Source organism: Lonchura striata, chromosome 13 (assembly GCF_050655825.1).
Source record: "Lonchura striata isolate lonStrDom1 chromosome 13, ASM5065582v1, whole genome shotgun sequence".
Classification (NCBI taxonomy): Eukaryota; Metazoa; Chordata; class Aves; order Passeriformes; family Estrildidae; genus Lonchura; species Lonchura striata.
The window spans coordinates 5,161,929-5,446,948 of record NC_140715.1 but is presented as its reverse complement, the minus strand read 5'-3'; the positions used below and the strand labels follow the sequence as shown (position 1 = coordinate 5,446,948).

At 51.0% G+C, this 285,020-nt stretch overlaps 3 protein-coding genes and 1 long non-coding RNA gene across 13 annotated transcripts; 2 read left to right on the top strand and 2 right to left on the bottom strand.

The window, feature by feature from the left end:
• Positions 1-43,011: 43,011 nt before the first annotated feature.
• PSD2 (pleckstrin and Sec7 domain containing 2) lies at positions 43,012-118,214 on the top strand. Of its 2 annotated transcripts, none has more exons than XM_085590973.1 (16): positions 43,012-43,119; positions 82,279-82,381; positions 84,399-84,962; positions 88,346-88,834; positions 89,907-90,101; positions 93,145-93,225; positions 93,704-93,816; positions 95,171-95,231; positions 100,053-100,143; positions 101,237-101,280; positions 104,515-104,705; positions 105,757-105,827; positions 112,475-112,632; positions 113,633-113,777; positions 114,811-114,954; positions 116,493-118,214. In XM_085590973.1, the coding sequence occupies exons 3-16, from the start codon at positions 84,463-84,465 to the stop codon at positions 116,697-116,699; spliced, it is 2,490 nt and encodes an 829-aa protein (XP_085447099.1). In that variant the 5' UTR covers positions 43,012-43,119; positions 82,279-82,381; positions 84,399-84,462; the 3' UTR covers positions 116,700-118,214. The 2 variants fall into 2 exon arrangements, with proteins under 2 accessions (XP_085447099.1, XP_021387542.4); XM_021531867.4 differs by lacking the exon at positions 43,012-43,119 and adding an exon at positions 62,949-63,250 and having other exon boundaries at positions 95,171-95,229; positions 100,054-100,143.
• Positions 118,215-122,040: 3,826 nt separating this feature from the next.
• NRG2 (neuregulin 2) lies at positions 122,041-276,873 on the bottom strand. Of its 9 annotated transcripts, none has more exons than XM_031506032.3 (12): positions 276,407-276,873; positions 177,809-177,980; positions 165,723-165,841; positions 162,624-162,689; positions 152,371-152,491; positions 143,505-143,563; positions 135,482-135,505; positions 130,952-131,054; positions 129,949-130,072; positions 128,559-128,686; positions 125,888-126,112; positions 122,041-124,476 (listed from the first exon to the last, which is right to left on the bottom strand). In XM_031506032.3, the coding sequence occupies exons 1-12, from the start codon at positions 276,828-276,830 to the stop codon at positions 123,819-123,821; spliced, it is 2,223 nt and encodes a 740-aa protein (XP_031361892.1). In that variant the 5' UTR covers positions 276,831-276,873; the 3' UTR covers positions 122,041-123,818. The 9 variants fall into 9 exon arrangements, with proteins under 9 accessions (XP_031361892.1, XP_085447103.1, XP_085447100.1 ...); XM_085590977.1 differs by lacking the exon at positions 276,407-276,873 and adding an exon at positions 205,330-211,415; XM_085590974.1 differs by lacking the exons at positions 135,482-135,505; positions 143,505-143,563 and adding an exon at positions 143,815-143,891.
• Positions 241,696-245,447, bottom strand: LOC146766155 (uncharacterized). The gene is made up of 2 exons (XR_014958233.1): positions 244,208-245,447; positions 241,696-243,326 (listed from the first exon to the last, which is right to left on the bottom strand). It is a non-coding gene; the product is annotated as an uncharacterized LOC146766155 (long non-coding RNA).
• On the top strand, positions 276,829-283,454 carry LOC144247139 (uncharacterized). The gene is made up of 5 exons (XM_085591669.1): positions 276,829-276,833; positions 276,930-277,175; positions 278,713-278,747; positions 279,293-279,366; positions 281,689-283,454. Exons 1-5 carry the CDS (start codon positions 276,829-276,831, stop codon positions 281,740-281,742), a joined length of 414 nt encoding a protein of 137 aa, XP_085447795.1. The 3' UTR covers positions 281,743-283,454.
• The last annotated feature ends 1,566 nt before the right edge of the window (positions 283,455-285,020 follow it).

Sequence of the window (285,020 nt, the reverse complement as noted above, 5' to 3'; positions counted from 1 at the left end):
ACTGTCACTGTAGCCTTTCCCTCCACAGCCCATGGCACAGCTGGGACATCACCCACTTGAACACAATCTTTACTTCCCACATCTGCCAAGCAGTCTCAAGAGGTCTGTCAAAAAGAGTGCTGAAGGTGTGGTGTCCTCTCTGCCCAGGAGGATCTGCCCATACCTTGCTACTGGATCTAATTCACTGAAGATTTTGCCTCATTGCAGCAAAATTTTAATTCCTCTTGGGCAAGTGAGAGTGTTTCTTCTTCTTGGTCTGGTTCAGCTGCTTCAAGTTAAGACAAACCCCAAATCTTCCCTGAAATTACTAAGAAGGGACCTGGCTGCTGCCTCTCCCCTTCCATCTGTGATCTGCTGCTACATTTTGCTGCTCTCCTCCTTTTCAAGAAGAAATTTAGTGGAGACACCTGGGCAGCAGACCAGGTGTGCTGTGGGGTCTGTGCTGCACATACCATGGAGGAACACATCCTTCCAAGTGGGAAAGGCCAGCTTCCACAGCCAGCTCCCACTGTCCCTGTCTCATCTTCCCAGCCTGACAGCTTGGTGACAAGTCTGAAACAGAGTCTGAGCTCATACTGCAATATCTGCAGGAAAATCCTCACCACTATTCCTCTCACTGGCCTAAGAAACCTTAAAGGCAACCTCCAACTCTTCTTTACCCTCCCTCCCAGCAGTGTATTCTTTTTAGTGCATACCCAGCACAAAAACCCACAAAAAATGGATTATATTAATTTCTACTATTTTTACTATTTCTACTGCTCTTCTTTCCAAAAGCTTGTTGAGACAAAAGAGGCAATTGGGAATCAGATCCTCAAGGAGGTGAACTTACCTTGACAGTGGAAAGATGGCTTTGAGCCACATCAGGCCATTTCTGCTTGTGAAGAGGGAGCCAGTCACATTGCCCTAACTGAGTCATGTATGATTTGTAGCAGCATATTCTGGTCTGAGTTTCTCATGTTACCCCAATACGAAGCAGGACTTAATTTCTTCTTGTAGCCCTAAAAGGCTGTCACAAGGCAGTAGGGCTCTTCTGCAGCTGAAGAGCATGTACAGAAGAGTTCATATAGCAAATAAGTGTAATTTTTTAACTTGATACAGGCTAAAGAGCAGCTCTAAAGACAACCTTTCATTACTGTCTGAAATGTTGGTCCTTTCTGTTTTGAACTGAAGCATCAGATAATATTTAGGTTCCTAAAATATATTTTTTTTATGGCAGGGAAAGATATTAATAACCTTGGGTCTATTGGGTCAAACAATTTTATTATGACTAATACAAGATCCTTTTTCTTGAGTACAGACTCAAAACCCAGGATGAAATTTAGAACCCAGTCTAGGTGCTTAGTGCTTCCCAGAACCTGTCCCATGTGCTCAGTCCTCTGCCCAGTGACTATAACCCTCAGCTCCTTCCCATGGCCATAAGAGACTGCCTCCTTTGCAGGTTTTTCTTGGTCATTGCATTGACAATTTTCCCTGCCAATGTGATAATACTTGTATTTGCAGCTGAGTTCCCTGGGAGGTTCCCCACAGTGCTGCCAGTCCTGAATGGAGGGCTCTGATGTCTTCTCCCTTTGCTGCACAAAGGTGCTCCTTCCATTGACCTGATATGGCTCAGGGAGGGTCTGGAAATTGAAGCCTAGAAATAAATAACATGTTCTATGATAAAAATATCCCAGGAGATCCCATGCATTAGGGAATATCAATTCTTTGACTCCCATTGGGACAGCAAAAATGTTCAAAGCATTGTGAAGAGTGAGCATCACCTCCCATTGCCTGAAGGAATGGGAGGTTTGTGGGCTGGAATATTGAATGAGCAGCCTGAAGGTTTGGGTCTATTTTAGACCAAATGTGGCCTTTGAGAGGGCTGGGATTTTTCAAGAGTGCTCATCACTGCTCCAGTTCTGTGCATGAAACCTCCTCTGATCATAACTAAGGAACCACCCTGTGTGCTTCCGACTGGCACCTGTAAAATGGATCAAACCCTTCTGACCTGCTTCACAGGTCTGTGCTGCTCAGCCACAGTATCAGGCAGCACCTCTGAAAAGCCCAGGTGGGAACAAGACCTGCAGCAGTGCCTGATGTGGGAGCTGGCAGGAGATCTGGGTGTGAGCTCCGGTGCTTTGGAGATGCTGGAGCCAAGGGCAGCTGCTCCCCAGCATGGGGCCCTGACACACAGTTCAACAGTGCTAGGGCCAAGAAGTGGGGGTTTCTCCCACCCAAAGGGGACCCTCAGGCTCGCAGGTTCTGGGGTGGTTTTTCCACTGTAGGATTGGGAATATCTGGGATGTCACCTGGGATCTCCTGTATCTCCTGGGAGCTCTCTGGTTTCAGGGACTGGACACCCTCTCAAGGAAACTCAGGGCTCCCCAGGCTGAGGTTGTCCCAGTTTCCAGTTACCTTGGCAGTGCCAGCCCTGCGAGAGGTTCACACTCCCAGGACACCCAAAACTGATCCTGGACTTACCCGCTGGCCTGTGCGAGGTGAGGCTGAGCTCAGTTCTACAGGAGAATTGTGATTTTTTCCAGTTGCTCGCTGCTGTTCTCCCCTAACAAAAGGACTGGGCCTGCTTGCTGCAGAACATTTGTGTGCTCTGTTCACTTGCTGCATTGTCCTGCCCCGGAGCTGCGGGCGCTTCAGCGGGAGACCGAGTTCTCCCAGCGCCAGCTGCAGCCCTCAGCCCATGCACGCACCGCTCCCTGCCAGATTGCACTGAGACTACAAAGGAGAAGAAAGGAACTGGCTCCTTGGCTGCTGTTTGTGTAGTTTACAAAGCCTCTTTTGCAGGTTTCTGATCCCATTTGGCCCAGAGCTGCTCTGCTGCAGAGCCCAGGGAGAGCAGAGCAGAGGGCGAGCAGGATCTCTCCCTGAGAGGGGCTGCCAGGGAACGGGGACACTGGCACCTCAGCACCCTCACCACGTAGTTCCTGTGCTGGAATCTGCCTGTCCAGCCAGGGATGCATCTTTGCTGGAAGAGCCCTGTGTGCCACCAGGGGCAGGGGGATGTGCCATGCTCTGTGCTTGTCATGGATGTCAAAGCTGAGGGAGACTCCAAGTCCTGCAGTGGGGACCCCGGGCTGTACCCCTGCACCCCACAGCCCCCCTTGGGCATGGCCACAGCCACCCCTGCAGATGCCAGCCTGCCTGGCAGCTCTCCAGAGGGACACAGTGCACCCACCTGAGGCTGCTGGTGCACCAGTGTCTTTATTCCTCAGTCCTGGTTTTGGTCACTGGTGGTGCAAACGATGGTTTTCCATCATATTTTTGGGGTGCTGCTGTTGAACAGTGTTTTGCTTTGGGCTGCCATGGATCACGGCTCATCTTCTGCCTGGCCCTTGTCTAGGGGTGAGGCTGTGAGCTGTTGGACATGGGGACATCTCCGTGAGGGGCAGTGCTGTCACATCCCCCCACCCAGGGCATTGTGCTTGTATAAATGATCAGGATCACGTAGATCTGCTTTGAATTTTGACCTTGTTTGCTGTGGGGAGGGGACTGCTGGACTTTGTAGCGTAAATATCTCCTCACAAGTGAAAGTTGTCGGTCCCTGAGGGAAGAACAAAGGAAAATCCTTCTGATTTGAGGGGGAAAGGCCAGAGTTATTTATTTTACAGCTCTGAGGAGGTAAACAGGGAGGCAGAGTCCAGGACAATTAAAATATTGACGGAGCAAGGATGACATGTCAGAGATGGGTCTTTATTAATTTTAAAGCCTGCAGACAGGGAAACAAGCTAACATCATGTGAGATTTTAGAAATACAACTGAGGAAAGGCCTCCCACATGGTGGCTCCAGCACAGACCAAGGCAGGGCTGCCCAGTTTGGTCTCGTGGCTGCTGAGGATGGTTGGCTTCCCTGCCAGAGGCTGGTGCTGTGCCCCCCAGCAAGCTGCTCAAGTAGAAATGCACAGCCTGCTTCTGTCTTCTGAGGCTGCCCTGACATGCAGCCCAGGATCTCTGCACCCCCTCATCACCGGGTACCAGGGTGTCAGAACCTGTGCTATTGATTATTCCCAGATTGTAGAAAGTCTCTGTCTTTCTGCCCTGATGCCGAAGAAGAAGCCATAATTGGTCTGTGCTGTTTCCAGGTTGTTTATTCTGTTGATCTCTCACATGTTCTGCTGCCCTGCCCAGCTCTGTCCTGCAGGGCAGCGTGTGGGGCTCTGCCCTCAGTGGGATGTTACAAACATTAAATACCAGAAACTCCCTGGGCTGGATTTACAAGAACGTGCCAATATCTGTCACCTACGTTGGACAGTGTGTCCCCAGCCTGAACCAACAGAAAAATGCCAACACCACAGTGAAACATGGAGGGCATGAAGAAGGAGAAAAAGGACAAGGCACACCCAATTTCCTCCAGCTTGTCCCCTTTGGACCCCTCATCTAGAATCCTAAAATTTTACTTTTGCACCCGTGCCACACTTAATTATTACTTATATCAAACACTCAGAGCTTGTAATTCATCCTGTAAGATTGAAAACTGTTTTGCATGGACAGAGATCACAGGCAGTGTCTCTGGGGGCTCTGTCCAGGGGGGTTCCTGACCCCTGCCAGGGTCCCAGACCTGCCAGGGTCCCAGAGGGAAGCCCTGGATTCCCACACCAGGGGAACACACAGGGTCTGAAGGGAGGGGGAATAACCCCCACAGACTGCACGCTGAACCCCATCCTCTGTCCTGCCTTGCATTAAATACTGTTGTTGTTGATGCACTCTGGAATCATCAGGGGATGTGCTGCGGGCTTTAGCATCAGGCTGTGCTCCTAGAGGGGGGCTGCCCCTGCCCATCAGACAGGGATGTGAGAGTGGAGCCCGTGGCAGTGAGGTGGGACAGCATTAATGCAGACCTGGGGGCTCCGTGTCCGTCCCGCTGCCGAGGAGCGCGGCGCACGAAGCCTGCCAGGCTGCTGTCTGCGGGGACGGGAGCAGGAGGGGCAGTGGGGACGATGATTCCTGCTGCTGGCAGCGCCCTGGGTGCTGGGAGGGCTCCCGGTGCGGAGCCCCGTGCCCGAGGGAGGCTCAGAGCGCTCCGCTGCCTCCCGCGGGTGGGAGCGCTGCGCTGCCCCGCAGGAAGCGCAGCCCGGGGAGGGATGCTGCGGAGGGAGGAAAGCTCCGGCACAGCGCTGACAGGGCGAAGCTGCTGGCAGGCAGCTGTCTCCAGGGTGGCTGCAGCACTGCAGCATCAATTAACCTTTGGGGAACTTCTGCCAGTGCCGCTCAGGCGTAGCCGCGGCTCCGCCGTGCCGAGCGATGGGGCGCGAACCTGCCGCGCTGGAAAGCTGCAGCCAGACTACAAAAGCCCGAGCAGGAGCCAGCCACCTGAGCCGGAGCGCCTCTGTCTCGCCCTCCAGCCCGCGCTAAGTGCTTTTATCTCCTCTCCCTGTGTTTACGAGGGCGGCTTTCTCCTTCGCGCGGCGGCGGTGCCGCGGATGCTGATGGAGAGCGAGCGGCGGCTGCCCTCCGCAGTCCTCGGCAGGCAATTTCCTCGGGGCCAGGCCCCCCGACCCCGCTGGCTCTGCAGGGACAGTGTGACCCCCCTCCTGCAGCCCTGCCCGGGCCCCTCGCCAGCGCCGTGCCTGCCCTGGCACCCGCCCAGCTCCAAAACATCACTGCCCGGCCAGCCGGGCTGGCTCTGCAGCACGGATGTCCCCGCACCGCAGCCCCGCCGGGGAGCCCGTGCTGCTGGAGGGGGGCTCTGGGCACCGGGTGCTGGCCCCCAGGCAGCGCTGAGCTCACGGCTCCTGCAGCTCCCTCCTGACCACGGCTCCTGCAGCCCCATCCCGTGAGCACAGTGCCCTGTCTGCTCAGCAGGCGTCTCTGGGAAGGGATCTCCGGGAAGAGGCATCTCTGTTCCCAGCCTGTCTGGGAAGTGCAGACTTGGAGGTTAGTGGGCAAAATGAGAGGGGAAAAGCAGAAAATAACAGCAAGGTTTTAGAAGGAGCAGCAGTACCGGGGAGGTGTCATACAGGGAGGAGTCTGGTCAGGCTCATCCATAAATCATGTGTGCTCCTGCACACGACCTCTTCTTGGCCACTGAGCTCTGCTCTTTGGAGGGCAAGACACTCCTTGGCCAAAGCCCTCTGAGGCAGTCAGGCATCAAATTCCTGGAAAAGTGGGCTAAAAACATAGCCTTCATCCCAGCCTGATGTGGGAACTGCTGTCAGTTCTCAGGGCACAAAGGAGCAGCAGACAGGAGCACTGTCACTTTGGAAGCTGTGTCAGGGACGTGCCATGCTTCCCATGGCTGTCCTTAGCCAGGCAAGATGCAACAGGAGCCTTCCTCTTTCACCCTGGAAGAGATGGACTCCTTCATGACCAGGGAGACCGTAAGGAACCAGGAGTTTGGGGGGGTATGGCAGGATCCCCTGGATCCCATCACCTTTCCCAAGGGCAGCATCTCCCTGAGCTCTCAGCTCAGCTGGGGCAGCGCTCTCCCAGCCCGTGCCTGTTTCCCTGCATGCAGCTTTCCCTGCACGCTCCAAGGGAGCCATTTCCATGCTGCAGGGAGGCAGGAGGCAGCAGCAGCAGCTGGCACCTTCACATGCCCAGCCTGGAGACACCCTGGCAGCCCTGGGCGCACCCAGGTCCTGCCCGGCGCCTGCCTGCGTGTGCTCCGTCATGGAAAAGGCCACGTTGGCCACTTTTCCTATGATCTCACCCTGGCCAGAGCTGTGAGTCATTGGAAACCTGCTCCCTCTGGGGCTGAGCCAGAGCTGGCTGAACCGATGGAAAGACCACCAAGGCCTTTGGGACCAGTCTGAGCTGCACGGCTGCTGCAGCCCTCGTGGTGGGGGACAGTGCATGGTGGCAGGAGTGCATGGTGGCTGGGATCAGCTCTGTGGGGAGCCCCAGGGGTGCTGCCACAGCAGCTCTGCCTCTCCTGCATCCCTGAGCCACCAGCAATGGAGCTGCCTCCTTGGTGAGCTCCCATGGCAGTGGGGTGGAGACCCAGCCCTGGCCCCTACACGTGCCATCCTTGGCACCCCCTCCCTTGTCAGATGGTGATTTATAAACCCCTGGGGCAGGGAAGCTGGGGAGCAGCAGGGCAGCTGTGTGGGTTTGTGAATCTGCCACAAGGTGGTTTCCAGTAAGGACAGCTCATTTCTTCCAGAGCATCTGAAAACATGAGCTGGAAATATCCCCACCCGTCCTTTGTAAGCAGCACCCATGGCAAGGCTTCCCCAAGGTGGGGCTGGGATTTTGCTATCATGTAATAGCTCATGCTGTGTAGATGTTTTCTGTGTGCCTGGTAATAAGCTGTTGAAAAGACAGATCATTTACTGGCAGTAGAAAGGAAAAGTCAAAGCTATCTCTGAGTACAGCTCCAGTCCTGGAGATTTCCCCCTCTGCCTCATGAGTTAGGTGATGCTGGTTTTTCCAGAGACTCCCACGTGCCCTGTACACGCTTGCTACAGCCCTGGAGGGAATATCTGCCTCCCAGGACTCCTGGTGCTTGTATCACAGTGGGTGTCTGCCTTCAAGGAGGTGCCTGTCGCACTTGGAGCTACCCTGAAACCTCACTTTGCCCACAGTGAAAACACCACAGGGGGAATTTCACCTTTAACTTTCAGATTTGTCATCTTCGGGGAAAACCAACTGGTTTCTACCAAGGTTCAAGGTCCAGCTGAAGGTGGGAGGTGAAGGACAAGAACAGGAAGAGAGAGAAATAGTGCAGCCTCAAACACAACAAGAGAGCAGCTTGGCTGTCTTCTGCTCTCTCCTGTCAGGCACCTGCATGGGGCTGTGCTTGGCCACATGGAGTGCTTCCCTCCAGCTCCTGTTTTCATTAAATGCCAGGCAGTGAGCTCACCAAGGCCTAGATCTTGTTGTGGTCACTGCTCTGTGTCTGTGTTCTAGGCAATGGATAAAGGCTCCTTGTCCAAAACCAGGCTGACCATTGCTGCTGGGAAGTTCAACGCTTTTCCTGCACAGTGGAAAGTGCTGAAATCCCCCAAAATGTCTTTCTCCATCCTGGTGTTTCAGAGTGCTCTGACAGCATTGTGGGTGTCTGGTCACACAGAGTCTGGCACAGCCGTGGACTGAGCCTGGATGCTGACTGATTTAAGCTCCTTTAGCATGATGTAGTAGGATTTCATCATTATATCATACTGCTGTCACACAGGTTTGGTTTAATCTGAGCAGAAACTGAATTCCCAGAGAGCAGTATATCTTTTAAAATTAGGCTTAGCTAAATGCTTGTCATTGCAGGTTTATTAGTGCTGAATACAAGCAATAATTGCTTCAACTTCTTATGAACTTGGTACAATTTTTGTGCGTGTGTGTGGCTTTACCTGTCAGCTCCTGCTTTTTAATCTGTGTCCCACAGCTACACAGCAGCAGGTCCCTCAGCTAGTTATCCCTCAGTTAGTTATCCCTCTGGGATAACTAGATATTTTCAGTTTATCCAGAGATTCATGGTGTCACACATACCATGGCCCTGGAAGTTTGCAGATGGTTCTTGTGCTGGACACCATGGTGCATTTACTGATATTTTGTCACAATGGACTGAGTTGGAAAGTCACCTTTAAAATCTGGAACTGCTTCTGAAAGCTCTGGAAAGTGATGTTTTAAGAACCTCCTCTTCTTAATCTGTGGTCTGTTACAGATCTTTCACATCTCCTCCTCCCAGTTCTGACTAACACTTGTATTTCAGAGATGTTCACAAACACACAGACACAGGCAGGGCTGCTTGGTGTGCACAAATCCTATTGCAGGAGCAGGTGAATGCTCCTGTCTGTGAAAAGCAGAGCTGCTCCAGCCCACAGGGACCATTGTGGTGTTACAGGAAAAATCTGAGAGGTGTATTTTTAGTCTTTGAAGGATTTCCATCAATGCCTCATTATCGAGGCAGCAGTGATGTTGTCAAACACACTCTGCAGGCCTACCCCGTTTTGCAAAGAACAAAACCATGTAACAGCAAAATAATGCACAGACCAGTGGCTTTTTCATGACCAGTGGACATCAGTTTAGCCCTTTCATACCTAGATTGCAGGTCTTAATTTTCTAGTTTAAAACCACTGAAGTGTCAAGAAGTGCCAGGCTGCTAGTTTGGGTCCAGATGCTGTCACAGCAGATGTCCTGGGCCTGGAGCTGTCACTTCTGTACTGAATGTCCCAGTGTCAGTTTTGCCACATTACAGGGCACAATTCTTGAGATGTAGTGGTGACATGACACACTTTGTCTGGTTTTAGCTATGACTCTCCTTTGCTTGGCTCTTTAAAGTTCTCCCTTACCACTTGCCAGCTATGGAAAGAGCTCTTTTTACTCTTGTTTTGACAGTGGAATTGATGCCAGTTTTGGGGAAACACTATAAATATCCCCGAGTCTGTGATCTCTGGTGTTAGTATTTCCTGGCAATGCTTTCAAGAGTATCTGATTGATAAGCACTCAGCACAATGGTGAGTCCTGACACATTTTTAAGTGCTCACAGATGTGGCAGATAACCTTGTCCCATCATCTTGGGATGCCAGGTTGAGGGCTGGACATAGTTTATTGATAGCCATGACTCCATCAAGGTCCACCGTTATCAGTGAGCCACAACTCAGCCAAGTGTTCACTTCATTTCCAAGACACTTTAAAAGATTATCCTCACAGCTTCATCTATTTATTATTTTTAAGATGGGCTGGAGGATGACAATATTTTGGTTTCTTATAGTCACTTTCTAGATTCTTAGAGATATTTAGAGAGCATAAAGCTCTTTTTATAGGAAATGTTGCTTGGGTCTTGTGCAAGTGATCTTTTGGGACAACTGAGGTGAAATGGCTTCTTAGGAAATTGTCCCATTTGTCAGTTTACTCCATTTCATGAGCCTTTTAGTCACAAAATCACCATTATATTTCTGGCTAACACTTAAAATTATAATTTAATTTTCTTCTGCTGTGGCAAGTGACCTGCAAACCCACTGATGTTCCTCAGTAACATTAATGAAACCACTTCTACAACCAACTTCTGCATTACCCCAGCTCCCTCGTGCTGAATTGTTGGGTTTTCCCCTCGTGGTGCCTATCTTTAGAGAGAGCAGGATCTGCCCCTGGTGTCTGTATTTGAGATTTGATCAGAAATGCTCAGTCACCAACAGTCTCCTTCCCTCCCCGTACTCTTCAGTGCGCTCCAGAGCATTGTAATGGCTTAAGATGATGAATACTATGCAGACAACACACCCAGCTGTCCAAGCACACAGTCAGTGGAGAAATGAAGATATGCCTGCCTAAGTAAAAGTTTGATTAATTGCATTAATTAGGCCCTAAGGTATGGTTCATAAAATAAGAGTACAACTGGTATATTGGATTGGGGAATTGACTATGTGACAGGGAACAAACAGTGGCACGAACGGGAGCTCGTCTCTGTCTGGAATGGCATGATAAATTATCAATTAAATAATGGAGAGTGACAAAGCTGCAGTCTGTGAGAGGCGACCTCCAGCCATGGCTGTGGCCAGCCCGGGTGGGTGAATCAGACACCTCTGTCAGTGTCTCCAGTGCTTCCATACAAGTTTGATCTCCCACAGTCCCACCAGCACAGCACTGGGCTTGTGGCCCCATCAGCACTGCAGTGCATGGGACCCTCATGGGGTGAGTGTGGGCTTAGCAGCCATGGGGCCACTGGGCTCCTACAGGGACTGTGCCAGAGCATTCACCAGCTGCTGGACCACCTTCTGCCAGGCAAAGTGCTGAAGAGGTATTCATTCATCCCAAATGCACTGGTTTTGACCTTCCCTTGTGTCACACCTTCTCTTCTCAGTGTGTCCCATCTTTGGCATCACCATACTTGCTCACCAGCGTCCTGCCCCAGTGGGAGAGCCATGGGTCAGGTCAAGCATGAGGTCCAGTAGGATTTATCCTCCTGGATTGTGGGACTTTGTGCCAGGTTTTTTGTGTGGCCAGAGCTGCAGCTTCCTCACCCTCTTCTGTCCTTGCTGACGGACTCCTCACAGCTCTTCCCTCCTGTGGTGCTGCAGATTGGTGGGGATTTGCCTGCTGCTGGACAGGGGTTCGTCCTCACCTGCACAGACAGAGGCGAGTGGTTGTGTAGGGCGCACTGTCTGCTCCAGGATGGTGTAGATGAATGGAGACAAGAGATCTCTGCAGGCTGCTCTTGGGGTATCAGGTTTATTAGGGATGGAGAAAGGTCCTGCCTCGAGCTGCCAGACGCAGCACGTGGCGAGGCTTGAGGGGATGGGGGAGGGGAGAGACAAGAGGATGCTCTAGGAGAGGGGGAGTTCTAAGAGGAGGGGAAGTTCCAAGAGGCCGTGTGGCCCCTCAGAGACCCCTTATCAGGGGGCTTCAAGGTGGGCTGGAACAAGATTTGGGCCAATGGGGTTACAGACACTTGATGTTTTAGGGGATGGATACAGGTGTGGGGTGAACCGTACATTTTGGGAGGTGAGATGGAACAGTCCACTTGACCCCTGGACCCATCCATAGGCAAGGGCATTGTCCAGCTAGCAGAGAGGACTGTTCTCATCCTGGCTGTATTATTTATGAATAATTATATTTATCTATCCTCTCCAACATGGTTGTTCTGTGTTCACGGTGTGCTCTGCCACTCCCTTTCCCATTTCCCGCCCCAGTACTGAGGAGTGGCCGATTCTCGCCGATCTGCCTCGAGCAGCGCTGCTCCGAGAGGGCTGCAGGCACAGCTGGGCAGGAGCAGCCCCTCCAGAGCCCTCCCCACATTGTCATTAATGATTCTGCATTTCCACGAAGCCTAGAGCAGCCTGGGACAGATGTGTTACCCCCTGCCCCAGGGAGATGATGAGAGATGCTGCCTGCCAGCAGCACCACTTCAGTTTCTTCTAGAAGAAGGTTCCTTCAGGATCATTTCCACCAGCTCTCACTTTCCACGGCATTTGCTCTCATTCTGCATTTTTTTCTGTTCCAATATTTGTTCCATTATTACTTTTAGTGTCACACAAAAGCCTTGACCGAGATCTAAGCTAGGCTCTGATAAACAACCTGTTTTTGTAAAAACACCTCTACAAAAGGAGTGAGTGGGTCTGTCACCAGTGCTGTTGGCAAATATGATATGGGCAAGCCCAGGGGAACTTCAGCACTGACAGTGAGAACTCGGGAGATGGTGTGGGCTGAATGATCTGCTGTCTTCCCTTGGGAATGGTCCCTGCAGCAGAGGAGGGACTAAAGGCAGTGTGAGAGTGGAAACCCAGCAGGCAAACGATCACAGTTCCACCCTGATGAATGGCAGAGTCAGGAACATGTGCCTGGTCATTAGTTGTGTTGTCTCCATAGTGGGTGTCCAGACAATGTAAGACATTGCTTGAACATTTCTCTTGTCACACGCCCCTGGCAGGGTGGGATGTTGGGGAAGTGACAGCTCTCTGGTGCTTGGTGTCTTGTTCATTCTCAAACCATCACTGGGAACACTCCTCTCACCTCCTGTCTGTCAGATTTCTCTGCCATCCATCCTGTACATTCAGACAGGGCCCTTTCAGGCAGACCAAGACTGACCCCAGTTGTCAAACAGAAAGTAGGGTAGTTCAAAGATGGTTGAAATCCACACAGCCTGGTTTTCAATCTCTTCCTTCCCTCTTTCTTCCACAAGCCCAAGTACCTGTACCCTGCCCTGGATGGAGCAAGGACAGTAGCTTGGGACAGAGCAAGCACAGTGTTTGCTAGTGCATGCTGGGGAAGGGCAGATTCCTCCCAAAACTAAAGAAAGAAACAGTTCCTGGTCCACTAGTGCTTATGGCTGCCATGCTGTAATGAGTGAAGGTCAGACACGGGAGGAAAGCTAGAGAGGGGCAAGAACTGCAGCCGTGGGATGTCACCCACTTGGGATGCAGGCACATCTCTGTGCTGATATAAACACACCTCTATCAGGTGTTTCAGTAACTGAGCAGCACTGGGGACCTCAGAGATTTTTTCTTCCCTGTCCTTTCTTTACTCTTTCTGGATGACTTTTGGAGTTACAAGTTGTGGATTACTCACCACCTTCTCTTCAGCTTCCTCCGAGCCCTTTGTGTGCCATTTTCCCAAGCTAAGGAGGGCTGTTATTTCTGGACAGCTGTCTCCTATCAGTGATGGTGACACAATCAGTGCTGTGTCTCTGCCTGTCTCTGCCATGATTTCAGTGGGTTGCTCTCTGCCCCCTGACAGGTTGGTTTCTCTTTGGGATATTTGTGCAGCAGTGTCCTTATCCCTTTGAATAGCAGTACATTTCTGGCATGTGAATTTGGAGATGTGTGGCTGCTCCATGAACTTCTCTCCTCATCTAGGTTTGGTTGTCATAGGTGCAGCACAGGTTGTAGTTGGGACACTGCTTTCACAGGATAGATGATCTTCTGTTTTGCTTTGGAAAACACCCACTCATTCTACAATTGTAAAGCCATGGTTTCTGTGAGAGGGGCTGTACACTCCTGGGAGAGGTTGTGTCCTTGCCTCATCAGATTTCTTGCAGAACAGGGCACATCATCTCACCCCAACTTTCATAGGTGATGCTCAGTGAACTTGTAGTTGAGCTGAAGCCTGGTTTTCCAAAAGATGCCCAGCCTGGAAGTTTGGGATGAGTCTATTTCCAACCGCAGACAATCTGGTAGAGCATCCCTCTATTCAGAAAATGAACTAAGCTTTGAGCTTGCTCTTGGAAGCATGGAAATCTACTGGCAACAGGCATGCTACAGCAAGCAAACCTATGGCTGATTCATCTGTCTCTCTGCTCTTGCTTTGGGTGCCCCTAGTGAGGCAACCGGATGGGAATTTGATTGGTGTCATCACAAAAAGTGGTTGATGTTTAACAAAAAGCTGTGAGAGCCCGGCTGCCTTTGGCTGAGGCAGGGCACGTTGCCTTTCTCTGTTCTCCTGAGCCATGGCCCTGCTGGTTTCATGGTCCCACAAGCAGGCCAAGCTGCACTGGGACATCCCACAGCGACCTGACGTGGTGCTGGTACCATGAAGCTGCCCTGCAGGACCTCCTGCCAGCTGAAGCCCTCTGAGGTGTCCCCTGGTTGTCACAAGGAGCTGCCTGCTGCAGGACGAGCAGCAGCCTCAGTGACTGCAGTCCAAGCCCCTGCCACCAGTGCTGGCTCCCACGGCTCTGTGCAGGCTGGTGGGAGCACTGTGGTGTTGTTCTGGTTGTCTTGCACATCTTTGTGTTTGCCTCATTTGTTTGCATCTCTCAAACATGATGTTATAGCAGTCAGGGATCCTCCTCAAAGGGTGGCAACGGACTGGGGACAACTGAAGCTTTTAGAGTGTCCAAAGTTGGGACATGAGGATGGAGAATGGCCCAGAGGGACCACACAAGGAGCTGCTGAGGGCACTTGGCCTGTCCAGCTGGAGCAGAGGAGACTGAGGTCAGAGCTCCCCAGGGGCTGCAGCTCCTCTCAAGGGACAGGGAAGGACCAACCTCTGCTCCCTGGGACCAGGGACAGGACCTGAGGCAATGGCTGCAGCTGTGTCAGAGGGATTTAGGTGGGACATTTGGAAAACATTCTTCTTCCATAGGGTGCTGGCACACTGACCAGGCTCCCCAGGGAATGGTCAGGGTGGCAAGGCTGCCAGAACTGCAGGAGTGCTTGGACAACACTCTCAGGGACAGGATAGGATTGTTGGGATGTCCTGTGTAGGGCCAGCAGTTGGACTGGATGATCCTTGTGGGTCCCTTCCAGCTCAGGATATTCCATGATTCAATGGTAACTGCATAGGGCTGCCACCTTAACCACGAAATCCCCACATCTGCCCTTGTGCTGGCCCCCCAAAGGACCCCCAGTGCCCCCACAGAGCTGGTGACAGGAATGGGCTTTGGGGTCGGGCAGACAAAGCACATCTCCCAGGCTTATCCATCCCTTGCTGCTGCTATCAGCCCCAGAGGGAGTTCCTGTGTCAGGGCGCTTTTTGGGTGGCAGAACAGATAAAAAACCCCATGATCAAATGCAGAAATCCCCACCCATCCCCTTGGCTCATACATGGCAGCGAATTTGTTGTGAAATGCCATCCGCTGTCCTGTTTATTCCAGATGAAAATCTCTTCTCCAGAGACTCTTTCCCCAGGAAAAGCTATTAATTTGTGTAAGTACTTCAGAAGGAAAGACTCTGAAGCAGGGCTGAAACTAAACCTTCTCTCTCATCAAGGCTGAGGAGTCCAGCTAAAGCAGCTACAGCACCCCTGCTTTACTTTCCAGGAGAAAAAGAGATCCTACCCATGGCAGGGAGACAGCTCTGCCAATGTTTCCTTCTCATACCTAGCACTGGCAGTAATTTCAGCTGTGGCAAGATTCATCAAAGTTAATCATCTGACCCTCATCTACATGAGATAATTTTTCAGCGAGCAGGATTTGCCAGTAGCCTCAGCTGGCATCACGCAGACCAACATGAACAAATCACATCCTGTTCCAGGTCTGGCTTTCCAAATCCCAAGCAGGGAAAGAGAGCAGCGGGCGTCAGATCCTGAGGAAGACCTAGATTCAATTCAGCTCTTGGTGTTGGGCCATACGGCTGCCTCAGGTAGCTCTTCAGCGAAAATCTGACAGTCCCCAAAACTTCACGAACACTTCTGGCCCTGAGCGGCTGGCATCTTGCACAACCTTCTGATCTGACAAGTTTGCCAACATCCTGAATGGTGAACATCTCATGGGGTAGGCGGTTCTTGGGAGGCTTCCATGCATCTTCTGTCGTCTCTGAAAACCTGTCTGAAAAAAACCGGCCTCCTTCTGGCTTTGCGTTCAGCCCGGCACCAAACCTATGGAGGCAGGTTCAATTGGAAAGGTCCCATCTCTGCAGGGGTTGGAGCCAACCTTCTGATTTGATGTGAACAGTATGTACGAATGCCACTGAATGACATGTTTCCATGATAAAGAGTGTGGTGATGAAATTCTCCTGCGTGCCAAGGATGGAAACAAAAAAGTCAGTGGGCAGCTGCAACACATCACAAGAGCTGGAAAACAAAATCCTTTCTGATTCCCAGAGCAGTTCTTGAGGTGCTTGGAAAACTCAGATTCCTGCCCCCTGCAAGGGACCTGCACTTCCCCTGAACACATAAAGCACAGTCACTGCATTAAAGCTAAACAAATACTCCATAGAGAATGGGGAGATATTGTTTGAGTGACTGATAAAGGCTGATAAATCATTCTCTGGACGTTTTCCTCTTTGCTTGGCTTCTTCCCGTTGATCCATAGGAAATCGGTGGCACTTTGCATGTGAAAATCCATAACCCAAAAGTCCATGCATTGATGACTTTGAGCAAGCTGTGTTCTCAGGTAAAATACACCACTTACTTTTGGTTTTCATCAGCATTGTTCAGTGGCGAGGAGGGCAAAGAAGGCCCGGGATGATTTTTGATGTGGGGACAGCAGAGCTGATCTGTGTCCTCATGTCAGAGCCGCCCCCAGGCCCGTCTTGGAGAAATGCACACCACGCATGTGTCACCCGTCCCCAACCCACAGCTCAGCAGTGCTCAGCCTGCTGGGAGCTGAGACCAGAGAGATAAACACTTGGCATTGATGCAAATGATCCCTTCATGGACAGCTGGAACGTGGTGGGCACCTGAGGTTCAAGAATCCAGCAGAGACCTGAGGAGCTCAGCCTGCCTGCCCCCCCGATACCACCCCTGAGCTCTCCTTTCCTAAAAGAGGGATGGCAGCTCTTGCTGTGGAATTGGCACACCAGTCTGATTTTTCATCTCTTAGGCCTGTTGTGGTGGGTTGACCCTGGCCAGCAGCTAAGCACCCAGAGAGCTGCTCATTTGCTTCCTCCCTGCAGCAGGATGGGGAAGAGAATCAGAAGTGCAAAAGTGAGAAAACTCGTGGGTCGAGGTAAAGAAACAAAGCTGTGTGCCTGCTAAGGGAAATAAGGAATTCATTCACTCCTTCCCATCAGCAGGCACATGTCCAGCTGCTTCCTGCAGTTCAGGGCTTCAGCACACATGATGGATACTTGGAGAGACAAACATCATAACCACAGCAGCCCTTCATCCTCCTTTCCCTGAGCTTTTATTGCTGCCATCATATGGTCTGGAATATCCCTCTGGTCAGTTGGGATCAGCTGTCCTGGCTCTGTACCTTCCCAATCTCATGCCTGGGGGTGGAATGGGAACAGAGAAAGCTCAGCACAATGCAAACACTGCTCAGCACCAACCAGAACACCAGTGTGTTATCAACACTGTTTTAGTCACCAATCCAAAACACAGCACCATACGGGCTGCTGGGAGGAAAATGAGCTTCATCCCAGCCAGACCCACTGCACCACAAAACTGCAGCCCACAGAGCCTCCCTGTGCCTGGGGCAGCACTTTATGTCTGCCATTGCTGAAAACTTCTCAGGGCTCTAAAATGCCACGTACAGAAATAGGTCCATCAGGATCATCTTCCCCTGAAAATCTTCCTTTGATCCAAAGGGAGAGACAGCCTGAGGCTGGAGGGAAGAGCAAGGGGCCTGGAGAGTGCTCTCCTTCAGTGTAGGATAGGTACCAGGAGACCTTTGCTTCACTTAGATGTCCTGAAGAAGGGCTGAGTCATTTTCCTTCCTCGTGCCTCATTTTCCCAGTGCCCAAGGCAGAAGTGTCAGCACTCGTGTTCCAGGGATTGGTGGTGTTGCAGGGGCATCAGGGAAGCTGATGGGCTGTGTAAAATCCCTCTGCTGTACGGATATTTTGTCACCCTTTCCCTGACCCTGTTTATCTTCGAGCTGTCTCTTCCACAAGATGTAACCTCCACCTGGATACGACCGATTTGGTTCAAGACTCACGGAAGTTTCCCTGCAGATCTGTGCCACAAGATGTGATCTGAACCTGCACAACATATGGCTCAGATCTCCGTATTTCGTATAAAATGGGACTTAGCTTCGTAATCCTGAACTAAACAGAAAGAGATGCAAGCAGAGCCAGAAGGGAGCATCACTGCCACTCTCCTGCCAGCTTTCTGGGTCGGCACTGACTTACACACATCTCTGCACAAGCCTTCAGCAGGCAGCCGGTCTCACCCACCAAAACTCATTTCCAAGCACCCAGATGGGGACTGAGTCAGGTTTTAGCTGAACCACTTCCAGGTGGAGCACCAGGTAGCCCTGGGCAGACATTGCCCTGCACTGTGCTGGGTGACACTGTCGTTCAGGTCTGCACCACATGGTCCCTTCTCGGCCTCAGGGTCCTGAAAGGGCTCTGCAGTGAGTCACTAGTGGCACTATTGATTCTGTGCTGGCACAGGTGGGCAGCAAGTCCCACTGTGTCCATCCAGAAGCCTGGAATACAGAACTGCATCATGAACTTGCCCATAAGGGCTTCTCAGTGTGGGGAGCAGGCGTGTGCCCCGGCAGGCAGGAGGGACTTTGCTGTCCTGTCCTCTGTCCTGTGCCTCTTCTTGAGCCTCAGCCTTTCTGAGTTTGACCCATGTTTTCATATTCTTCTTTATCCATTCCTTGGCTGTAGTTATGCAGTTTTCTGTTTTTCCCTTCCCAAGTTTCAGTAAGTAATTCAGGAATCAGCTGGTTTGGTTGTTTGCTGTGTTTCCATGCCTTCCTTTGTACCTGTATGCTTAAGATAATTTCTGTAAGGAAGTGTCAGCAGCCCTCCTCCCTTAAGTCCCCCTTAACCCCTGGCATGTCCCCTCCTGGTTCTCCAAGGCCACAGGAGATACCTCCCAAGCCCACTGCCTTTCTCTTGCCTCTCTCCTGCCACTCAGAGCTGTGAACTCTCACAGCTGCTCTCACCCAAGGTGCCTCCCACTTCCAGTTTGCAAGGATCCTACATCAAATCCATGCAGCCTGAAGCTAACAGATGTTTTGCCATCCCATCAACTCACTAAGAAATTGAGATTCTGATTTTTTTTTCCATTGCTTGTGCTGCCCGTACCAAAGGTTCTGTGGGATAAAAGCCGACTTCGCTGAACACCTGCTCAGCCCTTTGCTGCCCTGTGAGTCCTTCTCTAAAGGTCTGGTCATGCCATTTTCCTGCAGATGCTGTCTTAGGATGCAGAGCTGAAAATCAGTAAGCTCAACAGTCCTAGATATCACGAATTTGTCTGATTACAGGACTCCTGAGTCTTTCTCCAGGTCTCTTGGAGATGTTTCCCACTGCAAATGGGCAACCTGGCTATGCTTCCCCACAGTTTACTGAAGAGCTAGAGTTCCTCTTTATACCTTACCTCAGACAGCTGGAAAGAACAGTCACGCTCACAAAGAACCACTGTTATTTTCCCAGAGGGGAGCCTGAGTGCTGTGGTGAGACCAATCCATGCTGATTATCCCTTACTGGCCATACAAGAGAAAGTGAAGCACAGAGTCTTTCGTGGCTGCACAAAGGAAGGGCCAGGCTGTGTGCAGCTCCAGGGCTGAAAAACCTTCCTCTTTCTCTACAGCAGTGTGGGACCTGCTGGGGAGCAGACCCTGCCTTTGTGACCCACGTGCATCACTTACCCAGGCAGGGCCAGTCCTTCCCAGGGTGTCGCAGCCCACGTCCTCACTGGATGGGAAGTGAGGATTTCTAGTCCTGCCACCACTCCTCCATTTCCAAGACAGAAAAGATGTGTGTAAGAAGGAAAAGAGCCAGTCTCTTTTCTGTGCCCATTGGAGCACGGCTGCTCCATGGCCTGTGCCAGGCTCTGCACGTGTGTTAAGGGTAGGATGCACTTTTTGAGGATTCCACAGAAAATGCATCCTGCTAGCTCCCTCCTCTGTAGCCAGCCCAGCTCTGCAGAGCTGTGAGTCATGGCAGGCAGCAGGATTTTATTCCTGTCATTGCCACACCAGCTCAGGCTGAGGCACAGGGGAGCTGGTGGGTTGAGTAAGGAGGTGCCATTTTCACACGGTGGTTCTCCAGGCAGGAGCTGGACTTTTCTCACAGTATTTTTTTTTACAACATCTCAGCAAATCAAACTCTGAGCACAGAGGGTCAGGACGTGCTGCATATCAATGAAGGGGATGTACAGCAGTCACTGCATTCTCTTATCTCCTGCTATCCCCTATGGAAAGCTGGACCTCAGCACTGACATGCCTTGCTGAAGAGGTCTCCAGAAAGACATTCAAGTCAGCAGGGAGGAGGAGGAGTCCTTGAACTGTCAGCAGAGGAGGCAGCACAGCACAAAGGGACTGTTGGATGGAAGGTAGGTTTGGAAAGCTGTGCATGACCACCAGCCTTTGATAAGACACAACCAGAATTCCTAGGGAATCTAGGAGAAGTATCCACCACCCTCCAGCAGAAAACAGCATGGTAAAACAGGGATCCCACCCTGGTCCTACGCAACAGCTGGGGAGTCTCATTCTGCTGCCCTGACCATGTGGATCTGCCTTCTGAGTTTATAAAATTAAAAGTTTGTTGTCTAAGTGATAGCAGTAAGCAGCTGTCTAAGTGACAGCAGTTTTTTGTCTACGTGATCTGATCTCCTCGGTAAGGAAGGGGGATCCCTCCTCACAGACCAGTTTGTCCCAGCAGAAGGAACTGCATGGTTCAGTCTCTGGCTGTAAATGGAGCACAGACCCCAAGTTGTGATTCAGGTAAGGAGCTCTGGGGAGCGAGAAGCCAGCTGGGAGAACTCATGGTTTTGTGGAGCATGGGGCAGAGCAGTTCCCCTTTGCCCCATGCCATGTCTGTCCCTGACCCAGCTGTTTGGCCATGCTTCACTCAAGAGAAAAGGAAAAAAGAGTATCTGCTGAGGAAATCCAGGATTTTATGGCTTCTTAAAGGGTTTCACCCATGCCCTTTGCTTCCATGTCAAGTCTGGTGTGAGTTGAGGACCAGCCCATTTTTGGGCCCAGTGTGAGAAAGTCTCACACACTTTCAAGCTGACTGAGAACATGCCTAAATCAGGGTAAATCAGTTACCCTGTGATCTACGTATATAATTTCTACATTTTGCACAAACAAGGTCTCTAAAAGGGCTGAAATCTAGTAGAGGACCAAGGCAAGGAGAAGATAAAGGAAAAGGATGCACCCAAGCTTTGTTTCTGAACAAAAAGGAAACCAATGGCTTCTCCATCACATCCATCAAAGACACAAGGAAATGTTGATGGGGAGTGACCTCTGGAGATTTCTAATCCAATCTGCTCAGAGCTGGCCAGTGCTATGCCAGCTTGGCTGTGGTTTGTCCTAACTGCTTCTTGAGAGCCCCACTTCTCTGGTGACCTGTCCAGGGAAGAAACACCCATGTAGATAAAATATTTTTAACCAGAATTTTTCACGTCAAACTTGTGGCCATGTCTCTTTTTTTAACTTGTCTCTGATGATCAGCTTCTCACCTCCACAGGACCACATCACACAAGGAAGGTGTTGCTAAAGGTGTCACTCTGAGTGTGTCCCCATCAGTGTGTCCACAGAGGAGGGATTTAATGAGGTCTCTAGGAAGCTCTCAGAAAAAAGCCTGCACTGACAGCCCCACCACTCAGGCAGCTGGGAGCTGTGTCCTGACTGCAGACATTGCTCAAATGCTGAGTGGGAGAGGTTCCAACAGGCAGAGTAAGCAGGTTGTTCCTGGCAGGGCCACTTGAGCCCTGTGCAGGCTCTATGTGGGAAGAAATTGTCCAAACTAAGAGCAGCTGCTAAGCAAGATCTCCAAGTTACCTGCAGCTGGAAAAGTTTTGATGCTGCTGGGACTGAAGTCAGGAGGTTTTGCATTGGTGGATAAAGCTAATTGTTTTTTAAATTAAGAGATGAAGATATCCCACTTCCTGGGGCTGGAGATGGCAGAAGTCCTTTCTTCAGAACATGGACGAGGCCCTGCTCTGAGCCAGACGTGCCCTCTGCTTATAGCACAACACATCAACATTCCCCATCCTGCTGGGCCTCCTTGCCCATGGCAAGAGCTGGCAAGAAGCAGCTTTGTGCAGGAAATTTGAAGCCATGTGCAGGAAGAAGATCATCTCTGTCCAGAGGCACTGGGTTGAAAGTATCTGAGTAATCAGAAAATGACTGAATCACAGAATGGTTTGTGTTAGAAGGTACCTTAAAGATCATCCCATTCCACCCCTTCCACGCTTCCCACTGTCCCAGGTGCTCCAAGCTCCTTGGATACTTCCAGGAATGGGGAAGCCACAACTTCTGTGGGCAACCTGTGCCAGCCAGGGCCTCACCACCCTCACAGGGAAAAAATTCTTCCTAATATCTCATTTAAACCTACTCTCAGTTTGAAGTTGTTCCTCTTTGTCTGAAAAATAAGGGTCACTAGGAGTTCAGTAGCTTCTTCAAATCAGCTTTCCTGAGTTGAAAATGGTTGGAATGGTTGTCTGTGAACCCACCCAAGGCCTCCCTGGAAATTTCAAACCCCTTGATTTTTGTTTGCTAACACATTGTCTATTTTCACTGAAACCTTCCCCAAAACTGTTCAAAATTTGTCATCAACCAAAAGCATTCTGTTTAAATACAGCTTCTGAAAAAAATGAATGCTCATAATTCTGCAGAATATGGCAAATGTCAAATTGAATTAATGCCAACTCCACTTATTTATTAAAAAGGGACAATCTTTCCATTTAAGTAAGTTCCTATCAAATATTTTGGCCAGCTCCCCTAACTGTGTCTTTTATTGTGATCCACTTATTCCACTGGAACCCATCAAATGAACAGAGGTGAGGACACGGAACAGAAATTTCTTGGGAGTGAAGTCAAGGGCAGATGAGGAATTCCCTACCCCCATGACAGAAACCCACCCATTGCCAAGGAAAGCTCATTGCTCAGACTTCAAACACCACAGCTTGTGCTTAATTTGGATACCACGGTTCTCCTGCTAGGATGAAAAAGTGCCAGTCTTACTCCAGGCAGAAGAAATTGGGGGCTCAGCAGAGCTGCCAGGCCCCGTCTTTGCCCAGGAGCAATGCCATGATCTAGAGCAGCGGCAGCAGCTGGCTCGCACGGACGATGGCGAGTTGGATATGGGGGGAGGAGGCCTTTTTTACACCCTGGGGAGTCACACTGGCTTTCTTGCACCTTAAATCAGGAAGTTAACACTCTGAGCACTGCCCAGTGCCACTGACCTGTGAGGTCTCAGCAGTGGGGGATGGGATAGCGAGAGGGGACGGCTGCAGGTGCAATCTTCAGGCTGGGTGTTAGGAAAAAATTCCTTCCCCCCGTGGGTGGTGCAGCCCCAGGCTGGGTCACAGAGGTGTGGGATTCTCACGACTTGGCCAAACAAAACCACATCTGATGCCAACAGTGCTGCTCCAAGCAGCAGGATGGACCAGAGACCTCCCAAGGGATGGACTCTCTTTCCATGTTTAATTTCATGTCCCAGTCTGGCAGACTGTGCCATTTTCTCTTCCACTGAGCTCAGGTGTAGCATCCTCTGCTAAGAGCTCCCGTGGGCAGGCAGACCTTGCTGAAAACACGGGGCCATTTCTGTGCAATGATTTTTTTGGGGGGAGGTGAGAACCTACAGGCACAGGCAGCTTAAATGTTGGAAGCATTTCCAGCCTACAGGCTCTGTTCTCATAAAGCTTTGGAAAAATACCTTCTTCCCAGGTCAGCTGCTGTTGACACAGCTGGATGGACTGTTGATGAACCTTCTTGACCTCAGGGCAGCTCAGGGCCAAGGAGGGAAGGTGGACCCCTCTTGGACCTCATCCCAGACCCTTCTGAGGTCTCAGCCCCTCTCAAAACTCAGTCCTGACCCCTCTGGGACCTCAGCCCCCACCCAGGCTCCCAGACTGGCTGGTTTGATTGTGCTCTACCTTCAAACAAGGACAAATGAGGCGGAATTCAGAGAAGAGCAACAGGAATGATTACGGGGGTGGAGGTAATGGCTGAGGAGGAAAGATTTTGAAATTTAAAGATGGATAGCCAGGCTACAAGCCTACATACAGAGACATTATCATCAGTCATTAAGCAACACAACATTTCAGAGCCAGGGCAGGCTCATGATTCAAGACAGCCCAGTCTCCAAAGTGCTGTAGCCCAGAGGAGCAGCACAAGGCCAGGTGGAAGGAGCCTGCTCCTGCTTGTGAGCATGAGCATTCATTTTTATTTTTTCTCTCAGTGCAACATCTCACAGTATGAAGTGAAATTCTGTTTGGCACTAGGCAGCACCACAGGGGCACCAGGAAAGAGAACGTCCTAGCAGCACTGATGATCTTGGAGGTCTTTTCCAACCTTGGTGGCTCTATGATTCTATAATTCTATGATTCTATGACTCTGTGATTCTATGATTCTATTATTCCATGATTCTGTGATTCTGTGGTTCTATGGTTCTATGATTCCACGTTCAGGGAGAATATGAAGAAGTTGGAATTTTCTTGGCATGGCACTGATCAGCCAGAGAAAGTGCCAGAACCCCACTGCTCAGGATACTGAAGTTAGACTGGACAAAGCATCGGGCACTAGGCAATGGTGAGGAATGGCCAGTGGCCAGCAGAGGGACAGGGCAATCAGAGGAAGGCTTTCCTGGCACAGCTTTGCCTCTGGGGTAGCCCCAGCCTCCCTGCGAGAGCTGGCCAAGCCCTCCTCACACCTTCACCCAGGGCAGAGCCGGGTTTGATCACAAAGTGCTCCCACAAAGTTTGGAAATCACAAATGCCACGTGGTGAGACAGGGAGGGAGCGAGGGAGGGGAGAGAGGGCAGCATTAATACCCAGCTGGTGCACGGCCTGGGAGAAAGGCGTCGCCGGTGACCACCCGGAGCTGACGCTTAGGAAGCCACAATAAAAGCTGAACGATGGCTGAATGCAGGGCCCAGCAAATCAAAACAGATGCAATGAGCTGGCCAGTGACAACAGCGACAGCAGAGCCCACGGGCTGGGGCACGTGGTTGGCACAGAGAAAGGAGGAGGCCAGAGATGAGCTCTACCAAGGGAATCAAAGGCCTGCTGTTCCGAGAGCCAGAACAAACGGCGAGCGCGCTCCTGCTGCACATGGCACCGACAGCAGGAGCTGCGGGGTCCTCCCTGCCCCTCCAGGAGCCAGCCACAATCAGACTGCTTCCAGGCTCAGCACAGCATCCTCCATCCTCCCTCCTGCCTGCCCCCAGGGAGAGCTGCCCTCAGTCACACACTGCTGGACAGAACTCAGGGGGCTGCTCTTCCAAAGCGATGCTGCAGCCAAAACTCCTCTGTCTTCTGGCATCCAAGTCCTTCCCACCACAAGGGAGGGAGATCATCCTTTCCTCACCCATCAGGTTTGTGGGCTTGGTCCCCTGGGGCAAGGGCTGCACCAGCTTGTGGCTCAAAGGACCTGCATGGTGGGATTTTCATGAGGACCTGAGAAGGGAAGGAAAGGTCCACACTGCTGAGGCCACCTGGCCCTTGCCCTGTTGGGACATTGAGCTGGGGTTAGCACAGCCACTGCCACCATGAACCTGGTGACACTACCCTGTTGAGAGGAGGGATGATTGTCCTTGGCACAGCTAAGGACAGACCAGGTGTGTCTACGTAGGACATGTGAGCACATTAGAAATGGAGAGTGACTGTTGGAGGTTCATATCAAACATCTGGGACAGCAGATTTGTGAGAAACATTTGTAGTTTGAACATCTCACCCCTGCCTTCATGTACAGGGCTGCAAAGGCCCTGAGTCATTGGTTTCCTTACACCAAACTAAGCACAGCAAAGCAGAACTTGAGCATCTTTGCAATAACAAAATCTCCAGGAGCAGTAAACATGCCTTGACCAACTCAGGCCTTTTAAAGAAGGAAAAAACCCCATAAATCCACCTGAAAACTTCCTTTTGACTCCTGGTATCTCCTCCATTTGTTTATGGCCTCCCTTGTGAAAGATGATAAAAGAAAATTTTGCAAAGGGTAGGGTGGCACAGCTTTTGAGATCCTTTTTGCTGCTCCCAATGCACAGCCCAATTTAGAGGAGTGTTGCTTCATCTCCCCAGCTCCTCACAGTTCACCTGTAGAGCAAGACAAGCTCTGCAGTGCTGTAACAGCCCATTAGACATCCAGTCAATCACACCAGTGCCCGCTGAAAAGTGCTCACACCAGCAATGCCTCCCCACCAGAGCTGGGCACAGCAGTGCACCCACCAGTCCCCCCAGTGCCTACCAGGGCATCAAAGGATATTAAAGGGGGGGAAAATAAAATTCTCAGCCTGGTCTCCTCTCCAGCTGCCTCTCCCTGCTGGTACAGACGCAGTGTCCTGGGGATGCCATGGCCATGTCACAGAGGGCCCCTCCACCTGGGGCTCAGCTCTCAAGGCTGTCCTCTCATCAGCTCACCAGCATCCACTCCCCAGGAAGCCAAAATCAGACTGCAGGGTGTGCTGGAAGCAGGAATCTCTGTCCCTGCCCTTGCCATTGCCCTTCTTAAGCCTTGTGATGACAGATGCTGAGCTCTAGTCCAGGAGCCTGGCTTTACAGGGCAAACTGCTCTTCAGCGCTGTCCTGCTGCTCTCTCCTCTTCCATTCTGTTCTGCCCCATCCTTAGTGTGTGATGGAAGCAGGGAGCCACTCCAGAGTTACCTCTTGGTTCCAGAGAAGATGCACTCTGGCCAATCCCTCACAATCGAGATGAGGACAGCTTCAGAGACTGCACCAGGAGATGTTTTTATTTCTTATCCAGCCTGAAGCCCTTGGAAAGTGTCGCCCACAGGCTTAAGCTCTTCTCAGCAAGACACAAACTAACTAAAATATATCAAAGCAAGATTCTCATATACGCCCCCAAACCTTCCAAATATCCAAAGCCTTGCACTAAAACCAGCCTAGCCAGCAATCTCTTGACGCCCCAAAACAGAAAGCTTTTCTGGAAGGGAAACCTTGGGTCTCTTCAAATTACTGGACATTGTGCAGGGTGAGTGGATAAGAGCTTCTGGACTATGTCACTCAGAATGATCTAATTGTTCCTTCTGGCCTTAAAAGCCATTTATCAAAACCACACTGACTCTGTACTGGGCCAGCAAAGCCTCTGCTATAGATTTGGCAGCAAGATGTCCAGATCTACAGTAGCCATTGACACCATCATGATGGATCTGCTGAAGAAAGCTTGGGTGAAGGAGGGGTATGTATATAACAAGGAATATGGTACACATATAAAATACATGCAGGCTTCAGTAAGCGATAAATCAGTTGAGAACCCCTTAGTGTTTAGAGAAAACCAAGCTATGTTCTAGTCAATCAATCTGTTGCTGAAAATATTATTAATGCCTGGCACATAGATTTATGATGAAGGTTAGATGGATGCAAAAGAAACGTTTGTTAGTGGGATTTTTTTGATGACTGTACTGAAATATCATTCATTTGTGAAAAGAAATCTAAATACAATCATCATGGATATTTATCAAGGAACAGAGCCGTCTTCATCTCTTAGTTTCCACCTTAGAATTCAGGGTACCTGCATGGTTCTCCTCTCTCTCTTTTTGTCTTAAATGCACACAAGTTAAAAACAGGTACCTGTAAACAGCATGGTGGCAGGAGCTGCACCATCATCACATCATTCCCAACACAACAGGAGATGCTGGGTCGGTGTTCAGAACCTAATGGCACAAAGGCACCGTGTGTGATGTCACCTCAGTGCTGTCTCCTGAGTGTCTCCGTGCAGGGATGGACACCTGAGGAGGGAAAAAGTCCCTTCTGTAGACTTAGTTAAGCACAGGGGTTATGAAGCTCAAAGGAATTACAACAGAACATCTGGAGAAAGCCAACAGGGACAACAGCTTGTACCAGTGTGAGCATCTCAGGCACTGCTCGTAGGTTTGTGGATGGGTGCTGCACCAGCAGCATCCTGAAGTGGTGTAAGTCCCAACTCCTCCTCGCCCCAGCCCTGCTGGCCACGTTTCCACTTTGCCATCACCAGTTCCTGCCTTCCCCAAGAAGATGCCTGAGCTGCTGTTAGACCCTGGTGTGGTCATTGCTCCTCAGCCAGGTGGGAGGTCCACAGTGGGGAAGAGTCAAGCTTTGACAATGTGGGATCTTTGCCAGAAGTGCACAGGAGACTGTCAAATCCCATGGGACACCGGCTCCAGCCTTCCCAATACCTCCATGGACACGTCTAAATACAGGCTTGGATGGAACCAACAGGAGATGAGTGACTGTCTCTGCAGCAGGAGGAGCTCATGGGGTGGGTACAGCCCTCCAGCACACCGAGCAGAGCAGCTCTGGGACCAGTGCCCAGCAGCAGCCTCCAGCTGAGCCCAGTCCCAGCCCAGGCTGCCTGGGCCAGCTCTCTCAGCCCCCTTGCTTCCCTTTACTGCTGTTTTTGTTTTCTTTCCACAGCTCGTTTTCTCGGTCATCCATGTCTCTGTGCATCATATATCACGCCTGTGTGTCCAGAGGAAAGAAAGATCCCCTCCAACCCAGCAGCCCTGTAACGGATGGACCTTCCCGATTCGCAGCGAGCTGACAGCTTGTGAGAACAACAGCTTGAATTACTGAAAGAACTTTTCCCACTGAGTTAATCTGCAATGGATGTAGGTGACCTTCTAAAGGCATCTATTAATCAAAAAACCAGTGCCCATTCACTGTGCTAGGCTGAGCCCTTTGGGGGAGGGGGAGATACTAATTTCCCTCTGAGATAAATCATAATTTGACAATAATCATCTGCCCTAATCACTCCGATTCTTCCCTTTAATTATTTGTACACACGGCTCTTCCTGCCTGAGAAACACAAAGGACAACATGAAATGTGGAAATGCTGAAGGCTCCAGCCACAGCCTTAAATCCCTGTGTGGAGCAGGGCACCCAAAAGAGCTGAGGTGACAGGGTGCACCCTCCTTCTGGGTGCAGGGAGCAGCCTTTCCCAGTGCCTCCAGCCACAGGGAGAACACTGCTCCCAGCCCAGGGCTCAGAGCAGCAAGGAGAGGGCTGCTGGAGGGGACAGCAGGGAGCAGAGGGGCTCTGGAGCTGTCCCAGGAGCCCGGGGTGACACCTCAGTGCTGCACCCACTGGAAGAGGCTGACCCCCACACAACAGCCACGCACTCCTCCCCCTGAGGGCTGGAAGGACAGGGAGGCTGTGGAGAGCACAGGGTTAATGTCACACCAGTGCCCCTCGGATGCTGGGAGGAAGGGCTGTGAGCTGGGGAGCCAGCAGACCGTGGGAGGGAGGAAGGAGAGAGGAAGGAAGGGAGGGAGGGGTGGTTTGGGTGGCCTTGTGCTGGGCTGATGCGTTGCCTTGGCCTGGGGCTGGTGAGGGGTCTGTGCCTGGGGTGTGACCCCCACCCAGCCTGGGAGGGTGGCCCTGGCAGGCACTAGCAGCCCCCAGCCCACCAGGGAAGCTCTCAGGTGCTGCCAGAGCCAGTGCAGTGCCTGGGGTGGGCCAGGGCTCCCCATCTTGGCATCCCCTGACACCTGGCCATGGAGCTGGGGCTGTGGAGCCGGTCCCACGACTGTCCCCAGCAGCTGGTAGCACTCCAAGGTGGTTTGCTCAGCCACCTTGGAGCCATTGTGTCCCCAGGGCATGCTCCAGGCTGCACAATGCCATGTCCTTGGGCACCCCTGAAAGCACAGGGGACATTGATGGGGTCGGGTGACCATCTGGTAAAACCCTGCACCTGTGAGATAAGAATGTAAATGGCAGAGTGTGAGAATTTGCTTGTGCCTGGAGTGGGGGCAGGCAGTGGGGTGTCCCCATGGCAGCGAGGGTACAGTGGTTCCTTGCACATGACTGACTGAAAACTGCTCAGCAAAACTCTTTTCCAGGAGACTCGTGGGATGAGGCAAAAAGTGCACACTGTCCCTGGAAAAAATGGGACTGCTCTTTGTTCTTCTTGGGAAGAAATCCTCTAAAACTGGAAACGGCCAGGAAATGCTGCACAGCAGCTCTTGGGAAGTGAGATTTCTCTCTGCACCCATCTCCTCTCCCACTGGGCTGTGCCCACAGCATCTCCCACCATTCAGGCACGGGCTGGGTGTGCCAGCTCCTCACTCCAGCCCCGTGGGACCGACAGCCAGTGCCAGGATGGGGTCCTGAGTGCAGCAGCATCATTTCAGAAACACACCAGCCACCTTTCATCCTCTGCTCTGTAGAGTCTGGGGCCAGGACCCTTTAGGATTTAAGCATCTGCCCTCCCAAATAAACAAGTGAAATAACAGACAGCATCCACAAGCGTCCCCAGTGCCACAGGGCTGACTTGTAGCAATTCCCGGAGCCCAGGCCAGTGCGCTGCCTCGCTGTGCTGTCTCACAAGCTATACCATGGACCTACAGCACCGTATGCTGGCCTAGCTCAGCATCTACACAGCAGAGCGGAGGAGCAGAGCCCGGCGGAGCCCCCACTCCCTCCGGGGACAGTCGGTGATGCTGGGGACAGCCCTGGGACGGAGGTGAAGCGGCAGCCCCGTGCGTCCGGTGCCAGGGCAGCAGCGTCCCGGGATGCCCGGGGGTCCGGGCAGAGGGGATGGATGTGCTGGGCTCTGGGCAGCCCTGTCCTCCCAGCCCTGTCCTCCCAGCCCTGTCCTCCCAGCCCCGTCCCCCTCTGCGCTCTGTCCCTTGGGCAGTGTGCCACCAAAGCCCACCCTGTGGGATTTATCTGCTCCAGTTTCAGCGGTGCTGGGGGTACTGCTGCCCTCCCTTGGGAGCCCACAGCTGCCCCAGGGTCCCTGTGCAGACCAGCAGCTCCCCACTGCAGCCCCGTTGAGGCCAGCTCTGTGCCCCACCAGCAGCTCAGACCTGCCAGACTTGGCACAGCTCAGCTCACGATCCTCCCTCGGATGGGAGGGACAGACTGACCTTGAGCAACTCTGGAAGTAACCACGTTAACATTGAGCTGGGGAGAAGCAGGCTGCTTCTCGAAAGTCTAATCCATGGGACTCCCTGCCATGAGAGACTGGAGCCAAGGATACAGAAATAAAGATTTAATACAACTGCTGTGAATAACTGCATCCCTGAGGAAAGCAGGCACGGTGCTGCTACGTGCCTGGTGCCTTTATCTCCTGGTTCTCATCACGGGGTGCCCTTTGGGCTGCCCAGCCCTGATCAGAAGCACTAAACCTTGGATTGCAGAGCTTAGGGACAGAGTTCAGGGGTGGACCTGGTAGTGCTGGGTTAAGGCTGGACCCGATGATATTAGAAGGCTGTTCCAGCCTTAATGATTCCGTGGTTCTGTGCTTACCTCCAGGCCAGTGAGGCATCCCTGAGCATGAGCTGTCTGTGCCTGCCTGCCACCTCAGTGCTGTGGTGATTTCTGAGCCATGGGGGACAGCTCGAAACCACCCATTGCTCTGGAGCAACTCTGCTGGCACACCCTGAGAGTCTGGGACACTGCAAGTGACACTTGGCCTGTTCATGACTGAGTCCTGCCATGGCCATGAGAGATGGATGGTTCCTCATGGAGGAGAGAGCTCTAAAGTGCAGCATGGCCCAACCCAAAAACTACCAGGAGAAATCTGCCCCATATAATCACAGGATGGTTTGGGTTCCAAGGGACCTTAGAGCTCCTCTCCCTCCAATCCCTGCCATGGGCAGAGGTAGCACCCACTAGACCAGGTTGCTCAGAATCCCACCTGGCCCTGGACACTAAGCCATACATCACCCTACATCGCTCCTTATGGGAGTAAATCACACGGGACTCCATTTTCTCCATGGTGGAAAAAGCCCCTTTATTCACATAACTCCTGTTTACACAACTTTGCAGACCTGTGTCTGACTCCTGTTGGTCAGTAGCTTTCTTGCCAATTACTTATTGGTTAGTAACAAGTTGTTATTCTGTATTGATTGGTCACTCCAACCCCCAGGGTGGACATGCAGGAAAAGTTGTTTGTGAGAGATCGTTTTCATTTTTCTATCTAACGGTGTACAAACAGTTTATACAGATGCTGGTTGTTTTTCACCCAGGAATAGATTGTTATGCTAACAAACTGCTCACTAGGATTGCTTTCACATGGGAACTTGCAAAGGGCTAGCCTGACAAGGCCAGACTGATTTTCGGAGAGCAGGTTTGATCTCATTAAGCCTTTCTTTATGATTTTTCTACCTTACTGCAACGTCTCCTGACCCCAAAGCCTGTGGAGGCAGGGCTGGAGTTAGCAGTGACCCATCCAGGCATTGCACAAGCAGCAGGAGCTCACCACATGCTCCAGCTGCCCTGATGTTGGAACTCAAAATGTCCCTCAGACATTTCTGGAGGTTCCAGGCCCTGGTCAGAAGCATTTGAGACCCCAGCAGGCAGCTGGAAATAGCTGTGATTTTGAGTTTGAGCCATGGAATGATTTACCAACTTTGAAGGTGGAACAAGAAGTCACAAAAGTTTAGATATTACAGTAGAAGTAGCTATAAAGTAGAAGAATTTTTTAGTATTGCACAGGGGGGTTTTAACACCTGTACAGGGGGGGTTTTACTTTGTACATGGGGGTCAGAGGTTTTAAGATGGAGGAATGTAGGCCGGTCCTGTTCCTCCTCCTTCTTCTTCCTTACCTCCATGTTCTTGGTGATGTTGGCACTCACAGATTGGTTTAGAGTAGAAAAGCACCTTGTAACATAGGTAGTAGGTATTGGGGAAAAACTGTAACCATGTAACACGTAATGTACCATATAAAAGATAGAAAAGCACCATTTAATATAGGTAATGGGCATTGGGAAAAACTGTAACCATGTCACATGTAATGTACCATATAAAACACAGCAGCAGCCCTGGGCGGGGAGAGAAGAAGCAGTCGGGGTCAGAGAGGATGTCAGGGTGTGTGTGTGCCTCTGCCTGAGCTCTGAGCAAACCACAGCAGCCCGAGGAGAAAATCTTTTAGATAACTTGCAATAAACTTCCTTGAGACCGAACAACAGAGGCTGCTGAGTTTTCTTTGGAAGCTCGGGTTGGAGGAGAGACTTTACCCCCACACAGAGCCCCTGAACCAGGCCTGGCAGGTTCTGACACCCTGACTTTGCCAAAACCCATCCCACCACCCTGGCTGAGCCTGTCCTCCCTGTGGGATTTGCCCTGGGTGGGATCACATGGAATGCCCAGAGAGATGAGCTCAGTCTCACAGCACCCACTGTGCCCCTGTCACCTCCAGGTCAGTTTGCCCACTACACTGGGGCTGCAGTGGAGACCTGGGGGGAAAAGGGGAGAGCCTTTGCCCCCATGGGCAAGGATGCAAGAAGCCAAACAAAATGCAAGAGGTCAGCAAACACAATGCAGCAATTAGCACAGGCAGTGGGGAGGAGAGGGGAGACAATGCAATTTATGGAGCTCAGCAGAGGGAATTCTCTATGGGCGCCGATCTTGCACTATAAATACCTTCAAGGTAATGACAGCAATGGAGTGAATTATTCACCATCCCTGATGATGGGAGGGCAAGAGGCAGTGACCTGGATCTGAGGTAGGGAAGTCTGGCTGGGAGGAAGCCTGGGCAGCAGGAACAGCCTGGCGTGGGATGTGCTCCCAGGGGCAGCCCTGCTTTCTGTGCAGAGTCCATCTCTAATAGGTCCCTGCCTGAGTCCAGGTCAGTCCCAGTGCTGGAGGGGCCAAGGCCGGGTTATGGGGGAGCTTGCAGCCTTCCTGCCCGTCCTGCCATGGACAGACTCAGTGAAGTTTCCTGCATGTGATGGCTCTGGCCCATGGTGGGGTCTGCTGCTTTCCCAAAGCCATGGCTGAGCAGTCAAAACCTTCCTTTGCCCAGGAGAGCCATCCACGTCCACCTGGCCCCACACAGGTCAGTTTGGTATCTGTGACACCCATCAACTTGGGCAAATGAGTAGGAAGGAGAGAGAAGAATCTAAGGCTTTGACTTGGAAAGAAGAACAAGGGAAAATTGCCTCCAGCAAGATCTCAGCATCACACACTGGCTGAGGTTGGCAGGGAACCCTGAAGGTCACCTGGCCCAGCCCCCTGCTCAGGCAGGACCACCCAGAGCCAGTTGCCCAGTTCCACGTCCAAACAGCTTTGAAACACATCTGAGAATGGAGATTCCACAGCTCCCTGTGCAGCCTGTGCCAGTGCTTGGTCACCCTCAAAGGGAAAAATGTTTCATGGTGTTCAGAGAGATCTTCCTGTGTTTCCATTTGCTCCCATCTCCTCTTGTTCTGTCACTGGGCACCAGTGAGAAGAGTCTGGCCCCATGTTCTCTGCACCCTCCCTTTAGGCTTTTATACACATGGATGAGGTCTCCTTTGAGCCTAAAAGATGGAGATTTTCTGTGCACAGCCAGGAAACCTCCTGCCTGCTGCTGGAGTTGTTTGCCTGTAGATTTGTCTAAAATGACCATGCTGGGGGTATGGGGAGGCCCAGAAAGGTGCTGTGCTTCCCCTGATTCTCTTGGAAAGGCTGTGGTTCAGTCCTGCACAGCAGCCCCAGTGGAGAGCTGCAGCAGCTTTCCCAGTGCCTGCTCTTTGTTCTCCCTGCTGCTGGATCGCAGCAGATGACATGAGGACAACGGAGCAGGGGTGGGAGTAGCTCTGCTGTCCCCTCTGTCCTGGTGACCTGTGGAGGCAGCAGTGCCTCCTGCATGCTCTGGCAGCCTGGAAATGTGAAATGATCAGTTATGGAGGACAATTGTTGCATCTGCCGGGAGACCCAGACTGTTTTCTGGAGTGCTTTTATCTCTCTGCAGATGTGTCTGTCCTTATCTGCGTCTCCCCTGGGGAACTCTTCAAGTGCTTTATCATAGCACCAGGCCTGGAAAATAGCTAAGGGTCCCCAGAACTGTTCTGGAGGTCAGGCTGGCACTGGGGGTACCCACCATCAGCCACCCACCAACCTTTCTCCTGGCAGGGGCAGATGCTGGAAAGCAGGAAAGCAGGGAGAAGAGTGGGTCAGCTTGGGTGCTTCCTGCAACCTCTCCAGGAAAAAGAAAACAGCGCTCTGACCCATGCTCAACACGCAGAGTCACAACACAAACCAGGACTCTGGATGTGCTGTCTGAATTGTGTCAGTCCCATGTGTTTCTCATCCATCACAGCCATGTGGAGAAGGTGGCTTGGGCTGAAATGGCTTCTGGAGCAGAGGGTCTAAAGGACATTTGCTGGCTCTAAAGCCCACAGAAACCGCAGGAGATCCTGTTGCCTCTTAGCTGGACAGGTGGCCATAGCAGGGTGGTCAGCCCCAGTGTTGGGGGAGAATAGAGAAAGGAAAACCCACACTGGAAGAACATCACAGCTTTGGGAGCCCTGTGCCAGCTGCCAGGTTCGTGCCTCCCAGAGAGAAGGATTGTTAAATTCAGTCCCTGGACACTGCAGTGGCACAGAGCTGTGTGACAAGAGCAGGAAAACAATGACCCTTAGACCCTGTTTGGTTCTGTCTGGCACTGGCAGAGACACAGTGTCTGTCCCAGGCACTGATTCTGTATGCAGGGGTCAAGGACATGGGTCAGCTCCAGCGTGGGACATGCAGCTTTACAAGCGAGCGAAAAAGAAAGAGGAAGAGCAAAGAAAACTGCCTCCTAAATGTGAAATAAGTGGAGGCTGGCTCCAGACCCTCAAGACAAAGCCATAAATCTGTCCAGCCCTGCTGCGAAAGCATGAGACACCCTGCAACAGCCGCATGGCGTCACGGTGTCCTTGATCTCTGTTTTCCATCCCTGCCTTTCATCCCGCCAGCCCCGGGGCACGCTCCGGCTCCGGCAGACTCGGGCTCTGCTGCCAGGCTCGCTCCGGTCCCACAGCTGAGTTTTATGGCCAGGCCGGGCTGCATGGCAGTCCCAGGCTGGAGGACAAGGAGCAGCAGGAGCAGCAGGAGCAGCAGGAGCAGCAGGAGCAGCAGGACGGGCCGTGCCGGCAGCGCTGCCCCGGGGATGCTCTCCCGGCTCGGCGCCCCGGGCGCTGTCACGGCAGCGGTCCCGTGGGTGACCCATGACTGTGCTGGCCGTGCCCCCAGGCCGGCTGTGGGTCACAGGACCCATCGGGACAGCTCCTGACCCTCCTGTGTTTGCCGGCTGGAATGTTCCTGGTAAGCTGAGATGAAAGGAGGAATTCTGCGGCAGCCCCAGGAAGGGGGAGCCGCGTCCACGCCTGTTCCCATGGCACAGCTGACACTGAGACATCCACGGGCGAGCCCAGCTCCCCGGCTGGTTTAAAGGCAACTCTGTTTTGAAGCCACAGTCCCCCTCTCCCACATGAACGAGCAAGGAGATGCTCTCAGAGGCCGCCCAAACCACATCCCGGCGAGCCCGTTTCCTGCCTGTCCCCGTTTGACCATGTCCCGGGCATCGTCTGGAAGCGAGGGGACAAAGCACAGAGTCCCACCGCCCTGCTCTCCCCCAGCCTGGCTCTGTGGAGCACAGGAATCGGCACAGAAGCCACAAGTCTGTGCCACATTTGTCTCCTTTCTGTCCCTGGGCTTGCTGCACAAGGAGCAGGGGGAAGAGAAATGTGTTCAGGCTGCAGCTAATGCCAGAGCCTAAGAAAAGGATCAATTCGCCCCCAGACAATTTGCAATGCAAAGGGAGCAGGTCCCCTCTTGCTTTACTCCTCCCCACCACCAAGCACATGCACAGCCCCTCTTTCCCACATGCCTGCCTGGGGAGGAAAGCAGCTCACCATCCCAGGGCAGACAGGATCCTGAGCCTGCCCACTGCTCCCACGCAGCTGATTGCAATCCCTGGCACTGGCAGCCGCTGCCCGTTCACCCCCTGGCACCGGCGGATGAGGAGTGGTGAGGATGTGGTGCCAGGAGGGGCACCCAGCACATTGCCAGTGCTGCCCATGCACAGCTCAGCTCCCCCTGTCTCCAAAGGCTTCTCTCCCAAGCGTGCCTGACTAATTAGTAAACGGAGCCTAAACCTTTTGGTCTCCATCGATCTTATCTTTAAACCCTGCAGACAACAATTCCTCAATCGATATCTCATTTAATTGCTGCCACCAGGCTGACAGCTGGGCTCCTGGCTGTCACATGGCAGGCTGCCAGTGCCACCTTCTAATCCCAAACTGATTTATCCTCTTCCAGCTCCCCTGCTCTCCCTACCCACCCACTTCTGACCTATTCCTACCCCTCCTTCCCTGTGCAGAGGTAGAAAAATCCTGACTGCCTGCATCTCCCTCAGGAGCACATCCCACCCCTGTGATGATTCCCCCGAGCATGGCTGTGACCAAATTCGTGTTGATGAACATTTGAGCAGGAACAAGCTGCCTCCACACCTTGCTGAGACCAAATTCAGCCCATTCCCAGGTGGGCACTACCACAGGGGGCACCTGGATGTCACCTGTGGTGTGTCCCAGCCAGCCCACACTGGGGGACAGGCAGCTCTGCCCTGCACATCCCAGTCTCAGAGCTGACCTCTGTGCATCCACAGTGAGGATCCAGCGTGTGCTGGGCATCATCTGGTGGCTGCCTGCTGTTCCTGGCCAGGAGGTTTATGGAAGTTTATGGAAGTTCTTGGTCTCTAGAAGAGCAGCAGATTGTGCTATTTTGGGAGGAGCTGCCTTTGGAGTTGGGCACTGATTTCCCAGCCCTGCACTCCCTGCTCGGAGCTGGGGGAGGCATGGCAAGAGGATCAGGCTCCTGTGATGGGGCAGTGGTTATGGGTGCTCTGTGTTTGCTCTGGCCCAGTTTTTAATCTTGCTTCCACCGTGGGGTTTTTTTGCTGCAGTTCAATGATAATCATAGGTGTGGCACATGTTTCTGTCAGCGGCAGAATTGGGAAATGATTGCTGTAAGCTGATCTTAGATCAGTTATATGTTTGTCATCTGCAGCTCTTGATGGCCTCTCTTGGTGGGAATGCTGATTGCTCCGTCCCTGTAGCCTCAGGAAACATCCGTGTGCTGTTTTGGAAGGAAATAGCACTGGAACATAACACATGAACACATCACCAGGAATACCACCAAAATGGAAGCTCAGGATTGGGACTGTGCCCCAGAGCACAAACCCTGAGCCTCTGGACTGTCCAGCAAGGGGGTGGGTGCCCTCTTCCACCAGTGACACTTTGAGTATCACCGGTCCTTGCAGCTTTGAGTTGCTCCACTCCAAGGTGACCCAGAGTTCTCCAAGCAAGAGCAAGAGGAGGTTCAGGTATGTAAAATAAATCACCACCTCTACTACTGGCCTTAGCTGGAATCCTGATTTGAAGCCAAGTGAGAGTGCCAAGGCCTTCACTGTGCAGGTGCTGAGAGGAACCCCGGGCCTGGGGGAACCCACATCTCGCCAGTGCCCAGCAGGAATGTGGAAATCTTCTCCAAGGAACCATTCAAGGTCTTCACAGAGCAGCAATGAGGAACTAATGGTTGAGGAAAGCAGGGGAACATGCCAACAGCTTGCTGGGACAAACAGAGCCCTGTGGAGCATGGCTGCCCTGTGGGAACACCGGGCTAGCTCAGAAGATCCCTGGCTGCTGCAAGGCACTGCTGTCTCCTCCAGCCACGACAGGCAGGATGTACCACAGCTCACACACCTCCTCTTCCAGTTTGCTTTTCTCCTGCAACAGCCAAACCAAGGCAGGTTGTTACCTTGTGCAGAAACCAAAATCTTCTCTTGGTGCAGGCTGCTGAGGCTGGAGGACAGAGCAGGGGGCAAGCTGAAGGTAAAGGCACCTGAATCTCAGGTTTCTGGGCCAGAAACCAATTCCAGAGCTTTCAGCCTGGACAGAACCTAGCCATATATCCATGGTCTTACCAAGGGGCTCAAGCAGCATCTGTGCAAGCAAGGCTGGGCCATACCAGGGTGCCACCTTAGCATGCAGTCTGTCCTGCTCTCATCTCCCAGGCCACAGCTTCCCAGTGAGCCAGGGAGGGAGGGAATACCCAGCAGATCCAGGAGTGAAGGCCAGGGAAGCTTGTCACGGGAGTGGGAGGGGGGATTCATGCACTATCAGCAATGAGAAGTTGCTTCCACCAACAGCTTGGAGCTCTCCTGTGCAGGACCAAGAGCTGGACTGAACAATCCTTGTGCAGGGCCAGCAGCTGAGCTTGGTGATCCCTGTGGGTCCCTTCCAGCTCAGCATATTCCACGGTTCTGTCCTCTCTCCTCTCTGCTGCTCCTCCACAGCCTGTTTTGTTCAGGGCTGCTCTCTGCTGCCCTGTGAGCCAGGCTGGAGCAAAGGGGCCCAGCTAGGCAGTGCTGGTGGGAGAGGAGAGCCCCGTGGGCAGGGCAGGGGTGGCTCCCTGTGCCAGCCGTGGCACCGGGATGCCGATCCCGCAGTCGTCCTTGGCCGTGGTGCAGGGGGTGCGTGACACATGGCACCGGGAGCTCTGCAGTTGGCCCCGAGCGTGCCCCAGATGGTTTGATGCCAGGGTGTTTGCACACAGCTCTGCCATTTAATGGGGAGGGAAGGCAGAGCTGATCCCAGCTGAAGCCACACGCCGAAATGCTGACAGACTGTTTGTCGAGACACAAACATTGGCAAATGGCCCCGCTTGCCATGTACTGAGAGTCACGGCAGCGAGGGAGGCAGCCCGAGAGCAGGGATGTCTCTGGCAGGGACTGGGAGCCCTCAGAGTGCAGCTCAGAGCGTGTTTCTGGGAAGGAGGAAGCCACTTTCTGGGGAGACTTGAAGCACCATTCCCCAGGTGGGCAGAGCTGGGATGCCTGGGGGTGATGGGGACAGCAGGGTACAATTGCTGTGCAGCACGGCTTGGGGATGGAGCATCCTGCCTGCCCAGCCAGAGCAGCATCTCCTCGGTCCTCTGGCTGGTGTTCAGGGGTGTTTATCCAGACACAGGCAGACCATCAGCACTTTGGATGTGTTAATGTCCAATCCCAGCAGGAATGGAGCATGCAGGGTGCTGCTGGGGCTGCCTGTAATCCGTGGATTTGGGTAGGGCTGTGCCTTCCCCACCAACACCCGCCCTTTGCTCTGCCCCTCTGGATGCCACCCTCCGAGAAGGGAGGGGTGGGAGCTGTGGGGAAGGTGGCACTGAGAACATCAGCCAGGGCTGGGCAGCCTGCAGCAGACCAGGGGCCAGCGCTGTGCCCAGTGGGTGGCTCAGGTCTGTTCACCTCAGGGACAGGCTGGCACCTGCCCACACCAGTGCCAGGAATTTGCAGCAGTGCTGTGAAGGGAAGAGCTGCCTTCAAACACCTCCCAGCTCTAGCACAGCCCCTGGGGAACCTGGGTGTGGATCCTGGGAGAGGCAGGCCCCCTTACCAGAGTGTCAGCCCAGAAAGTGCCACTCTCAGGCCACTGGGTGGCAGGGGTGGCTGAAGGCAGCGAGCTGGAAGGCTTTACAGCTTCCCATCGAGCCAGGGAAAGCAGGAGCTGCTCCTGTGCTGACCCAGCAGCTTCCCTGTGCCAGCAGGAGCCTTCTGTCTCTCAAATGATCCCCCTGATTGGAAGCACCTTTGGAACCTAAGAGTTAACCCAGCTGGGCCTCAGTTGAAGGTGATCCACTTCCCTGGACAAAGAGCCTGTGTGTCCAGAAGCTCTGCCCTGCCAAATGCTGAACACTGCCCTGGGCAGAGCGAGAGGAGCTCATGGAGAAAGGAGAACATGGCCCATGTGGGTGAGGGCACAGAAGGGTAATGATGGGGGGAGCAGGTGCCAGCTGGGAAGAATTACAAACAAGGTTTTGTCATCTACCAGGACACCAGATTGATGTTAAAGGAGTCAATAGTTTTAAATTACCAATAATATAACATCAAAAATACCAGAATTTGGGGTAAAGGTTCAACAAGCTATGGAAGGACTCCTGTGTTTTGGTGACAGACGGGGTTCATCCCTCCACCAGCCACCACCACAGTCCTGCCCAGCTCCAGGCTGAAACTAGCCCAGACTGTGTCACCCACTGTCCCCCAGCCAGTAACATCACCAAGGACTGCTTGGGGAACCCAGCAGGGATATAAAGGCCTGGGAGACCCTGCTGAGCTGCCTGCTTGGAGCAGCCACCTCCTAATTTGCTTTGTCAGTGCAGCCCAGGACTTTAAACTTGATGTTTGCACCTGCACCAAAGGTGCTCAGACAGGGAATGCCAAAGGATGCAGAGCAGCACGGTCAGTCTGTCTTGTTTGTGCTTCCTTCTGCTCTCTCCTGGGGCCTCCTTTGTGCTGCCAGCATCACAATATGTGATGTTTTAAAATCCTAAATAGCATGATAAGAAGGGTGGTCACCTAAAAAGCAAAGAAAGGTTTTAGCTTGTGTCAGTTACTGTGAAAAACATTAAGAGGACTTGCCCAGAGGTGGAAAAAAGCCGACTGAGGGGCAGCTACTCTGCAAAATCACAGCATGTGTCAGACAGGGACACCCCACTGCCACAGTCCAGGCTCTGGCACAGTTTTCCACCTAACTTGCACCGAGGAAATATCCTGAAATTTGTCTCCTGTATCAACTCTGACTGTTTTCTTTCCAGGGGAAAAAACCAGGGGACTGGCTTTCAGACCCCTCATGAATTCCTTGCTATATCAAAAGAGAGGAGACAAAAGGGGTTAAGTGAGTATTTCTCCACCCAATGGAAATGCCCCAACACACTGCCCAGCTCCCAGTGCACCCATCCTTGCCCTCAGTGCCCCCCTGCCCTCTCTTCTGCCAGGTGCCCCCTCAGCCTCCCCTCCTGCACGTGTCTGCTGCTGCCAAAGAGCCTCCACAGCCCCAGGAAGGGGAACGGGCTGCTAACAGAAATACCTCACTGCAGAGTGATCTCCTGACCCAAAAACCTCTGGAGACCTCTCTCCAGACTGCCATCGTCCTGCTGATGCTCAGCTCTCCCTCCTGCTGGCTCTGACCCTTTTGAGGTTTCCCTGAGAGGTGTGGGGCATTCTCTCTCACGGTGCTTTGCCGTGGCCTTTTGTGGCATGTCCCCCATCATCCTCCCCTCATCCAGAGGTTCTCCTGCCCATGTGCTGTGCCGGGCTCCGCGCTGGCACCGCAGCATCCCGTGGGATCCCATTTCTTAGCAACGCCAGGGAAGATGCTGAGCGCGCGTCTGGTCCAGCGGCCCATGGAGGCTTCGTGCACAGGGCAGAGGGCAGCTGCTGCCTGCAGGGAATGCAGCTCCCCTGCACACACCAACCTCCTTCTCCTCCGGCCCTGGGAAGTGCCTGTGAGCACTGTCCTGGATCATCTCAGCCTGCTACCCCAGCCCTGCTCTGCGGCCCATCAGAGCTGTCCAGAGCCCCTCCAGCACCAGTGACCCGCACAACTCCTGCCACCCCCCTGGGCTCCAGCACCACTCCTGCACCACTCCTGCACTGCTCCAGCCCCGCTCCAGCCCTGCTCCAGTGCTGCTCCAGCACCACTCCTATAGTGTTCCCGCACTGCTTTTATAGTGTTCCTGCACTGTTCCTGCTCCACTCTAGTCCCGCTCCTATAGTGTTCCTGCACCGCTGCAGCCCCGCTCCAGCACCGCTCCTGCACCACTCCTGCACCACTCCTGCACCACTCCACTCCTGCACCACTCCTGCTCTGCTCCAGCCCCGCTCCAGCACTGCTTCAGCAGCACTCCAGCCCCGCTCCAGCACCATTCCTGCACCACTCCTATAGGGTTCCCGCACCACTCCAGCACCGCTCCTATAGCGATCCCGCACCGCTCCTATAGAGTTCCTGCACCGCTCTAGCCCCGCTCCATCACCGTTCCAGCTCCATTCCCGCCCCGCTCCAGCCCCATTCCCGCCCCGCTCCATCACCGTTCCTGCCCCGCTCCAGCCTCGCTCCATCACCGCTCCAGCAGCGTTCCCACACTGTTCCAGCCCCGTTCCCGCCCCGCTCCAGCCCTGCTCCATCACCGTTCCAACCCCGCTCCATCACCATTCCCGCCCCGTTCCCGCCCCGCTCCAGCCCCGTTCCAGCCCCTTTCCCGCCCCGCTCCAGCCCCATTCCCGCCCCGCTCCATCACCGCTCCTGCCCCGCTCCAGCCCCGTTCCAGCCCCTTTCCCGCCCCGCTCCAGCCCCGTTCCCGCCCCGCTCCAGCCCCGCTCCAGCCCCGTTCCAGCCCCTTTCCCGCCCCGCTCCAGCCCCGTTCCCGCCCCGCTCCAGCCCCGGAGGCGCCGCGGGCCCGGGGAGCGCCCCCGCCGTGCGCGGCCCGGCCGCCAGGGGGCAGCAGGGGCCCGGCCGCGCCCTCTGGCGCCGCCCCGCGGGCACGGCGGGCGCTGCAGGCGGCGGGCGCCGCTCCCGGAGCCGATCCCGGAGCCGATCCCGGAGCCGATCCCGAGCCACTCCCAGCCGCTCCCGGAGCCGATCCCGGAGCCGATCCCGAGCTGATCCCGGAGCCGATCCCGAGCTGATCCCGGAGCCGATCCCGAGCCGCTCCCAGCTGCTCCCGGAGCCGATCCCGGAGCCGATCCCGAGCCGCTCCCAGCTGCTCCCGGAGCCGATCCCGGAGCCGATCCCGAGCATCTCCTGAGCCGCCCCCAGCCGATCCCGAGCCGCTCCCGAGCCGCTCCCAGCCGCTCCCGGAGCCTCTCCCCGAGGCGCTCCCGAGCCGATCCCGGAGCCGCTCCATGGCCGCGCCCCGCGCCCGCCCCGGGCGGCCACGCCGAGGAGCCCCGGGGTGAGTGAATGAGCCTCTCCTCCCTCCGAGCAGCATCCCGGCCTCGGGGCAGCCGCGGGGTCGGTGGGCGGTTCAGCTCCCGGCTTCCGTGTCGGGGGGATGGATGGATGGATGGAGGTGCTGCCGGGGTTACGGCACACCGGTGCCGGAGAGATGGGGGAGATACCCGGGCTGTGCTGTCCCTCATGCCGGAGGGATGGGGATGCCCCTGGGGTTGTGCTATTCCCCGTGCTGGAGGGACTGCGGTGCCTCCAAGCCGGGTTATCCTCATGCAGGGGCATAGAGGTGCCCCCGGAATTGTGTTATCCCTCCTGCTGGAGGGATGGGGGTGTCCCCGGGCTGTGTTATTCCCGTTCTGGAGGGATGGGGGTGTCCCCGGGCTGTGTTATCCCTCGTTCTGGAGGGATGGGGGTGTCCCCCGGCTGTGTTATCCCTCGTTCTGGAGGGATGGGGGTGTCCCCGAGCTGTGTTATCCCTGTGTTGGAGAGATGGCGGTGTCCCCGGGCTGTGTTATTCCCGTTCTGGAGGGATGGGGGTGTCCCCGGGCTGTGTTATCCCCGTGCCAGAGAGAAGAGGGTGCCACTTGGGCTGTGTTATCCTTATGCCGTGTACCAAAGGGAAGGAAGTGCCCCCGGAGCTGTGTTACCCCCGTGCAGGAGGGATGGGGGTGCTCCTGCATCCCAAGTCTTCCCTGCAAAGCCAGGAGGAAAGTGTTGCCCGGGGATTCATCCCTGGATTGACATTTTTAGTGCAAGTCACTGGCAAAGTGTATTTCTCTCTGACAAAGTAGAAATGTAAATGGAAGTTTTCAGTTGATGTGAACTACATTAGTTCCAGTTAGCCATAAAAATTAAATTAAAAAAGGAAAGGAAGTGGTGAGTTTTTAGAGTACCCCGTGTACGTGTGTTACCCCGGGCAGGAGGGATGGGGATGCTCCTGGGGCTGTGTTACCCCCATGAAGGAGGGATGGGGATGCTCCTGGGGCTGTGTTACCCCGGGCAGGAGGGATGGGGATGCTCCTGGGGCTGTGTTACCCCGGGCAGGAGGGATGGGGATGCTCCTGGGGCTGTGTTACCCCAGGCAGGAGGGATGGGGATGCTCCTGGGGCTGTGTTACCCCGGGCAGGAGGGATGGGGATGCTCCTGGGGCTGTGTTACCCCGGGCAGGAGGGATGGGGGTGCTCCTGGGGCTGTGTTACCCCGGGCAGGAGGGATGGGGATGCTCCTGGGGCTGTGTTACCCCGGGCAGGAGGGATGGGGATGCTCCTGGGGCTGTGTTACCCCGGGCAGGAGGGATGGGGATGCTCCTGGGGCTGTGTTACCCCGGGCAGGAGGGATGGGGGTGCTCCTGGGGCTGTGTTACCCCAGGCAGGAGGGATGGGGGTGCTCCTGGGGCTGTGTTACCCCGGGCAGGAGGGATGGGGGTGCTCCTGGGGCCGTGCCATCCCCTGGGTCAGCAGCAGGGTGCAGGACAGGCTGCTCAAGGCGCTGCATGCCCCCCTCTCTGCAAGCCCAGAGCGACCACCTGTGGGAACATGTCATGGGGTGACCTTGTGATGCTGGTATCCACAGTCGTGTGTTCTGTTTATGTCTGATATCATGTTCTGTGCTTTCAGAACTGACTCTGAAAGTGAAGGTTTGTTTTGCCTTGTTATCAGCCAGTTTTGGTGCTGGGGAGTGCTTTGTTTGTTAAATAAACAGGTTCTTTTCCACTTCTCTCAGACAAAATTTTTCACAAACCAGCTGGGTGGGGAGGGGCCATGGGGCTTTGTTTTCTGGGGTTCCTTCCAGAGGTTTTTTCGAAAAATTTGCCCTAAACTAGGGCAGAACACCATCCTCTTACAAGTGGTGCTGGGAGAAGTGACAGAGCTGAGCTGGAAGGCGGCTGTTCCTCCCTCAGAGCTCCCAGGATGGAGTCTGCGGGATTAAGTTTGTGCTCAAGTGGTCTCATGTTATCTCAAAGCTGCAATTCTTCTCAGGCTGTTCAGGGAAGGACTTGGTGCAGGGGTTTTGGAGGATTTGAGGCCTGACAGAGAGTTTGCTGCAAGGGTTTTTCTGAGCTCAGGTTCCTGGCCAGCTGCTGCCTTGTGCAGTGTCTCCAGCTTTCTCCCGTGTGAGGGAGCAGGCTCAGCTGGGTGTCACAAGCACCCTTTTGAGCAGGGGGTGTAAGACACGAGCCAGAGGAGCAGCATCCCTGGCGTGCCCATTCCTTTGCTCAGATATGTGTTTGCTGCAGCTCCCTGCTGCAGAGGCAAGGCTGAGAAGCAAAACCAGAAAGTTGTGATGGGGACAAGCCCATTGAAGCTCATCCTGGTCTGAGGGACAGCAATTGCCCTGGGAAGGTGTCAGGCCTTTCTAGGCAGTAAATGAGCAGTGTCCTGGCAGGTTTGCAGGTGTGGGATGCTGTGTCTGTGGGATGGGAAGCTCTGGCTGTGAGGAGCAGCCCTGTAGTGCTGTGAGGTATCCTCAGCCTCAAGTCCCCTGGCAGTCCCTGTGGGTGGTTTTGATCAGAATGGAGCTCATCTGCTGCCACCTTTGCAGATAAACCTTGGGGGAGATAGAGGGCAGGCTGTGAATTAGAATGTTTGACAAATGAGGTTGCTTTTCTGAAATGTCTTTTTTAACTGAAGAAAAATGTTGGTCACATCAGAATTAGGTTCTTCTCTGTGGGTTTGAGGTGATTCCTCAGTCAAAATGCCTTTGCATGGGATGAAAACCAATCTGAGTTAAAAAAGACAATCTGAGTTAAAAAAATCATTGTCCCACAGTGAGCACGTTTGGTTCTTTCTTCCTGGCAGCAGCTGGCAGCAGTGTGGCAGGAACATGGTTGCTGGATTAAGTGTGAGGGAGGTGGTGGTGGTCCTGGGCTGCTTCCTGGGCTGGCTGAGGTGCTGAGTGGCTGTGAACAGCCAGGCTGTGCCCCTGCAGAGAGCTCAGAGCCAGCTGTGCCTGCACCCTGCTGCTGAAAAAATGAATTTCACTGCTGGGAGCCCAAAGGCATCATCACATCCCAATCCCTGACCCCACCAAGGGGACCCAGGCAGCCCTGGGCTGGAGGTTGTGGTCTCTGCTGTGTTTGTTCCTGTGTTTTCTGTCACCCCTGGCCTTCATCCAGCACCAGCACTCCCTATCCCACACTGCTCTCCCTGGGGAAGGACCATTGTTGGAACTCAAAATGTCCCTCAGACATTTCTGGAGGTTCCAGGCCCTAGTCAGAAGCATTTGAGACCCTGGCAGGCAGCTGGAAACAGCTGTGATTTTGGGTTTGAACCATGGAATGATTTACCAACCTTGCAGGAAGAACAAGAAGTCACAAAAGTTTAGATATTAGAATAGAAGTAGTCACAAAGTAAAGGGAAGAATTTTTGAGTGCTGTACAGGGGAGTTTTGGTTTTGTACATGGGGGTCAGAGGTTTTAAGATGGAGGGATTTGGGCCTGCCCTGTCCTCCCTCTTTCTTCTTCCTTACCTCCATGTTCTTGGTGATGTTGGCACTCACAGATTGGTTTAGAGTAGAAAAGCACCATTTAATATAGGTAATAGGCATTGGGGAAAACTGTAACCATGTAACACGTAATGTACCATATAAAAGATAGAAAAGCACCATTTAATATAGGTAATAGGCATTGGGGAAAACTGTAACCATGTAACACGTAATGTACCATATAAAAGATAGAAAAGCACCATTTAATATAGGTAATAGGCATTGGGGAAAAACTGTAAACATGTCACATGTAATGTACCATATAAAAGACAGCAGCAGCCCTGGGCAGGGAGAGAAGAAGCAGTCGGGTCAGAGAGGATGTCAGGGGGTGTGTGTGCCTCTGCCTGAGCTGTGAGCAAACCACAGCAGCCCAAGGAGAAAATCTTTTAGATAATTTGCAATAAACTGCCTTGAGACCGAACAACAGAGGCTGCTGAGTTTTCTTTGGAAGCACGGGTTGGAGGAGAGACTTTTCACCACACAGAGCCCCTGAACCAGGCCGGGTTCTGGCAGACATCTGCCCCAGCACAGGGCAAGGCAGAGCATCCTCCTGCTTCTCTGCTGCCTGAACCAGCTCTGCCTGACCCCTCCTTCTACCCCAAAGCCTTTTCTTCTCTGAAAGCCACTGGACCAGCCCTAGCAAAGACTAGAGGAACCTTTCTTCACCTCTCAGCTCTGTTCCAGGCTGGTGTGCAGACCCCCCAGCTTAGAGTGAGGGGTTGAGCTCCTCAACTGCCTGCAGGGCAAGCAAAAAGTCATTGTGACAGATTAAGGGGATCTGACATGGGGATACTGGCAAAATGATCTCTCTGATTTTCTCAGGGTGGGCTCAGCCATCAGATTAGTCCAGAAACACTCACCTCAACTGAGGGGAATGCTGTGGGTCACTCCTCACCTCAAGGCTGCCTCCTACTGCTTTTGGCAAGTCTGAGTTTACCACACCTGGCAGGGAGACCTTCCTCTGGAGGGGAGAGGTTTGAAGCTTTCTGGAAAGGGACCTGGATGGTTTCCTACTGCCTCCTTTGAGAGCAGGAAAAAGGAGCAGGGCTTTGAATGGTGTCCTGAGACCTGATGCTCTGAGTTTCCGTTCCAGCACAGGGTCCTAAGCCAAGAAAACTGCCTGTCCTGCCAAGGCTGGGTAGGAAACTGGCCCAGGAGCAGCAGTGTGGTGTTAACTCCTCTCTTCAAGGAGCACTGAGGCTCCTTTGATGAGCTCACTATCTGCAGTGCTCACTTTCTTCTTTCCTTCCAAAACACCCATCCTGCCTGGCCTAGCTGCAGCCTGATGCTTTGGAGCTTGTGAAGATGCTCATACAAGCTCAGTGATGAACCTGAATCACTTCTTAACCATGGCCTTTGTGAACTGTGCTCTGCTAGGGAGCCCTCAGCCTGCCTGGGGGAAGGGGCTGGGGGCCAGGGAGTCCAGCAGAGGTGGGTGGGCTGGAACCAGGGGAGGGATGGCCTTGGAGCAGGGAGCATTGGACATGGTTTAGCAGGTCAGTGGTCTGGCACATGGGGAATCTCCTTCTGGTTTGTATTTTTTTGGTGATAATTTCTTTCAAAACCCCCTGTTTAGCAAATCGGGTAGAAGGGATCAGCTGCTGGTTTGGGCACACATCCCACAGGCTCCTGGGGCTGGGATACTGCTCTGGGTAGGACAGGCAGACTGATTGGCAGCAGCAAGCCTAGAAGTCATCTCAGAGACACTGAGAGCTGCTCTGCTTTGGCTGGGGACTGCACATCCCAGCTGTTTGCCTGGGCACACCACACATCTGCCCTGGGCTGTCTCCATCAGGAGATGAGTGCGTGGCCAAGCTGCCTGCTCTGCATTTGCTCCTCCTGCTGCAGTGACCAGATGTCCTACTCTTCAGTGATGCTGTCCTACTTTCAAATAGGTTATTCTATTTTTGCCTGGCCCTGTCCTTTTTGTGACTTTGCCTTCCTGCGTGTCCCGTGCACGGCTTTCCCCTGGCAGAGGCAGAAGTTGTGCAGGCTGTGGTCCCAAGCAGCACAAGCCATTTCTCTTTGCTGTGGCTCCTTGCAAGGCCCCCAGCCTTGCACCCAGGGCTGAGCTCAGGCAGCCAGCCTCCTTGAAGTCATCAGATGCTGAAGGTGCTCAGGGGGAAGGGTCTGAGTGCCTGGAAGTCATGGGAAGGTGTTTGTTCTTGTTTGTACCTCTTATCTTCAAGCACTCCCAGGATCTGGAATGGAGGTTTGGGCAGAGAAGGAAAGGACTGTGCTCATTCTCAGGTTGAGTGAGCTGGGAAATGGGAGTGGAGCCTTGTCCTGTAACTGCAAACAGGCAGGTGTAACTCTGGGTACTGCCAGCTCACAAGCCTTTCTTGGAAAGCACCTTGGGCTGCCAGTCCCTGCTAGCCCTGATCTCTGACTCTTCCCAACCTCTTCTTCACTCACCCTTTGACTTCAGTTTGAAAACTGCAGCTTCTTGCTCAAGCCAGCCATGACAGGCTGAGGTCAGTGTGTGGAGGCCTCTCAGCTAGCCCAGGTGGGCTCCAGGTGTCCTGCCATGGCTGGAGGCCATGGAAAAGGGCAGAGGAGCTGCAGTGCCCTGTTGGACAGGCTGAGATGTAGCAGGGCCAGGAGGGAGCACGCAGGCTGGAAGCTGAAGGCTGATGAGCTTTGGACCAGTGCTGCAGTTTATTTATGGCCTGCTTAGCAATCTCAGGCAGGCAGTGTGAGTTAAGGCATCTCCTGTCCTGGATTGACAGTACAGATCCAATTAGCCATGAAAGCCTCTAATTATTTGTCCTGAATTGCTCCGGTGGTAACCAAGGCTCTGCTATCTCCTCCTTTTGTCTGTGTCCCAGCTGGAAATGCCCCAGTGTCCCTGCATCTAGAGCAGCAAGTGTGATGTGCAAGCAGAGTCAGCACAATCTAATCAAGGGAGACAGGCCCTGTGAGTTAATGAGGGGCTGGACCCGCTTGGTTTGCTTTGGAGAGTTCTCTGAGCCCCTCTGGAGAGACAAAGGTTGCTGTGGCAGAGATAAGGCTCAAGGATGAGCTGTGTGAGGCAGGGGCTGCAGCCACAGGGAGGGAAGGGCTGGTGGCAGACAGGGCTTGACAGCAGAGTCCCTGTGTCTCACAGGAGAGAAACACCTCCTGTATGAGGAAAGGCTGAGAGAAGTGGGGTTGTTCTGCCTGGGAAAGGGAAGGCTCCAGAGTTACCTTGTTGTGGCCTTTCAGTACCTGCAGTGCTCCAAGAGAGCTGGGGAGGGACTTTGAGCAAGGGCCTGGAGTGACAGGACAAGGGGGAATGGCTTCAAACTGACAGAGTAGGCTTAAATTAGATATTAGGAAGAAATTCTTCCCTGTGAGGGCACTGAGGCCTTGGCAAGGGTTGCCCAGAGCTGTCTGGCCCATCCCTGGAAGTGTCTCAGACCAGGTTGGATGGGGCTTGGAGCAACCTGGGGTAGTTGAAAGTGTCCCTGCCCATGGCACGGGCTGAAAGAAGATGGCCTTTAAGGTCCCTCCAACCCAAACCCTTCTGTGATTCCTCGATTCTGGTTCTGCAGCTTGGCCAGCCGAGGTTGGCAGCTGGAAGCAGGGGCTGCAGGGAGCACGGGCACGAGGTGGGGTTACCCAGGCAAGGCCCGAGGACTTCTCTTTTCCAGACACTGGGGCTAAGTTACAGCTGTGCATTCTCAGCTGCAACACTATTTTAAGGGGAACAAAGCTTTTCAGGCCACTTATTGCATCCTTCTGCTTCTTCTGGGTTCTTGTGCAGAAGAGGGGCCTTGGCTGTCTGCGAGAGAAAATGTGTCATGAACGTTCTTAGTAACCTTAACTCTGACCAGACATGACAGCAAATAGCTCTCAGACGAGACAGGACAGCCAGCCTTGGCTTGAAAGCAACATTCTGCACAAATAATATTCAGGTCCTGTATGAGGGGCCAGCTGAGCACTTCCACGATTGTTTCCAGGTCACAGGGTCCCCCAAAAATGGGTTTTACATCATTGTCTTGAGATGCTGCCTGAAGGCAAGCCATGGCTTTGCTCACCAAGTGCACATTTTCTCCGTGTGTGGATGGATGAGCAGCAGAGCTGCTGGCAATGTGGCTCTGCCCCTGTGCAGAGAGGAGGGGAGCAGCAGCAAGGATCCCACCTGGGGGAAGCTGGGAGCTGTTCCCAGCTTGTTTTGGTGCAAAACAGGCTGCTGAGCATCAAATGTGTCTCTCTGACCTCCCTCCAAGGGACCTTCAGACAGGACCCATCCCTACCAGGGCCATGCTGGCCCTGGAGGCAGCTGGCAGATCCTTCAAGCCTCTTGGTGTCCTTCCCATGCAGTCCAGAGCCTGCCAGGCTCAAGCCACAGAGTTTCCTCCATACAAATGGGGACAAGGGGGGCGGGCTGTGAACGTACAAAAACTTTTTCTTTCCTGCCCACTTGGAAAGGAGAGCTATGGAATTTTAAGCAGCAAAGACAAAACTCTGCTGAAGAGGCCTCTTCTGTGCTTGCCTGTTGAAATCTCTGATCACAGTGGAGAGGGGGTCCAGGGACATGCCAGGCTTGCCCTTATTAATGGCTCTGTTGTTGTCTGCTCCTGTTTGTTGGTCTTTGCTCTGGGAGACGGTTTGCCAGAGCAGCAACTATTTTCCTTGGAGCAGCTTCCCCAGGAGTTGTCCCCGTGGTGGGGGCTGTCCCTCTGTGTGGCCAGTTCTCCATGCCAGTGCTCAGACCTGGCCCACAGGGCTGAGCCAGAGTGTTTTGGGAGTCTCTTTATGGCCACGAAACCTGAACTTGCAGGTGCAGCAGGGACAGGTGAGAGGAGACAGAGGATCTTTGTTCCAGCTGGCACTTTTCCCTTCTCAATTTTAGGAGTGTTCAGCCTCGCAGCTGAGGATTCCAAGTAGGGGCACCAACTTCTCCCACCTTGATCTCTGCTCTCTCCAACAGCACCAGTTTGGCTGGGCTGGGGACACAGTGACAGCCTGGCTGGGGCTTTTCATGCATCACTTCCACCATCCAGCAAAGCAGCTGTGCAGCATCTCTCCCCTGCACACCTCCTGTTTCCCACCCCGAGCTCACAGCATCAGGCCCTCTTACCTGTGGTTTTCTCCTTGAACCACTTAGTTTTAAAATAGAGCAATTATCTTCCTTCAGAAAGGAGCTTACCCACTGCAATCTAGGGCAGGCTGAGAGTGCAGCAGCCTGCCCAGCTCTCCCTGGGAGCACGGCTCTGTGCCCAGCATGGATGCTCCCAGGGCTGGAGCCCCTCTGCCCTGGAGCCAGGCTGGCAGAGCTGGGGGTGCTCCCCTGGAGAGGAGAAGCTCCAGGGAGAGCTCAGAGCCCTGCCAGGGCCTGAAGGGGCTCCAGGAGAGCTGGAGAGGGACTGGGGACAAGGATGGAGGGACAGGACACAGGCAATGGCTCCCACTGCAGGAGATCAGTGTTAGATGGGATATTGGGAAGAAATTCCTCCCTGGGAGGGTGGGCAGGCCCTGGCACAGGGTGCCCAGAGCAGCTGTGGCTGCCCCTGGATCCCTGGCAGTGTCCCAGGCCGGGTTGGATGGGGTTTGGAGTACCCTGGATAGTGGAAGGTGTCCCTGCCATGGCAGGGCTTGGACTGGCTGATCTTTTAGGTCCCTCCAACATAAACTCCTCTGTAATTCTGTGACTCCTGTCTGTCACTTAGGTTGAATCATTGGTTGGGGGTGTGAGGCATTACTGGGCTGAGCAGTTTGAGCCCTCGGTCCCAGTCTGTAACCATCATGTGCCAGAGGGATGCAGCCTTGGCTCTTGGGAGCAAGGCCAGGACATTCTGCCAGGGTTCTCAGCCCTCCCTCCGTGGCCAAGGCCTGAGGGATCTCTGGATGGGGAAATCTGTTCCTGAGTCTGTGTGATACGAAAACACAAACTTTCAGACTTTTACCTACACATCTATCAACAAGTGTCAGATCTGCAGGGGGCTGGCAGGAACTTTCAGAGGTGGCTTAGTCCATGTTCATGCCTGAAAATGGAATAATTTCTTTTGTAGACCACTGCCAGCAGAGGTTTCTCCAACCTGCTCCTAAAATGCCTGCCCGTGACCCCTGTCTGTTTGACAGGATGGAGTATTGGCTGTGATTCAGAGTATGTAATTGTTTCTGGGTTTAAATGCCCAAAAGAATGAGGGAAGCTTTGCAGAAACTTGTTGTGGTGAAGGGTTCAGTGATGGAGCAGATTCTGCCAGGCTTAGCTGCCATGCACTCCGTGGTAGAAGGGAGTGCACCTCACCTGTGTAGATCACCTCATCTCCTCTGTCTCGGGATCCCTCTGCTGTCTCACAAGTCTACACCCAGCTGTTGTTTAATTAAAAAATAAGCAGACAGGTATTCACCGGGAAAAATAAGCTGTTTTGTTCTTTATGTGTCCTTGATGCTCTCCTGGCATCTTATCTGGGGACAACAGCTCTAAGTCTTGAATTTGCATTTATTTTTATCGTGCCAAGGCAACTGTTTTAATAGAGAACAAACCCATGGGGCAGTGAATGTGCCATGCCACGCAGACTGGCTGTGGTGTCAGAGGGGAATGGTGCCTTGTCTCCCCTTTGCCCTGCCCCACGGGCTGTGAGGCTCAGGGGAGGTGGCTGCAGCTCATGTTCACTTTCATGTCGTGGGTGACTGCTGAGGGCATTTGGCTCCTTCAGCCCGGAGCAGCAGAGGCTGAGGGGAGACCTCAAGGCAGCCCAGAGTTTCCTGGTGAGGGGAAGCAGAGGGGCATCACCAAGGACAGAACCCACGGGAATGGCTGGAGCTGCATGGGGAGGGTCAGGTTGGGTGTCAGGGAAAGGTTCTTCCCCCAGAGGAGATTGGGCACTGCCCAGGCTCCTCAGGGAATGGTCCCAGCCCCAGGGCTGCCAGAGCTCCAGGAGTGTTTGGACAAAGCTCCCAGGCACAGGGTGGGGTTGTTGGGGTGTCTGTGCAGGGCCAGGAGCTGGGCTGGGTGATCCTTGTGGGTGACTTCCAAGGCAGCATATTCTGTGATCCCATGGCACAGCTTTGTGTGGCTGTGCTAGGCCAGCCTCAGCACCAGACATGGGCCATGCTGTGCTGGGAGATGTGGTCAGGAGGGTCAGGAGAAGCAGAGAAAACCTGTGTGGGGCACCCAAGGTCGCGTGGAAAGGCAACATGAGCTACTGATGATTTCCATGCAGTAGAGGACAGCCAGCTGACCAGAAGCTAAAGGGTGGGAGTAAACCCTTTGTAGCAGAGGGTGTTTGTCCATGGACACAAAGCACATGACTTGTCCTTTGGCTGGTTTTGTGTCCTTTCAGTGAAGCTGGAGCTACCACTCGCACCCTAAAAGCTGGGGACCTACAGATGTGAGCTCTCAGTACATTTGCCAGGGTTTGGCAATCCCAGAGATACCCAAGAGGGGAGCAGACTGGAGCTGTCTCCATATTCCCTGAGTCAGGAGAGCTTCTCCATCTGGTGGCTTTAGGTGAGACAAAGCAAAAGAAAGTTAAAAGGCTGCTTTTCAAATGTTGGAGGAGTTGAATCTCCTCAGTTAAGGCACTGTAAAACACTGTGATTATCTAGCTCACCCTAAGTGCTTGTCAGGAGCTCTTCTGAGTGGGGACCTGAGGCTGCTGGGTGCATGAAGCCCAAGCTGCCATGGACACCCTCTTAGTGGATCAGCTGGGGCAGAGTTTAGAGATAGTCCAGCTGAAGAAAGGTTTTCTCCAGGGACAGACAATCCAGGACAGGACTTGTTTCCTTTGAACTTTTCCCACAGGAGTGCCAAGCTTTTACCCCAGAGCACAGATCCCCCAGACCCTCAGCTTTGTACCCTGAATGACTCCATCCCTCCAGAGCAAATGCAGTGCAGCAGATCCAGCCACGGCTGTGCTAATGCCTGGAGGCACATCAGTGTCACTTTTCCTTGGCTTCTCCCACCTACAGCGCCTCTGACCAGGGCAGTGCTCATGGCTTGAGCTCCAACTGCACTCCTGTAACAACACTGAGCACTTTTCATGCTGGAAACTGGGATTTGCAGAGATGAAGTGAGTTGATGAAGGAAGTCAGAGCTGTGGGGAGGGAGAGAAAAAGAACCTAGGAAAGCTGTTAATCTGCCATTTTAATTTGCTGCATTGTACCCTGAGAACTTCATCGTCGCTGAGCTACCACCCAGGTGCTTATCCAATGGGAGCTGCTGGAGATTTGCAAGTAGAAGAGCTTTAAACAAGAGACAACATGGATTAAGCCCGACACCCCATCAGATTCTCCTTCTCTGGGTCCCTGATCTTCCAAGAGGCACCTTTCTCACTTTGCATATAATGTGAATTATTGTATAAATATTTAGTCATTCTGTTGGGAACATTAATTATAGATGGAGACACAGCTTTTGAAATCTGCCTGTAGGTCTGGGCACCCAATTTCCATTAATTTTAATGAGAACCAGACATCCAAATCCCATTCGGTGGCTTTGAGCATCTCAGGCAGGAAGCTGCATGTGACACCCCCCGCCTCCATTCTCCCCTCTCTGCAACATAAGAGTGAGATTTGCAAATATCTTACAAATCCTGCAGATGCCTGAGCTGCCCTTGTGCCAAGCCATTGTTGTCTGCTGAGGACGGTTGGCTAGTAGCTTCAGAAGTATTTCTAATAAGTTCATTTAATCCATCCTGTTAGTTCTTTTCCTTTGCACCCCCCTCAGCACTTTGAAACAGCGATGCCTGAATGAGCCCCCAGCCTGCCTGGTTTTTTTGACAGAGAAGCTTTGATGCTTGCAAATGACAGCTGTGCAGGGCAGGTCTGAAATGAATGATTGAATTATCTGACTGATTAAAAATGTGCTGTGGCTTGGAAGATCTGACAGCAAGTGTTCACTTAGGCAGCTCACATGAAAGAGAGCACACGTGCACGTAGATTGTGTGTTTGTGTGTGCATTGGGAAAAACAGTCAGTGAGATGGGACAGACACACTGAGCAGCAGCTTCTTAAGCTCAGCATCCTTTCCAAAGCTCCAAATCTGCTGTGAGATGCTCAGCAAAGCTAAAACTCAGCGTGGTTGTGGAGATAATGATTATTTAGACAGACGTCAGCAGTGGTTTAGGAAATGGAAATTGAGCTAAAAAGTAGTGCAGGCTGGGGAAGTGCTTAACTGCATCTCAGTCCCTCCCGGCCTGTGGCTGAGGAGGGATAAACTCTGGGAACAGGGCTCCATCCTCGGTGCTGCAGACACGTGCCATGGTGAGGAGCAGCCCCAGGGGCACCAACTCCCTGGGAACCTATCCTGTGATCCAGAAGCTGGAAAAAAACTTGAGCCTTGGTGAGATTAGCTGTAAGTGTCTGGAAGGATGGAGAAAGCAAGCTTGGTTATGGCTGTGCCCTTGATGCCATCAGTGATGGCAACAGCAGATGTGCCCTTGCAGCTTTCCAGACCTACCCCAGCTTCCTTCCCAGTCCCCATGTAGTAAACTCTCCCTTGGTGGTGCCTCAGAGAAATTCAGCTCAGCTAGAACAGAAGAAAAATATCTGGAAGTGAAATGAATGAAAAAAAAATGAACAAGTGTTTTTTTGCTAATGAAATATATTTTGTTGGCTCAACAAGTTCACAGGTTCCTGCTGGAGTTCCATACAGGGGAAAAAAGAAGTTGCAGTTGTAGTTCTTCATTGTGAATGGTCTTCTGATAGTTTGCTGAAATTGATTTTTTCCTAAATTGTCAAACTGTTTTTCATCTCCCTTCTTACAGAAGATCACTCTCTCGCCCTGACCCCCAGCTCAAAGGAGGTGAAACACTGGGCTATAACTAATTGCTTTATCTGAAATAGTTTTGGTTTTTTCCCTCAGCCCAGCCACTGAATAATTTGCTCTTTGCCCCTTCCAGTGCCATTAGTGCTGCTGGGTGTCTGTAACAGCTTCAGTCTCGCCCTTGTGCTCCTGCCCCAGTTGCAGTGGTCATTTCCACAAGGCTAAATGCTGCAACAGTCCTGAGGGCACACAGCTAATGGCAGCTCACTGGCATCTGTGTCATCTCTCCATCAACATCCCAAAATGTCCCTCTTATTGAACCCCTTCTGGCAACTCAGGAACACACAGAGCAAAGAAGGTGCTGGGATTCTGCTTATGTAAAACCTCATCACTGCTAATTGTCCCCCTGATAATTGTGGGCCCCTGTGTTTCTGTCCCACATTTCTCCCAGCCAGGACCTGACTGCTAAGCTTAAGTAGAACATCAGATCATTTGAATTCCCTTTGCCATCATCTGCAAATGTCTATCAACTTTTTTTTTTATTTATTTTATAGACAATAGAGAAGTTATTGACACTCCATCCCTGGAAATGTTCAAAGCCAGGTTGGACAGGGCTCTGAGCAATCTGCTCTAGTGGAAAATGTCCCTGCCCATGGCAGGGATGGAACAAGAAAAGATTTAAGATCTCTACCAACCCAAACCATCCTATGTTTCTGTGAATATAATCAAAATCAGGTTTATAACTTCAAAAATCGTTTCAAAAACTTCCCCCTTTCCCTATCCCAAGCCTTTCAAAAACCAGAGCCTCTAGGTGACTCAGACAGACAATGAGCCTTAAAGGTGAGGGTAGATGGGCCAGCACCTCCAGTCAGTCAGTGCTCCCCAGTGCCTTGGCCTGAGTTTTCTGCTGCCCTTGGTCACTGTACCTAATCCCACAGGCTGAGCAGTCCTTGGCCTGCAAGATCCAGGGCCTCTCTTCACACAGCTGAAGCATCCTCACTTCCTCTGTCTCAAGTAACAGCAAATTTTCCTTCCTTTGCTCTCTGCCCCTTCACATCAATGCTCCAGAACCTGCTCACAGGCAGCAATTAGTTCTCACACCCTTTAACACGCCTCTCAGCTCTCTTGGAAATGCTCCAGGGGCTGGAAGGCCACAGTGAGGTCACCCCAAAACCTCCTCTTCTCCAGGCTGAGCAAACCCAACCCTCTCAGCCTTTCCTCATAGCGGAGCTGCTCCATCCTTTTGATCAGCTTGGTGCCTTCTCTGGACTTGCTCCAACAGCTCCACATCCTTGCTGTACTGGAGGAAGAACACATCCCAGTGTTCCACCAAGGGCTGCTCTTCACTCAGGCTGGGGCAGATCAGCCCCGGTGCAGATGATCCCTGCAGACAGCCAGATCCAACCAGGGGCATGGGCAAATAGCTTCCCTGAACAGCTTCCTAACAAAGTGAAGGAAAATCCATGTTCCCAGAACAGCTTTCCAGCCTCAGGGATAGATGCTGAAGGACTCGTGCCGCTGCCAATGCGCAGCCCCACAGTTTCTAAAAATGACAGATGATAATTTTCTGTTACTGAAAGTATTGCAGTGAATTTGGTGTGATTCTGGATCAGGCCTCAGTTGGACAGATAAAGGTGAATTGATTACTGAACTCAGAATTAATGGTTGCTTAAATGCCCTAATTGCATTTGTTTTGAACAGAATGTGATCCTAAATTGATAGTATGTATGCAAGGCACTTGAAAGTGGTCAATTTTCCTAAGCTGGGAACAATTGCAATCAAGAAATGACTGGAGGAAAAAATGAGAAAAAATAATGGGTACTCTAAATGAGGGTTGTTTAAGAAAACTTTGATAGATGCTGTCTCCTCCACAGCATGCACACAGTTCTGCAGCCATTGAAGATATTCTTAGCTAAGAATCTATCATTGTTAAGGAAGAGAAAGTCAGAAATAATAGCAGTAATAAAAACACAAACAGGAAAAGAAAGGATTTGGTAACAAAAGCAATGAATTAACTGTTACATAATGCAGAGACCTAGAAGGCTAATCTGGAAGAGCAGTCAATGAAAATTATGTTTGGTGGCATTAAGGACTATTAGGGAGTGTACATGTGTGTGTGTTTATATGCATGTATGTCAGAAAGAAAATAAATGCTGCATGGTTTTAGATGAAGCTGGCAAAGACTCTGCTCTGATACTGAAAAAAATAAAAAAAGGTGTCCAGTCAAAGAGAAAAGCAGCCTGATGGGTCCCTGTCCTGCTGAGGGGATGGAAAGATGCTTGCTCCATCAGTAACCAGGCAGCACATTAAATGACAAGTGGTAAACTGAAATGTTTGTACATGTCTAGGAATAGAAAAACTACCTTGAATGGTTTCATGTATGGCAGTACCTGGGTGTTGGGGAAGGGTGTGCCCAGAGAAGCTGTGGCTGCCCCATCCCTGGAAGTGCCCAAGGCCAGGTTGGACACTCGGAGCAGCCTGGGCTACTGGAAGCTGTCCCATGGCAGGGAGTGGAACTGGATGGGCTTTAAGGTCCTTCCCAACCCAGTCCATCTATGATTCTATGAAGTTAGGCCAACAAAATAGGATGGCATTTGTTTAGGTGAGATGAGGGATGGCAGAGAGGGGGAGACTCCTAACACTGGGGTATAATAAAAGACGGAAGAGATGCTGCAGACCCCTTGTAGTGAGAAGAACACCAGACTTCCTCTGGGACCTCCAAGGACCTGCTCACTCTCATCAGTTGCTGAGGATACAGTTTTCATACACTAAATGTTACTGAAATTAGGACAAGTCAGATGCTGTGAGTGGTCAGGTCTGCTTGGGGAGCTGATTTTGTGTCAGCAATGGGTTCTCAGGAAGACAAGTGCAAATTCATACACTCAGAAGCCCCTGTGGGCAGAGGAACGATGGTGTTTTGGAGGACAGTGACTCATTTGAAAGTTCCCATGAAGGAAGATGGAGAGTGAGCAGAGTGCTCATCCAGCACCATCAATCTTACCTTCTGCCAAAAGCTGAAATGCCAGGAATGATGACTGTCATATTCCAGGCTGGGATTTCCCAGGCAGAAGTGCCTACACTGGGCAGGGAATCAAAATCCTCCATGGCACATGGAGATTTCTTTAGTGTGGGCAAGAGTGGTGACTAATCCCTGCACAGGAGATGAGTGCACACTGTCCTTGGGACTTCCAGAGGGCTCTGGTGGCTGTGCTGGCCAGGCCAGCACTCAACTCTGACTCCTGGCCCAGCAGCCAGAACGTTATTGAGGAGCTCAGAGGATGAACTGTGGTGTAGAAAACCAGACCCCTGTGGAGCCCTAAACAAGTTTCACTTGAATGTATATCCAAGCTGGTCACAGCCTGGAGGGAAAGAAAAGCTCCCAGGGGAACATTCTTGAAGTCACTGGGATTTTCTGTGTAGGAAGAGCCAGTGGGGGCAGGGTGACCCCAGACACAGGATTGAGGTGCAGCTCCTGGGCTGGAGGTGCTCCACCTGTGAGTGAGTTTGCTGTTGGACAGTCTGTCTCAGGGTGAGGTGTTTGGTGCAGCTCTCTGCCTTCTGCCTACACCTGTGTCAGCCCAGCTGGATGCAGAAATTCCAGGTGTGGACCTTCTGGCCACACCTTACCTCCAAGGACAGACATCACCCAGGACAAAGAACTGATCTCAAGTGTAGGAGAAATGCAGACAAAGGCTCTCAAGGACTGGCCCTTATTCTTCAGAGGGGCTGTTATCCCCCTCCCCATCCCCCTGTCCACACCACCTGCACGAAGCAAGGCTCTCATACAGATTTCTCCTAATTATGGCCTCCAGCAAAGTGGCTTGTGCTGAAAATTAGTGAATCCCAGCTGGAAAATCCAAGGGATTTCCTGAGACAAACAGCTATGTGAGGACAGAGAAACAGGCTCATTCCTGGGTACAAAAGAACACCCGTAATAGTTTAATAATCAAAACTGAGAAGGTTTAACAGCACCCAGAAGTGTCCTTGTGTGCCACAGCAAGGACCAAGAGCAGGGCATGCCTGGAAAACTCTTTGTAATGGGGATTCAGCACTTCAGAAGCAAAGGCATTAAGCTGCAGTTAAGGCACTTTTTAAATGGTGAGGGAAGTCAATAAAGCCTGTGGGGCTGCAGGGTAGGTGGTCTTGTCTTCTCCACTCAAAGGGGGAGCAGAGTCTGTGGAGCTGCCAGCCTTGGAGCTCAGGTTTGGTGGATCCCATGGGCCTACAGGAGCATGAACCCTCTCAGGACCACACGCTGCTATCATTTATCCAGGTGTCCCCCTGTGCCCTCAGCCTAGCTGGAGCATTCCCATGGTCTGGATGTGTAGGCATGTTTACCTGTGGTGCCTGCAGTTCCCTGCTGCCTGGCAGGCTCACGGGGGGTGCTTTGGCTTGTTTGGGGGTTTGAGGGGTGGCCTCCCTGATGCTGGGGTGGAGGGAGGGTGTCCTTGTCTCAGGATGCTCCCTCTTCCTCAGAGAACTCATGTCACAGGTGGCAAAAAATCCAGACAGTTCAGCAGCACACACAGAATCGCTGTAGTTTAGGAGTTTTCTTAATTGGAAGAAAATATTATGACATATTGGAGGCACCTGACAGAGATGTAGCAGGAGAAATCTCTGTACCCTGTTGCTGTTGGGAATGCCCAATCAATGACAGGAACAGGCTCACCGCCCTGCCAGAGGGAGGAGAGGAGGTGTCTCCCTGAATCCAGCTGTTGATACGCTCATTCCAGCAGCAGAATGATTGATAACACAGTTATTTGGAACCCACTAGTGGATATATTCTTAGAAACTAGAACCTCGTTTTCTCATGCTGCAAAATGTCATTTCCTAGGACTGCCTGAGCAGAAATTGGATTTTGTTCCTTGCCTTCAGAACTGAACAGCACAACAGACTGATAAATATTGATTGTGCTTTTATATATATATATATATTTTTTTTTTTTTTTTTTTGCTAAAGCACCCTTACCTAATAATTGTTTGATTACAAATACATTAGAGATGATCAGAAAGAGCAGCAGGACAGACTTTTATGATGGTGTTAATCAAATCTCTTTGATGAAGGGAACCTGTGGGAGGTTAGAAGCCCCACACCTGGATTTGCCCAGCTTCTTGGCTGTGGCTACAAGGTCCATTTTTGTGTCTCTCCAGCACAGTAATCTTCACTCAGGCTTGCATTTGTTGGAAAAGTCCTGAGTATAGCTGCAGGGTGCTCATTACATGGTTCATTACCAATCCTCTCCCTGGCAAACAACCCTGTGTGCTGTGCTGGGGGTATCCCTGCTGGAAGGATCTCTGGCCGTGTTCTGCTGAGCTGCTCCAGGACATTATTTCACCTGATGGCTCTGCTGCAGTGTTGAGATGTATGGCTGTACGTTGTAATGGTATTTTTAATTTGGGATGTTGGGAATTTGTCTGCTCATTCAGAAATCTGTGTCCCCTGGAAGGAGTTTTCCAAGAGACAGGGGTCTAGGGAGAGGTTTTCTCCTTGGAATCAGGAAAGGGATCTGGGCAGACACCCAACCCTTCTTCCTCACCCAGAGCTTTGATGGGGCTTGGAGCACCCTGGTCTCGTGGAAGGTGGCCCTGCCCATGGCCTGGCCTGGAACAAGGTGGTTTCAGGTGCCTTCCAGCCCCTCTGTGATCCTGGACCCCACATCCCTGCGGGGCAGTCAGGGTGCAGATCCTGGTTCCTGTGTGCCACAGGACATGGGTGATGCCAGTAGAGTGTGTGCCAGCTCTGGGGGAAGGATCCTTGTAGCTGGCCACTGTCCCAGCTGGCCCAGCCTAAGGGACCACTGGCTTGTGTTCCAGCTGGGCAATGTGACCCAGAGAGCACCCAGCACCCCTCATCTGTGCACCCACAGAAACCCCCATTGTATTACAGCCAGCAAGAGGCCAAGGGACAGTGTTTGCCCTCAACACTGCTCTGTTAGTCTGGCAAAAGGGCCCTAAAGCAGGAAAAGCCTTGTGTCCCTGTGCCTCTCCACCCCACACTGCATCCCCAGCCCTCTTGGTGAGCCAGGTTCCTGGGTAAGCCCGTGGGCATGCAAGAGCTGTCAGGATGGAGATGTGTCAGTGGTGCTGAGCAGCACCAGGTCAGCCCACGGTGCTGGGGGAGGCTCTGGGGGCAGCTTGGCAGGCACAGGGACAGCATTGCTGCTGGAGTCTGGGATGGGATGGGATGGGATGGGATGGGATGGGATGGGATGGGATGGGATGGGATGGGATGGGATGGGATGGGGTGGGGTGGGATGGAGCTGCAGCAGGTGGGAGTGTCCAGAGGTACGGAGCAACCCAACCTGCAGTGCTGGGGTCTGCACCAAGGTGGGTCCTTGAGGCATTTCCAGTGCTGCACGTCTGTGTTTGGGAGCGTATCGGTTGTTAAAGATACCAAGAGCGTTTGGCAGGATTTCAACCCAAAACTTCAAGCCAGTGTCAATTCGCAGGGTGAGGATTTGCTGGCAGGAAGCAGAGCAATCCCTCAGCACCCTGCAGGTGCCCGTGGGGGGACAAGCCCCAGCTCTCCGGGGACATCCCTGGCAGCTCCTGCGCTGCCAGCGGAGCCTCCCAGCCAGCGGCGGTTCTGCTCCTGCCAGGGGCTCTGCCGGGGGCTTCGCCAGCCAGAGCTTTATTCCATCCTTTCCCTGGTCCATTCACCATGGCTCACGCCTCCTCCCCCTCTGCCCGTCCCTCCCACCCTGCCTGCTGGATCCCCAGCAGTCTCTCGACACCTTGGGGGAAGGCTGGGAGGTGTAACCATCGCCAGCGAGCGAGGGAGAGCAGGAGAGAAGGGAGAAGGAAGCCAATAACGGGGAGGTCTAGGAAGGTGGCGGAGGGGGAGGGACGGGGCCACTCCTCCATCGGTGGGACTGCAGATTATTTTGCATGGATTGTTGAAGAGAAAAGGGAGCTGCATTTGTGAAGGGACCAAAAAACAAACAGCTCGTTGCTCGGGTAAGTGCCAATGCGAGCTCCCGGGCTCTCATTGTCATGCTGTACATCGATCCCCCCCTCCTATTTTGCTTAGTTATACTGGGTTTGATTCTTATTAGGATTATTTGATGCATCAGCTGTATGCTTCAGAGGCTGGAGACTGACTGGTACGTGTGTGTGTGTGTGTGTGTGTGTGTGTGTGTGGGGGAAGATGCCCATTCTCTGGATATACACTGACACATTTTTCCAGCTCTCAGTGTGGTGTCTCATTCGCAGTGTTACCCCAAAGCGTGCCGTACACGCACACACAAATGGTTTTTGCTGCCCCTGCCTTTAAAATCCACTCACACACGCAATTATTGAAGCTGAAAATTAAAGGGGGGGGGGGGGTTTCTTAAATCACAGTCCTCAATAGTAGGGGGCTACTTCTCTTTATCCTGAGCCTGACACGTTCAGTATTATGTTTTATAGCAAAGCTACATTTAAAGATCAATTCGGCAGTGGTTATTGCATCCAAATTACATGGTTGTCATGGAGATGGTACAGAGAAGCTGAAGTGATATGACTGCATCTGGACTGGAGTGGGGCTTCGCTGCCGAGTGAGATCCTGCCTTGCCTCCCGTGTCTTTTTGTCTCTGCTGGGTTACAATTTCTTTTAATCTTGAATGAAGCGGTGCCGTATTAGAGGATTTAGAGGTCGAGCTGCTGGGAAGGGTGTGCGTTCCCCCCACTCAGCACTGGGTTATTACCATAATTGTTCTATTAACGTCTGCGTCTCCCTGAATTTCTTCCACAAGTCTGGGAAGGAGGAAGGCGTGAGAAGGACAGATAGTTTTCTGCACACAGCCAGGGCTGGGAGTACTTTCTGAAAGGATACCTGCCATGCCCACACCTCCCTGCTGGCTCCCACACCTTGGGGGACAAAAGGGAAAGGATGCTCTGGTTTTAGCCATGTTTATCTTCCATTTTGCTGCCTCAACTTTGAGGATTCAAGGAGCCAGTCACCTGCATGTCACTGTGTCAGGGGAATGGATTTTTTAATTATTATTTTTTATTATTATATTTGTTTGCTTTGCAACCGGTAATATGGATGTGTTGGCAGTTGGGAAAGAAAATCCATAATTTATGAGAATGAAATTTTCCTGCCTAAGGGTAGCTAGAATACAAAGAGTATATCTGTGGGAAGGGCATGTTGTATGTTACAGATGTGTATTTCTCTAGCACCTGAGAGTAAATCACACTATTGTGCTCGTCTTCATTATTTTGGGTGTTAGGCTGGCTTTAGTCAATATTTAATCTAAGCTCATTGTGTGTTCACACAATAAACATGCAATTTGGAGCCTAACTTTACATCTCTAAAATGCTTTGGGAATGCATGTGGCATTGTCTCCATAAATGCAATTTCACCCTTTTCTGTGAGACCAAGCCTATTGTGGGCATGTAAATATAGTAAAAGGCACTGGTGGAAGCAAGCCCATCAGAATGGCAGTGTTTCTCTAATTGTATCACTAAACATAAGACAGAATTAATTACTAGGATAAACAGAGCTTTGTAGCTCTTGGATCAGGATAATATTTGCATGGAGTTCCAGGCCTGCATTATAGTAGCTGGCATTATGGCTTTAATTCCCCCCATGCCAGTAGATAATGTTTTTAGCCAGGAGTGGAGCATATTATCATTAGATATTTTTGCTTTAAAAATATGTTAAATCCCCATGTCCTTGTCAAATTGTACATTGCAACAGTTCCAAAGTCTGTGATTCAATAGGATTTTCCTTAATGTGATTTTTCCCATACAAGTCCAAGCAAACAATGGATAAAGTCTGAAAGTGGGTGGCCGAGTCCAGAGGGGCAGTCAGAGAGAAGGCTAATTCACAAAATGGATGGTTCTCATTCTGTGCCTTTTTTCCCCCTAAAAGTTAGGCACAAGTGGAGTTGAAGTGGGTGGTTTTCCCTGGAGATCCCTTTAGGGGTGTGAGGCTGGAAGCCAAATAGTTCTGCATTAATACTGAGTTGCCTCTTCTCTCAGCACATTATCACTCTTCAGCCCACCCTAGTATGTGGCTGGATTATTCTCTGGGGAAACTGAGGCTTGGCATGGTTAAATGACTTTGCCAAGGTGACAATGGCAGTGTTGGGCAGGGGACAGAGGAGCTCTGCCAGGAAAAACCTCTGTGTGACCACCAGGCCTGTTCCGTGTCCTGCTTGCATGGGGGAGGTGGTGATGGGGAGCAGCAACTCCAGTTCATGGAGACCACTGAGGCCACTCATGAGAGCACCACAGAGGGTGGCAAGAGGGACTCAAGCACTTTCAGACCAGCTTCTGAGGTGCCCAAGACAAGGACTTACCCTCAGGCTGTCGTCCTTGTCTGGCCCATCACGTGGCTCTTCACATGAAGCCCTCACAGGTGTCTTGGCTTTCTGCTCTCCCCACTGGTGCTCCTCACCTCTCATCTCCCTGCTGAAATACCCTGAATTGCTCTCCTGGACTTCAACCCACAGTACCATCGCTTCTCTGCTCTCCATCCCACCACCTGACACTTTTTTGTCCTCTTCCTCCATGGGTTTTCCCAGCAATGAAGTTCCCACCATCCAACAGCTTCACAAGCTTCCATGCCATGGGTTTGTGTGTTCTGTGCCTGTCCTGAGGCACACAGTGCTGGGTATGTCAGGCCACCATGTCAAAGCAACTCAAGGGAAAAGTCTCCTTTGAAATCTGAAATTGCCCCATGCAGTGTCCGTGGTTCTGCACAAAGCTGGAGCTGGTCCTTGCTGCCAGAAGGAAATGGATTCCTGTTAAATTCACACACAGGCATCTCTGTGTGGCCCTGCTGACTGGCACAGGTCGGTGGAGTTGCCAGAAGGATGTTCCCTGGGCTAGGAGGGAGCTGTGGCTACTGCCAGCAAGGTGCTGAGGGAAATCCTTGGAGACTGAGTGTGAGCAGCCCCTGGAGTGGGTGATCTCCTGGTGGAAGTGGCCACATCCCTTGTGGGTGCTGCTTGCTCTGCTACCTGACAGTCTCTGCTGTGCACACACCTCTTTGCCAGATTTGCTGGAGGTGAAATCATCCTCCTTGGATGCCTTTCCCAGGGATGTGCTGGGACAGAATCCATGGGAGGCTCAGTGCATCCAGGCTCTCAGTGGCTGGATGGAGCCATAGGGGTGGTTCAGGGGTAGATTCTGCACAGGAGGCTTGTGGTACTTCCTGGTGTGGTTAGGGTGTGGGGTAACAGGGACAGGGTCAGTTCTGGCTCACTCCCTGTTTCCTGTGACCCTGGGCAGGTGGGGCAGGCTGGGCTCATGGGGGAGAGGCCCCTGTCCAAGCTGGACGGTGGCCACCTCTCCCTTCATCCTCACTGCTGTGCTTTGTGCTCCTGCAGGAGCTCCAGGAGAGGCTGAGATGCTCAGGGAGGTCCTTCCCTGCAGTCCACAGCCCCGACCCTTGCTCAGCTCCCGGGTGGGGACACTGGTGATCCCTCTAGAGCAAACACTGCCCATCACTGGATCAAGCCCAGTGCTCCCTCACTTGCACCAGGCTGGGCCAGAGGGAGTAAGGAGCTGCAGGCAGCCTCAGCAGACATTCTGCAGCTGAGCTCAAGCTCCTTCTTGTACTCTCCATGCTTTTTCTGGGCTCTGGGCCTCAGCCTAGCATTGGCCACATGACCTACCTCTTCACCACCACTGCTCACATTCCCTCCAATCCTTCCCCTGCCTCCTTCTCAGCACCTCACTCCCCTCACGGTTTCTCAGCTCTGTGGTTCTGAAGGTGGAAGAAGCAGGGCAGGCAGGTGTGAGACTGTCAGCTCTCAGGCTGTTTGAAGGAACCGTCCCCACATCCCCACGTCCCCATGTCCTGGCCAGGAGCTGTGCTCACACTGGGTCCCAAAAGAGGAGACCTCACCTGAAGGGATCTTCCCAGCACCTCTCTGAGGTGCTATGGGAGCTGCTCAGGGTGTCACCTCTGTGTGCCACCAGCCTTGCCTCATCTTCTGCTATGTCCCCTTCTTCTCTGAGACGTGCTGGATGGCTCCCAGCAAAGCTGGTGCTCTGGGATGCCCTGACACTGGTGGCTGCTGTGACACACCTCATCAGGGGCAGGGAAGGGGCAATGCTTCCTTCCAAGTAGGATGGATTCATCCCAGGATTTTCTGCCTTCCTCTGCAGGATGGGACATGGTCTGGTTCCAAGGAAATCTCCCAAAGCACCAGTCTGGCACTGGTTTTGTGTCTCCTGCTCTCCAGCTCTGCAGAGGCCCCCAGCGTCTCTGGGAGCTTTCCATGTGCAGGGCCATGCTGGGGACAGGGCTGCTCTGTGACCTTCAGGGTGAAGTGTTTGCTGGGCTGGGGCTCACAGCTGGATTTGGTGTCTTGTGTGGTCACTGCCCATCCTTGTGTCCCTCCAGGCGATGCAGCTGAGCTCCCCTGGGAGCTGCCCTGTCTCTGTGGCCTTGCTGTGGCCCTGGGATGGAGAACTGAATTCCCCCTCAAGACAGAACCTAGGAGAGAAATCCCAGTGGTGTCCCCTTTCTGGGGGTTAGAGCATGTGCCTCTGAGTTCTCCTGATCAACATCAAGCAGGAAAACTGACATCAGACCCCAGAGCCTGATACACTCACGGTTCACCAACCATACTGAAAAACCCAGGGAAAATAACGTGAGCCCAGCCTCCTCTCTGGCTTCTCCTCCCCCATGTGCAGTTGTCTCTTTATTGTTTTCTTGATATTGAAAAACAAATTTGACCCAAATATAATTTTCTTTTAAATCTTTAAAAAATTGTAAGATAGTAGAGAAATGCTGTGATACCAAACTCAATTGAAGAGTTGCATTTTTTTGTTTTCTGGATTTGGTTACATGTTCCAAAGTCAAGGCATAAAGCTCAGTTCTTGCAACATTTTGTTTGTTTGTTTTAAATTCAGCTCTTCAGTGGTTTCAGCACAAGTGCATCACAACTCTAGGTAAGGTCTAGATGGACTGTAATCGCAATTTTCAGCAAGTGAACAATTTTTCCAAAAAATTTCACACAGTTCTAGGCAAAAGCCTCATAGAGGTGGAGAGAGAGCTCCCTGTGGTACCTTCCAGTCTTCTTCCAGCACCTGATCCAGAACTGGCTGGTCTGAGGCCAGCTCAGGGAAGCATCAGGTGCTGCCATGCAGAGAGCAGCAGCTGCTGCCTGCATCCTCCTGCACAGCAGGGCCTGGGATCTCTCACAGAGATCTCTGCCCACTCTGAGCATGGCCACTGCTGTTGGCTGGTGCTGACACAGGAGGAGAGGAAGGCCCTGGCCTAGTGGAAGGTGACCCTTTGGAATGAGGTGATCTTTAAGGTCCTTTCCAACCAAACCATTTGGGGATCTTGTGGCACCTTCTCCAGGTCACCCACAGCCTCTCCCCACTGCATCTCCTAAAGCAGCATCTCCTCACTGCATGTCCTGGCTCTTCAAGGAGCATTTGGACAACACTCTCAGGCACAGGGTGGCATGGCTGGGCTGTCCTGTGCAGGGCCAGGAGCTGGACTGGATGATCCTTGTGAGTCCCTTCCAACTCAGGGTATTCCATGGAAGACAGAGCTGGCAGCCTTGGATGAGTCCTGCCCTCAGTGTGACATGAGGCACCACTCCCATCGCTGAGCTCACCTTGTGTGGAGCTCTGCTCCTTCCCACATTCCACATATTTGCTCCTCAGACAGGCCCTGGTACCCAGCCTGTGGGAGTGGATGGAGCAGAACCAGGCCCCTGGAGCTTTGGCAGTTCTGGGAACAAAAGCAAGCAGGCTGTGGGTGCAGCCTGCCCAAGCAGGACACAGGCACGGGGGAAACAGAAGGGGTTTCTGGCCAGAAGGGGATACACGATGCAGAGGAGTTCTGCTAAATTAAAAATATATATTTGTCTTTACTGGTACAACAGAAGCTAGGGGAGCAGGCAAGAGGAAAGTGAGAAAGCTTTATTTAATTAGATTATAAGGCCCCAAAGGCTTCAGGCTCATACAAAAATGAATTGATTTTTGTAATTGAGGATGGGGTTTCTGCCAAGTGCTGCCTTAATGAGTATTTAGGTTTTGCCTCCTAGGTTAGCAGCACCAGGCAAGGGCAGCTATTCAAGCCACTCCTCACCTGAGTCCTGAGCTTGGAAACAGGAGCTGCCTGCCTGCAGCTGGGAGTGTCAACCTGCCTTTCCAGGAAAGGACATCGCGTGTCCTTTCAAGGCAGTTTATCCAGGTCTCTTGGTATTCCCTCAACATGAAATCCCTCCCTCTTGCCCAGAACCCAGGAGGCAGCTTTCTCCACACATGGGTGTGGAAACTGAGGCAGCAGATAATCACAGGGTTGTTTTTCCTCACAGAAGTAGAGAGAATTCATTTGCTGCAGCAGCTGAGGCAGTTTCCTTTGGTGGCTTTTCTAGGGGCTGGTGGGACAGGTGTGTGGCACTGGAGCCCATCCTGTCCCCCCTGCCTGGGGAGGTGCCTCTCCTGTAGGTGATCCCTAAAGCACAGCATGGTGAGAGGGTGTTTGCTGCATGCACAGCTGGGACCTGGGAGAGCATTATCCCTCACCCCAAACCATAAGACTGTCTGGAAAGAGCAAGAGACTTTTATCCCAGACTTTTGGACCTGCCTCCTTTCACCCTTCCAGGCTTCCTCCAGAGTCTTTTCATTTTTCCATGCAAGAACAGGGAGAGTTCAGTGTGCAGAGGTTCAGGATTTCCTGCGTACCCCAGCTGGGGTAAGTCCAAGAGGAGGTGATTCCAAAATGCTTGGTGGGAATGTTGCTCCAGAGCTTCCTGGGGACCAGGAGCAGAGTAGCAAGGTGAAAGGCAGGAGGTTTGGATGTGCAGGATCACAGCAAGATCACAGCTTGATAGCAACACCTAAAATGCAGATGTGTTACTATTACTGCCATCAGAGCAGGGGAGCAGAAAAGTGGCCACAAAATTCCAGCAGCACCTGGTAGATGAAGGGAATGGTTCTGTAGCAGAAGCCTGAACTTTATGAGCTGGATATTTCCTGAAGGCAGAAGAGCAGAAGATCCACTGCTCTCCAGCTAACAGCACCTTGTGGGGACACTGTCCCTTCGATTGTGCACACTGTAGCAGTCAGAGATCCCCAGTGTCAGGCACACAGCTGCAGTTTGCACACTTGTCCCCTGCAGCAAACCCGGCTGCCACTCCCCGTGTGCCACTGTGGCATTGGGTCACCGGGCTGAGCAGCACTCAGCTCCTGAACCTCTTTCTTCTCTACAGCACACTTATTTCTGGCAGACCCCTCTGGCCTCTCTGTGCTTCACTAAAGTCTCAGACCAGCACGTAATTCATCAGTTCCCAAAGCCACTGTCTGCTGCCCAAATGCAATGATGGCTGAGGAACAGGAGGAAAGCCCTGAGAACACCTAAAGAGTCTGGTCAGAGGCACAGTGACCCCACTGCAGGCTGGTGTAGCAGCTCTGCCCTACCCTTGCACAAAACCTGGTGCAGGGCATCTCAGAGGTCGGGAGAGCCTTTTGGTCCAGAGCAGGTGTGGTTAAAACCCTGTCCTGGTGCAATTACATCATCCTGATGAGCTTTTTGCTCTTTTGGTAATTCCCCTGAGGAGAAGCAGCATCCTTGTCCCTATAAAGCACCTTTACATCAGTCCAGGGGTGTGCCTGCTGGAGTCCTTCCTCAGGGGAACCCCGCTGCTCTCACCACGGTTACCCAGCACATCCATGAAGGGCAGGTCCAGCCTCTGCACAGGAACTGCAAAATGGCTCCACCAGGGTTTCACTTGCACTTTCTGGACAACTTGCTGTGTTTTCAAAGCAAGTCAGCTTCAGCATTTCAGGCTGCTCAGAGGCATCCATGCTTAGGGAGGCCAGATCTGGCCATGTCACAGTAAGATGTTCCTGTGGAAGCCCTTGCAGCCCCGGTCTGTTCAGCAGGGCTGGGCAGCAGCCCCGTGTTTTTCATGTGGGTGTTTGCAGCAGAAGCATCAACCTGGGGCTGCTGTCCCAGGCTGGGGGGCAGAGAACAGCAGATGAATCCTTCTGCTTTAACAAAACTTCTGATGCAGATCAGACACAGCCTTTCTGCTGACTCTGAACCCTGGGGGCTGAGCTCAGCTGGAGATGTCTACATTTGGGTGAGCTGACTTTCACTCAGAGTGCTTTTCTATGTATTCAAGCAAGTTCTGGTATACCCAAGTTCTGAGCAGCATCTCCTGTGCCATGTTAAAGATAATGATAACTCAACACATCCTAATAGAGCAGAGAAATCCTTCTTTTCCTTCAGTGATTCCATCCTAGCCTGTAAGTTCTCAGAATAAAAATGCAATTATATTTTCTGCCATTTCTACACCCTGCTGAGTGCAGCCTGGGAGACTGAGCAGACAGAACATCACTACACAGATGTGATGGACCCATTAAAAATGTAGGTGTGCCCCAGACTATTTTTCCTTCAGTGAAAGATGCTGGAGGAAGGAGAGAGTGGTCATGCTAGCTGCAAAAGAGACACCCTTTACAGAGAACAGAATGAGTGAGAAACTCCTCCAGCATGGAAGAATGATGAACTGTTGGTGCCTCCTTGGTTTTCTACAGCCAGCAGGCAGTTTTTAGAAGATTGGTGATCATCTGTTTGCCTTGAAAAGATTTACTTGGCCCATGCTTTTTATATAGGAATGTTTTGTGCAGTTTTGAAAGGAAAAGTGGAAATTATGGACTAGACCTGCCTGCTGAGGTGATCTTATGGGTGAAGTATTCACTAAGAAAAGGGCTGATGTTCACATCCTCATCTGAGAACAGTGGTTTTCCTACATCATTGTCCTGTCTGTTCCCCTGTAGTGGCTTCCTCTCTCCACTTTGCCTCTCAAATGCTTTGATGTGGTCCTGGTGAGGTATTAAAGTCCCTTCATATTAGATCTCATGTTCTGAGGCTGTTCCCTGCAGGTCCTCTGGGCAGACAGCTTTATGCCCAAGTGGAGCTGCTGACTTTAGTGGAATTGCCACATTTCGTGCCCTAACACCCTCTAATCTCAGGCAGGGAAGTTTCAGCCCTGTTGGCTGTCAGCAAATCTTGGCTGAGTCTGTGTTTTCAAGCCAAATAAGTGCATCTCAGTCTGATTTGGGTGAGGGAAGCTGCTCTTCCTTTCCCTTCCTTCACTGAGATGGAAATAGAAAGTCCCCCCTGGTGTGACAGTCACCCAGCTGTCCCCTCACAGATGGATGACTCGCCTCAGGTCCAGAGTGGACACTGGTTGATCCCATGTTCCTGCTGAAATCAGTCAGAGCAATTAGTCCTATCTGGACTCTCCATCAGCCTTTTCTGGACTCAAACATCTTCAGCAGTCAAGTCTCTGCTACCTGTCCATGGGTGCCTTGTACAATGCTCCTGGTTTGGAGGCCAGCTGGCATTGCAAGGCTGACATGGTGACACCCAGGAGCATCCAGGAATCCTGAAGCAGGTGATGTGCACAGAGCTGTGCTGGCAAGTAGAAATCATGCTTAACTGAGGGGCAGGGAGAGCTCTTTGGAGAGCAGGGCTGAGTCTGCTGGCAGAACAAGGACCATTCCTCTCTGCCAAGGGAGCCTGGTCACCCTCCTCACAGAAACTGAAGTTTTACCTGGAGATGGTCCAGGGTGGAAATGCAGAACTTTGGAGATCTCTGTAGTTGTATATAATGACATTCACAATGCTTGCTGCTCTCTTTCTCAAAGGAGGATCTTCTCCAGTTTCCAGAGTGGCTCTCTCACTCACACTAATGCCAGCAGGTTGTTCCTGATGGTTCCCTGTGGATGAAGAAGTGCTGTGTGGAGTGAATGGGAGATTTCACACTCTCACTGATGAGTGAGGAGTTATCTGCTGTTGCAGGTTGCTGGATGTCAGCTTTGGACACCATCAGCTGGCTCCAAACCATCTTTCTCTAATGTCAGAACCCACAAAAGTCCGTTTGCTGTCATCCTCCTCTCCTGACGGGTCTGGGAGATGCTCAGGAAGACCTTGCTCCCTGCTCCTTGGGTCACACTGGCTCCCAAGGAGCCCAGAGCCAGTGCCCAGCCATCTCTGCACATTCTGGACTCACAGAGCTGCTGGTCCCCACATCCCCTGGGCTGGAGCCATCTGTCTGCACACGTTGTCTACCAGCTTCTGTGCTCAGAGGATCCCCATCAAAGTCTGATGTGTTACTGGTCCTCATCTCCGAGGTTTATGGATGTGTTGGAGTGTGAAGGGAGTTTGCCTCCCTTCCAAAACTCCCTTGCATTCTGCAGTACTGGATTCCATCCCTCTGGGTGCTTCTCCCAGGGGACAAGCAGGATGGGCTCGCCTGCTGCTTCCTGAGATCTTGCAGCGAGGCGTTGCATGGGCTTAGTGTAGACAGACAGCATGGCAGGAATTTCCTTTTCTGGGGTCTGAGTCAGCTGCCAGCCCTGTTTTATTATTTTGGGTACTGGGAGAATGTGGGGATGGAGGATGAAGCAAAGGGAGGGAAAGGGGAAGAAACTGTTTCCATTTATGGGTTATGAGAAGCAGTTGCAACTCTTGTGGATTTTTATGGAAGGTAACCCTGGCTGTGGGGAAAGCTGGGTTTTCATGAATTCAATTATGATGCTGCACAGAACTGAGTGGAAAGGCCCCATAAACATATTTTTATATTAAAAACACTGAACCATAGAGACCATCAGACTATAAACTCCCCTTCCAGAGAAGGTGAGCACCAGAGCAGAGAGGCACAGGTGAGGATGGAGCCAACTCTGAGCTGAGCCTGCAAACCCTGAAAACTCCTGTCTTGAGCTGGACTCAACCCAGCATGGACTGAGTACAAGCTGTTTGTTCTGCACTAGGGTAAGGCTGGAGCCACTGGGACTCACCTGTTACCCAGAGCAGGCATCCTGCTCTCAAGCTCTTCTCTGAGCTCTGGGAGCTGCCTGGATGTGGGCTGCCTGGGCACAAAAGGCCTCTGCCCCTTTTCTCCACTTTTTCTCCCATGCCAGGAAAGAGCTGGCTGGAATCCTTTGGTGTCCCTGTGATCCTTTTACAGCTGCAGGCTTGAGGTCTGTGCCGTGGGCTCCTGCAGCAAACAACCCACTGAGTGGGAGCATTGTGTTGGAGAGGCAGGAACAGCATCCCTTGGGAGCTGCCCTTCTCCTCCTTCCCCCAGGATGCAGCAAAATTTGCCCTCCTTTGCTGTTCCCTCTCTGGAGGCTCCTGGTTCTCTCTGAGCCACGGGAGGATTCCTGTGGATTGCAGTGGGTTCCTGCAGGAGCAATCCACAGGGAGCCCTGCAAGGTCTGCAAGGGTGTCAGGGTTTTTTCTGCAGGAGGAGGATCAGACCCCTGTGACTGCAGCAGGATCTTTGTCCTCCCACAGTCAAGCTGAGAGACCCTGGGATTTGTATTCCAAGAAGATTCCAGACCTGACATTCTGGAACACAACGACATTCAGGTCCATGCTGATCCACATCCGGGACCTTCTGCCTCAAGCTCACACTTCTCCTGGGAGACCCATCAGCTCATTGTCCCTGTGCCCATTTTTTGTGGAGTCTTAAGTGACTCCTACCACGTCACCAAGGTGTAAAGTGAGGGTGCAGACCCATGGAACCACAGCTTTGGGAAGGTTGGAAGAGCCCACAGGGCTCACCTGGTGGCCCCTCCCTGCTCCAGCAGGGCCATCCCAGAGCTCAGGGCACTCAGGCTGTGCTCACAGCTCTGCAATGGCCCCAGCAGGGACAGCCACAGCCTCTGCACCCTCTGCTCAGGGCTGGCACTGCCAGGGCAGGAGTTCTGCCTCCTGGGCAGGGGCAGCTCCTGGGCTCAGCCCTGCCCGGGGCTCCGGGGCCATCGCTGGGGCTGGAGCAGAGCCTGGGGCTGCTCTGAGTGCTGCACACAGGGACAGACTGGGACACACTGGGACACACTGGGACAGACTGGGACAGACTGGGACACACTGGGACAGGCTGGGACAGACTGGGACAGACTGGGGAACATGGGGACAGACTGGGACACAGGGACAGACTGGGACAGACTGGGACAGACTGGGACACACTGGGACACACTGGGACAGACTGGGACAGACTGGGACAGATTGGGACACAGGGACAGACTGGGACAGACTGGGACAGACTGGGACAGACTGGGACACAGGGACAGACTGGGACAGACTGGGACACACTGGGACAGACTGGGACAGACTGGGGACACAGGGACAGACTGGGACAGACTGGGACAGACTGGGACAGACTGGGACACAGGGACAGACTGGGACAGACTGGGACAGACTGGGACAGACTGGGGGACACAGGGACAGACTGGGACAGACTGGGACAGACTGGGACACACTGGGACACACTGGGACAGACTGGGACAGATTGGGACACAGGGACAGACTGGGACAGACTGGGACACAGGAACACACAGGGACATACAGGGGGACACAGGAACAGACAGGGGGACAGACGGGACACAGGGGCACCCAGGGACAGACAGAGGGACAGACAGGGACACAGGGACACAGAGGAACACACAGGGACACACAGGGACAGCCAGGGACACACAGGGACAGCCAGGGGCAGCCAGGGCTGAGGCCCCTCTCTCTGGGCTCCTCTCCAGGCTGAGCAGCCCCAGCTCCCTCAGCCTTTCCTGGGCACGGAGCTGCTCCAGGCCCTGGCTCAGCTCTGCAGCCCCCACTGGACCTGCTCCAGAGCTCCAGGTCCCTCCTTTCAGGGCAGCCCAGGCTGGACATGGGCCGGGCTTTCCCCCTTTTCACAGGCCTGAGATCACAGCTCTGCTTCCCCTGAGGAGGAGCAGTGAGGTTTGCACACCCAGGGCTGGAGGAGGGCTCAGTGCACCAAGTGCTGCCCAGCCAAGGTGTCAGTACGAGGAAAGGAACACATTAAAAATACTATATATCTTCTTTTATTTTTCCCGGTTTTAATAACTGCAAAAGAGTGCAAACAGGAAAGCTGTTAAGATTTTTAAGACTCAGCTTTATTGCTTCCCATAAGCAAAAAGCTGCTGTTGTTTCCCCAGGATGAAGTTTAGCAGGAGTCATTTGGATCTCAATGTGTCCTAATTGCTCTGGGGACTCTAATAAAAATTCAAAATAAGGAGCTGTAGGGTTTGGTTTCAAGAAAAAGTATGTTCCATGCACAGTGATTTCTGATTACCCAAAGGCTCTTTTTTTAGCACGTAGCTGGTTTATTTTAGTCTGTGGGATATGTTTTATCCACAGCCTCTTTTCCTCATTGGAAGTGAAGGATGTAGGACCTGCAGTTTGCATTGGCAGAGATGGATGGAAATCACTGGGACAGCATATTGCCCATTGTCGGAACTCAAAATGTCCCTCAGACATTTCTGGAGGTTCCAGGCCCTGGTCAGAAGCATTTGAGACCCTGGCAGGCAGCTGGAAACAGCTGTGACTTTGGGTTTGAACCATGGAATGATTTACCAACCTTGCAGGAAGAACAAGAAGTCACAAAAGTTTAGATATTGTAGTAGAAGTAGTCACAAAGTAGAGGGAAGAATTTTTGGGTGCTGTACAGGGGGGTTTTAAGTCTTGTACAGGGATACAGGGGGGTTTTGGTTTTGTACATGGGGGTCAGAGGTTTTAAGATGGATTTGGGATTTGGGCCTGCCCTGTCCTCCCTCTTTGTCCTTCCTCACCTCCATGTTCTTGGTGATGTTGGCACTCACAGATTGGTTTAGAGTAGAAAAGCACCATTTAATATAGGTAACAGGCATTGGGAAAAACGGTAACCATGTAACACGTAATGTACCATATAAAAGATAGAAAAGCACCGTTTAATATAGGTAATAGGCATTGGGGAAAAACTGCAAACATGTAACACGTAATGTACCATATAAAAGAGAGCAGCAGCCCTGGCGGGGAGAGAAGAAGCAGTCGGGGTCAGAGAGGATGTCAGGGTGTGTGTGTGCCTCTGCCTGAGCTGTGAGCAAACCACAGCAGCCAGAGGAGAAAATCTTTTAGATAACTTGCAATAAACTGCCTTGAGACCCAACAACAGAGGCTGCTGAGCCTTTCTTTGGAAGCACGGGTTGGAGGAGAGACTTTTCCACCACATGGAGCCACCCCCGACCCAGGGTGGGCTTCGGCAGCCCATGAGCAATGAGCATCAGTGCTCCAGGTGCTCTGTAAAGTGTGACTCTGGCATGGGTGTGTGGCTGAGGGGTCAGCCCAGCCCTGCCCCTTCCAGCCTGCAGGAATGCTGCAGGTGACTTTCAACTTGGTGTCATCAGGGAGGGACTCCTGCACAGAGCAGGGGGTGATGTACAGAGCAGGTTGGTGCTGCATAAATCTTTGGTGTGCCCACATCTTCAGTTCACTATGCAATGCTGCTTTCCCTGTGTTCAGATTGTAACAGAGCAATAGAAGTAAAAGAATTAGAGAAAATTCAGAAAAAGGTAGGCAAAATGCTCAAAGGGGTGGAGAACGGGCTTCTTCTGAGAACAGGCTAAGAAGGCAGGGTCTACAATCTGGAGAGGAGAGGCTGAGAATGATAATGAGGTCTTCAAAATCATATAAAAAACAAGCCCATGGGGAAAATAAATGAGGATTTTCAGAGTGAGAATGGTTGAAGGTTTTTATTTTCAGCCATGTTGAAAGGGCAGAGGTCAAAGCAGAGACATGAGACGGAAGAAATGTGCTTCAAAAAGAAGAACCGTGGCTGTGATCTCTCCATGTCTCTACAGGATTGTCTCCTCAAAGAGCCCTGACCGTGCCCATGTGCAGGGTAATGTGTGACACCTGTCTTTTATAAATTCACTGCTAAGTCAGGTCATAAAAGAACATCCATCCCTGTCCTGCAGCCACGCTGTGGATGGATCTACAGCCTGGCCATCAAATGGCTGCTGGGCACTTTCCATTCCTGCTCACAGGGGACAGGAGCTCAGAGCACATGGTCCATCACAGCAAAGGATGTCACTGTAGGCATTTTAGCCCAAGAAGTTCAACAGCACTCCCAGCCCAAACCATTCCATGATTCTGTGTTTGCTAAGCTGGAGGCAATGGGATGCAGAGCAGCAAGGAGAAGGAAGGCTGCTGCAGGAAGCAGCCCAGCTCAGCATGAACTTGAGGAAAAGCTCATGCTTGACTAGGCAGCAGGATTCTTCTCCGAGCCTTCCTGTGTCCCAGCAGCCAAGTGGTTACACAAAACTGAAGCGGGAGCCTTTCCAGTTCCTAACGCAGGAAAGAAAATTAAAAATAAATAATTTCCCACCAGCCATTCAGCTTCAACAAAAGCTGGGACACTTCCAGAGCCTGTCCCTGAAAGAGCTGCTGTGTGGTTTCCAACCCCTCACAAAATCAGGGCAAACTTTGCTGCATCTCTGCCCGGTCTCTCTGGGACCAGTGCTTCCCCGCAGTGGATGCCAGCCCGGCTTCGCTGGCCCTGCTGCAATTCCAGCATCATCCCAAAGCAGATGATGGGGTGTATCTGCTCTCCTTCCCTCCCAACCAGCCCTGCCCTGTCTCCTCCTGGTCCAGGGGCTGTGCAGGACCCAGGGCAGAGTGGGGATGGAGCAGGGAGTGAGTTGCTGTCCTGAATTGCCATCCTGTGGCACTGGAAACTCACAGTGATGAGCTGGTGCTGTGGAATCCTGATAAATGAAGGTAATAGCTGCTGGCTTGCTGAGTCTGGCCTGCAAACCAGGGCAGCATGAGATGGGATCCTCAGTCCCTTCAGGACCACATGGATGGGATCCTCAGTCCCTTCAGGGCCACATGAATGAGATCCTCAGTCCCTTCAGGACCACATGAATGAGATCCTCAGTCCCTTCAGGGCCACATGAATGAGATCCTCAGTCCCTTCAGCATCTGTCCCATCTCTCCCACCAAGCCCCAGTTCTGGGAGGGAGATGGAAAGGCCATGGTTAGCCACGGACCAGGGATGCCTTGGCTTCCCTTAGCTTCTACTACAGCAATAATGTCCTCTTTCTAGCAAGAATCCATGTTCTGCTTATGTGGGCCTTACAGAGCTGCTCTGCTCCAAATCATGGAGCTCCTGCTTAACAACTGCTCAGCTGGGCCACATCATCTGTTCATTATCTATGAGCACTCCTGGCTGTGATATGTGATATGTGCCAGGCCAGCCCCCTTTCCTGACAGACCCTGTTTTGAGTGCTAACCCCTGTTACATTTGTGGGAGGCTGGGAACACTGGACTTGCAAGGGGTGCCTGCTCTCTTCCCAGGACCTAGGGAAGAGCAGTCACTTGAGAGGCTGCCTGAGCCTGCAGAAAGGGCAAGACTTGTGGAAATCCACAGATGGGAGCCCACATCCCACTTTTCAGCCCTTACCTGCTTCAGAGAGCACTTTGCAAAGCAGACACAGAATGAAATGAGGAGAGGCTTGGGGAATGTCAGCCTGCAGCCCGAGGCAGCCAGGCTGTACAGCTTTGGGACAGTCAGAGGAGTCCCAGAGGGACCTCTGAACATCCCCCCATCCCTTGCCCCAGTGCTGCAGTGTGTCCTCTCCCCACAGCCTGGTGGAAGCTGTGGCAGCTTCAGAGGCTGAGCTGCACTTTGGTACTTTGCAGAGCAAAGAGAACAGTGTTGAGAATCTGGATTTGGGCTTTGTCCAGAGCTGGTGACCTTTCAGCTGTCTGCTGGAGGCAGATGTGCACAGTTGCAACCAGCTGTTCCACCCTTGTTTTGTCTTCCAGGTTTTCCAAGCTGTGGAAAAGCTTGTCTGCTCCTTCCTTTGCTCTGTCTTGCAGCCTGTGTGCTCCTCCCTTTGCTCTTCCACCTTCCCCACATGGGTGGGGAGGCAGCAGGTCACGGATGAGCTGTAGGGTGGGAGAGACCCTCTGCAGCTGCCACGGGATGAGCTGGGAGTGTGGCAGGAGTTGGCTGCACGACTCCAGTCCAAGGCATCACCATGAAGAGCTGCACTCAGAGCCACAGACTGTCACAATCCAATCTAGCAGTTCCTCTGGAGATTCTGGGAAGTCTCAGCCACTCATAACCCGTGTGTGCTTCAAGTGATTGTCACTGCAAGCAAAATTCAAATAGTGGGTGACTTGTTGGGAGTTTGTCATGGGTTGCTACACCCTCAGCTCGTCTGCAGACTTTGGGTGCACACAGCAGCCCCCAAGCAGGTGTGTGAAAGGGAGCAGGGATCCCATGGGAGACACACAAGCCTCAAGGGTCAGGAGGCTGCAGGAGGGCTGGATTTCTCCTCCTGGCTGTCACACTGAAGCTGATGGTCTCCCCAGCTCAGCAACAGTCTGATCACACATCCTGCCAGGGTTTCCCTGGTGCCTCTTCTCCAGCAGGAGCACAGGCCAAGGAGGAACATGACTAAGGCTTTAACTATTGATTCCTCAGCACCCCGTCCAGACCACAGACATTCCAGTGAGACTTCACAGAGGGTGAAACAGTAGTATAATGTTTAACAACTGTAGTAGTTTATATGTAGTAAAAAATTGTGGGTTTTTTTTTTTTTATTTTAATATAAATAATGTAAGTTACTTAAAGTTAGGAAGGATGGCTGGGACACCACACTTATTAAGGTTTGCCAACATTTCTTAGTCAGGCTCATCTCCTAACTGCTTTTAGTTTCCTGTTTTCTGGTTGCATACAGCTGTGCCAATCTTGAACTATTGGACTGGAATTCAGCTTGGGTGGTTCCTACTGAAGTTTTTTGGATGGATGGCAGGGAAGTGGAGAATTTCAGGTCAAACCCTTTTGTCTGTTTTTTAAAAATTGCATTCAAAACCCTGACATTATTCATTTCATATTAAGAAAAAGGCCAGCAAAGTTTTGCTGGAAAGATTTCTCCAAAGATTTGAGCAGTGGCTCAGTGTTGCATGTCTTACATGTCTGTATTATACCTTCAGTTTGAGAAAGTAAAATTTTGGCCCATACTAAGTCTTCAGTATATTTTGAGATCACAGTGTGGTTATGTGTTGGTATTTTTGCAAGTAAATTCCTGGAAGATGCTGCGTTGGCTTGACCCTGCTGTCAGTGCATGGGAACACCAAGGGCCTGGGACTGATTTTCTCTCCTGGATTTGGTGGGAAAGAGATTTACAGCTTTTCCCTCTTAATTTGAGATGGCAGATGAACAGGCTGAGGAGACTTGACCCACATGTGTGAACCTGAGGACTGTCCCAGGGGTTGTTTTGCCCTCCCTTGGGAGAGCTCAGCTCCTGCAGGTGGATTGTGGGCTCCAGAAGGCTGATGTGCTGGTGACCCAGGAAGTCTAGGCCAACCTTCCTCTTGTCAGGCTAGTGGAGAATGAAGCTGAAGGTCTGCAAGGGCAAGCCCAAGAGAGGGTATGAGCAGATCCCTCTGCAGGGACTCGACACCAACATCTGCTACCAAGCTGCTCCAGGGGCTCTTTCTGACCACTGGAAAGCAGTGGCACATCTGGCCCTGATCCACCCATCACCTCTAGCAGCACACAGGCAGTGCTGGCCTGTCTTTCTGTCTCCACCAACTCTAAGCAAGTCTGGCCTGTGATCTCAGGCTGCTGTCTGAAGGGGACACACCATCTGTGGTGAGCTGACATGCTGCCCCAGCCTGGGGTCACCTCAGGGGGACACATCACTGTCCGTCCCTGTGTTGTGCAAAACAGTCTGCAAGAGAAATGTTGCTGCATCAATGACTTTGGTAGCTCTGGTTTGCTTGCATTTGGCTCAAAGACCTTTACCATGGCTCTTGTTTGGTGGGGCTGAGGAGGGGCTGTTGGGGGGATCAGCCCAAAACTCAGGTATCTCACTCTGTGGATCTGATGGGTGACATTGGACGTTCTCTGGGCTCACACAGACAAATTTCTCCTCAAACCTGCAACCACAGAGTCCCTTGGCTCCACTTTAGCTGACTGGGTGGCGGCGGGGGGTTTGCTTTGTAATGAAAGATATCAGAAGCCCTGTGTAAGGAATACTCTTGCACTGCCATGTCTGAAAACCCCAGAGAACCAGAGCGTGCTGAGGAAAAAGCACTTGCAGCGCCCTGCCAAGGAGCCATGGGATAGGTCTGGGAAGCAGCCTGACGAGGGGCAGCAGCAGGGTGGCAGGAAACCAGCAGGGCTGTCCTCTCTGGCCTGGCTCTCACTTCCTCTGGTGCCTTGTTGCAGGCAGGGGCCGTGCGGGGACCAGGAGCGCCCGGCTGCGATAGGTGCGGCGACGCCGCGCGCACTGTGACGGCCAGGGATGCACACGGATGCACGTGGAGAAGAGGTAAAACTGCCTAAAACTGCCAGCACTGCCTCCAGGAGGGACCTGCCCCATCTCAGGACTGTGGCACGTGCAGCCCTGAAGGAGTGCTGCACCCCAAAGCCATGCCATGCAGGGCTCTGAACTGCCCAGCCCATCTCCCCTCCCAGCTGTGGGGAGCAGGACATGGAGAGCAGGATAGATCTGAGGTCCAGGATTGCCTGGGCTGTGGGATGGGAGCAAACTCAGGCAGAACTTGGGGTTCCCCTTGGGATCTGGCCTGCTCAGCAGCAGCTCAGCATGTACCTATGTGGATCTGTCCTTACCCAGGCTACAGAGGGGTGTTTGGGTCCAAATCCCTCCTCTCCCTTACTCAGGTGCAGAGGAAGGAGCAGCAGGGAGGGGCTGCTGACATCTCCACAGGGTGAGAGGTGCTCTGTAAGAGCAGAAGTAGCTGCAGTTCTGCACCCCCTGTTAACAAGAACTGACCTGGCCAAGCAATTAGAGATTTTACTGCTAATGAAAGCTTCAGCTCAGCAAGTGAGAGCACTCAGAGTGTGTTGCTGAACCAGGACACCCTCCTGGCTGCTCAAAGGTGATGGCTGAGAGGGAACTTGAGGCAGGGAATTTGAGTTATCTGCTTCAGATGTGAATTAGGAACCGAGTTAGGGGGAAAACCCCAGAGTCCTTTCTGCCTGCTGGCACTGATCAGCCAGAATTCCTGTGCAGGTGAATCACAGTCACATCACCAAATGGTTTGGGTTGGAAGGGATGGCAGAGATTATCCTCCCACCCCCTGCCATGGGCAGGGACACCTTCCACTGTCCCAGGGTGCTCCAAGCCCCAGTGTCCAACCTGTTCTTGGACACTGCCAGGGATCCAGGGGAAGTCACAGCTTCTCTGGGCACCCTGTGCCAGGGCCTCACCACCCTCACAGGGAAGAATTTCTTCCTAATCTCTAATGCAGCCTGGCTCTCTGTCAGTGTGAAGCCATTTGTCCTTGTCCTGTCACTTCATGCCCTTATCAAAGTCCCTCTCCAGCCCTCCTGGAATCCCTTTAGGTTCTGGAATGGGCTCTAAGGTTTCCCTGGAGTTTTCTTGCCTCCATGCTGAACAGACCTATGAAGACAGATAGTATTTTAAAAATATCTATGAAGACACATATTGCTTAAAACCAAAATCAGCTGTTACAATGGCTCATCCTGGGTGCCATGCAGAATACTCCTGCTTCCAGAAGAGATCATTTCTGGTGGCACTTGAGTGCAGCTGTGGGAAGGTTATGATGGAGTAAAGCTTGCACAGCACTGTGGGGCTGAGGATGGTGCTTCTAAGACCTTGCAGACTTTGCCTCGATGGGTTTATTTGCCTATTAAGTGCATTTTTGTCAAAAAACTTCTTCTATCAGTGCAAAACAGTGTCCTTCCCTTGCCCTACAGAGAGAGCATCCCAGGGAATATTCAATCAGGACACTTTTGCCAGAGTTTTAGCTGGCAGCTTGTGACACCCTTCAGCAGTACTTGTGTGTTGGGAAAGGAGAAGTGGTGCTCTGGCAGGCAAGATGCTCTGCAGAGCTGCTAACTCAGCAGGGAGAATCACACAGGTTGGCACAGCACAGCTGCTTAAAACGGTTAGAAAAGAATAAATCACACTTATTGCCTGTTTCACCTATTTCTCCTCTTTCTGGAGGGCAGGGAATACCATCCTAGCAGCTGAGTCTGGGAAATGCAGCCATGCCACGTTGCTGTCCCCACCCTGGGCACTAACAGCCTGTGTGGGACACGTCCCCTGTTCGGGGGCCCTCTGGTGTTGTGGAACAGCAGGAAAGGTGGGTGCCTGGGCCCCAGTGGCTCAGCACCACAACAGCAGCTTTTCCTCACCCATCTCACTGCCCTGAGTAAGGAGCACTGAGCCTTCAAAAGCACCAAACACCAGAAAAGTCCTTCCCTGCTTTTACACTGAGGATGTGAGGTGGGGTGGGGGGCTTCAACCTGCCTTTCCATCCCTTCCCGATGCCCACGCTGTGCTTTCTTTTCCCTTGCAGGTAGTAGCGAGGCCGAGCTGAGCGCGGGGAGGGATCCCGGAGGCGCTGGGACGAGGAGCGGAACATGAGCGACCCCAGCCCCTTGCCGCGGTCCGCCGCAGACGAGAGCGAGCCGCGCTCCCCGGGCTCGCAGCCGTCCCCGCTGGCCGGCGGCGATGGAGACGAGCGGCCGAGCCAGCCCGCGGAGCCTGCCAGCGGGAGAGCCAGCCCCCGGCGCGATGCTCAGCCCTCCCGGGCGGAGGGGGAGCCGCGGGACGAACATCTGGCAGCGGTGGCAGAGGCGGGCGAGCGGCCGAGCGGGCGGGGACGGGGCTCGGGCGCTGCCCGCGGGAGCGGCCGGGCGGACGGGGCAGCGCTGCCCAACGGCGCGGGGGGCCGGGAGCGGCCGCGGGACCGGGACGGAGCCGGAGCCGGAGCCGGAGCCGGCCGGAGCAGCCCCGGGCCCGGGGACGCGGGCTCGCCCGGCCCGCAGCCAGCCAGCGGGGCCCTCAGCAAGCAGCGGTGGCACAGCGTGCTGGGCTCCTCGGAAGCTCTGAGCGCTGACGAGGCAGAGGAGCAGTTCGGGTGAGTGCGAAGCCGCCGGGAGGTCGGCTCCGTCCTGGTGTGTGTGTGTTGTTTTCCGAGGCTACTTGGTTCGAGTTACTCTGCTCCGTGTGTAACTCATCAGTTTAAGGAGCTGCAGCTGCTCTCATGGCTGACTGTGGCTTTCCACTCCTGTTTCTCTTTGGGCTTGTCGCACATTCTTTCCCTGTGTGTAACTTTTTACTCTTTTTTCTCTCTCTGGACTTCTCACGCAGTTTTTTCCTGTTACAAATGCAGAAAGCTGTGATTAGAGCCAGTGTCTCCTCACAGAGCCGCTAAAGGGAAGGGGAAGCTTTTGGGATCTCGAGAGGAGCTGGTTGTGCTCACTTTGGGGGTGTCCCACTTCCAAGTTGGACATTCAATTGCAGCACTTATGGCAGAGTTACCTGGGGTAACTTAGGGCAAGTAAGTTACCCCAGGTAAATCTGTACCTGTACAGCCTGGGGATGCTGGAGAGCCAGGCTTGTCTGGGAGGCTGATGTGCTTTGGAAGTCCCTGGGCTAGCAGGTGGCAGCTGTGTATCTGAAAGTGGGCACAGCACTGATCTCTGCTCTCCAGTGCACCTGTGGCAGGTGTTACCAGCACCTGGGTGACAGGAACAGCAGTGTGACACAAAAGGTACAAGTGCCATCCAATTCTCAAGTGCCTGTGACAAACCTGAACATGTGCAATGTCCCTCAGTCCCTGAATCCTCTCTTCTGGCAGCCTGGCTCACAGGAGAACTCTCCAAACTGGGGGACACTCACACTGGTGTGCTGTCCACAGCTGATTTTATGCCTCTGCAGGTTTCTAGACCTCCATGGGATTCTGCAGGCTGGGGGCTTAGGGGGAATGACAGGTCACTGGGATGAGGAGAGGTTCTTCCCATGCCATTCCTGCAGGAGGGATATGGATGCCTCCCTTTGCCACCAGAAATCAGCCAGGGCTCTGTGTTGTAGCCACCTGGGGGTTGATGCCTGCTGTGAATTTTACAGCCCTGCCTGTGCAAGCAGGACGGGCCGAAGAAGAGCAGCAGGGGTTGTCCCAGAGGAGTGTGGCCTTCTGAAGAGGAGCTGTGAAGGGACAGGGTGGCCAAGGTGGCCTGGGGATCACCTCCTAGCTCTAGCCCCGTGCAGGCTCCGTGCTGAGCTGCACGTTCCGAGCGCTGTCTGGAGCGTGGGCAGCAGAGCTGGGGAGTGGGCTGACAGCAGGCATCCCTCCTGCTTTGTTTCTCTGCTGTTCAACAGGCTGCTCTATAAAAGGCTGGTGGTTTGTTTCACTCAATAACCCCAGCCAGAAGCAGCAGCACTGCTTCAAAAAGTACAGCTGAAGGTGCTGCAGAGGAAGTGTCCAGGGCAGGCTGCTGCTGCCCGGAGAGCTCGGGGAGCCTGTCCCCAGGCAGGTCCCAGGAGCCCCATGAGCTATGCAGGCAGGTCTTGGATAGCTGCAAGTCTCTCAGGTTTCAGGGGAATCATATTTGCTTGGTAGGTGGCTCCCTGGCAGAGGCTGTGAGTTCAAAAGGAAACTAAGGGTGGTCAGAGAATGCTGCTGCAATCACTGGAAGTGCAATTATTTTAAGGTACTAGGGCATGATTTGGTAGGAGTGTCAGGCTGAGGATTTGGAGACGATGCAACCTGACTGGGGTCTGCATGCAGAGTCCATGATCTCTTGCTCTAAACATATTCACTTGGATAGCAAATGAGTCTTCTGGGAGGCTGAATGCACAAGGGACAAGTCACATGCTATATTCAAAGCAGAGGGCAGCTGGAAAACTTCTGGGATGCAGCTGAAGTCTGGGAAACCACTTAGGGCCTGCAGATCAGGTTATCTGACTGCATTGGAGCTCATCAGTGCTTTGACCACCTATCTTTAGGGTAAATGGCAGGAGCGTGTGGCTGGGCCAAGCACAGCATGGAGCTGCTCTGCCCTGACCACATGGACTGTCCACTCTGCTGGGTCAGGAAGAACTGACGGATGGACCAAGGCACCAGGAAGTTACTGTCATCCTGCATCACCTCTGAGTTTACCCATTTTTTCCTTTACTCCCCTTTGGGGAACTGTTGTAATGACCCATTCTGGGTATAGGAGAACCTGGTCCAATGTTTTACTAAAGAGCAGTCAACTATTTGTTCCTGATGAGAAATCATTTGTCATCACCTGCACGTTGCTGCTTGTATGATGCATTTTATCCCTGAATTTTAAAGTACTTTACAAGAAGGTGTTGAGTCTTGCTCTTCCCAATGGAATGGAGAATTAAAGGGGGAAGTCATCCAAGGTCATCTTTCCCTGGTAGAGCTGGAGAAGAACCCATGATTGTCCTCCTGAAGGTAGGTTAGTTCCTGCATCTATGCAGGAAATGGTTGGTCAAAAAAAAAAATCAGGGAAATAGAGCCAAAGATTGAGTGTTTGTGTGGCAGTTTGCATTAACTGCATCCCTTTCCCCCCTTTCTGGTTTATCCCATTTATTCTATTGTTCGTCAAAGCCCCATTTTCATTTCATTGTGGCTGTGTTGCCTAGAGGTCTTTCACCTTCTCAGAAACTCCCAGCATTGGTCTGCTGATCTCAGAGAGGTCACAGCTCTGAAGTCCAACTGCAAGATCCAGCAGGGAATGATGCTCTCTACTTTCAGCCCCGTGAACTCATGGAAAAAACCCAAACTTTTTAACAGAGAAATCCCCACCTTTTGCTTGTAGACGCACTCAGCACCTGCAGTTTTGGGACTGCAGCTTTTGCCCACACGTTTTCTCCTATGGCAACATATAGCTGTCAAAAAATTCACATTCCATCAAATAAAGTTCAAGAAAAACTTTGCAGAAAGACTGCAGTGCAGAGGCAAGAAAGTCCTGGTTTCCATCATGTCCTTCCACCACAAGATGAGAAAGATCTAAAGCTGTTAGGGAGTGTCCAAAAGAGGGACATGGGGGTGGTGTAGGGTCATCAGGGGCCAAGTATAGGGCTGGAATATACAAGGTCTGTGGTGTGAACAGTTAATAGAAATGATTCTGTAGAGTGTATTGAAAGATCAGCACTGTCTTCCTTGGGATTATGGCAATGTGGGGCCTGCTAAGTGATAACCAGGAGGTTATTCTGGCACTGGATCCAGTAGCAGGTGTCATAGGCTCCAGTTCAGAGGTCTGGCTGTTTTCTGCAACATGACGAAATTAAGGGCTGGCTGGGCCTCTGGGATTGCTCATCAAAAAACTGTTTTTTACAGCTCTGGAATCTTGTAACAAAATTAAGAATCAGGCAGGTTATACCACAGAAAGATCCCAAGGACCATTATCACAGCAGCCATTCCTGCCTCTTCTCTTGCCTCCCAACTCCAAATGAAACAGGGCAAGAATTGCCTTAACAATATTTTCTACATTTCTCCTTTTGGTCCAGGTTTGCTTCTGGAGATGTCAAGCTGAGCTGCAGTGATGATGACAGGGAGCATTTCCAATTCAAAGACATCAGGGATGGCTTCAGCTCGACCTTCGAGAAGATTGTTGAGTCTGACCTTATGAAGGGCACCTACTACAGCAGCCTGGACTCTTTGGACGTGCTCTCCCTCACAGACGAGACAGACAGCTGTGTCAGCTTTGAGGCACCCCTCACCCCACTGATCCAGCAAAGGGCCAAGGAGAGCCCCGAGCTCCTGGAGCAGAAGCTGGCAGCCCAGCAGAGAGAAGCCCTTCACCACATGGCTGCTGACAAGCAAGAGCAGGCGGCAGCCAAGCCAGCGGAGGGGGATTTTGGGAGCCCTCTCAGACACTCAATTACCAGCAGCAGGTCAGAGAATGTGCTCAGCCGGCTGTCCTTGAAGAGTATCCCAAATGGGTTCCACGTGGAAGGCTCAGAGGAAGATGCCACCAAGATCATTAACTCCATCAGGTAAGGCAGGGAGTTTCTTGGACGGTGGCTGCTTTTCTTGTGGGATCCCAGTCCAGGAGCAAGGCTCAACGGGCACGATTGAGTTGGAACTGCTCTTTCACCCCTTGTGCTTTCTCTCATGTGCTGTTGTGGCAGAAAGGCCAAACACCAGCAGGAAAACTTCCACCTGCACAGCCCTTGGCAGGTTGGGGATGGTCAGGTGCCCTCCCAAATGCCTCTGAAGTGCAGGGAAACCTCAAGGTTTCTCTTAGGACAGGGTACTCCTACAGAAGCCTCTCCAGAGGTTCTTCTGCAGGCAACGAGGAGATCAGCAGAGACTTCATCCTCTGGACCAGCTCAGACCCAAACCATCACCCCTGGGAGGCAGCAGCAGGGCACTTCCCTGCATGAGGAAGGCAGGTGATGAGCAACCAGGTCAGGGGAGAGCTGGAGCAAGGTCGTATGTCCAGCTATCAGGCCAGCAGTGAGGCACACTGCTCAAAAATGCGTGAATTGGTGCTGCAAGTGGCCTTGGGCAGGCAGATAAAGGGCTGTATGCCCACCTACATGGCACCAGCAGGGCTGCTCAGAGCATTGTCTGTGGGCACAGCTGGCCACGAGGCCAGCAGGCAACTGCAGGGCAGCAACTCACCAGCCAGAGCTGGTCTGGCGCCAGCCCCATTGACATGATTTGTGCAAGTGCAGCTTCTCATCCTCAGCAAATAACCTGAACTGAAATGCATAGCATCTATCCCTAAGATTTCCATGATGTCCATGGCTTGGGAAGAGCTGGGGATCCCCAGTGGGGAGAGAGGAAGCTTGAAAGGTGTTGAGGCTGCTTACTTTGATACATCGTCATTTCTCAGGGGGAAGCCACCTTCTCTCTGACCTTTTCTACCAATTTGGAATTACACTGCACTATTTCATTCAGGCTGAAATGAAGGAGGGCTTGTCCAATGTCCAGTTCACAGCCATATTGCTGGTTACTCATGGGTTTTTTTGTGAGGGCAAGAAGAAATCAAAACGTGGTGCTTTCTGTGGGGTTTCGTGGAGTCCGGCTGCGGCTCCTTGAGCGTTTCTTGTCTCCGCGCAGCGACGCCAGCCTGAAGGACACCCTGTCAGACTCAGACTCAGACATGGGCAGCACGGAGCAGCTGGACCAGGGCAGCACGGACACGCTGGCCAACGGCTGCAGGGCGGACAGCGAGGCTGCCAAGAGGTTGGCCAAGCGCCTCTACAACCTGGAGGGCTTCAAGCGCTGTGACGTGGCCCGGCAGCTCGGCAAGAAGTACGTGGGGTGGCAGAGACACAGGGCTGGGGAGCACTGCTCATGCTGGGAGGGCAGGAAGGGCCAAGCTGGTGTGCTGCATGGAGTTGGGGCTGCTGGAGATCTTTCCAGTTGAATCTGGGAGCCCAATGTCCTGGAAACACAAACGCTACAAGCTGCCTGCAGTATCGGGCAGCAAATGTCACAAGCTGCTGCCCACCAGAACCAAGAGCTTCCTGCCTTTGGGAAGAGCCCAGTAAGACTAAAGCAGTGCCCAGGATGAAGGGTTTGGGTGCCAGATTTGCCTCTGCACTGGGCTCCCTGCCACTCCCCAGGTTTTCCATGTCTGCGCCCCGAAATGTCCTTGCTGCAGAGCCTCCCAACCCAGTCTTTACGAGGGTAGGAAGGGTTGGCAGGAGAGCCAGGGACACACAGGGAGGTCCAGCCTCTTCGGCTGGTACATTTGCCTGGGTAAGGCAGAAGGGAAATCAAAAAATACTCAAAAGTGGGAGAGTTACAGAGATTTCTAAGAGACAGAGTAACAGTAACAAGTGTAGCAGCAACAGATTATTTTAGGATGCCAGTGGGTGTGAAGGCACAATCCCCATCATCCTTTGCCTGGATCAGATATAACCTGTGTTGCTGGGATTTTTTTCTTTTTTTTGTTTTTTTTTGGCCTTGCAATGTCTCCCCGCTGCCCAGATCAGCAGAACACACCTGTCCCTCAGCAAATACCCAGCCACACTTTGAGTACCAAGGCTTGTCTGTCACTCCCAGCTCAGTGCTGGGACAGAAGGAGCCCAGGAGTTGTCTCCTAGAGAGGCTCTTTGCATCACCTGGCAACATCCTCATTCCCCTCCCTTGCTGAGCTCTTGTAGCAGGTGCATTGATGGTTGCTCTTGCCTCAGGTGTGTAACATCCTTCTCCTTTCTTCCAAATTTGCCATGACAGCTCACTGAGGGGTGAACTTTCCAGCACTGGGTTTCTGATTCTGTCCCTTTGCTGTTTCCTGCAGGCCTCACTCACGCCTGCAGCCCTCATGCCTCGGGAGGCTGTTTGGTGACCCACATCTGGGAATTCACACTGCCTCTGAAATACAAGTTTTGTTTTGATCAGCTGGGTTTTGACACCTGAACCATTTCCTGACATGAGACCTAAATAGAGCTGCAGACTCTTGGATCACGCAGGTGGATTGTCAGAGCAGAAAGTGAAATAGGGTGAAAATAGGTATTTATAGGTATTAATATAGGTATTAAGTCAGTCTTGCTCACTTAAGACAATGTAAGACTAACCTATAGTGCTGGGAACAGACTAAGTTTAAGTGATGCTTTCAGACCAGCTCTATGTAGGAGGGTTGTACAAAAAGTGAAATCTCATTTTATCACTTCTTTTTTCTTTGTGATAATTGTCAATTTTCTAAAAAAAAGAGAGAGAGAGAGAGAGAGAGAGAAAGTAAACCAAAGCCAAAACTATTCATCATTGTCAAGCAGGCAGAAAAGGCTTGACAAACAAGGAAATGCAGGTTGAATATCTCCCCGCAGTTTGTTCCCATCTGCCTCAGTTCTGAAATGAACCTAAAACCCTGAAATTACCATTGGCAGATGTTTGGGCAACTGAACTCTCCATGGAAGACTCTTGTTCTAGCATTGGTCCGTGGCCCCAGTGCCCACAGTCACATCTTGTGCTGGGTGGAGGTTGAACTGGCCAGGCTGTGAAGGTGGCAGTGCCAGGCACTTCCTTGTGGGGCTTCCCAGAATTGTGCTCACCAAATCCCTGTGGCAGCAGCCCAGGACAGCTCCAGCCCTGCAGTGCCCAGGGATGTGGGGTCTGTCAGGGTCCCAGGCATGGGCAGCACAATGAGGGCACAAGACCTGTTTGACCCCCCAGAGATGAGATTTGACTCACACAATTTCTTATGGAGCTGAAGTGACCCAGGTGATGCAAAAAGGAGCAGGGCAGTGGGATTCAGGCTGTGAAACATCACAGATCTTTCCATGTCCAGACACATGGGAATGGGCTGGAGAAAAGGCCAGGGCTGCTGGGTCCCCCTGGGCTGGTTTGTGAGCCAGCAGGTGAGGCAGAACTGCTGGTGCCAAAGCAGGCAGAGGGACAGAGCATCAAACTGGGGTGTAAGGTGAGAGGAGGTCTGCAGAGGCTGCAAGGGCAGCAGCCAGAGGGTGCCAAGCATGTCCCCACAGGAAATGCCTTGCAGGGCCACCAGGCAGAGCATGGCAGGAATGTCCCCATGGGAAATGCCTTGCTCTCCTTGTAGGAATGTCTCTGTCGTCATGGTGGAAGTGTCACCCATTCCTGCAGGAAGGGCTGGCACTGGCACAGAGACAGAGGAGGGTAATTCCTGAGTGAGGAAACCAGAACAAACACAAAAGCCCATCTTAGGGTGGGACAGGGTCTTGTCCTGGCCCCTGTTGTTGTCCCATGGCCTGGGGCATGGTAACTGGCTCTGGGGCTCAGGGAGAGGAGTCCCATCTATGTCACTGGGTCCCTGGCAATGTAGGAATTTGTTGTTTGCAGGGTTCTGTCTGCCTTCTGATGACTTGTGACACTGTCCATTCCTCTGGCAGAGCCAGCAGCCCCTGCCTGGAGCTCATGGAGCTCTCCTGTTCCAGTCTCCAGCAGCACCCATCTGCCACAGGAGCAAGGGGCTCTGCTGAGAGGGGGCATGGGAGCCTCTGGGGTGAGAGCAGGGACATTGGAGTGGGAGGAGGGGACACACCCAGCACTGGGAGAGAGCCAGGTGTTGGAGGAGCACAAGATACCCCTATGGCTCCTCCTGGCTGCCTTGGGAGGAGGCTCTGCCTGGCCAGCAGCACAACACAGGCTGCAGCAGGTCTCTCATTCTCAGGTGTCTGGGGCTGGCTGTGGATGCATCAGGGAGGTTTTTCAGCAGCACTCCAGGCCAGGAGCAATTCTCCCTGTGTCTGAGATCATGTCTGCAGTGTCTGGCTGGGATTGGGCTGGCCCAGAGGCAGCATTGTGCTGTTCTTCTTGTGGACAGTGTCTTCTTCCCTGACAAAGGGGCTGACCACTCCCTCTTTAATTACAGTAACGAATTTAGCAAGTTGGTAGCAGAGGAGTATCTCAGCTTCTTTGACTTCACTGGCCTGACCCTTGACAAAGCACTCAGGTGAGCTCTGGGATGGAGAGAGTGGTGGGATTTTGGGGTTTCCTCCAGGCTTCCCAGCACTGTGTGAGCCATCCATGTGAGAGAAGCAGGGGCTGGGGGGAGATCCAGGCTGTCCCTCAATCTTTGGTGTCACGTTTGGTGTAAGGTGCTGCCTCTAAAGTTGGGCTTCAACAGGAGGGCCCACAGCCTGCTTCCTCAGGGTGGAGAGCAGCTCTCCCAGGAATCCCATCCCACACAGAATCAGAGCAAGTGGGAGTAATTTTTTCCCTTGGGACGGACAACCCATCCTGGTGCCATCATGCCCGAGGTGGATCAGATCCCAGCTGGCAGCACGTTCCCCTGCACAGCTCCATGGGTCCCTTTGCACCCCCTCTGCAGGCTGTGGGGCTGGGGGGAGGATAAATGACCCTTTCCATCTGGCTCCTTAGGCAGGACGCTGCCCAGCAGGACTTCTCTAAGCCTCCCTCTCTCTGTGCAGGACGTTCTTGAAAGCGTTCCCGCTGATGGGAGAGACGCAGGAGCGGGAGCGGGTGCTGATCCATTTCTCCCGGCGCTACTGCCACTGCAACCCCGAGGAGAGCACCTCCGAAGGTACTGCTCCCTCTCCTCTGCCTCTGTGGGAATCCAGGGCTTCCCCCTGGCTTCTCTGGGACCCTGGTAGGGGTCAGGAACCCCCCTGGACAGAGCCCCCAGAGACACTGGCTGTGATCTCTGTCCATGGAAAAGAGTATTCAATCTTACAGGATCAATTACAAGCTCTGAGTGTTTGATATGAGTAATAATTAAGTGTGGCACGGGTGCAAAAGTAAAATTTTAGGATTCCAGATTAGGGGTTCAAAGGGGACAAGATGGAGGAAATTAGGTGTGTCTTGTCCTTTTTCTCCTTCTTCATGCCCTCCATGTCTCACTGTGGTGTTGGCATTTTTCTGTTGGTTCAGGCTGGGGACACACTGTCCAACGTAGGTGACAGATATTGGCACGTTCTTGTAAATCCAGCCCAGGGAGTTTCTGGTATTTAATGTTTGTCACATCCCACTGAGGGCAGAGCCCCACACGCTGCCCTGCAGGACAGAGCTGGGCAGGGCAGCAGAACATGTGAGAGATAAACAGAATAAACAACCTTGGAACCAGCACAGACCAATTATGGCTTCTGCTTTGGCAGTGGGGCTGAAAGACAGAGACTTTCTACAATCTGGGAATAATCAATAGCACAGATTCCAACCTCTGTGCCCAGGTGCCCTGCAGCTCTATGCCAGGGCACCTGGGCACAGAGCTGCTGTGCCAAACCAACCAGCCACAGCCAGGCAGACAGGGCTGCAGCTTCTCCCATCCCCAAGGATCCTGTCCTGATCATTGTCCCTGCCCTGGGCACTGTCCCTGGGGATGCTGGGTGCTGACAGACCCTCCCCAAAAAGAGCCAGACCAGTCTCCCTGTGCCAGCTCACAGCACTGAGATGCACATCCTGGCACATGGACTGGTCCTTGAAGGACCTCACAAAAGAGCTAGAGAGCACCAGGGAGGAGGCAGGGACTGGAATATTGCTGTTACAAGCAGCTGCTTTGGGTTTAGAAGTGGGAAGTTTGGTCTTTGAAAGGAAAACTGCTTTGAAGGCAATTTTATGGTGGTTGTTTCAGGAAAAGGTGAAGTCTGAGGGGAAAGAGGATGTCTTTGGGGATTTTTGTGTTGTTTGTTTTTTTTTTTTTTGTTTGGTTGGTTGGGTTTTTTTGTTGTTGTTTTTTTGGGGTTTTTTGGTTTTTTTTTTTTTTGTTGTTTTTTTTTTTTGTTAAAGCCTACACAGCTGAAGGGAACAGATATTCTTTAAGGTTCCCAGACACAGCAACTGGCCTTGGTTTAGCAATGGCTGTGCTGCCAAGACAGCAAACACCAGAACTGCATGAGAAGGGGAGTGAGCAGCCAGAGCTGTGTGACTGTTGTGTGTTTCAGATGGGATTCATACACTCACCTGTGCCCTGATGCTGCTGAACACAGACCTCCATGGCCATGTAAGTAGCTCCTGGAGGAGAATCCATCCTTTATTCCTTCCCAGGGCAGGGCTCTGTTCCCTGGTGCTGAGTGTGCTGCTGGACAATTGAGATGGGTTGGCAGAGAGTTCTCTGACCTGCTCCAGGTGGAATTTTGGGTACCTGGGGACAGTCCACACCTGAGTGTCACTGCACTCTCCCACCAAGGCGCCTACCCTGCTGACATCAGGGATCCTGCCAGGGCCAGGCAGTGCTGCTTCCTCTCCTGCTGCCCAGCTCAGCCCTTCCCAGGAGCTCTCAGTGAGTCTCTCCTGCCTCCCTGTGGGCTGCTCCTCCTTCCTGTGGTGCAGACACCTCTCCCCAAAAACTGCTGCAAAGCCCAGTGGGTTTACACAGGTGTAGAATTGTTCTTTCCTACCCAAAACATAAAGTGAGTCCCAGCTGTTCCTTTTACCCAGGATGTAACAGGAAGCCACTGGAGAGTTTCATAGAAAAAAAAAAGAGCAGAGTGAGCAGAGCTCAGTGCCCAAAAAAGTGGCTGGAAAATGACAGAAGCTGTGAGAAGATCTCTCAGCACTTTTTGGTCTTTGCACACAGTGGGGTAGTGGTGGGATCAGTCTCATAGAGCATTCATCCTCCAGCCAAAATGGTTGGAGCCAAGGAATTATTTCCATCAAGTCATTCCCTGCAGTACCAAAAGCAGAATTGTGGCAAAAGGCAAACTATGTGACTGCAATCCAAAATAAACTTATTTTGTCTAGTTTTTTTAAGTAAAAAATATAAAATCAAAAATATGCCTCTGGGAAGATAAGACATAATTGAAGAGACAAAAAACCAGCCTAAACCTCCAAAACCTTACCATTTCTATTCTTCATTGACAAGCTGGCTCAGAGGCCTGGTAAGAAGAAATGTTCTCATGATATCTAGGCACAGAAAAAAATTCTTTCTTTTGACCAGGTGTGCAAATGCCTGAGCTTTTCTTTGAAAAATCTTCTCTTTATTTTTCTGCATGTGTAACATTAATTTCTTCTTCTCCTTTTCCTCCTTTTTTTTTTTTAATTTTTAAAAATTTCCTTCTGCTCCTGGAACCTCTCTTTCTGCTCTTTAACCCTTTACCAGGTGGTAAGTGCAGTCCTTCTAGTGTTTTGCTTTAAAGCACTGGCATTTGACTTGTTTTGATTGTGTTAAAAACAGTAAGGAATTTTGTTTGTCTGAAATCCTAAATGATTGTGCAGTGTTCTTCCCTACTTAGCAAGCCATTGACAGCTGATATCATCACATGAAATGCTCCTGGTGTAAAGAAACCCCCATGAACTGTGGTGTACCTGGGAATGTGTGACTGGATCTCCCACCCCTCCTTGTTAGAGATGCTGCCATGATACTCCATGTCACTTCTGATTTTATTTTCCTTTTAAATGTTGTGTGTGTGTTGTGATGTTTTACTGTGCATTGCTGGAGGGGGAAATGCCCTTGCTGAGGAGAGGGGGGTGGATGTGTGTCTGTAAGGGGCAGCTGCTCACAGCAGTGTCCTGGCATGGTTGAGTTCACCATTCCAGCAAAGACCTGACACAGCTTTTAGAGCAGGAGATTTGCACCTGGCCTTAGCACTGTTGATTTTCTACCCGGGTGCACTCAGGCCCCGTTTCCAAACCACCCAGAAAACTTCAAAATTATACATTCCCTATTCATGGCAGCACCTGGAGCTGGTGTTAAAAGCCAGCGGTCACCAACAACATTCCAAGCACAACAAGCATTCCAAGACTGATGCCTTGGAGTGGCTACCTAGAACAGAGGCTAGACAAACTTAAGAGAATAAAAGCAGGTATTTATTGATGACCTTCAATAGGTACACCTTGGGCAGTAAAAAGCCTCCAAGGGGCTACACCCAGGATGGACAATGGTCAGAGTTTTTCAGAAAATTTAAGTTTGGTTCATTTACATATCAGGGATTCATCCTCCAACTACAGCTTCAGGTAATGAAGTAATTTACTGCAAGTTATCCCCCCCCATTCACTCTTGTTTACATCTCTTGGGGCCTGAGACAATCTGGTGTCCTTGAGTTCCAGGCCTAGAGAGGAATTGTTTTATCTCAATAAAATGGGAGAACAGCAGCTGACAGGCCATGGAGTTTTAGAGTTGTACACTAAAGCAGTGCAGGATCTGAAAATAGAAAAGCTAAATCCTAAGGCATCAAGACTATACATGTAGGATAATCCAAGTTGTTGCAAATTTCTGCCTTGCTCTGCTGGTGCTGTTTGAGCTCCAGGAGATTTTATGGCAAAGAAAGCACTGCCCTGCTCCATCTGTGCCCCAGGGAGACAAAGCTTAGGGAAGTGTCCTTTCCCACTGTCACTGTTGCCCTCCTGGCCATGGGAGGACAGTGACAAATCAACACCTCTGCATCACCAGCACTCACGGGTGCATTTTGGTCCTTCATGAAATGCCACCTTCTGGAGTAACAATGGGATTTGTTCAAAAAGCAGAGCACCAAACAAAGCCTGAGATGGGATCCTGGGCAGGTCCTAACTCCATTTGTCCATCACTATTAACCTTACAAACCCTGTGGTGGTGTCCTGAAGCTGAGCCCAGGGCAGCAGCAGCACTGGGAGGGCTGGGGAGCTCTGAGCAGCCCCTGGCACCACCTGCACAGTGACACCAGGCTGCCCACAGCAGCTTTGTGTGGCCCAGAATTTGCAGGTTGGTTCCTAGCAGGGGCGTGATTTTGTTCCTGCAGCCTAGAACACATCCAGGACCAAATCAATAAGTCAGCAATTAGCTGCTTTTCCACAGTGTGGCTGCTGCCCCAGGTGAGCTCAGAGGTCTTGTGCACCAGAAAAAGAGACAGATCACACAACAAAAAGGAAAACATCCCTTGGGATGAAGATGAGGAACCCCAAAAAGGGCCTGTGAGCCTGGTGATTTGTGTTATCTCACTGTCCACTCCCTTCCAAAAATGCCTTGGCCTCTGCATCAATGCTGAATCACTCCTTGGGCAGGGAGGCCAGTGCTGTGCATTCTGCTTCCGTGCCTCAGGGCAGGGCTGGGAATAGGAACCTTCTCCCTGCAAAGCAATTCTGTGCCTCAGGCAGCACCTGCCTCACCTCCCAGCTCCCTTCCTCCTTGTCCTCCTCCCTTTTCCACCCATTCTCTCCTGTGCTGCTGGATTTTTCCTTTATGTTTTATGTCCAAAATTCGCTGCTGGCCAGCAAGCCAGCACGGATCTCCCCTCTGTGCTGAAATCCCTGCATGCTGCTCATTTGCTGAGCCCTCCTGCAGCCCGTGTACCCGCTGAACCTGGCTGGCAGCTCTGGCTAATGGAGCTCCCCGGGAGAGAGCCACAAGGGCTGAGCTCTGTTGTGCCACACCACGTCCCCAGGCACTGCAGATTTGTAACAGTGCTTTACTCCTCTTTTTCTTGATCTCTCAAGGGAGCCAGCTCATCTGGAGCTGGCACCAGCAGGAGGCATAATTAGGAATATCAGACAGAGCTGCTCAAAGCAGTGCCTGGCTCGCTGTGCAGCCCGAGAGTGTTTGAGTGTTTGCACACACAAAAGGCAGGGGGTGCAGGGGGTGCAGGGGGTGCAGGGGGCACGGTGAGCTGATCCCAAGGCCTCACTTCTTCCTGATGCTTTCATCTGGGGAGAAGCCCCCAGATCACCTGCAGTGCACGTTTATGGGCAGAGCTTTCTGGTGTCATCTCTTTCAGGAGGTTATTTCTTTGCACAGAGGACACATCTCACCCTGCAGGGCATCTCCTGTATCATCTGCTGCAGCTTCATCCCCTGCCAGACGCACTCAGGCCCTTCCTCTCCCTCACTGAGCCCTGAGCAGGGCTCTGACTGCTGTTCTGGGCCATCCTCCCACATCCTCCTGCTGGTCACCCTGCCCATACCTTGATGTGAAGCCCAGCAGTGTCAGGATGCTGTTGGGACCCTCAGGAGCACCAGGGGCAGCTCATGCTGTCCTCACTGGCTCCACTGCCCCCTCTAAGTGATGCCACCGGGGACTGCCCCATACACTGAGGGTGTGAAGGACATAACATGGCACTGGAGACCCCCATCTTTCCTTTGTGACATCCTCCTTTTTCTGAACCCTATAATGGCCACTGGCTCCTCCAGACCTCTGCTCCATCCCTTTGGAGAGGTAGGACTGCAGGGGAGGCTTGGGAAGAGGCTGCCTGCCTTGGCCCTTGCAGGCTGAGGAAGTGAAGGATAAAGGATTTGGGAAGGCAGATGCCACAGATGATGAAGCCATGATATCAGGGATGCCAGGTGGCCTGGAAGCATCAGGACCAAATATTGCTGGCATTAGCTGGTGCTGAGTGTGTTCCAGGCTGTGAGATTCTCCCAGTGTACATGTGCTGCCCTCTCCACAATACCAGTAGCTGGACCATTTATTTTTGCAATGGCAATCAAAAATAACAGCTTCCATCAAGGACCAGCATTCCCCTGCCCAATGCTGCCTGGTCCAGGTGCTGGCACTGCAAGCTCACATAATTCTCTCACAGCAGGCTTGGAGCTCCATCCAAACATTGTCAATTCACCAGGTGGAGTGCTTGTCTTGAGTTTTGAGACACAGAACCTGCACCCAGGACCACTCCAGCAAGAGCTGGAGAGGCTGTTTTGAGATATCTAATTTCCACCATTAAAAAAGAGGCCATTTGAAACATTTGGATGTTGGCATGAGCAAATAAAGCAGAGAGCCCAACAGCAAATTAGATCAGAAGCCCTCTGAGCTCTTGGGACAAGCCCAGGCTTCAGCACTAGATATAAAACTGTTCTTTGAAAGACACTGATAAAGTCAAAACTCTCCACAAGTTTAATGAGCTGCTTCTTTGCCTTACAGAACATTGGCAAAAAGATGTCGTGCCAACAGTTCATAGCAAATCTGGATGGGCTGAACGATGGGAAGGACTTTGCCAAGGATTTGCTGAAGGTAATGTGATATAAATAGATGGTGGGACACTGTCATTATTATTGCAGTGCCACCTAGTCCTGCTGGGACACCCTGAGCCCTTCAGTCAGCATTTTTCAGTTGTTTCAGGAGAAGAATTGTAACCCCCAGGAATGTCTCTGCTAACTTGCAGTTAGCCAAAATAGGTTTGTTCCCTGGTGGTGTTTTATCCAGATTTATGGCATACCTGCCCTCAGAGCCTACCAGGGGCCCTTTTCCCCCAGCATTTCAGATAATGCCCAAAGCAAGGTACTCCCACCCCAAAACACAGCCAACCAGCACCAAAACTTTTCTTTGCCTCCACTACCACGTGATGAAATGCAATGTTCCAACACAACCAGTGCAGTACCATGGGATCTGGTTAAATGTCCCTAAGGGAGTATTTTCTCCTGCCACATGGTTTAGCAGCACCACTGCTCTCTGCACCTGCTGCAGGCCCAGCAGCCTGACCTGAATTTCACTGTGTGGAAGGAGGTTGAATGAGAGGTGCCACATCAGGGGTGTCACATCATGTTTGGGGTGACATCTCCATCTCCCAGCAGACCTCACCCTATCCTACCCTTCTGTATGCTCAGGATGACCTCCACATTCTGCTCTGCTAGCCCATTCCTGCTTCTTTGCCAGTGGCCCAGGGAAGCCAGAATTTTGCACAGAAGGAACTGGAAAAGCTGATTCCAAGGTCATTCATCCCTCCCCTGCTGCTCAGTTCAAGCCCCCCCTGTAATTTCACCTAATTAAGACATTGAAGGTGTCGTGGTATATCCCAGAATCTTCTACCACTGTGTGTAGGCCAGGATTCACTCAGAACTAGGTACAGCACCCAGAATGAGTCAAAACCATCATATTCAGGCTCCTGAGCAGGGCTGGCTGCCAGAGCCCTCTGCTGCTGCTGTGTCCAGGCAATGCCCAGCGTGGCACACAGAGGGCAGGGGTCCAGCAGGACAGCAGCCATCCTGCTCACTGGGAAATGCTTCTTCAGGACAGTTCAGCAGGGAAAGCATCTCCAAGAGCACAGGGTGTGGAGGAGGAGATGTCTCCACAAGCAGACACAGCTAATTACATGTTCTTTTTTCAGACACTCTATAACTCCATCAAGAATGAGAAGCTGGAGTGGGCCATGTAAGTATATGCTGAGCATCAAAGGGATTGTGTGTCTTTCCAAGTAGATTCCAGGTCCTAAGTCATGTTTTCAACCCCAGAATATTTCCTGCCAAGCCCTTAAGTGCTGAGGTCCCTCTGCAGACAGACAAATGGAGTTTATTTATGGCTTAGACACAACGGCAATTGGGAAGGCTGGTGACAGTCTGTGGATCCATGACCTAAAGGAAGGGAATGCCCTCTTTGTTTACTATTACACTTGTAAAATGCTGGTTCCTCTCCAGGTGCTTCAGCAATCTTTGCATAAGCAAAGATCTGGGGTTATTTTGGTAATTGAGACTTTCCATCTCTCCCACGTGCTTTTTTTTTCCTGGAAATAGTATCAGAGAATCACTTAAAAAAGAAGAGACCTTGTGATATGTCTAGTTCAGCTTCCTCCTCAAATTATGGTCATCACTGGGTTCAGACCAGGGTGCTCGGGGCTTTGTTCAATTTGATCCTGGAACCTTGCAAGGATGGGGAACCCACAGCCCCTCTGGATCCACAAACCAATACTTTATCATGATGAGAGTGGCATTTTGTCTTGTCTCTGATGTTTTGACTTCTGCCCACTGTCTCTTGTCCTTGTGCCACGCACCACAGCGAAGAGCCCAGCTTTGCCCTCTCAATAACCCCCTCACAAAGGCTGCCATGAGGTCCCCCGAAGCCATCTCTTCTGTAGAGTGAGCAGTCCAGTTGTCTCAGCTGTTTCTCACGCTGCAAGCGCTCCAGCCCCAGGTCTCCTGGCCACAGCTGCAGCCTCGCCCCTCGCTGATGCCCTTGGCCGCGCTGGGGCCCGGCGCTGTTTGCTGTATCACGATGCGATGCAGGCAGAGCAGAGCACACACCACTTCTCCTCGCCTCCTCACTGTGCCGCTGTTACACAGCCCAGGATGCTCCAGCCTCTGCTCCTGCCGGGCTCTGCTCCTCCTGCTCATCGCCCGGAGCCCAGTGCAGCACTCGGGCACTCCCGGCCCTCTCAGCGGTGGCCTTGTGCCCCTCTTTTGATGCCATCCACAAGCTCGATAAGATCATCATTTATGACCCTGAAACGAGCCTGGAAACAGCCGGTAGGGTGGGCTCCATCACTGGGTCACACAGCACCTTCCTCAGTCCTTCTTCCCCTCTCTGCCACTCAGAGCACAGCCAGGATCATCAAGGAGGTCCCCAGCTCCAAAGTCTCTCCAGGGAAAGCCCGTGGCAGACCTGAGGTCTTTAGCTGGCACGGGGGACATTCCTCTCCTCTGTCCCCTTCCCTCTCATCAGTCTCCGGACAGAGCAGGACCTCCTGTGCCATCAGCCCCATCACCTGCTCCCTTGCTCATATTGCCCTGACCAAAAAAAGCACTGGGAGAGGGGTGGGTCCTCCCTCCGCGACCGCCTGGGTGACGCGGCGGTGCCAGCGGGGCCGGGGCTCTGTCGGGAGAGGGAGCTGCGGGCTGCTTCATCCGCTCGGGATGCGGGCTGCGCTCACACAGCCGCGCCAGCACAGCCCCTGTCCGGGCACAGCCCGGGGATGTCACCCTGCCGGGTCCCGGGGATGTTACCCTGCCCGGACACATCCCGGGGATGTCACCCTGCCGGATCCCGGGGATGTCACCCTGCCCGGACACATCCCGGGGATGTCACCCTCCTCAGGCACATCCAGGGGATGTCACCCTCCTCGGACACAGCCCGGGGATGTCACCCTTCCAGGTCCCAGGGATGTCACCCTGCTCGGACACAGCCTGGGGATGTCACCCTGTTCAGGCACATTCCAGAGCTGTCACCCTGCCAGGTCCCAGGGATGTCACCCTGCTCAGGCACATCCCGGGGGTGTCACCCTGCTCTAGTACATCCCGGGGATGTCACCCTGCTCGGACACAACCCGGGGATGTCACCCTGTTCGGGCACATTCCAGAGATGTCACCCTGCCAGGTCCCAGGGATGTCACCCTGCCGGGTCCCGGGGATGTCACCCTGCCGCGTTCCCGCTGCCACGGGGCGGCTCCAGCCGGCAGTGTGCAGATCCCTCCCCGCCTTTCTTCACCCTCCCCGCTGTATCCCCTCATCCCTTCACTCATCCCAGCCGGCCTGGGGCCTGCCTTGCTGCAGGGTGTCCTGCTGGGCTGCAGGCTCAGAGCGCTCAGCTCCTCTGCAGGGGGACAGATGCCCCCCTGACATGGGGGGCCCTGGGTGAGTGACTCCCTGGCACAGGGAGTTTTGTGTCAGGGACCTGGCACTGAGTCATAACCTTGCACAGCAGGACCCTCTTCTCTCTGCTGGCCTCTGCCTTGTGTCCTTGTCCATCCCAGGGAAGGAGATGCCCTTGCCCACAGATCCCAGCAGACAGGTATGTGACCAGTAGCAAGGAGTGCAGGGGGTGCAACCCAAACACCTGAGCCCCACTATTTCCCCACCCAGAACAGTGTCTGGGCTCTGCCTGAGCCCCAGGACTCCTGAGGGAACTGAGGGCTAAGAGCCTCTTCCAGGAGGTGTCTGATGATTTGGCCAGGTGAGGAACTGTGTTTTTCTGCTCACATCCCAGCCAGTGGATTCACTGAGGCTCAGTCCTCAGCTGAGGTCTGGTCCCAGCCTGATCTGCAACCTGAGGTGACCACTCATCCCATTTAGACACTGACATGTCAGACAGGGCAGAAAAGCTCTGTTTGCTCTTTCTCATTCATGTCTCGGTGACACTGGGACCTATCACTTCCCATACAAGTTCTGATTTCTTGGTGCCAGGGTAGGTTCATCTCCCAAATATCTGCAGACTTTCTGTTTCTCAAAGATGCAGAGGACATTCCTAAAGGTACTTCACTGTTTAGGAGGCCTCAGGCACTGCCTCTCAGCAGCTGAGAAATGCTGCTAATACCTTGGTCTTCAGCAAAAATCCTCCTTAAGCTCTGGCTTTAGGGCACAGATTTGAAGGCTTTTCCTGTGAAATATTTGCAGTCCTCAGCATGGGATATCTGCAGTTTCTTGGTGCTCAGACAAGTACCCAGTCCTTTACCTGTTCTGAGTGACCTCACAGAGGGACCACTGGGACAGCTACCTGCCACCCACACTCCTCCCAGCTCAGACCACCACTATTGGCACTCTCTGTTATGGTCCTGACATCTCCTTCCTTTTTCTGTCTCTGACCAGCCCTGTAAATAAAACCTCTAAACCCAAAGCAAATAGGGAGGGCAAACCCACATCCCCTCCACTGAGTCTCTTCTCTGATTTCGTTTCCAAGTGACGAGGACGAGTTGAGGAAATCACTCTCGGAGCTGGTAGATGACAAATTCGGAGCCAGCGCGAAGAAAGTGACAAGGATTGTTGACAGCAGCAACCCCTTCCTGGACATCCCCCAGGCGCTGAACGCAGTCACCTACAAGCACGGCGTCCTCACCCGCAAAACCCACGCAGACATGGATGGCAAGAGAAGTACGTGACCAGGGACAGGGGCAGGGGCAGGAGAGGTGCCCAGGCAGTCCCAGAGCCTTGCCCTGGCTCTCCTGGTGAAGGCATTTCCTCACCCCATCCCAGCAACACAGGAAAGAGCCCCAGAAGTGCCAGGACAGAGGAGAAGGAGGGTGTTTTGAGGCATTGGTAGATAGGAGTGTTTTCAAGAAGCCTCAGTGTTCCCTTCTCACTGCCAAGGAATCAAACCCTGACAAGCCTGGTCTTCCATGCCCCAGTTCCTGAGCAGTGGGGGAAGGCTGGTTCCTCAGCAGCTGTCCACTCCAGCCACGATGCTGGCACAGTCCAGCCTGTCAAGCTTTGCTCCTGTCCATATCCTGCCATGTGCTGGCTGGGCAACAGATCAGCCCGTAGCTCTGCTACCAGCACATGCAAAGGTATTTGGGAGCTGTTAATGAGCAGAGATTAATTAAACCTTGAGTAATTCCTTTTGCTAATTGATATGATTGTCCCAGTCACTGCAGCTGATTAAAGTCTTGAGTAGGGATTACCACCAAAGGTCTCCCTTGCTTCCAGCACCTTCTTAATAGCCCATGCTTGGAGGGTCAGCAGTCTGGTGGTGATGTCGATGGCCCTCACCTCCCACCCCTCTCCAGCTTCTGCCAAGCTCTCTGTCCCCAAGCCCATCGAGATGGTGATGCTCCCTTCTCAGGGGAACAGAAGCTGCCTTATCCAGCTGCTCAGTTCCAAGCAGAGGAGCTCAAGGAATGTCTCTGCTCTCCAAGCATTAGGTCCAAGGAACATGAACCTGGCTTTGGAGGAGCAGAGACTTCCTGCAGGTGCCTGCTGGTAGCCCTGTACCAGCTCATGTCTGGCTCTGACCTGCTTGTGTTCCTGCTGGGAGGCTGCAGAGCCCAGCCACTGTCCCTCAAACACCTGTCCCTGCTCACCAACCACAGGAGGTGTGGTGGCTCTGGGCATCAGTGAGTGCCTGTGGTGGGTCAGGAGAAGGGTTGGGTTTGCTTGGAAAGTCAAGCAGCACTGGCAGACATATAAAATATTCTTCCTTTTTTAGCTCCCAGAGGAAGAAGAGGTTGGAAGAAATTTTATGCTGTGCTTAAGGGGACCGTCCTCTATCTACAAAAGGTAACCGTGGGGGACTCTGTTCTTTGCTGTCTCCTGCTGTCTCCAAAGCAGTCGTGCAGTCACACACTCAGGCAGAGGTGAATCCATGTCCTAACTCACGCATGGACATCGACAAAGCTCCCTCAGAGACCAGAGCTGGAGGGTGCTCTGACCTTTGGTGGTGGTGTTCATGCTGAGGGCACTATTCACAGCCTCAAAGGGAACACTGGAGGAAGAAGTATGAAAGAGGAAAGAAAAATTCCTGCAGAAGGATCCCAGCAAGTAGGAGCTGCTGGGGAGGATGAATGAACAGATGATATGGAACTGGTGAAATAGGATGTTGAGGAAAAATGAAATAGGAAGGTGAAGAGGTGGAGCATCTGAGCAGTCTTATCCTGCCTGTAGTTTTATTTGCTGGCATAGATCTGATTATGCACAGCTTTTTTGAGTCTGGCACAGGAAGCCAGCTGATGTAATAACGTTGGGTTCCACTAAAGCTTTTGATACTGTCTGTCACAGGATCCTTCTGGACAGAATGTCCAGCACATAGCTGGATAAACACATCCTGTAGTGGGTGAGGACTTGGCTCATGGGTTGGGCACAAAGGGTGATGGTGATGGGGGTCACATCAGACTGGTGGCCTGTCACTAGTGGGGATCCACAGGGCTCCATCCTCTGCCTTGTGCTCTTCAACATCTTCATAAATGACTTGATCACAGGGCTCGAGGGAATACTGAGCAAGTTTGCAGACAATTCTAAACTGAGAGGAGCTGATGACTCGCTCAGAGGCAGAGACCCTGCAGAGAGACCCTGACAAATGAGAGGCCTGGGCAGTCATCGACTGTATGAATTTAAACAAAGGCAGGGCTGGATCCTGCACCTGGGACAATCCTGGATGCACAGACAGACTGGGGAATGAGAGGCTGGAGAGCAGCTGTGGAAGGGGACCTGGGAGTCCTGCTCAATGGCCAGCTGCATGTGAATCAGCAGCCAGGAGGCACATCTGTGGCCTGGGGACATCAGGCCCAGCATTTGGATAAGGTTCTCAGACACAGGGTGGGATTGTTGGGGTGTCCTGTGCAGGGCCAGGAGTTGGAGTTGGTGGTCTTTGTGGGTTCCTTTCAGCTCAGAAAATTCTGTGATTCCATGGTTTTATGCTGAAAATTTCTATTCTTTAGGACCTTGATGACCTGGGTCCTTCCATGGGCCAGTGACACTTTGTGTCTCTCTCCATCTCTGTTCATTGTGTAGCCTCCTCCAGTCAACACAAATGTGATTCCCAGGTCCCCATGGGACACAAACTCACCATGGAATAGCTTCCCTGAATGCTCTAGCATTCAGCTCTCTGGCACTTGGGTGCTTGGAGGACTTGCTGGAAAGTCTTTTCGGAGGGAAAATCCGAGGAGACTGGATAGGGGCTCACTTGAATGTCAGTGTGAGCCAGCCCAGGATGCCAATTGTCTGTTCACCATCAACATAACCCACTGAACTGGTCTGAGCTACCTGAGCAGCACATGCTGTGCATAACCCATTGAACTCACCTTGCTGGAGCAGCACTCCCCGTGGGTAGATGCTCCTGCCTATTGCAGCATTATCTCCACAGCAATGAGAGTAAACAAACATTGGATTATATAAGAGAGGCAGAAAGATCCTCGGGGCAGCAGGGAGTTATGACTCAGAGCTCCTAGCACACCCCAGTGCCTCTCGTGCTTCGCCAGGTCCTGTGGCACACGTCAAAAGCCAGCAGAAATCTGGCAGCAGTGCATCCTAACTCCCAGTGTGGGTTGCTCTTAGCCCAGTGGGGTTTTTACAGCTGTGCCACTCTCTCCTGCAGCTCTGGGAAGCTGCAGCACACAGGGGAGCCCAGATCTCCTCCAGCCCTCTAAATGTTCTTCAAGCCAGCAGCACTCTTCTCACCCCTCAGTCCTTGTCTCATTGCACATCTTCTCATGGAGTCCACCAGAGTCCTCATGCTGACCCATGGTTATACATGAGGATTTAACTTGTGCAGAGTTGCCATCAGCATTTCATTATATGACACTTTTTCTGTGGGGGGAAAAAATAGATATTTCAACTATCACAGAACCATTTGGATCTCAATGAATTTTCTACAAGGGCTTCTCTTGGGATGAGTCTGCTGAGGGAGTGTATATTGAGAATGAAATACCCTTTCAGGATGGAATTTTCTTCCCTGGCAGCAGAAGGAGCAGGTTCATTAAAGCTGTGAACACTTCAGTGTTGGAGTGTCATTGCTGCTGCTGGGGCAGAGCAGTTGGGGGTTCTTTGCTGTACAAGGTTTGCAGCAGTAACCACTCATTAACAAAGTTCATTATGTTTGCCTGAGGTATTTAGGATTTAAAAAGAGAGCAAGGATAAGGCTGACGTGGCAGCGGGGAGATCAATGCTCTTATCTCAATGACCTTCAGGATCAAGTGGTTCAGGCTGAGGGCTTTCTTTATGGACAAGGACTGAAGGAACAAAACACCCAAGATCTGACTGTGTTATGAAAGTGTCTGATAAATAAGAGCCATGACTGATGTGCAATTAGCAGGAGGGACCAGGATTGCCAAGGATGCCCCAAGGAAGTAGCATTTGGAACAACAACAAAAATAAACCAGAGGAATGTTTGGGCAAAGGATTTGGGGAAAGAGGGGTTTCTTACTCGTGAGCTGCTGCCAGACTGTATTATAATCCTCTCCAGGGAATTCCTTGGGCTTGGCTATAGACAGTGTCTGTCAGGCTTGCAGAGACAGGACAGAAGGATGAGAACACGAAGACAAAGTCCTTACCTTGTCACTTGCAAACATTCCCAGCACCACAACAGAGAGTGGATAAACATCCACCTGCCCTGTGGATCCTTGGTGTCATTTCTTGCCTACAGGGTGGTTTGCAGAACAAAGGAATTGCACAATATGGGAAGGAAGTGGTGTGCCAGCCTCCCAAGCTCCCAGCAGAAGACAACTGCAGATAAACATAAGGTAGAACCTTGGCTGAGCATAAATCAGTGGGGAAAGATTTTCTGATGGGAAGATAGAGGAGAAAGGACTTCCAGAACCACCTGATGTCATGGAGCACAGGTTCAGCCTGCTCCACTTTTCTGCTCAGACTAAATTAAGGATCTAGGCTTTAATAGTAAATTCGTGTAAGTTGAACAGGGAACTCCATTTGGTTTTGAGGAGCAAGTTGAGTATAAATAAGACTGAGAGGTAGAGGGAAGGTGGGAGGAAGGAGGGGCTGGGCAGGTGGATGTATAGAAAGGAGGAATGGCTAGATACAGAGAGAGGTGGACATAACACAGGCAGAAGGGTGGGTGGACAGGTAGAATCAATCTGACAGAAGCAATTCAGGCAGCAGCCACAAGCCTGCTGCTGATGAGATGTCACATGTCATTGATTCGCTGGTGTTAATTGCTGGATCAGCATGTTCCAGCACAGTCTGCTGAAGCAATTGCTTGATCCCCTAAAGGGATGCAGCAGAGTCTGGAGGAAGAAATGCAGGCTTGGGAGCAGGGCACACCTCTCCTGTGCACTAATCTGCTCTGGGCACTGACTCACTCCATGGCCTTTGGCAACTTACTTCACCTCTCTGAAATGGGGATAATAACCCTTAATCACCACACATAGAGGGGGGTTAAGAAAGATGGTTGAGAGCTATAAAGCATGAGGTGCTTTTATACAGAAGTGCTTGAAAGGGTGCAGGTCCTCCCACAGGTTCTGTCCCCAGCACAGCCCTGAGCCACCAGTGCTGTCCCATGCAGGCAGACCCTTGCCAGGTGCTCTGGGGAAGGCCAAGATCTTGCCTAGGCTGAAAAGGGCACAGGGGTTCATTTTCCTGATTAAATGGTTTGTTTAGGATGGTAGATGTGAGGTGAAGAAAAGAAAGAAGAGGAAAAGCCACTCACAAGACAGAGCATGAGGAATATTTGTCAGTCCACATCCACATTCCCAGCACTGCCCAGGCTGGTTCTGAGGCCAGAGGAGAGGGCAGCAGAGCTGATACACTGGGCTCTGCCACCCCATCCAGGTGCCCTACAAAGGCAGGCACAAGAGCTTTTGCCTTTTCTCGGCAAAACAAGCTTTGAGATTAGTTATGGATCTGCTCACAGGGGTAGGCAGCAGGGGACAGTGACCCACAGGCACCATGTTCTCCCAAAATTATCAGCCAAATGTGCCATTGTGACCACCTTGGCATTGGGATGAGCCTCCTGGGAGAGCCATCCCAAGCAGGGAGCCTCCAGCACTGCTCACTCCTGCAAACAGCAAGGCAGAAGGAAGAGAGAACCAGCTTCGTTCAGCCTCACCTTGATTTACTGGACCCAGCATTAGAAAAAGAAGATTGGATTTTTCCTTACGCCAACACTGATGCCTGAGAGCCTGAAATCCATGGAGGCAATTGATGATTCCATTCAAGATGAGGATCTGCATTAGTCAAAGCACTCAGCAGCTGTGGCAGCTTCCTCTTGTCACACGCCATTAAGCTGGGATATTTTGCACTGTATTTTCAGAAAGCTTATTTTGAAATAAGAGATCATGGGCAGCACAGTCAGATTTATTCAAATCCAGAGAGCTTCAGCCTCAGAAAAATATCCCAAATTGAAGTCTCTCTATAATACCTAAGGCCCAAGCAGCAATGTCTTCCTTAAGCAAATATTTCTCTTACAGGGGGGTAACACAGTAGGTCTTCACAAGGCAAAGCATTTGTCTTTCTCTGCAAAAAAGGCCCATCTCTCTGGCTACTGAAATCACCACGGTGGCAAGGTCATTTGTACTGCCCACCTGAGTGTCTCCCCAAACACAGGATGCCTGCAGCACCCAGCCTTCCTCTGCTGGAAAGCCAGGGCTTTTCTTTGGGATTCACCATCCCCAGGATCCTGTGCCAGACATTTGTGGGTGGGCCCGTGGCATTTTTTTGTACCAGGCCAAGTTTCATATGGTGATGAGCACAGTGTGGCAGCTGGACAGGATGATTGCTTTGAAAAATGAGGGAAGAAAGACTTCAGAAGCCTCAGGAGCAAGAGCTGGGTGAGCCACATCCATGGGCTGGGGAGTGCTGGTCCTCAGTGCTCTCAAGAGCAGCAGAGGGGAAACCTTTCTGCCCCTAGAGCAGAGAACAGCCTCACTGCCCAGGGTTCCCATCCCAGAGGGTGCAGCACAGCTTTTCCCTAAACAGCTGCATTTGTCCCACTGGGATGTGGGAAACAGAGAACAATCATTGTTTTGCAAATCTGTAGAACAGTTCTGGCTTGGAAGCTAAGGAAGGCTTGGGATGTATAGACCATCATCACCAGACAGACCTGCCTGGGTGCTGACAGCCCAGGGCAGTCAAGGAAAGCAAAACCATATTTGCCCTTGGCTGTGAGCACATTAATCCTGTAGCACTGGAATCACAGGGCAAGGCAGGGCCTTCCAGAGACAGCCTGTCCTGGCATGGCCTCTAACGTGGCTGGAGTGGTGGCTTGCTTTAGCCAGGGCCAGGTTCTTCCATGAGGCTCTTTTTTCACCTATCCATGCATCCATCTGTCCATCCTTGCCATCCCATCATGCGCCTGGCTGAGCTGTCTGCTGCAAGGGTGCAGAGTGGGAGTCAGGATACTGCATTAAGTCACTGGAAAAAGTAAAAGGGTAAACATAGGATTGACTGAACTTTTTTTTCTAAAAAGTGCTGTGCCAAGATCATCATTTCAGGGTCCCATGTTTGGTATTTTCTACCTTTTTATAAAATATAAACACATATAATTACTGCTACATTTCCTACTTGTGTGAAGTTGTCCTTCAGTGGAGAAAGTAAAGCAGGAATACAGGGAATGCAATTTGCAAGTGCAAGTCTAATGGATTGCAGGGGAGACCATGCCAAAGGAGCACCTGCACTAAAGGGAGACCAAACCTGGTTCAGGGGGCCACACTCAGACTGGCAACTGCCCCCCAGGCCCTCACCTGTACAGAGATGCACAGGCTGCAGGGATGCTGCTGCTCCAGGGTTCCTTCCTCCACACACAGCTATAGTGATAGAGCAAGGAGCAAAGGGTTTAAACTGAAAGAGAGGAAATCTAAGTAGATATAAGGAAAAAATTCTTCCCTGTGAGGGTATTGAGGCCTTGGCTCAGGCTGCCCAGAGAAGCTGTGGCTGCCCCATCCCTGGAAGTGTCCAAGGCCAGACTGGATGGGGCTTGGAACAGCCAGGGATATGGAAGGCGTCCCTGCCCATGGCAGGGGGTTGGAATAGGATGAAATTTTAGGTCCTCTCCAGCCCAAACTGTTCTGTGAGTCTATGAAGAAGCAGCACCAGAGCAGGTGCTCATTGATATCCTCTGCTGATTGGAAGTTGCCTCCTGGTTTGAGCTCTGCACTGTGGGGGAAGCTCTGCAGAAACCTGGCCTTGCCTTGTGCCTTCCCACAAAGCCTCAGGCATGTGCTGTGTTAGAAATAACTATTGATAATTATGTTTAAAACTTTCATCTCCTTCTTTACATCTTCCCAGTGAACTTAATGATGGAAGCAGTTGCCAGATGTTAATTATTATCATTATCAGCTCCTAGCATTTACTGTACAAAGCAGTGCTTTTCCTGGTCTCGGCACTCTGTGATTATAGCGCGGGGAGAAAGGCAGGTTCATTAAAGCATCCTGCAAATGTTAGTGTTGTCATTATCCAATTAACGTTCCTCTTCACAGGATGAATATAAACCTGACAAAGACCTCTCTGAAGTGGATCTGAAAAACGCCATCCGTGTGCACCACGCCTTAGCCACAAAAGCCTCTGACTACAGCAAGAAGTCCAACGTGCTCAAGCTGAAGACAGCTGACTGGAGAGTCTTCCTCTTCCAGGCCCCGTGAGTCCCAGCCCTCCCCAGGTGACCTCCAACCACTGCCAGGCTCCCTCTGACCCAGCCAGACCAGCACACGCATTGGGGGCACGCCTGGGGGGAGGAAGGGGCTGAGGGTCATTTCTGCAGGGCTGTGCAAAGGATTTGCTCTTAGGTCACAGTTTCTTGGTAGCTTTGTGCCAGCCCTTGAGGTCCTTCCCAGCTGTCACCAAGGCAGGCTGAGCAGGATGGGCTGGGATGTGCAGGGCTGAGTGAAAGGCTGCTCTTGCTAACTTCTGTTAGTGTGTTCTGGAAGGGAGAACATCTGTGTGGTGCAGGTGATGATGGGGAGCTTGTCAGCTTTTGATGGGGAAACTGTCTAAACCTCCTTAAAGCAGTCTCCCCAGCCAGGGTAGATGTTTTACCTGAGTCCATTGCTGAGGAATGTAATGATGTTAGTAAGTGTCAAGTGTGATGAAGTCATCTTCTGTCTCATGTTTTTCATGTCTTCTGCTAAGAGAGGTGATGGTGTCTGTAGGGCTTGGGTACTAATGTCAAGCTAAAGCTTCTCATCTGAATTAGTGCAGCAAACACCCACTTGAAGGCTTGGGGGAGCAGTGTCTGGATAGATTTGATGAAGGAAACAAACACTGGGCAGTGTCTCACAAATGACATAAATGCATCCTGCTTTGTGACACCTCTGCTGTGTGGCTCTCGCTCTACTATGAGCAGGACATCCTTGGCCCTGGCCTCTCCACAGCTCCTTAGGAATACAACCAGAGCTGATGAGGAGGGCAGGACTGCCCTGGCTTCGAGAGGCAGCCAGCAGAAATCATCAGGGCACCGTGGAGGAGCCAGTTAGATGGTGCTTCCCTCTGTTCATAACCTGGCACAGAAGTGGCATCAAAGCAAGGCCACCGGTGGCCTTCCTGAGCATGGGTGGCTCTAGGACTGTTGTCAGCTGTTGTCTGGTCCTGGTTCAAGAGCATTTGCAGACTCCCTTCTCTTCTCCCCTCCTCCACAACAGAAGTAAGGAAGAAATGCTCTCCTGGATCCTGCGGATCAACCTTGTTGCTGCCATCTTCTCTGCTCCAGCCTTCCCAGCCGCGATCTGCTCCATGAAGAAGTTCTGCCGCCCGCTCCTGCCTTCATCCATGACCAAGCTGTGCCAGGTAATGTGTGAGAGAAGGAGTGGTGGAGGGGTGCCCAGTGCTCAGCAAGTCCTTCAGCCGAGGGTGAGCCCATCTAAAGTTCCCCCTGTTCCTGGCTGATGGGCACACTCAGTGTTCGGTGCATGAACAGGGGAGTGGAGTGGGCAGCTCGGACAGATGTGGGAAATCCTGGCATCTGGCTAGTGCTCCTTTTGCAATGGCTATAAACAGCCCTATGCACACACCTGCCTGTCGGTTCTGGCTTGTTTATTGTTTTTTGCCCATCACATCCTAGCACCTTCCTGTTGCCAGAGTGGAAACAGCAGAATAGCTCGAGTTGATGCTGCAGAGCCCAACAGCCCAGGTTTGGTTTGTATCATGGCACCCTCTCGTTTCTGGAGCTCAAAACCCACAGACAAAAGGGATATCTGAGTTCCAGTCAGTAGGGAAGGTTTTGGAAACAAGGGGGCAGGGTGCATCAGGCTCAGCTAACCAAGAGCAGCTGCCATCCAAAGAGCAGCTTTTGTTTCCCTTTCCAGGGAGGGCCCAACGTGCCTTAGCACTTCCAAAAAGTAGGGACACACTGCCACTGTCCCCAGCAAAGGGGGGACAGCCTGAAATGTCAGGGCAGAGACACAGCTGCTGTCTGCTGAGACAGATGTGGCCAGATGGTCACCTTTGGCTGAGCCCAGTTGGGGAGGATACTTCTATCTCTGAAAAGAGCAGGATGAGCAACTCTTGGGACAGCACTGCTTCTGCCTGGCTGTTAAAGGATGAATGTTACAGGAGCATTTTGTGCTTATGATGCCAAAGATGCCTCGATGCCAAAGAAATCCACTCTTGGCACTTGAGATACCTGAGTTTTGCTCTTACTCCAATACCTGTGTTTGAGCTGCTCCTTATCAGATGAATTTGCAAGTGCACAATGCACCTTTGGCTCCAGCACAGTAGCTGAGCTCCCGCCCCTGCAGAGAGATTTCCCCAGCCACAGGCAGGCGGAGCACTTGGGTGCTGCACTCCCACGTTTTAATACCTGACACGCTTCTCTCGGCAGGAGGAACAGCTGAGGTCTCATGAAAATAAAATGAAGCAGATTGCAGACGAATTAGCAGAGCATAAATTACATCCTGTAGAGAAGAGCCTCAAGTCAAAAGAGGCTGAGGAATACAGACTCAAAGAACATTACCTAATATTTGAGGTAAAGGAACTTTCATCTTTCCTGTGATAAATGGTACCTTGGCTGATTGAGGAGAACAGAACTCCAGAGTGGGTGCTGTGGGTGTGGGAGAGTGTGAAAGGAGAGAGAAGGACAAGGGCTCCCAAGCTGGATGGGTGTCTTGGGGCAGCAGCAAGCCTCACTGTTTTGCACTGAAGCTGAAAAAAGAAATAAGAGCCATTTCTTTCCCTCTGTGATTTCTAACCAGAGGAGGGGAAAACTGACAAGAGAAAGAAAGTCTTCCTTTACTGTGCCAAATTTTGACATTTCCTCCGGTCCCACGTACAAGAGTGGTTCAGTTCTCAGTGTGACTCAGTCCTTTTCAGCAATATCAATAAAAAGCAAAGGGAATCCCTGTGAGAATTAATCCTGTTTTGCTGCAACCATTTTTGTAAATAAAGCCAAACCCAGTGTTACAGCTGATTACAGACCGTTTGAGGATGCATGTACATAAGTTTTAACTCCCTGTAAAGTCTAAGAAGCATTTAATTGTGGGAGAAATGGGGATTTTGTTCCAGTGAGAGTTTAGCAGAAGGTGTGGTTCTTGTCATATGAGTGTCAGTGGGAAGGGACTGCTGGAGGCCTCTAGTCTTGCTTCCAGTAGGAATTTGGATTATTCCTAGTCTTAGCCCAGACTCATTGTGCCATTTAGTGGCTGAACCCCAAAAATCACTAAGGATGGAAATATTCCACCTCCCTCAAGCCAGGGCTGCACCATCCTTTTGTGTAACACCCAGCCCAATTCTCCAAAGCCACAGCTCCCAGCTACTGGTTCCCTTGTCTTTGTACCAACTTTCCAAATAGTTGCTGCTGCCTCCCTTTTTTCCTGCATCTGGTTTTGGATGCCTGCAGAGAAGTCTCTATCTGAGCTTTTCTCTGGATTGCCTTTTCAGTCTTCAAGGAGAAGCTGGCACTTCCAGGGCATAATTCATCTCATCTGTCTTATGAGACATGCTCTAGAAATGCTTGTTTCTTTGTGCTGACAAAGAAGCCAGCACAGGCTGCCTCTGAGATGTTAAGAGAAAGGATGGGTATTACACAAGTCCTCAAAAGATCCCATCTAGCATTGGAACAGAGAGGATGCCTCCCTTTATCCTGTGCTCTGTGAGGAGCATTGGGGGCACAACTCAGCAGCAATAACTGAACCACTGGATGGAAACAATGACAAGCAGAAGTATTTCAAGGCGAGCTCCTAAATCAGGAAGCAGCAGGTCTGTTGATCTCATTTTGCCCCCAATATCCTCCTTATACAATCACAGTGGCAGCCAAGACCTGTAAAAGCAATTGGAGAGTCCTACACAGACCCACACCCACATCCACCTTTCTCCTCAGACCTTTGACCAATCAGTCTGTGCACAGACCGGGCATTGTGCTGGGGTTAAATGTGTGGGGTATGACTGGCAGGATGCTGATGGTATAGGATGGGTTTTCCTGCAGTAGCTGATGGAATTGTTTCTGCGTGCCGCACACACCACGGCCTGTCCCTGTTCCCAGGCTCTCTGTTCCCTCTTTCCCTGCAGAAGAGCCGCTATGAAACGTACATCAACCTGCTGTGCATGAAGATAAAAGTGGGGACAGATGACCTGGAGAGGATCGAGACCAGTTTCTTCAAGGTGGAAGCCGACGACATGGCTTTGCGGAAGACGCATTCCAGCCCCTCCCTGAGCCAAGGGCACATGTCCATCAGCTGTAAGGCAGAAAAGGACATTTTAGAGCAGAACACTTAACAAGGAACATGTGCACGGGGGGATGAACCGGCAATGCTCTGCGCTCCTGGACTTAGAATGATGAGCACAATTTTACTTAGGAAATTATATGAGCAAAACTGTAGACATGTATGACATGGGGATTGCTCTAGTGAAAGAAATCAAAGAAGCTTTAGTTGACACTCTCTGACAATGCTCTGGCATTTCAGCATCATCTCTTCTTCATTCCCAACTGCACCAGTGGCTTTTCTTTCCCTCCTGCTGCAGCCTGCACAACAAAGGGATATGCTGGTTCTCCAAGGGCTGGGTCGCTCTTCCCTCCACCAGCCCTGGCTCTCTCCTTCCCTCCCTGGAGTCCCCAGTGGTTCATGGTCACAGTCCCTGGCAATGCAGGAAACTGAGCCAAGACAACGTCTGTGGCACCACCAGCGCTCCCAGAGAAGGACACAGGGTGGTGGGGACACGTCTCTGCCCCAGGAGGAGCACAATGTGACAGGACAGGCGTCGTGAGCTGGTCACCGAGCAGGCGAGAGGCGTCTTCAGCACAGCAACATGGGAACGTCAGCTGCCCATGGCAGGAGAAGCCTGAAGGGCCCTCTGTCACCTTACCCTTTTTTTATATATATATATATACATATGAATATATATAAATAAATATATATATATAAGGAAACTTTAACCTGGGTTTTTAACCTCAGTGTGCAAGTGAAGGCAAGCTGCCTGGGGAAGACACTAGGGACATGGAGGGTCTGACCAGCCCACCAGGACGTTCTAAAAAAATTGAATGGCTGTGTATCTTTTTTGTTTCTTTTTCTTCTTTTTTTACTTAAATGGAAATCCCACCTGGCTTTGCTGTGAAACATCGCTCTCCCATTCCTGCTTATTTAGACAAACTGCCCAAGTGTGGCTGCTGGTTTGGCAGCCACGGGAGCCACCACTCTGGGTTCGAGGCACAGCTGGAGCCGTGCGCGAGCTCCAGCGGAACCCTTGTGTGCAGGAGTGATCCCACTGCCCGTCCCTGCTGTATCCTTCATCCTGCGATGCACATGCTGTACTCTTTTAAGTGGGAATTGTGTTTCTGTTCCTTTCTGCTGTCTGTGGTCCAATGATTTACTGTTGTGCTGAAGTGATTCCTCTGCATTTCAATGCCACGACTGTCCTCCCACACTTTATTTATTTCACTGTTTCGTTTGATCTTTTATCTCAGATTACTTTTCTTTCCCCTAGGTGAGTTCACAGTAATCAAGTTCCAGTTTTGAAGGATCTTGTAGCTGCTAATTACAGTCATTTATTGTTTATATTTTGCAGCATTTTTTAAACAAACAAAATAAGATTTATTTGGACCTTCAATGTTTGAGAGCCTATGGACTACTGTTTTCCATGACAGTTCATGACACTAAAAACTTCTTCTCAACTTTTTCGCCTCTTCTTTTATCTCTGTTTCTTTGTACAGTTTGATAGTTTATTTGAAATGATGCACTAAGAATCATGTAAAAAAAAGAATAACAATAAAACTGAATCTGTTGGTAAAGAGAATTGATCTGAAGCATTGTTCCACCATGTGCTGGATTGATCCTAGATTTCACAGCACCAGAAGGCCAGGATGATTCAGCACTTGATGCAGAAAATCCAGGATCCTATGGACAGACAGCACCAGCAAACATCGTGGGTACCAGCCTACCCATCCTCCTGGATGGTTCTGGAGCAGGTGTGGATAGATGGGCTGCTTCAGGAGCACATTCAAGTAACTCTTCCTTTCACCTGGTGCATCCCAGGTGTGTCTGTCCACATACAGCCTAGACATTCATGGGAGCAGAAAGGTACCAAGCCCTCCATTGTGACTGGAAATATTCTCACAACGGTTCCAGAGGAGCCTGTGGCTGTTCCTCCAAGATATCATTGCTTTTGTGTCAGGTATTGTACAGACATTCCTTGCACTGAAGACCTCCAAGATGTTCCTACTCACATGAAGTGTCTGATGTTGAGACTCTCACAATGGAAGTCCAAGGAAAAGCTGGGCCAAACTCATGTCTCTAAAATCCCAGGTAATATTTTGTATTTCAGTCTTCCCTTTCTGACCATCCCTTCCAGCGGGCAGTGACATCTCCAGTGTGTTTGAGCTGCCACCAAGAACAGCTCAGCCCCCTGGCTGAAGGTGCCAGTCTGCCATCCTCAGCTGGGAGTAACTTGCAGAGAAAAGAAAGATCTGCAAAGTCTCCTCTGGGCAGCAGGAAAAAGACTCAGAGCCCTGAGACTGAACATCAAATGGATGTGGGAAGGGGTGGCAGCTGATGTCAGACAACATTTGGTGAGACAGTTCAGAGTATTAAACTTGCTCTTGCTGAGTATCTGCAGTTTGCCTCATGCACTAGTCCTGATCCAGGTGCACAGGCATGTGAAAATGTGTTGAGAGCATCTTACCTACATGAGAGTAGAGCCAAAATGCCTTGTTTGACCAATCCACAGCCTCAGCTTGTGACTCGGAAGAAAATGGGTTTTATAATCCCTTTTCTTCCTACGTGGAGGTCCAGGACTCAGGCACCCATCACTAAGAGAGAAGAGCAGCATCTCAGAGGAATTAGGCAGCTACATCTTTTTCTCCTCCTGAAGTTACTCAGATGCACTTTCTGCACATCCCCAGCTTGTGCCAGTCCCTCCAGCAGGCACCACAACTGCTTTGGGTCTCACACAACCTCACTTGGCAGCGGAGGTTCAGCCTGACCTCCCTGCCAGGCTTCTTGTCCTGGACACATCCACATTCAGAGGGACTTCTTTGTGGGATAGACTTTTTGACCCCAAAGCCAGGATCCAACACTCTGCTGACACCCATCTGTGTCAGCAGAGCAACGCCTTTCCCTCTGAGAAGGGCACTAAAGGCACCATACATGCAGAGTAGAGCTGTCAAGAGGCTCTGGTGGCTCCCCCACCTGTGAAAATTGCTCTAAAATATTTACGGCAAAACCCTAGGAGCACGCACGGCTGGAAATGAGGAGTCTAAAAATAAACCAGCCAGGGAAAAAAGAGAGAGATACAGGCTTCCTTCAGAGGCAATTGGAGAGAAAATTGAAGTAGCGTAACTGCCTCTAAATATAGAACACAATTATGGGAATCAAGGGGCACGTTGAACAAAAAAATCACCACAAAGAATCCTGAGGCTGCCATAGCTCAGACCTGGAAGTGTCTCAGGGAATGCAGAACATCAGGGATCCCTGCAAACCATGGAGCAGGGAAATATCCCCCTGTGCAGGGCAAACCCACAGCTCCTCTCCAAGGGACTCAGAGAGATTCCTGGTGGGGATCAGCTGCATTGAGCACACTCTGAGATGTGGCCATACGGTTGTTCTGCATGCCAGGGAGACCCATGAGCTGTACCTTCTTGTAATGCAGATGCTGCTGTGCCAGCCTTGGGGGGACTTCTCCACGAGTGGAGCTCACAGATCCTGAGGAGAGCTGGGGAGATGGGGCTGCTTTGGGAAGCCAAAGGCATCCGATCTCTCTCTTCCATGTGTCTGGTTTCCCCAGGGATCAGCCTTGGTGATCATCTACACATGTCCCTTCCAAGGGGTTGGTGTTGTCTGCCCATTCCCATCCATCTCACCTTGCTCTGGGAGCCACTGGAGAAGCTGAGATGGATCAAAGGCAATGGGGAGCTGGGGCATGTCCCAAGAGTAACGGGAGAGCGGAGAGCTGCATTGCTGCCTTCATCCAGCAAGGCCTGGGGCTGCACAGACGTGGGGCACGATGTGTCCAAAGGCAGATGTCACCCAAACCAGGACTTGACCCTACCACCTTCATCCCAGGTCTAACACCTCCTTTGCACATTGCTGTCGGATGACATGGGCCTTGTGGCAGGAGGACAGGGTCCTTGAGCCTTTAACCTTCTGGGGAACCAGTGTTGAGATGTCTTTATTCAGGGAGGAGTGCTGAGCCCTGTGGTCTCTCTGGAGGCCCCACAGGACATGCAATGAATATTTGGGGTGGCCTGTGACACAGCTGGGTCAGCTCCAGGACAATGGGCATCCTGGGGCAGTTGGAGCAGAGAAACCCAGGCTGTGGGTGTGCTTAGCCTGGCCTCCAGCATGGGCAGCACTATGAGGGCTGGGGAGTTCTCTCACAGCTCTGGGCATTCAGAGTCATAGAATGATCTGGGCTGGAAGGGACACTAAAAACCATCTAGTTCCAACCAGATCAGTTAGTTCCAACCAATCCATTTGAATAGGGTTGACTCAGTAACAGATCCCTCTCCTGTTAAGTGAGTTCAGCTGGGGTTTTTGGATACCTGTTCACATCACTGAGCAGGAAGAGGGGAGTGAGTTCTGATCTGGGTGGAGCCATGGGTGCCACCTCAGGGACTGTGCTTCTGTGACCACACCACGTTGTCAGTGAGTCCCTGCATGGGGATAGCCAGAGACACAGATTTCCCGTGGAGAAGCTGAACAAGGGACCTGTTTTGGGAGTGGGTCAGTGCTGCATGGCAGCATGGCACTGCAGGGTTGGACCCAAGACATCTCCACTCTACTCAAGTCACTGAAAGAGGTGCCAGGTGTTAGCACATGCCAAGCACCCTGACCTCTCTAGGCACATCTGGAAACTTCCATGGTTCAAGTGAAGGGGGATCTGATCTGCAGTTGGAGGAGGAATAGCACCCCTGGGAGATGTGTGGGTAGCATTCACTCACCTCAGTGAGCCTCCACTCCTGAGGCCTGCAGGAAAGGTCAAATGTCCATGCCAGGTAGAAAAACACCCACCTATGTGTCTTTATGGGCATAAAGACCTTTACTGAACCAGAGCATCTCTCATATGAGGAAAGAATGAAGGAGCTGGAACTGTCCAGCCTGGAGAGGAGAAGGCTCAGGGGTCCTTATCCATGTGTATAAGTACCCAATGAATGGCAGTGAGAAAGAGGGAGCTGGACTCTTTTCAGCAGTGTCCAGGACATGAGGCAATGGGCCTAAAACAGTAAATGAGGCAAAGGGCCCAAATTAAAAACTAGTAAACCCAGTTTGTGTGGGAAATGGATTTGTAGAGAGTTTTCAGAGTTTGATAGAAGGCCTACACAGTATAAATTTGTATGCAAACTTTGAGATAAAGAATTCCAGTTTGAATACAAGACAAATTTTTGCTTTGAGAGGGACCAAACACTGGCAGAGGTTACCCAAAGAAGTAGTGGTACTGCCATCCCTGAAGTTACTCAAACCCTGACTGGACACAGGCCCGGGCAGCTGACTCTGGGTGAGCTCGTGGAGCAGGAAATGTGGAAGAAATCTCTTCCAGCCTCAACCAGTCTGTGATTCTGTGTATGGTTCCTGTCACAGCTCCCCATTTACCCCCCAAAGGGCCTGAGATTAATTCAGCCCACAGCTTGTTATTTCTTATTTTATTTATAATATAAAAAATGTTCAAGTGTTAAACAGTCAAGAGTTCTGACATTCAGACAATCCAGAGCAAACTTTGACAATCATCTTATGACAAATTAGCAGAGTTTTCTATCTGACCCCATCATGGGTGAGGAATAGAGGGTTTAGTTACTTTATTGCTAAAAGTTAAATGAAATAATACACTGTCAATTGTTGTATTATCTTCTCAGTCACAGCTTCACCATGCATCCAATCTACAGTATCTGAAATGCAAAGGACATGCAGAAGTAAAAATATAAAAAGAAAAAAGTCAGGCTACAATGTAAACAGGTTTGCTGCAGAGAACTGAGGAGAGGGGGGCACTTCCACGGGGGATGCTCTGCCGCCTGGACACGCAGGACTGTCTCTTTGCGCCACAGAGCCGATGGCCAGAGCTGCTCCGAGTTTGGGGACGCGACGTCCGTCATCGATGGCGGGACGTGACGGTAACAACTGTCCTTGCAGCATGTGGCACGGCCGTACGGGAGAACCCGCTCGCTGGGCCGCCCCGCGCACGGCCCTGCCCGGCCAAGGCAGCGGCCACGAGCGGAGCCCGAAGCGCTCGTGGTCCTACCGACCCCGGGGCCAGCACGGCCGGCGACCGCCTGGCTCTGTGTCCAGGGTGACACGCGGCCTTCTGTGCCATGGGCCCACCCCGTGGGTGTCCCCCGGCACCCCGGCCAAGGGTGTCACGCAGGACACCACAGCTCCGGCCACGGCCAACGCCGCACGGCGGCTGCACCGCTCAGCCGAGGGGACGCCGCGGCCAGCACGGCGCCGGGGCGGCCACGAGGCCTCGGGCACCGCGGCTGAACGGGGCTGGCTCAGCGACCCGATTCAAGGGTACATGACGGGTGTGATCCACCATGGGCACAGGGCTGTGTGCCTGGCCTCACTACAAACCTGTGCCAACCCCACTCCAGACCCACCAGTGAGATGGCCAAAGGTTGAGAGCTATATTGTAAGGGCTGCTGCTGCTGCGCAATTTCATTTTCTCTTCCTACCTGTGTCGCAAAAGAAATGTTATTTCTGCATTTCAGCACAGTGCTGTTGGGTTTCTTTTTCTCCTGATTTAAGCAAAAATACAAGTAGTTTACAGGGCAAGACAGATCCTCGTTAGACATGATAATGGAAATGCTCCCACTCATGTCCTTAATGTGTGTTTAAACAATACTTTAAAGAATAAGATCATTAATAGCAGGGTACGGGGCAAAGTGGCAAGGCTGTTTTCTTCCAACAGAAGAGCGCCCTTGTGACAGGTTGTCTCCCAAACAAAAATCTATGACCTTAAAAATGCTACTGAAACAGAATCCTCGGCATGAATCCCAGCACTAGCATACAGCAAAAGGCACCACGATAGTTTTGTTTTCTATTTTTAAGTAGTCAAAAATTGGCCCACTTTTTTTTTTAACTTTATTGTTTGTTTTCTTTTCTTCTTCTTTTTTTTTTTTAGTTTTTTTACTTTTTTTTTTCTCGGAAGCTGTAAATCAAGACATTACATATAAATAGAGATTCCCTATAAAAAAGTCATTGTCGTTAGCTATTATAAGACAACTTTGCTAAAATGAAAATAAAACATTTTTATTTGTTATATTTTTTGGTTTTTTTTCCCTCTTTTATATAAAATAAAAATATTTATTTTTGTTCTGTCTTGTTTTGCGGTTTGTGTGGTTTTGTCGCGCCTCGGCCTCCCTCCTCTCGGCCTCCTCCATGCGGGTCACCCATGCAGGAGCGCGGGAGGCGCCTAGAGAGGGTTGGGGTCCGCTTTGGGCGCCACGTGCGCCAGGCTGCCGCGGCCGCCGTCGCCGTGCGCCACGTGCCCGCGGCACGAGTAGTGAGTCCGGCTGTCGCCCGGCCGGTGCAGCGGCGGCGACTCTGTGTGTGCCGCCTCATTGTTCTGAGTGCTTAGGAACGGGGTGCTCTCGGCCACCAGCTCCTCGTCAGACTCGCTGTAAGAGGCGCTGCTCAAGGAGAAGGAGTCCCGGACGGCTCTGGCTCTGTGAGGGATGTGCCCGTTCAGTTTGGATTTTTTCCACCGCCTGTTGCTGCTGGCTGTTTTCTTTGGCTGCTCTAGCGCTGTGACGTACTCCTGCGTCGTCTCGTACTCGTCGTCCTCTGTGATGCGGAAGGGGCTGGAGGGCAGGCTCCCCATGCTGTCGTTTAGGTAGGTCTTCCTTTGGTAGTAGCTGTCGTACCTCTGCGTGTCCTGGAAGGGGAGCTGGTACCGCCGCAGGAGGGGCTGCTGCTCCTCCACGCGGAAGCTGATGGGGGCCGCCGGCGGCAGGGACACAGCGTGCGCCGAGTTCGGGGAGGTGATCTCGAAGGTGGGCACCTGCGTGGCCATTGAGTAGTGGAAGTCAACAGGCGACAGGCGTGCTGGTGTGGTTAGGGCCGACACGTACCTGGAAAAGCAACACCTCTGGTTGGACACCGAACAACCCCAAAAACCACCAGCTGAGCCCGCGCTTTGCTGGACACCTGGCCCAGGGACCCGTGAGACCTCCAGTGAACCTGCTCCTGGAGGTTCTCCTGGGGAATCAGCTGGAGGAACCTTGCACTGCTGTGCCAAAGGAGGGTGAGCTGCCAGCTTCAATGGGCAGCATGTGCTGAGCATCTCCCAAACTACTTCTTCCAGGGGACTCGGTGCACAATTCCCACCCTGCATTGCTGCAAACCCTGCAGCATCTCCCAGCAGGCTGAGTCATGTCTTCACTGTCTCTCATCTGCCTGACAGCTGCTTTCTGTTCCCTCTGGAGCTGCCAGGCTTGTCTCTGAGGAAGGTCCCTGGAATTCCCTCTTCCTGCTCAGGCCACAGATGGGGAAACCCTGGGGATTGATTTCTCCAATTTAGCAAAAATCTGGTGTCTCAAAAAGCCATCTACCACTTTCATCTACTCTAGTGAAAACATCAGTGTGGTCACTCAGGTCTGGTCTAGCCCCTCTCCAAACAACGATTTCTTCAGCACCATCTCCTTCTAAGGAGCAGATCTTATTTCCTTGTGATATTCCCAGTGGTATCTCTGTCCAATTCCACCTTCTCACTCACTTATCCAGGGTCTTTTTACTCATGTGTTTTGTGATGCATGAGATCTCCATAGGAGCTGGGTCAGTCTGCCTGAATGGACCAGAGACAGGAATTAGAGCAGGAGATGCTGCCTTTCTCCTCTGTCCCATGGACAAGTTCCGCTGCCTTGAAGGGTAACTGCCCAAGAGGGGCCACGTGGCCACCAAGAGTCACTCATGGCTACCTGCAAAGGGCTCGAACAAAGGTGAAGAGGTGCTTCTGGTCCATGAGGAACCAGGCTGGGAAGAGGAGAACTGCTACTGCTGCTGCTGGTATCTCAGCTCTGCAGTTGTGCTCCTTGAAGGTTGGGTCTTACCGAGTCCTGTCCCAAGGCTGTGCCCACATGCAGCACCCTCTCACCTGGACATCCAGGACTGTGCTGAGGACAGACACCTTTTCCCCAAGCACCTGAAGGCCAGACCCTGCTTGGCAGCCCACCAAGCTGCCCAGGGTGTTCTCCCAGCCAGTTTTTTTCTGCCAATTGCTGACTGCAGCCAGGCATATTCTATAGCTGTCATCCCTGTGCTCCAAACCTACATTGCCACCAGGGTGCAGAGCTGGCTGCTGCCCTGACCTGAGTGGCCTCCTGGGGGAATTGGGCTTCCTCTGGTAGGACCAGGGCTGAAGTTTCCCTATTCTACCATGGCACTGCTGCTCTAGGGCTGGCAGAGGCAAACAATTTTGGGCTTGGCACAGAGGCATGGCTTGCCTCTGCTGTGCTGTGTTGGCGCCAAGCAGTGGGCTCTGACCTCTCGCTGTGGGGCGAGTCCCGCAGGGAATCCACCGAGTCGCGGTACTGCGTCGTGGGCCTCCGCTGGTCCTCGATGCAGAAGGTGGCCCCGCGGCGCGCCCGCGCCTCCACGCACGCAGGGCTGTTGCATTTACTGGTTCCCACCGAGGACAGCATTATCCCAGACTGGGAATCTGAAGTCAGGCTCTCTGTTCGCTCCAAGCTCCAGGTGTGGCTTTCGTGTCTGTGGAGCAAAGCCCATGTGGACAGTGAGCAAGGAACCCCCACCCAGCTCTTCTCCAAAGGCAGGCACTGCTCACACTCAGCTCTGCACCTCTGCACTGCTGTCCCCCTTCTCTCTTCCTCATTAGGATACATCTGGCCAGAGAAGCCCAGATTCCCAACCCTACCTTTGATTTGCCTTTCTTTGCTCCTTCTTGGAGATGCCATTAGAGGACAAAGGAAGTAAACCAGTGCAATAGCAGGTATTTATCCCACCACAGAATAAATGCCTGGGAGCAGGATGGGACAGCCTCTGGAGGGAGGCCAGGGCAATTCTGCTTTTTGCTTGCAAAGTGTTCTGGGTGTGGAATAACACATTGGCTTTGCCAAGGCAAGTCAGCCAAGTTCCTTCAAATGTGCCACCTGTACTGCCAAGTGACAGCCCCTTTGGAATTGCTACCAGAGAGGAGCCAGGAGAAGCCACTCAAAAATTAGCAGAGCAAAGTCTACCAAAGATTTTGGCAGGGAAACACTTCCGAGGTGCTAGACAAAGACCATGATGTGCTAAGCAGCTGCAGCCCCACCAGCCCCAGTCTTGGTGCAAAGAGAACATCCCAGAAGGACTCAGTGGGATGCACAGGGACACCTGCACACTGGGGTCCCACCAGTGCCACGGCCACCATGCTGAGACCCACCATTGCAGAAATACATGATCCATGAGAGCAACCTCTCTGAACTCCCAAACCGCACCAGATGGAGCTGTGTGGGTGGAGGATTTTGGGTGGGGGTTTACAGAGGACAGCAGCCCTCATTAAGATTTCCCAAGAACTTGTTAATTATTGATGGCTCCAGGCACATGCTCATTTATAACTTCAAACAGCGTCCTCATTAGAGGCGCTGATGGAGTAAAAGGGAGCCTGATTATGCCAGTAGTTTGCCTCTGGCATGACTTCAAGAAGCACCTGCTCAGTGCACTTGACTCAGGAAAATGAGGTGGCAGGTAGCCAGGACCAGAGGCTACCCAAGGTAGGTTCCTCCCTACAGCTGTCATGAGCTAATGCTGCCCTCCAGACACACCTTTGTGTCTTCAGAAGGTGCCCAGGGATGGCCCAGGCCTTTGAAGCGAGCATGGAAGGCCAGCAAGGTGCAGCTCTGCAGGCACAGGAGCCTCTGTGCACCTGGCTCAAGCTTGCACACACCTTGCCAAGGCTGGGCTGAAGAGTACGAATGCAAAAACCCTGGAGAATGTATCATCCAGCTCATGAAGAGTGGATTTCCCTGGAAAAAAGAATCGTTCCCAGCTGATCAAGTCATTCCTGGCTCCCTCTCTACTTGCTGGAGGTATAGCCAAGGAATCTGGGAAGGAATTCACCTGAAAATCCAAGTTCAACATCTGAAGTTGATCTTGCCCATTGTAACTGAGAGTACTTGCTCAACCCTGAGGAATGCCTGGACCCTAAGGAAACCTGCCTGGAGCCATCTGTGAGCTTCAGCTGAAAGAATTCCTGCATTCCCGGGTAAATGGAGACAACCCCATCAGGCCAATGAAGGATATGAGCCAGCCACATATCAAAGGCAAGTAATCTCCAAGGAAAACCCCTGTGACAGGGGAAGAAGCACAAGAGCTGTCTAAGAGGAGGAACCAGAACATCCAAACTCAAAACAGCACAGGACTTGCTTTAGAGCATTTGAAAGACTTTTTTGGACATCATAAAAATAGAGGGGTCCACCTGCCATTTAAATGTTCTCAGAAACCTTGAGAAGATTCAGGTTCCAAGCTGTGGTACTCTTCCCCCAGTGGTTATTTTGAAATGAAAATAAAAAATATGTCTCATCCTGATGTTACAAAGCATTATTAGTACTTTCCTCCTAGACCAAGTTTTCTAAAAAGCTTCAGAATGACTTTCAGTGAAAGAGGAGCCACCACCTGAGGTGGAGGCTGATAAATTGCACAGGAGCATTTTCTTTCTGATCAAAACCTGTGACTTCCAAGTCAGACCTTGACTCTGAGGAAGCAATCAAAACATTTGGTGGTATGTTGTGTACTTTGTCCCCCACAAGGCAAATACATTCTAAATATGAAACACATAACCTGTGTGTGCTTAAGGAAGTGTTTCAGATGTCCAGTGTGGCTGCAAACACAACCTGCAAAACCTTTCCTACACATGTCCTCCTGTTTGAGTCTGTGCAAAGCATGGAAGCACAGGTTCATTTCCTCCTGTTTTCCAGCTATGTCAGTGCTACTGGATCCTGCTGGCATCTCCCTGCAGGCCAAGGAACACACTTTTCCATACCTCTCACTAACCAGCTGTGCTTGCAGAGTCCTGCAGTGTAGACATGGCTTGTATGCCACTACAGACCCAAATGTCAAGTGAAAACAGAAAGGGAGGTGAAAGGAAAATCTTAGAATCTCACAGCATCCTATGGCAAATAGCAGGCAAAGGTCCAGAGAAAATGGTATACATCACCTCTGGCTGGACGTTGGAGTGGCTGTGGAGCAGTGATGGGATGGGGAGCAGGAGTGACTTCCTGAAAAGGTTGTCTCTGTTTCCCTTCGGATCACGTGCTCAGTGGCAGAAACATTCTTAGAAATATACTGCAAAATAAGAATAATCACACAGATCAGTCACCAGTCTGTGAATGCTACCAAAGAAAAATTTAGCTGGCCTGATTATTTCTGGTGAAATCAGGTGAGGACTGAGGGAACCCACAGGAAGCGCTGCAACCCACAGGAAGGGACAAGGAGGGTGGAGGCTTTTCTCTGCCCCTTCACTTTGGATACTGGGAAAGGGCTGTGGCACAGGGATTGCAGAAGGGTTTGGAGATCCAAGAGATTCCCCAGAGGACAGTGGTACCATGTATTGCTACTGAGCAGAGACACATCTCTGCCCACAGCTGGTTACACCCGACTGAGTGCCAGCAAAAAGAAAACAACATGAAATCTGTCAGAGATTTGAGTCCTACAGAAACTCCAGATGTGATCCAAATATTTATGCTGAGATATTCCTTCATCTAACAACCAGCCTGCTTCTCACAGGGGCACTAAGGTCTCTGAGAGAATTAATACTATGGAGCCAGAGGCTGTTGTTCTTAGAATTCCCTTTCCCCTTCCTTCATGGTTGGGATCCAACATAGCTAAATTTTAATATCCTAAGGCTGACCCAACAGAGGTTGCAGCTGATTCATTGGACTGATTTCTAACTACTTGTTGTTCAGTTCTGCCTCCTTCCCTTTTTCTGACCCCTTTCAAAGCTTTGGTCTAGCAAGGCACTTAAGCTCATTGATGGCCCTTGAGTTCACTGGGGTTGATGGGAATCTTGTACGATTAAAGACATGAGAGTGGCTGAACTTCCCTCTGGATCTTGTCCTAGAGAGACTTAGATGGTTCTCATTGGTGTGACAGTGGTATCCCACCAGGACAGAAGCCCTGGCATGGGCAGGTGGGCTAATGGACAGCTGACCACATCACCATGACATGTTTCACCACAGTGACTCCGGTCACTGCTGTGCTGATCCCATTTGTCATCCCACAAAGTGGGACTTGACAGCATAGCATAATAAACAGGAAACATTGGGAACAGCTCTCCTAGTGGAAATCAGGGTCACACTTGATTAATCAAAACAAGCCTATCCCAAATGCCTGAATCTCATCCTGTACTTCAAAGCAAAATCACATTTCCATTCAGATGTTGGTTTTGGAAATGTTTCTATGCAAGATCTTTCTTTTTGCTCGAGTTTGTTTGTGCTTTGCTCCTCAAACATAAGCGCACAGGTGTGTAAGGATACACATCCACGTCAAACCCCTGGTGGAAAACAGCCCCTCGGGAGCATGCAGGGAGATGGAGGCAAAGGTCTTACATCAGCCATTTGGATTTCCTCAGGATCCAAACGTGGATGGCTTGGCCCGTTTGCAAGGCTCCGGTTTTGATGAGCAGGACACATGTTCTGCCGCAAGTGGTTATGCATTTGTTTTCTTTGTTTCCTTTAGAACAGAAAAAAATCTTTTAGGAACACTTCTCTCATGGGGATTTGTGCCCCCAGAGATGAAAGAGAAGGCAAGTCTTCAACATGTGAATATTACAAGGGTATTTGCAGTAAGTTGCAAACAACACAAAACAAGGCATTCAACACTTAACACCTCCTACTGCTTTTCCAAAGAAAATGTCAACTTTTCTTCTCATGGACAATTTTGGAAGCTGGGTCCAATGTCCTCTTTTCAAGGCAAGGCCCAGCACAATGTAGCAGAGCCACCTGGCAGTAGTGGAGAAAACTGGGGAGATTGAAAAGGGGAAGTGAGTCCTGGCTCAGCCTTGGTGACAAAGCACTTGACATGTCCTGCCTGAAGGACAAAGCCTACCCATGCCCAGGGTGAGATATCTGCTGCACAAGACCCACTGAGTTACAGGGGCACTCTGAACTGAGGTGCAGGCTGACTAGAGAGAAAAGTGCTGTCCAGGATGACCGTAAAAGAGGTTCCCAATTCTCCTGTTCCATTAGGATTGCTCTGGAAGTCCCTTCAATGTACAAAGCCGAGCCCACAGCTCCTGCACAACAGCCCAGTGTGCTTCTGCTGGCAGAAGCTGAGCTGCTGGCTTGGAGGCCAGCTGTGCCCTGTAACACAGCATCACCTGGCTGGGCAAAATGTTCCAGGGGACAAGCAAATGGTGCCAGGAAAATATCCTATTCAGACACGGTCTGGTAGACAGCTTCACTCTCCTCCTGCATGAGACTTTCCTGGGAGTACCACAGCACATAATCTCCTAAAATTAGCATTTGGGTGAAAAGCATGGATGTGTGGAACATGAACACTGCCACTCACTAACCTGTAGCCAGTTCTTGCCTGTGAGCCCCCCATACTCACTTTGTTTTACAGTAAGCTACCACACAGACGATGCCCACCACAAGCAAGGCAACACAGATTCCCGTGATGGTTAAAACCCTCTTCTGGTAGAGCTCCTCTGCTTCTGCAAATGGAGAGAAAGGAACCAGTTACCAATGGGCTCCAGCACCTGGGCTGCTCTGGCTGCACAGGAACCAGCTCTGCATGGGGGTGAGACAGAGGACAGGGCTCAGGCAGACCTCCTACCAATCCACTGCCTGCCTAATGGCTGCCCCAGACCTGAGCCCAGCTGGCCCAACATTCCTCACCCCTCAAAAGACTCTTTTTGTCTCTCTGTGCCTTTGCCCTCTCTCACTGGGTAGCTCACCCCTTCTTCACTCACACTTCTCACCTTCCCTTCCTTTCCCACAGTGACTAATCTCACCAAGCCCCACGACTCTCCTCTCCCTTCCAGCAGATCCCCCCTTTCTGGTGCCCTGATCAGGTAGCACAGGAGCCCTGGGGCATGCCCTACTCCCGGAGCACACTGCCCTGTGATCCCTGACCCCAGGCTCTGCTCTGCCCTGTGATCCCTGACCCCAGGCTCTGCTCTGCCTGCCTCAGGATGCCTCTGCCTCCAGCAGCCACATGCCCTGGGGCAGGGTGGTGTGGGAGGACCACAACAGGCTCCAAAGCATGTAGGCACTGAAAGGGACATCCTGGAACAGTCAAAAAGCAGCATGAGGATGGAAAAGTGACAGTGTGTCAGGCAAAGAAAAGGGAGTGGAGTGATTAAAATACAGGAACCAGTTATGGATTTTAAATGAAACCCTAGGAGGCAATTCATACCATTGCATCAGGTAGCTCAGAGGCACACACAACATGTAAGCAGCTTGCTGCTGCCACTCTCAAATACCACCAAGTATCACGGGCTACCTTTCAAACCAGAAGAGCCAGTCACTTGCACCAAAACCCAGACCAGGCTGGAAGTGAGGTGATTCATTCTCATCCACCAAAGCTCCCAGGAAATGTTTGGATCTCATTTGCACTGCACCTAGGCAGCAACGCCATGGCAAGGACACCTCTTCCTCCATGGCTACACCAGATGTGACATCCAGCAACCTCTGCCGAGAGCAGCAGAGGCACTTTGGGTTCTCCAGCTGGATGACTGAGAGAAGGATTCAGTGCAGAGCTGCCATGAGGGTTTCAGCTCAGCAGCTATGAGCAAAGTCCTCATGCCCTCACACTATGTGTTAAAGTTTTTGGGGTTTGGGCCTTCTTTAATAGTGCCTTGTTTAATGCTCATTGAATGATTTTTTCCCCATCTAGATTAGCAATAAAATTCATGCCATGGCTGATGTGCTCAGTGTGCTTCCCCACACCACTCAAAATACCTTGAACAGACTGTGTGATACCCCCTGTGCCACCAAACACTCAAATACAAAACCAGAAGAGAAACAGGTCTGGTCCCAGAAACCCCTGGTACTAGATTTTAGCAAAAAAAAAAAAAAGTGAATGGGAAGCAATGAAACATTCCAGTCAACTGGATACTTAGAACAATTTCAGCTTGCCATTCTAGGTTGAAAAAAGCATTTTTGGAGAAAAAAAATCAGTGCTAGGAAAAATGGTTATCTCCTTCTAACTCTCAAAATGGGAATGGAGAAAGGTCTGGTAAACAAGGACTGGCAAGAAAGACAATCCTGCCATGAAGATGCAAAATATAAAACAAAGCCTTCTTGCAGGTTTTTTTTTCCCTACAAGGAGCCAGGTGGAGCTGGAGTGGGGAAGAGCCTGCTCTGGGGTGAAACTCCTCCTTCAATGACATGTTTCTTTGGTACAGATGCCTTATTCCAGGCGTCAGCAACCATGGCAGACAGGTTTTCTTGCTCTTGCACATCTTTGGGACCTGGATTACAGCTGTACAGGTCTCTTTCAGACAGCAGTTTCAGAGATTTCATACAAATTAGGAAAACTAGCTGGGATCATATCCTGGTTATGTGGATGGCACTGGGAAAGAATTTTGCTACTGCTCAGCAAACACTGCTTTAACACAGAAAAAAAAAAAAGCTGGGAGGAAGGTAAGTTTTCAGCAAAAATCCTTCAATAGCAGTGCTTTTTGCTACAAAGACTTTTTTCCCTAAGCAGAAATAATTCAATTTGAATCATGGAGGAGGAAGAAAGAGCAAAGACATTAAAACTATGGGGGAGGGTTTTGTTTGCTTTTTTTTGTTGTTGTTTGTTTGAGTTATTATTGTCTGAGGGTTTGTTATTTGGCTGGGGTTTTTTATCTATAACAGGACAAAATTCTTTGGCCAGGGCTCAAACCCCAACCTTTTTTCTGGTGGTCATGCCAGTATGGGACCCTGACTCTGGCATGTCTGACTGTCCTGAACCTTCACCTGAATTGCAGAGGAATGTTTCAGTTCATCAGAAATGCAGATTTGGCCTCTCTGTCTCGAGCTGACAGCTCTGCTAGACAAAGCAATGACGTTTGAGGCTGTGCATCACTGCTGCAAACTAAATAGTGAATGATCTGCTGATAGTGATCAAGCTTGGCTCCCAACATCTCATTAAATCTGATGCTCAATAACAGTATCTTCACTTTGTGTGACCAGAAACACTGCTACTGAGAATTTTTTCCCTCTTCAACAGGAGGGAGTGGCCCAAGCAACACTTCAGATGAGGCTGAGCAAAGCTTTGTATGTTTTAAATTTTTTGAAAAGCTTATTTGCAGAACCTAATCCTCCAATTTTTAGGCACTTTTCAAATAGCACGAAGGCAAAATTGAAAGAAAATCCCACAGTTTTAATCAGAAACCCTGAGACAAGACAAACTGAAGGACCATTTCCACTAATCACTTGGGGCAAAACCATCTCAACACCACCAGCAAGGAAATGAGAGCGTGCACGCTGCAACTTTGTACTTGAGCAGGTAAGATCCCAGAGCAGGTCCATTTGTGTCTCTGTGCTCTACAAACACATCTTCATCAGCAGCACGGTCACTTTTACAGCAGCAAACACCAAGAACAAACCGTGTGGTGCCACACAATGCCAACAGAGCCACAGGCCAGCCATGGTGCACAGCAAGGCATGACAGTGACAGACGAATGACAGAGGAGAGACGGCTGCAGACTGGGAACAGGATGTGTGTGCTTCTGTGATGACATTGAGGATGGATGAGGAACAGGACAAAAGGTCAACAAAAAAGGGATGTCAAAAATCCTCGATTTTAAGGTTTGTCCAAGTGTATTAGCATTAGCAGCACCGCTTTCTCTGAAGCACCCTGACTACAAAATTCACACATTTTCTGCTCCGGGGGATCACGCCTGCAAAAACTAGAGGAGATTTCTTCAGCCTCAGTTAGGGAATGTCCCTCCACCTCAGGAACCTCAGAAGGCAATTTAGGATGCACAAGTGGAAGACTGGTGAATCCTAAAGGTCCTCACACCTCTAGCAAAGGGAATTGAAGCATCTCCATGTGAAGGTCTGCTCTGGGTGACACTGCCAGGCCAATGCTTTTAGGTTAAGTGATCAATCATGGAATCATGACAGAATCCTTGAATGGTTTGGGTTGGAAGGAACCTTAAAGCTCATCTTGTTCCAACCCCTTGCCATAGGCAGGGGCACCTTCCACTATCCCAGGCTGTCCAACCCCTCTGCTCCCTCCTGACCAGCCCTCCCTGCTCCTGGCTTGCACACTCCAGGGAAAACCTGCCTCATGGATTTGATTTCCCAGCTGCTTATTCAAGGGATAACTTGATATATATCTAAAACCAGACTGAGGAGAATGGAAAGAAAATAATATGATTATGAGGAACTGGGCAGGAGCAGGTAAATGCCCAAAGGGGATATTTTTAAAAGCATTTAACTTATTGCAGTGTTTTCCCAAGCTTGCCACTGGGGTGCTCAACATTACACCCTCCACTCTCATGGGCAACTACTGGCTTCCCTGGGATAATTTTCTAGACTAACTTGTCTCATGCCATCTTTCTTGGCACAATTTCATCCTCCTCAAGGAGAAAAACAAAGCTGCTAAAGTCTGGGAGGGGGAATGGCAAAGCTCATCCTGACTCTTTGCACGATCTGGTGGAGGTTAGTGTGTCTGGGATGGCAATTTCTGCAACAGTTCTGGTATTTCTAGAACTTGTCTTCCAGTTCCTGGAATGTCTGCCTGTTCCCAAGCAGTGCCTGCTGGCAACCTTTTGGATGGACACAAGACCCCAGGTTTTCAGTTAAATACACAAAAGCATGTTGAATGGAGATGAGTGGCAATTGTAACATCCCAGTCATGCCACACACACCACGCTGCTGCTTGGAACAAAGAAAAAAGTGCTGCTAAAAATACACCTGCATTTTCATAGGTTTGCATTTAAAATTTGTGATTTGCTTTGTTTTGGTTTTGGTTGTTGTTTTGTTTGATGGTTTTTGGGTTTTTTTTCCAATCCAAACATCCATCTTGGTGCCAGGGAAGAGAACAGAACAGCTGATTTTTTAATCATCCCATTAAAGCCATAAATATAATGTTGGAAGCTCTTAATGGCTTCTGATTAATAAATGAATGGTTGTTCCATACCCTTTAATTCAAATCCAAGATGCTCTGCCAATGCAGAAAGAAGACAAGGAAGAGAAAGAGAAAAAGAAAAACAGGTCTGTCAGAGAACTCTAAAATACAAACACACACACTGCAGTTACAGCAGGTTAGCTTTTGGTAGGCTCAGCAGCACTCACACAGAGACACTGTACACTTCAGAGCATTTCAAACCCCCACCACAACTCACATGTTATGCAAAGAAAGACCCAAACAAATTGCAGTGGAAGTTAATTATGAATTCTTTCAGTTAATTATGAATTCTTTCGAGATGAGCCATGTTTGTTAGTACCTGATATGGAATTCACTGTTTAGGCAGGGGAAAAAAAAAAATAGGAAAGGTACACTTGTTCTGAAACAACTCCTGACAGGTCAAAACACATAGAGACTGCATGAGCCTGGTAAAAACCATTCATTCCCTTTCCACAGGGCAAATCTGCCCTGGCTGCTCTCCCACGCCCCGCTGAGCCTGGGGCTGTGCTCCAGGGAGGAGTGCTGGGCACAGGGCTGGGAGGGCTCCTGCGGGGGCCTGGGGCTCGCCAGCCCCGTGCTGCTGCCCACAGCCTCCCCCAGCCCAGGGGCACAGCAGCCCTGGCAGCGCCAGCCCTCCAAGCCCCTGCCCTGCCAGCCCTGCCCTGCCAACCACAGATGCTGTGAGGGATGAGGTGCCCGGGCAAGGCAATGCATCTCGAAGTGCAAATGGCACAGAAAGCTCCCCTCAAGCCTGTGGCCTTCCAAACTGCGCTCCTGCAGAGGCTCTGCATTGTTTTAGTGAGCTGCAAAAAGTCCAAATCGGAGTATGTGCTTTCAGATTCATATTCAGCACAAGTAAGAGTGCAGTTCATCTTGCAGAGACAGTGTTAAGCACAAGAGTCTATACAATGAATCAACAGTGCAAAACAGGTATCCTGAATTTTAGTCATTTTCCTGGTACAGACATCACCTAAAGACAGCTTTTCTTACATAAACATGAAAGTTCTCCATACTTACCACTGTACACAAAAGTGAGCTCTGCTGCTCCCAATCACCATACACACAAGATTATTTGCAGCTTGGAGATATCCAGATTTATTTACTATATTTTCCATAGGAACTGCTTTTTGCTGCACAGAAATACTGGCTTTCTTTTGCAGTGCTGTTCAAAATTTAGGCGGGGGGAGGAATTAGCACTAATTGTTACGGAACATATAAACACGTGTTCTAAAGCAGGTTCTTCTCTTCAAACCAGTGCTGATGTTTGGGGGGGCTTTTGTAGGGGGAAGTTGGGATTCCTTAAAGTTTTGTATAATTTAAAGGCCACAAAGCCTGGCTGCTCTCTGCTTCACATCTCACATTTGTTTAAAAGGAATGGCAAACTCTACAGAGCATTTCAGAGTAATTTTGTACACTTCTGTACATTTCATGGCAGTGACATGGACATAATGTGGTGGGCAGCAGAGAACTGGACAGAATATATTCATCCTAAACCACCTGGTTATCACATCCAGCCCTGACTTATTCCTAAGTCTTCCCACCATTGTACACTCCTGTTTTCCCTGACACTGACAAATGCATGTAGAGATACCTCGTTTCATGCATCCATCTAAGCTGTTGGTCCACCTGCATACACACATTCCTCCCTGTTCCAGGATTTTCTGCAACATCTGCAGCTACAAATGGATGCAATTAAAAATATTTCCATGATTTTTTTGCAAACTCAGAAACTCCTGTGAGAACAGAGGTGGTGGGCAGGACCTGAGGAGCTTGAGCCTTCCCACTGCCCCTCTCATGTCAGAGCTGCTGTTTCTTCTGTCTCCCCAGGCTCAGGGAGCAGAGACAGCCAGCTGGCTGGGAAACCTGGGCCAGTGTCTCATTACCATCACAGGGAAGAATTCCTTGCTAATGTCCAATCTAAACCTGCTCTCTGTCAGTTTGAAGCCATTCCAACTTGTTCTGTCACTCCAAGCCCTCTAAATCTCTCCATATTTCTTGTTGTCCCCTCCAGCTTCAACAGGACAAGGTCCACTGGAAGCAATTTATCCAGGGGCTACCACACAAATAAACTGGAGTGAGACAGCCCTGAGATGGCAGCTGCAGGCTGAGGAAACGAGCACAGCATTTTCCTCATAACCTTCATCATCATCATCCTCCTGCACTGCACACATCCTCCCTGGTCAGGGCAAGCTGAGCACCCTGAACTGCTGTGGCACTCCCCAAACTCCCTGAACTGGGGACGTGAAGGTTTTTTTGGAAAATCTCATTCCGAATGTGCCTCCTGAATCTTTCTGAAAATGCTTTTTCTCAGCATCAGACAAAAGACAAAGTTGTGCATTTACTTCATCTGCAGTGACTCTGTGACTATGATGTATTGTAGTTATTTTAAAAGATGAGCAGACAAAAACATTTAATGTAAAGTACTCCTGTAGGAGTAACACCTCAAGCAAGATGACTCTCACTGCACTGTAGATTTATAGGATGATTAAAAAGGATAAAAGCCTTAGCAAACAGCTGTGAAAACTGTGCCTGTGCTCACTTGGTCTTCAGATTGCCCAAGAACGTCAATAAGATGTTTAGTTACTGCACATTATCCCCTCAAAATACGCTCTCTGGGACACAGAGCATGCTCCAAGGCAGGAAACTAAGTGGAGAATTGACATCTGAGGACTAGCAAGATAATAAATTGACGATAATTTTGTGGCTAATCAATTGTGTCGACGAGAGTAGCACTTGCAGGACTCTATTTCTGGCTTTTCCCAGGGCACACAGGGAGCAATGCGAGACAGGGCGTCACGATGGGGACAGAGGACACTGTGCCTGTGTTAAGAGCAGGGTGACACGTGGGATCTCCAGGAACAGGAAGTCTGCAAATGTTCCACAGACTCCAGAGCCATTCACCTTCTGCAGTACTGAAGCAATAAAACGAATTTGGTCGGCATCAAGAGTCCAAACACACAGCAACAGAGTATTCAAAATCTGCTGGGGATGAGCACGCAGTTAACTTTAGGAGATCCCAAGGGTAACCTGTGCTGTGTCCTGGGGAGAGGGATCAACCTGCCATGCTAAACCACGGACACCCTGCAATTACCCAGCCACACCAAAGCACAGCCATCACCCTGTAATTCAGTGGTCACTGAATGGAAGCTGCAGAATGTCTGTGGAATTTAAAATGCTGCTAAATACTGGTTTGGGGTCAGATGAGTGAGAGGTGGAGGAGGAAGCAGAAATTCAGGTAAAATAAAGAAATAATCTTTCATTTATCATTTTTGTATTGCAGTCACAGCAGGTAGGAAGCCACTGCTGAGTAAGTGAGCTGAACGGAGAAGCTAAAATTCAGATCTAGATCTTCCCAGAAGAGCTTGAAGTGGTACAGTCATCCCTCTGCTCACGAGGACACTCCACCTCAGCACGAGGAGCCAGGTTCCAGAGGCCACCAGAAGGGTCACTCCTACCTGTCAGGGTGGTGACCAACACACCCCTGCCACAGCCTGGTGAGTTCTGGGGGACAGGGACCATCCCCCAGAACAACAAGAAGCCTCTCACCCAGCAAGGCCACACTGCTCCACAGTGGCTTGCCCAGCAGCACTGGAGCCAGCTCAGGTGCTGCTGTGGGACCAGGCTGAAGACAAAGCTGCTCTCCCAAGGGATGCCTGAAAATCCTACTCTGTGTTTCCAAGCAGACCAATGGGAAGGCTTCAGCTGAGAATTAGAATTCAATTTGTAAAGAAGCCAGGAGTTAAATACGGGGTAAAAATAGAGAATATGCTAGATGACATTGCATATGAATGTCAGCTCTGTTTCAGGGTGTTTACAGGCAGGCTACAGCCTGCAATTTTAATTGGATCACAAAGTAGAAAATGAAAATGTTTCACTAACCAAGATGAATGGTATGACATTTGTCCTCCAGATTGGTGATGATTATTTGTAGAGATGAATAAACAGCAAAGTTGAGATGAAGTTTCAGTTTACACAGGCAGGAGGGAAGAATAAATATAAAACTTTATCCCAATTTTCTAAATTGTTCCATAAATCACAAGTGGAAAGAATCCAAATGTGCAGACTTAGGAAACGTAAATGTTCCTGCTGACCACGTTTAACTTTCAGGATCTCAGCTGCACCAGGACTGATAAAGCTGCCAACATGTTTTACAAAACCTTTACAACCAGCCAGCCCAAAGCCTGGCAAGTTATTAGTAAACCTCCAGGAGGATTTAACGAAGACCTGAAAAGTTGCTTGTAGAAGAGAGAAGACAGAGGTAGATCTTGATCTGATGTAGAATGGGCAGCTGTGACACACAGGTGCCAGCACAACTTTGAAAAAAGTGTTTCTTAGGAGGAAGGATGATTTTGGACATGGTTCTGTCTCCTGTGGAGAGCTGCAAGCCACAGCTGTGCCCGTGGAGCTGGACCCAGGAGGCAGCTCTACACTGGGTGAGCCTCCAGCACCCAGCAAAGCTCTCCGAGAGAATTCCTGACCTTTTGGATATGGCTGCACTCTTCAGCCAGGTGCACCAGCAGAGAGGAAAATCTGGCTGCAGAAGCTGAATGCTCCATGGATGCCATTGCTGTGGGTTCATTCTGGCTGTGGAGCAAGAGTCTGAGGTGATCCATTCTCAGCAAAGCAGGGACAGAGACCCTGTGGCTCTGCAGGTACCTGTGCCACAGGAGCACCTGACAGCTGCTCCCACCAGTTTGTCTATGGAGACACAGAGTCAGGGGGACCTTGATGTGAAAAACGTTGTAGCAAGAGGATTTAATGACTCATCAGCCATGGAAATAACTCTCTGTTCTCATCTGCCAGGACATTCCTCAGTTTCATACAGCAAGTGTAGGCAATCAGTGTCCCCTCTGTTCACTGCCATTAATTCCCTGCAGTTTAAATTTCAACTGATTTAAATGTTGCTTTAATGTCCCTCTATAAGGTTTTCTTCTCACAGGTTAGTTAAAGCCTAAACAAAATTATCTCCTAAACTTGATCCATCAGCCTTATGTGTGGACAGAGTCAGGACAGACTGGGGGTTCTCTGAGCTACCCCACTAATACAATTCCTAGTGAGTTTCTGTGCACCAATCTGGTAGAAAATAGCAACAGTGTGAACCTGACATGGGAAAAAAAAAAAAAAAAATCCATCTTTAACATTTTCTCTTAATTTTCAAGCAATGGTGTACATATCCAGAAGCGCTGGCAGTAGACACTTGCTCATGTGGTTGGAACAGCAACATAAAGAAATATCTCATGAGCAAAAACCTATCTAAATACACCTCATTTTCATCTTAATGTAGTCTAGCAGGTGTTTTGGGCAATCAGAGAAAAATAAACCTCCAGAGCTACCTGTCAAAGAGACAAAGACAGCCTGAACTCCTGGAGTTCAGGGGAGTTTTTCCTGAGCAAAATGTGAATAAGGGTTTATACCAGGGAGGTAGGAAGCTGCTCCCAAAAGGAGGACACACAACATCTGGCATGATGCTGGGATGCTTCACCATCTCCATTTGTGGCCCAAATTCAGCAAAATATCTGCCATATCTTTCCAGAACAGCACTTTCAATTTAGCTCACTCCGCAGAGACTCTCACTCAGCCCTGGGATATACTTAATAAAAGTCATTGTCATATTTAATATTAATATTAAAGAATCAGGAGGATCCAATCTAGGCCTGAAAACCTGAAATACCCCAAATGCATTTAAAACAACACCAATATAGGTGTCCTTATTTAAGTATCTGTCAAATGCTGGCAGTGTTCTCAAAACATGAATCAGGACAGAGCTATTTTATTTCCAGTGGAAATGCCTGAACCTCATTTAATCTGTTTCAGCTTTTGACCTGTCAGAACCCATATGGGATGAAGCATTGAGTGAATTATGGAAAATCAGCAACATCTCCTGTGCCCTAATTATTGATCAAAGTAGAAGGTAAGCATTTGCAGGGTCCACACTTGAGTGAAATGCTTTTCCTACTCAAAAAAACAGAAAGTTCAGTGCAAGTTTTTCTTCAGAGCTGCTGCTATCTATATTACCCAACTGTGACCTGAAAGTGAAAACAGCTATAAACATGCATGAATCATCTTCTTATATGAATTTTATCCAAGTTCAGACAGGTAGCCTGGATTGTTAAGCTGTTTTTACCTTACTATGCTGTGGTTAAAGCAAACTTGAGTTAAGGAAATGTACATGTGTCAGTTTTAAAGCTGACATTGTTGCTCTAACACGTGAATAAAATTAAAACAAATCTCAGTCCCATAAAGAGCTGGATTCTGCAAGCTGGGAAAAAAAAAAAAAGCATGCTGTTTATTCCTGCCATTAATGCTCTCAAAAGGCGTTTTTTTGACATAAAACTCATTTTCACCCCTGTTTTGGTTTTGTAGCAGGGCACCAATAATGTTTAAGCCCATTGGACACCACCTCATAAAACATGTTACAAATCAGCTCCATGGGGTGAGCATCCCACTGCTGGCTGCAGCCAGGGCCCTGACACCCAGGGCTTCCAAGAGGGAAGGAAACCCTTTAGCATCAGGTGAAAGATCAAAATAGAACATTCTGGGTTGTCATTTTAAAAAGATTGCTTGGATATTGGAGTCTGGGAGAATAAATCAATGGAGGTTTCAAATTCGGAAGCCAATTTGGAACAAAAGGCAATGCAAAAACACTGAGCTGTCCCAAGAGCCCCACAAAGTCCATTTGCATCTTGTCTGTATGCTCCATGCAAGGGAGTCTAATTCCAGCACTTGCCAGCTATTAGCACGTGCTAATGAGGCTCCTGCAATTCCAGTGCAGGATGAGGACGGCAGGATTCCTCACAGAGCAGTGGGAGAGGCGTTCTGGCAATCAAGGAGCCATCCTGAAGAGGCATTTCTCCTCTGGTTACCACTAATAAAAGCCTCTTTTTGGCTCTTTTTAAAAAGCTTCTCTTTAAACCCACCATTTGTGGTGGGTCCAGTCAGCCAGCGTGGAAGCAGGATGGGTTTCAGGGACAGTCAAAGAAGGGTCACAGGGAAGGTCACAGGGAAGGTCACAGGTTTCCTGCACTGTAACTGCACCTCCTCCCAGATCAGTCCTTACCCAGACCAGGATCCCACTGATGCTGGGACACTGACTGAATAGGGACCCAGAAAAATCACCCACCTTGACCATCATGAGCTGGTTATGTCTATAAGCGAGGCCTGTAGGAACTGGAAACTAGAAACTGGGAAGCACTTTGGGGTATTTATACCCAATGAAAGCATTAAAGGATCAGTCACTGTGCTTAAGCTCAATCCCATATGCAAGACTGTTCAACCACCTAGGAGAGACAGGAGCACCTCGGTGTTCAGGAGGGACGTAGTCTGATGCCACTTGGCAGGTTTATCCTGCATGGCAGTGAGGCTGGGAAGCCCAGAGGCAGTGGCAGCCACCAGAGTGACCTCTGTGCCACAGACTGTAAAGAGATTTCATTACAGTCACACCCTGGCTGTGATTTCCTCCTTTGGCTCAAGGAGACTCACGCCCCTCTCGCAGGAGTGGTGGGAAGATGCCCAAATCCTGCCCCAAACATCACAGGGAAAATGCCCAAATCTGCTCTGCATGGCACAGGGGAAACGTCCAAATCTGCCCTGCACAGCACAGGGGAAATGCCCAAATTCTGCTCCAAGCATCACTGGGGAAATGCCCAAATCTGCTCTGCATGGCACACAGAAAATGTCCAAATCCTGCCCTGCAGAGCACAGTCCATGTCAGGACAGCAGTGCTGGCAGGCCCAGCTCTACACACAGCACAGGCTCATCTCACACAGCACACCCACCACGTGAACTCCTCTGCATTTTGTCTGAAAAGAGCAAGCAGCATTCAGTTCAATCAGAAATAAAAGCAGAGCCCATTCCAACAAGTGGGGAGATAACAAGCCCCAGTTCTCTTGGACACGGTCACAGCTCCTCTTAGTACCAAGCAGAGCTGGGAGTGCACAAGACAGGAAGAGGGCTCTTGGAGAACAGAAGAACCTGCTTTAAGGACATGACACAGAGCTACAACAACAAGGAGAGAGAGAAGTAGAAAGAGACATACTGGAGAAGCTGACCATTGCGAAATGCTGACACCGGTCTCCTGTGAATTCGATCGGACACCTACCGGAAGAGAGAAAACCAGAAAGAGAGAAACAAGATAGCAAAATGACACCCAAACAGGCTGAACTGAGGCCCCTTCTGATCCCTTCCACAGCTCCTATCTGTCTGCCTTCAGCCTTCACCCTTACCTGCAGCCCTAAGCCCTACCCAAAGCTGACACCAAGAGCCGTCCCTGACTAGAGCACTCTACATCCACCGCTGTGCCCGGGAGGTTTTAAGTAGTGTGGTGCATTTTTTGTCTTCAAACATACTTTGCTTAGGATCTGGCATGTACAATCGCAAAGGCAGTTTCTCCAAACATCTCTGTCCGAAGAATCCATTTGGACATCTGGAGGGGAAAAGGGGAGAAATCACAGAACATGTCTGGCACAGTTCTTGAGGCTAAGGTCAGAAATAAAAAGTGCATTGTGATGAATGGAAAAAATAAAGGCTTTACATGCGTATTTACTCTTTGCTTTAACCAGGCACCTGCAGCATCAGTGTTCCAGCTCTGGTTTAGGCCAGGGTCTTCAAGCAGGCAGCCAAACCCCTCCTGCTCTGTCCTGCTCTGTCCTGCTCTGCCTGCCTCCTTCCTTCTCACCTGCTAGAAGCACCAGCTGGCAGGAAGACTGAGATGGGCTGGATGATGCTTTCAGAGACTCTGTGGAGCTGTTCTGTAGACTGGCAAGAGGCACCAAAAGCAGTGAGCAGCTGCTCAGGCGACAGCGAGCGTTGGGTGTGGAAAGCATCTCCCCACTGTGACCCCAGAAGTACCCACGGGGTATTCTGGGGGTGGTTAGAGAGAAAGCACGTACAGAGTCTCTGTGTTAACAGAGAGGAAAGGACAGAGAAGAAAGCTGAGCTGAAGGGGGCTCACATGCTGTCCAAATGCAAGGCTGTCTCAGGCTCTGTCCTGGCCTGGGTCACCTGGTGGGCCAAGGTGTGCCAGCTCATGGGCACCAGCTACACATTCACAGGATGCTCAGGTGGCAGGGAAGGTGCCCTGCAGTCAAGAGCCACCAGGCACTGGCACCAGCCCATGAGTAGCTCCCCAGAGCACTCCTCAGCTGAGCCAGGTTTGGGGAGCAGAGGGCCATGGGCAGGGGTGCAGCAGGAGCTGCAGAACCACCCAGGGTGAGCAGCACCTGCACCCTCTGCATTGTCACCCACTGCAGGTGAGCCTGGGAAGCCATGGGAGCCCAGCCTGGAGTGGTCAAACACTTCTGCCCCAGGCAGAAGTCTTGTCTTCTTCCCTCACTTCAGATCTTTTCTTCTGGGTATTCCTTGGATAGTCCTGCACAGGATCTCTAGTTTTCTTCAAGTCCCAGCTCTCACCTCCCTGTCCCACAATTCCCTCCCTTCTCAACAGACCTCTCTTCTCTCTGAGCTTAAGAGGGTTTTATCTTTATAGCATTTTAACATCTGTTTTTCAACTTGTTGTGAGTGGAGCTGCACCTGGTACACTTCAGAGCTTCCTCACTCTCAGATGCCACCCACAAGATCTCACTGTCCCACACTGATCCACAAGTGGTCAACAAAGAAGGGACTGAAAGACACCTCATAAGAAACAGATGAATCAGAGGCCAAATCTGATGTCAATGGCTCAGCTCCTGGCCAGACCACTTCAAAGGACAGCAGGAGGTTGGAGCAGCCACAGCACAGTGTCAGGCAACTGCTCCCAACCTGTGCATCTGGTCGGGGATGGTCCAGGTCTACATCCAGCTCCAGCTCCAGCTCCAGCTCCAGCTCCAGCTCCATGCAGAAAACCTTGATTTTTAGTAGTTGTACTTCATCATGGACATACACTGACCTGGCTTTGGCACTTGCTTTCTTGCTGGATTTCCCTGCAGGGTAGGCCTGAGCTGTGCAAAAAAACCTGCTGCACCCTCACTGCCCATGACCAAATGTGGGTCAGCATCTGGGTTTTTGAGACCTGTGCTCACACCTCTAAGTGGGAGTGCTGGGCTATTTGTGCATCCCAAACTGCCCATGGAGAACTTAAGGGCATGGCTCTGCGTGAGGCTGCACTGAGCTCTCCAGCCACACAGCAATTTCTCAGTATCCAAGGCACTTCTGAAACCGAAAACTGAACTCCCTAGTCAGGCATATATCTTTGAAAAATTGGTGCTTTTTTCTCATTCTTGGATGTTCATCTTGGGCACAGGAAAGGGAGATGTACCAGCCATACCAAGCCAGCTCCCAAGGAAAGCTCAGCCCAAGGGGTGACCATCAGACCTGCTGACCTTCCCTGCAATGAAGCAGAGGAAGCTGGTGCTGGGAAGAGAAGAAAATGCCCTGCTGTCAATCAGAAAGCACAAATCGGAGGAACTGGGGGCACAAAGACAGCCCCAGGGAAGCAGGACTGGAGAAACCCCTTGGAGATTGCGCTGGGCTTTTAGCAAGGAATCCAAAAGAGAAGGTGTCTTCCCAATCCTTTTTGAAGTTCATTCATCATATCTAACAGAGTCAGGAATTTCTTCACAGAGTCTTCAAGGAAATCCAGTTTAGCTTGCAACGTGCTTTCCATCTGTTTGGGATCTGACATTTCCTGGATGTTGTGAGAACACCAAAGGGCCTCAAGGGTGCTGCTGAATGAAGCAATTGTCCCACCCACCCCAAAAGGGGTGTTTTGTCAGAAAGGAGCTAAAATTACCTCAGGTGCACACCTGCAAGAGGTCAGCCAAGGCTGGAACTCCAGTGTGGCTGAGTCTGCATGAAAGACTGAAAATTATGGGAATATTGGTGGAAGGAAATAAAAGCACAGAGAAAGGAATTGGTAAGAAGTGAAAAAGCAAAACAAAAAGGTGTCAAAGAGGCTTTGATGCCGTGACAGCTACCATATAGCCCATCTTCAGATCTCTGCAGTCAGCCAAGCGTGGGTGGGGAGAAGAGCTCTTCCCTGTGTCTAGGACAGCTCAGGATTTTCATCTTTAGTTTCTCAGTGATTCAGCACGGGGAGAAGTGACAGGAAAAATACCCCCCAAACAAGAGCACCTTCTGTCACCTCTCAAGCTTGTGTACAAGCTGTCAAGACACAATGTGCCACCCCTGCATACCTGGGTTCTGGCTCCTCATAAGCAAGGCTGCAGGCAGAAGCAGTGACCAGAAGACCTTTGAGTGCATGCAGTGCTTTTGGTTCCTTTTTTAAAATATGTCTCCAACTTCTAAGCTTCTGAAGATGATTGATTATTTAATACTGTGGCCTCATATGTGGCTTCAAGGAAAGAAATTTCCAGCATGCTTGGCACATGGTTCTCCCAGTCTGGACAGGAAGAGCAGCAGAGATCATCCCTTCTGCATTAAAATCTGCTGCCTGTGGTGAGGGCAGCTCTTCTGCAGTGAGGGACACACCTGAAAGTTAAGGCTCACTGCAGCTGAGAGCTGCGAGCTGGTTTTTGATCACAGCATCCTTCTTCCTGCACGTTTGACTCAAGAGGTTCTGGCTGGCTGGCCCAGCAAAACCCAGTCCCTCCTTCTTTGGAAAACTCTTGCAGGGATTTCACAGCTGGTGGACTTCCCTGCAAATATCACCTTTGGTCTTTATGGTGCACTCACAGAGGCACAATGGATCCCTCCCCAGAGGCCAAGGGAAGTGGACAAGGGTGTGTCTGTAGAAATGGTCCTGGGAAAGGACAAGGCTGCACCAAACTCTTGCAGACAGCACCTTGTCCCCTCTGTAGCCTGAGTGGAGACTCCCCAAACTGCCCTTGCTTAACTCCATCTCTCTGTGCTTAATTGCTACCTCTGAAAATTACTTGCAAATGCCATTGATAAAACTGGTCAGGGATTTTTTTGTCCAGATTCTGTTTTCTGTTATTGCTGGAAAATATCCCATTCTTTTAATTTTGACCTTAAGACCTTTTATTTTTTTAATAACCCCATTTTGAAAACATCTGCAAAATTCTGCTCTTGGGTTCAGGATGAATTGCAGTGAGATATTTACATGGGAACAAAAATGCAGTAAGATGATCAGTCAAATAAAGCATCTCAAAAAGTACAAACCAAAATAGTTTGAATGACTCATTTTTATGATGTTTCCTGGGCACTTATTGCTGAAAATTGAGGAACTTCGATGTTTTGCCCTGTATCAGGGCAGGGCAATAATTATTGTTAATTATTATTTGCTACTTTTGTCTTCCCGCTGGAAGCAAAACTTTTTCTGTCCAGCTGTTGCTCTAAATCTTGCAAGGGTAGGCACATTTCCTTTGCACCCCCAGATCTTAATTAAAATATGCCAAATTCAGTAGCTCCATGCTACAGAAAAAATGCGAATGAGCAGGTGCTTCAAAATGACACGATAAAGACAAGCCATAGCAGAAGGACACAATGCACTGAAGTAAGCAAATGGGGAAAAAAAAATGTTTCAAGCATGTTGCTTTTCTGTGGGAAGGGCTGAAAAAGAAGACAGTTCTGTCATTGTCCCCTGACCAGTCCCAGATGATCAGGCTCTGGAGAGCCGCAAAAGGCTGGACTCCACCAAATCACTGATGGGAAGAAGAGAAAGCAACCAGAATAAACACAGAGGCCTCCTCCAGAGCAGCTAATCAAGGCATGTTTGCTGCAGATGGAGTCCAAAGCTCAGGCACATCCACTGCTGGGCTCAGCGACGGCAGCGGCCGCAGGATCTGCGTCGCTGCCTTCCCTGAGCCTTTGCTGCTGCAGGATCAGCTTCCACACTCTGATGGGCCTCAAGGGTCTGATGCAGTCACAGTGCATTGAGCAGGAGGCACAGATGGGCCACTTGAACCTGAAAAGGTACCTGATCTCATCACCCAAGATAAACAGCATGCAAAACCCAAGGAACGAGTCCTGGCTGGTTCGGGGGATTTGGAACAGGATGTGGAGATTTTCACCCCTAGCTCTTCATTTCCAAGGACATTGCAACACCTCCCCAAAGGGCTGCTCGCACATCTGTGGCACAGGGACGTCCTTGTGGCTGTGCAATGAGCAGCTGGTGCTGACCTAATGTCACTGGGAGGGGTGGAACAGCTCCAGATGCCACAGGGCAGCTGAGCAAACAGAGGCCATACAGCATCCCTGTGATAGTCACACCTTTGCATGGTGCTCTGGGAAAGCACAGGGGATCTGGCAGTGTGGCCAAAACTTCAGGATGATCTTTCTCTGTCCTGAGAAAATCTGCAGGAAACAATAAGCTTGGAGAAGGTGAACATGTGATTTTTAAAATTGGTGACTTGGATTCATCAATTAATTTTAAAACTATCTGATCTTTTATCCTTTTGCTTTGTTTTGTTTTTCATTCTCTCCTTGACTTTCACTTTTTGCCTGAGGTGGTCCAGGCCTCTGACCCGTCTGCAGAGCTGTCACCTCAGACCTGTCACTGCCCTGGAGTGACTCCCAAGGCCTCTCTGAGCAAAATGATCTGGAGAAGCGTTGAGAAATTCTTCCTGTCAAGAATGTGGGGCTTTTTAATTTACAAGGTCTGCTGAGTGAGTTCTGTCTGTGTGTGGCTCTGTCATTTCCCAGGTTTATGCAGAAAATTTGCAGAATATTTGAGGCAGGTCCCATGTCTCCCATTTAACTTCCAGGTGGTCTGTTTGCAGAGTCAGGATAACAGCACAGATCACTTTATGTGCAGCTTTCCTTTGACACCAAATTACTTCAAATTAAGGATAAAATTATGGAAGAACACAATCCAGAAAGACACAATTTCTGGAACAATCTAAGTCCATTCTAGGCTCTTCCTCAGTGAAGAAAATGCTTTATCCAAGGTCTGTCTGAAGTGTATTAAAAAGGGAGGGAGGAAGTGGGATTACAAGCAAATACTTTGTTCCTCAGGATTTAAAAGACCAGGAGGAACACGTTTCTGGGAAGCCTGTTATAAAATAATAATAAAAAGCCAGCTGCCAATTTAAGCAGTATTTGTTGCAAATCGAGCATGAACCAAATCAGGAGAAGAAATTTTTTGAGAACTCATCTGCTGGTTTTGGTCCAGATTGCTAGGGGGAGCATCTACAGGAAGGATTTCCTGTGCTTCTGGACATCTGCAAGAATGAAACCCACTCCAAGAAGCTGATTGCAGGATGGTGGCAGGCAGTGAACAAGAACACTCCAAAATTCTGGTAGCTGGTATTGGAAAGGCTGGTAACATCACATGGGTGCTGGGGCTGGGGGTAGAATCCCCTGAGCACTCAGTGAAGGAGGGCTGCAAGCTGGCACAGGGGACCAGAGGACCCCCCCCCAAGGCCCTGCTGGCTCTGATTGGAAGAGTGACATGGAACCAGCACAGGGACAACACGTGTTCCTGGCTGGAGCTGCTCACGGGGCTCTTGTTATCTCCAGAGCATTTGAAGAGGTTGTGAGCAGAACCTACTGATCTCTTCCGTGCTCCTGGCTCAGAGGCACAGTCAGGCTGGAGGGCCAAGGCTGCTGTTGCCTAGATCAGAAATGAACTTGGAAGCCTGTATCTTTGCCTCCTCTCCTTTGTCCTCCTGCATCTTTCACAAAGCACAGCAGCAGATCTGTCCTGGTGCAATGAGGAAGCGTGGAACGTATCAACTCTTTGTTTGCAGGCAAAGGTGAAGTCTGTTTATTCATCAGCATCTTCCCTTGTCATTGGGAGAGCCATTTTATGGGAAACACTTTGCAGTTCAAATGCTTCTGCATTCCTCAAAAGTTATTATCCTCTAGAATCCAGAAACTCTAATATTGCACCACTTCAAAAGCCACGTTTTCTTATCTTCAGTCTGAGATTTAATGATAAAAACACCCAAGGAGAATGAGCATCCAGGGATCTCCTGAATCAGTAAGATCAGAGGTGACTGCTGTGTGGAAGGCACTCAGCTCCCCGGGTTTCTGTGAACATGAGGCCACCTTTTCTGGCAGATAAGCAGTGACAGTGCAGACCTTCCCAGCACCTCCTTCTGGGTAACACTTTCCTGCCCTGTTCAGTTCCCATCTGGTTTTAGCAATTGGTACCTTGGAACTCATCAGGAAAGGATATCATTTTACCATCTTCAAAGTGAGGAATTCAGGCTTTTAAATGATATGAAATAATCAGGTCTGTTTGGTGTGGCACATAAAATCTTAATGGAATCCATCACTGAGCATTCCCTCTGTTCATCATCTGTCAGAGCAGCCTGGTTGGAAGGTAGGCTGGAATTGCTTTGGTTAAAACAGTCTGTCTGCTGCAGACATTTGACAACTACCACAGTATTCTTCATTAGGAAAAAGTGATTCTGATGCATGGTAGGAGTTCATGTAACTCTTGTTGTAATTAGAAATTGATCCCATTTCAATCTTCATCTGCATTTAGGTTCTTCCCAAAAGAAACAGCCTTGAAATCTGTGCCTCTGCCATGACCACATTGCTTACAGATATTGATTCATACACTCCTCCACACTTCAAGGGTTCAGCCCTTCCCAGAACAAGCCTGGAATTTCTGGGGCTTCCTGGGCTACAGCTACCCCAGAATGGTGGCTGTGACTTTAGCCATCAAATGGGGCTTCCCCCATGTTTCCTGTGGGGAACACTGACAAGAAGAGTCCACAGTGCCACCAAGAAACCAACAGCAGTGACAGCTACACTAAAGCACAGGGCTGGGTGGAAAAGGGCTGCTCCACTCCACACAGGTGTGGGAAACATGGAAGCCACAGCTGCTGGTTTCTGTCCTGCCCAGCTCTTTGGGAGAACTGGGAGATGCTCCTTCCACCACAGCTGCACTGGAAGCCAGAGCACAAGAGCTCAGCAGGATGCATTTCCACATGGCCTTTTCTGCTGCTCTTGCAGAATCAAAGGAGTACTGGGACAAAGGAGGAGATGTGCTCAGTGTGATCCAGCCCTTCCAGGCTTTCCATGGGGGCTGAGGGTTGTGTTCAGTGCATCCTCCAAGGCCTGAGGAGCTGAGGTACCTGATAGCATCACATCCTGCAATGCTGCTGGGCTGACATTCGCAGGTGTAAATACCTTTGGCTATGTCTCCACTGAGAGGTCTCTGGGTTCCAAAGGGAGAAAATTATCAGCTCTGGGCTTCTCTGAGCTGGGCAGTGATGCCTGGATCACCAGGTGAGCTCGCAAGAGGATTCCATCTGCTCAGTGAATGCACACCCAGGGCAGGAGCCCAGAGGCAGGTGAGCTCTGGGTACCTGCACCTCCAGCACTGGCAATCAGACTGCACAGCTTGTCCATAGGCACTCAGGCTTGGGGGGTGAGGTGTGAGATGCTATTGGGCTTTCTGGCTCTGAACCAGGGGTGGAAAAGTCTCACATCCCATTCCACATCCCTCAGGCTGTGCAGCCCTACTTCAAACTCTTCAAAGCTCATTTCAAGTGTAACTTAGTACACGTCTCTAGTTTTTCTTGCAGGTTTGAAGGGGGAAACAAAAATCCCACAGTGGCCACAAAGCTGCACAGAGAGGGGAACAGCTGGGGGTTAACCCTGGGCCCATGAGATACAGGAGAGGTCGGGGCAGCTCTCAGCAAGGGACCCCTCCAGTCATGGGGAGGGAGGAGGCTGTGCCCCCTGACTGGGGGATAGGATGTGTCAGCTCAGGGACAGCAAAAGGGACCCAAATTTCCTTGCAGCTGCAGAGGAGAAAGGGAAGAAAGGGAAAAGAAACAGCCAGGACAAACATATTCTTAGAGGGAGAAAAGCCAGGAAAAGTGAACAGTGACACGCACACAAAAAAGGAAAATACAAATCCTTGCCCCCCCCACCCTTGCCCCTCTAGTGCCCCTTTCTGAACCTGCACAGCTCAAACTGCAATTGCCAGGAGAATTTCAGAGCTCCCCCGAACTGTGGCAGTTGCACAAAGGTCTCCTCTCCCTCAGCCAAGAAATTTCCATATTGACACAAGAACTCCACTCACTTACTTGCATGACAGCTGATTAATCCCCTCGATGTAGTAGCACACCCCTCCATTGACACAATAGGACTTGGCTGTTTCGTTGCATTTTCTGGCATGCCCGGACCAGGAGGAGAGAGTTGTGGTTACTGCAGGGGAAAACAAAAACACACACAAAAAGAATATATTGTTATTTCCTTTGTTTGGCAGTTCTGCTTCCTTAGATGATTTTCTACAAGTTCATCTGCCAAAGTAAAAACCCCAGAGCTACAAACCTTAGCCTGTGCCTTCAGACCCACCTTCAGGTCCCAACAGGGGCTGCAACTTGACCCTTCCTTTCCCAGCAAAAGGGGCCAAGTGAGTGAGGAGTTGAAGACTCATCTTCCTCTAAGCAGCCAGCATGTAGTACAAGATCACTTTTTTGGCAAGCTGTAGGGAAGTGCCCCTTTCCCACTGTCCTTGGCCCTCCCTCATGCACCTTCCCCTGTCCTTCCACAGCCCTTTCCTCTGTCCCTTACCCCAACAGCCCCAGCAAGGTGCAGCAGCAGCCAGCCCCAGCTCGTGCTGGGGGAGGCAGCCAGCATGACTCAAGTTTCCTGGGATACAGGCGCTTTTCCAAATCTAAACTTCTTTCTAGAGAAAAGCTTTGCAGTCCTGTAAGTGACAAGAAAACCTGAAGCAGTCTGCAGAATTTCACTGTAACTCCTGTCTCTGAAAGACTCTGATAAACTTACAGCCCAAAGCAGAGTCTCCAAAGGTAAAACAAAGGCTTCTAGGAAGGAAAAAAATCAGTTGTTAGATTACTGATACAGATTGCAGAAGGTGAGCAGCTTTGGGGAATGCAGACCCATCTTCACGTAAGTTCAATAAGTGCTGGGCACTAAAAAGCATGGATATTTTACAGCTGAATACTTAACCTCATTAAAAATAGTTCTCTTTCTTGGACTACCCACCTTGCTCTGACCCTATCACAGTTACACCTCCAGCAGTGTGGCTACTGCTTACTTTGCAGCACCTTTTATGCTGTTTTTAAAGCTTCTGAGGAGATATTCTCTCCCATCCTGTTTTCCAAAGCATGAATGAGCCTTGTGGGGAGGTTAGTGACACCACCACTGAGACTGAACTCCTCCCTGACACAGGACTCGAGGAAGAAAGCTTGAACCAGAGCCAGGCAGGAGCCAGGCAGAGCCACAGGAGGAGCAGCAGGGCAAGCCATGGCCTGTCCCAGAGGGAGCCAGGGCTGCTCCCCATTCCTTGGGCAGCCCCTGTGCCCATCCCACCTCTGCAGGGGCTGCGAGGCTGCCTCAGGCTGCACCAGAGCCCAGGGCTGCATCCCTGCTCCAGCCCAGCACCTGCTGGGAACATCTGGGCAAAGGAGGCTCCCACACCTTGTGAAGCCTCTCGCACGTGGGTGATGCTTGGCACACGAGCAACCAGGACAAGTTTGTTCTGTCCCTCACGGGACCGGGACTCTCTGCAGGTGAGGGGGCCGCGCCTCGCCCAGGAGGAGATTCCCTCTGGGCCGAGCCCGGCTGCAGCAGCCACGCTGTCACCTGGGCAGGGCTCAGGGCAGAGCCCAGCTCCCTGCTCGGCCTGGCTGAAGCCATGTGCTGTCCCATCCATTGTCTCCCTCTCCCACTGACTGACAGGCCGGGGCTGTGCTGGAGCTGAGCTTTTTCCATGCTTTGCCTTGAATAACCATAGCCTCTGGCTCTGTCTTTTCACAGTTATCCAGGGCACAGCAAGTTGTCCCAAAGTGCTCTGCTAACAAGACAGACATGGAAAACACTCCAGCAGGGACCCAAAATGCTCACAGCCCTGGGACAGCAGCTGCTCCCTGAGGACATGTCCTGCCAGCCAGCTGGGAGCCAAATGTGGACAGCAGTGTGCACACACTGGGGTGTTGGAACAGAGGATGGCTTGACTAAGCCTCCAGTAAAACCTTTCAAAAATCTGAATCCCACACTTCTTCAAGAAATCCAGCACTCCCTTCCAGTTAAGATTAATGGTAACTAAAAGCCAAAGCCATTATGAGTCTGTAATTTATCTGAGGAATGCAGACTCATTATACAGACAAGACTTTATAATTTATACCTTTACAAGATAGTAGCACATTTCTACTCAGGAGAGGAGAGCTGTGGGTCTCTGATAAGTGGGGGTCTCTGCAAGTGTACCATTGGATCAGGGAGCACTGAAACTTCATCAACCAAAGAGCTGGTGCAAATTGAAAGGCACATGGATGAAGAACAAACACAGGCTGCAGGGAGCTGTCACCCCTGCAACCATCAAACACACCATTTGGTAGCAAGCAAAATTATCCATCTGGCAAATTCTCGCATCATAAACCCTACAGGAATGATTTTGGAGCAAGCCTTGCCACAGCAAGAGAGGCAGAAAGGGAGAACTGAAAACAGGGCTTAGAAACCTCCCCGTAGGAAACACCCCAGATAAGAAGATACCAACCCACCAAGAAAGGTGGATGGAAAGATGCAGTGCTGTGTGATGATACAAGGAGGATTACAGTGCTCATCAGCCAAAGATTGCATGGGATCCTCATCCCATAGAAACAGTTTTGTCCCTTTTAAACAGTTTAAAAAGATCCTGACATGACTGAGGCTTGGGCATGCTGGGCACTTCTAGGGCAGGGCTCTCAGTTGAGCTGTGCCTGTCAGGAAAATACATAGTTGATCACCCCTACTAGAAGCATCTTTCTAATGTCATTATCCTTTAAGCCCTGTTTCCTGCAAGTACCTTGCCTTTTATCCCAAAGAAGCAAAAAGTGTTTTAAAACTGAACCATGGAATCATCTTACTATAGCCCATTTGTCAGCACAGAGATGTGGCGAAGGCCACAGAGAGAGGCAGTTCCCTGTTGAGAAGAAACCATCAGGAAATGAGGCCATTTCAGACTATAAGAGTGGTCAAGCCAAAGATGTCTTGGCCCCAACAGTGGCAAAGCTTAAAAAAGAAGATCAGTGATAATCTTCCTTAGGCCATGCAGGATGGGCAGCTCAGAGACAGCCCCAGGCAGCCACAGTGTTGTCACATTTAGTGGTCTTTGCAGGACACTTCCACCAACATGTTTAGTTGCTGCTTGAATAAATCTAATCTTGTAGCATCCACAATATTTGTGAAAAGAGTTCCAGTGCTATGCACACAGCATGTAAGGCCACATCTCCATTTTAATTCTTTTAACCTTTCCTGGCTCTTTTATTAGAAAATATAGTCAATTTTCCCCACTTGTTTCCCCTGTGCTACCTGTGGCATTACAGGCACAGCCAGCATCTCCCTCCCTAGCTGGGAAGCAATGATTTCTTTCAATTCTTTTTTGGGTCATCCCTGGTTCTGTCTTTCTCTTTGGAAATAGTGAGACCATACTGAACACATTATATTTATGGGATATTTATTCCAGTCATAGAACTTCCTAATGGATATTTTTTGAGGTTTGATGTACTGAATACAAATCTTTCTCTCTTATAACCCTGAAATCTCACTGCTGTGTGGTAAAACACAGTCTAGAGCCTTCCAAGGTGCCTGATTACCCTGAGATGCTGCTGCAGCTGGGACTTCACGTTCATGAGAGCAACTATTTAGGGAGCAAGGATGGAGAGACCTACCAAGCTCTGAGGGAGGACAAAGGCAGGCAAAATGTCTCACTTAGAAAATGTTAACTGTGCCTGGGTTGAAGCGTGGCCCTCTGACACCACGTGCCTGCAGATCACACACAGGCACCTCAAAGCATGATGCCAAGGGAGATTCCAGTGGGTTTCAACACACTGGTGGGATAATTCCCAGATTCACAAGCTACTTTGTGTTTAGCTCTATTCCCCATCAGCCTGGGCCACTGCAAATACTTGACTAACTGCATGCCTGGTGCAGAGTCATTGGGATGTTGGATGTTGGTGAAGTGAACCTCACACACAGTTTATTTACAGCTGCGCAGGTACTTTCACCTCTGTACCAAACACTACACAGCTGTGCCTGGTGATCCACAGGCACAATTACTTCCCACAGCTATTTCACATTAACTGCTGTCCAACACCAGGCAGATTTTACCCTGCATTGGCTGGTGTGGCAGAGTAAGTCCTTCATTCAGCCTCCAACACAACTCCATCTATGCCAAATGACTCAGAAAATTGTAAAATTGCTGAGATGAGTGGAGAAGTGAATAAACAAGGGAGCAGTTTTGGGTGGTAGCAGGGTGGAACAGGACTCATGTAGGCAGTAGGACGTGATGAGGGGGTTGTACATTAACACCAGTCATGAACCAAGGTACTTCAACAAATTAAAAGCAGAAAACCAGGAGTGTGCATGGGGCAAGCAAGTGGTGACATTTCCTTTTGACCAGTGGGAATAAGAAAGGTGATCCTGAGATACACAGAAAGCCCCTGCAGGGTGGGAGGTGGGCTGGAGCAGCTCACCCATCAGTAGGTCAGATCTCCAGCTGGTCTTCAGTCCCAGGACTGAGAACAAAGCAGGAGGGAGGGAGGAGGTGAGGACAAAGAACAGAGGGGAAAAAGGAGGTGAAGAGAAAAGGGCAGTAAGGAGGTGAGGACCGGGAAGAGAGGGCTGCCTCTTGATGATGTTTTTGTGAATGATCTGCAGCCACGTTTTATTGTTGCTGCCCCAGCCAGTGAGGACAGAGCAGCATAAACACATGAGAGGTTCAGAGCACTGGAGTCATTCAGAGAGTCTATTTTCCACCACACGCCTCAGTTATTCTGGACTATCATCAATGACAGGGCAACAGAGAAGAGAGCCAGGGGCAGTGACTCTGCCAGGTGGACTTCCCTTCACACAACCCATCTACGCAGAAAGGCCATTAATGATTGTGCAGGGATTCTTACACAATTCCTGCCATGCAGGTCATTTAACCTTTGCAGGCAGCTCACCAGCCTGTTCTCAGAAGTCTGGTGAAATACTCCCCCTGCAAAGAGTTAATTAATGCAGCTTGGACTATAAATTATAGTTAATTTTTCACAAACTACAGCTACTGTCGAGGAGAGCAGGGAGACAGCGATGGTTTCGCCACTCCTTTTCTTCTTTATAAATAACTTTGGCTGGTGGGTTCATAGAGTACAGACACTTTATTCTCTCAATATTTAGACATTCAGTTAGACAGATGAACTCAGCTGGTTGGGAAGTGTATACAGATTGCCTGCTCTGTATATGCCTCATGTACTTACTGATAAAACACAGAATGGCTGAGGTTCCTCTCAACAGAGTTCATCCAACTGCTTGTTAGAAGAACATGGATGAGAAGGTGTCTGGCCAAGATATTCCTCGGTTGTAGCACTGTAATCCTGGCGTGAGCCACACTAAATCCATGATTTACACTGATTAATGCATGGAGGGCCTGGTGATCCTCACCATTCCCTCTGTGGCAGATTTCTGTATGTCTGATACGACACCTCCTCCTGCAATAAACCTGAGCAGAGCCTGGATGCTCCCCGCTGCTATCTGTACATAAAATCAGAAGGGCCTGTGCTCACTGGGGTTTGCCTAAAAGCAGACTGGGGACTCTGGAGCTCATAAAAATTCTGCTCCTGTGTGTTTATTCGTTTGGAAATGACCAAATATTTACCCCCGCATTTTACTGAAAGAGATTCTGCTAGAATCATGTTTCCAGTTCCCAAGGGCATCGTTAGGATCAATAGCTGCAGACTAGGAGTTCATCCCAAGATACAAATACCAGACCACAAGGCACTCATCTTAGAGCATCAGATGCTGCTGATCAAAACAGCACAGGTTGCATTCCCCACCTCTCCCATCTGCACTGCTCAGGATTTTCACTAAGAAATAAGTTTAAAGGTTTCTGAGCACTCAGGGGCTGCTTGTTTCCATGTGATAGGCAGTTATTGCAGGGCAAAGTCCTGTGTTATTGTCAAGCTTCAAGCTGCTCCTCTGGAATGATCTCTGCAGCTTTACGAGGGAGCCCTTCCTATGCTCTTCTCTACCACAGGGGTCTGAAAATGCACATGAGAGCAGTACAGCATTTCATTTTCCCAAATCCCCATCATCAATTGTAATAGCAGCAACATGATACTTCAATGAGGGGATTTGTTCAGCAACCTAAAAATCCTTTCACAGAGCCAATGCCAGCATGAAAGCTTCACAGGCAGAGCAGCTGAAGCCCAAGAAGTGAAGCAACACACCAGGATCCCAGGATGGAGCCAGAAGAGCAGATCCCCTGGTCCAGAGCCCAGTTCTAAAGGCTGGGCTCAGCCTCAGTGCTCCCAGGGCACATCAGCTCCCACCCCACATTTCATCCTGCCCCTCTTTGCCTTTGGAGTCGCTGCCTGTCTTTACATCACATCTCGAGTGGCAGCTGCGTGACTACTTAAAAATACACAGAGTGCAAAATGAGCAGTGAGCAGGATGTGGCAGCTGCCAGGCACCACAGAGCTCTCTGCAGACTGGCAGCGAGATCTCCAATTCACCTCAAGGCTCCGTGCCTGCGTGCGTGCAGGTTCCACTCAATTACAACCCCACCTCCAGCAACGGGGCTGGAATTAGCTGAGCAAAGACCACGCCAGGACTTATTTTTAGTCTAGCAATGAAAACTGCTCTGTTCACATGGCCAGCCTTGTGTCTGCTCTGCCGTGCTCTGGGCTGGCTGGACACCCTTCCTCTCCAAGCCCAGAGCACTGTGCTCATCTGCAGCACTGGGAGCTCCAGGAGAGCTCAGTGGCCTCAGGCTGGAGGGGCCAGGGACTGCCCAGCTGGGACTTCACGTTCATGAGAGCATCTATTTAGGGAGCAAGGATGGAGAGACCTGCCAAGCTCTGAGGGAGGACAAAGGCAAGCAAAATGTCTCACTTAGAAAATGTTAACTGTGCCTGGGTTGAAGCGTGGCCCTCTGACACCACATGCCTGCAGATCACACACAGGCACCTCAAAGCATGATGCCAAGGGAGATTCCAGTGGGTTTCAACACACTGGTGGGATAATTCCCAGATTCACAAGCTACTTTGTGTTTAGCTCTATTCCCCATCAGCCTTGGCCACTGCAAATACTTGACTAACTGCATGCCTGGTGCAGAGTCATTGGGATGTTGGATGTTGGTGAAGGGAACCTCACACACAGTTTATTTACAGCTGTGCAGGTACAGAGCAGCTCACCCATCAGCAGGTCAGACCTCCAGCTGGTCTTCAGTCCCAGGACTGAGAACAAAGCAGGACGGAGGAGGTGAGGACAAGGAAGAGAGGCAATAAGGAGGTGAAAAAAAGAGAGGATTAAGACCAGCCAACTCACAGGCAGCTCTGCCATAGTCACTCAGTAAAAGCCAGGCCAGACTGGAGCAGATATGGGGGGTTGGTTGAACCATAACCAGGTGGCACATGTTCCTGTGGGGTGTATAACTCACAAAGCACAGAACAGCCACTGCAATCATGAGGCTGAGCTCACCTGGCAGAGGCAAAGTGATGAGAACAATTCCAAAACCCAGCCACACTGGGCAGCAGGGAAGGGATTAAACTTGATGGGATTGCCTGAATGACTTTACACCAATGAGGCTACAATCAGCCACATGGCATCATCAAGAAGACAGCTATGAAATCAGACTGGTTTGTGGAGAGTTAGACTTAATTGGGGGAAAAAGGACTGTTTCAGCTACCCTTCCCACAGGGCTCTCTAGAGGGACTCTAGGGAAGGCTTGTGATCCCCAGCTGATGAATAAAGGCCCCATAACTAAACCCAGAGAGCCCAGTTTTCACTCAGGTGCTTCATATTACCCCCAATCCTCTTGCTCCCAGCACAGCTCAGCGCTGCCTGTTCTGCTCTTTCTCCCTGTTTTCCCTTCTCCTGTGCCCCCGAGCCTCTCTCTGCTGCAGAGCACCCTCAGCCAAGGGCACTGACAGCCCCCAGAGCCAGGCACTCACCCAGCCAGAGAGCGAGCAAGGAGCACGAGCAGAGTCCAGGTGAGCAGCTGCAACGATCCACATGTTGGTTTAGAGCACCTGCCCACCACTGGCACGTCCCCCTCTATCCTGACAGAATCCAAGCCACGCTTCCCCCACCTGGCCTGAATTCTCTCCTTCCCCTCAGGGCTTCAGCTGCTTGTTGAAGTCAAGGTAAAGAACTGGTGGAGAAGTCAATAGCAGAAAGAACAAGGGATTACCTGACCTTCTCAGAGACTTTAAACGTTATCTTACCTTTTTAAAATTAAAATTTGAGAAGGTTTTGCTATCTCTGTCCTGCATAAACCTTCCATCTCAGAATGCCCTCCAGATTTCTCTGACCCTGCTTCCATTTCTGCCTCCATCAGAATGCTCCTAAATATCAACACTGGTTCCTATCCTGTTTACCCAACAGGGCCACAGACTCCTGAACCTTCTTTAGCTGCCTCATGCTGCACTGTGACAGGATCATGTTACCATTCTGAGCTCTCTGGATGTTGAAATGAGCATAAAGGACCTTTCTCTCTGCGTTAGGGCACAAGATCGAGTTACCACATCCCTGCAAGTTCTTGCCTGTGAGCTGAGCCACGGTGACCACCCAACAGCACAACCTTAGCCTGTGACAAGCACAAAACGAAGTGCCTCATTTAACACATTTTCACCACCAATGAGGCTACTGCAGCACAAATGAAGCTGAGTGGAACCTCATGCTATTCACAGACCAGGTACTGGGGACATCAGTGTTTAAAATCCAGCAAGGGATTTATAAGATTTCAGTGAAACAATGAGAGTAGGGACAACCTACAGGTGACTCTGAATACAGATACTGAAAAGAAATGCATGATTTCTACAAGAATGAGATACATGTCTGCTCTCCAGATTATCCCACCTCACAACATCTTCATCACCTCCCCATATGCTGTACACACGTGTAAGTCTATGATACAACATCAATCACCATAAAAATCAGACAGATTCTGAGTTATTGAGTTAACACTTGGGAGATATTGCAAAAAAGGGATGTGAAATGAAAAATGAGTTACAACTTTAACTCTGGGGACTTTTCCATCTTAAGAAAGAAAAACAAAAGTGATGATGCACCCACAGAAGAAAGAAGTTTTCCAAAAGGGGAAATTTCTGTGTTTCCTTTCTGAGATTTGGCTTTGAGGAAAATAGCATTAATCTAATATGATGCAAATAAATAGTATGGATCTCTTCTGGTGAAAACAAAGGGAACATCCTGGGGAAGGATGCTGTGGCCATGGCATTAATGATGCTGTATCTCAGCTTGGTATCTCTAGTGCAGTGCAAGGCTAAGCACTACACAGGAGCACATTTTAAGTGTAGTTTTCTAATCAGAAAAGCTTTTAAAGAATACCTGGCCAGTGCCTGCTGTGGCTGCAATCAGATTTCCTTTAAATTCATAAAAGACTGAGCTTTCAAAGGAGGAAACATCCCCATAAAATCTGCAGAGCAGGACTGCCAACAGTGAGGCACAGCCAGCTGTGCTCTCAGCTCTGGGCATCTGCAGCTGGGTTGGAAACACACACAAAAAAAAATAAAAAAATCTCTGCCTGGTTCTGCCTTCCCAGGGCTTCTGCCAGGATCCTGGTGGGCTCCCACTGGGGAGAGACCCCCTGACACAGACATAACACCCTCCACCAGAAATTGCTGAGCCAACATCCAGGCATCAGGATTCTAATCTACACTTGTATCCCCTCCTTCATTTTTATTGCTCTGTGCCCATTTTCTACTGCTTTTGGGACAAATGAATAGGAGGGAATGTTAAAAAGCATTCCAGCCACATTAAATCAAATTAAGCATTTGGGGAAATAAGTTCTTGCTTTCTGGAGGCTCAGAAAAAAATGGGATGGCAGGGCATGGATGGATTTTCTGCAATTTTCTTATTACCTATGCTTAGAAGACTGATGTCTTTTTTTTTTCTTGTAATTCCTACAGCCTGTTTTGGTTTTATCAACTATCCTCAAAAAAACCCCAAACCTAAGCACAAAAACAAAGTAATAAAATAAAACCCTGTTAAATCAAAGGCCATAACAAGCACATCTTGCAAGTATCAGTAACTCCATGTACTGAAAGAGCTGAGAATGCTTAAACTTCAGTTGCAATTTTAAGTAGCATGTTCTTCAAGATGCCATTGCAATAGTTATCAAATTCTCCCTCTCCAAGACAGGCACCAGCAATATAAATAAGATTTTTTTAAAGATCCAGGGAAAGGAAGACCAGTGGCTTTGGGAAAAATCAGACAGAAGGAGTAATTAAAGAAGATTCCAGGAGGCAATAAAGCATTTGTGCAAAATGTCTCATAATAACAAATAAATTAGGGGAAAGCAGCTGTATGGGGGGAGTGGGGGAGAGGTACTTACACTCTTCTTCCATAACAACTATTTTAGTTTCTGAGGCTGGTAAGACTTGTGGTGCTTTCGTTGTTCCTGGGGAAATTAAGGTAAGAAAGTAGTGAACAAAATATCTCTTTTGAGCAGAGGAGGGTGGGCTTAGCTACTGTGGGGAGGAGCAGAGGGGCAGGTGCTGGTGTGGGGCACAGGCTGGGGGCTGGTGCAGGGCAGGGGATTGGGGTGACAGAGGCAGGACAAGGAGTGTCCCTGCAGGGGATGGCACAGGGCACGGTGTCCCCTCGCTGTGACGGGCCTCGTGTCACCCTAAAGAGGCAGAGATGGCTCAGGGCTCACCCGGCAGGAGATGAGCGAAAACGCAGGAGGTTTTCTTAGCCCTGATGGCCACAAGAGTGCAAAGATGGGATGGAAGGACATGGCAGTGGGGAAAATGTGGAGTTTAAGAAAAGGTGGGATTTCTGAAGAGCCTCCATCCCACGTGAAGTTCTGCAGCACAAATTAATGCTCATACAAGAGCTGGAGGAACAGGAAACAGATGAAGGACAGCACCCCAGATATTAGGGGAGACAAGCAAGGGGAGTGATTTCCCCTTTTTTAACCAGGATCCTGGGAACCCCAATGTCCACAGACACCAGCTCTACTCAACCTAGCTGACAGCACCTTTGGAGAAGTCCCTCACACCCTTTGGGTGCACAAAGGAGAAAGCCCCAGGAGCCTGGCCAGGGGGTGCAGTGCCTGCCAGAGACAGGGCTGGGACCACCACAAAGAGCTAGAAGCAGAAAGAATTTTTTGTACAACTTGATTTTTTCTGCAGTGTTTGATAAGGGGCAGGGCAGTTGAGAAGATGCCTAGAAATTTTTTTGAGGAATAAAAAGAATCTGAAACAGTCACACCTCAGCTGTGCCCTCATGGACATGTGATATTAACATTAGACTATTCAATCCTGAGAACTGGGAAATGGACATTTTTCTAAGAAAGCATCTCATTCACTTCAAAGTCATAAAATCTGCAATATATTGCAGTATATTTTGACTAAGTCCAGAAGCATTTCCTCAGAAATTAACACCCTCACAAAGTTTCTCAATGCAAAAGCATTTATTTCTGAGCTGGGAGTTTTGTGGAAATGCTGGAATTGTAGAGGAGGGATAAGGTGAGGGTTTGGTTGAGGGGCATTTTCTAAGTGCCAAGGGGTCTCTGCTCTGCAACCATTCTCTCTAAAGATGTGGTGGTTTTGGTGACTTGCAACCAGATCTGTATGGCTGAAAAGCTGCTTTTCTGAAACTGAAAATTGGAATTGGAATAGAGCAAAGAGCACTTTGCAATGAAAGCCACATGAGGATCAGTGCTAAGGATTCTGAGGAAGAAGAAACAGGGGACAACACATGTGTGGATTCAGATGCCTTGAGGAGTTTTCTACTGAAAGGTATCACAGAAGAAGGGAACTTGCAGAAGTGAGGAAAGCTTGCAAGGCCCCAGGAAGGCCCAGCAGTAAGGGGAGAGGAATACTCCAGGACAGACGTGCCTACATTTTGGGAAGGCTGCTTAGCTCTGGGTCGCTCCAGGGGAAAGAGGGTACAGAGTGCAAAGGGGTGACGGGGACACAAAAGCCTCCAGGGATCAGCATCACCTCAGCTGCCCTTGCAGGGGGCTCAGCTGGCCCTGCTGTCCTGGCAGGTGCTGAAAACAGCACCAAGGTGTGCCTGCAGTGGCAAGGCAGCTGAGAGCCTGGGTTCATCCAGGCAGGGAATCCAGCAGATTCACAGTGAGATCTCTCTGTGTTTTTAGTCGGTTTTCAGGTCTTAACACATTTCTGGGCATCTCAGGTGTGAGCCCGTCCCTGCTGAGAGGGTCCTCCCTGAGCAGGGGGAGCTGACCCCTGGCATGTGCTGCCTGCCCTGCAGTGGCCAGGTGTGCATTTACCTGGTGTGGAGGTCAGAGCCCAGCAGCAGGCACTGCTCAACCACACTCCTCCTCTTGTGACAGGAGTGCTGGTGCTGGGGAAGGGGCAGCAGAGGAGGCAAACAGGGCTTTGATGGCTGCACAAAGGGACGGGAGGTTGCACATGCAGCTCCCATCAAACAGGAGCAGTTTATGTGGGACAGCCAGTGAGTGAGCCAAGAAAAAAAAAAAAAAAGAGAGCACTGTCTCAGTTTCTTACTCAGGACACCTTTCCTATCAGAATTGGACACAAACCCAGCAGAGCAGCAGGGCTGAGTTCACAGACACGGAGAATGAAGGCAGGGAGGTGTTAGTATGGGTGGCCCTCCTCCTGACCCTGCCAGCACTGGGATTGAACAGGCAGGATAACCGAGGGGGAGGCTGTGTGATGCTGCAACTTCGTGAAATAAAAGATTCAGGATGACAAACACGCTGAGGTTGAGAGAGAAAATACTGCCAGAAAGCAGCAGGAGAAAGCTACCTTCCCTCACACTGCAATAAGGCTGGTGAGAGAACAAAAAACTGGATCCCAGCAAGGGCTGCAGAGCCCAGAGCCAGAGCCCAGCGCTCACAGCCCAGGCTGCCACAGTGCCTGTTGTGAATGGCAGGAGGAAGAGCTTAGGAAATAGTCACCCCCTCCCCAGCTGTGCCCTCCCAGCTTCTGGCAGCCACTGTAGGGACTTTCTGAGCCGGAGGGTGCATCCAAACCATCGTGTTAAGCAATATAATTATTATGACCAAGATAATAATAAAACCACCTAACCTCAGACTCCATCCGCTGAGCTCTAAGAGATGGAGCACACACTCTAGGATGAAAACCAGAAGCAACTTCACTCATCACAAAGCTATGGTCTAATTACTTGTCTTCTGGTGAGTTTTGCTTCTCAGAAATTCTTTAAAAAATGAAAACATCAAGCTCACCAGCTTTCTTTCCTCCTTACCCCTTCTTAAAAAAATACATAGACTGTAAGTTTATTTAAAATGTAAATTAACCACATTGCCAGTGACAGATAACAAAGATAAACATTTATGCTAAGCTGCATTTTTCTTATCTCCCAAGATTGTTTTACTCAATATCCTGAAAGCATGAAACAAAATTCAAGACAGACCATGTGCAGAACCTTTCTGTGGAATGGCAGACAGCTCGAGACATTTGCTGGCTTCTTCACTTACCACTTTTCACATTCAGGCTGCCTTTTGCGGTGTCTTTCCCTAAAACGTTCTCCGCTTCGCAGCTGTACTCCCCAGCATCTTCAAGCTTCACCTTGTTGAACTGCAGTCTGGAAATCTTTCTGTTGAAAAGTACAGCAGACATTTCTTACTCGATTGCTGACCAACCTCATGAAGTGACAACCATTCCTGGCCCTGGGATGCTGCCTGGAGGGTCACCCCTGCTTGACAGGATGGGCTGCCTGAGCTTGCTGAATAGGCACTCAAGCCTGGATAGGATTTGGACAAGTCCCTTCCCAAGATCTCCTAGGTGAACATCTCCCTCTGAACCCACTGCTCTGAGCATGCTGTGTGGTTTGGTCTGACACCTCCTCTCATTCACACAGAAAGTCTCATGAGGAGTTGAGGCCCAGGGTCCCAGCACTCCAGCACAGGCTCTCCACACTGGAAAAAAGCCAACTTACTGATGGACAGTGGGATCTGCCTGCCAAACAGAGATGTGTAGAGGAGATGCCTGTTCTGCACCTTCCTCAGCAGGGATGCTGAGCAGTCAGTGCTCCACCGGCTGCGTTCAGCAGTGCCACACACTCAGCACAAACACCCACGGCACCCAGGGGACTCACCCCTTGCCAGCCTGCACATCCAGTCCCTGGGTTTTGCCCTGGACATATCACTGACAGCTTCATCTCGACCTAAAAAAAGGGCAAGCACCTCGTGTCCCCCAAATCCACACTCCAGTGGACTACAGACGTGTGTGACTGAGCTGCACACCCTCATCTTTCCAACCAGATGTGCCTCGAAAGAGCAGGAGAGGGTGGGTGTGACAACTGCCCGTGCCACCTCCCAGCCCGTGCCACCTCCCAGCCCGTGCCACCTCCCAGCCTGTGCCACCTCCCAGCCTGTGCCACCTCCCAGCCCTGCTGCTCCTCCATGGAGAGGGAGAGCTCTGCGGCAGAGCTCTGCGGCGCTGCGGGAAGGAGCATCGCCTTTCCCACTGGCTATGACTCATTCCCTGGGATGGCTCTGACTAACAGGCAAAACCTTTTGTTGCCCAGTTTAACAGGGATCTATAGGAGCCTTCAACACACACTGAGTGCCACTCATGAGACCGCAGTGGGACTCCTGCTGGTTTACTACATTTTCTTCCATTTTAGCCATCTTATCAAAAGCCACCTTGTCTGCTCTTCTCATGAGAACATCTCTGTTTGCTTTCTACACCAAGCTTTTACCTCAGGTCTGTGTCACTTTATTTAGAGACTTGGAAGCGCTGCCAGCTTTAGAAAGAGCTCCCAGTGGCCGATGTTGCTGAAGGCAAATATAATTCCATTTATGTGGAAAATAATCATTAGCCTTGGACATAGCTGCAATGTTACACGTGTCATCTGAGAAGGACTTTTCTTTGGGATGTGAAAATCATTGTCCATAGGAAGCCCTTCACAGAAGCACACTGGCATCTTTTTAACACCCTGACAAGCTGTTCTCCTGGGAGGCACGGCGCAAGGGCACAGCAGGAACATCTCACTAGTTATATTAGTAAATTAAAAGCACTTGGAGATGACTTGGTAGAGCTCCCAGGAAACAGGCGCTGCCCTGTTTTACAGGATGCGGTCAAGTGCTCAATTGCATGAGCTGGGGCCACATGTGAAGCAATTTTTAAATGAATGTTGACAGTATGCAAAGACCTCTTGAATCCCTCTGACTGTAGGTCTCCCCTAATCCATTTGTGCAGTGACTTGGGCCAACACATTCCAACATGGAAGCCTAAACAAGAGGGGTGATTCTGCCTTGACTCCCAGTGCAGCACCCTTCTCTGAGTGTTCTCAAGTCTCTCAGCACAGCCTGTGACAGCCCTGGGCATCGTGGCCCTCACTGCTGTGCTGCCTTGGGAGCCAGGTAACACACACGTTACCTGAGAGAGGTATTTAAGGGCATTTCAGGGCATCCAGTGCCTGTTGCTGCCCTGTGCCTGTTGCTTCCTGCACCTTGCTGGGAGGGATGAAGGTGCCTGACGGGGGCCTGGGTTCTGCTGGGCTGCAGCACCTTGTTCAGGAGCATGTTCCCCACTCCCTCCATAGAGGAACGTGTGGAAATGCTCATCAAAAGAGCGAGATGGCTCCAGAATGCAACTCCAAGACTGCTCCCAGCCCAGCCATTACTTTCTCCCAGCTGTCTCAACCCTCTCTGCCAGAATGCACCATTTATTTTACAAACCAGCTCTCAGGACAGGCTGCAGTGCAGGCAGCACATGCTGAAAGCAGCTTGGAAGAGCAAGGCTCTAACTCAGAGTCCATAGAAAACACCACCCTGGCACATCAGCACGCTGGGGCTCTCTGCCAGGGCAGAGCTGAGAGCATCAATGGACAAGCTGCCTTCAGCTGCCAGAGCACAGATGTTCTAATGATAACTGGCTGCATGGCAATCTCAATCCACAGCACATTTCACCAGGTGGAGCAACTGGAAAAATCCACTACTGCATTATATCACCTAGGTATGTGATCTTTTACAGATAAGGGGGTGTAAGTCCCAAAGATATGAGTTAGGGAGTGGCATAAAAGGAGCCACACTTGACAGACTCAGTTCCAACAACATGGTGAGAGATATTTGGTCTTTTACCTGGAACTGGAGGGGAATGTGAGCAGAATAAAGAGTGATGTTGGCATTGGGAGCATAGCAACATCAAGGTGAAACCAAAGGGGATTACTTTGTTTTAATGCACAAGACTTGTACTGTCAAAAGACCTTATTTTTGCCATCACAATTTGTTGAAATTATCCTGGACTGGAAGATCCCCTTGAAAAATCAAGAGCTTTTTCTTGCTTTTCATATCCCAGGCCAATGGTGTGGCACCTCTTGGTCTCCACACTTTGCTGTATAATGTCTGGTGACAGACTCAGGGGAAAGGAGATGAGAGTTGGAGATATGGATCAGCTTTCACGTGTAACATAAGTGCAAAGAGAATTTCCCTATTCCAGAAGCACTGAAACAGCCAGAGAGATACCTTGCTTCACAGCATTAACCATGTCCTTTTAATTAACACGGAAAATACCTGTGCACTGGAAGAACTAAGCTGAAGCATGTCAAAGGGACAAGTCCTTGCCTGATCTGTGTGTGCCAAGGGTGACCACTCTGGTTTTTGTTCTATTTTGCTATCTCCAAGTGCTCCTGAAATATCACAACACTCCTTTGGAAATCAGCTTTTCCAAGCTGTGTTCTTCGCCCTGCTGTCCCCAGGGGCAGGTGCTGTGTTCTCCTGAGGGCTGATTTCACAGACACACCAAAGAGTGGCCTCCAAGGAGTTACACTGGGCACAGGAGTGTGGGATGAAGGCTCCTGGGGACAGCAGGCTCTGGGAGAGCCCTACATGTGCGTTCACAAGGGTGCCTGGCTGCCAGACGATGCCATTCTTCTGGAGGAAGGCGCTGCCCCGGGCTGTTTGCTCAGTGAAAGGGCCAGGGTCACTGACAGATCCCATCATTTCTCTGCAGTGCAACCCTGTTGACATCTCTTTACTCCGGGGGAAAATCTGCCTCATTGTCTTCCCTGACCCTCAGCACATATGACTTAGCCACGCACTAATTATCTCCTGTAGTGCCAGTGGAGGGATAAGCCACGGGGAATATGCTGTCTGCAAGCTCAGAGGGATAGGATTCACAAGGAGACCTTCAGCCTGGCCAAAAGAAGATCCCCCAAAATACCTTTCTGGCCAAGAGAAAAGAGTCCCCCAGAGGGCAGTTTGGAGGGATGAGTAAATCACCCTCTTCGGTGCCAATCTCCAGACTACAATGGGAAACAAGGAGATCAGCCCTTGGCCAGGACCTACACAAAGATCCTGGCAAATTCTGGCTGGGAAGGGTGTCCTCATCGGCTGTAATTTAGACATCTAAATGTGAGCTCAGGCCCTGAGGCCTCCAGTGCAGTGAGAGGAGAAGAAACAGGCCCTGCATCTGAGCCAAGGAGGAACTTCCCATGACAGCACTCATGTTCCCACCAGCACTTTGGTCAAGCTTGAATCATTCTTCCCCTCTTACCTACTGCCAAGTGGAAATGGGGCCATCTCCCCAGGTCATCTCCTCACCAGGCCATTCATGTCAGAGCATGGGATCAGGAGAGCAGCTGCCATCAGCTGCCCCCTTGACACCTACACTGAGGACTCTGTGCTCCCCTGGGTGAGTCCAGCCACTTCTGCATCGTTCTGGATAAGAATAGCTCCAGGATTACTACTGTTGTAGTGGTTTATTAGACTTCTAAAAATAGGGCAACTAACACATAAGTAACAAAGAAGTCAAGGAATGAGGTGAATGAACAGAAATTGGAGACTACCCTATATGTAGCCCCAAAATTGTCAATGAAGAGCACTGCACATAGTAAACACACCTGGAACCCTAGGAAAAGGAAATTCCCAAACATGACCCTTGCAAAGGACACACTGGATGCCCTGCTGTGGTCACCCATTAACTCCATTCCCCTCTGTTTGCACGGAGAGCCAGCAGCAGGAAGTACAGTGGCACTGATGAGAGCAGGAGTGCCATCAATTGCTGCTGCATCCTGCCAGAGATTTAATTGGTGCCTATGTGCTGCCCTGGCACTCTCACCGAGCTGCATTCGCCCTGAAAGAGCAGGTTAATGATTGGCAAGAAGATTCAGGATATCCATCTTGCAAACTACAAGTGCTGTCCAGCAGCCATCAAACACTGGGCAGCCCCACTGGGGCTCGGGGGGGACACGTCCATCATCCCCAGCACTCAGTGGGTTAATTCAGGCAGAGGGAATCACTGCAATGCAAAGGCAGTGTGGGGATGGTCATGGCAAAGCCGCTTTGTCCGGCAGGGCAGGAGCAGCCAGGAGCAGTCTCTCCCTTGCACAGCCCCCCTGATCTCTTCCCTGCCCTCCAGCTGTGCTCAGCAGAGCTGGGCAGAGCTGGGCAGGGCGGCTGTGCTCGCAGTGCTTGAGGAAAACAAGTGTCCAATGCTGGCTGCTCTGTGCTCCAGAGCATCATCTGGCCAGCTCAGTATCAGCTACAGAAAGAACAAATGGGAAAGGAGACAGAAATGCCCTCAAGCAAAGCAATCAAATAAGAGGGGTAAAGACAGGAAAGTTTGGAGTTTTCAGCTTGGCCATCATCCCTTCTCTATCTCCCTTCCTCCCCTCACACCATCTTCTGACCCGCGCTGTGCGTGACCTGCTGGGATGGTGGGAGACAGGGAATGTCCTTGCAGCGCCCAGGACAGAACCAGACATCCCCTGACCCACTTTACCTGCTCTCTCCTACCCCTGTTCCCCAACATTAAAGTGCTGTTCTAACCTGAAAAGCAGATTTGCCCCTTCTGTGCTCAGCAGTGCTGTGGTCTCTCTGTGCCCAGGCTTGGGACAGGCTGATTTTAAGAGGAAGACTCGCCCAGTCCTCACTCTGCAGAGCTGACACTGACACTGGTCTCAGAGTGAGGCGAGTCACTTCTGGGTTGGACAGTGTCAACAAGAGGGGACAAGATCGATAAGTACACTCCAAAGAGCAGGGTCACTTGTGCAACCCCTTCCAGGCTCAAATGCAGCCAGGGGTGTTCTGGAAATGGGAAGAGGTGTGGGGCAGCACAGGCAGTGACACACAATCACACCAGTGCCTGGCGTGGACTTTGTGGCTGCTGTGTTGAGAGGCAAATCCCTGTGCAATGCTGCTGCTCTCTGTGCCAGGCCAGGCCGTGGCACCTGCCAGGGTGTGACGTCAATAAATGAGTAAAAGCTGCGTTTTGGGCTCTGCCTGATGCACAGACCCAATGTCACTGCAGGGTCCTTTGTATTACTTCTGGAATTCAAGGCAATTGATCCATCCTATGAATGCTTCCTCCAATCCCAGTGCCAGGATTTTAATTTCTTTGAGAAAATGTAGGTCCTGGAGCAGTACTCTGCAGCCAGCTCCCAGCAGGTTCTTTCCCTGCTTCCTGTGATCTCATACAGAAGCAGTCCCAAGACTTCCCAGGGACTTCCCAGCACCAAATGTGGAACAGATTCCTCATTATCCCAAAGAGTGTGTGACCTTAATACAGAGACAAGGTCCCTTGGTCTCACTACCTCAACAACCAAACCATGAGCTGCTTCTGTGGCAGGGAGGGAAAAGAGGGCCAGTGCTGCTGGGGAGAAGGCACAGAGGTCCTTGTTTGGAAGTGTAACACATATTGGGTGGAGGTTGATGTGCTGGGCAAATCAGAGGCAGGACCAAAACTTCAGGGACTGCCAGAAGTAGGGAGGAAGGCCTGAGAGGACCTTTAAAGCAAAGAACATTAGTTGTAAAGAATCAAAGAGCAGAGGGAGGTGCCATACCAAGAGTAGCTGTCATGGGGACAGCCCTGGACAGAGCCCAAAAATGGAGATGAGCAGAGCCAGGCTGCAAATACTGATACCAGGAAAAAGTATTTTGGGGAACAGAAATAATGGGAAAGGGATGGCACCTTCACATGGGCAGGGAACTATTGCTCAAAATCTCTGTGAAACACCACTGCGGTTGTACAGAGCACATACAGGAGATCTAGATAAAGTTTTGGGTCTCGTCGTGTCATTCTCTTCTCCCCAGGCCATTTTCCTGCAGCTGGTACATGTCATAGATCCTCAGCAGTGTCTGCTCCGTGGCAAATTTGTGCCTGCAGGTCTGTGATGTGGTGTGCTGGATGAACTTCCAGCAGCCTCAGCCCTCACCCCAGCCCTCCTCCCCGAAGGTAAAACATTTTAACTTAAGTGGGATGAGTGGGATTTCAGCTCATGTCTCAGTGAGGGCCTCGACCTAATCTGTGACATTTTGCAACCAGAGTGGGCGAAGGTCTGTAGAGAGAGATTTTTATTTTGTTTTTGTAAGCATCCAGCATGGCTGGAAAAACCACACCAAATTTCAGGCACATAAAGCTCTTTCAACCTCTAAGTTTGCAGAGCCCAGCAGCTGAAGCAGCCCAGCAACTGACTGAGACTTATTAGCAACTATAATGCAGTCAAATTTGATTAAATGTCCACTCCCTGATTCTCTCAGGAGCCCCAACTTGCAAAGTCTGTGGATTGTTTGAGCTCAAAACCCAACTGCTTCTCCTTTCAGTTCTCAAATTCCCTGGTTCAGTCCCAGGTGCATTGGCCAAGATGATGTCCATCATCTCCTCTAAAACAACAAGCAAACAAACAAAGGAGATGCTCTCCTTCACACCCCCCTCCAATGAAGTGCCTTCAGCAGCTAAAACCAAATCCCAAGTATTGGAGACTTATAATGACATGTGAGAGTTAGCAAGGCAGCAGCTCCCCTGGTGATTATAACAACACCGGTGCTTGAGAAGAGTCTTCGCTTCAAGGCATCTGGAATTGCTCTTGCAAGATCCATTGTCAAATGAGCTTTTTCCTTTGTTTAAAAATGTCAGCCCAAAGACCCCTGCCAGAGTGGTGGTATAGCCTGCTTGGGTTCACTCTGGCTCCCACAAGGCTTCAACAGTCCTCTTTGCCCCTCCTTGTCTCCAGGCTTAATTAGGAAATCATTTATCATTATTGGCACTCTCGTTCCCCTGCTGCTTTGGCATTATTTTTTTTTTTTTTTTGGCCTTCATTCCAGTGCAGTGAGCTGTACAGGGAAGACCACAGCCCCATTCATTGTGGGTGGGGAATAATCTACAATTGGGAGCCCTACAAGGAAGACCCCAGCAATGAATCTGCTCAAGTGGCATTGCCTGAGGGACTACTGTACAGAAACAGGAGAGGAGGGGATCCCTTGGCTCCACTTACAGGCTAACAATAGGGATTCCTGGTGATACTGAAAGTAGGACACTACTCCCAAGGGATGTCATATGGTCAGCCTGTCCCAAACTGAACTGCCAACCCTCCCCAATCAATGATACGCCTACTTCATCACCCCAGCAGCGTCCCTTGGTAGAAGAGCACACAAAGGGAAAGGGCTGTAAGGACAGGCACAGCTCAGGGACCCCCAGGCTCCTGGGCTCCAGCTGAACATCTGCATGTCCCAGGCTGAGCTTTAAGCATGAGTTCAGGAAGGGAAGGTTCTCTACACCTCCACAAGCAAAAACTCCCTTGGCTTCCTCCACAACTGGCACTTGACCATTTGCCAGAATAGTCAGAAAGTTAAAACCCAACCTGAACTTCTTGGGAGCCTCAATCAGACCTCAGACACACTCAGCCAAAAATGGCATCACTTTAGCAGCCTGGGGGGAGAGCCATTCACTAGGCTGTATTTCCACTACCACAGGCAATTCTTTCTGGGTAATTTCTCTGGGTTTCCCATCAACTGTGTTTTATTTAAATGGAGATGGAGATAAAATTCCAGCCAATAATTTCTTCCACCTTAAAGAGGTTTCCCCTCCGTGCAAGCCAGGCTTGCCCCAGCCTGTCACTAATTACAGATGGAACATGAAGTTCAGAAAGGAGGAATCAGAATTGTTCCCCTCCCTCCAGCAAATATCCATTAAAAAAACTTGACTCCTCTGCCTGATGGCACCAGAAGCTTTGCCGGTAAGTTTAAAAAGAAGAGGGAAATGATTGATGGAAAAGCTGAAGAGCTGACATGTAGTTAAGTGCTCCTCTCCTCCTTACAACATATACATCCCTTATTTTGAAAGAGATCCCCTCTTCTAGAGATCAAACAAAAACCCAATCACCAAAAAAAAATGCTTCAGTCATACTTTCTAGTTAGAAACCTCAAGGCTCTTTAAACACACAGGGAAAAAAGCCAGGAATGAATCACAGAGGGCAACCATGTTCTTGTCTCCCATCCTAACCCTCTGCATGCTAAAGATCTCAGTGCTGGGGACAGATTTCAGCTGTGCCCAGCTCTGCCAGGGCCTCACAGTGCCAAGGGAAACACTGTGGACATCACTTTGCTGGAGGGCTCTTTTGGCTTGGCTCCAGCAGAAAACTCAATCAGGTCTTTGGACTACACTTCTGAAGAAATGATACTGTGCACCTGGCCAGGTCCTGCACAGCCTGAGAAGTTTTCGCCTTGTGTTCTTTCCCTGTGAAGGTCCCTCCCCAGGGCTCCATTTCTGTCCCTCTGAAATCCCCACTCTGAACTGAAGGGAAGCACAGAGGATTATCTGGAGACCAGTGTTATCTCTAAGTGGAGCCAGATTTATAAATCCCATTATTCTTAAAATAATCGTTATAGAGTAAGATGTCCTTTCAGAGATTTACAATTTGGGATGCTTATCCTCCCCTGGAGTCCCCTCCCAACAGGCTGGAAGTAATGCTCTGCACCCGTATCACATGTCCCTCCACTCAACTTGGCCCAGACAGCTGCATAATGAAGACATCAAAGTCATGAGGGCTCTCTCAGCCCTCAGCCTGCTCTGAGCAGTTTTTAGTGTTTGTTCCATGCAGTCAAGACCAGAGGGAGGCAGGTCCAGTGCCAGTGGCCACTCTGCCTTGAAATTTTCAGTTCTGGGGCCCGGCAAACATGGTGCAGGGGACAGAGGTGGGAATGCCAGAGTGGGTGTGCACAGACCCACCCAGATCCTCTCAGGGAAGTGTTCCTGCACTGCTAAACAAGGGGCAAATGCTCACTGAGAGGTAATTATCCCACAACTGTCCCACAGAGCAACAGAATCATTTGGGTTGGAAAAGCCCTCTGAGATCACTGAGTCCAACCATTCCCCCAGCACTGCCAAGGCCACCAATGAACCGTGTCCCCAAGTGACACATCCACACAGTTTTTGAGCACTTCCACCATTTCCCTGGGCAGCCTGTTCCAATGCCTGGCCACTATTTCAGTGATGATGTTTTCCCTAATATCCAAACCCTCCTTAGCACAGCTTGAGGCCATTTCCTTTTGTTGCTGCTCAACAGCTGCTTGAGTCTAGTCTCCACAGCCTGGTCCCAGCACAAGACAGGCACATCTTCATGGCAGCAGGGAGCAGAAGCTGGGATGGGAAAAAATTCTGGGGATGCTTTGGGCTTTGCTGCTGAGGGAGTCTCAGACACTGGAGGAGGCAGCTGCTCGGCTTTCCTTAAAATGTTTATCCTCAGGCTTATTTTGCCAGCAGGAAGCCCTTCCAGCACCACACATCTTTGGCCTCTCACTGGAGAGCCGACATGTTGCCATGGAAACTGGTAAATGCAAAATTATGACTAGACAGCAGTGTCCTGAGGAAAGGGGACCAACTTCCTTCCATTTGTTTCTGTCCCTGGCCCAGGGACTGCGTGTCCCCATCGCTGGGGGTGGGATGCCATCCTGCCACAGCTTGCTGCCGGACACAGGGTGGCAGGAGGTGAGGAAGGGCTGGGATAACTGGGAGGGCAGCAGGGCAGTGCTGGGTGTCTGCTCTGGGGCTGGATGCACTCCAGCTCTGGGGGAAATCGCTGCCCAACACCCTGGGCAGGCAGGACTCGCACAGCTGGCTGCAGAGCGTGCTGCAGACATTTCCCCAGGGCATCCCAGCATTTAGCCATTGCTAAACAACCAAGGCCACGAGACTGGCAAAGGCCACCAAAACCAGTGAGGGCAGCAGAGCAGCGAGGCAGGCACAGCCCTGCCCTGTCTCTGCTGCCCGAGACCCCACACAGCCCCTCCTGAGCAGGCAGCACCCAGATATCCTGGATGCACTGACCACCTCACTGCCTCATCCCAAAACAGCCACAAGACCTAGAATTATTACAATGGAGGTCAACTATCTTGGGTGTGACTCTGAAACCAAACGCAACAGGACTGAATGTAAATTAAGGCAATTGGCAACGCCCCGTTCAAACACTGATTTTTTTCTGATTGGTAGTGGTTTCTAATTTTAAAAATTGCTACTCTAACAAGTCCATAATGAGCTCTTATTCCCACACCCAGAACATATGCTAGCAAAGAATTAGCATCAAATTTTCCAAGGGGTCGGGCACTTGCAAGCTGACTTTGCTGGCTAGGTCAGGATGTAGGAATGCAAGCATAGCCATGATTATGGAATAATTTTAGGATACATCATATGTAAATACCGGGCCTTCAGAAATATCAACATGGATTCATTTAAATCCATCCCCAGTGAGAACCCCATAGCTTGGTCACTGGGGCCTCTTTCTGCAGGTGTTTTAGCCCTGCCTGAATGAGGTGCTGCTGAAGGTGACAGTCACTGAGAGCACCTGAGAGCTTTGCTGGGTGGGGACTTCGGGGCAGATGTGAGGGAGCTTGCCCTGGGGTGGACAGATGAAAGGATTTGCACAGGACAAGCTCTGTGCATGTGACCATGACCCCGATCAGTGTTGTGAGGTCATTTTGCATCTCAGCCCTGCTCAGTGTAGAGAAGACTGAGGGGATCTCATTAATGCACATAAAGATCTCTCAAGAGATGTCAGAGGATGGTGCCAGACTCTCCAGAGCTGCCCAGTGACAGGACAAGGAGCAGTAGCCATAAACTAAACCATGAAAAGTTCCATCCCAGCATGGGGGAGAACTTCTTTATGCTGAGGGTGGCAGAACACTGCAACAGCTGCCCAGGAAGGGTGTGGAGTCTCCTTCTCTGGAGACATTCCAACCCCACCTGGACATGTTCTTACGTTACCTGCTTCAGGTGATCCTGCCTTGGCAGGGGGGTTGAACTGGATAATCTCCAGAGGTCCCTTCCAGCATTAATTTGTCATTCTGTGATTTTTCAGTGGCCTTAAATGCTTCTGTGTCCACCTAAATTCAGGAGGGAACAAACCAATTCCTCCCACAGCCCTGCTGCTGAGTGGTGGGGCAACAGCTGGGTTTGGCTACGTTCTGCATCCCACCCCTAACCACAGAGCAGGAGTCACCCCAGGCAACCTGAGCTGCCCACAGCTACCAGGGAAAGCCTCCCCATGTCACAAGACACCAGTCTCAGGTATCCAAAGCCTCCCTGACCCCAGGACAGCCCATCTACAAGCCCAACACCTTCTCTGTGCATGCCCTGCTCCTCTCCCCACGACTCTCTGAGGACACTGGGGATCTTGCTCACTCTCCTGGGCATGGTAACTGGGCTGAGCGTGGTCCTGTGGCTCTGAGGGAGCCCTCAGTGCTGCTCAGCAGAGACTTGGGGAGCACAGCAGCACCTCCAGCCAGGTGGCCCCAGACCCAGACCCTGCGTGAGCAGAGGCAGAGCAGCCCTGTGTCATACTTACTTCCCATTCCCATACTTGATCCGGATGTCTTTGCTCTTCTTCAGCTCCTTCCCATCTTTAAACCATTTGTAGGACGGCTGAGGGTTTCCAGCAGTTGCCTCACATTTCAGGGAAATCTTCTCGCCCACGTGAACATTTGGGCTTTTCAGTTTCTTCAGTTTGGGAGGAACAGCTAGGGAAAGAGAAAGGGGACACTGTGAAACCTGCCCCTCTCAGAGCTGTGCACACACAAGAGGAGCCCCCCAAGCCCCCTCCCCTGGGGAGCTCCTGCTGCCCCCACTGCCATGGGGTGATGGGGAGGGGCTGCCCAGGGAAAGCAGCACACAGGAAGGAGCGTGGAGTCAGAAACGTCCACACAGGGAACAGAGGGAGCCCCTGGCTCTGGAGGCTCCACATGACCAGATTTGATGGTTCCACAGCAGGCAGGACCCCGTGTCTCCTGTCCCTGCAGAGCTTTGCTGAGCTCTCCACGCTCTCCCACCATGCACACACCTCAAGCTCTCCAGGGACTATTTTTCTCCTGCTCCTGGCCATTGCTGCTGCAGATTGCCAACACCTACATGACCTTTGTGGCTGCCGTGGGTGTGCTGCCAGTCCCACAGCCCCAGCAGCCCCAGCCAGAATGTTTTAGTGCAGATGGAGCAGAGGCAGGTCACAGGGAGCTTGGCCCTGTGCCCCAGATGCTCCGAATCTGCTGCAGAGACCTTGTTCAGCTCAACATCAGCAGAGCAATAGCCACTGACAGGGGCTGCAAGAAAATCCTGCATATGTAAGGAGTGAAGAGGAACAGCCATTCTTCAGAAAAGTGAAAGAATAGGTATTTCAAATGGTTTTATGCCAGCAGTGTCAGGCTGGCCAGCAGCCTTTCCATCCTGGAGCCCTGCACGTGGGTGTTTCAGAGAGGTGATTTTTACCATGCACCTGGAACATCAGACAGAGAGGGAGACACTTCTTATCAATCTCTGCCAGGCTTTATATTAAACCTGACAAGAAAGGATTAGCAGGCTTGCAATTTTTCTTTCAACTGACAGCTCTGCACTCTTCTAGCTCCCTTTTTCTTTCTCAGCACTAACCTTAAAAAAAGAAACAGCAACTTGCTGGTTTTGCCTTAAGAATATTGGTAACAATGGCTTCTCCTTATCTGAGGTGTGTTACAGATAGAGAATTTCCTCTCTCTAATATGCACAAACCACATTCTAATTGCTTTGTGCATTCTGATCTTGCGAAATGGCAGAGCACTCAAAGGTGGAGGGACTGGATGGGTTTCATTAGAGCAGTCACTGTTCTACAGACCTTTGTATGTCTCCTCTAGTTCTTCATGCCAAGCTAAGTTAGTGTAGGTTGATAGTATTTAAAGACTGTTCTCACCAAAAGCGATCTTACAAAAAATAATAAAAAGCACAGCGATTGTCAGGAATATGCTTCTGTGGCAGGAAACTCTCAGCACTCTCATATTCCTGATGGGAATGAGAAGATAAATTGTCCTTAATCAAAAGGACCCCAACATGGATAGAAATGGAACAGTTCAGGGTAACAGGAGTTAGCCAAGCAAAGCTCACAGTGACTGAAAGGCAAGCCCAGGGCTTGTGGGGGGGGAACGTGGCAGGGCTGGTCCTAGGCACGTCAGACCTCACAGCCACAGAAGCTGTGGCTGCCCCATCCCTGGAAGTGTCCAAGGCCAGGTTGGACAGGGCTTGGAGCAACCTGGGATAGTGGAAGGTGTCCCTACCCATGGCAGGGGGCTGGAATGAGATGAGTTTTAAGTTTATTTAAGCCCAAACCATTTCATGATTCTAATGGGACAGGCACAAAACCATTGGGTGGGCTGCAGGCAATTGTTGCAGGCTGGGCACTGACATCTCTCACTGCTTCCCTGGTCACTGTGCTTTGGCACAAACATACGCTTATAACCAGAAATTATCTCAGCTTTTAGCAAATTTTAGGAATTCTGTGAAAATCCAAGGTGTCATGGGTTTTGTGAAGGCTGTATCCCTGATCCTTGTCTCCTTGCCTGGAAATGAGTTGCCCAGAAGAGCTGGAAGACAGTGAAGGGAGAAGAGAGCTGGTCTCTTCTCAGAACACTGCATGGAGAGCCAGGAAGGTAAACAGGACCTTGCTTTTACAGGGGTCATTTTGGGGAATAGAGAAATAGACTCTCAAATATTTATTCTGTCTGAACATGAGTGTCAGTTAGCTCCTATTGTACCCCGAGGTCACCCTGCCCCATGCCAACATTATCCATACACCTTAAATACAGGGAAGGTCCTGACCTTGACGTGGCTGCATCTGTTTCATTTTATTTCCAGCCTGGTGGTCTGCAGAATTATGAAGCAGGCACCATGTGGACATAAGATGGGTTAATTTGGACTGAGATACGAGTCACTGAAGGGACAACTCTTGTCTCATTTCAGAGAAGCCACAGGTGTGAAGAATTCTGATATGAGCGAGAACCGGTAGTAGGATATAAAGAAGTTGAACTGGTGTTAAAACTGATAAAACAACTGAGTCTTGGGGGTGTGAAAGAATATTCTCTTCTCATCTCCTTTCCATAGTTCTATGTGCTACCATCACCCTGGGTGGAAGATAAACTGGAAGCTGCTGGGAGAAAGGGGTGTCAGCCCTGCCCCTCTCCATCGAAACACTGGCAAGAGAAGAGCAAACCCCAGAAGCCTGAAGCCTGTTGAAGAAGGGGGCCAAGAACAAGCAAGGAAATTTCCATGATCTCCCCACCAACATGAATCATGTCTCACCAAAAACTCTGTGTATGCCACCAGTGATGATTACAGGACATTGCTAAGCAGGCAGATCCAAAAAAACAAAGAGCTGACACAACACATGGCATCCCACCCCTCCAGCAGAGAGTCCTGCCCAGAAAAAGGGAGGAGAACATCCTTCCACCCCAATCTACATGTTTTTGGTGTCTCAATACAGGAGGTAAAGAGACAGTGTATTCAGCTCCAGGCCACACTTCATGGACTCCATGGACTGCAATCCTCCAGCTGAATCAGACAGAGCAGTGAAAGGGGAATCCAACCCCAAAATATTCTGGACTGTCTGGGAAAAGGGCTGTGCATAAAGAGGCAGGGCTGTGCTCCCTGACACATCTGTGCCCTTGCTGCTGCAGTGCAGCAGGGCTTGTGCTTGGACAGCAGTGTGGGAAGAGCAGGCAGAGCCCCAAGCCTGGAAACAGCATCCAGAGCCTTGCTCTGGGCAAAAGGGAAGCCTGGCCTTGGTCTCTGGGATGGGCTGCTCTGGGCTGGAAACCCTCACTTCATAATTCCTGCTGCTTTCAGAAAAACACAGAAATCTTCATTTAGAGACATTCACTGCTGATGACTCTGCTTAATTCCAGACAAAGACTTTCCTCTGGTTTTCGTTCGTAAAAAGTTTAAACTGCAGTTCTTATTCATAGTCTGAACTTCTCTAACTTTGGCTTCCAGCCAAGAGATCTCTGCCTTTCTCTGGTAAATTTGAATCCCATCTAGCAACCAGAAACCCCTTCCCTTTTTAGGTACTTGTAAACTATGACTGAATCACCTTTCAACCTTCCCCAGCAGTAAACTAAAGTAGCTTGAGAGACCAGAGCAGCACATGGAGTGCTAATACTGGAGTATGTCAAAGTTTTACATTTAGGTACACTTTCAGCTTTTGACCCATCTCCATTTCTGTCCTGTCCAAATCACAGAGTTGCAGCTCAGAAAACCATGAGTTCAGTTCAAAAAGATCAGAGGATTGATTTTGAGTGCCCCCTTTCTTAGTGCTCTGAGCATTTGGGGTCATTTTAATTTCCTCCTTGTTTGATACTTTTTCCAGCACGCTGGAAAAACAAAGTCACTAGCTTCACACATATCAAAATAGCACACTATCCTGGGCAAACAGCTTTAAATGTGTGCCAGGCAGGGTCCAGGTCCAATTCATGTTTCCATCAAGTCCCAGCTTCCCAGCCTCCTCCACACAGGTGGGGCCAGAACAGCTTCTGTCAGAGCCAAAACACGGGTCTAGGGTCGCCCAAGTCACCCATCACCCTGATGCAGCTGAGCTGAAGCTGCAGTTCCAGTTCCTCACCTTCTGCTTCCCATGGAACAGCCCTGCCAGCTGTGGTCTCCTCCACAGCTGGGCTAGCAACACCCCCAGCTCGAGCCCCACTGCTGCCAAGTTCACCAAAACAGGGGTTTTCAACTTGAAAAAAATAAGGATTTAGCTCTGCTTGTCAAACTGAATCTACAGCTTAGGATCTGTATCTCTGGTCACCCTGCAATTCTGTCAAACCCTCCTCCATCCAAATTTGTGTCTCCTCTCTGTGGGGTGAAGTATCACCAGCCTCACAAAGCCTGAGCTGTTGGACAGAAGAGCCAGATGTATTTCCAGGCAATTTTTCTAAGTGACAATCACGTCAAGGGTATGTCGTGCTGCAAAAAGAAAGTTTAATCCTGGTAGAGCTGAGACCAACAATAAATACAATTTTTCTACAGATTTTTGCTCACTCCAAGGTCAGATGAAACCCAAGCAACCATTAGATCTCATCCTACACTAGTTGTGTGAGCTATAAAAATTAACCCTGAAATATGCTGGAGCCAGGATCAACAAATGCACACAACTTCCTAACTTGTTTTAAGAGCTGTGTTTGACAAAAAGACCTTTGCAGGAGAGGTTTGTCCTCTGATAGCAGCCCTGGCATCCTCTGCCTTCACACAGAGAAGAGAGGGTCACAAAAGTCTGAAATGCTGAGCTCTAAACTATACGATATGAGTTGTTTGAACATCCATTATAAAAGGACTTACATGTACACATTGCTTTAATTAATTCACTTCTGATTACACTTGATATAACACTGAAGTACCTTGATGCTAACAACACCTCTTTTACTTCTGGTACCTGCAGTACGCCTGCAAGCACCTCAGAGCCTCAATTCAAAACATCATTAATCATCCTTGGGCAGAGTGCCCAAACAGAGTCCAACAATGGAGTGGTGACAAAACCACATCCCACCCACAGAGCATCCTACATAAACAAGCCCTTGGCAGCAAAGAGCAGGAGCAGGCAGCCTGGGAAAGGTGCTCCATGAGCTCTGGAACAGCCACAGACGCTGCTTCCCGAGCCGTGGGGATGCTCCACCCAGACACATCTGGGAGCTCTGGAGTTGATGTCATGAGCAGATGGGATTTCTCGTCCTGGCCTCCTCCAAGGGAGGAACTGCAGTGTGAGCCTCTAAAGGCAACCTGGGAGAACATGGATCTGGACCTCCCAGGTCTCCAGATCCACCTACCTATACACTGGCAAGGTGTTCAGGTAGGTGGATCTGAAGACCTGCGAGGACAGCATCCTTCTGTGTCTCTCTGAGCAGCTGAGGGAGAAAGCAACTGAGCTTGAATTCCCTTGGGCATGGAAAAGGGAAGCTGAAAAATGCATTCTCATAGGAATGGAAGAGATGCAAGGAGAGTTAAGACCTACAAACTCCCAGGTGATCCTTGACATGCCTATATCTGAGCCATGGCTTTCCACACAAGGACCCCACCCAATGTCCCCAGGTCAGGACAACCCTCCTGTGCCAGAGTAGGGCAGAAGGAATGTGCACAGGTGATCTCTTGGAAAGAAGCTGTGTTTCTCAGCCTGCCCAAGCCATTGGTCTCAGGCCAGCCCTTCCACCCTGGTGCCAGGGCTTCCACTGGGCTCTTGTGCTGGGCTGGAGAAGCTGCAGATCCAGTGGTGCCTCCATGGGTCTGAGCTCCCAGCTCTCCCCAGAGGAACCCAGACACACAAAGGATGCTCCAGGCACAGTCCTTGAGGCTTCCAGGCCTCAGTGAAGGGCAAGATCTGCAGGCATGAAACCCACCCAAGCCAGGTCTCAAAGGCTGCTGTCCCCTAAGCCCCTTCTGGAGAGGTGTCTCAGATGGGAATAGTTCAACATTCTCTAACATGGAAAATTACAGAACTCATCTTTCCATCAGATCTGTTTTGCAGCCTCAACTTGCTCCAAATTCAATCACAAACATTTGCCAAGATGGCAACTTCTACCTGAAAGGAATTTTTCCTATTTCTGTCATCTCTACTGCAAAGTAAGGACAGGTGTTCCTGCCACATCATCATGCAGGCTGGGACATCAGACACATCTTGAGGGTCAGCACTCTCCCCACTGTGATACAACTCATTTCTTGCCTGATGCAGTCCCACAGGCTCCACTGTTTTAATCAGAGGTGATGCTTCTTTGCCTGGGGCTTAATTTGGCCTTTATTTGACAAGGAGAGAAACCTGAAGCTCAGCAACAGCTCCTGATCCCCTGGACTTTGTTTCAATATTGGCTGCAAATGTCAAGCTGTCAAAGAAGGGACCTACTCTGAGGAAAGCTCCCTCCTGCCAGAAGGGATGGAAACATGGGATCTGCTTGGAAAAAAACTCACAACACACTCGGTGCTTGTTCTCCTTTTTTTCCAGGTTTTTATGTAGAGGGCAAAAGGCATTCCCTGCTGTGCACCCAGGCAGGCTGTGGCGTGTGCAGCCGGAGCTCTGAGGGGACTCAGCTCCTTGGTGGCAGTGTCAGAAGGACTCCTCAGAGTCTGTGATCCTCCAACGCCCCTGGAGGTAACAGGGCTGGATTTGAGTGAAGCTGTAGAACAACCCTGGCTTTACTGCATGGGTGGACACAACGTCCACAGACCACACACAGCCCAGAGCCTGCGGGACAGAACCTTGGTGTGACACTGACACATTGCCCCATGCCAGCCTCTAGCCCCAGTGGGTAACTACAGGCTCCAAACCCAGAGTAATAAACATAATATAATATCTGTAATATAATTTATACTTCAGGCAACTTATGTTTCAGTTTATGCCAAAGCATGGTCAGACATTCTCATGGTAGTCTTTGTAGCCGCTGTCTCAGATCTCGGTGTGCTGAGCAGGTAAACAACAACAACTAATTTAAATTTTGCTGTAACCACTGTTTGACCTTTTAATTAACAAATAGCCATGTTTGTCCGTGAGCAGTGATCATAAAGTCATGGAACCATGAATGGTTTGGTTTGGGAGGGACCTTAAAGCTCATCTCATTCTGCCCCCTGCCATGGGCAGGGACACCTTCCTCTACCACAGGCTGCTCCAAGTCCCTTCCAGCCTGGCTTTGGACATTCCAGGGATGGGGCAGCCACAGCTTCTCTGGACAACCTGTGCCAGGGCCTCCCCACCCTCAGAGGGCAGGGACTCCAGTGCAGGAGCCAGCACTAGACCCTGTGGCTCACTCGGGACATTTACACTCCACCTCCGCTGTCCGAGGGACTATCTGTGCAGTAACTGCAGAGAACAGCAAGGGTTAATAACCCAAATTTCCCCAAGGACTTGGGAGATGACTCCCACAGAGGTATTCCAGCAGGAGTCAGAGGCTCATCTCTGTGCTCCTGGGAGAGGTCCCACTCTGGGAGCTGGAGACGCAGGTGTGACAATGCAGGAGCCACTCCTCTGGGTCCTGGAGGGTCTGCTGAGGACACCCTCAGCTGACTCACACAGAACAGACACTGATGGAAAGGACACACATGACTGCAAGTGTGAAGATGCTGAAAAGTCTGAGATCTGTGTTTGGGGTTGGAATGAAGTGTGGAAAGCACTTTGCTGAAGCCAGAACAAATGTGTTATTCCTCCCTACATGTCCCATACCTTCCCTAACACACAAGTTGCTTTTCGTTTAACTAAGTTCCTGTAGCCTTCTGTCTCAAGAGAGAAGAAGTGACTACAACACCAATCTACAGCACCATTATAATTTTTTTTTTAATCTATTTAAATTGAGAGCCACAACAATCTCTATTTTCATGACCATTCCCATCACCAAAGAAAACTGACTGGAAAGTTACAAGCAGGTTTGTTGATTTAGGTTTGCTCTTTATAGGATCGTCTGGCAACTCAAACCAGGGGATCTTAGAGGTCTTTCCCAACCTTTATGATTCTGTAATTCTACAAAAAAGTGCCACAAAGCCACAAATTCCACCCTCCTCTTACAAATTCTGGCTCCACTTATATTTAAGAGCAACTGATAAATTCCTCCTCCTCTATCTTTCCCACACTTAAAAATCCAGTTATTCTTATTTCCAGTGAAAGTTTTGAAATTGGTGTATGATCTGGTGCAGAGCCTGAGGCTGAAATCTCAGCTCCACTGAAATCAATGAGCATCTGGCCACTGGGCAAGGATGGCTTCCCAATACCCAAATTGTTAAGCCAACTGGGCTGTGCTTTTGCCACAATCCTGGAGGTGCCCATGCACAAACACTCACCTGAAGAGCACAACACCTCCAAGGCATGCACATGCAAATATCCAATATTAAAATCCAGGGGCTGAAGTGCTTGGATTTGCCAAACCTAGTATTCTATGAACACTAGCTGGTTTGCAAACAATGTAATTGGAGTAGAATTGCTATTGTGTTTGTTTGTTTTGAATATTTTTGGCCAGGAAGTTGTCCTGGAGGTATAGTTGAGCATAAGTGGTCTGGTGGAAAAATGTCATTCATTCTGTTCCTATTAAGACCAAAAACAATAGCCACACAAAGACAGCAGCGACAATTTCTGCTCTTCATGCCTCTAACAATGTGTTTTCAACCCTAAAGGCAACATCTTGTTTGTACCCAATTGATTCTGGGATCATATTTTATATAATCAAATATATCTTTGAACAAAGATATGTTTTATGAACTGCTCAATTTCCAGATGACCTTGGAAACAGCAATTCATAAAATATAGCTTTATCTCTATCTTGACAATCAGCGAGAAAAATTACCCACCCATATTTTGTGGACTGCCAATCCAGACCCAGCCAACAAAGAAATTACCCCCAGCATCCAAAACTTTAAAATACATTAATCCTTTGTTCCAGTCACTGAGCACTAAGCACAAATTACTTGCCCTAGAACCCTGGTAAAGAGCCGGGTGGCATCCATCATCTTCCAATCACCAAAGGAAAGTGATTGAAAAAAACACCCCAGGAGACCAAACAATCTAGGTTAGCAGAAAAAACCCTCATTTCATTAAATGTTTATTATGAAATCTGTACATGAAACCATATATAAACCCCTTACATCATGGCAAAGCTAAAGGCTAAAATCTTTCAGATTACAGGGAAGAATTTGCAGATGCAAATGACCATTAGTGGAATGTCATTGGTTCTAGAAAAGGATGAAAAAAAAAAACCAAAAAAACCCTACTGGATGTTTTACAGCTTTATGAATCACAGGACTGTTGCTTTAAAACATAGAGGAGAGCAGCTCAGAGAGAAGCTGAAACTCCTCTAACAGAGACTGCCTGCACCACCTGGGCTCTCCCAGGGTAGGAGGACAACAGACAGACCATCATGGACTGGTGGGGGCATTGCAGGGAGAAATTCCCCCCATGAAGGTGGGGAGGACCTGGCACAGGGTGCCCAGAGAAGCTGTGGCTCCCCCGTCCCTGGAAATGTCCAAGGCCAGGCTGGAAGGGGCTTGGAGCAACCTGGGATAGTGGAAGGTGTCCCTGGCTGGGGCTTGGAATGAGATGGTCTCCAAGGTCCCTCCCAACTTGAACCATTCTGGGATTCTGTGATGATTCTATGACTCAAAGTACCTGCAGAAACAGGACTCTGCATTGTGGGGGCACAGCACAGCCCCAAACACACACACCAAGTCCTTCAGGTAAATCAGGACATGGGCCACTGCAAACAGGTGAAGGTGACCAAATCTGAGTGAGGTGCCAGGTTTGCCACACACGCCTGTCCCTCCCTGCCCAGCCCTGAGCCCATCACAGGCAGGTGCCCAAGGGAAGGACAGGGCTGCACTCAGGCAGGACAGCACTTCTGGAGAGCTCTGTGCTCCTCCCTCAATATATTGTATTCAAACAGAGGGGATTAACTAACGAGGTGGGAGACCTGAGGTCAGGAGGAGCAGGAACCACAGAATCCCTCACTGCAGTGATGCCTGAAGTCTTTGCTTTCATATTTTCCAGACTCTGTACTGCATTAATATATAACTCTGAACTTCATATGAAGTGTTAGCAAGTTCTCCTTACGGTTCAGTCACACAAAACATTCCTTTTCCAGACTGAGAACCAAGGACACCATTGCAGCTTCAGGCCCAAAAAGTGTAACCAGCAGCGAATTGAGGAGAGCAATCAGGGAGAATGGGACTGCATACCCTGGAGCTGTAATTGGACAATTAACCCCAAAATGTAAATGGACCAAAACTTCCAAAAGTGTGAAAACTCATGACCTGTTGTCCATCTTGGGTGTAGCCTCGGCCAGGCTCTTGCACTGCCCAAGGTGTATCCTTTGAAGGCCTTTTTAATAAATACCTACTTCATTCCTTTAGCACTGTCCAGCCTCTGTTCTGGGTAGCCTCTCAAGGCATCAGCAGAGGGACTGGCAGCCCCAGCCCACACCAGCCCCATCCCAGCAGAGGATCCCCCTCCTTCCCTGCTCCAGCAGACTTCGCTGTGAGAGGTGGCTTTAATGAATGTTTTTAACAATGCTTAACTTCAGCAAGCCAGGAAAAATAAGAGAAGCTTGGGATCAATTACAAGATGTTAATCTGGGGCAGGCAGAGGTCAAGTGAAGGTCAGATGTGACAGCCCAGTTGGCAAAACTTTCTTGCCATTTCAACTTCCCAGGAAGTTCTGGGCCAGAGAACATCCTGATGTTCCACACACAACCAGGTGAAATGCCACACAAAGTAGGGATTCACAGAAGAAAGCACTTTAATATCTGGACAGATAAATTCAATGCGAAGCCTCTAATACTGAGGTAGAGATGTTTAATTTTTAACCTATAAAATAATATTCTCTAGCTTTCCGTGACAAAGGCAACCACTGGCAGTCTTAATTAAAATATTTTTTTCCCATGTCCCTGCCTACTTTGAAAGTTCACCATTGTCTCTGGTGTGAGACAAATCCACCAGAGGGTATTTCCAAAACAGAAAGCCCTGTTTTTATCGGGATCTCCCCACAAGAGACCCCAGGGCTTGCATTAGAGACTTGTTTGTTCTCTGTAATGTTATATTAGAAAGATTAAAAGTTTTGCTGTTGGTTGAAGAAAGGCTTTAAAGCACTGGTACCAGAAGTGACCGCAGGTCTGGTTTTCATCCAAGCACAGGAAAGAAACTAAAGATCATCCCTGAGACAGCTTTTCCACGAGCCCAAATCCCACCAAGCGTGGATGGAATTACCACCCCACACTGTAACATTGTCCCAGTGCCCCGTTCACCCCGGGTCTGTGCCACTCTGGAGCGCTGGGATTGGGATCTGCTCCCTCCCCAGTGGCTGAGCCCGCGGGGAACCCAGCGGGAGCCGTGCAGGAGAGACCACGGCGGGCACAGATCCCCAGCCCGGCGAGGGAGCCAGGGAGAAGGGCCACCCTCGTCCCTGGGCTGCAGGGAAGCAGCAAATCGAGCTGTAAATTCCGACTGGGACTCTGGGCACTGCCCAGTGGAGACACTAACACAGCGTGTCTCCTGCCTTGTCCAGAGTGTGGCTTCCCAGCATTGTTCTGAGCAGCTCCGGACCCCCACTGGAGCACAGCAATGGGTGGCTTCCACTGAAATGTCCCCCAACCAAGCTGATTTACAGCTGCCAGGAGTCTCCAGGATGTCAGCTCTTCCTGATTAATTTTTTTATCCTTATTTTCCCTCGTTTTATATTTGAATATTGCTTATTGCGATATTCTTCAGAACTATTCTCTGGAAAGCCATCCTGGCTAATTTTTGGCTTGTAAATTGCTCATGAGCAGTTTGTGGCTTGTGTTTAAAAAAAAAAGAAATCAAGAAACTCTGGCTCATTTTGGTTGGGTGAAGAGATTTTGTGGCCTGCATCAATTCTAATCCCTGACAGCAATGACAGAGCTCTTATTATCACAAACATACAGTTGCAATTTTAAAATTTGCTTCCTGTGACTCTTCGTTAAAATTTAATCAACAGTTTCTGTTTCCACAAACATTTCTCTGGCAGAAAAGATCACTTTATAGAATATTCATGGGCAACAAATGAGAAGGATGGTAAAGCAAATTTGACTTTGTGATGAGAGCCAACCCTTGCTGGCTGTCCAGCTACTTCACGGAGAGATTTAGGGAAGAGGAACAGGAGGAGGTGTAATTTTCTAGGAGCCATTGCAGAACACAAGTGACTGAAAACAAAGACCAATGATGCAGCAGCAAAGTGTGGGCAAAGAGGAGACAATAGGCAAGGTCGTGACGGCTCAAGCAGGGAAATTATTCTGAGTTCAAACTAGACATGAGTTTATTGACCTGCTTCATGTCTAGCTTTAGGTCACAAAATGGGAAATTTCACCAAACTGGGCAGCAGATCCTGCACAACACAAACAACTTAAGGTGAAAACCAGAGTTCTGAACAAAAGATGGTTGTTGAGCAAAAAAGCTATTAATAGTGCTGGGTTTTATCCCAGAAATGTTGCGTAAAGTGGGACAATTCACATCCCTTCTCTGTGCTTCCATTTCCTCCTCTCAGAGATTCCCACTTAATATATTTGGGGCAGGGACTGGCTTTTGTTATGACTCTGTGCTGTGAATAGCACAAGGGAAACAATGCTGCAGCCAGGACCTCTGGATGGCACCACAAATGCCAATTTTAAACAGCAGTGACAACAAGCAGAAGGAGTTTGGGATCCAAGGAAGACCTGGGCAAAGACAGGCCACAATGCAGGTTTCATCCTATGTTGTAAGCATGGGTGGTTCTCATCTCCATGCAGGAGTGACAAAGGAAAAGTAAGGAGGCAGTGGAGCTGGACAGGTAAGAAGAGGCTGCACTCAGAGCCTTTGCTGAAGCAAAATTCCTGCAGAGCTGCTCCTTCACTTCTGCACTCCCACTGACCCCCTTCACCATCTCCCCAAGCCACCCTTGAGCAGCTCCATGCAGAGGCATGCAACCACCTAGAACCCAAAAAGGGATTAACAGGGGCCTGAGAACACTGATAAACTGATGGAAAGAGTGTGGTCTCCTCTTCTGGAGAACATTTTTGTAGGAAATGCTCAGTCCAAATATCCCATGCATGGGACTTTTTTTCTGATGAATCTGTAGAAGGTACAGTGGTGCTGATGAGCTGCCCTGGAAAAGCCTGGATAGGCCTTTGGATCTACAGAACTAACCTGGAAAGATCCAAAGACAGGATATGGAGGGACAACAAATCACAGGATTACAAAAATCAGCTTGGAAGAAGTGCTCAGAAATTGAGCAGATCACATCGCTGCCCCAAGGAGGGATCTGCAACATCCATCCACAGCCAAGCTGTACTGCACATCCACACTGCATCCCACAGGGTGCCCCAGGACCTGGATGGTTTCTAGGATACAGCTGATCCTGACCTCACAATCTCATCAACAGTGGATTCCCTCTGGAAATCGCCCTGGCAGAAAGGCTGTCAGTACAGGAGAACACAGTCACACTGGCAGCTACTGGGACTCATGAGGCTCTTCTGGTCCCCAGGTGCAAAAGAGATCTTCCATTATTCCAAAGATGTAATCCATCTCTCCTTTTGTCCTGTCCTTTACACTGCCCCTTCTTCCTGTTCTCTTGTCCTTGCCCATGCCAGGTCCACCAACCACAGATAACCACAATCACTCCTCTTTGTCCTTCCTGTCTCAATCTTGGCTGTGAGGCTAATGATTTTTTTTTTCTTTGCAAAATCCATTACCTTGAAAACCTTGAATATCACCCTTAAGCCTCAGTCTCATCCTCCTTTCATTTCTAGAGATGCTGACTACCTCCCACACCTCACTGAAGAGCTCCCAGCAGCCTTGTCTCCATGAAATCCAGGGGGCCTGAATCACCCTCTCAGACACCTGAATACTGGCACTGCTTTTCTGCTTTTCTGCCTATTTGGGATGGCGCATCGGGAGCTCCACTGTCACACACAGCTCAGAGACACTTCAGTGCTGCTTTGAGGCTGTGGGTCACACTTTCCCCCTGGCTGCAGCATGTAGAAGCTGAGGTTCCACTCACAGCCCATGAAAGGTCACTGCTGGTCACCTTCCTGCCCTGCCTGCCCTTGCAGCAGCAGCCCCCTGCCCAGTGGTCAGGCCTGGAACACCATGAGAAGAAAGCCTTTCTGCTCACCTAGATGATGCTGTTTGTAGTTGCAGAACCCCTGCACACGTACAGAGGAAGAATTCATCCCAGACTTTGTAGCCACAGGACCCCTGCACATGTAGAGGAAGGCTCCATCCCAGATCTGCTTTTCCAATGGTGCTTTTCAGCAAGGACCCACACCAGCAATTACCCAGCTCTCACCCTAAGCCAGGGGATCACGAAGATGGAACATCACAGTTGAGCACAGCCTACCCTATTATGCTTCTCACCTCATTTTTCAACTTATGCCCCTCCCTTTATAATTTGGTGGTAAATAAATGCCTGGACAAAATATCACCTAATTAACCGGGAGCGTCTTTGTGAGCATGAACAAAAGCTGAATGGACACCTCAGACAGGATCACACAGCAGCCCTGCCCCGTGAAGGATATTCTGAAAAAACATTCCCAGGTAGCTGACAATGAACAGATCCCACTTCATAAGAGCCCTGAGAGGCTCCCTGGATGTGCTGCAGGGTCCCAAGGAGACCTTTCAGAGGTTAACTCTGTGCAGTCACCACGGAGGGCAGCAGCTGGCACGGCTTTAGCTCCCAAGGCTGCGCTCTCCTTCGCTCCCCTGACAATTCGACACACTGCTGTTTATCCTAATCCATTGTTCATGGTCCTCCCCACCCAGTTCTCAGCCCATGTGATGCTCTCCTGTCCTCACCAACTGGAATTAATTTGGGGTGCTAGGGCTCTATCAAGACATTTCACTGAAATCTAAATGTTGGCAAAGAATTACCTGCTGTCATAAGATATTTTGGGATTTTATCAGACACTCGGAGTAAACACGCAAGTCATCACATTTTTCTGGGGCAGCTGGCTTGTAATTCCCAGCTCCTCAGTGATCCTCTGAATAACCACTCAACTTTGAGAGGGAGATCCTGGTCAGCAAGGATTGTTTATCAACATAAACTTTATTCCCCCAGAATTCCCCTCTACTGGCGTGTTATGTAAAGCTGATGCTGCTAAAACATTCAGCTGAACTTAGGTCAAGAGAAGATGGCTTTTGAAAGCCTTCCAATGGTTCGTTTGCAGTAAATGGCTGAGAAATAAATCATTTCAGCCCTGATGAGTCCTCAAGCAGCCAACTCTGTTAGCAGGGCAACTCCAGCAGTGAGGAACTGGGGGAGGCTTCAGTGACACATGGGGACTCGTGACAGGCACAGAAAGCAGCCAGGGAGGACCACCAGGCTGAGGGAGGCTGACATGTTGGGTCTGACCATGCTTCTTGCTAGACAAGAACCCCACTTAATGCAGCAAGGATCACTTACTGCTTCTGAACACTTCCCAGGGGGAAGTCTTCTGCATTCTCTCATGGACAGGCTCCTCTCCTGCCCTGATGCCCAGAGGCACAAAACCCCTGCCTGCATTTTTCCCAAGTTTATCCAGACGACAGCATGCCTAGGCCTCATGTAAATGTCTGCCTTGCTGCCAGCCCTGCTATGCTCTTGCCTTCAGTGGCTGCAGTGACAACTTCAGGGGATGAAACCAGCCAGGAGCAGCCAGGGATGTCTGGGCTCCCACCTTTGGCCTCAGACAGACCTAGAAATGCTACATTTCCATGACTTTCTGTACTGTCATAGTGTCCCTTCTCCTTTCAGAGACCTCATGTTTCAAACCTGTGGGGTGAAAGGTGTTTGAGGGTTCCCTCCCTGCTCTCCCAAAGGCAAAGGACTTCCATTCACAACCAGGAATTGGAATGTGAGACCTTAGCTCAGCAGGCAGTTTACCCACAGATGACCTTCAGCTCCCCAAAGCATCATTTCCCAGGTACATCTCAGGTTTGGCACGGTGGGACTGAGACAGTGCTGGAGCACTGGACTTGAGGAAAAAGCTTCAGGAAGCTTCATGCTCTGGCGTGGGTGGGACACAGGTGACAGCTGGGTGACCAGTCCAACAGCTCAGTGAGGACCAAAGCTAAGCACCCTCCCAGAGGCCCCTCCAGCCAGCTCTGAAAGGCTGCTGGTTCAGGACAGCTCATGCAGTTGAGCCCCGGGCTGCTCTGACAGGTCTGGACTCCAAGGGCAGCTCTCCAGGGTAGGGCTGAGGAAGGGACTGTCAGCTCAGGCGCTCTGCGCGGCCTCGGCTCCGCGTGGCTCCTCCAGAGGGTACCAGAAGCCTGAGGCAGGCTCTGCCCTAAGTGCTGCCCCTTTTCTGGGTGCACAGAGAACAGCCTCCCCTGCCAAGCCCTCCTCCTGTGCAGGGCTAGCCCAAGGGCAGCTCAGAGCAGAGCTGCCACAGGAGCCCGTGGCGGCCCAGGCCGTGTGCAGCTGCTCCGAGCGCACACAGATCAAAACACCGGAGTTTTCCTGCAGGGTGAGAGGGTGTAAGGCAGGACTCTGGTGCAGAACAGTTCTTTCCCTTTAAATTCCCATCCTAGGCCAAGCATGTTTTGCAAGAGCCTCCCTGTGCAGACAAGCCCCGAGGCTCCAGTGCAGAAGAACGCTGCTGCTGGGGGAAGCACCCAAAGCCTGCAGGGTCCGGGACTGCAGCGAGGCAGCTGCTGCATGTGGCAGGAGAGATGGGACAGGCCCAGAGAAATGCACTCTCCATCCCCAGAGAACACATTCAGTGCCTCTTCTGGCCTGCAAAAAATGATCAGGAAGGAAAGAAGGGGAAAGTAGGAGAGGAGGGGACAGATAGACACCAGACACGCAGCTCTGCTCATTTGGAAGTCATGAGCTGGGCCTCTTCTTGAAAATGGTGATATTGAACTAAACAGAAGGAGATTCCCACCTAGAGATGTGTTTGGAGCTTGCTGTTATCTTTGATGTTGTGAATGTCTGGGGCCCAGACAGGACACACTGTGTGGCTCTGTCCTGCAAGGACAAAGGGTAAGAGAAATTGGAGAGTCACAGAAAATAAAACAAGTACAGCACCTGGGGCTTTACGGGAAATACCAGATTATCACAGCTCTGGCAATAAAACCAAAACTGCTGGCAGTGCTTCAGATTATAACTGCTTCTTTCTTGCCTTCTAAGACCCCAAAATGAACAAGACACCTACCTAACCCCACAAGAGAACCAGAGCTGTGACTCACAGAATCTCCCTCAAACAGCACATCAAAACATTACCAACAGGAAAATGTTACAACTCATGAAATGAGCAATGGCCTTGCCAACACAAGGCTGCTTCTTAAAATGGCATGGCCTGCCCACATTTTCTAAATATAGGATAGACAAGGAAACCTCTCCAGAAGTCCTAATAATAAAAAAACCCAACCAAATACATGCTACATGGACAGGGGTGGGGTTTGAAAGCTGTGATCAACCTATTTCCATTGTACTACAATCTCTGCTTGCTTTTCTGTCCACCGGCTGAAGGTAGGATGGATAACTTGACCACAGAAAGGAATAATTTCCTGAATTGCAGCTTAGGAAAGTCCTAAGGAACAAGAGGAGCATTGCAACTTCTTGTCTGCAGATTCAGGAGGGCAGTGTGCCAGGAGAAGAGGCAGAAGTATTATTGAAAAGAATTAAATCTTTAGGCCCATGGAAGCCAAGGTCACTTGGCATGGGCTTGGTCTGCAGTGCCTCCACCACCACCAGCAGGGCAGAGCAGCAGCACTGCACCCTCCTCAAGGAATGAGCTGAGAGAGGAGCACTGAGGAGCCAGAAACTTGCCACAGGGGCTCTGTGCTGGGGCTACCAGCCCCAGTTTGTACCGTGCCTTTACTGCTGCTTTGCCAGCGCTGGTATCCAACAGCAAAACCCCCTCAGGACACGTTCCTGCAGCAGTGCCCCTTCTCCTGTTTGCCACAAGAGAGAGCCAGGATTGTCTGCTCACAGGAACGTTTTTCTCTTGACAGCTTTTCTTTGGTTACCAACAAACCTTTTCACCCTCCTGCCTGGAAGTGCACAGCCGTGAATCAGGAAAGCTGAGTCAGACCCTCAGCCCCGGTGGCTGCTGCAGGGCTGCCAGAGTGCCACCACAGCACGGGGGTGGCACTGCCCTTGTCCCCCAGCCTTCCACAGGAAACCCCAGTGCTCATTCCACCATCATCTGCAGCCATTCCTCCAGAGTTTTAGCATTTTCTCTCCCAGCTACCACCATATTTGCCAAGATATTTGAAATGGATGTAAACTGAAAGAAAGTAGGTTTAGATTGGATATTAGAAAGAAAATCATCCCTGTGAGAGTGGAGAGGACTGAGGTTGCTCAGAGGAGCTGTGTCTCCCCCATCCCTGGAGGTGTCCAAGGCCAGGCTGGACAGGGCTTGGAGCAACCTGGTATTGTGGAAGGTGCCTCTGCCCATGGCAGGGGGTGGAATGAGAAGAGTTTTGAGGTCACTTCCAACCCAAACCAGTCAGTGATTCTATGATTCTATATGATTCAAGGTGACCCCCCTGAAATCCATCCATGTTTCTTCATGGATCTTAACCCTTGATTTTCAGGACTCTCTCTTGATCCACATGTGTCTGTTTCTGACAGCAGAGAGGTTTCCTTATTCCTACACAGTCTCACTGGCCCTGCTGGACAGAAGGGGGAGTCAGGACTCATCAGGGTGGGCAGTGGGAAGGACACACAGGAATAGGCAATTCATCCTGCTTCCCATCTTTCTGAGATTATCTTTGCAGGATAAAAGGTTCAGATTCTGGACAGAGAGTTTTCATACCTGGAAGAACTGGGAGAAGTAACCCAGGACTGAGTAGGAAATGTTCTTTCAGGCAGAGAAGCAGCATGGTCATTATCATACACATGCTGCTTTTGGTACCAAGTCATCATTTCATGAAAGATCCAGGGTAATTTTAGCTTTGGGCTGACTCGTTTTTGCTTGGTCATATAACTGGCATCTCAGCAATGTCAGGATCTCTCCTGAGATGCAAGTTTTAGCTGTGTTTGTTACCCCACAGCTATCCAGAGAGTTTATTTTAGCATTCATTAAACGTGCCTCTCACGCAGCCTCTCAGCACAAATACAGAAACCTAATCTCATTTATTGACAAACGTGAAGCAAAATATACTTCCATGCCAAGAAGTTCATTGCATTCTTTGTCCTTGCCCTTCAGGCAAAAGCCTGAACAAGCAGATGAAACAGGAAAGATCTCTGCAAGGGAAACGAGCTGTGCCTGGGGCAGTGATCAGGGGGACTCCTGGCCTTTCAAAGACATCCTGCCCTGCTCCAGCCCCTCCACCCCTGGATCCTGTGATCCTCAGCCATTTTCAGGCATCAAATTCATGGCACAAGCCCCGCAGCTCCTTCTGCTCGTGGCAGAAGACAGAGGCAGTGCTGGGATCTGCTGTGATGTGGAGCTGGAGCTGCTGTGCCCATCCATGATGGCATCACGGAGCAGGGCAGGCTGAGGGAGCCGTGCCTTGCATTCCAGCTGTCTACCCAAAAAGGAGCAATGTACCCACAGCTGTGGGCTCTGGGGTGTCTCCCAAACCTCCTTCCCCACCAGAATTCCTCTTGCCTCCAAGCTCTGCAATGGGAATGGGGCAGGTGGTTTTGCTTGGTTTTTTGGGGTTTTTTTTTGCTTTGCAGTGCAGCTGATGTTTCTCTCCTGCAGAGAGCAGCAGGTTTGCATGGGCACAGCTGAAGCTAGTTACCCTGTGTGCACAAGGACTGTGCTAGCAGCTGAAAAATCATCCTTCCCACCCTCCAACTTACCCTAACTCCACATTCCTCTCTGCCAGCCCTGCCCCACTCCCCTGAGCTGGGAAATGGGCACAGGAGACAGGCACCTGAGCAGCCCCGCAGTGCAGGCAGGGGGGATGTGGCCAGGCTCAGGGGAGCATCTTTGTCTCCCAGGAGCATCCAAACCCAGTTCCCTGCTGGCACCCGAGCTCCTTGGCTGATCTGCCTTCTCACAGCAGGAATGTGGCCAACACCAGGGCTCTGAGGAGACTCCTCAGACCCACACCTGCACTGCTGCTGGAGTAAGACCAGCCTGCCCCCAGAACAAGGAGATTTCTCTCCAGGAGCACTTGGGTCAAGCCAAAGGACGGGGAAGGGCAGGGACCAAAGAGCTCTTTTGGTGTGCTTTGAGCCAGAGATGGAGGTGCTGAGCATGGGGGTTTTGTCAGTAGTGTGACAGGAGGGAGAGATGTACAAGAGACACAGAAGGAGCATCAGGGTCAGTACAGGCTCTGCCAGAGTACTGTGCTAGCCAAAACTGCATCTCCACGCCCCCAGAGGGCTGCAGCACATCAGGAACCAGGGAATTCTTGCAAAGCCCTATGGACTTCAAAGTGGAAGAAAAAACTCATGTGAGCACAAACATATGTACACACACACACACACAGAGTTTTGGAGGGGAATAAAGTCCCAGCCTTCAAATCAAAAACTGTTGAAAGCCAGAGGGTTGGATGCTCAGCTGGTACATATCACACATCCACCAAAAAAGCCAGAGGAGATAGGTCAGAGAAACATCTGCTGAGAACCTGCTGCATGGATTTCAACCTGATTTTACCCTCAAATTAAGTAAATGTGCAAATTCTGACACCAAAAAGAAGTTTCTCTGAAGGGCTTCCAAGCATTGGTCAATGATGTAGGAAATCTGGTTCAAATTTTTGGGTTGTCTTTTTTTAAAAATAAATGAACTAAACACTAAAGCACCTGACCTTAGTGTAGTCTTAGGGTAAATTAAAGTTTCACTACTTGCCTAAAGAACATATTTTCTGTCCATCTCACATATTTGTAGCTGTCTTTCTGATCTGCCAGCCACCAAATATCAGTCTTGGAGAGCAAGTGTGGTTCCCTTCTGCTCCTCATCCACACCATGGATGAAAATTGAGCAAGAAAAACTGGGCTCTGGATTCTATTTGTAGTCAAAAATCTAAGGGGATAGTAGGAATGAAGCACATTGTAGAAGATCTCCAGGACCACCAGACTCCTCAGAAGTTTGATCACACCATTGCTGCAGGGAGACAACGTTGTGTGGTTATTGATCTCCTCTGCAGAGCACCTCTCCCTCCAATTGAGGACCTCTTGCCTTCCAGACACGCCTGAACTAAAATCCATTTTAAGAACTGATGCCTGAGTCTGCCAAGCCTAATTACCAGAGTTATTAATTACCTAAAATGTTTAATTTTTACCATTATCTCTTGTATTGTTGTTACAATTTGAAACATCTCAAACATGCAACAGCAGAGCGCTGCCCTGGTTGGAGAGGAGACCACCCCAGGTCACATTGGTTCAAACACCATTTGTTGCCTGGGCACAGCACCAGAGCCAGGAGCAGGACTCAGCCTGGAGGCCAGGCACGCCTCTCCCTGCCTGGACACTCCCGTGGGATGTGGAGGGAACGGGCAGATCTTCCCCAACCAGTCCCCTGGGGTCCAGTGAGAGCTTCTCCCGTGGGCAGAGTCCCCTTTCCCAGCCATGTGATTTGCTGCCTGCCCCAGACAGGAGGTCAGCACAGCAGGTGATGCATGTCCGAGCTCCAGCCCTGCTGGAGAGGCCTTCGCCCTCCCGAAGTGCCTTCCCTGCCAGCAGTCCCTGAGCAGCCCCAGGACAGCACACGCTGACAGCAGCCAGGGCAAGGAGCTCCACACAGCCCCAGGGGAGTCTGGCTGAGTCAGGAGAGCTGGGAGGCTCCTACCCAGCTCTCCACAGCCTCATCCTCAGTGACACAGGTGCAGCTTTCCCAAAGAAAGCTCCAGGTTATCTCACAGCCTCTGCTCTCAACACTGTTTCTAGCACAGACATCCAGCCTTTACTGGGATTTCAGTCTTGTGACTTCTCAGCCAAAGGAAACAGCCTGGATTTAGGATCGTAGGCATGAGTTGCATCTCTCAAGCTCATCTTGAACTTGATTTCTTCAAGTTCTCTTCAAGAGACACTGTGTTTTTTAATGGAGCTTTGCTGCCAGAAGAAACAAGCACAGCCAAGCAGGAGGTGTGTTACCCAAAGCTCCACTCATTGCATATTCCAAGAGCTGTAACATAGCTCTCAGGCACTGGAAAAGGCACAGGTCATACAGCCCCCATGCTGAACATCCCCCCTCGTGCACCTGAAAGCACTCATTGGAATCTGAGGGAAAACGAGAAAGGGTCAGAGGAACAGGAGACTGTTCTTCCCCCATTTCACTGCCTCAGGAGTTATGCCACAGCACAACCTGCCACTGTCTCATGCCACCTTCTCTGAGCAGTTTTGGCTGCAGTTCCATTGGAGCTCAGCCCTGAGCCAAGCCTTGGGCTCAGAGCAGCACTCAGAGAAGGACTCTGGCAGTCCAGAGGCAGGAGAAGGATGTCAGAGCCAGGCTGCTCATGGCAGCACAGCTTTCCTTCAGCCAGGTTGCAGCTGGAGCCCGTCACATTAATGAGGCAGGAGAATGAGCTGAGCACATGACCTCCAAGGTCGGCAGCCAGGCTGTGCTCAGCCCCTCTCCAGATGTTCCTCCTCTTTCCAGAGACTGCCTTTCCCAGGTTACTTACACCTCCAAAAAGGGATTGAAACTGGAATGCCCAGGGCTCTGACTCACCAGCTTTTGGATCCACAGTGGGATTACTTACTAATGTACTGTTCTGCTGCATCCTGCCCCTCTGCCAGGCGTTCCCAGCCCTGGAGTCTGCCTGAGTGGAGAGATGGGTTATCCCTCAACCCTGCTGGGTCCCTCTCCTCTAACTCCTGTTTGTATTTACACCTCAGACTATGAGCTACGGAACAGGGGAGGAACAGAACTGTATGCTCTGTTCAATCCTTCCTTCAGCTGAGCTCCAGGGAAGACTAGAAAAGAGCTGGGATTTACCTCTTCCTTTACCCCAGCATGAATCACTGGAGCTTGTGAGTCAGACCCCCTCCATTCCCAAAGCTGAGCAAGTCCCTGCACGTTCCCCAGTGCACGGTAACTGTCCCCATGTGTGCTCTGAGCCACATGAACACCAGCCCATGGACTGAGCCCCTGGAAACACACATGTGGACAGATCCTGGAGCACAGCTGACATCTGGTACCTTGTGTGCCTGGGTGTTTATGGAAAACAGAGCTGCTACTGTAGGATATCCGCTGTGGGTTATTCTTCTTGTAAACAACCCTTTTTGGCTAATATTTCTACGAGCTCCTCAGAACTGGAGTCTTTCCTGCAAGCAGAAAACTCAGAACAAATCAGGAGCGTGTTCACCCTGCAGCGTGGACACAGCCCACACAGAGGTGCCTTGGCTGGCAGTGAAGGAGCTGCTGTGCCTGTGCTGCTGTTGAGTATCTGAGACCACAACCTGCACTCAGCATCTGCAAGGGGGTTCCACATTCCCCATCCTCCCTCCCCAAACCCTGGGGTAACACGGCAGCACTCTAAAGCACCCAGGCTCATAGACCTGGGCAATGTGCACCTGCTTCTGCTACTGTCCCACTGCTGGCTCGTGCCCAGGGGCACCTTCCCTTTCAAGCTTTGGGAGTTTCAATTGCAATACCCTTCTGCACAACCTTTCTACCAATTCCTGACTCATCTGGGAACTGAGGTCAAGCCAGTTCCTAGTGAAACATGAGATATTCTGCAGAGGCTCTTCACCTGCTCTCTGAGTAGTTTTCCAGCACTAGCAATTGCCATGGGCAGTTCAAGAGAAAGCACAGTGCCTGTGCTGCCAGCCTATTAGCATTGACAAACAACAAAAAGCTGAAGCATACACAACGTTTTCCTCAACACCAAATAAAAATAAGAGAGAATGCCTGGAATTGCTGGGGAATTTAACCAACCAAATGCTTTACATTTCTCTGGTCTTTTCTCCCCAAGTGACCTCAAGAAAGTACAGATGAAATGCAGACCAAGTTCAACTTGCTCCTTGCCTATTTCACTAGCAAGGCTTCCTCTAGCCCTGTTCTCATCCCAATCCCCTGCCACAGCTCTGACTCCGCTCATGGCATTGCTCTTGGTCCATTTGTCCCACTTCCCCAAAGTCTACCCCAAATCTTTCAGAATGTGTCTGGGCAGCTGCTTTTACACTCACAGTCTTGTCTCAGTGTCATGACTTTGATTGCCTTTGATTGCCATGCACAGTACATGACAAAATACATCTTCTCTTGCAGCAAGGAAGTTCTCTCCCAGACTTGAACTCTGTGGGAGCATTTCACATTAATTTGTGGGTCTGTTCCTACATCCCACAGCTCATGTAGTTCCAGTAGCATGTGCCTTCCATATGTGCTGGGTGGGACACGGGCTGTCTATTTTTCAATGCCTGTCACAAATGTCTGAAAGAGGGATCCTGATGGTTTGTTTTCATAGGTGGACACCATCTCCCTCTGGAGGCCTTCACAGGCTCTTCCACTGGCTACAGCTGTAGCCAAGGCACTCACTTTAGGACAGCTGCATCGCTAGAGGCATGAAAATGTGAGCTTAGGTTAAGGATAGTCCTTGTCCTCAGAACAAAGCTAGCCCTTCACATGAGATCAGCAATCCTCTTTTACACATTCACAGAAGCCAAAACAATTGTGTTAAAAGCCACAGTGGAAGACAGATCCTCTCCTCCCCTGAGTTTTAGAGACCTCATGGGAAATCTAGCACACCCCATGGCACATGGATGCTCTTTCTTGAAACTACTGTTTTAGCCCTCTCTTCCTTCCAGAGGTGATTCTGCTGCTCTGGTTCACTGGCAGTGAAGAGCTTCACCTGGGGCAACTCCCCCAGAGCAGCTGGCAGGGCTGGGACATCACTTCTGGAATTCCAGGCAAGCCTCAGCCATGCCAGAGCTGTCCTGGGGCTCTACAGAGCACACCCCGAAGGGGAGTCTGAGTGTCATTTTCCATGCAGACTCCTGAGAGCACAAGGGTAGATCAAGACTGTCAGAATGTCATAGGGATCAAAGTCTGGCCCTCAGCAGAGGCTGCTCAGGGATGCAGTATGAAGGATGAAGGCTTTGCACGCTGCCATCATTCCCTTACTTTCCCCTGCACAGACAATCAAATTAGTGTTCCTATCCTGATATCTGTAGACACTGCATGAGAGTTCTGTAGATACCTGTTCTGCCTCCTGGTTTCAGGGGGGGTCAGCACATCCCATTAGCCTGGGAAAACAGAGAACATAAATCCCCCTGACAGTACACAGCCAGGGTCCTGGTGTGTGCCAGGGCTGGGATTTTCTGTCATCCTGGGCATGCTGGAGAGCAGTCTGAGGTCCAGCCTCAGGTTGAAGAAATGGTCCACAGGATGATCTGCTCCCAGAGTGAGGGTCTGTATGCCTGGCCTGGGGCATCCACTCAGAAGTGGTTGGAGGAGGAACTCCTCACTCCTAAAGGTTCTTTTGGGGAACCATTGCTAGGGTGTCCCTTAGACCACATAGCAAAGGTGACCCATGATGTGGAAAGGTGTTCTGAGCTTCCATTGGACCAAACCAGCCCAACACAAAGTGGGGCTGGATTCAAGGACACCACAGACACTTGGTTAAGTGTCTTCTTCTAATGGACCCACAGAGCAAAGAGAGGGCAACCTCTCAAGCAACACAGAGCAAATGAGCAACCTGGATCTAAACAATCCACTTAACAAGGAATGCAAATAAAAGGATGCTGTGCAAGCCAAATACAGAACCTTTCAGTTCTCTGGTTGAGATACAGACAGGATGATAGAATCACAGGCTCATAGAATCATTTATGTTGGAAAAGACCTCTTAGATCTACAAGTCCAACCTTTGACCAATCACCACCTTTTCAACCAGACCAGAGCACTGAGTGCCACATGCAGTAATTTCTTGAACACCTCCAGGGATGGTGACTCCACCACCTGATCACTGCAATCATCGCCAATGATCAATGCAACCATCCCCAATTCTACTCTGGATCCATTAGTAGGGAGAAGGGGGGTTTCCACTCCAGCCAGTTGTGGGATTTATATGTGATGAAACAGCTGACAATGCATCTCAGCAGAAGACGTGGTTGTCAGTGGGAGTAATGACAGGTAAAGGGTCTTTCCTTTTTCCCTCCAGGGCAGTGAACTACTGCAGGGCTTTGAAGTGGCACTACAGAACTGAGGCTCAGCTCTCACCTGGCCCTTCTCAGAGCAGGTGGCTGCTCCCTGGGCAGTCCCAGTGTGCCCATGTCCCCGCTGTGCCCGAGCCAGTGCCTCCCACTGCACCAGCCCCTCCTGCTCCCAGCAAAGGAGATGCCCACGATACAGGCACTGCCCTGTGCCCTCTTCATTTCGGAGGCAGGGGCAGGGTGATGCTGGTGATGGCTTGAGGCAGCCCCCAACCCCTGTGCCCCCAACCCCTGTGCCCTCCTGAGCCCCCAGGGCAGAGCCTGTCATCTTCAAGCAGCTGTTGCTTCTCCCTGGTGATTCCAAGCTCCCTAACTTGAAGCTTTCCTAAAAGCCTCCTCCCAGATCCCACAGCAACATCAGCTGTGTTCTGATGTCACCAGCACCCACTGCCACCCCAGCAGCTCGGGGCAGAGCTGGTGGAGGAGCCCCTGCTCTGGGCACAGCAGGGTCTCCATGCCCAGGGTAAAGGGATGACAAAGGGAAGGGGCAAATCCTGCCGCCAGCGATGGCAGTGCAAAGGCAGAACAAACCTGCTCAGGTCAAGAGCGGTCACTCATGTCACCGCAGCAGGACAAGAGCAGAACTGCAGCCAGGCAAGCGAGGAGCTGAACTGACAGGCTCAGGACAGGACCCGGTCCAGCTTTTAGCCTCTTTTAACACTGATAAAACACAAAGCCTGACACAGTTGCTGCTCTCTCCAAATGCATTGCCAGATAAACCACAGATAAGAAACAGCCCAGAATAATCCCTCTCTGATACCATGAGAGAGAAAGGAATTACACTGTGCTGCATTACCACCAAACCTTCTGTATCTTTCCAAGACAGTTCTTGCAGTACCCATGTACTCAGGAATCAAACTGTATCCGTTAAAACGTTTAATCCTGGCAATATCATAAATACTGCCTTACTCAGTCAGCAAAGAACAGTCAAATCTCTGAAGAACAGCCTGATTTTAAGAATACCATCATATCAGCAGACCCCACGTGTCTTTCACTACAGTTCACTGAAGTTATCTCAAAAACCAAGGCTATAACTAAAATCGGATCTCTGAGAGTTGGTCTGTCTAAAGGAACAGCACCTGCGAGCCTCCAAAATTATGACTTTTGATATTTACCTCAGGAAAAAGCAAGAAAATAACCAACTAAACAGCAAATCACCACACGGCAGAACCCCCAAGAGAATCAGCACAAACCCCCTCAATTCCCCTATCACCATGACAGGAGCTGAATTCATGACAGAGCATATTGCCCTGAAGTGCTGGGGCTTTGGGTATTTAAACAAACCAAAACGAAAAAAAAAAAAAAAAAAAAAAAGAAAAAGAAAAAGAAGGAAAGAAAAAAGAGAGAAGATGAAGAAGAAATCATACCTGTAACAAAAGCAGACCTATAACAGTATGAAATATAAATGAGATGCAGAGATTTGCACACTTGCCTGGCAAAGAGTCCCTGGCATTTGCACCCTCATGCAACCCACAAGTACTTTCCTGCTGACTTGTCTCTTCTTCCTTTAAGTAAAATTTGTTAAAAATGGGAAGTACCTTTTCCTGGGTCAGGTTCTCTTTCCCCTTTTTTCCCTTCTTTGTTCTTTTTGCTCTTTCCTTTCCCTTTTTTCTTGCTCTCGGACATTCTGCACAAGTGTTTACAGTCTCAGGAAAGGACAGTCCACACCAGATCTATATGCCCCACGACTGCTACTCCAAATGTTACTTGCCAGCTGCAACTTCCGACTGTTCTTATATTGTTTCTGACACAGACAACACCCACCACTGGGTGGAGAAGCAAAACTTTAACCGTTTGCTCGCTGCTCCGTTGGCTGAAGAGATGCCCTGGGTTTTAGTGGGAGGGTGAGGGAAGCAGGGCTATGGGACAGGAGAAGCCCCCCCCGGAGTGTCTTGGACACATGAAGTCCAGAGGTGGTTTTCCACTATCTGATTCTGTCTCTGACCGAAAGTTCTGAACAGCTTCTGAACATCACCGAAATGAGTGTTTTGGGCAGTTGCTGAGGTTCAGACAGTGATATGAGAGAGGCAGTGGAGTCTAAAGAGAAGGGCAGAGGTTTGCCAACCATTTCCATTTTGCTTTTATCCTGCAGAGGGGTTAAGCTGTCCTTTCCCTCCCTATTGTTGTTCCCACCATAAATCAGAGTGACTTCACCTGCCCTTGCACCCAGCTCTTTGCTGTTGCAGGAAGTCTTTCCAAAAGTTAGGAATAGCTGGAGAGCCCTTACCTGTACTTGTCTCTGTCTTCCACCTCTTGGAGCTCTAGGTGTTTGGTTAAGCCCACATCTCACCTGCTTGGGGTTAATCAAGCCCTTTTCCACAGTCCAACATGTGATGAATAACTTGTCCCAGCCCCCTTCTGCAGGGCTACCCATGCGACATCACCTCAAAAGTCCATCAGGATCCCCAGCTGGAAAGCCCCAGAGAGCTGCCAAATCATTCCCAGAAGGAGCTAAGGGCTTCAAAAGCCCCAAGCTGTAGGGCACAGGGTAGCACATTTGATCCAGTTACCCATGAATCAAATCCAGTTCCGCACTGGTGAGCAAAGCGTGTCCTCCAGAGACGCGCTCCCGCCTGGTGTGTGGACACCAAGAAATGAACGAGGTATCAGCCCCCTTGGGATCCTCTCCCAGTGGTTAATCACCCTCATTGTTAACAAAGTCTGCCTGCTCTGAAGTGAAATATCTGGCTTCACTGTCCAGCCATTGTTTCTTACTCTTGTTTGCTCCTCTAGATTAAAAAGCCCTTCAGCAACTGGTATTTTCTCCCATGGAAGTACTTACACTCTCTAATCAAGTTATCCCTCAGTTTTCTTTTTTGATAAGCTAAACAGATCAAGTTTTTTTTTTTCCATTCCTTGCTGCATGACATTTTCTCCAGCTCAGGATCACATCTGTGGCTATCCCATTTTGCAATATCCTACTTAAGCTAAGAACACAAAAACCAGGCGCTATTCCATTGTCTCTTGTGGACAGAGGAAAATACAGAGGCAAAATCCCTACTGCCACCCCTTCCCAGCCATTTAACTCCCAAGTGATACATTCAGGCACTGGGCTTCACATGGAAAATCTGTCCCTCTTGTGTTGCTACTGTGGGTCTTACCAAGTCCCTGCTTTGCCAGACAGAGTCACCAACAGGAATTATTTTGCTTTTCTGCAGCCCCAGTCTCTGTGGTGAAGCTTCATTTTGTTTTCAATGGGCCAGCATGCCAAGCCACACCAAGTACCCTCTCTAGCTTCTTTCTCTCGACTGACCCTTGAAACCCCACCAGTCTCTCTGTCTCTGGCTGATTTTATGAGCATTTTCACATCCAGGTTGCTGGTGACAATGATCTCACAGAAACACCTCATGGAGCAGTGACCTCCTGCCAGCACTGGCTTTGTTAAACACTCCTTCACTTGTATGTGAGGGGCAAAGGAGACCTTCCAACACTCCCCTTTGCAGTTAGAGCAGAGGACATCATCACACCGAGCACTGGGGCACAGCCAAATGAGAAGCTGAGATGTGAACACCAGACAGCACCTGAGCAAACCTGCTCTGAACTACAACATAAAAGCTCCCTAGTTGGCTCATTTGGAGTTGGAGCCTAATATACATTGTTTTAACCTAGAACCATGGAACGGTTGTGGTTGGAAAGGACCTTGAAGCTCAGGTCATTCCACCCCTGACACGGGCAGGGACACATTCCACTGTCCCAGGTTGCTCCAAGCCCCATCCAACCTGGCCTTGAGCATTTCCAGGGATGGGGCAGCCACAGCTTCTCTGGGAACCTGTGCCAGAGCCTCCTCACTCTCACAGGGAAGAATTTCTTCGTAATATCTAATCTAAACCTACCCTGTTTCAGCTTAAGGCCATTCCCCTTATCCTCTTACTCTATGCCCTTGTGAAAAGTCCTTCTCCAGCTTTCCTGTAAGCACCTTTAGGTATCTGAAAGTTGCTATAAGGTCTCCCTGAAGCCTTCTCTTCTCCAGACCTTCCCTGTTTTCCTTGTCACAGGACAGCAGTTGTCCACCAATTGTGGTTACTGACCAGTTAGTGTCTTCTGGGTCATTATGAATGATGATTCCCACATGGTTATTCCACTCTTTGGCTCATTACCATATTTCTCTTAGCTAACATGTTTGTAAAGTCCTGTAATTCTGTACTTGAGCTCTACTTGATAGGTGATTTCCCTCCAGATGTCTTTAATCTTGTTGTCTACACATCATAATTCCAGATGTATATGGATTGCTACCTATATTTCTCTTTACTAAATTTATTGATCTTCTTATTGCTTGCAGTTGTGGCTTTTGGTGCTACCAAGATAGGATATCTATGGGATAAATCTCGTCCATATTTGTGACTGAAATCTCAGCTTTCTTGGCCTCTGGTCAAAGAGCTCCGAGTTCTACTAATTTTCTTGAGAATGTTTTAACACCCAACCAATTTCATCCAGTTTTCCTCGGCCTTGGGAAAACAGTTCCTTGGAATTCTCAGGAGTGGATCACACCTGTATCATTAGAGCTCCCTTCTCATACCTTGAATTAATGGAAATCCACCATAAGCACTGTCCTGAGGCCAACCACGAGGAATTAATACAACCACCTAAATCCATAAGACAGCATTTACCAGGCATAATGAGGCCCAAACCCAGTTCTCCTGGTTTTGGTGTTAAATCCGCCGACTTTTGAGGGACTTCAATGTTTTACTCCTAGGGATAGCTGCCTCCCAACACTTGTGTCCCAAATAGATGTGTGTCATAAAAAACACATTTTCCTCCCTCCCTTCTTTTCTTTTGCAATATATTTTCATCCTGAATTAGCTTTCCCCACAAATTTCTTCACATGAGGACTGTATTTTTAAGTTCCTCCCCACCATTTATGAAGATAAACTATAGCTCTTCCTCCACTCCAGCAAATTTGCCTCCATTCCTGTTAAAGACAAAAAATCTGTTTGTTCTCGGGATCATCTTTCCAAAGTCCTTGTGTTTAGTAGAGGTTTTTAAAGGCAACAAATTCAGCTAAGATGATGTCCTACCTTTTCTTCCCCCATCGCTTTTTCCAAATGAATGAATAATCAAAGATTCCCTACTGCTGAACAGTGATCAGAGGGTGAAGCTGTGCGCAGCTCAGCTTCAGCATCAGAAAATTAAAATCTAAGGCTAAGAAGAAGTGGCAGCGTGTGGCTTGGCCCCAAGCAGCCTGGGATTTGTGATGGGAAGAATCAGCACCAGCAACACCCTGTGTGGCTGTTTTTGTACCTTGGCACATCCCAGTCTCACCTGTGACAGGTGAAGAATATTACATGCAGATTAATTTTTGCCTTGGCAGGAGTACATGTTGTATATCTTGACACCTTATCCAATGGGCTGGCCCCCGTCCCAGGGTAGGAACCCGCCCTCCAGATCCAGCTTTATCATGGATCCTATGGAATACGCTCTCTCCTGAACAATCCCAACACACACACACGGGAGCTACATTCAGCACTCGACTTCAGTCCTCCTGTGGCTGCACTGACACAATTAAACCTTCCAATGGCAAGTGGATTCCAGCCTGGTGTCCCAGGTGCCTCATCTGGTGTTCGGCACACATTTTAACAGCTGTACTCATGACAAGTCACTTCATATTTCATTCGAAAACAGCTTTTCATGTTTATGGCTTTAAACAGCCTTGTGGAGAGCTATAACCTAAACCACCATCAACACATGGGTTTTTCAGTCTTTACAATTCCTGTACAGCTTTAGGCTTGAAGGAGAGGAGGGATGTAGTTATATAAGAGGCTGAGCCATACTTTAAGCACAGATAATTCTTGCATGAAATCCAGAATTCTGAGCAGCAGGACGAGTTTACCAGGCAGAGAATCCTTACCCCCGTTAGGATTTGCCTATATGCAAACCCAAAAAGTTGGGATCCTTTATAATCCCCTGGAAATCAGAACAGAGATCAGGCAAAAGAGAACCTCCCTACCTCATCCCCTACATAGTATCCATTGACATCTGATGCTGTGGAATTGCTTCTTCAAAGAAACATCCCAGATGAGCTTGGTGGAGAATGGAGTCGGTGGAGAAGAGCGACGCTGCTGCTCTGCACTCCGGCTTCTCTTCTGGGAGGACAGAAGGCACTGCTCCCGTGCGGAGCAGCAGTGTGCTCTCCAGGGAAAAACAGCCAGCTTTGCATCTGGAAAGAAATTAATACAACACCTCCCAGCCTGATGGGGATTAATAAAAAAGCTCTGAGCCATCACTGCTCCTTGATATTAGCTGAAATCCAGGCAGCAAGCCCGTTCCAGCGCCTGCAGACTCCGAATTTCAGGAGCGAAGTCAGGCGCGCACGCTCCACACACGTCTGTGGTTGCATTTACAGCAGCAATCTTGGGAGCACAATGACCCATTTTAAATTGTGGTGTTCTCACAATCTTCCACTGTTGGCTTAACTCTGCCTTCACTGGCATCAGCAGAAGGTGGCCATCAGCTTCTGGGGAACCTCTGTGTCACATTCCATGGACTGTCCTGGAACTTCCAGCTCCTGCTTAACGGTGGAGTCAGCCCAAAATTGGCAGTAGCCAGAAATACTTGTACATTATTTCTGGAGATGTGGAATAAAGGAAAGCACAGTAGGACTCTACCTGTCAGCATCCCTTTGGCTTATCAGTGCAATCTGCTGGACATCGTTTCTCTATGACCCTGTCCCTACAAGGCACAGCAGACCGACAAAAAGGCTACAGCATCATGAAAGCAGCAAAGCTGAGGCTCCTGACAAGCAGAGTCCCACCTGCAGTTTTCTGAAGAAAACTCACTGCAAAGCCCTCATGGCACTGCAAGAGACCCTGGGGGTTGTCCCCTCACAAGTATCTCCTGCCTGAAGACAAGATACTGGCACTTGCTGGACCACCAGCTCAACACAAGCTGTGTGGTACATTTGTCTGCTGGTCCTGACAAGCTGGGACAGGGGTTTTTAAGCTAAAAATACCATCCTTCTTTTTGCAGCTCTTGCTGCCACATATTTTGCTGCCATGAAGGAAAAGGGGAAAACCACTCAGCACGTACAGCTGTTCAGCTGTCCAGTAAGGATAACTAAGCTCCATTCGAGCACTTCCTGATATCCCTGCAAATGGCATTTTTGCCATTCTCGGTTTCCCATCTGCATTTTCTCAAATCCAGCCTCGCACCCGCTGCACATGCAGCTCTGAGAGGGGACAAGTCTTGTGGATGCTTGATAGAGACTTGACACAGCCAGCCCAAGTAGGATATTTCACATGACATCTCCCTTTCCCTTTCATCCTTAAGGAATCAAATCCTCATCTTCATAGGATTTATCACATAGCAGTTATGTCTTACAACCATACGCAGTTTTGCTCACAAAAGTGAATATGTTTTACCAAATCTTGTCAAAGTCCAGATGCATTTAATTCTGAAAGCAGGCAGAAAGACAGGGAAGCACCTCCTGAAGGTGTCCTCAACCCACTGGTGACACATTCAGCAAGCCCATCCCTTGGACTCTGATGCCAACGGAGTCACCTCCAGCTTAGAGACATCCAGCCCTTGTTTGCAACTGCTCCATGTGGGTGAGAAGTGGGGTACACCAGGCTCCACTGCTGGAGTGCAGCAGATGGGCACTGTGGGGTGTCTCTGTGGGGGCCCTTTTGTCCCACAGATGCTCTTTGATGCCTGGGTGCCCTCCTACAGTGGCCAGGTCAGTCACTGCTCGTGGCCGTGGGCGCTTCTGGCCCATCACAGCCGTGACACACAGTCCATGCTGAGCTTGGACTCAGCTCCATCCTTGCTTTGGAAGGGCAGCACCGAGGGCTTGTGTGTGAGCAGGCTCAGCTGATGGGCTTCAGTGGTGGCTTTAAATCACAGATCTGCTCTGTCCATCTCAAAACCTGAGCTTCTGAGGCTGTTCAGAACAGCCCTGCTGGGAAGTGGCACAAACTCACTCATCAGCCTGGGGCAGCTCCAGTTAAGTCACTGTGTCCGTGTCCATGAGCCAGCCCAGACACCTTAAAAGCAGAATTCAGATCCTTGCTGACCCCTCCACCCCAGCCCTCAGCACCTCTGAAATACTCCTGGACGTTTATCATCCCAGCAAGAGACATTTGCCTTTTCCTTTAACAAATCCTCTTTATTTCCACCTCCTGCCCCTGCAAACAACAGCAATTTCCATGTGAAATCCATGAACAAGACATCCTCCATTCATGCCTCCATCCTAAGCCTCTCAACTAGGTCTGACCAGAAAAGGCTAGGAAGTTTTGTGGAGAATTCCATGAATTCTTATGGTCTCTTTTTCTCTAGAGGCAACTCTGCTAAAGTGCTGAAGGCCCCAGCAGGTTATAGCCTCCCACAAAGAAATGGGAAAGTTGCTTTTAGGAATGTTTATATTTAAGGGATAGCATGAAGCCTCTCCAGCTCAGCCCTGTGCCTGCTCGCGGGGTCAGGTGAAGCTGGAGGAGTGGAAGTGGAGGCAGAGCCCATGCGAGGGGCACTCTGACACCTCAGCTGCTTTTCTGAGTGGATCAGAGAGTGATCCTTGCCTGAGCACTGTGCCAGACCCGTGCACAGCCTGGAGAGGTCTGTGGGAGGTTCTGCTTCCCTGCAACCACTCTGAGCCAGCATCACCCCTCCCTGTCCCACACATCCATCAGTTCCTCACACCTACACCCACAGGCTGCTGCCCAGACCCACGGGATGTCTGCAAGGCAAAATGCATCCAAAACCACACAGCCAAGGACAGAAAAGGCACATCTTTTGTGTTAGCTCCCCTATTCAGGAGAGAACTTGGACAGGATAAAGGTTAGACCTGAGGAACTGAGACCACATGGAGCAAAAATGATCAGAAGCTGCTCTTGGAGTTTCCAGAGATCTGGACTTGGTCAGGAGGCTGCATGTAGGAGATCCCAGATGTGTAAGAGCTCATGAGGGTCCATACAGGAAGGACTCACCTCATCATGGGTCCAGCTTGCTTCTGGTTCTGTGCAAGCCCCAGAGAGTGCAGCTGCAAGGTCCTGCCAGTGACACACCGGCATCTTGGAAAGCCTCTGCAAGGACATCGACCAGAACACCTGAGCTCTGCCTTAGAGAAATGCTTAAAAAACAATTAGAGATTGTATCTCTACTCAAATGAAGGTTCTTTCCCAGAAACCTCTTCCAGGACCTTAAAAGACCAAGAAAAGCAGATACAGCATCACTCAGTGCAATGTTGTGGCTGGAAAGCATGATCAGATGGACAAATACATTATGCAGGGCGCATGTTGTTCTGTGTTCTATTTGCCTGGTGAAAATGTGCCTGAAGCAGCAGAGTAATTGGATGTGCTGCATTTGAATCCATGGAGGAGATGCTGGGGGCTGACCCCAGTGGGCAGCTAAGCATAACATATCACAGACATGCTGGCTCACTCCTTCCCTTCCCCACTGGGGTGAGGTTAGAGAAAAGGAAGAACAAAAGCAAGAAAATTGGGGGTCAGGATAAAAATAACAATAATAACAACTGTTTTATAAGTGAAGGATGAGTAGAAGAGACAAAACCAAAACAAAAAAGTGATGCAAAGGCAATCACTCATCCCCTTCCATGAGTACACGATGCCCAGCCAGCTCCCAAGCAGATGGTTAACCCATTAACTGCCAGGCCTGATGTCGAATGGTGTGGAGTATCTCTGTGGTCAGGTCATCTGCCTGCCTGTGTTCCTCCCAACCTATTGCATAGCCCCAAGCCTACTCTAACAAAAGTTGGAATTTTGATGTGTTATTGGTGTTGTTTTGATCAAAAAGCTGAAACATGGCCACTGTGAGCCACTGTGAAGAAAACTAACTTTATCCTTTCCAGGCCCAGACCATGAGACATCCAAGGTCGTGTTCAGGGAAGGTGCTGGTGTTTCCAGCACTGTGAGCTGTGTTCCCCCCGGGCAGGCTCTGCTGGCACTGTCACCCCGGCTGTCTGTGGCTCTCTGTGCTTTGGGTGGCCAGGGGACAGCAGCAGAGCAGGGCCACAGATACCAGCCCTGCTCCTCGTGCTCCAGGGAGAGCGATGGGCAGGGAAAAGCACCTGCTGTTGTCTCTGCCCATGGGAGAAGGGAAGGGGGGATCTCGGGCAGTCGTGAGAACAGCGACATTCTCTCCCTGGGTAGGATCCGGGGAAACCAGGTGATGTCAGCACAGAAAACAAGCTGCAGAGGGAACTCCTCCAGGATGTGTGGGGAAGGAGGTGGAGACGGGAATCCCTGGTGATTCCCAGAAATAATTCAGTATGAAAAGCCTGAATTGACAGCAGCAGCTACTCAGGCAGGTGAGCTTAGCCCGCATGGATTCCAGGCAGCCCTCTGTCCCACCAGGAGCGGCGGCAGCAAATCTGTGCCTTGCTCCGGGCTGCCTTAGGATCAGGGCAATGCAGAGAGCACTTTGCTTGCATAACTCCTCAAATCCAGAGACAGAAGAGCCCGGGAGAACAATTTTGACTTTGTAGCAGGGAAGAAGCAGCAGATCTGTGTTATTATATTTGTCCTCCCCAACAGTCTGTCTCTTGTGCAGGTGTGAGGGCACAGAGCACAAGAGGAGCCATCTCCAGACTTTGATTCCCTCCCTCTTCTGGCTCCTCCAGGCTGAAGGGAGGCTTCCCACCCTTCACCACTGTCTTTTTGGGTCACTGCCAGTTCACCACTGCCTTGTTCACTATGGCACAGCCAAAACCACAGCTGGCCCAGGGAGATGCCACCAACTGCCACCTCTGCCCATGGGTGGCTGGAGCAGAGAGCTCAGCACCATGGGGCTCTTGTGATCTGCTCACACAGCCAGGGCTCTCTCCAAATTACTGCTTCCCAAGCAGCGCCTTCTCATTACATAATTCTGCCTATAATTGTTGTTGCCCAAAGGTATGAGCTGTGTTTCTTGCAGACTATTACCAAAATCATCCTTTTCTGCTCGCTGTCAAAACCCTCCCTGCCGACATGTGTTCCCTGCTCTCTCCCCTCATTTGCATTGCACCTTTTGAGAGCCCAGCATGGGGTTTTCCACGCCTGTCCCCGTTATCCCCCACGTTACCCTGTGGGGGAGTGACCATTCCTCCCGAGCAGCATCTCCCCTCTCTCCTGTGCCAGACGGGTGCTCAGCACGGCTGCTCCTCCCTCCATCCAGCCTTTCCACATTTTGTGAGCTATTCCAGCTAATTGGTGCTCCAGTCTCCAGCACGGTCTGCGCCGCACCACAGCACACTGCGAAGGGTTATCCGCTGTCTTCCCCAGTCCACTAATTGTGTAATTATGCAGAAATGGCCTGTCTGGTACAATCTATTTCTCATACTCCCCTGTGGTGCTTGTTGCTTACAATGCTCATTATTCCTCTAAGTATTTGCAGACCTTCACCCTCCATCATATTTCCACAAATTGCAGTTCTATTAACAAGGGAACAATTCCTGAAGTCCTTGCAAATACTGTATTCATTTTCTCAGCTGCTCCCTCCTTTCTGGCCAGGAGCACATCGAGCTCTGTCTCCAGGCTGGCTCAGGTCAGGGAAGGTGCCTTTGCTCTGGAGCCTGTCCCTGTGCCCATGCCCAGGCTCGGGGGGCTGTGGGGACCCCAGGAGCGGAGCAGGGGCAGGGAGCTGTGCCACGCTGGGTGCCTGCAGGGTCACACACCTCACCCCCTGCCATGGGGCCATCCCGCAAGGAGACAGGCGGGCTCTGTGCTCATCCCGGATCTCTGCCGGGTGCCAGGCTCAGCTGGCTGAGCAACTACACACCAGCTAAAGCCTCCTGCAGGCTCAGCTTCCTGCCACAGGCATGCCATGGGGCTGGGCTCAGAGCAGCCCCCTCCGGAGAAGGAGCCCACGCCATGGGTGCCCTCAGCATCCCTGCCTGCTGTGGGTAGAGACATCCACAGAACCACAGAGTCATGGAATCCTGGGTGGAAGGGACCCACAAGGATCAATAAATATGACTCCTGGCCCTGCAGAGGACTGCTCAACAATCCCACCCTGTGCCTGAGAGTGCTGTCTGGCAGCCTTGGGGCTGTGACCACGGCCCTGGGGAGCCTGTTCAGTGCCTGACCATCTTCTGGAGAAGAACCTTTCCCTGATATCAAACATAAAACTCTCCTGACACAGCTCCAGCCTCAGATCCTGTCACTGGTCACCAGAGAAATGAGATCAGTGCCTGTTTCTCTTCTTCCCCTCACAAGGAAATTGCAGACTGCAACGAGGTGTCCCCTCAGTCTCCTCCTTTCCAGGATGAACAGATCAAGTGCCCTCCTCAGCCACCTCCCAAACAGCTCCAAACCCTTTGCCATCTTCACCACCCTCCTTTGGACACTCTCCGAGAGTTTAATATCTTCCTTGCATTGCAGTGACCAGAGTCAGCACCAGACCTCCCCAGTATGGACCTCCTGAGCTAGAAAAAGGCTAATGGGCCACAAACTTGGCTGGACATCCTGCTGGCCAGATGATTCAAAGTGGCACAGCTGACATGAGCCACTGCTGAGCGGGGACATGGCATCTGGGGCAGGCTGGGGTGGTTCTGGACCCACCACAAAGGTCCCAGGGATGGTGGCTCCGGCTCCTCTAGGGCTGTGCTGGGGAGGGGGATGGCTGTGGAAGGCCAGGCCACTGTGGCGTGAGTCAGCAAGAGGGCTGGAGGGAGCTTTGCCCAAGGCACATGTCAGGAGATATCCCTGGCCTGAGAAGTGGTATTTCAGGCAACTTCCCTCTCTGCAGACAAGAGCAATTAGAGGGACACCAGGGCAGCCACCATATGACTTCTTAAAAATTCAGAGCCTTGCTTTGTGTCAGTGACACCACAGGAAGGGGGGAGAGCCCCAGACCCAGCAGCTGTTTTCTGGATGGGACTAGAAACAGCACAGCTGAGCAGCAGCACTTTGTGCCAGCATATCCCTAAAATACCTCATCCCTCAAAGGAAACTGTGAGATCCCCAAAGGCCTGCAAGAATACATTGGAGTTTATTGCAAAGCTGGATGCTGTGGGCAGCCTGACTAATGGTGATATCCAGAGGAAACTTATGTCAGGCTGATTTCCATTTTGAATTTCCAATACAGCTTTTGGCTGGTTTGACTTGGGCCACAGACACGGTGCAATAAGAACTGTTACAACTGTTGATCACGGTAATAGACCAAATGTGTCATTTAGCTTCACATGGGTTTATCTCTGCCGTGGTATTCCACAAGAGAATTTAAATGTCCCCATAAAATTTAATTCTAACCATCTTTCTCTAGATATTTCTGAAAGGGGTTCTCCCACGAGAGGCCTGGTGCTCTCTGCTTTCATTAAGTCTAGACACTTCATAAAGCAGTCTCTTCTCTTAGTGTTCTGTCTTCTTCACTGGATGCCAAGAGTTGATAAGACTTTACAAAAGGGGAAGAGAAGAATACACCCAAAAACACCCCACTTTGACACCATTTGGTCAGCTCAGCTGTGAATCTCAGCAGAGAGTTAATGGAGGAGAATGAATATGCTGCTCAGTAAGACAGGACTCCTTCATCCTCCTTTAATGACAGAACAGCTGCTTTTGTAACTACCCCCTGCAGATATTAAAGCTGAGAAAAATCCTTCTCATAGCAAACCACAAAATGAAAGGAGCTTTCTTCTGGAATGCTGTGTCAATTAACTTCTTAGGACTCATCTGAAGGCAGAATCCTGAGGTTCTCAGGCCAGGAGACCTTTCAGAGATACACCTGGACAAATCATGCAGTGCAAATAAATCCACTGAAGAACTGAGATATTCCTTCCTGTTTGTAAAATTTTTCTTAGCTGATCTTACCAGCTAAAGATTACAAAGACATTTATAAACATCTGCTGAATAGTTTACAGGAGGAAAGGTCAGGCTCTGACGCAGGTCATGCGTTATGATCTGCATTCTGTCCACACGGCAGCCCCAGATGTGACGGCCACGGTCACGCACACGGGGCTGTGGGCTTGGCTCTGACCAGCACAGGTGAGGCACTGCTGAAGGGAGAGAAACCTGAGCACACACAATGGCTCTGCTTTTGCACTCCCACCAGGAGACTCGCTCTGGCTCCCTGCAGCTATCATTTTTATATAGATATAAACTTGCATTATATAATGGAGCACTTTGGCATCCCTCCTGCTCCAGATGCCCGTGTGCTGGGCAAGGCAAGGTCGCAAGTCCCAGCAGTTCCCTAACCACCAAACAGCCCCATTAATGACAGCCTACAAATCTGGCAAAGGCAAAATTTGAAATTGTAGGAGGCACCAAAAATCCTGGCCAACCTTGCTTATCCCTTGCTGACAAGCTGGCTTCGATAGCACTGATGAAAAATAAGCTGGTTGATGAGTCTGCCCCATCTCCCGTGGCCTCAGTCAGCCCCAAGGGAAGTTTCATGATGCAGTCCTTTGCAGAACACCTCCCTGAGCATAAAGAAAATTGAAGGAAGCAGAAAGGAACCCTAGGGAGAGGACCAGGGTCTCAAGTGAAAGCCTGTGATGCACCAAATACATGATTCAAGTGCTCACGTAGTGTAAAAATGTTGCAAAAGGACTAGTGATGAAATAGGCTGGCACTGACACTGACTAGGGATTCAGAGGGTACAGGGCAGTGTTTGCACCTTTCTATGGTGTTAAATACCCACTTATCCTGATGAAAGAGGTTCTGCTTCATCTCAGATATTTCTATTAATTCAGGTGAGTGTACACAGAAATTAGTACTTTCCTCTATAAAGCACACAAGCACAAATGGAATAATTTCTGGCAAAATTACAGATTTGGCCCCATACCATTCCCCATTTGTGGGGAGAAAATTCTTTGCTTTCCCCTTTCCACCATTCCCAGTCAGTCTCTGGTTTAGGAACTCTTGTCTGCAATTCTTTGGTCTAACACAATGGTGTTTTTTCTGCCTCTTGTGCCATTACAAAACAGTAATGACCTTCTCTGGCCCTGAACATTCCCTGACCCTGAGCAATTTGGTCCATGAAGAGTGGAGATGCCTGTCCCATCTGCCTCTGTTTAGAGCATGGCCAAGATGTTTTGCTTCCCTTCTGTCTAAGGCCGAAAGCTTGGAGTGCTCCCACCACCCAGCCCTGTCCTCTGAGCTCCCCAAAGGTGCCCTTTGCAGTTCTAAAGGCAAATTCAGTGCAGATGACTAATCTGGCAGCATAAATAACCCAAGGGCCCATCCTTCTCTGAGACATCACAGACTCCCATGTGTCCCCTCAGTGTCCCAATCCATGAGCGAGATCCCCACAGCTCAGAGGCACAGGGTGACAGGACACAGCTCAGAGCCATCTCTGTCCCTCTTGGCTCTTCAGTCAAACAGAACAGGGCAGAGAGATGGAGCCAGACAGACCATTCCCTTCTCCCTGCACCTCCCACCCCGCTGGTTCCTCCCTCCAGCCCTTCCTGCCTCTCATGTCCTCGTCCCAGCAGCTGGGACAGAGTGGCCAGGCCACTGAGCACAGACCTCAGAGGCCCCTCACAACATCTGCCACATCCAGGACCTCCTGCTTGGATTCTTCTCAGGGGATGTTTTGTGTAGCAGTCACTCTCCACCTTGAGTCACAGCAGCCAGTGCCACACAAAGCCATCGACACAGCCTGGCAGCTGGGAACCAGTGGGGAAGTCAAGGGATGTGGGATGTCCCCAAGAGACAGGAGCTCCCAGCCATCCCCGACAGCCAAGGTGATGCAAAGTCCATGCTGGACACAGCAAAGGGCAGGTGAGCCCACCTCAGGTTCACACCATCCTCCAGACACACTGTCCTTACTGTGGGAAGGGGCTAGGACACAGCCTGCTGGGATGGCACGGTGAAATGAAGTGCCCAGCCATGGTCTCTGTGACACAACGAGGGTTAGAGGCAGGGTTCTCTGCTCGTGACATTTTGCAGGCAGTGCTTGCCCAGCTTTTTATCAAAGCAATCCATTTCACAGCCCAGGGAAAGGGAAATGAGGCCACACCAGGAGGAGAGTCACAAAGATGATGTTCTCCCACACAACGTCCAGCAGGTGAAGGACAGGAGGAATTCCTTGGAAGGCACAAGGAACACAAGCCACCTAGCACTTATGATTCCTGGCTCAAGCAGAATAACTGGAAGGGAGAGAAGGAACAACAGGGACTTTTGGGCTGGGAAAAACTCAGATATTGGGTGGAAGACAGTGGGGAAGAGATTAAAATCACACATATTAGCCTAGATGGAAGATTTATGCATTGCACAGATCTGAATTTGTCCATAGCCCAATTTCAGTATTTTCAAAAGTGGAAGCCAGTTCTCAGTGCCCACACCCAGACAACTGGTGCCCTTCCACTACTGCCGTGTTTGACCACTTGCCCCACTGAAGATCCCATCTGAGGCTGTTCAGGGGAACTGGGAAGGATAAAAGGGCTTGGGTTTAAAAGCATCTCTGCCTGTTGCCCTTCTCCAACTCCCAGGAAGAAAAGCCCTTCAAAGAAAGGGGCATGGATATTTTTTCCACTCTTTAATTGCATGTCCTACCCTTCTCTGGGAATTGGCAGACCCTCACCCATCTAGAAACACCAGCTGCTTGCCAGCCCTCAGGATGCTGCTTGTTAGTTCCTTTTTATGGAGTAAGGCTGGATAGTGCAACACACAGTGGACCTTGTTGGTTGGGTGTTTTTTGTACCTCGTAGCTGGCATTCTTGCTGTCCTGGACAAAGGCAGGAACAGGTCAGCCTCATGCTGAGAAGACACATTTGTCAGTGGCTCACCTCTGCTGAGGACCTGTTAATGACTTCCGCATTCCCTGGCTCCAAAGGTTAGACATAAATCAATGACTAAATCCCAGGATGCATCGTTCCTCTAGCCGCTTGCTGGGGAATTGTCCATGTTTGATTCCTGTTGCAGATAGCCAAGAAAGCCAGAATTCATCAATGAGCAGCTGAGCTGCTGTCCTGGTTTGAAAAGCAAAACCAGTGAGAGGCTCTAAGTCAGAAATACAATTTATTAGGAAAAAGGGAACAAAGAACCGAATACATACAGTGGCACAAAAGAAGAACCACTGACAGAGTCAGAGATACAGCCTGACACTTGCTGGCTGGGGCGGTGGTGGCAGATACGGTTCTGTCCAGGCAGTGCTCCTGCAGACTGATGTAGTTTCCCTCTGGAGGTCCAGTGTAGAGAAGGTCTCAGCTGTTCCTCTTGGAAGAGAGGATCTCCTTGCTGTCTGCACAGCCCTGCTTATATCCTTGATGGCATTGTTTGGCTCCTCCCTCTGGGCGGAGCATCTCACAATAGAGTGCTGTGATCCTATCAGCCATGTGGCTAAAAGAACAGGTCCTCCTGGAGGGACTAATCTCTGAGTCACGAGATAAGGAAAGAAAGGAACTGCAGCTCGAGGTGGTAATGGAATACACCCCAATGTTATAACCTAGGACAGCTGCTCAGTAGTCTACTGGGAAACATTTCTAGAGCTCCACAAATGAAAAGCACTTCTCCCGGGCTCTTATTCTGCTCATTGCACTGTCTACCCTTTATGTCAAGTTGTCACAGTTCTCATGTGCCAGCAGCCACCTGACCCTGCTCGGGTGGTGGCAGAAGTAGAAGAAACATGGAGCCAAGTGTTTAAATAAGCAGAGATGTTCTTGGCAGACACGGGCAGAGAACACAAGACTGGCAGCCTTCAGGCTAGAGAGCTGTGCACTGCACCAAGGTCCCAGCTGTGCTCCGTGGACCATCCCAGAACACCCTAAATCCGTGCCCTGGAGGAGCTCTGACAGAATGCATGAGCCACGAAGTCAGTGGTGTGCAGTGTCTTAGCTTTACCTGGGCAACCAGTGCCACCCCAGCTGTGGTACCCAGCCTCCTTGTGCCAGCTGACATCTCTGCTCCGGGACACCTCCACAGGGAGCAGGGACCTCCAGCACTGCTTGCCCCAGCCCTGCGTGCAGAGCTCCCGGCGGGCTGCCCCGTGCTGTGCGTGCGTGTCCCACCCCAGCCCAGCACTGCAGCATGAGAAGCAGCCTCAGCTCTAGCCCAGAGACATCTGAGCTCAGTAGCAGCATCTGACGACAGATGTGTGTCTTGCAACATCGCTACTGAAGTGTCTTTTCCTTTCAAAGTAGGAATCATTTTCCTTCACGTAATAGAGCAGGCAAATATAATCCTATTAACAGGACCATTAAACTAAACAATACTTGGCACGCCATGACCTAAAGAATCAATCCACCAGCACCAACAGCGTGTAAACAGCCCCGTTCCTCTGCCCCAGTACCCCCCTGGCCAGCACCCTCCCACCCTGCTGCTGCACCAACCTCTGCAGGACACCCAGTCCTTGAATGTGTGGGAGGGCACTGAAGTAAAAAGCTGCTGTCTGCATAAAAACTGTCTTTCCTGAGATGAGTGGGCCCCTTTCCATCCCACTGTCCCAGGCTCTAAATCAAATTTACTCCCTAACCCAATTAGCATTCACTCAAGTTTACACCAAGACAAGGCTTGGATCTTTGTTGGCATCTCTGCAATGGCTCTCATCTCTTGGGTTTGGAGCTCTTTTGCTCCTCTACATATCTGAATTCCCAATCCAGCCATGCCTGAATTGAAAGACTGGGCTCACATCTCTTTTCAGTAGGCCTGTCAATTAAAGTTCTGCCTTCCGGTGTGGGCTCTTGACTGAAGCTGTTCTAATTCTTGCCCCACTCCTCCAAAAATGCACCTGGCCCTTCTCTGCCATCACTTGCAGCTGTGGCAGGGTATGACAGCACTACCTTGGGAGGAGATGAACACTGGGATGCACAGGAGCTCCGTGTGCAGCCCTGGGCACTGGCTTCTTCTCTGTAACCCTGAAAGTAGCTGTCATTTCCATGGTGCTGCAGCAGCAGCAGAAGAGCAAGGAGAAAAGTTTGGGCTGGGGAGCCATTTGATGACCAAATACTGTCTCCTGATTGCTCCTCAGAGTTACCCACACACCAGGAGCTCTAAAGATCTATAAAGCACTTGTCTCTGGCCTCCCAGCCCTGCTGGGCTCCCCAGTGGTTCCACAGAGAGCAGACACTCTTGCCTAAGCACTGCTGGTTCCCTTCCCCTGCACTGAGCTCTGAACAAAACCAGAGCCATCACCTGTCTCTGCCTCTCACACTTCACCCCTGCCTTTGTAGCTGCAGGTGAGCCCAGAGTGCTGCTGCCCTGGGTGCACAGAGGAACCCTCTCACCTCTCCTTCCCACACAGGGCATCTCTCAGCCCCTTGCTCATCCCTGTGGGATGAGATCCACTGCAGATGATGCACTGGCAGGGATCAACCACCAGAGAGGTGAGGGATGTTTTCTCATCATCCCAAGAACTTCTGTCAGCTCCAAGATGAGCAGAGGTGTTTGTCCAAGTAACATCCCTGGCCACATTCTGTGTTGGAGCTGGGGTTTCCAAGGAGATGCATTATCCTACTATTCTGCTCTGGGAGGAGATCTGCTCCAGCCCCACCAACATATGGAAATTGGATTTCTCTTGAAGAAGGAGAAAGACAACCCAAACCCCACTAGTCACTTTTCAGTACCTTTGTTGTTTTATATTGCCTTAAAAACATTTGCAAAACCAGTAATGGCCACAAACCCAAACCAATTTCCAATGAACAGCGTGAATCCCCAGACAGTCCCAGTAAGAAAACCTGGACTTGAGAAAATGCCATATTAAGTGAAAGTTGCTCGTTATGTCTTGACTCTTGCACACCCCAGCTACTTCATATTTTCTCCCAGCCAATTTGGCTTTTCTTGTTGTTTCATTTTATGGGGAAGATTTTGATCATTGCTGGTTTATATCTCCCTCATCTTCTTTTATGAGGAAAATGTATTGGAAATTCCCCCTCACACAAAACAAAGGGAAGCAGTGACAAATGGATCTCAAAGGATGAAGTGATCAGCTGCTTTCTCAAGGCTTTCATCTGGCCAGAGGCTGAGATAAGGCTAAGATGAGCAGCCCAGCACTAAAACACTCCACAGGATCTGATAGGATGAAAACCTACAAATCTGCTCCTATCAGAAAGTACAATCAAATTACAGGAATTCACTCAGGTAAACAAATAATCCCAAAATGTGCCCAGATATGCACAGGGTGATTCAATCCAACAATAAATAGACCAGACACAACTCCAGCCACTTAAACTGACCACAGCACTTTTCACTGCCCACCCCCCCTGAATTCCCGGAATAACAGACATTCTGCGTTGTTCAAACAAACAATATTTATTTTATTCTTACGTAAAATTGTACGGGTTCTGCAGATATAAACACAGGTAAACATTGCCTCCTGTCCCCAGTGCTGCAATGACAGCAGAGTCTCAGGGAGAGGAGGGCCACAGGGCCTGCACTCAGCTCCCAGTTCTGCCAGACCTCCCAAACAACTTTGCAGTGGTCAAGCATCTTGGGTTTAGGTCTCCATCAGACCAAAAACCCAAAGCCAATGTCACTTTAACACCTGTCAACACAACCCAGTTTTCAAAGGTGTTGAGCTACAGTAGCTGTAACCAGCATTCCCAGCCTTCACCAGCCAGGACACTTCAATTTATGTAGATAAATATTTTTAAATATTGACAACAAACATTCTGTGGTTAGTCACTGGGAAAGAGAACAAGACAGTTTTCCAAGCTGAAAGGCTGAGTTAGACTCTTGGTGACAGCAAACAGGGAACAGAAAGAAGCACAGAGCATTACAAAACCAAAACAGCAAGTGCAGTGCTGGCTTCAAGAGGCTGATTTATTTGTTTTTTAGCAAAAGCATTCAGAAATTTACATCTTTGCCTCTTCACAGATGGTGCTAAGCGAGATTGTCCTGCTGGAACCCTTACTGACAGTATCACTGAATCACCTCCATGAATCCCTGAGGAGGCAGAGGTAATTCTGAAAGGCTGGGACAGGGCAAAGCCCAGTGGGACTCATTTTTTGCACTTTATAAATACTTCTGGAAAGATGAGTTCCTGCTTTGAGCCTACAAAGCCAAGGATCAGCTCTGACCAAGGTTAGGAACAAACTCTACCCAGGTTTCTTCCAGGAAAATTCATGCAACTTGGTCTTGGTTTCACCTTTCAACCAGCACTCTGGGAATTCACTGGGGATGAGAATCTAAGCTCAATCTTTCCACAAACTCATCATCCCCAGGAGCAGGGAAAAACCATGAGAAAAAGTGCTACTTGCCAGTCACACCACAATTCTTTGCTGCAACAGCAGCTGGAGGATGCAAAAAGAACAAGACTGAAGAGCCAGTCATCAGGGGAAGTTATGAAATAAAGACCAATAAAGAGTACATCTAATTACTCCCCAATGCAGGCCAGCCCTATAGAAAGGAGAGTGAAGTCTTCCAAAGCATCTTCCTAGAGCTTATGCACTTGCACACTTGTTTCCAAGTATGAACTTACTTGGGCAAAGGTGGGAAACCCACTTCAGATTATTACAGAAGCCCAAGCTGAAAAGGAAGAACCTTTCTGCCACCCTCTCCTCACCCTCTGTGAAGTCAAGAGCTGCAGAGCCCCTGCATTGCTCAGCACTGGCAGGCAAAGGGCAGAAGGAATGTCTGAACATCTGATTTTTGAGTGGCACTGGGAATTTGCCAGTTCCTTTCTTTGTCTTGAAGGGTTTGCAGCTCTCTGAAAACCCTGGGAATGAAAGAATCTATGATGCTCAGAAGCCTTAAGGATATTGTCTCCTCTGAAGCACTCTACTATCAAAGTTACTTCATTACCCAAAAAAGTGAGACTTTTTAATGAATCTCAGATCCTACAAGTCATTGCAAAGTTCCCCCTTATCAAACCCTGTGTTATGACAATGGGTAAACCAATTGCCAGAGGTAATGCTAATAATTTATTCCGGAAGAGGACACAGCAGAGGGGGTAAGTGTTTGAGAGCTGCATCCACCAAGACTACAATAGTCAAAATCCCTTTTATCTGCCCTAGGTCTAGTCACACACTAGCTCATCACCTGTGTAGGTCTCAGAGCTGCACACACCCCAAAGCATCACAGGAACAAGAGATGGACTCTCCTGGACTTCCTACTGACTATAGCATGAGATGACTCTGGAACCTGGACTTAAGAACAAGTTTCAAATCAGTCAGTCACTGGGGCTGGAGATACATCCCCTGGGGAGAGCTTGGAGAAACAGCAATAATTTCTGGAGAGAACTGTACTGTTACCAGGGTATAGGTTTATTCTGGGAGTATCTAAGAGCTCCAAGGGAGCTTTCAAGCGGGGCTGTGTAGATCCAGTGTGTTTATAGCACACACAGATAAGGCAGGTAAAAGAAGAAAATTCTTCCCTGTGAGGGTGGGCAGGCCCTCGCACAGGCTGCCCAGAGCAGCTGTGGCTGCCCCATCCCTGGAAGTTCTCCAGGCCAGGTTGGACAGGGCTTGGAGCAGCCTGGCACAGTGGAAGGTGTCCCTGCCATGGCAGGGGTGGAATGAGGTGAGCTCTAAAGTCCATTGCAATCCAGACCACTCTGGGATTCTGTGGAGAGCTCAGCCTGTGCTTGGAGGGCAGGAAGGGAACCAGGGTGTGCTGGCCTGACAGTGCAAGAGCTCTGCAGACCTGCTGGGAGTCGTGTCCACATCCCACACAGAGCACACACTGCACTGAGTGGTGAAGGCGTCGAGGGCAGTCAAAGCAAGAATTAGAAAACCTGGCTGGGAGAGACTATGTTTAGCACAGGACAATCCATTTTCAATCCTCATCAGCTACAGATCCAACATGGAACTTTCTGTAAATCATCTCAAGCTTGACTTATGGTGCTACCAACATCTTCTCTCTGTAGGGCAGCTCACAAGCACCAAAAAGAAGACTAACCACCATAAAGAAGGAATTGCTAATGAACAGGAGAGTCACTCTGAGAGCAGTCAGCTCGTCCAATTCTGATTAACAAGCAACAGCAGCACTGGATGGATGCTCACACCAGGAGCCCCAGAATGCTTTCAGCCTCAGCTCGACACCAAGAGCAACTGGGGTACGACCAAAGCCTTTCTCTAGCAAAGGTTTGTGCTTCCACAGCTAAATATGGGCTAAGCTGGCAATGCTGGCTCAAGTGGTTCTGCAGGCTGATTTCTCCAGAGCCTGAAAGAACCAGGGTGTCTGTTCCAAACACTCTTTCTTATTCATCTTGTGAGCTGCAACATGAGGTGTGACCATCAGAAGTCTGGGGCATGTGGGGGGTGGTTGGCTGTCTAGGGCTTGCTTTAAATTTCTTCTCTTCACCTGTGTCACTTCCCCAGGCACACAGAGGGGAGAGTGAGTGACATAGGGCAAGGGGTGGCTGCAGACAGTTTGGTGACCAGACCCCTCCTGAGCCTCACTCCATCTCTCTGCTGGTTCAATAACTGAGAGTGAAACCCCAGCCCAGCCCAGGGAAGCAGGGCACAGCTGAAGTGGCAGAGGAATTGCTGAGGACACAAGAGGCCCAAGGGATTTGCACAGACATGAGGGTGGGCAGGCTGCGTGGCCCAGACAGGAACGTGGGTTACAAGCAGTGGACAGATCCTGAGAACAGCCCCTTTCTCAGGACCTTCCTTGTGCCAGTGAAGAATTCCTACAGCTAGCAAGGGTCCCGTCTGTCCTCCTATCAGGTTTGGAAGCTCCCACTCAGTTCAGCAGACAACCAGGAGAGCATTCCTTCTCCCTTCTGCTGGGAATCATAACTTGGCTGTCCCCTCTCACCTGGGCTGCCCATCACTCCCAGTCCTAGGTCTTCTCCAGCCAGATGAACTTCACTTTATGTAAAGTACAAAGCCAGGCCCAAGTTCACTCAAACTTGTCTCATTTTCCTTTCCACTGTTTGCCTGGCCAAATCCTCTGAAACACATACTGAGCTGAGCCACCCCCAAGCCCTCAGTGCATGCTGACCCTCCAGGCTTGATAGCAAAGCTATGTTTGGGGCTTATAAAACCTGTTCTGCACCAGGTGAGGCGAGAGGTGGAGAGCTGACGCAGGGCTCCGTCTTAAGTTCAATAAGAAAAGTCCAACAGTAAATCCCTTAATTAAATAGCTGCTTTAATAAAATAGAATTAAAGAGAAATATTGCTAGTGAGTAAATCTGACATCCCTTCAGATGTTGGCAGCCCTGCATTTCTGCCTAGGTGGATGTTCTTACAAGGCTGCACAGATCCTGTCCCTGGAGGAAATCTCCTTTTTGGTCATCTGAGTTACATTTTCTTACAAGAAAACCATTCACCACGTGTATTGCCAAACAGAAGGGATGTTCACTGCCACACAGGCAGTGTGATGCCAGGTTCCCCATGGGAGCTGCCCACAGGCTCCTCCATCTCCAGGAGCTGGCTGTGCCTGTCCTGCAGCCCTGGGATCTGTGTGGCACAGCCCAGCTCGGGTCACTCTGTCATGGATCACTGACTCTCCACGTGGATCACTGACTTCCACTGACTCCCGATCAGGATCACTGCATTCACCCCTTGATCCACATGCAGTTTTCCTGTCCAGAGGAAAGATAAGTTACAGATTATGTTAATAACATACAGGTTTCCCAAGCCCTGAGGACGAGGAGCAGCAGAGCATACATGGCATGTTCAAAATCACTGACTCCTCCAAGACATCATCTTCTGCAATGCTCCCAACACAAAACCCAAACGTAACCAGCCATGTGCAGCTGGGTTCAGGGCATTTCTGATGAGCTCTGCTGAGCTCATTTTATGAGGATTGTGCTGCAATTTACACGTTCTTTTGGAATTTCATTTGTCTTTAGTTGAATTCTCCCATCTGCCTAAACATGCCTGGCGGGATGTGAGGATGCCCACACAGTTCTTGTAACGTTACACCTGAGTGACAATACCCACAGCTCTGCTCAGCCACCTCCCACTTGGCTGGCAGTGGACGACGGACCATTGCCTCTGCTCCCAGGTTTGTGTGGGCAGGGGTGAGCAGGGGCCAAGCAGCTCAGGGCACCAAGCCCTGCTCCAGTCCAGTGGGCATCACTCCTCCATCTGCCCCCAGCACAGCCCTGCACTGCAGAGCTCAGCTGGATCATTCCAGCTGGATGAACAAGGGCATCTGGATCAAATATCAAGAAGAAATTCTTCACGGTGAGGGTGCAGAGGCCCTGGCACAGGTTGCCCAGAAAAGCTTTGGCTGCCCCATTCCTGGAAATGTTCAGGGCCAATAGGGACTAGCAAAAGGTGTCCCTGCCCAAGGCAGGGGGTTTGGAATGACATGAGCTTTAAGGTCCCTCCCAACCCAACCAGCCTGTGATTATATGACTCCATGATTCTTTGGTCCTATCTCTCTTCCACTGTCCAGAGCAGATGCCCTCTCTGAGGGTATTTGCTTTACTCAACAGTGCTGTTTCAATGGGAAAGAAGGATGCATGGAATCACATATCCATGTTTTACTCTCATTTGCCCAACAATGACAAGAGCAGTTTCACAGTCCAGGATGCCCAGAAGAGCTGCTGGGCAGCTTCTCCACACTAGGAGTTGTCTCTCCAAACCAGGACACCACAGTTGCACCACTCTGGCTCAGAAGTATTAACAAAGCCCTTTTTCTTCTGGAGGAAGCCAATGTCAGTCTCAGACCTGGATTCTTTTGAGTTCTAACAACCCTGGGTCCTAGGAACACATCAACTGAGAGATTTTCCAGTGAGAAGGACAAAAAACAATAATACGGGTTGCATACTTGTACAGCTCACAAAGGAGTGACAGCATTAAAGCCCTGCTATGTTTTAACACCAGTACCTGATAAGGAAGAAAAGAAACAATTTTTAACTGATCATTCAAATACATCTGAGTCATCCCCTCCTTTGCATAAAAGTCACTTCTAATCCTGACATCCGGGGCAGAGCTCTCTGATTCACCCACACCCCCTTTGCACTCACCAACTCTCCAAGCACTGTGATCCCTTTGCTCCAGTCCTGCTGAAGGAGCCAAGCCCCTTTGCACACATTTCACCTCCTTACAAAAATTCCCTCAGAAGGAAAGCAGAAATCACCTTGGGGAACCTGGGTTGGGATCAGCCAACGAGACACAGCTGTTTTCACTTGGCCATGCATTCAAGGCACAGAGGACAAAGAGATTTCTCCTCACATTCAGCTATGGAACACGACCAACCCTCAAGGTGTTGAAGCCTTGGTGCTTATATCAGCCCCTGCTCCTTGACAACAGAGTGAGCCACACAGAGGGCACATACATGCACAAACACATGTGGGGCTGGGTCTCAGATCAGCTTCCCTTGAATCAATGGGACTTCCCAGAACATCTGCTTCCTATTGCAGCAGGTCCCTTTGCTTTCATTGACAGAAGGCTAATGGCCCTCTGGACACACCTTACCTGGAAAGTGTGCCATAGGGAGAGAACAGAGGATTTTCTGCTCCCTTTTTAGGCAACTGAAGCAACTGGAAGCAAGAGGCAGCTGGCAGTGGTGAGCACACGAGCATCTGAGAACCATTTGAACCAAAATTGCAAGCAGAGTCTGTGATGTTATCCCCCATGTTCCAGCCAAAGACAATCTAAAGGCTTCTGAGCACAATGAACACGGAGGTACCTCAGGCCCCAACCTACACCACCCCAGAGACCACAGGCTTCTAGCAGGGTATTAGAGGATAGGACTTGGCAGGCAGACACATTTTGGAGTTAATGTGGCTTTCTTGGTGCCACCACCAGAAAAAGCAGCAAATTCATAACCAGCACAGAGCACTGTGGCCACTGTAGGTTTGCCATGGAGGCAGCATCTATGAAAAAAGCCTTCCTCCCCCAGGCAGCTAGCGAGCAGGCTTTCACCAGACCAAGGGTGACACAATCACAGATTCTGCCATCACGGAATGGGGAAGGTTCCAAGGGACCACAGTGGGCCATCAGGTCCAACCTCCCTGCTCAAGCAGGGTTTCCAGCAATGGCCTTCTGGCCAGAAAGAACCTCAGCTCAAAGGCTCTCTGCTGCCTTGGGTGGATGCCCTCGTTTCATCCAGGGATGTGTCAGGGATACCTGCTGGGACCAGCTCTGCTGGAGAAGGGAAATCCTCCCTCCTGGCCACTGAGCCCAGGGCTGCAGCCATCACTCACTCCATGCCAGACTGAGTGACCCACAAATACTGATGTCCAGTCAGTGCCTGGGAGCCAGTTCAGCCATGAAAGGCAAGGGTCTGCTCCCTGTGGGTCACAGTGGGGCAGAGCAGGACCAGCTGCCCCACCAGCAGCCCACAGAACCATTTACAAGTGCAAGCTAAAGGCACTTTTTGAGTTACATCGACAGACTTCTGCTCAGGTACAGACTCAGGAAACAAGCCAGGTACAGGGGACAAACACCAGAGACCATTTCCCCTCTTTGGTTACAACCATTCAAAACAGCTATGCTTTTATGCAGATGCTGAGCCAGCTGAGAGAAGCTTCAAGGCTCTTTGTTGACACTCAGATACTGTGCAGGTAAAGTTTTCATTGCACACAGCCAGGGCAGCACATGTGCCACTTAGTCCAGAGCCTTTCCAGAGGTGTCCAATGCCACACAAGGCTGATGTGCTGCTGGAGTCCTGCCCAGGTCTGCCATACAAGGCCCACCCTGGCATGCAGCAGCACCAGCCCAGCTGCACTCCTCAGCCCCTGGTGCCAGCCCAGCCCCATCCCTGCCCTGTGCCCCTGTCCTGAAGGCCTGTCCCGTGTCCCCAGGCTGGCATCCCTGCCCTGTGCCAGGCTCCCTCCCTGTGCATGGAGCACAGCTGTGTGTGTTTAGCTCACCCAGAGTGGCACTGGGGGTGGAACAGTGACCTTTCCCATGAAACCGTATGGGAAACGAAATTCCCTCTTTCAAAACTTTGTCATGTCTCAACTAGCTGCTCTGCAAGTAATTTTTACAAAAGGAGGAGGGAGCTGTCAGCTGAGACCTGTCAGTGACCGAGAGCACAAATCACAGCACCTCCCCGAGCCATGGAGACAAAAGCCTTGGCACAGCCAGTGCCAGCCCCGCTGCCGCGGTGCCAGCCTGCCCGGGCTGCCTCCTCCGGCGGCTCCTCTGAGCAGCCCAGCCAGGAGGAGCTGGCAACCAGCGTGACAGCGGCAGGGGAGGGCTAGGAAATCAAAGAAGGGCCATTTCCACGCAGAGCAACATTCCCGTGCCTCGAAGCAAGCAGGAGCTTGTGGCTGGAAGCGCGTGTCCTGTCCAGCCTGCCTTGCGAGCAGAGCGTGCCTGGGGCTCCCACGCACTCCAGCAGAGCCCAAGGGATGGGTGAACATCAGCTCCTGCCCCAGGGGGAGAAGCCTCCCAAAAGCTGCACCTCGGGGAGGTCTGGCTCTTCGCCAGCTCTGGCCAAAGCAGCAAAGCTAAAAACCTCTTTGTCTCCATCAGGAAGGACCCCCAAGCACGGAATTTGTAACCTTGTGGTGGCAAAGCTGAGTGTTCATACCGTGAGCAGCACTGTTAGGAGACTGGAAGACAGAAAAAGACTTTGGCACAGGAGATTTAAAAACAAAGGAGAAGAGAATATTACCTGCATAGGAGAGGTCTGTGAGGGGATTTCCCATAACATCATGCTCAGCCTCTTGTTTAAAAGACTCTTCTTTCAAAATGTGTTGAACAGGGTAAGAAATGTTTCTCTGCAGTGAGAGAAATCCATGCTGAGAAAAGTCACCACCCACAGCTTCATCTGAGCTCTGGGCTGCTGCTCGTGGCATGCTGACACTTCTGTATCTTGGAGAGATCTGTCACTTCAAAGTCACACTGACATATGAGGAGTGAAAGGCAGGAACAGCCTCACGTTTGCACACTGTAGCTAAATAAAGCAAGTTGCCAGGATACACTTTCTGCTCTCCAAATACGCTGCTGAACATGGTCCAGGTGTGCAGAGCCATTAGACACAACCATTAGCACCATGATGCACCCACTGGTCATTGACATGCTGAGATCTCTCTTTCCTCTGCCAGGTTCCCACTGGATTTCATCCCACTGCTTCCATCCCAGTAACCTGCACGCAGACCACAGAAGCAAGATCCCTTCATAGTCCTCAAATGCCTTAGGACTGGATTTTCCCAACCTTCCAATAAAAATACTTCAATGCATTCCTCTGTACTTATCCATTAAGATGCTCCTGCAGAAGTCTGGGAGTCTTGTACTAGACTTTTAGATGTTGGTGGCACAAAATTCTGTTATGGTAAAGAGAGAACATGCCCTTTAGCTTAGACTTTTCCCTGTTTTACAGCTCTCTCCTCAGCACTAAATACTTGATTGCAGTTTTTTCCCCTTTTTTTAATGGGTTATTTTAGGAGAGATTTATGAACTAAAGGAATTGATAAAATATTAGAGACCCTCTTTAACAGGTGCATTAAAAAGCCTTGTCAGTGCTAACTGGAGGCACCAGCAAATCCTTTTCCTTCAGGTCAGCAGGTGTAGGGATGAGGTCCTGTTCCTGCAGCAAGCATGGCAGGATGACATCTCCTGGCCCTGTAACCTTGAGGTTCACACGACGCTCCAGACAAGACATGAGTCAGTTCTGCATCAGATCTCAGCTCTGCTTGGTACAACAGCATCCTTCACATGGGCCCAGAACCCCCCTGAGCACCTTAGCTGAGGTCCCAGAGCCCCAGGATGAGGGTCTGCTCTGAGGAGAGCCATGGTTACACATTTAGACTCTTTGGAGGTGCTATAGACTCAACTGGGAATCTCCAGCAAGGGATTTTGGAAGCAGTTTCCAGGTGGTGGCCTGAAAGGGATATTTGATGAAAACAAGACAGACCTTGGTGCTTGCAAAAACTAAGGAAAGAGGTTATCCAGGGTTTGGGTACTTAAATGTGAACAACCTAAAATTTTAAATTTGGAAAGAAATATTTTGAATTATCAAATGGGAAACAAGTTAAACATCTCCTCAAAACCTTGGCTCTCATCCACTACACAACTCACCATGGAAAGTTTCTCTCCTTCCTCCTAGAAAGCTCTTGCCCAGGCCCTTTCTCTACCCAGGACTTTGATTTCTCTTCACACTGTGCAGTCAAGCTCTAAGCTTGCCCCCTTCAGTTCACTCCATTTACTGTCCAGAAACCCGAGAAAAGTGCAGTCACATCCCTTTCTACACATCATGATCTTCCCTCTGTGCCAGCCAATTCACTCCAGAACCTCTTCTGGCACCACTCTTGCCTTCCCCTTCTAAGAGCCCTCAGAGGTCACCCCCAGGGGTGCCAACAAGCCAGTCCCAGTCAGAGGAGCAGCCTGGGTCCCACCACCCACTGCAGCTCTTCACAGTCTGCCCACAGTCCCTGTGCTGTGGGTCGGGATCTGGCATGTCACTAATCCATATGGGTTAGGACAATTTATGTGATCCCATCCAGTCAGAAACCTGGGCAAGTGCCTTCCTGCCAGCTTTTTCCTCCTAAGCTGGGGTAGGAAGCCAAGGAGTGCTGTTCTCTTCCCTCTGTGCCTCCCACAGGTGAGAACTCCCAGAGTGGATCAGACACCTTTTACTTATAAAAAACCATTACAGGAGAGCCAGTGCTGAACATCCTCCTCCCATTTCTGGGGGTTTGCACAGGCTCATGGTTCACACCTGAACTGGACTAAGAAAAAACAATCAGAGATTTTCCGACTCATCCAGTGGCCTGGTATTTACTGCAGGGTGTGAAGGCAGAGGCTGCGTGTGCCAAACCAGCAGGGTCTGCTGTCAGTGATGCACTGTCCCCGGAGGTGACACACCTTCATCCATTCTCATCTTCAAGTTCCTGACCCCAGATCCACCAAAAACGTGTACCCAGTCCAAGGAATTCACCAATGCAGAAGGAGCTTGTAGAGAGCATTCTGGAGAGCACCAAGGGAGAGCAGAGAGAGAGAAGGTGCTGCAGCTGTTCACCATGACATCGCTGCCCAGTAAAGCCAATAACAACTCTCTGCCTAATGGAGAAACCTTCTTGAGGACCAATTGCAGTGCTCATCCCAGATAAGACCTTCCTGGAGCAAGCCAGGCCCCAGTGCTCATTAACAGTTTCTTCCAGGACAAATTTCTAGATGACTTTCTTCCCACACCCACCACTCCACACAGCACACCAAAGTCCATAGAGCCACCGAAAGAGGGACTTGTGCCCAACCCTACCAAACAATTTCTCAGCCTCTCACCTGCTGCTGTACCTATTGCATCCTGTGCAGCCATCTGGGAAGTCACAGAATCCCAGAATGGTTTGGATTGGAAGAGACCTTAAAACTCATCCAGTCCTAACCCATGCACCTTCCACTATCCCAGGTTTCTCCAAGCCTCATCCAACCTGGCCTTGGACACTTCCAAGGGATGTGGGAACACAGGGATGGGGCAGCCACAGCTTCTCTGGGCAGCCTGTGCCAGGGCCTCCCACCCTCACAGAGAAGAATTTCTCCCCAGTCTCTAATCCAAACCAGCCCTCTGTCATTGTCAAGCCATTCCCCCCTGCCCTGTCACTCCAAGCCCTTGTGAAAATTTTCTCTCCCATGAGACAGACCTGCAGACATGGGGAGAGGGATGCTGAGGCCAGGAACACAGAGAATGCCACACAGATGCTGGATTGGACTCACAGCTGGATGACAGAGATATTAATGTGTTGACAACCCTGTCAGCCCAGAAGTGCAACAAAATGACATTGTCCACTCTGTCACTCCTCGGGACAGCTCCCAGCTGTGTTGTTTGCCTCAGGACTGACCCCTGCAGAGTTGCCACATGCTCCATTACCCTCTCCAGCCTCTGGTGGCTGGGGAATGGGTTTCCAGACCTGCATCCAGACACCTACAGAATAACAGCATTTCTGTACAAGCCACATCTCCCTGCTGAGAGCCTTCGCAGGGCTGCCACACAGGGAGCAGCCTCTCCTCACTCCTAAGGGGCCTGCAGTCCCCAGAGCAGACCATCTCCTCCCCAATGGTGTCTTCTGCTTCTTTCTGGTCCCTTTCTCAATGGGAGCATCTCTTCTGACACCTGCATCTTCTACCCAGTCCAGGGAGCACTTTCCAGAGCCAGGCACTTGTGTCATGCCAGATTCGTGCTGAATGGGGTTGTTTGGTGTGATCTCCCCTGGTGGAACTTCTGCCTGGGACAGTGGGACTTTTCAAATCCACTTGATGTCTTCCACCAGGAAACCTCTGATTATAAAGTACTTTACACTAATTGCATACAAGCGAGTTATAAAAAAAAATGCAAAATGTTCTCTGTAACACAGTTCAGTGTCTTCTAACTTTTATAATGTATTTGATGACACCCCCTGGGGAAAACACTCCTGCATGAACAAGTAACGACACAAGAGGAAAGCGTAAGTAGGGCAATCTGGGTATAGATGATAATTACCAGCACATAAAAATATATCATAAGATACGCTTAAATAACTTCACATGAGGCGGCAGTTCTGGTCTAGCAATTCCTTTACCATGACATAATTTTTGTGCTCGTAGGCCAACTGAATGTAACCAGAAATCTCAGGATCACACAGACCAAGGAGTCAACAAGGAAAAGTTTGTGTCCTCTCTGCTGTCACATTGTCACTCCACTGAATTTAGCCTTGGAAAGCTGGGGCTAGTTTTCCCTATGCTGCTTCTTCCTGGCTAGCCAGGCCTCAGTGGTCCATGCCATAATAAATTCCAGATCACCAGATATTCCCTCTTCCCAGCTGACTGCTGCTTTGCCTTGAAATAAGAGATTGGTCAAGGCCTGTTTGTATGGGACACAACTTCTTTTGGTCTGAGCAAAAGAGTACTGAGCTGAGCTAAAGCCGAAATCATTTATCCAGCCCTCAGGAGTACAGATTCCCCCCACTGTAATGCCCTGGGACCTTCTGGAACTGCCTGTGCCCTTTGGAGTGGCCTGAAGGGATAAATCCTGCAGTAAAACGTATCACTGTCTCCCTTGCACTGTACCTCATGTGGTCCCTGATGAGCAGACACAGCTCAGCATCTGAGGCAACAGGCAGAGCCCTGAGACATCTCCCAGCTCGGCAGGACATGCACAGGGTTTTCTTAAATCTCTGAGCATGAGCTGAGACTCATCCTCTGCACAGGTGACTGCAAAGTGCCCAGGAAGAGGCAACCTGAGCACTGTGATCTACCTGCAACAGCCCCAGGAGATCCTGAACGTCCTGGGCAGCAGACAAGGCTAAAGAGGCATTGTGAGAAGCTGGTGGCTGAGCATGTGAATATTGCAGGAGGCCCAACCAACAGGCAAAACTCTCCTGGAGGCAGCACAGCAGGCAAGCAGATATGTGTTCTCCTCTGAGCTGCTGCATATGGGATATGGGGAGAAGCCAGGAGCAGAAGACAGGCCTGGAAATGGGGAATAAGGACAGTCAAAGTATTTTTCATCATTACAGGTGCATGTGTCTTGCATAAGGGTGAGCTGGTAGGGGTGAAACACAGGTGTCACCCTCCATGCCTGAGCACCAGTGCCATGTCCCTCCAACCAGAGCACATATAAACATGTTCTTCAGGCCTTGGACTCTGTTTCTGGTATGTAATTTAACGGGTGAGCTATGCTTTAGCTTGAGATAAATCCAGGCTTCCTTGCAGGGGGACTATAAAGTGCTAAATGCAGATCCTGCCATCTTCTGATGAGACAACCAGATCCTCCTTTGTTCCACACAGTTAAGGTTCTTCCCTAATGAGAGACACAGGACCCAAAACCCTTCCTCACATCCTCACATCTACAGTGTAGGTCCCCAACTGTGGTGAGGAGGAGGAGCTCGTGGGAAGGTACTAAAGCAAATACTGAGAGCACCTTGACAACCAGCTGGAGACATCTCACTCTGTTCTACCAGCTGGGAAAGGGGTGTCTAGCAAACAAACAAGAAACCAGATAAAGTTTGAGTTGTTTGCCTCCTGGAATAAGCAGCATCAGTGAAGTGTCAGTCTTGGGAGAAAAGGATGAAGCCCCTGCCCACCTGAGCAGCTCCAAACAGATCCTTGTTGAGCTCAAACCACTCTGGGTCTCTGAGGGGTTCTGTCCAAATATTCTGCTGCCCACAGCCAGTCTGAAAAGCATTTTCTACCAGAGTCCCTGTGACACTGTTATCTCCCTTCTGTTCATAACATACACAGTAGAAATAGTGGTGGTTTAATCTGTACTTTCCACTCCTATTGTTCTCTAACGATCTGGTGCAATTATCCCAACTGAACTCTTCTGGCAGAGCACAGAGTCATTTCTGAGCTGGCTCTGTCTGTTCCAGTGGGCTATTGGCCCTATTTGAGAGCATTTTCTCCTGGTGGGGAGTCCTAGGAGCCACTGATCCTCTCAACAGAGCACATTCAGCAGCTCTGGGCTGAGATGGGAGCCACCACTGCTGCCTTGGCAGTGAGGGCAGAGCTCTCCCAAGCATTCCTAGAGCTTCACACCCTGAGATGGAGCAGAACAAGAACACCATCTTCCTTGACAGCAGATAGAAGGAAAAACAATGAAAATCCTTTCCAAGTGCCCTGCCACAGACAAGCACAGTCACGTTCAGACAGGAAACTGCACTAGCGACCTGTTAGCCTTGGTGGGGTTCTGTCACTTTGTTTGGGTTTTAATAAGTCACCTTACCACTCTCCAGACTGGTTTGTTTTGCCTTCATGTGCCAGTAAGCCAGGGGAAAAAAAATCCCAAACCCAAACAACAAAACCTTATCAAAAATATTATCTTTCCCCACTGGTTTTCTTTTTTAAAGCTGCTGAAATGAGGGGGACCAACAGCAACCACTACACTGGTCTCAGTCCCTGGTTTGGAGATGAGAAGTGAAGCTGCCTTCCCTGGGAGCAAACGGGTAAATGAACTGCCTGAGCAGGGTGCTGCTCAACATCTCAGAGCCAAGAGGTCAGAAAGAGGTTGAGCCTTCATTTTCTATTCTGGCAAAACTCCTGTTGTTATCCACAAGCACACAGTGATTCAGGGCCCAGGAGAGGCGTTCCAGAGAGGATTCTACAACAACTGCTCGTTGAATTTCAGATTCCTCATGTTGCAGCAGACTTGTTACCTCTCCTGTACCCCAGTGATGGAGATCCCCACATCCCTGGGGCTCTTGCTGACCCCCATTCTACCCTCTTGGGGAAGGAGCCTTCAAGCTGGAAGGACACAACTGCACAGGTCTCTGCCAGCAGCACTGAGGCAGCACAGGGATGAAACATCACCACATTCATTGGTGGGCTGCCATTCAGCCTGAAAGCACTGCCCCCCCTGCTCCCCAGAGCAGCCCCTCACTGTCTGCTGCCATGTGAGCCCCCAGGCTGGAGTACCCTGCATTGATGGGGGGACTAAGCACACTGCAATGTTTACAGAGATGGAGAGAGAGGATTCAAGCCCTTTGTGAGCAGCAGTAACCCAAACCAGAAATGCAGGGCACAGATTGTGTGTTATGGCACCCAGAGTACAGGCTGGGATAGTAAAGGCAGATTAGGATAATTTCACGTGCCAGACACCAGGAGAGACCTTGCAGTCCAAACATGCTTGAACTTGCTGATAAACCTGTTGCCTTCAGCGGATAACCTCTAAAGAAAGCAAAAAAGCTGGAGCCACAAAGCAAATGCCAGGCCTGATAACAAGGCATTTAATATTTATTAGCACAGGGTTATGAGCCCCTCTCTCTACACTTCTGGCTTCACTAAGAGCATCAGCCCTTCTGCAATCCCAGCAGGAGAGAGGCCTTTCCCTAGTCAAATGGTTCATGTCAGGCTGACAGCAGACGCCTCCACGGCTCAAGAGAAAGAAGTTTTATGGCCAACTGTGGCTGGTACCAGCAATCCCTAGGTCTGACTGCAGGGAAGGTGCCCTGATTTTAGGTCTATGGTTAAGGATGTCAGGAAAACTGCATTATCACTCACACTGCTTTGGAGTAGCTCAGGGTATCGTGTTAACCCCTCCAGCTCACACTGCAAGGAGCAGCAGCCCTGCAGTGTGCAGTGAGGAGCTGTGGAGATGCTGGGAAGGGTCTGTTCTATCTCTGTCCCAGCCTGGGAGTTACAGCCCAGTGGTCTCTTTTCATCACAGAATCTCCTCTACAGCTTCATCCTCCCCCCTGGCCCTGGCAGTGGTTTATCTAGACTTCCATGGCTTGTGGTGGAACACAAGCCACATCTCCAACTACCTTAAGAGACAAACAAAAGTTCATCATTTACACCTCCACTAAAATACCAGTCCTCTTTTACACATTTATTATCATTATTAGATGATGTCATGCCCAGGAACTTAGGGGTGTTTGCAGCCAAAGCAGCACTGAAAGTTATTGGGTCCCTTACAGGGAGAGCAACCAATAAAAGGGCAGAAATTCTCCTTATGTGGAGTCAGGTCAGGGTCAGATTCACCAGCCTGGAGTCTGTGGATCTGAGGGATGGCATTCCTAGTGCTTAGCACCTTCACAGAGAACAGGATGTTGCACAGAGACAAAGAAAGTGATGGACTGAAAACTGCAAGAAGGGCTCAGAAGCTTTCAGTGGAAAAGGAAAAGGAAAAGGAAAAGGAAAAGGAAAAGGAAAAGGAAAAGGAAAAGGAAAAGGAAAAGGAAAAGGAAAAGGAAAAGGAAAAGGAAAAGGAAAAGGAAAAGGAAAAGGAAAAGGAAAAGGAAAAGGAAAAGGAAAAGGAAAAGGGGTGAAATGGTCTAATGGAATAAGAGAAAATCTATTGGATCAAGTCATCCTAGCAAGCTAAATGGATATACTTTAAATTTGCTTGGCATCCTGGAGGGAGAATGCATTAAGTGCTCATGAAATAAGAGGAAACTCAAAGCAGGTAGACAAGTTCTGCTTCAAGGGATGAATGAAATCACAGGAAGGAAATCCTGGAAAAAGCAAGGCAGTGGCAGAAGATGGACATCCCTGGGACAGACAGCTCCTGTGAGTCTTTGGCTGTGGTGACACAGACTGGACTTCTAAATCCAGATGCTGGCACACAGGAACTGCACATTGCAGCATCCTGGTAGCACAAGGGTCCCACCAATATTCCAATCTCCACTGTATCCACGATGCAAATTATGAGATGCCCTGTAACCACCACTCTCTAGGATCATGCTCTGGGTATCCTCTCCTGGAGTATCCCGGCCTGGCACAGCAGGTTTTCAAAGAAAAAGTACAGACAGGAAAAAGAGAAGGATTTTTATTATCTCTACTCCCTCCACATACAACAGAGCAGCCTTTCTGATCCACTAACACCAGCACAGCAGCTCATGTCTTTGCTAATCCCCCAGAGCTGAACATCCCTTCATTCCAGCCTCATAGCCACTACACTGGAATAAAAACAGGAGCACCAATGCAAGGAAAAAAAAAACCCTCCAGTTGTCTTTGTACGGATTTCTTGGATGAAGGGTTTCACCACAGCCCTCCCATGCCAGCCAGGGTCCATGACTGTGCCACATGACCCAGACATCTCCATGGCAAGTGTTCTGCAATGCCCCAGCTCGGTTAGAGGGACCTTGAGCAGTTTTCAGTGCCACAAGCCTGATGTCAGCATCCTCTGGAGCACTGAGAAGATGCATACAAGGAGCCCAAATATCCTGCAGGTCATCTGGTCAGCACAGGGGAAGGACTGTGGTTTGGGGAAGTGATGTGTGCCAGCTCTACAGCAGCCACTACATTCCACAGGGTGAACCAGGAAGGGGAGAACTTTCAAGTGTTCCTCATACAAAGGATAATAGGATAAAAAAAAGTTTAAAAAAAAAGTTGAAGAGTTGTGCATGGGTGGCTGTAGCAGTAGTACAACAGGTCCAGACAACAGGAAAAGGCTGATGGAGGAGTCCCACATGCCACAGAAGGAGCAGAAGGAACCTTGCATCACTTTGCTAAATGCCCTGGAGATGCCAGCTAAAAATAAACAGGAGAACATTATAAGCGATCAGAATTATGATTTACTAGGGGCAACAGATTGTCTGGGAGAACTCAAACTGAACCCAGAAAAGTATCAGCCTGTTCTGGAAGAATGAGGGATGCTGTTTGTGTGCTGTGAGGACACTGGCATGGGCTGCAGGGAGAACAGAGAACTCAGACCTACAGAAAGCCCCAGCAGTGCAGAGAAGCAGCTGTGGGGACAAAAGGACAATCTGGAACACACTGAGGAGGATCTGCTGGGACAGGAACACTGCAGACCCACGCTCAGCAGTGACTCAGTGTGGAGGGCTGGGAGAACACAAACATGAAAGGCAACATGGGTGGGGGTGACTGGGACAAAAAGGGGTTGAGGAGCCTTCAGAGGAGCACCAGGAAAGTTAAAATGCTGATTTCAGAAAGGCGGACAACCATAGGCCCTGAGCTTTGTTATGAACCTCTTGGAAGGCTGAACTACAGGAACAAAGAGCAGCAACAGATCTGCTGGTTTGGTGGAGAACAGGGCCTTGAACAAACTCTGGCTGCCAGGGCAAGGCAGAAGGGAAAGGAAGGGCCCAATACGCTGAACCATGAGATCCTTGTGGAGTGCAGAAGGAGGAATCAACTCCAGGCTGGATTACAACTACCAGCTAAAAGCAATCTCACCAGCACAAAAGGACAAAACTGAAATGGCAAAACACTGAGCTCTGGAGGAACAAGGAGGGTGGAAAACTGTTCTTAGTCCACCAGTTGAGAGAGAGACATGACATGTCCACCTCTCAGAGCTGGAAAGCTCAGATCAGCTGTCTTGGATACATGAAGAAGGTCACAAAGATCACTGTGAGACAGCAGCAGCAGCAGGTGCAGCACAGACATTTATTAGTGTCTGCAAGAAGACAAGATTTAACCCTCAGACACAGCAAGAGTAGAGTAAGGAGTGCTCTTCTGTGGGAAAGGTTTCAATGAGATGTGCCTGACAAGCCTATCTCAGGGCACTGACGCAGGTTTCTGGGGTTTGGGCTCCAGAGACAACCAAGTAGGCTTAGAAGGTCACAGAGAGGGCAAATGAAGTGGAAAATAGGAAGAAAATTGAAGGAAATAAAATCTGAGCCTATACAGACACGTTATATTAGCTTTCACTACCATAAGCATGAGATGCAAGCAAGGAAGGGTGCAGGAACAAACACAGCTCTGTCAGACAACCCAGCTCTCTGGATAGCCAGGAAAAAGAACTTTGTAGAAGAAAAAACAATGGCTATCACTTCTTGATGTCAGTAAGACTTGTGACATTTGTTTGGTGACAGCCTCATAGGGTATTGAAGGGACCTTCAATGTCCATATGATGGGAAGGCATCTAGAAAAGACATGTTCAAAGGGCAAACATAAATGGCTTGCTGTCTGATGGAAGATGAATCAAGTGAGAGATCACAAGATGAAGTTTGGTCAATCCTAACTAGCCTTTCTCCTCACAGCCAGACAACAGACAAGGATTGATTCACCACACGGGTGATGCCAGCACATAAGAAGCTGCCAGAATATCACAGGATAGGTGTTGGATTCAGACCAATCTCAAGGACTTGAGAGATGGAGTCAGGAAAAGAAATAAGAAATAAGGAACAAGTGAGTCAGGGCAGTCATCCCCATGGGCAAAGAAGGGACAAAGAAGGGTCTAGAAGGAATTGTGGGTCACAGCCTGCACAGAATCCATGTCCACTGATGGACACAGGGGAGGAGGAGCAGGAGTACCCATGGGTTTTAAATAACTCCACAGATGGAGACTCCACATCGTCTGGAAGTTGTTCCAGAGTTTGGTCACTCTCACAACAGAAAAGGCTTTAATTCTGTTCAGGTGGAACCTCCTGTGTGCCCAGTACCTGTGGTCTGTCACTGCACACTGCTGAGAAGAGTCCAACTCCTTCCTCTTCCCTGCATCCCATCAGGCATCTGTAACACAAATAAGGTGCCCCTGAGCCCTCTCGTCTCCAAGCTGAACAGTCCCAGCTTCTCAGCTTTTGCTCAACCTAAATTCTTAGGATCCCAGTTTGCTTAAGTGGTCTGAGCCTGAAGGTTAGTCCTCCTTGCTCCAGACATTTCCGCTGGACTCAGGGGCTTGTGATTGCTGACGCTTGATCTTAACAAAAGCAAAGAAGACACCAAGTAGCTCAGCTTTTCCACAGCTGTTATCACCAGGTCCCTGGCACTGTTCAGCAGCAGGCCCACATTGAACTACTCTGCCCTTTGCTGTTTAGGTACTTGCAGAATCATTTCTGTCACCCTTCACACTCCTCACCAGCTTCAACTCCAGGTCATCTTATCCCTGAAAAATCAGACAGCAGCTCTGTACTCCTCCTAGATCATCTGCCTCTACCTCTTGTCTGCTTCCTTTGTATGTTTAGTTCAGCTACAAACTGCTCATCCATGAAGGCCTTTGGTTAATCTCAGTTCTGTGCTTTTGACTTTGCACATTTGCTGCTTCTTCATGTCCTCCCCTAGGTGAAGTCTCTTGATGGAGAGTAGCTGCATTCAAACAATCATGGAATACCCTGCATGGGGAGGGACGCACAGGGATCAGCAAGTCCAACTCCTGATCCTGCACAGGACAGCCCCAACAATCCCAGCACATGTCTGAGAGTGTCACTACTCCAAGCTGTTGTCTAAAAAGCCTCCAGTCCACCAGCTGGATTTTCCTGATGTCATATGGATGTTCAGCTCCCTGCCACTCTACTTATACCAGGCAATGGAGGCATTTGCCTGTGTGAGGGGGGCAGATGGAAAAACAACCACAGAAGTCACGGTAGCTGAGTTTCCCCTCTCACCATACTCACCCATTTAAAGTCCTGCTGCAGGACATGACATGTTTCAACACCTGCAGTGATAAATAGTAGCACAAACCAGGAACAACCACTTGGTCATGTTTATCCTCAAGTATTCCTTGGTCGCATTGCAACCCACAATAGCATTCGTTAACAAGTGTTAGAACATGGTTACAAATTGCAGCAAACACAAACGCTCCGTCAGTGTTATTGCAGACTTCATTAACGATGATCCTTCTCATTTCAGCAACAGCCATTCAAGGATCTGAAAACATTTATATGCCTCTGTGAGCCAAGTGTCACGCTCCATGTGTGAGCCAGATGTTCACAACATCATTTTACAAATGAGGGAATGAAGTCCACAGGACTGACTCCAGACCCCTTTCCACCCACTGAGTAATCTGCTGCCCACCAACTAGTCATAGGGGAATTGTCCAATTCAAGGCAAGGCAGGATACCATTATGGGCTCTTTGTTTCCTTGCTTTGTCTCTTAATCCCTTGCTCCTCATCTTCTATTTAGACCCTGGGCCTGAGGGGTACCTCTGATGGGCACAGAGACACAGCTTAGCCCTGCCCAGCCATGCAGCGGCACCAGGATCTGGGAACAGAGAGCTCCTGAAGGAGCTCCTGAAGGTCTCCAGCAGCTGCTTGCGTCAGAGCAGGCCCCTCACAGACACAGCAAACCCAGCTCATTCACAGTAGCAGCAAAGCCAACTAAATCCCACATCCCTGCCTCTCCAGCCCTCTCCCCTGCAGGGCACACAGTGCTGGCACTTGGCAGGGCCCTGTCCACCTTCAAAACTTGGCACTTCAAGAGCCAAAAGGAGAGCCAAGAAGTTGACTTAGCAATCTGAGCTTTATGAAGTGCTTCTCTCCTGCCTCTCCCTGCAGACCCCACTGGCTGAGCGGCACAGGAGATCCCCTTGCATTACAGAAACACATATGTTTATTAAGCCAAAGGTACTGCAGCATCTCTCTCTCTCCTACATCCCTCCTGCCAAACTGCTCCACCAGCTGAGTCTCTGCATCCTGTCATTTTTTCAAGATTTAGGAAAAGAAAAAAAAAATCACATGCTGCTCCCTCTAGTGACAACCTGAGCACGTTTAAGCTCCCTGGCTGTGACTTGCAACATCCCTCCAAATGCTGGTTTTAGGCATAACAGGCAACATTTTTACAGAGGACCCACTCTGTGTCACTCTCTGTCACCTTAGTCCGCCTCTTATGCCTTGGGCACATCAGAACCTACCTGAGCTGCTCTCTGAGAGGATGCTGCTCTGCACACACAGGTCTCTCCAAGCTCAAGAGTCTGCTAATAGGATCTGCAGAGCTTCTCCAGCCACCACTGAAAATCTAGTCTGAGCTGAGAGTGACCTCAAGGTAAAAGCACTGGGCAGCTGCAATCACCTGGGCGGGGTCATCACATGTGCACTCTGCAACTGGTGCTCGTTTAGCAAATAAAAGCACATTGGAGAATTGAAAACAGTTATGCAACAGAAAACTGAGCTCAAACCAGAATTCCGCTCCTGCATTCATTCTAGGGATGGCAGAAAATTGTTACACTTGGGTCTAGTCAGCATAAGCTAGAAGCAAAAATGGATAGTACAGATTCATGGGGGGGAAAAAAGCAAATTAACTGGGCAAACAACAGAAGGATCACTGAAGTTAGCATAATCATCACTTTTCTATTCAGTCTAGACCATCAGGTGGCACAGGTTACCTAGGGCTCCAGCTGAACAGAGAGACTCCAACCACCTCACATCTTACAGAGCCTGGTGCATAACTGTTCTGCACAGGATTTCATGTTCACCAATGAAGAAGAAACATAAGAAGGTAACTGAGGAGGAGAGAGGTCATTTATTTCTTGATATCCCCCAGGTTTGGCTGGGGTAGCATTAATTTTCTTCACAGTAGTATAGGGCTGTGCTTTGGATTTGTGCTGGAAACAGTTCTGTGCTGGGCTGTTTGAGACACTGCTGAGCAGTGCTGGCACAATGTCGAGGCATTCCTCCTCCAGTGAGCAGGCTGAGGGTGCACAGGAGTCTGGGAGAGGACACAGCCAGGACAGCGATCCCAACTGGCGCAGGGGATATCCCAAACCACAGAGCACCACGCTCAGCATATGAAGCAGGGTGAAGAAGAAGGAAGAGCGTGATGTTCACAGTTACAGCACTTGTTTTCCTAAGGCACCGTTAGGTGTGATGGAGCCCTGCTCTCCTGGGGATGGCTGAACACCTGCCAGCAATGGGAAGCAGTGAATTAATTCCTTGCTTTGCCTTGCCCACATGTGTGGCTTTTGCTTTGATTTCTACAGCCTTTATTTCAGCCCTCAAGTTATCATACTTTTACCTTCAATTCTCCCCCCATTCCACTGTAGGGAGTCATCCAGCAGCTGTCAGTAGTGAGGACCCAGATCCCTGCTTTACCTGTCTCTCCCACTGCAAATAAATAACCTGCCAAGGTTCCAGACTCCCCTGGCCCATGAGCTCAGCCATGTGTGGAAGAGCAAAGCCTGGCAGCCCCTTCCAGAGCTGTCTGGAGCACACACATGCACCTCACTGAGCTGCCTGCACGTCCTGCCAGCCCCTCTCATCAGCCCGAGGTCATGTCCTTGCAAATACCAACCTGAAGCACTCACCCTTCCCCGCGTGAGAAACACACTCACCCTCCCTTCCCACTCACACTGCAGGGAGTGCTGGGCCAGGGAGAGACCCAGAGGATCCCCTAGGGCTGGGGAAGCCCCGGCCACTGTGGGATGCAGCCACAGTGCCGAGCCAGCAGTGCTGTCAGGGCAGGATCAGGAGACAGGACATGCTGGGTGGGTGGGAGAGAGGCAGGCAGACACCAGCCCTGGGACAGGCATGGAGAGATCTGTAATCCTGCTGCTGCTGGGAACTGCAGCAGAGGATGGTGGGGATGTGGGACGTGCTCATTTAATGCCGTTTCGTTCTCAGCACTACAGATATTTAAAATAAATTAACTAAAATAGTCACAGTGCCACGAGGTTCCAGTGCCCACCACAGACAGGACCTTCAGCAGAACAAGCTGTGGCCGGGTGTCCCTGATCCTTATCCCGGGAGCAGGAGGTCTGCTGGGCTGGGAGGGAGAAGGCCAGGCTGGGGGAATGGGCTCCGTGTGACAGCCTGGCAGAGAGAGGAGGGGACAATGTGACATGGCCAGCCTGTGACATGCTGTCCCAGCCAGACAGGGCTAATGGGGCATGGACCAGCTCCCAGCCCTGACTGCCAACAGGACGATGTGATGAACTGACCCCAGCTCCCAGCGGGGCTGAGCCCCATCACATGCACCTGCTCCCAGTAAAACACAAGGGATCAGCTGATTCCCAGCAGTGCCAAGGCTCTCGGTGACACCCCAGCTCCCAGCAGGACACAGGCAGCACAACAACTCCTTGCAGGGCAGAACCAGTGTGTGACATCCCACACGGCAGCAGAACGTGCAAAAGGCGCTGACCCCAGCAAGGCAGAGCAGAGGGTGCGTGGTGTCCCACCAGGACATCCCAGCTGCCAGCAGGACAAGATCTGCCAGTGACAGCCCAGCTCCCAGCAGGACACTGGGATGCAGCGGCTCCCAGTACAGGACACACGACACTCCAAACCCCAGCAGGACACTGGGATGCAGCGGCTCCCAGTACAGGACACACGACACTCCAAACCCCAGCAGGACACTGGGATGCAGTGACACCCAGCTGGAGATGAGCAGTGCAGTGGCACTCACCAGCTCACCAGCGATGCCCTGGCTCTTGCACGTGCCAGGCTCTGACTCTCACCAGGTTTTTGAGGACATCAGTTCCACGGGAGACACATCACCCTGCAATGACTGCTGGAGTGGCCAGGTCAGCATGTGAACGACAGGACACGTGGGAATCACTCGTTCCTGGGATGACTGGCACTGTGTCACCGCAGCTCCCGGTGGCAACGGGATGGAGCTCCGTGCGCGGGTCCCTCTGTGCTGTGGGGCGTGGGGCAGCCGGGCTGTGCTGGGGGACAGGGACACATCGCAGGGCTCCCAGTGCCACCTAGTGGGGGACAAGGAGCGCTCGGGGGCCACTCGTGCCCCAGCCCCGGCTCCGCGGGGTGCGGACCTGCCTCCAGCAGCCCCATCCCCAGGAGCCCCGCAGCAGCCCGGCGCCACCTGCCAGCTCCCCTCCCACGCTCGCTCATCCCTGGAGGTTGTGTAAAGCACCACCGAGGCAGGGACGGAGGAATTTACTCCAGGTACAGCTCGTTAATCACATCAAGTCCAGTCCTGTCGAGTCACTGGGTGTTCACCCTGCTCAGGGTGAGCACAGAGCTGGTCAGAGAGCCACAGCTCTGCCGCGAGCTGCAGCCTTCAGAAATCAATGAAGCCACTCTTGTAAGAAAGTCAAAAGTGTTGCATCTGCAGGGGTACACACCGATGCTCAATGCATTTTTTACCTGCAACTTTTCCTCCTCTGTTCACATTCACTGACACAGGCAGTCATGCACATACCAGAACACATTGCACTCACATCAGCCAAAGAAAACACATCACAGCAAACAGCTTGTGTGGCTGCACGAGGTTTATTTTATAGGCTTTCCCCCCCAGAACAGAGCAGAGTCTGGGTGGTGGAAATAGCAGACGTGGCCATAAAGGTGTGGTATAGAGCCATGTGGAAGTTTACCCAGGGGAAGGATAAAAACCAGTAACAAATGCAATTTAACATGGGAAGGGGGAGAAGATTTGCAATCCTGCTGCATTTGAATCTAATCTTTCCTTCCATCTCTCCACCCAGCAGGCGGCCATCAATCTCTTAAGCCATATCTCTACTCATCTACAGCCGTTTAATCACTTAGATTTTCTTCCATTCCATCTGCATCCTCAGGCTCTTTCTCAGCCTGAAAACAATCCCGAGGATATTAAAGAGAAAACCATGACACCTTGTGGAATAGATGGAACCTTCTGCAGACCAAAACACGCTCATGAACACCAGCATTTCCAACAGGTCTCCCAGTGTGGGACAGCCCAGGTGGTGAAAGCAGACCAAGTAAGGCCCCCAAAACCTCTCAGTTTCCTGCAGATGCCCCAGGTTCACCTATTGATCAAGCACAGCCCCTCTTTTCTCAGAGGATCAGCCACCAGATTTTTGTTGGCCTTAATCATGTTTAAGCTGAGCATCTCTCCAGGGAGTTTTCCTAGGGAACTCAAATCCCTGCAAAAAATTAAATCAGATGCTGGATGCTCTATTATTCACCCTGAAATCAAGGCAAAGGTCCATCATGGTGGTGATCTCAGCTAGGCAGTCATGCATGAGACAGGTCAAGAAATGGGAAGAGGAAATAAATGCACAAAGTGATACGCACGGAGTATAGAGAAATGGGGAGGAAAGGGCTACCAAAAACTCCTGTCATTGAGGGTACTGGTACAGTCCAGGGCCTGGGCAAATGAACAGGTTGGGTGCATCTCTCCAAACAGGAACCCAGTGCAGAGCTGAGACACCAGATGAGCAGCTCAGGTATAGTCCAGGAAGACAAATGACAATCCCACAGATTTATGGGGTCACAGTCTCCTGAGCCCCAGCTCTCTGGGGCAGCTCCATCTATTTACAGCAAAACTCCACAGGTTCCCAAGGAAACACCAGCTGGTTCCCAGGTCCTTGGGCTGCCTGCCCTCCTCCCAGGAACTCACCTCCTCCCTCTCACACATTCCAGCCGCCAGCCTACTGCCTATTTTACAAACAGGAGGATTTAGGATTGGGGTTGTCCAATGAGCTGTGGTTATCTAACAGGCTTCCTCAGAACTAGTGTCCTCCAAGGGCTGTCCTCTCCTCCCAGAGCAGCACAGCCTGAAAGAAGGGAAAAAGATGGGGGCAAACATCAATATCACAGCTGAACTCCTCCAGCTGCTCAGGACCAGGTCATTTTTGTAAGAGCACTTACATGAGAGAATGAACAGCTTGGGAACTGCCAAGGAGACACTTGGCTAGATCCCCTCCAGGTCACCGAGCACACGCAGGGCAGCAGAAGCAGCTCCAGGCTCTTGGCTCTATCAAAATTTAGTGGCAAAACTGAAAAATGTGGTAGAAGATATTTTCATTTTGCAGATTTTGCCAATCTGTTAGGAGATGCTGGCAGTGATGAGCTGCAGAGAGATTTGGGCAGGCAGCAAGGGCAGGTAGGCTCAGTGCAGGCAGGGGTGGTCAGGGCATGTGGAGAAGACAGAGGAGACTGGGAAGATGTGACCATAGCAGGGCTTACACTGTTAGAAAAGTGTGTTTGGGGTGGGATTATCAGGTCCTAGAAACACCCAGAGATAGTGCGACCCACCAGACTCTGAACAGCCCTGCTGGTCACAGCAATGAAGCTGTCTCCAGGGCAGAGGGAATCAAGAGAAATAAGTGAGGCCAGAGTGGCTTTGCAGTTCCTCCAGGCCAGGTAGCCCAGCTGGCCTCCAGTGCTGCAAGCTTAGCAGAGCCTGCATCCCTCAGCAAAAGCCCAGAGGGCTGGGCCACCATGCCTGAATGTGACAGCTGGCATCTGCATGGAATGTCCCTCAGCAGGACACATCATCATCTAAATCCCAAAAAAGGTATTGAAATTGTCCATCTGGCTCTAGAGAGGCTTTAAGGGTCTTGGGGAATGAAGCAGGTGAGCCCAACATTACTCAAAAGGAGGAAGGAGCTTCCCCACTGCCAGACAGAGGATCCTTGTCCCTGCATCCAAGTAAGTTTGGGATCTCAAACTAGACCCCTCCAAGGACACGGAGGGCTCCTCAGACCTACATGCCCAAGCAGCCCAGGGCAATGCTCCTTGGAAGGCAAGGCTATAAGCTAAGAGGGGCTCAAACAACCCCCTCTGACATCTGCTGAGGCATTGCTGAGCTCCTTTGGATATGCCTGCACTACCCAACAGCTTTGCTCCCTCTCTTGCTCTACTTGCAATTGGCAATGTTTTATTCTTGCCTGTTGAATACTGAAGACCTGCTGCCAAGGTAGGTCCTGGCTTACTGTTTTCTGAGTATCAAGTCAAAGAAATCATGAAGAAAACTACAGCTCGGCTTGAAGTGTATTTTTTCTGAGCATCAATCACTCCCTATAATTAATTAGATTCCTAAAATACACAAGAAACTAAGAAAAACAACAGGCACAAGCTAAGATGACTGCACTCCATCAAAAAAGCTTTTATCTCTATGCAATGAATAAATAACTCTGACGTAACTACACACAGCAGTTTTTCATCAGATGTCTCAGTATCAAACTCTTTCCAGACCTGCTCTGACACAGCTCTCGGCAAATGTGTCGATGGAAAACCACTGGCCACATTCGCAAGTGGGTCTGAAATCTAGCACAGGATTCCAGGAGGAACTGTTCCCAAGACCTCTCAACACCACCTCCTCCTCCTCCAGCAGTGCCACCCTGCAAGGCCCAGCACCCCCCTGTGCCCCACAGATGTTTCAGTCGATGGCCTCACTGTGGAAAGCCACACACTGTTTTCTCAAGGACAAACAAAAGGTCAAAAGTTGAGCCGATATTCCCCAAATCCCTCAGACATCTTGAGGTTGAAAACAAAACCCTGAGTACTCAAACACAGCTTTCTCAGGTGAATGGCCAAGAGGGTCGGTCTGTACCCAAAGCAGCACCTGCTCTGATGGACACAATTCATCTCCACATCCCTGCTCAACGGAAGGCAGGATCCGGTGGTTTCCTGTTCCTCTGACTGCGGGGCGCTGCGAACAATTAAACAGGCTATTTCTGCCCACACAGTCGGCCCTTTTCAGGGAAGGCTCTTTCATATCAGGCCCATATTGCCATTGCTTAATCAGGCTGAGATTTAAGGGAGCCCGCTGCGAGATGACACAGATTGCTGCCTCCCTCGGGAGCGCGAGCGCCGTGGTCACTGTGTGACCGGCAGCCCTGCAAACAGAGTCCCTGCTAAGCACAGCCATGAGTGCTCCTGTCCCCTGCTGCTGCCGGGCCTCCCAGGCCTGGACCGGCCCCAAGGGGCTCTGTTTCCTCAGCCATCCCCCAGGCTTCCCCCTGGCTTTATCCCTCAGTGCGGGAATCCAGGGCTTCCCTCTGGCTGCCCTGGCTGCCCTGGGACCCTGGCAGGGATCAGGAACCCCCCTGGACAGAGCCCCCAGAGACACTGGTTGTGATCTCTGTCCATGGAAAAGAGTTTTCAATCTTACAGGATCAATTACCAGCTCTGAGTGTTTGATACAAGTAATAATTAAGTGTGGCATGGGTGCAAAAGTAAAATTTAGGATTCTAGATTAGGGGTCCAAAGGGGACAAGCTGGAGGAAATTGGGTGTGCCTTGTCCTTTTTCTCCTTCTTCATGCCCTCCATGTCTCACTGTGGTGTTGGCATTTTTCTGTTGGTTCAGGCTGGGGACACACTGTCCAACGTAGGTGACAGATATTGGCACGTTATTGTAAATCCAGCCCAGGGAGTTTCTGGTATTTAATGTTTGTCACATCCCACGGAGGGCAGAGCCCCACACGCTGCCCTGCAGGACAGAGCTGGGCAGGGCAGCAGAACATGTGAGAGATAAACAGAATAAACAACCTTGAACCAGCACAAACCAATTAGGGCTTCTGCTTTGACAGCGGGGCTGAAAGACAGAGACTTTCTACAATCTGGGAATCATCAATAACTCACATTCTGACACCTCAGAAGTCCTGTGGCCGCAGCACAGCGGTGGGAAGGCAGGCAGCAGCAGAGGGAACGTGGAGCTGTTCACACATCCCTCCTGTCTCCCATGGCAGCCCCGGAGACACAGCCGTGTCTGGGTGCGGATGGAACCATCTGCTCCGTGTCTGGCAGCTCCAGCCCGGCAAAGGGCAGGGCTGGCTGCCACGTCCAGCCTGAGCACTGCCTGAGCAGCCAGAGCAGGGCAACACTGGCCGGGGGCAGTGCCAACAGGCAGGGGAAAAGAGGGTGGATGGAGCCCATCCACCAGGACAGGGCTGGAACATCAGGATCAGCCCAAGTAGTTCCAGAGAGCTGAGACCTTTTCATCCAACTTCTTCAAGAGCTCTGAGAGACTCGGCAGATGCCCCAGAAGAGGCACTGGTGAGGGATTTTGCCTCTGAAGGGTGTAAGTCTGCTAAGGGCCTGGATTTAACTCCTGTCTGGAGCTGGAGCTAAGCAGTTTGCCTTCCCACATGGGCTGTGCAGGGGTCCTGCAGCCTTGCCCCAGTTTGGGTGTTAAAATTGCTGTGATGTGCAGAAATGAGGCATGTGAGCCCCAGACAAGCCTATCTCCAAACCTTCTTCCATCCCAGCACAGAAGAGAAGGGTGTCCGAGGCAACAGCACCATCATCACCCCACACCTCAAGACATTTCCAGCCTACCTGGCAGCTTCCACCTGATCCCAGAGCCCAGGAAAAAGCTTCACCCAGGTCACAACTTGTTATTACTCCATGCCCAAAGTCTCCCCTGACTTATCAGACCAAATCCTCAGGCTGTACAAATGGCTTTGCACAAACCCTACAACTGTGGCCAGCAATGTGAATGTTTTCACATTAATTTCTCCTGAGATACAGCTGATGCTGCACCTTGCACCAGGCACCTATTGATGGGAGTCTGGATTGGAGCCCTTCAGATCCCTTTTGACACCTATTTTGTAGATTATTTCCCCACTGAACTTGAATTTAGGAGAGTGTCTTGCCTGCTAGGAGATAGAATCCTAGAACCATTAAGATTACAAAGACCTCTAAGATCATCAAGTCCAACTGATAACCCAGAACCACTCTGTTCACCACTAAACCATGTCTCCAAATGCCACATCCACGTGCCTTTCCAACACTTCCACACATGCTGTTCTTGAATTCCATCCAAAATCTCACAGGATGGCATCCAGGGAGGTCCCTTGCAACAGCTGCTGCCTTTTCAGGTCCCTCCAGCCCCTTGTCCCTCCAAGTCCCTGTCCCAGCACATTGCTTCCCTCAGTTGGCCACTCTCAATCCTCCATGATCCCTTGCAATTCCCAGCACTGGTGTTTGTGTAAGAGGATACAGTTGGCTTTGAGCTGGGTTCCTCATCCTGTAGCAGCTTAGAGCCTAAGGAGGCTCCATGTATCCAGGTGAAAGTGGGGATCAGAAGGGCTGCAGCACAGCTCTGCTGTGGCAGGGTCCTCTCAGGCCTCCAGACCCTCTTTGTTACAACTTATTTGAGCATTATCTTTTACCAAGACACTCACCAGCATCCCTGCATGGGATATCTCTGACCATCAAGACAAGCAAAGGCCACTTTGTACAGCGGGGGAATGGGAAATTGGCTGGACATTGAAGCAAGCTCTTGACAACACATTAGTTGCCCATCATTGGCTTTCCCTCCACTGGAAAACAATCCCATGGGAAATTCCTTGAACCACACAAAGAGTGGAAAGCGTAGTCTTAGAAGGAAAAGTGTCAGCAGTGTTCCCCGAAGGCATTGTTTATGGTAATTAAAATATATAGATTTATGGAGTCTGTACTGGCATGACCACAGAGCAGGCAGCTGTGTGTTCTGTGCCCAGCCCTTTCCTGTGGCAAACCAAAAATCCAGCATTGGATTCTTGGTGTCAGCACTGCCAAAGCAGAGCTGGGCTAAAAGTAATGGAATGAACAGTACTGTGTATGAACTCCCATCAGAATAGCAGAAGGGCTGCTTCAATTTCCCACACATTCATAAAACTCAAACAGTTTAATGATAAAGGGTGTTAGGGATGTATAGTTTACCCCAGCTGAAAAGCATCCTGGTGGTTTTGGTTTGCAGAACAAGAGCTGGACATGGAGAAGAGATTTGTTCCCGAGGGAGTAGGGAGTACCACGGGGTGGGTAAGAGCAAGGACAAGTGCCCCCATCTTCACCACAACCCCTGGGCTGCTCCAACCAAGTGTAAAGCAATGTGTCATTATTGCCAGGTTTGGTTTTCATCCAAGAGTCCCCTCCCACACCAAGTGGCAGTTGTGTGACAGCTGAATATCCTATCTCAGACAGATTACTCCTCCACAGCAAGGTGGCCCCACCCCAAGTAGGTTGAGGTGATACAGGTCACTTTAGAAGACCATCATGGCCCACCATTAGCAAGAGTCACAGCCTATTTAACCTTAATTAAGACACAGTGACACTAATCACTTAATTTGCCCTTAACGAGAATCTGAAATATTTTTAAGCATAGTAAAATAAACCATTTGGCCAAGCTTGAGAGCTTGGCCTTCATTCTCTCTAACTTGGTTTCCCCTCCATGTTTTTCCAAGTGCATGGGGACATTTCCATTGGGAAAACCCACATCAGGTTCAGCCCAGCAAGCAAACAGGCGCTGGCAGACCCGTCATTTCCTCCCAGCCAAGCTGGCACCACGTCAGAGCTGTCACCAGGTCTCTCCTGTCCCACTTTACTGTGACTGGATGTCACTACACGGGAGCGAAGCCTTGGAGACTCTGGGACTAACGTGTGCCGTTTTCTAGGACAGCGTGTTCCAGCTGTGAGCTCCTCAGAGCATGCTGAATGTGATGGAGATCCAGCTCCTCCTCGGGCACAGCTTGTAGCACCCCCAAAGTCAGCTTTAGGCTCCTGCTCTGTCTTGGCCACAGCAAACAGCTCCTGTGGAGCCTGTTGGCAGAATTTGGTCCCTCCCGGGGATGCTGTTCCTCCATCAGACCCTGTGGAAGGAAGGACTTTGAAGTCCACACCATAAAGAAGCTTTTCCATGAAAACCCTCCCATGCACCTTGATCTGCCACAGCTTCCCACCCCCCTGCAGCCCTGTGGCATGAGGGCAGAGGGAAGAGCCCAGTCTGGGGTTTCCACAGCCTTCCACAGAAGGGAAGCCCAGAAGATTGTGCTGGGAGAGGCTGTTGCTCTCTGCCAGTGCCCATCATCTCCCAGGGCAGTCTTGCTGCTGCTCTTAGCTGTGATCTCTTCCAAGCCAGACACCGAGGCACAGCAACACCAGTAAATTAAACTGCTTGGGAATAGGAGCATCTGCACTCTCACACTGCTGCAGATGCTTTGACACTGTTTTATCTGGGCTGGAAGAACTGGTCACAATTCACAAGCTGACAGGACTAAGAACCCTTCTCTGCAGGTAGCCCTGTTTCAGTGGTCCTGTTCCACAGCTGTGTGTTGGTGTCTGTGCCAGAGAGCAATCCCACAGCAATGCAGCTGAGGAATTTTGAGATAAGCCACAGCAAGACATACCCAGCAGCCAGTGGGACAGGAGAGCCAAATTTTCCCCGTCATCCTGAAGCATAGGGAACCCCAGCAAGCCCAGTCTGCAATAAAAATGAGAAGTGTCTATCTGAGCAGCCCAATTCCTACCCCAGTTTGTTTTCTCTCCAGCAAATAAATCATTAGAAAATTAGGTAGATCCAATAAAACACAGGTCAGTCCACCCCTCACCCTATTCTCCAACAGCAGGAAAACAACAAGCAGCTGGAGCTGGCAGCTAAATGGGAATCTGAGTGCATGTCACAGCCTAAAATCCTTTCTCAGTGGAACGAGGCCCCAGCCTCTGTCAGGGACACTGACAAATCGCTCTGTCACCTTGGAGCTCTGTCAGAGGCTCTGTGCTGGACACAAGTGTTCAAAGGAGGCTGCTCAGGGAAGCAGAGTCCCCTCTGCATTGGGCTTAGCCAAATGTTATGCCCAGCAGCATCCCAGGACTGCCCTTCCTCCAAAGGAGCCTTGGCTTCATGACCTTGAGGAGAGCCACACCAGGATTCCAGCTGCCTGGCTGACCCTTCTGCAGAATCAGGGGAAATCATTTTCATGACCAAAAATAATAATTGGGTTCCCATGTCTTCCCCCACCACATCTCCACCAGCTTTCCTGCACCCCTGTCTCTGCTGCTTCCTCACATGTCCCTTATTCTCTTCCTTCGTGTGCTGGCATCTCTTCCCAAAGCTGCTGCCTGAAGAGGAAGCAGAGCAGGGCCATTCCTCGTGCTCAGAGCAGAACACAGGGCCACCTCCAAGTACCTTGTCAGAGCTTTCACTGCAGACCCCCCTGGGGACAGCAGATTTTACCCCTGATGGCCGGTTCCTGCCCTTCCCCTCTCCATCCCTTTCAGTGCATGAGGAAAGCTCTGCAGTGCAGCACTGCCCAGCAGCTGGGACACAGGGCACCCTCCAGACTCTGCCCCTGCACCACAAAACTGGGATGCAAGCCCAGATGACTTACAAACCACAAATAGTTAATTATTAAGTTAAAAATAAAAACAATTTAAGTAACATTTCTTAATTAAACAATTTATCCTTTAAAAAAAAAAACTTATAAAAAAACCACAAGTCCATTTTTAGTTTATTAGAATAAAATACTATAGAACTCACAGTTTCCAAAAATGTAACATTAATGACAACTAACAAACATCTAAATCCAAACAAAAAAAAAAAAAATACCGTCTCATAAAATTGATTTCTGAGTGAGCAAGTCCTGCCAGACACCACGGGGAGCTCAGACACGTCTCCCTGCCAGGCTGGAGGTCTCAGCCCGGGAAGGTGACAGTGGTGCCCGCAGCAGCCCGAGGGCAGCGGAGCCGCGGCCAGCCTCCCGCCGGCTCCCTGCATCCCTCGGAGCACCTGCCTGCCTTTCTCCCGACACTGCCGCGTCCTGGCGTTCTGGAGCTCTGAAGCGAAACTGCTCCAACAACTCGGCCCAGCTGCGGTGCAGAGACACAGCCGGGGGTGAGAGCCAGGAGCTGCCGGGCCGGCAGGATGGGCTCCATAGCCATTGGCAACAGGAGAGCTCGGGATCAGCACCACCTCTGCCTCCTGTCCAGGCAAGTCAAGAGGAGCAGACGATGCCCGTGAGCCCCTGGAGGATCCCAGAACATGGTTGCAGCCTGTCCATCTCACATCCTGCCTCATCACATGCAGCAGAGCCAGCTGCCAGCCAGGAGGGACAATGCTGCACGGGAGAGCCTTGGGACAGCACACTGTGAGCTGCCAGTGGTGGATTGGTACCCAAAGCACCCATTCCATGGTCTAACTGGAACCAAGTTTTAACTGGGAGAAACCTGCAGTGAGACCCACAAACAGACATTTTTGGGTTCTTCTTGTAGCTAGCTCAAAACAGTGCAGAACTGAGAGATGGACAACCTAAAGCTGGGAGGTGAACTTCAAGCACACATAAAAGATACTAAATAAATGCTGGGACATTTTCACTCATCTTCAGATGGGATAAGCTTTGCTTGTTCATCTCAGGCTTCTTCCAGTCACCATAAAACTTCTACAAGATAATTAAGATTCATGTGCAGTTGTACACCTCTGGGAAGGGTGGATTTAAGGAGAAGTCTGGTGAGCAGCCCCCTTGCCATCACAGCAACTCCTCGGGGCCAGCCTCCTGCACAGCCCAGTGTCCTGACCCAGGCCAGGCCAGCCACGCTTACTGTGTTTTCTTCCACCAACATAAATCCCTTCTAATTCCCTCTAAACCGTTCCTTGTCTCCATCAAAGCGCAGCTCCCTCCCTGCTTTTCCTGGCGGGGATTAGTGCAGCCCCATGGAGCAGGGACAGTGACAGAGCGAAGGCAGAGCAGGACTGGCTGGCCCTGCCTGTGCACAAGCATCTCCCCACATCCCCTGCCCTGATTCCATGGCTAATCCAAACCCATCATAACACAGAGGCTGCTGTCTCCCAAAGTTGTCAGCTGTTTTCCCATCCTTTGCTTGTCTTCTACTCCATCCCAATTGCCATTCTCCTTTGTCCTGCTACTCCACACCCTTGTCCAAGGTTCCTCTCCCACATTTGTCAGAAGGCATCCCACATTTCAGGAGTGCTTCAGCCACTGCAGTGCATTGATGCTGAGCAGGAGACCACTGTGCCTTGAGGAGTTATGGTGCACCCATGAGCTGAGTACACCCATGCCCTGTGCTGGGCTGTGCTGGACGAACTGAGCACATTCCAGGCTGGGCTGTGCCACACACATCCCTTGCCCATGGGAAAAGCTCAGCAGGATATTGCAGCCCATGGCAGCTCCCACTCAAGCACAGCAGATGAACCACCTGTGTGGCCCTGCCTGTTTTCCACAGTGCAGCAAGGAGTCCTTGTGAGAACACCCTTGACAGTTGTTTTCTTGGAAGGAAATTATATAGTGAATGACCAAAAGTGAGAACTTCCCTCTCTGTCTTGGATCTGCTCTGAGACATGGGGGAAATCTGCCCAGAGTCTGTCTGATGCTGCACAAATGTGTGTGCCCACCATCTGGAGGGATGTTTTATTTACTCACTAGGAACTCTCTTTGCTTTATTCAGTGCTGGTTTATTGAGAGAGCTGGTTTTGGGCTTTTCCAGGTGAGAACCACCTCACTGTCAGCTCTCTCTGGGGCAGAACAGAGGGGTGGGGAAGTCACTCACCTTCCCAAGGGCTTGGGATACACAGGGTGGTGATAGAAGGATTCGGATTAAAAGGGGCCAGGAGGGCAGCAAGGAGGGGAGTGGCTGGGGGGCAAGGAACCAAGGCACAAAACCCTGCAGGTCTGCTCAGCCTGGACTCGCTCTGCATGCCAAATGCTCCCTCCTGTGCATTGCTGTCCCTTGCCACGGTGTGTCCTCTCGGGACACAGGCAGCAGTCCCAGGCAGGATGTCCCGGCCGTGCCTGGACCAGTCTGCAGCCATTGGCCAGCCCTGCGCCTAGCAACGGCCAATCCTAAGAGTCTCCTTGCTGGCTACTGGGTAGGAAAATGCTGGGATTCCTCCCTCCCACCCCCCCCAGCCTCCAGCACTGAGCATTTCTGGTTCCAAAGGAAGCCTCTGGCACAAGCACAGGGACACACACACACACTTACTTCCCCTGAGGCCCCTGCTCCCAGAGAGGAGCATCCCAGGGCCGCCCCCGCATCGTCTCATGCTGCAGCTTCTACTGCAGCGGAATGCGTCCCCAAGGCGGGTCCCAGATGGGAACACAGGTGTGGGGGAAGAGAGGAGAGGAGAGGAATAGCTGCATCCACCTACAGCTCAGCACAAGCCTCCCAGTCGTTACACCTTGCTCAGAGGCTGTAGCTGGGACTTCACCCCCTCGCGTTGTGAATCAGGGGTAACCACCAGTCCCACCAGCCAGGGCTTTCCCAGCTGCAGCACACAGGCTTTGAAATGAGCCCTACCTCCCTTGAACCAAAAATATGGGAAAACTATATGCTGCAAACCCTTGTCACCAAAAACAAAACAACTGAGGTTCCCCTTGTCACTCCTTCAGATGGAAACTGCAGATGAAAGAAGCAGGGTGAGGTGGAAATCCACAGGAAGGAACATGGGGAAAGGAATTCCCTCTGACTCTCCCCACTTTATGAGGTCAGTGCTGGAACATCAGTCCTGCCTGCAACTGAAACCTGAAGCTCCCCAGATCTGAGGCTTAAAAATTTCTTTAAACTCTTTTCTTCCTCGCAAGGGGTTGAAGTGTTGCACATGTAGGGGCTGACCTCATGCACAAGGTGAGGCAGGAGAGACTGGGACAAACTGGTGTTCTTCTAAACACTGGATAACCTCCCTTTTTTTAGCTCTGGTAAGAGTTGAAATTCATGAAAACACAACGAGGACCCTGTCAGGAGCTGAAAAGCCACCCTTAACCATGGGGTTTGTGGCCCAGTCACCTGAACACCTCTCCTTAAGAGTGGCACACACCCTGCACCCCAACTCCAAGGGAAGGCACAGGGCAGGGAACGGCTGGAGTGGGACAGGCTGTCAGACCATCAGTGCAGCATCCCCCTGGGAAAGTTCCTGGAAAGCTGCTTCTTCACAAGGGCATTTCTCAAAAAGCATGGAAGGTATTCTGGATTTCATCTCACAGCAGTCAGAAGTGGGGAGGAGCTCAGGAGGCAGCTGGAGATGGGAGTAAGCACATCCCTCCTGGCATGTCAGTCTGACACACAGGCACAAAACAGCTCCAGCATGGCCGTGGGAAGGGTATGAGGAGGGGTTTGTTCCCCTGCTGGGCTGCAGAGCCATCAGCAGCCCCCTGTGTACGATGGTGAGCACAAGGGTGAGCAAGGCACCAGGCATTGGTGCTGCTGAGCAGGGCCTGCTGGGGCAGGGACACAAATCAGCTCCAGCCTCGACCCTCAAAACCATCATGGACATGGTGAATTCAGGCTTGGGATCCTCCATTCTGCTACACTTGCAGAGCCCCATGGCACAGCCCTGGGGAGCACAATGCCACAAAACCCTGGGACAGCCTGCTGGCACCTCCAGACCCTCCTTCAGGTGAGAACACCAAGCCATGGAGCAAAGCCCAAGGTCAGAGCTGTGAGGTCCCACCCTCTGCATGGCTTGGCCGTGGTTTTCCCTGCCAGGTCCTCACAGGGATGTATGACTCTGGAAGGACACAGCCATTGGGATGCAGCCCTCAACACACACAGATCTGGGCTGCAGGTCCCCTGAGAAAACAACTTCTCGCCATGTGGAGAAGCCTGGGAGGACTGACAGGGGGTCAGCCAGAGTGAAGCAGAGCAGAGGAGCTCAGGCTAGGTCTGCCTGTCAGGAGGCTGCAGAGATGAGGGTGTTCTGCAGTGCTCAGACCTAAACTGAGGCTTTGACTCCTTTCCCTCCACATGCCAGGTAGGGTGGGGGATCTCACCGGGGCATTTGCTGTAATGAGTTCAGCTCCAGCAGTTAAAGCTAGAGGTCACCTCAGGCACCTGCCTAATCCTTGTGTAATTCAGTCAGACAAGTGGTGGCAACTTCTCAGGCCCTGGCGCTGCTGCTCTCGGATCTCACAGCCCCGGCCGCTCCCCGACAGCCGTCCCAGGCTCCCCGAGGCGTCTGTCGTCTTATTAGCAGAGCCTCCACTTGGGATTTATTTTCCATCCAGAATTTAAGCTGAATTTATGTATTAACTAAAGACTATTAATGCCAAAAATAAGTGGAATGCCACTTGCTCAGCAACACAGGCCTTACGAGAAACCACGTGGCACAGCCAACCCACCCAATCGCAACCCCAGGGAGGCTTTTTATAGACACCCACGTCTGATGGAGTGCAAGCTCTGCTCTGCAAGCATCTGATTGCAGGGGGAGGGGAGGGAAATATCCCCACATCCATGGGCAGGAGGCATGGTTCCCTTGCCTCTGCCGGCTGGGTAAGCAGCCAGGTGGAACTAGAAAAGGTTTGGGAACAGGTTGTGGCAAAGCTGCCTCATTTCCCCGCCACCAACACCCGCGCACGCTGCAGGCGGCTTCTGACACACAGAACACTGCTGGGAGCCTCAGTGCAGCAGCTCAGCATCAAGGGTCCTCCACTTCCCTCGGAGCAAGACTGCTCAAGGGAGAGAAAAGGTCACCCGACACTGTACAGCCCCAGCTGATGGTGGCTTCTGTTCCCCAGGTTGCCCCAGGGTATTTTTGCCTTTGAGCACGTCTCGCCCTGAAGCACAGAGCTGTCTCAGCTACCAGCAGAGTGACACCGATGAGACTCTGAAGGCTTCTCCAAGGACTCTGATCTCCACTGAGAGGGATGCAAAGCCAAAGCAGCAGGCACAGTTCTACTGCCACAGCCCCAGGGAGCTCACACTGCAGCAGCCGAGGCACAGAAGGGTCAGTGGCAGGGGAGGGCAGCCCTCGTGCACTGAGACACCACAGCCACCTGCCTGCCATGGCCTCTCCCCTCCCACTTCTCCCTCTCCAGCTCCTCTCTGAAGCATCCTGCACCTCTTGCCAAGCCAGACTCAGCTGCTGAGTGTGGGATGGCCACGGCCAGTGTGGGTTTGCTGGTCTGGCAGCTCTTCAAAGCACATCCAGTATGTTGGGCTGGGAGGAGCTGCTTTGGCCACAACACAGAGTGGGGCACACACAGCCTGTGGCCCAGGGCTTGGGCCAAAGGAACATCTGGGGAAACAGCTCACAGGCTGGCAACAGTGGTCAGCAGGGCACAGCCCCTGCGCACAAACCTCCTGGGTCCAGCAGCTGCTCACAGAGCTCTGAGCAGCAGAGCAAGGAGCCCCAGGCAGGGCTCTTGGCCTCCTCTGTCCTGCTTGTCCCAGAACGTGGTGCATGGGCAGAAGCATCACTGCGCTCGCAGTCCCACCATGAGAAGAACCACAGAACTGCTGTGGTTGGAAAAGAGCTCTAAAATCATCAAGTTCAACCCTTAACCCAGCACCACCGTGTTCAGCACTAAACCACATTCCCAGGTGCTACACCCATGCATTTTTTAAACGTTTCCGAGGATGATGCCTCCACCACTGTTCTGAGCAGCCTGTTTCAATGCCTGACCTTCCTTTCAGTGAAGAAGTTTTCCCCAGTATCCAATTTAAACCTCCCATGGCACACCTTGAGGTTGCTTGTTACCTGGGAGAAGAGACCAACCCCCAATCCCCCCCCCCCAGCTCCACCCCTCCTGTCAGGGATTTGCAGAGAGCAAGAAGGTCCTCCCTGAGCCCCCACAGCTCACTCAGCTGCTTTTGGAAAAGGAAAGAAGGAGATTTCCAGGAACTTGTGGGAAATAGCCTCAAAAAAATAGGTCCAAATGGAAAAAAGGTCATCGAAACACCTTCACATTTTCAAACAGGGTGCAGACTCAGAGAACACTGCAGAAAAAGGCACTGAAGCCATCCTTCAAAACATGTTAGGGTTTTCTTCACTCAGCTGCAATTATCATTCTGAAAGCTGAGGATGTACGATGGAAAAGAGTGTGTGTGGGCGGGAGAGAAGGGGGAAAAGAGAAAGACAACAGCAGCATGGAAGGAAATTCAATACTGCCAAATGAAAGCCACCGTGACAGGCAGAATTTACTTCCTTGCAGAAGGGTTTCCCGTGTCATCTGTTACAGAGAGAAAGAGAAAAACCCATTATTTTGAAGAATATCATCCATGAAAATAAGAATTCGAGGAGGGTTCCCCTCAGGTGCAGCAGCCAGAAGATGACCCCCCCCCCCACTTTCTGCCATTCCCCCACTCTCCAACAGAAGATGAGTTCAGCCCAACATAAAAATGCTCCAGATAAAATCCTGTTCCCAGCCTCGCTTGCTGGCAGGTGTGTCTGCCACAGGAAACATCTCCAAACCTCCAGGCCCCACTGCTGGGCAGGTTTCTGCCCCAGGGACATGGATGTGTGTTCCACAGGCTCCACACTGATCTGATAATTCTCCAGGAGCACCACACGCCCGGTACAACTTAGCTTTTAGCAGGTGATGCCCAGTGCATGGTCCTCCCACGCACACACTGCCCACCCCTGACCACTCGTCCTTCCTCCAGCCTGGCTGCAGGTGCTCCGTGCCTGGAGCTGTGCCATGGCACCAGGTTTTGCCTCTGGTGGCAGCGGAGCTGGCAGAGTGGGACGTGGCTGACCCTGCTCCTCACACAGCCAGCCCAAAGCAGAGCTCCACTGCTGGCTCTGCTCACGCTGCTGGGATCTCTGGAAAGGCCCCTGGCCTGACCCATTTCATACTGGAATGAGCCACCTTGGGCTCTGCAGCCTCCTTGGGCCAGAGCCAGAGCTCAGCTGTGCTGTGCTCCAGGGCAGCTTTAATTTGACACCCCACAAGCCCAGGAAGGGAAGCACCAAGGGCTGGATTGCCTGCTCAGGGGAGGAAGGGGCTAGTCCTGCTCTCCTGGCTCTGGGACACAGCCTGAGGGGTGGGAAATTCCCTGAAGGCCGAATGACAGGAAAGGACACTGAGTTACGGAAGAGATGATGGGAAAAGGAGCTCATCCATGCACCCCCTCCCAGCAGGTTCACACGAGGCTTTCAGTAAGTCTTGTGCAACACGAGGAAACATCCCAGCTGGAGGTGGCCTCATCATCACAATGTCTCAGCATCCCTCTTCCTAGCCACAGGGCCTGCAGGCATCTGTGCAGGGGCAGGGACTGAGTGACCTGTCCCAGAGGTGCCACCCTACAGCAGAGCACACACAGCACACGCCTCCCCGGCATCCAGAGCAGAGGAGAGCACCAGCCCCCTCTCCCCAGCTCAGAGCTGCCTGGCACCATGGCTTGAGGAGCCTCCTCCAGCCCCAGGAGCTCCTGATGGCAGCAGCAAACTTGCAGCCAACATCCAACACGGACAACAGGCAACTGTCAGCATCAGCCAGTGAGGGAAAACCACAGCCATTGTCCCAGCAGGATAGTTTCAAAAGGTCACAGCTTCCCAGTGCACCTTCCAGTGTGCCCATCTGTGGGAATCCAGGGCTTCCCTCTGGCTGCCCTGGCTGCCCTGGGACCCTGGCAGGGGTCAGGAGCCCCCCTGGACAGAGCCCCCAGAGACACTGGCTGTGATCTCTGTCCATGGAAAAGAGTTTTCAATCTTACAGGATGAATTACCAGCTCTGAGTGTTTGATATAAGTAATAATTAAGTGTGGCACGGGTGCAAAAGTAAAATTTTAGGATTCTAGATGAGGGGTCCAAAGGGGACAAGCTGGAGGAAATTGGGTGTGCCTTGTCCTTTTTCTCCTTCTTCATGCCCCCCATGTCTCACTGTGGTGTTGGCATTTTTCTGTTGGTTCAGGCTGGGGACACACTGTCCAACGCAGGTGACAGATATTGGCACGTTCTTGTAAATGCAGCCCAGGGAGTTTCTGGTATTTAATGTTTGTAACATCCCACTGAGGGCAGAGCCCCACACGCTGCCCTGCAGGACAGAGCTGGGCAGGGCAGCAGAACATGTGAGAGATAAACAGAATAAACAACCTGGAAACCAGCACAGACCAATTATGGCTTCTGCTTTGGCAGGGGGGCAGAGAGACAGAGACTTTCTACAATCTCAGAATCATCAACAGATTCTGACACCCATCTGCCCTTCTGAAGCCAGAACCTTCTCCATCTAGGTATGGTTTGGGAATTACCAGCTCCCTCCTGGATGCTTTAACATCTAAATATGATGTTTGCTGGTCTCATCACCCATCAGCCAGTGTCAAACTTCACCACAGGAAGGCATTTCCTCTCCTTGCTCCAAGAAGCATCCGGAGCCTCCTTGCTGCAGGAGCAGTGATTTTGTTCCCTGTCACCTGTCTGGCTGCAGTGACATCACGTGTGTTCTTGGCACACGCAGCTGTTTTCTCCACAGGTGTATCACACTGCAGGCAGGATTCCCTCTGCCTCCTCGCACCTGTGCTGCCCTGGTGTGACAGCTCGGGGCTCCCTGCCCCTGCTCTGACGACAGGAGCAGGAGGTGATCCAGCCTGCAGTGCTTGGGAAGGAAGGAGAGGCCTGGAGCCAGCTGCCCCCCGAGGCAGGAGGGCCCCTGGATTCGCTGGCTCAGCACGGGCACAGAGTCCACTTGTCTGTCCTCTCCCTGGGAAGAGCCTGCTGAAGAAAACCCCTGCCTGGGTGGGTTTGGATCACCTGCCAGTGACACTGACAATGGCATCACAGAGGACTGGGGAATGGGTCCTGCTGGCAGCTCTAAGGGTCATTTCAAGCCACAAAACACCCCTGACCTTCTCAGCCCCGTGCAGCAGCTACAGAAGTTCACAGGCATCAGCAGAGCAGCCTGCCTCAGCCGAGCATCCTTCATCACAGCGAGCACCACAGAGCTGCTCAGCCCTCCAGCAGCTTGGGAAATCCTCTCTCCACACCATCATGCAGCATCAAGTGCCCTCGGGGATCCGTGCTTGCTGCCAGTACTCCCAGCTAGTGCTGAGCACCAGGAAAACAGCCTGGATGCCAGAAGCCTGCATGTCACCAGGAATGGACTGACAGAAATCGTCTTCTCACACGTCACAGCTCCCCCACACAGATGGAGCGTGCTGCTGCAGATCAGAGGCAGGGCTGGGCACGGCAAGTTTCTGTCCTTGTGGATCTAACACCTCTGCTGGGAGCTGAGCTGGGCTGGGAAACATTCCCAACGAGGTGGCCACCCAAGGAGAGACAGCACTCTGCTGGCTGATACTTTGCAAGTCTCTTGCAGACCCTTTTCAGGGGCAAGGCAGGTGGCCTCCAACCCCAAACACCAACTCAGATGCCCCCAAGTGCACAGAGAGCCCCTGCAGGGTCTGCTTCCCTTATAGCCAGGTCTGCCAGCCCACAGAGCAGCAGCTGGCAGAGGGACAGCCCTGCACCAGGACTGAGGTGCATCAGTGACCACCGCTGGAGGGAGGGGAGGGTTTTGTTTCCATTTCTGGTGATTTCTGGTGCTGACACACTGTTGGGAACCCAGCACACTGCCAGTTTCTGCCTGCTCCCTAGAAGAGCGTGCAAAGCAGCATCCTTCCTGCTTCTCAGGCAGGGAATCACAGTGTGGGGATGCTAAGAAGATTTCTTGTGATCAATGGCACAAATGGACCTGAACCAAGTCTCCAAGCACAGCCCCCTTGCCTGCCTGGGTTCCCTCCAGAGCACGAAGCCACACGAACACCCCCGGCTGCAGTGAGTGTGGCCAGCACCTGAGAGCAGCCCCCACCCAGAGCATCCCTACGCTGAACGGGCTGGATGTGCCACAAAGCTCCTTCTCATGGTCCAGGTGATGGAGATCAGGCTGCACAGAGGAATTACTGATCACAGCACACCTCTCCTGGGGCTAACACCCAGCACTGCCTCAGCACAGGCCGTGCCTCACCCAGTGCAACCCATCCTGGCATCGAGGTATGTGGGAGCTGCAGAATCAGCAGCTGCACCCCAACCCTGCTGCACATGCAGGCATGGCCTCAGAGACCCCCTGATCCTTCCCCCCAGTGCCCCACAGCACCCTGCAGTGAGGCTCTGTGTGCCAGAAGGACCTTTGAGTCACCCCCTGCCTGCTGCCTCCCATCAGCAGCACCACAGTTCCTGTAGGTATAGAAAAAGTCCTAATTCCCAACCAAATCACTCAACATCTACTGCTATATCCTACCCAATACTCAAAACCCTCAAGGCTTTTTTCCAGAATCTCAGCCACATCTGAGCCTCCCAAATCCACTGGAATACCTGACTCCTACTAGGTTTTTCCCTCCTTCCCTGTAATCCTATATGGGCATCATCTGGCCTGTGGGTCCTGCAATATTTACCAGAGCTTGCAGTTGCTGTTGTGCCTGAATTCCCAAGGAAGAATGACAGCCATCCTACAAATCAACAGCCATCCAGCCTCTTGTATCCCCACACCAGCAGGACCAGCTTAAATCACCAACCTAGGCAGAAAGGACCAAAGAAGATCAATCCTGGTGTACCACAGACCTCCACCCCAGCTGCAGCCCCATTTACTGACACCAAGGCATCTTCTGGGAACACTCAAGGTCAGGGCATCATTGGGAACACTCGTTTGATGTTTGCCCATCAGCAGAGCTGAGAGTGTTGCTGTTGGAATGTGCCTCCTCCTGCTGCACACAGAGAGTGCCAAGACAAGCCAGGAGCTGCAGGAAGGACCTGGCAGGGAAACTCCTCCAGCACCTTCGTGATGCCTCAGCTCTGCATATTTAGGGATGTATCTGTGGGATTCAGGCTTTCCAGTGCTGTAAGAAAGGTCTTCTCAAAGCTGTCCATGCCAGTTCCCCCAAGGACAGAAATTTCTTCTTCATTCCAGCCCAGGCAGGCAGTGGGTGTCCCATCATGCATGAGAGGAGTCCCTGATGTTCCCCAGATCCCACCAGCCTCAGCAGGCAGCTCCCCATGGACCCCAAGGCTGGGGTGAGCCAGCCTGGCAGCCAGGATGGGAAGACAGATCCTTCTCCCAGCAGAGATACAGGGAGAAGGTGGCTGAGACCCCACTGGCAGAGGAACTTCCCAGGGATGCTGGTGACTTCAGCTGGACTCCCAGCATGTGCCAGCCTGGCTGAAGGCTGAGAGCAGCCATGGGGAGACAGCCAGACATAACCACACTTCTTTTCTCCTCTGCACCAAGGCACACAGAAGGGCAGCTGAGGAAGACTGGAGGGGTGGGAGGGGAACACCTACAGCAGCAGGTCCAGACAAGGGCCAGGAGCACTCACTCCTACCCTTGCTGTTATTACCATCCCATGGACCCCTGTGGAAGATCCGACCCCCAGGCAAGGCATCCTCACCTAAGGCTCATGCTCCCTGTCACACTCCCAGGGCTAATGAGTGTTTTTGCTAATCACACACCCACACACCTCTGCACGATGGCAAAGGCCACATCCCACTGGCACAGGCTGGCAGTAAAGGCTGTGCCTGATGCTGAATCCCCTTGGCCTGCCCCAGGGCTGCCCACCCCGAGCAGCAGCGGCCGCTGCGGCAGCGGGAGCCGGGGTCCGGCGGGGACAGGCTCCGGCCAGGGCAGCAGCCAGGGCTCGTGCGTCACTGCCAACTTTGAGGCAGCCCAGAAAACAGAGCTAATTCCAGTCCCTACCCTCCTGCCAAGCCATCTGCCTGCCCTGAGACCACCGAGAGGCTCCTGAGCAGCGTTCTGTCATTACCGAGCCATTAGAGAAAGAGGACGAGCAGTGATTGATTATAATGAATGCAAATACCTGCCTTCCGACCCCACATTGGCAGGGCCTGACTAGCTCTCCCACTAAGTAGTACAGTGTGTCCTTCCACAGGCTCTGCAAAGCATTCCCATCCTCCTCAGCCTTTCCACAAGCCATCAGGCACGGCACTGCCCATCTAGACCTGCCCTAGAAAACCATCACATCCAAGATCTGCTTTCCACCAGCCCTGGGGCTCTGCTCTCACCTGCAGATCCTACAGGCTCATATCCAGCACCTGAGCCCGTTGGGAAGGCTTTCCCAGAGTTCTCACCTTCATCAAGACGGCAAAGGACAGTTCCCTAACATCAGGACAGGGAGAGAGAGGGGGGCAGCAGGGTGGGAGCTGAGTGCTCTGTCACAAGTGTGACACATCTCTACTCATCAGGCACGTGTGTCCCATCACAGAGAGGTGCTGTGCCCAGAGACAGCAGCAGCCAGCTCTGCCCAGGAGGTCACCAAAGATGAAGTATTACTCCTGCAAAACCAGAACACATGCTACAGCCTGAAAGGATGAGCTCAGTTGCCCTCCAGAGGCCAGCAAACAGTGGCAGGAATACAGGGAAGGAAGGCACTGTCCTACTGCAGGCAATGGGTGTGGGGCAGGTGGGAGGATCAGAGAGAGCCACTTTGGCCACCAACTGCAACAAAGAGAATTCAAGGACTGTCCAAGCCAGGTAGAGCTGCTGTGGGCAGAAGAACCTTGTCCCTGAGCTGCAACATTCAAGATTAAAATAATGTGCTCCCCTCTAGGACCAATCTTCTGGGGTACCTTATATTTTCCATCCTCTAGAATGGTCAGGGTCATATCCACGGTGGAGCTGGACCATGGGGATTCAACAAGAGCAGTTTTTACTGGCCCTTCAGCCCAGCCTTTGCAGCACACAGCCCAGCTCCAAGCTGCAGCAGCCAAGTTCTGGGAGCATGGTCATTCAGCAGAGAAAGAGCAGCACAGTGATTCATCTTCCTTTTCATCGCTAGCCTACCCTTGCCGTCTCAGTACTCTATCCCCAAAATTTTGGGCAGTTGGCAGACCTCTCCACCACCCCCCAGGGCAGAGACGTTTAGTGCTGAGAGGTGCTGGGGTTCAACTGCTGCACACCCAATTCAGTAGGCAAGCAGATGCCTGGCTGCCAAAGTTTCCAGGGAGATGAGCTTCCTCCAGAGCCTCCCCTCACCGCACGCATCCGCCGAGCCCCTGCCGAGGACAGGCGTCCTGTGCCATCTGCGCCGGACAGAGCGGCTCACGGCGCCGAGAACACCGCACCAGGGAGCGGGGCACAGCCTCCAAGCGAAGGTTTGGGCACCACAGGGCGGTCCAGCACTTGGGGAGGGGGGGACTCTCATCCTGGCAGCCTCCTCTGAGCAGCAGAGAGGGGCAGGATGTGCTGGCAGCTCTGCTGCGCCCAGCCCAGCGCCGGCAGCGCTGCCCAGGTTGCGCACAGGGCACGGAGCGGGCACGGGAGCAGCCACGGGAGCTGCCAGACAGCCCCGTCAGCTCCCGGCTCAGCAGAGGCATTTCCTCACCTCCCAGCACTTTGTCGCTCAGGCTCCTATGCAGTGACAATTCCTCAGACGACCAGAGTCGCCCACGGGCTCGCAGCCTCCCAAACCTGCTGCCCCCACAGATCAGTCTCCGGGAGCTCCTCCTGGCCGAGTGCATCTCTCAGCTCCGTGTTCCTCCCTGCGTCTGCACCATCACCTGCCCTGGGCCAGCACAGCTGACCTGGGGAAGCCCAGGTACCGTGCCAGGGCCAGCACAGCCCCCATTTACGCTCAGCAGCGTCACACATTGACTCAGGAGGGGAATGGAGATGAGGCAGCTCCAGCAGCAGAATCCAGTGCCCCAAAGCTGGCAAAGCAGCAGCCGCTCTGCGTAGGAGCCATGCCACATGAGCAGGGGAACTCGCCACCCCCTCAGTCTGCTGGGAGAGCCACCCTCAGCCCAGCAGCACGGTACCAAAACCCATCCCTTGTGGCACTTTGCAGCAGATTTTGGGGTGTGCCAAGTGCTTGAAGGCTCCAGGCCCTGGTGCCCGTGGTGCACCTTACACAGCCCAAACGAAGCGGGGAGCTCAGCTGTGGCAGAGCATGGCTCCCTTTTTGCCTGGTGATGCAGTTTATTGCCTCTGTGCTCCCAAGCATGCACCAGTTTCTGATCCAGGTCCAAACCCAAGTCAAGGTGTTGCCTGTGATTTAGAAAGGGCGTTCTGCTTCAGGACCCATATCTAAGGGCTGTCAGCTGGTGGAGCACAAAGAGCCACCAGCAGCAGCTGGGGCCTGGGCTGGGCATGGAGCAGCCCCAGATAGAGAAATCAGCACTGCTAGGATCACTCAGAAGCTGTTTTAGTCTCATCTTACTCATGGAGATCCTTGGGGAGATGCTTTATTTAGTCAAACATTTCTGAAAGGGGGACTGAGAAACAAGCCAGGCTTTGCTGCACACATGGCACAAGTCTGAGAGGGAAAATCTCTGTTGTGTCAGGCACCACTGAAGTCACTTGGACCTGCAGCTTCGGCAGAGCAAAGTTCCAGTTGCCAGTTCCTGGATGGCTCATCTGGGAGACAAGGAGCTGGCCTGGCCTTGAGGACCCAGCCACCCCAGGTCCACTCCAGACCAAATCCTGTATGAGAGGATTTAGGAGAGCACCCAGAATTGTGCCACCCTTGCAAGAGGTCAAAGCTGTCTGCAGCGAGTGACCATTCCCCATCTGCAGAAACTCAAGGCAAGAAGGAAGCAAGTTTTTGCTCTTCTGCAAACCCAAGGAAGTGTGATTTTCTGAAGGTGGTGAGAAATAGTTTCAGACAGCTCTAATTAGTAAGGTGGTGTGTGAGAAAATCCAGCTTTACTGCTCTGTGCTCCACAGCTGTCCTGGGATGAAGGCAGAGTACCATCACCAGCAGCTGGAGCCCACCCACACCCCTCCCCTGTGCCTGCCTGGCTTCCAATGATCTGCAGGATAGTGAAGAAGGATATTTTTGCATGAGCTGCTGGTCCAAAGTTGCCAGTGCTATTTCAGGCAGCAACACCTACACTGTAATCCAAAGGGCTGTATTTTCCAGCGGGCACTTCAAAATCCGACCTCTCTCCTCCCCTCACAGGCCAGCTCTAACCAACCTGCTCCAGGATAAACAGCTCCCAGCATTATGTGGCCACCGAGGCCAATGCCACAGCCTCAGCACGTTCCTGATTCCCACTAGGACCAAGACACCTTCGGACTGGAAATAAAATAAATACCTCATCTCACAAGAAGTACCAGTTACAACAACAGGTCCTCTGCCTGCAAATCCTCCCAGGGATCTGCCAGCACCAGATTACCTGCCCAGGCTAAGCTAGCTAATCCCACAGGCGAGCAGCAGACCTCGTCCTGGAGCTCAGCAGCGTTTTCGGTGAGGTGCTTCAGGAGACGTACAAGCTCTAATTAAAGCTACTTTGCAACTCGCTGCATATGGAGGAAGGAAGACATTTGTTCCTCTGCGAAAGCAGAGATCAGAGCCTGGACAGGTTAAATCCACACTCTCCTGTGTACAAAATATCCGCACATAAAGCTTTTGCACAGGTAGAGGGAATTCACACAGAGTGGGAAGCAGATGCTGACACAAGCCACCCCTAAAGATCAGGAGGATGAGGACCACAAGCCCCTTTCTGGATTCAGATCAGGAGTTGTTCCAGTGGGGATAATGTCACCAGCTCCTTCACCAATGAGAGCCAGCGCCGTGTCTTGCACCTATTTCCTCCTCCTTGATCTGTGTGTGTAGGCACAGAGGAGATATGAGACCATCCAAAATTAAGGAGCTAGAAGATACAAAGAAAAGAGACAGGAGGAGAAGCAATAGCAGGAATCGTTATATAACAGTATGAAAAAAGCCCCAATAATACTCCCAGTGCAAAAGAGGTTTTAAGATGGACAAGTGGGTGGTGAGACCTGCAGGATGCCAGGCCCCAGGACCAGCTGCTCCCTGTGTTCCAGAGGGATGAAAACCATAGCTGGACAGAGCTGCAGAGGCTGCACCTGTCTGGGGTTTGCAGGTGGGAAGATTCAGCCTTCAGAGCCTGCCCAGCAGTGAGATGGCCGAAGTGAGAATCCCCCTCCCTGGATCTCTGCTCAGGGGACATACAAGAAGCAGCCCAGCTCAGACCCCACACACAGCAGGCACGCAGACTGGCATTCCTGGTCTGTCCCCCATATCCCAGGCCATCCTTCTCTCACCTCAGTCCTCCTGGCTCTGCTCTGGGGAAAACTTCTTCACTCATGCAGAGTCTCAGCACCCACTTTCTCTCCTCTAAGTGACATGTGCAAACAGCAGAGACTGCTCCTTGGACAGAGACATGGATGCTCCCATCGCACTCTAGTCCTGCATCGCATCCCGGACCTCGGCACGCAGCAAGAGCAGGAGACACACAGCATCTTAGCCGGTGAGAAGGGGATGAATCACTGGAAAACAGACCCAGGCACAGAGCCAGAGCAGGGAGAAGATAGTCCTGTGAGGCCTCCATCTTTGGGAGTGGGGGGATTGGAGTGATCAGAGCCACAAGGTCCTCCCTTCCCGCTCAGAAGTGACCCCACCATCTGTCCCCCAGCTCCGTAACATCCCTCATACAGCTGCAGCCCAGCTGTCCCTCAGAGTGCTCCTCGTGCCTGGACATTCACCCCCTGCCAGCTCTGGAGTTCTCACTACCCCTGTGTGCAGCAAGAATGGGAAATACCCCTTCACCCTTTTGGATCTCCCCTCCCAGCACAAACCACAGAGCAGGAAGGCAAACCGTGGTTTCCCAGTTCACACATCTTTCCAGCAGCTCGGGTGCTACAAATCAGAAGATCCCGCCAGGAAAGTCACCTTCAGAAGTAACCTCCCAGCTGGACCAAGAGCATGAAGTGCTCAGGGAACCACCAGTTCAGCAAGCTGAGGCTCCCATTTCATCTTCATCACCAAAGCAAACCACAGCTATGACATTTCCCAACCACCAGATTTTATTTTTCCTTTGGAATCTGCCATCGAGCTCTGCTGAGACAAGGCTCCCACCAATCTGCAGTGTCCCTCAGCCAGGGAGGCGAATCAGCCCATCAGAGCCACACAGAAACAAAAGCATCAGCTCCAAGGAGGTGTCACGACAGAATGACAACCCTTAACTTGTTGTTACATCAGCCCACACATTAACGCTTTGGGCCTGAGCCAGGATGCCACAGAACAGCCTCCATTCCCCTTAAAGTCAAACCCTGCTGCTCAGAGATGCACAAGTTCAGAATCCTTTTTTGATCTTAAAAAAAAAAAAAAAAAAAAAAAAAAGGCAATAAAAGCCACGTACCTTTTGCTGTGTTTTTCCCTGACAATGAGACCACAGTCCTGAGAAATTCCCCCATTTACTTTTCTCTTGTCTTTACCACAGCTCTTTCACTAAATCCTCTCTGTCCACGATGGCCCATATACAGATGAACATGAAATTAGTGTCTCCCAAATTAGTTTTCTTGCACACAGTCCTAGCCCATTTTCCTCAACAACATATTATGATGTGGAAGGTTCCACCTTTCTCCCAGGAAATGCAAGCTTCTAAATTTATCTTCTGGATAACTAAAAAAAGAGACAGGTCTAGCTTTCACAATGCGGGGTCAGCAGTCCCAAATGGCAGAGTATTTGCCCCAGAAACACACAGTTAATACCACAACAACCACCACAGAGCAGTACACATATGGTCATTACAGAGCTAAGTATAACTTGACAAAGTACCTCGCTTTTAATGAGGCAAAAGGCCAATTAACCTGATGAGAATGCAGTGTATTAACATTGAGTGGGGAGCCTGGATTCCCTGGAGGTACACCCTGTATATCCTCATAACACACCAAAAACGAGGAATTCAAACCCTTGCTGAGGGCACGGCACGGCGCTCAGAGCTCTCCGGGTTAACACCGTCCTTCTCCAGATTTTCTGACACAGTATCCAGCATTCAGGCTGGATGAAGGGCCAGCCGTGCATTTTTGTCAGCTCAGATCCAAACCCTGGGAAAATGCAGGCATTGTCCTCGCCTGGTCCCCACCGCCCAGCCCTTCGCAGGTGTTCACCTGCCAGAGGACAGCAAGGAAAATCCAGGAACAAAAGCGGGGACGCTCCGGCGGGCACTTCCCGTTGAAGTCATTTCATAACCGCGTTTCCAGAGGTGCTGGAAGAACAGCACAAGCCACCGCACGAGTGCCGTGATCGGAAACACCGAAATGCGCGGAACGAACAAAAGAAAAAACAACTTCCCCCCCTCGCGAGGCCGTTATTTTGGAAGACGCAAAACTTCCCCGCTCTTAGGGCGCACCTGGAGCGCTGCCCCTGTCCCAGCCCCGCATCCCGGGCCCGGCCCCCTCCGCAGCAGGGAACGCGCCCGGGGCGGGGGTCGCGGCCGGAGTGACCGGAGCCCCCGCAGGCCGGCAGCTCTCCCGGCAGGGCTGCCACGGCCGAGGCCCCCGAGGGGAGAGGCACCGGGGCGCTGGGACCGCGCTGAGCCCGAGGGCTCCCGCGCGGCATCACCGAGCGCCGGGCGGCCGCGGGCTGCGGGCACTCCCCGCACCGGGCCCGGGTCTGCGCTGCTGGCGCGGCGCCGGGCTGGGGCTACCGGCCCTTGAGCCGGGCGAGCGAGGAGCCCCGGGGCCGGGGAATGGGGGGAGCGCGGCTGCGGCGGCCGGGCCGCGCGGAGCTCATCGTATCGTATCGTATCCTATCGTATCGCACCGCGCCGCATCGCATCGCATCTCCCCCGGTGCAGGCGCGGCTCCCGGGGCCCACCGGGGGCGAAGTGGGGGGATGATCGCCGGGCGCCTGTCCCCCGTAGGTCCCAGCGGTACGGACCTGTCGCCCCGCGCCTGCCCGGGACGCGGGCCAGCGCTCCCGCCGCCGCTCCGCCATCGCCCCCCGCCGCCCCCCGCCGCCGCGGCGCGGCCCGTACCGCAGTCGGCGCAGAGGATCCGCGCCACGTCCCGCTTGAGGTTCTTGCCGCTGGTGTCGAGCGGAGCGAAGGCGGTGCGGAAGACGAGCGGCTCCTCGGTGGGCTCCAGGAAGAAGATGTAGCGGTGGTTGCGCTTCACTTTGAAGCAGGGCGCCTTGGAGCCCACGCTGATGAGCTGCTCCCGCTGCAGCCCCCCGCTGTTGAGGGGCCACAGGTCGAGCACCTTGACCAAGACCCCCCCGGCGGGCCCGGCGCCGCGGCTGTCATTGCCGCCGGCGGGGGGGCCCACGGACTGCACCTTGCCCTCCAGCACCACCGCCGCCGTGTACGCCTGGTCCTGCACCGACTTGAGGCTGGGCGAGTAGCAGGCGAGGGAGACGCCGAAGAGCAGCATGGAGAAGCCGGGCGCCGGGTCGCGCCTCATGCCGCCGGCTGCCGCTCGCTGCCCGCCGGCCCTGCGGCGGCGGCCGGGCTGCGGGGCCGGGCTGCGGGGCTGCGGCGCGGCGGGCGCGGCGGGGCGGAGCGGAGCGGCGCGACGCGGGGCGGCACGGCACGGCACGGGGCGGCACGGCACGGCGCGGGGTGGCACGGCACGGTACGGCACGGCACCGGCACGGCACGGAGCGGCACCGGCACGGCACGGCAGCGGCACGGCCTGGCGCGGCACCGGCACAGGCACTGGCGCGGCGCGGCGCGGGGAGGAGGAGGCGGGATGCTCCCTCAGCTGCCCCTGCCCCCGGGATGCTGACCCCCGCACCCCCCCGGAAAGGTGATTCCCTGCCCGGGGACTCCCCCCGGGGATGCCCGCTGCGGTGGGGATCCCCGCGTCCCTGGGGGTCCCCGGGGATGGAGGCAGATCGCGTTCCCTCCATCCGCCCATGGAGCCAACCGAGGCGTTGGCAGAACCCCCCTTTTCCCCGCAGAGGCGATCAAGGATGCGCTCATTTGGGGGCGGCTGCAGGTGACACGGGGGTTCCGCGATGCGCAGGGCCCGGGAGCCGGGGATTCCTCTTTCCCGATGGTTTTATGGAGCTGGGAGATTTGTGCCCGAGATTCCCTGCACACCTGAAGGAAAGACATTAACATAGAGACAAACGGAACACGCAGTGGCCGAGGAGACAAAGCCGCCTTTCATGCCTGTTCCTGCTGCCTCTCGTTAATAAACAAATGCTTTTCCCTGCAGTGGCTTCCAGGAGGAGTCGCTTTAAGCTCCAAAATGTGCTTGTTTGGGTTTATTCCCGAGGCTGATCCTGAAGCATCTGCACTCGCAAAGCGTCGCTTGCCCAGGCGGTGCGAAAGGGAGCTGAAATGCTCAATTAGCAGCAGCGGGGGATTTTGTGGTTGTTGCTGCACTGGATTCTGTGTTGAAGGGGAGCGGCCATAGTCCCATCCCACGGAGGTGACCTGGAGGCAGAAGGGCGATGGCTCTGGGCACAGACTGCAACAGTCCCTGTGCTTTAGGGCCCCGAGGAAACCCCTCAGCAAACCTCAAGGGATGAGTCTTTGAGCCCACTCTCTTTGAGTGAGAGCAAAGGAGCACAGATGGCAGGACCTGGATTTGCTTCCATTTAACATAGCGCAGCCAGAACCGTCAGGAAAAACGGGAAAGGAGCAGAGCCGCTGTGCCCAGCCCAGCCCAGGCATGGGGCGTAGCCTCTGCTCGTGTTTCCCCGGCTCGGGGCGGGAGGCAGCGCTGTCCCACCCTGGCACAAGAGGGCACAGCCCCAGCACACGCACCCGGGGCTCTGGTGCCAGCCAGGACCGCTGCTCTTCCCCTCTCCGGGACTGCTGACAGCTCTCGGAGCAGCGTTGCCATTGCAGGGCCGTGGTGCACCGGGAGCCCCGCAGCGTGCCCACAGCAGGGCTCGGGGACCATTTACTTCTGGTGCACATTTCCTCTCGCTAAGCGTGATTCTCTGCGGCTTTTTGGTCTCAGATGTTTCCGAAGGCTTTCTCTTTCCCCCTGACTGGTGACCACGCAGAACTGCAGAGAAATGCAGGTGGAGGTAGAAGGGACCAGAAGTGTTTCCCACGGCAGAGGGAAGAACAGTATTTTAGATTCAGGAAGCTGCTCAGAGGAGCAGGGAAACCACCTGACTTCTCTCTTCTTTTGACATACATCTCTGTGGAATTTCCCCTTTCCCTATCATTTTGTTCAGACAGCAACTGAGGTTCTGCCTGAATAGGAAGGATATACCCGATAGCATCACTTCATCTGGAGCTCGCCTGCTCTACCCTGCCCCTCAGCAGAAAGGGCAGTTTCATGCCCAGGCAGCTGAGTTGCTAATCCTTGTCTGTTTTTGCAGGCTGAAATCCCAGCGGGACCACCGCAGTTCTCCAGGTGAGTAACTCAGTGCAAGATACCTGTGAGGCCTCTGGGGAAATTTTGAAAAATTCAGGTTTTCTTTATCTCTGGGGTATTTTGAAGTCCCGAACACTTAGGCTCAAACAAGGGCACTGGTCACATCTGCTTTCAGCAGTATTTTTCCTGTTGTTCAACCTAACTCTTGTGAAGTCAACTGGTTTTCATCACTTGAGACAGCTGCTTTTCTCTTAAAATTTCAGAAATGGTTTAGGACTAAATCCCTCTCCCCCCATTATGCAGTTTTTCCCATAAAGAAAAATCATTATTTTCTATAGGTCCTTGGGCATTTTGACATATGAAATAAATAAAGCAAGGTCCTTGGTACAGTTACCAGAACAACCTGAACACTGGCTTTGAGAGAATTAAGCTTAAATAACCGATTTTAAAAATACTTTCCTTCAGACTAGGGTAACTGTTGGCAGGGACCCCAGGAGGGTCTGTGGTCTGTTTTAATTTACCCAAAGCCCACCTCTCCTCTACCTCCCCACTGTGAAAACCCATCATACTTGCTATCCTGGCAGAGATGGAAAATCTGAACTCAGCCTGGATGCCACCCCAGAGTTCAGCAGCACCATCAGAGATTTTCGTTCCTCAGGTAATTGTTCTGGGGGCTGGTTTTTCTTTTACCTCCTTTAATTTTGTTCCTGCAATTTCCCAGAGATGCCTGAACACAAAGCAACTCTCAGGTCTCTCTTGCCCTCTGCCAAGGGAGCTCCTGGCACAGAGCCCTGCCTGGTGCAGATGCCACACAGGGCAGTGTCCCAGTGTCCCTCCCTTCTTCAGGGAGCCCTGCAGCTCTTCTGCAAGGACAGGTGTTGACCTCCAGCAGCACAGGCAGGCGAGCTGTCCTTGTTCAGCATCCTCCACAGGCTGCAGATGCTCAGCCTCCTCTGTGTCAGTTGAAGGTCTGCTCCTGCAAATCCCATGTGGGGCTTTTGGTGTAAGGAGGAACAAAGCAGAGTCACAGAACGTGCTGAGCTGGAAGGGGAAGCATTGAGTCCAACATCTGGCTCTGCACAAGACATCCCAACAACTCACCCTGTGCCTGAGAGCATTTTCCAAATGCTCTAGAGCTCTGGCAGCTTTGGGGGCATGCCCATTCCCTGGGGAGCCTTGGCAGTGCCCAGTACCCTCTGTAGGAAGAACTTTTTCCTGATATCCAGCCTAAGACAGGTCCAGCCATTCCCTGTGTCATCCAGCATGGGGCTGTGCTAAGCTCTTGCCCATTTCAGGCCAACCTCAGAACCATGAATGCATTGCAAGGTGCCCCCCCACCTCCCACAGCCCTTCCCAGCACCAGCTGTATCCTGCAGGGAGCCCCAAGCCCTGCTGGTGTGCAGGTGGTAAATACAGGAGACACCATCCCATACCCCAGACAAGGGAACATTGCTTTCCCTCTCTATGGGACATTCCTGTCGGAATCTGAGGTATTGATGATTCCCAGATTGTAAAAAGTCTCTGTCTTTCTGCCCCACTGCCAAAGCAGAAGCCATAATTGGTCTGTGCTGGTTTCCAGGTTGTTTATTCTGTTTATCTCCCACATGTTCTGCTGCCCTGCCCAGCTCTGTCCTGCAGGGCAGCGTGTGGGGCTCTGCCCTCAGTGGGATGTTACAAACATTAAATACCAGAAACTCCCTGGGCTGGATTTACAAGAACGTGCCAATATCTGTCACCTACGTTGGACAGTGTGTCCCCAGCCTGAACCAACAGAAAAATGCCAACACCACAGTGAGACATGGGGGGCATGAAGAAGGAGAAAAAGGACAAGACACACCCAATTTCCTCCATCTTGTCCCTTTTGGACCCCTCATCTAGAATCCTAAAATTTTACTTTTGCGCCCGTGCCACACTTAATTATTACTTATATCAAACACTCAGAGTTTGTAATTCATCCTGTTAGGTTGAAAACTCTTTTCCATGGACAGAGATCACAGCCAGTGTCTCTGGGGGCTCTCTCCAGGGGGGTTCCTGACCCCTGCCAGGGTCCCAGACCTGCCAGAGGGAAGCTCTGGATGTTTTACAAAAGCCCCACAAATGTCATCAAATCCATTGCAAACAGTTTTTCCCACCTCCATGTCTCCTATGCAAGGATTTGGCTTGTTCAGTTTGGGGATGCCCATGGAGAGCATCAGTGCCCCATGTGGGCAGGAGCCAGCCCTTCACCAGGACACCCCAGACTCCTGGCACCAGGGGGACACCACCAGAGCCTGAGGTGAAATGAGAAAAGTAGGTGATAAATGATGAACACAGGAATTGTATGGAAAAGCAAAGCCCAGCGCTCAGTCTGAGACTCCAACCTGGACATTGACTAACCACAGAATCAGAGAATGGCTCAGATTTGAAGAAAACTTAAAAATCATCTACTTCTACATATCTCCTTCCTGTTAATGTCAACTTCCAGGCCAGAGGAAAGCAGAACTGAGGGTTGTAGCTGCAGGCACCGGTGCTGTCTCTCCCAGAAATGGAGCATCCTAGCACAGAGGCCTGATCCAGCCAGCCATTCTTCCCTCAGCTGGGAATGCATCAACTCACTGTAATTCCATGAGATGCTCAACAGTCCAAAGAAAAGTTGAGAACATTTGCTTTAGGGAGAAAAAGCAGGACTTTATTATGATGGAACCCACCCCAAAAAATACTTTATCTCTTGGCACATGATGATCAAAGGGAAAAAGTCAAGAGCAAGCTGTTTCCTCCATCTGGGAGAGAAGCTGTTAGGGCTCCCTCCAGCCCCTTTCCCCTGACATATTCACCTAGGCAGTAGAAAGGAAAAAATCTACTCATCCTTCAAGGAAATGTGTGCCTTTTTTATTTGCTGCCCTCCCTGAGAAACTCATTCACTCCTTGTCCACCCACACAAGCAGGAATGATGAATGAAAAACAAACCATAAACAATTCAGCCTTCCCTTTTTCCTCCCAGCCTTCCAATCAGATGTTCCAGCCCGTGCCTCAGCACCCAGATTTTGCCCGTTGATCATTCCGATCGCGTGCCTTGGCTCGCCGCGCCACTCACACGCGGCGTTCCTCGGATACAGACAGCATCCAACACATTCCTCAGCAGCTCCAGCTCCAGGAGGCCTTCCCTCAGGGTGCAGGAGACAGGGGAGCCTCTGCAGGCACCACAGGGTTCCTCTGGTGGGACTGGCAGAGGGGGACACTGGCAGGGAGCTGATGATCAGCCAGGCAGATCTTTGTGTCCTCCAGATGGACAGCGCTGCCTCGGTACTGAGATGTGTCACCAGAAAGATGACAGGGTGAAAAATGGCACCAGTCCCACAGGATGGTGTATCCCAGCCTCCAGCCCTCCACTGAGAGACCCCTTCGTCCCAGAGATTCTCCCTGGACTGGATTTCGCTGCCAGCTGTGCTGATGTTTCTCTCTCTGTCTCTCCCTTCTCTCCACACAACCTCTTTACACCCCCCTGTGTATCAAATAACAATTGCAGCCATACCAGGGCACCAGGTATGTCTGTGCACCTCTCAATTCCCTTCGAAGGCAAAGTCCCCACCCACTTTTGCCTGTTTTGTGTATTTTTATGTAAAAATATGCTGAGTGGGTGTATGCCTTATTACATGTGTGGGAAACATGGGGAATGAGGACTTGAGGTACCACCACAATAAAAGAGAGGGACAAGGCTCTTTGGCTGGCTTTGCCCTTGATTCCCTGTTTAAATATAATTTGCCATTGTTAGAAAAGTGACCCTCTCCAAATTACTTCTGAGATCCAGGAGACCATTTCTGCAGCAACAAGTTACTGCTTGTAGGCAGCCTGTGGCTGGAAAAATGCCCTTGATATTACAGAAATGGTAACTTGTTTAATAGATCCAAATAAATAGGAAAGCCCAGGAGCTCAGGTGGCAGCTTCTGAGCCCTGTACTGAGAGGTGCACAGACCTTAAGGCAAGGCTAAATATAGGTCCCACAAACCAGAACAACAGAGCTTTTACTGAGAAGATAATCAAGCCCTGGAGGAAACTACATGATATAAAGCTTAGATTTAAAATAAATGTGAAATGAGTTGGTGGATTCAGGACTAGTTCCTTATGGAAAAGTTTTCATATCAGAAAAAAAAAATCGTTTGGTGAAATGGGCTCTTTAATTAGCAGTTTCAGCAAGAAGCTGGAGGATTGGAGGGGTTCTGGAGCCCCATCCCTCACCTCTCCATCTTGCCCTTTGCAAGGAGAGCTGGGATCAGGGGAGGGGTGGGCTGTTCCAGGCTGCTGTGTGTAAGGGGCTGAAGAGGAGCCCAGTTTGCTCTCCTTGTGCTCCCCTGTTACCATGCACTTTCCCAAGAACTTCCTGCATTCTCCAAAAGCAACACCCAGGGCAGCAGGTGCAGGAAATCTACAGCTCAGGCCTGGGCACAGGACTGATGTCCATGGCTCCGTGCACACCAGGCTCTCATCCTCCACCCTCCAGTGGCCAGGCTGCAGCCACTGGGACTGTCCAAACCAGCCAGATCCTCAATGCAACATCCCAGCTGTGATGCCCAGGGAGGGAGGCTGGATCCCATCCAGCAGGGCACACCATGGCACTGCCATGTCCTCACCCAGCTCTCCTTCAGCCAGCTAAATGGATGCAAATTAAAAAATAAGACCAAGTTGTTGTTCCTTTTTCCTCTTCATTCTTCCCTGGCTTCATCTCACACTGTAATCTTGTGGTTTGCAATTAAATTGTGTCTTTATGTCTCCTTTCCTCAACAAGTTAATGAAAATTACTTTTGCTCCAAGGTGGAGCATGAATGTCTCACTCTGTGCTGAGCACGAGAGCAAGGCACTGGGCCCAGGAGGAACAGAAGCTCCTGCTTCTCTGGGGAGTGATGGGTTCAGTCGGGCTCCTGAGCCCCTCCAAGCATCTGAGCCTCAAGTTTCCATTTTCAGCTCCATTTTCAGCTCCTTCTCCTCCTTGCAGAGCCTGTGCAACAGCAGTGGGAGGTTACAAATGGAGCGAGGCAGCTCATCTGCTGCATCTCGCTCGTGTGATCCGTGGGCACACACGTGCACGTGCTGGATCCTCCCTCCCCGGGCACTCCAAGGCTCTCCCAACACACCCAAGGCCACGCTGCTTTCTTGGGCTGCAGCTCCCTCCTCAGCCCTTTGCTGTGCACGTCCTGCCTGGAGCTGAGGACACAGCCAGCACCACGTGCATCTGCACTGAAATTAACCCTGCAGAGCCAGGGACAGCAGTTTGTATTTCCTCAGCCAAAATTCATCCCCTGGGAAGGATGCCAGGCCAGCTCTGCCAAGACAGAGGCTTCAGTTGGAGTCTCTGCTTGCTGCAGGAGTGATGGGGCACTGACATCACCTGCCTTACCTGCCCCAGGGGTGCTGCTCCTGCCTCTCTCTCCTCTCCTGAAGGCTGGATCACACACACAGACTCACTGGGACAGGGACACGGGCACTAAAAGGAGGGATGATGGGAGGTGGTCTAGTTTAGTCTGTCTGAGAGGAAGTTTAGGGCTGAGTTAATGGCTAAAAGCTACCTGGAGGGCAGATACAAAGGCAACAGAGCCAAAGTCCCCTCGTTGGGGCATGTCACACAGGGCAGTGGCTCTTTAGTGCAGCTTGGGAGGCTGAGGGTGAATATCCATGTGATCTTTCTTTCCCAGGAGGTGGTGTAAACCTAGGAGAGCACACAGCATGGGGACAGGGGTCCTTCATTGTTTGGGGTTGATGAGTCTGTGGTCACCCTGACCTAGTGCTGACAACAGTCATGGTGCAAGCAGGCACCACCAGGAGCAACCCAGGGCTCCCATCCCACTGTCCCTTCCAGGACCCTGAGGCTCTGGGACCTGTGAGCTCTAACCAGGCTGGCATGGCTGTTTCTGAGCCCCCAGCTAGTGGGATAATGCTGGCTGCCCATGGCACAACACACAGGAGTCACTCCTGTTCTCCTTCCAGGAGTCACTGCTTCATGCAGGGAAGCAATGGGGACCTGAGTGAGGCACTTCAGAGCAGGGGTCTGGCACACCCCTCTTGTTTCCTCAGGCTGGGGATGGCCAGGGAGGCAGCAGGAGCCTTGGCTCTGATCTGAGGGGAGTCTGTCCCTAATCCCCCAACAAGCCCTGTGCACACCCATTTATTTGGGGACACTCCCTGGACTGAGTGGGGGAGGAGGTGGTGTGGACTACTCTCCAGTCTCAGTGAGAAATGCCCAACAGCAAAAAGCTTCATAAACTATCTGTTTTAACAAGGCAGAGTAAAAAGAGAAATATCAAGGGCAAATAAGCCTCATACCCCTTCAGATGCAGAGCA

Excerpts from the sequence above, each read along its gene's own strand:
- NRG2 (XM_031506032.3), bottom strand. The coding sequence starts at position 276,830 with ATGAGGCGCGACCCGGCGCCCGGCTTCTCCATGCTGCTCTTCGGCGTC. Across the intron at positions 131,055-135,481 it reads TCTTGGATTTGAATTAAAGG|AAGCAGAGGAGCTCTACCAG; the intron begins GTATGGAACAAC and ends CTCCATTTGCAG. Across the intron at positions 126,113-128,558 it reads ACTCCAACGTCCAGCCAGAG|ACACGAAAGCCACACCTGGA; the intron begins GTGATGTATACC and ends TTTGCTCCACAG.
- LOC144247139 (XM_085591669.1), top strand. Across the intron at positions 278,748-279,292 it reads GGACCACCGCAGTTCTCCAG|AGATGGAAAATCTGAACTCA; the intron begins GTGAGTAACTCA and ends CTATCCTGGCAG. Across the intron at positions 279,367-281,688 it reads CAGAGATTTTCGTTCCTCAG|CCTTCCAATCAGATGTTCCA; the intron begins GTAATTGTTCTG and ends TTTTCCTCCCAG.
- PSD2 (XM_085590973.1), top strand. The coding sequence starts at position 84,463 with ATGAGCGACCCCAGCCCCTTGCCGCGGTCCGCCGCAGACGAGAGCGAG. Across the intron at positions 90,102-93,144 it reads GCCCGGCAGCTCGGCAAGAA|TAACGAATTTAGCAAGTTGG; the intron begins GTACGTGGGGTG and ends CTTTAATTACAG. Across the intron at positions 93,817-95,170 it reads CGAGGAGAGCACCTCCGAAG|ATGGGATTCATACACTCACC; the intron begins GTACTGCTCCCT and ends TGTGTGTTTCAG.